A 286,459-nucleotide genomic window follows, 5' to 3' on the forward strand; every position below is an offset into this window, starting at 1 on the left:
CCATGGGTGAGAAACGGTTGAATCACAAAGATGGTGAGAGTAGATAAGGTGGCACATGGAAAAGCAGGAAGGGGCTGGGTTAGGATGGGCTTTAAATGCCAAAGAGAGGATTTTGTGTGTGATTGTGGAACTTGTGGAAGTGAGGTCAGACCTGTAGTTGAGGAAAATCGATTTGGTGGCTGAATGGAGGATGGACCTGAGTGGGCAGAGATTGGAGTCAGGGGACCAAGGTTGTAGATGGCATCAGTGTTTAAAAACAGCAACAACAATACACTTTTTTTTAAGAAAGGAAGAAACCTAAGTAACATGTGATAGATTTCACTCGTCCCTAGACAATCCTCTCCTCATGTTCCTTGTACAAAGAAAGGCTCATGTTTGTTGACATTTATCAAGTTCATAATAAAAATAAAATCGAGGAAGGGCGTGTGCACTCGCGGTAACAATGAGGATAGGCAGTTCCATTGTCCTGGCCGCTCCTGCTGCCTTCCCACATTGTCCTCTCCCCTGGTCGGGGGTGGCGGGGCATTGTCCTCCCCACACAGACTCATCACCCCAGCCCATCTGGCTTTCTGAATTCTTCACGTTGACCCTTCCCCATGGCCCTGTTCCACTTCAGGACAGCTCTGATTCCTAGGAAAGTATCCCCTACTTTGGACCAAAGTTCTCTGTGGCTTCCTTCTCTATCTCTGTCTCTGTGTCTGTCTATCTTTGCATGTCTCTGTCTGTATCTGGTTGTCTCTGTCTCTATGTCTGTCTCTATGTGTCTCTGTCTGTGTGTCTCTATCTCTGTCTCTCTCTTTGTGTGTCTCTGTCTCTTGTCTATCTGTGTCTGTCTGTCTCTGTGTGTCTCTGTCTCTGTCTCTGTGTCTGTCTGTCTCTCTGTCTCTAACTCTGTGTCTCTGTCTCTGTGGGGGAAGGGGTTGTGGGTGTCTGAACACTTTGTTTCTTCTGGTTCTGCCCTCCTGGGCAAGCAGCACCCAGCAAATTCCTCTTCCTTCAAGGAAAGCAGCCCCCACCCCCTTGTTTAAATGTTCTTTTCTCCAGACTAAACATTCCTGGTTCCCTCATCCTCATGTAATCTCTGGTTCAAGTGCTCCCAGGATAGGGATCTCACATCTTCAGAGCCAGCTGCCTTTGGGGCAGCTCTCATGGTTAGAATATTCTTCCTCATGGGAAACTTGGCCTGTCTTTGTGACCTCCTTTCCCCCATTGGATTCTGGGCAGGCCATTCCAGCACTATGAACCTCAGTTTTCTCATTTGTAAAATGGGAATAATAACAGCGTTTACCTCCCCAGACTGTTACAAGAATCAAATGCTGCACATGTGTGAAGGACTTGGCAAACTTGAAAGCCTCTCTGGATGACTACTAGTCCTGTTTTCCTGCTCCACCGTGGGCTTCGTTGGGCATGGGGTGGAGGTGGGAAAAGAGGTACAAGATTAGGACCAGGGCACCGAGGGGGATGGTGCTAGGTTGGGGATCGCTAAGTGCACAAAATCACAGACTTTCAGCATTGGGATGGCATTGGGACTGGGGTCTTCTCTCTGCCTGAAGACCTCCAAGGATGGGACATCCTGTTGCTCCCCTCCATCTCCCAACCCCAGCCAGAGCCACTGTTGGACAACTCTTGGGTCCGGAGCTGTCCCAGGAGCCCCACTGCAGGGCAGTGGTCCACTCTGATTGCCCTTCCCTCCCCTTCGTGGGAGAGGAGGAATGTTGCAAAGGAATTCAACCTTGAATCCAAGGGCCAGGTCATAGACAGAGGAAGGGGATGAGCAGGAGCTCCAGAGGGGCCAGAAAGGATGCACAGACTGAGCTGGGATTGGGGGGCCTGGGCTGCCTCGTTTCCTCTTGTTGGGGAGGTGCCTAGCTTGCATAGAGGACGCTTTGCCCCTCAGGGGCCGCATGCTGGGGATCAGCGGGGGTCCTGGCATTGACAAACCAGCTCCGTGAGCCTCACAAAATGCTCTCTCTCCCAATCTGGTCTTCTGCTCCTGGCCAAGCCAATGGTGCCCTCGTGTGCCCAGCATGGGCACTGCCTCCCTGGGCTCCCAAAGCCGGAGTAGAGCCTGGACTAGGGGCAGAGTATGTGCTCTCCTGAGGCAAGAAGGGGCTTCCGAGGCCAGCAACTCCAGGCCCCTCTTTTTACAGAAGACGACCCTGGGGCCCAGAGAGCCAAGTTCAAGGGACCCTGGGATCATCCATTTTCAGAAACCCATCCTGGGCTCTGAACAATATGCTTCTGTTAGGACTGTAGATTTAGCGCTGGAAGGGACTTCAGAGGCCTGCTAGCCCAACAATCTACTGTTACAAAGAAGGCAGTGAAGCTACAGAGGAAGAAAGGACTTGCCCAAGGTAGTGTGTGGGAGAGCCGGGATCTGAACCCAGATCCTCTGATTCCCAATTCAGTGTTAGCCTTCTGTGCCCTGTGTGTCTGGATTTCTTTCTTTCTTTTTTAAATACTTTATTTTTCCCAATTACATGAAAAACAATTTTAACATTTGTCTTTTTTAAGTTTTGAGTTCCAAATTCTGTATCTTCCTGCCTTTCCCCTCTCTGAGACAGTAAGCAGTCTAATATAGGTTATACATGTGCAGTCATGTAAAACATTCCCATCAGTCCTCTTGTGCAAGATAACTGAGAGAGCGAGAGCGAGAGCGAGAGCGAGAGCGAGAGAGAGAGAGAGAGAGAGAGAGAGAGAGAGAGAGAGAGAGAGAGAGAACAATGTGCTTCTGCATTCAGATGTCATCTGGAGGTGGACAACATATTTCATCCATTGGGATTGTCTGGAATCACATTACTGAAAATAGCTAAGTTATTCATAGTAGATCATCTTACAATGCTGTTGTTACTCTGTACTCTGTTTTCCTGGTTCTTTTCACTTCACTTTGTGGCAGTTCATGCTTTCCAGGTTTTTCTAAAATCATCCGGCTTGTCCTTTCTTATAGCACAATAATATTCCATTACAATCATATACCACAATTTGTTTAGCCATTTCCTAATAGATGGGCATCCTCTCAATTTCCAATTCTTTGCTGCCACAAAAATAGATGTTATAAATATTTTGTACACATAGGTCCTCCCCTTCCCCTTTCACAAAAATCTCTTTGGGGACCTAGTAGTGGTATGAATAGTTTGGTTGCCCTTTGGGCTTAGTTCCAAATTACTCTCCAGAATGGTTGGACCAGTCCACAACTCCACCAACATTGCATTAGTGTCCCTGCTTTTCCACATCCCCTCCAACCTTTATCATTTTCCGTTTTTGTCATATTAGTCAGTCTCATAGGTGTGAGGCAGTACCTCAGAGGTGTTTTAATTTGCATTTTTCTAATCAATAGTGATTTAGAGTCTTTTTATGACTATTGATAACTTTGATTTCTTTGTCTGAAAACTGCTTGTTCATATCCTTTGATCATTTTATCAGTTGGGGAATGGCTTGTATTCCTATAAATCTGACTCAGTTCTCTCTATATTTATAGATAGTATATATTATCTATATATAAATCAGGCCTTTAACTTGCTGTAAAAAAAAAAAATTCCCCAGTTTTGTTTTTCCTCTAATTTTGGTTGCATTGGTTTTGTTTGTGCAAAAATGTTAATTTTATGTAATCAAAATCATTCATTTTATATTTCATAACACTATCTCTTATTTGGTCCTAAATTCTTCCTTTCTCCATAGATCTGACAGGTAAACTCCTAATGTACTTGCTCTCCTAATGTACTTATGGCATCACCCATTATGTCTAAATCATGCATTTCTGCCATACTCGTTTTCTAGTTTCCCAGCAGATTTTTGTCAAATAATGAGTTTTTGTCCCAGAAGCTTGGGTTCTGGGTTGCAAACTGTCCCCAAGCCAAAGATTGGTGAAGGAAAGAAGAGAGAGAAGGGTCGGGGAGCAGAGAAGTCTCAGAACAAGACTTTGCGGGACCTTGAATGCCAAGATGAGGCATGTGGGTTTATTCTGTAGCTGAGAGTGAGTCATTCAGTGTCTAAACAAGGGAATGATCTGATCCCAGCCAGATTTTAGGCAGATGACTCAGACAGCAATGCCAGCATCAGAGTGACCAGTCAAGAAGCTGGTCAGAGAGGTGGCCAAAGTGGGCTCTGTGATCCACTGCCCAAAGGACATGGGATCAATCAAAGGGTAAGAAGATGAGTCAAGAAGTGCCAGATTATTGGCTAAGCGCTAGATTACAAAAAAGTCAAAAATGGCCCTCACCCCAAGGATCGAACACTAGTCAATCGTTGGACTCATCGCCGACTCCTGCCTCTTGTACCCCAACTTCCCTCCCTCTGCTCCAGGCAGTTGTGACCTGTTACTGAGAGCACTCCCACCCCCTGCTTTGCCCCATGGAGAGGGAGTGGGGGGACTTGGTACTCCAGGATAGGAACCAGTGAGTAAAGAACCTCCCACGCCCTTCTGACTTGGGTTGGACAAGTCTCACAATCACACATGTATATAAATTGATGACTAAATGAATATGCATATATTGGGATATCTACTCAAAAACTTTTGTTGACAGGACTCGAGGAAGTTTGGAGCCCTCTGGACCTGGTGACTCTTCCTCTCCCCAGTAGAACACTTTTCTTGAGAAGAGGGCCGGCTTTATTTCTGTCTGTAGCCTCAGTACTTAACACACTCCATGAATGCTTATTGGTTAATTAATTGATGAAAAAAAAAAAAGAATGAGGGACATGTTCTGACCAGGGTTTTTTTCTCTTTTTTCTTTTCCCAGTATTGGGGAGGAGAGGTAAGAGAGAGCTTGGGATGTAATACTTGTGAATTAAAACAACAAAGGCCTGAACAACTTTACTCAAATCAATGTGCATTTATTTAACACCTACTATTTTCAAGAACACAAAAATAGATGCTCTATAGACCCTGCTATTGAGAAATTTACAATCCAATCATTGCCCATCGAAGCCCATCTCAAGAGTAAAGAGTGAGACCCTGTCTGCACAAGACTTGGGCTGAGGAGAGGGCTTCTAGGTCAGAGCAGGGAAATCTGGAGGTGAGAGGAGGTCGAGAGGAAAGAGCAGGGATCAGACCAGAAGTTCCAAGGGGGTGGGCAGGGCTCCTGCAGAAGGTGGGAGCTGGGGAGGGGGAGGAAGAGGGAAGGGACAAGCATTGAGAGAGAGACAGGCTGAACTGAGTGACCCATGATTCTGGTTTTGTGACTTGCACGAGATCATTAGGCCTCTCCTCTGGCCAGTCTACCTAGGCCAGGAGCCACTTAAGAGGGTCAAGCATCCTCCCCAGAGGATCTAGCATCCCCAGGCCTTGAGGATCTCTCCCCACACCCACTGGGGTCTCCTTGCCTACTGACTCCTCCCCATCATACTCCCCAGGGATTTGGAGGTCAAAGTTCCACTGCTGCTCCACGGAAGCCCAGGGATTAGGCGCCCCTCTTTCCTGATGCAGCCGCACCTGACCTCTGTGCTCCGTGTGGCGCTAGCAGGCCTAGGGATCCCAACTACAGCTTTCACAAGCTGACCCAGGGTCAGGGGGAAGCTGGGGGCCTCTGGCTAGAATGAGATCCTGAGCCTTCCCCAATCCAACTCTGCTCAGCTAGGGTCTCCAGCCAGGGTCTGTCTGGGGATGGTCCAGGATCCTTCCCCCAGTGGATCCAAAGTCCTCTTCTTCCTCAGGTTCTTCCCCACTCCTGGCCCCTCAGCAGAAAGAGGCCTGAGATCTAGATGGCCAAGTTCCAGCTCTGCTGGGGCCTGGGTCTGCTGAGGCCCAGCTCTGAGCTGGGGCCATTACAGGACACAAGCCTTCCTTATGGTCCTTGTGAAATCACCAAGAGCACATAAAGCTGACTCGTGGCCTTCCAATGTGGAATGAAGTCAGCTCATAAAACAACCTCTCATTTAAGGCCAATTAAGCTGTTATTTTTACAGAAAAATTGAATCTCAGCATGGGATAGCCCCTCAGGGCCTCAGGTCCAAACCACATCAGACCTAGAATGCCCCTGTACTGCCACCCAAAAATGTGGCCATCTAGCCCTTGCCTGAAACCCCCCAGTGATGGGAAGCCCACAAACTTCAGACAGCCAGAGGCCTCTACTTTGGGGACTTGCTGTGAAGGTTTTCCTGGCACCCACACTGTCTTCCTCTCTGCAACTACCTCCCTTCCCCTTTGGCTCCTAGTTCAGGGCCCTGGGGCCAAGCAGAAAATCTGTCTAATTTCTGGTCCACGTGACTGCCCTTCAGACACTCGAACCCAGCTCGCATGCCTCATCTGAGTCTTCCCTTCTCCAAGCTAGGCATCCCCAGTTCATCCATCCACTCTTCATGGGCCATGGACTCCAGGATTTTCACCCCTGGCTGCTTCTCGGAGCTGGATGATTTCTAGTTTATCAACACCCCCACACAGGTCCACTGCTCCAGACTGGACTCCTCACAGCAAAGGGCAGGAGGCCCAGTACTGGGACAGCTATGGACACAATGACTCTTCTAAGAGAGAGAGAGAGAGAGAGAGAGAGAGAGAGAGAGAGAGAGAGAGAGAGAGAGAGAGAGAGAGAGACAGGGAAGGAGGAAGAAAGAGACAAGAGGGAGACTGACTGAGAGGGAGGAAGGAGAGAAGAGACAGATACAGAGAGAAAAACAAAGGGGGGTAGAGAGACAGACAGAAAACAAAGCGGGGAGAGAAAGAGAGAGGCAGAGACAGAGAAGGAGAAAGAGAGACAGAGAAAGAGGTGTGTGTTCCTCTTTCATTGCCGAAGAAGACCATGCCATCAGAGAAATAATGACATGATTTGCACTTGACTTTCTTTTGAGTGAGGGAGGGCTGTGCAAGTCACCAGCCTCACTTCTCCTCCAGAGCCATCTGAATCCAGTGACCAGATATTCATCAGAATGACTGGAGATGGCCCAGGATGAGGCAGTTGGGGTTAAGTGACTTGTTGAAGGTCACACAGCTAGTGAGTGTCAAGTGTCTGAGGTGAGATTTGAACTCAGGTCCTCCTGACTCCTGCTCTATCCATTACACCACCTAGCTGCCCTGACGGAGAAAGATAAACAAAGGGAGAAGACACACACACAGACAGAGAGAGAAGAGAGAGAGAGAGAGAGAGAGAGAGAGAGAGAGAGAGAGAGAGAGAGAGAGAGAGACTGAACATCCAATACTTAGCATAGCACCTAACAAATAGTAAGTACTTGATAGAGATTGTGTGTATGTGTGTGTTGGCTGCCACTCTGCACTACTGACCCTGCGCTGAGCCCGCAGGTCACTATGCTTCCTCATCTTATGCTCTGTTCAAATTCAATGTGCCCACGTTTCCCATCCTCAAAAACTCTTCTCTTGTGGCCCCTTCTTTGGATGGGTTGGCTTCTACTTGAACTTTCATTTTAAGGGGAATCCCCAGGTCACCTTTGTCAATGGCTGATTCCTCAACAGAAAACTGGTCAAAGGATCTGAACAGTTATCGAAACATGATTAACTATTCACAACTATATGAAAGAATGCTCCAAAGTCCTAATAAAAAGAGAAATACAAAACAAAACCACCCCAAATATTTACCGTACACCCTACGAACTAGCAAAAATGGCAAAAGATCAGAACAGCCAATGTTGGAGGAGTTGTGGGAAGATGGGCACACTGCACATTGTTGGTGGAGGAAAGTCATTTTGTGAAGTACTTTGGAATCATGTAAAGAAAGTGACTGGAAAGTCCACACCCTTTGACCCAGAGTCTGTTACTGGGTTTGTACCTTAAGGAAGCCTTCAATAAAAGTCCCTGTAAACACCAAAATATTTATAGTTGCACTTTTTGTCATATCAATGAATTGGAAACAAAAGATCCCCATTGATTGGGCAATCACTAAGTGATTATGATAAATACATGTAACGGAATATTTCTGTGCTGCAAGAAACGATGACTGTGAGGAGTAGAGAAGCCCAAGAGTTCTGTGAACTAAATCAAAAGGGATGGAATGAAATCATAGACCAAGAGAGATGAGAAGACGCCTCCAGCCCAGTACTTCAGGGCAGTGGAAGCTGCCCATACACTGAACAGGTTTCTAGGCTGTTTCGGTGATCGCTGATGCTGATTTTTCTTCTCTTTTTGTCTTTAAAAGGTATTATTTGTTATACAAATGCCTCTCTGGGAGGGAGAGAGGAAGAGATACTAGAGAAAATTATGATGCAATAAAAAAAAAAATCAATAAAAATTTATTTCAAAAAAAGTTACGGACTGGTATCTGTTTATAGTGAAGGACCTAAAAACCTACTGCTCTAACAGCCCATCAAAGACCCTAATGGCAAATCTGAAGGAAAAAATGTAAATTTACATCAAGAACCAAGTTATTTATTTATTCACGGGGGAGCAGGGGGTGGAGGGGCACCAAATCGCCCAATGAGGCACTCAGCATCATCGGCTCACCTTCTTCCCAAGAAGTCGACATTCCCATGGAAGAGAGGCCCAAAGTGAATTCCATATAGAGACCTTTCTTTAAAAAATCTGGAATTTGGGTTTGTGCTTGTTTGAGCTTTAATGAGTAAACACACTTAACCCTCTTCTCGTCCACCTTCCACAGTCAGTTTTATTACAAAGAATGGTATCAAAATATATGACAATATAGTTTCTTTATGAACAAGAGAGCTTTTGCAGAGGCCCATCGACGAGGAGTGGTCTCTCCCCAAGTTAGGCAGGTGGTTGTTCGGCACGTGGAGGCGGTCTGGACGCAGCTGGTTGTTAAGACTTCTGGGGGATTTCCATGAAGGGCAGAGTTTCGGTGTGAATAATTTAAGTGAACACTCAGATAGCGGGATAGTGGAGGAGGTAGATCACAGGTCTTCATGTGGTGAAGGTTTTGGAGTTTCCTTTGTCTCTTCATTTTCTGTCAAAAGCAAACACCCATCAGCTGTGAGCAGCTGACTTGTGAAAATGAGGACAGACCAGGGACGGGGTCAGGGAAATCTGAGCTGTCTGGGTCCTTGCCCCGACTGCCCACACAAGCAGTCACCTCACCACTGTGGCCTGCCAGGGGCTCTCCTTGTGTTCTTGTGTCAGAGCCAGAAGGAACCTGGGGAGTCAGTGGAGGGTCACAGGGCAAGTGACCATTCTGGAGCATGCCCCGAAGCTGCCATCTGAGGGTAGTGCCTGGCCTCTGGCTTCCAGACCTGGCTGCCTTTCTGTATTGCCACTCCACCTGCTCCTGCCACCAATGTGGCCTCTTCCGCTGTCCTCCCCCTGGGTCCCAGGACTGAGTTTATTTCCTGAACCTCTTTGGGGCAGGGCCCATCCTCTCTGGCCCCTCTGTAGCTGCTGCACCCCAGTCCTTCCTTAGGACCAGTTATTGTGCAGGTGACACAGAGAGGGTCAGGAGCCAAAGGCCACAGAGGGGGCACACATCCCAACCCCACTGCCCACAGTCTCCCTCCTGCCTCCTTGGTCCTGGCCTCAAAGACTCTCCCCACTTTTGAACAATGACCACACACATGCCCAAGGAAACAAAGTAGTCTCTCCCCAGAGTCTTCTGTGGGGAAGGGTGCTCCTCACCTTGGGCCTCCTCGGTGGGCACACAGGTGCCATCCCTCTCCTGGAAGCCTTCAGCACAGGCACAGACATAGCTGCCTGGGGTGTTGAAGCATTTCTGGTGCTCATGTAAACAAGCCTTCTCTGGGAGGGAACACTCGTCTAGATCTGTGGAAGGGATGGCCAAGCGCCCTCGTTAACAGTGAGTGTGCATCTGGGCCTTGTTGGGGCTCAGGGCCAGGGGCCCAGCCCTAGGATTCTCGCATACACGGCCCAGGCCAGTGGCACTTTGAGGATGGAAACCATTGGCCCCACTAGAGAAGGGGGCACAGGTAGGAGGCAAAGGCTTCTCTGCTCCTTCCTGTGAGCTTGGCATGGAGTGGGAGGGCAAGGGGGCCGGATGCAAAACAAGTAACTGCACAGCGGTGGGGAGTGGATGATAGGAAGGCCAACGTTGGATTCCGTGTTTAAAACAAAATGGGCTGAATCGAAGCTGGTGCAAGCACTGGGCTCTAGACAATTCTCGGGTCTAAGCTTCAGAGGAGGAACCTTCTGCATGGGTAGGAGGTGCTTGCTCACTGGGAGCCCCCAGTACTGACACGGCCCCAAGGCTCCCCTTGGTTTTATAGATGAAAGGCAGGGCCTTGCCCATTCTTGATTTCCAAAGAGCAGCTCATGGGGCAAGGCAGGTTGGCTTCATTAAGGAAGGTGGCACCCCTACAGCCCCAGGACCCCTCAGCAAACAGCACCAAGAGGACGTCATGATGAGTGACCACCTAGATGAGCAAAGCACTGAGGAAGCTGACCTCTGTGTCGTGGGAAAAGTCACCGAAGGTCCTGGCAAAGGGACTGAAACATGCGTCCCCCTTCAGACCAGAGGCGGGGAGGGGAGGCTGCCGGGACAGACTACTGTATACATCGCCAGACATGCTCTCGCCACTGTTTTTCTTTGTCATAAGAGGGGTTCAGTGGGGAGGGGGCAGGGCTATTTAAGGACCAAAGGCACCAATACTTTTTTTTTCTTTCAGAGTCACTCTGGGTGGGAGGTCCGCCCCACTCCAGAGGCTGCTGTGGGAGATGTCAGTGACTGTCACGGGGTGATCTTGAGGACAGAGGAGCACGCAGGGACAGGTCCCACTCACCTCGACATGCGCCGTCTTCCTGCGCGTAACCGGCTGTGCAGCTTATACAATGCGCTGGACCCTCTCCCACACACCCCAAACAGCTGGAATCACACTCTGGGAATAAAGCAAAAACCCGCATTTGGGGATGCTGGCACCCGGTCTCAGGGCCTGATAATCTCAGTTTCCACTTAAGCCAAGTGAGGAGCAAAGCAGGTCCATGCAGCGCCAATGATCAGTGTGAGGACCTGGCTTCAAGTCTCGGCTCTCTACCTAGGGAATCCTGGGTAAGTCCCAGTTTGGGGCTGAGGGCCCTCCCAGCCCTAGACCCACTCAACTAGAAAAGTCCAAAAAAGATCAGCCCCTCTCCTCACCGCATCTATGGAAGCCTGGGCAGCTGCTGGCTAATCATTTATGAAGACTCTTTTTCCCAGACTGTAACACTTATTTCCTGAATTTTAAACATTGTGCCCTTTTTTTTGGGGGGGGGGGGGGAGGCGTTGATTCATGTAAAACACTTGCGCATGCCAGGTGGCTTGCTGTCAAAGGGACTTTCTATAAAGATGCGTAAACTTCACTTCCTCCAGGGGAGCCGGGCCCTGGGTCCCTGCCTCCTGACTCTCCGCCACCTTTTGGATTCTGTCCTGTCATGTTTCCATCCTCGAAGTGCCGAAGGACAGGAACATGAGCCTAATGGAGGAGGGTTCTAGGCCCCAGAGGCCTCCTGTTTTTGCAAGAACCACCTGGACCCCGAAGGGAGGCAAACCTTTGCAGGAGAATGAGCCATTGTTGTTGAGACAATAGAAGCCCTCATCACAAGGTGGGGTCTCTGCTGCACACTCGTCCACATCTGAAATAAGACAGGGCATCTATGATTAGGGCTGGCCTCCCCAGCACTCCCCACAGGCTGCAGACAGGGTTCCTGTGGCCCGGGACCATCCCCTAGCCCTCTGTTCTCCCAAGATAACCCCCAGGGTGTCTGAAACATGGGGGCTGTGTTGCTGGAAGTCAACGGGGGAGCCCAGGGCTTCTGGGAGTCGGGGAGCAGGTGTGGGGTTCATCTTTAGTCCCCTGCCTGAGGGTGCCTGCTCTGTGGGTCCTGGTCAGGTCAAATGCCACACATTTTACATCCCAAGTCATCTCCAGTGACTTGGGGCTCCCAAAGAGGGAAGGAAGCAGCCTAGCAGAGGGGTCTGAGCCCTAAATGAAAGTGGGAAGCCTAGGTTCTCATGAGGCACCATGTCCTGTAGGCACAGACAGTTCTCACTGGGGTATCCTTGGACCAGACTCCAGACATAAAGTAAAAGCAATCCCCTGCTGGCACCATTGTCAGATTCAAAGGAGATAAGGTATAGAAAGTGCCCTGAAAACCTGAAAGGGCTGTGTTCATATCAGTTGTCCCTATTAGGGGAGTCACAGGAGCAACGGTTTCCTCCAATTGGCTTTGATGAGAAGAGTTTCCAGGTTTTTTTAGTACCAGCTGCCTCCCCCATCTCCCACTAGTCACACCCCAGAGTCATGACCCAAGCAGCAGCAAGGAGTGGCCCAGCCCCATGGAAATCCACTCTCAAAGCAAGTTAGGATTCTTAGATGTAACCTAGACCAACCCAGAACTGAGCAAGAACCCCTTCTCCATCATTCTCAGAAAATGCTGGTCTAGTCTGTGCTTGAAGACTTACAGTGACGGGGAACTCACTCCCTGAAACAGCAGCCCATTCCAGCTGTTGGCAAGTTTTCCCTTTGGTCAAGCTCAGATCTACCCACTGCTTGTCTTAGGGCCAAGAACAACAAAAGGAATCTACATTCTACGTATGAGCCAGCACCTAGCTGTCAGGTCACTTGGCCCAGGGGAGCTATGTCCTCGGGCACTGAGAGCCCCCATCAGTGACCTGAAAGAACACAGGACAGCTCTGAAAGTGACGCGCTGCACTATGTGCCTTTCCAAAAGGGAGCTGTGAATGAGACTACCCTTCACATATGGTCCTCCTCCTCTGCTGTTTGTATATGGACCATGCTTGTAAATGTATGATATCAAACATTTTAGACTTTAAAAAGTCCACAGAGAATAGGACAGGAGAAGGCAGAATACTGGCGAGAGTCTTGAAAGGCAAGGGACGGTGGCAAGTGAACACCTGGAAAATCCAGGAGGAAGCGCCCACCAAGCACAAGGCTGGCTGCACCAAGGACTCATCAGGCCAGACTAGCCTCATTTCCTTTTGTGACAGTGTGACCAAGCTGACCTCGATCGAAGGAAGGGAGGGGGCCGAAGGATTTACCTAGATTTGGGCAGAAGGCTGCAGAAAGTAGCCATGCTGTGCCATTTCCATGGGAAAGCTGGAGAGATGTGGGCCAAACTTTCGTGTAATAAGATGGATGAATTCATGACTGACTGAAGGACTAGACCCAAGAGGGAGTTCGTTAGAGGTCTGCAGGGATTGGAATCTTCTGTTACCACCAAAGTGATCTTGGGCAAGTCACATAAGGTCTCAGTGCCTCCCTCTGTGCCTTCACCTGTAAAGTGAAGGGTCCAGGGAGCTGTACCTGCCCCCCCACCTTTTCCAAGGCTGTCAGGGGCTTGGACAAAGCCATGGGGAGGGAGCAGAATCCCCATCAAACCTGGAGGTTTGCTTGCTCACATGACAGATCACACAGCAGAGAACTACAAAGGCCTTGACCAACCCCAAACTGGGCTGAATGTCCTGTGACACAATTCAGCAGGGAAAAATGGCTTCGGGCTTCCCCAGCCCAAAACAAAGGAGGGCATGGTGGGCAGCAGCCTGTCTGGAAATTTTGGGGGCTCATCTCCAGTGAGCTCAGCAGGTGCTAGCAGCCAAGAGCATCCAAGAGGAGGAGGGCAATGGTCCCTGGACTCTGGCCTGGTTGGCTGCAATTGGAGGGCGCCAGGATTCCAGAGGAGAGGCCTAGGGAAGATGGGGGGACGTGACGTGACAACTGTCCCCAGGGGCTAGCTGGGCTCTCCCGGCCCAAGAGCAGAAGTCTAGGCCTGATGTAAGGAAATGCTTCCTAAGGAGCAGAGTGTGCCAAGGGTGGCTGGGCTTTGTGGGTGGCTGGGCTTTTGTGGGCAGCAAGGGGTCCTGCTCACCGGGCATGGGGCAGAGGGGCCTGGACCCAATGACTGCCAACAATCCTAGTGTCCCCCTCTGAAATTCTGGGATTCCTTGAACACTCTGACTACAAACAACATGAAGGTGGCACAGGCAACTAGGACAGTCCCCAGGCTTTGCCTCTCATGCTCCAGACTCCACATGACACACCGGGCAGACTCCAGGTCAGTTCTCTGGGCGATTCCAAGATCTCCCCCTGGACTCCATTATCCCCTCCAGCCACTGGTCTGCTGCCCTCTGGAGCCCAGGGCCCTGGATTCAAGGCTTGTTTCTGCTCTTTACTCCGTGCATGACTTAGGCCAAGTCACTTATCTGGAAAGGAAGGGGGCTGGACGAGATGCCTTTAGAAGATCTCAGAGTCTTCATATGTGAAATGGGCCTCTCTGGCTGTCTGCTTTCCTGCCCTTCCCAGCAGAATGGAGGTAGAAGCTTCAATGGAGGCCTTGATGGCTCGATGGAAGGAGAACCCTCCAAACCAGAAGGACCCACAAGTTACAGAATAAGCATGTGAGTAGAAAGGAGCCTTTAGACACAGCTACTTAACCCAGAAATGTACTGCCATTTACTGGGAAAACCTGAAGGCTACAGCGTTTGCCAGTGAAGTGGTAGACAAAATGGATGGGGAGGGAAGGAAGGAGGCAGGAAGGGGGGGAGGGGGCCTCCAAGCCATGGCAGCCAGCACCCCCACTAACCCCTGCCTTTGCCCCTCAAACCTACAGCATTCCAAGAAGCCAGGCAGAGGAGACACCTCCCCTCCATCACTGTAGCTCCTCCCTGGCTGGGCCCTTCCTTGTCCATCTCCACCTGGGCAGTCCACAAATGCCCTCAAGGAACTAGGCCTCTCTCACCTCAAGCATCTGATCTTGACTAATAACATCCCTCATGCCAAAGCACCAACCTTATTTCATTTATTGAGCTCCTACTGTATGTGAGGGCTCACATGTAAGTAAGAAACCTCCCCCCAGGAGTCACTGAGTCCTCCTGGGATCATCTGCACATGGAACCCAGAGGGACTGGGTTCGAATCCTGGCTCCACTAGGCACTACCTCTGCATGACAAGAAATGCCACCTGGTCCTCCCCACTCGGGGCCTCCATTTCCTCCTCTGGATGAGGCAGCTCTAAAGCCCTGATTCCTGCACTCACATCTCTGTCTCTCTTGCCCCAGCTCCAGGCCTGCTGGAACCTCTGCTCAACACACCATCAACCAGCAAGCACTTATTAAGCACCTACTGTGTTCCAGGTGCTCTTCTCTATTTCTCCAAGACCTCCTCCTTCATTTCACTCACACACAACCAGGTGCCCAGGCCTTCACTTCCAGTCCCCTCCCTAGTCAGTCCCATTCATGTCCCCCCAGATGCTAGGGAGCCAACATGGCACATCAATGTTTGACCTTGGCATCCACAACTTTCACAACTAAGTCTCTTATTCGGCCATTTGGCATGCCAGTCAAAAATGTCAAACGACTTTCTGTGCTGGTCTATATTCCACCTTCTCCCTTCCCCACACTTTACTGACACCACCCTCCACATCTCCACCCATGGACACTGAAAGGACATCAGTCTCCTCTCCAGGTTCCTCCTTCCATCTGGCCCAGACCTCTGCCCAGCTCATGCCACAGTCCCCTGGAACTGCCCCTCCTCCCCCACCCAGGCCTGTGCCTCCAGGCTGTCCTGACCAGCCTGCTGGGTTCATTTTCCTGGGGCTCACACCTGGCACTCCCACCCTTCAGCCTGGCCCTTCAGTGCCCGAGCTCCTGGCAGGTAGGCCCGGCCCTTGGGCTGCTTTAGATTCAGGCTCCCCAGGACAGTCACCTGGGTGTGTGGCCAGCGCCCCTCCCTCAGAGCAGGGTATAACCCAGGGGCACTGGAATGCCTCACAACCCTGCAGGAACAGCAGGCAATCTCTGGAAGCAGCCCCTCCAGCCGGGCTGGCGGGGATCCTCTCCCCTCCCCCTGCCCGGCCAGAGGCAGTAAGATGTGCCTCATGACTCTGGGACCTGCCTACTCTGAATCTCCCAGAACACAGGCACAATGATGCCTGGATGTCCCCACGGCCCCAGGAGAGCTGGGCTCAGACCAAGGAAGACCCAAGTTCAAATGTGGATGACTCTCATCATTAGGATCGAGCGATAAAGGCAGAACAGCATTTTGCCATTTTGATCTCGTTTGATCCCTACAAGGATCCTGGGAAATAGGGGATGTTATTATTCTCATTCCACAGATGAAGAAACCGAGGCAGGCAAAGCTGAGTGACTTGCCCAGGATCACACAGATAGCACATGCCCAAAGCCAGATTGTAACTCATGTCTTCCTAACTTCAGGCCAAGAGCACAGTGTATTAGCAACATGACCCTGGGCAAGTCACTTCACTGTGGTTGGCCTCAGTTTCCTCGTCTGTAAAATGAGGGATGGGCATGACCCAAGCAAGGCAGCGCTCTCCTAACTCACCTATGCAGGCATCTTCCTCCTGGATCCACCCGACTTCACACTCGCCACAGTCTCTGTGGGATGGGCCAGAGCAGGTCTTACAGGCCTGGTTACACACTGGAAAAGACAGTTTCACAAAGCCCGGCCCCAGTGAGCATCTTATGGGGCATTCGGCTCTCCCGGGGGCAGCAGATGGCATCCTGTACTCTTGACACCTCTGAGTCCCTTCCCTGGAGCACCCAAGATGTCAAAGAACCAGAACCAAGAGATGAGGTCTTGGGAAAACTGTGGGGAGGACAAATATGGTCAGGGGCCAGGCTGGAGCCCAGGCTTGTCTTTATCCCTTGAGGTCTCAAAAAGAGCAAGGGCTTTCCCTTCCCTCCCCTAGTGGGGGCCTTTCTGGCCCCTCATCTTCCTGAAGGTTTGGGGACCCCAGAGAGACCCCATAGAACCCCAGAAGGCCAGTCAGGCCAGATGGACAAGCACCTGTGCAGACGGAGTGGGTGTCGTTCCTCCACGTGCTGAAGTAGCCCTCGACGCAATCCATGCAGAGAGGCCCCGTGTAGCCCAGGTGACACATGCACTTGCCATCCCCGCCACGACTCCCGTCACCGTTGCAATAACCATTTCCACGGCACGGCTGCTTGGACCCCCCGGGACACTCTGGAGTCAGAGGGGAAGCAGTAGGTACTCAGAGGCTGTCCCTGAAGTCCAGCCAGAGGCTGGAGCCCAGGGTGTCCTGGACAGGGTGTCCCTGTGCTTAGTGAGCAGACACATGGTCCCTCAGCCCTCTCTCCCTCCCTCCCTTCCCTACCCCACCCACCACCCTCATCCTCACCCTAAGGGCAGGGGCAGTTCCATTTTCTTCTGTATTCCCAGAACCTCCCTCAATGCTGGGCACACGGAAGGCACTTAGTGCTTCCCGCATGGCAGGCTAGCCAGTGGTCACCTCTACCCAAATCCACTCTGACTAAAGTGACCACTATGAGGCTCAACTTCCCTGTTTGGCATTGGTTAAAAAAAACCAAAGGCCAGAAAAGTCCAATTGACCTGACAAAGGTTAGAACCTTTGTAAAGAGGTGGTCGTAATTCACACATAGATGTGGATAAAGCAAAGGGGAAAAGGGGCCATTTCCCGGCTCATTCATTCATCTCTCACTGACTTATGGAGGGTCTGCAGCATGCCAGGCAAGGCTGTGTGTGTTTGCATGTGTCTGTGTGTGTGCGTGCACAGGCATGCACCTGCGCTCTGAGGCGGCCCACAGCTAACCCCCCAATCTGCCCACACTGAGGCCTCTTTCTACTCGGTCCAGACAAACACTGGTAGACACACCGAGGCAGTCTGGTCCATAGGTTCCGGAAAGGCAGCACACCTCCAGTGTTTCCACACAAAACCACCTAAATAAGTCAGGATGCTTCTTTTTCCTGAGCAACAAGAAACAGGTTTTTATCATTAAGCTGGGTTACATGCTAGGTTCCCTAAAAGAAACACTATTTAACAGTGCATGCTGTAATTCTAACGCACGTGTCAGGTGGGGTCAGCAATGAGGGAGGGCTTCACCACACTGGGGCAGGGAAAGTGGCTCTCAAAAGTGAGCCCAACATGCCAGGGCCAAGCTCTTCCTCATGGGAAACATGTCAGGAGGCCACTACTGCCATGGGCCCTGGCAGGGTCTCAACACCCAAGGCCCAGAGTCCTGGGGTGAAGCCTGGACCCTAGGCTCATCTTCCTCACTCCCTATCCCCTACACAGTCTGGACATGGCTGGTAGTGACAAGTGGTGGGGACAGAGGGATTCCAGGGACGAGGTGGGCAGAGCGATAGCACCCGTCCCTCCCCATTTCACAGATAAGAAAACTAAGGATCCCAGGTGTAAAGGACCCACAAACTCAGGGGTCTTTATGCTTGGCCATGGCCCCTAAAGTGATATTTCTTTCTGTGAAGCAGGTGGTTATCCACACTCCCTCCCTGGTTGAAGGTATCTCCTGGGAGAGAGCCACCAAGAAAGCCCGACCCCAGCAGCTTGTGTCCCATGCCCCCTCCCAGCCCGTCCAGCTGAAGGCTCCAAGAACCAACAAAGCTCAGACTTACTGTTGGAACCACCAGTTCTCAATATGTTCCTCATTATTTTCCACCATGTTGTTACAATCAAAGGCATCGCTCTCACAGAGGTTTTCAACGATTTCTAGAAGACGAATTTCACTGGAATATAAAAACCCCAAGTCAGCACTAGAGGAAATTACAGGCTCCCAGCATCCGCCTGAGAGTGGGGTGGACATGCAGGTAATGGTGATAATGGGGTGGGTGACAAACTCTGCCCCCTGAGGGGGCATCTCTTATCTATCTCCCTAAGGGAAAAAGGAGACAAGACCCAGAATCCTTCTCCTCCACCATCCAAATCATCATTTCTCCAGTCTCGACCTGCGGTGGGCACCATAAAGTGTTCCTCCTGGGCCCAGGGGCTCCCCTGTGAAAGTCTGCTCCCCATCTTTTCTTAAGTTCCATGCAGCAGCAGCCCCTCAAAATGTGACGGAGGCCTTGGGGAGGCCCCCTGGCCAGCCCCCAGTTTGCTCCTTCAGCTGTCTCACTGGCTCTTCCAATTCCAGGGGGAGGGAGGGCCGGGCAGGAGACACACCTAGACTCATATTTGGATAGCGTCTTCTCTTCCCAAGCTGTGTTTCCACCACCAAAATTTTTCTTTTCTGTATTTGCCAATCCCTGCCAAAAGGAAAACGCAAAATGTTCAGTTAATGACATTTTCCTGAGAAGCCAACTCAAGGATCAACTTTACCTAAAAAACTACACGGGGCTTGAAGGAGTCCCTTTGCCCTTCTGTGGCCAGCTGGGCAGTAGGAACCCAGGAAAACTCACTGCCCAGGGGTAGTCAGGGGCGTTTGGCTAATCGGGCCCTCACCCTTCACCCCCTCAGATCTCGAGCTGGCAGGGGCCTCAGAGGCTTCGGGTCCCACCCCACCCTGCGCAAGAGGCCCACGGACACCCTGGCCCCACTGACAACAGCACCTACTGAGCGCCTATCAGGGCCTGGGGGCGGAGGAAGCTCTGGGGTCACAAAGAAAGGGGGACCCCGAGGCTCCAGAGGGTGGCCCAGGAAAGCCGCCGGGGCTGGGGGGGGGGTCCGCCACGGCTTGTGAGTGCGCAGGGGGCGGCCCCCAGCCCTCCCGCTTCCAGGTTCTCCAGCCCCCCGCACAGGCACCAAGTGCTCACTCCCTCCGGCCCCTGACAGCTGGGGAAACAGGCTCGGAGTCCCCGGCGCCAGCCCCCAAAGGAGAGGCCCACCCCAGAAGGGGCCCAGGGCACCGGGCCTCCGCTCCCGCACCTTGTAGAACTGATCCACCAGGTTCCTGCAGACCGTGCACGGCTTGTGGCTGTGCGAGGGGGGCGAGGGGGAGGGGAAGGGGGAGGGGGAGGGGGAGGCTTCGGGCAGGGGCAGCAGGAGCAGGGGCAGCAGCAGGGGCCAGAGGCGCTGCCCCCGGGCACCCGCAGCGCGCATGGCCCGGACCCGGGGGGCAGGACGAGGTCCTGGGGGAGCGGAGGGAGGAGAGAGCGGGGCCGTGCGGGGGCAAGGCGTCCGGGATCAGCACGAGGGATCCCGTGGAAGCGGGGCTCGGGACGGCCGCGGGAGCCGGGGGGAGCCGCGACACGCGAGGCTCCGCCTCCACCCCTGGGCCGGTCCCAGAGCGGACCCGGCTCGGGACCGAGCCTCCGGAGCTCGAGCTCGCGCAGGCGCGGAAAGGGCCCCTAAGGCCCCTCCTTCTTCGCGCGGAAGCCGGGTGCCTTCCGAACCGGTCTCTTTTACGAGGTCCCGAGCCAAGCCCCGCCTCACTTGCCAGCCTTCGGATCGTCATTGGGCGAGAAGTCTCCGCGCTACGAGTACGTGAACGAATCAGACCTCGCCAACGAGTTTGAGCCAATGAGAGAGGCCCCTGTCAGCACAAAGCCAGCACTAGAGGCCGAGACCCGCCCCGCCCCTCTCCTGGAGTTGCGTCATAGTGGGTGGCCATCTTGACTAGGGGCAGAGGCTGCGGCTTCTCGCCCGTACGGCGGCCATGTTTGGTGCGAGCCCTCGGCCTTTAAAGGACCAGCTGACGCCGGCCTTCCTCCAGCCCTGACACCTCCACTCTCAGAGCGCCCCGCCCCTCGGGAGCAGCTGAGCGACCGTTAGCCCCTGGACGCGCGTGCGCCGCGCCACGCCACGCCACGCCACGCCAGAGGGACGCGACGAGCGCTAAAGAGCGCGACGGGGAGAGAGTGGTTCAGTCGGTGGAGGCAGGAGGAAGGAGTAGAACCCGGCCGTGGGTCGGAGCTGAGCCGGGTGAGCGCCGGAGCTTGGCCTGGCGGAGGCGGGTGAGGCCGGGGCGGAGCTTGCAGGCGGGGGGGGGGGGGGGGGGGGGTTCGAGAGGCCCGGGGCTGACACGTGGCGGGCGGGGAGGGTGGGGGGGGGGGGACGGCATCCGCGGCGGGAGCACGGCCTGGGCAAAGGCGCCGTTCCCGGGCTTCTACTCTCCGGTATAGGGGGGCTGCTGCCCGCCCCGGTCCCACCTATCCATTTGCTCCACGCCGTTATCGGCTCCGTGATACCGGGGCACGATCCACGTGTTAACTTTTCGGGGTCCGTTCGCGGCTCTGGTGACGCCTGTTTTACAGAGGGGGGATACTGAGGCAGACGGAGGTGATGGAACTCGATTCCGTGACCAGTTCTCTCCTGGTGATGGGGAGCTCCCTCCCTGGTCAGTGAGAGGTGGGGGAGCCAGTGATGAGGGGCCCATGGCGACGTCAGCCTAGGGAGTGGCCCCTACCCCGAGCCGGGCCGCGAGAGTTGACTGGGGTCTTTTACACCGTGGAAAGAATTCTTCCCATTTTACCGGTGAAGAAACAGATGGGGGTTGGAGGAGACCACTGGTAGTGCTGCCCAAACGTCTGCCAGTTCTTGGTCCTCTTTAGCGAAGGTTTTTAAAGGCTCCTGGTACGTGTTAATTTTTTGAAATAGCACTTCTTTGAAATCTTATTTTTTCCATTTTCGAAAATCCACTTGCCAAAGATGGGTGAACTTTTAAAGCTTTTGTAAAAGTGCACTGCAATCCCGTGGCTGTATCATAGTTTGCCATCCTTCAGATCACCAGCAAGTGGCTCAGGACAAAGCATTTGTTAAGTGCCTACTGTTTGCCAAACACCGGGCCTTCTAGTGATGGAGATGCAAAGAAAAGCTAAATAACAAAAAACAGCCCCTGCCCCTAGGGATAGAAGGTGGGGTTTTAGTTGGAACTTAAAGGAAGCCAGGGAGGTCAGTTAGTGGGAGCAGAGGAGGGAGAGCATTCCATGCATGGGCGATGGCCAGAGAAAGTGCCCAGAGCCTAAAGATGGACACAGCCAGGAGACCAGTGTCCTGGGATTGAAGAGTATGTGGTAGGGAGTGAGGTGTAAGAAGACTGGAAAGTTAGGAGGGGGCAATGAGGAACAGAAGATTTTGTATTTGATCCTGGAGGCCAAAGGGAACTACTGAGTTTAGGGGTGTGCTGTAGGAAAATCACTTTAGCATTTGATTGGATAATAGACTGGAGTAGGGAGAGACTGGAGCTAGGCAGACCTCCCAGCACCTATTGCAGTAATCCAGGAATGAGGTGATGAGGGCTCAGCACCAGGGTTGGGGGCAGGATCAGAGGAGAGAAGGGGGCTACACTGGGGAGATGTTGCAGAGGTGAAATTGAAGACAGATGCTGCAGAGAAGTTGCAGAGGCGAAATGGACAAGAGAGAAGTTGCAGAAGTGAAATGGGCGAGAGAAGTTGCAGAGGCGAAATGGACAAGAGAGAAGTTGCAGAGGCGAAATGGACAGGCCTTGACACCAGAGTTTTAAACTCTCAAAAAAAAAAAAAGAGAAAGAAAGAAAAGCAAGAATACCTTGGTATGACTTATGCTTAGGATAGCCATGCTTAGCTCTGAGGGCTCCCTCCTTAATTTTTTAAGCACTCAGTATTTAATAATTCACCCCAGACTTGTACCAAGGAACACCAATCTGTAGTAACCAGGACCTCCCTTTTTAAAGACTGGAGCTTCCTCGATGCCTCTCCCATCACCTGGTTCTCCTTTGTGCCATAATTTCCCAAAGATTGCTTCCACTTTTTGTCATCCCATTTCTCCATTGTTGGTCTCTAACCCAGCCATCTGGGAGGATTCTAATGGGTCTAGGGAAGACTTTAGCTATGTTTGTGACAAGCTGTGGAATGGCTTTCCTTCCCATTTCCTTGCAGCTTGGCAGAGTGAAAAGAATACACAGCTCAGAGTTGGAAGACTTGGTTTCAAGTCTTGGCTCTTTTTATTTACTAGCTCTTGACCAGGGGCAAGTTGCTTGACCTCTATGAGTTTCAGTTTCCCCATCTGTAAAATGGAGCTAATAGTGTTTACACTGTCCACCTCTTGGGGCAGTCAGAAAGGGAGTTATATCAATGTCAGTTTTGTTATTTTAACATTCTTAGTCACAAGGTGACCATGGCATATCCCATCACATTTCCCTGTGTTGCTAGCACTTTGCTTTTTGTTATCTCCCGTGTCACAGCCCCATCTCCAAGAAAAACCCTTCAAGACGGTGATGCTTACTGCCCTCTGGTATTTGAGTCTAATTGGCTTCAGATACTGAAGAATTTTTTTCCATTTAGTAGAAAATAATTGAACAGACTCTCAAGTCAGTCATTATTGCTCTGCTGTGTGATTCTTAAGATGGTGTTTGCCATTTAGAAATATGCCTTTGGTTTTTCTCCTCACCTCATACTGAAACAGTCCCCAAGGTTAGAAGCAGCTTATTATTCTGTGAATAAGGCAAAAGGGTGACACAATTCCTCTGATCTCCAGTCTTATTTCTCTAAAGTTATTTTCAGCTGTTTGTAATCACAGCAATGACAAGAATGTTCAAAGAGCCACCATCTGTCTACAAAGACCCTCTCTGTGGAGCCACATTAAAGTGCTCTCCCTAGTTAGAGCAGTGTGTGGCTATTGCTAGATGTGGGTCTTCTAGAATGGTTTTTAAGTCATTCTCTGTGGCCTGTGACCCCAATTCACAAATGAAAGGTTCCTCCATGAGCAGCAGGACTGGGAAAATTTTTATTTGGGGGTGAGAGGAAGCAGAAGGACAGTAGTGGTCAGTGTAGAACATCCCCTCAGACATTCCTAGAGAGAGGGAGCTTTTCACACCCTTTTGCCCAAGGCCACAAGCTCATGGAAGCCACTGGATGGGCAGGCTCTAGTCCCTAGGAGCCCTTTATCACTTATAGTCAGGGAGATGGAACTTTCTCTGGACTCCACTGGTTGTTTTTATTCTTGGAATGCCCTTGGGATGGGATACCAGGCCCCGTGTTCCCGGCAGGTGAGTAGAGCCGAACAGAAGAGGGGAAGAGTGCTCACAGGGCTTTCCTCCCAAAGAGCAGGATTCTGGAAGAGACCAAGGAGAGCCTTGGCTGTTCCTATTTCAGCTGATCTCCATCTGATGACAAGAGCAGAGGGGAAGGAGCTGGTCTTAATCACAGGCCACTGAGGGTGTCGGTGAGTCCTTGCCCTTTCCCCATCCTGTGCCTGCATCACTTCTGGGATCTAGATAGGTGTATGTAGACCTTGAGCCACACTGGCTGTTTGGGTCTGAGATCAAGAGCTGCAGCTGTTCTAGTGCTGTCACGTTAGGTGAGCTCTCTGGCTTATTGTGTAAAGTGTCCAAATTGGACTATATCCAGTGACAGCTGAGGAGTGAGCATCCTCTGAATGGTGTTCAAATCACGCTGGGCTTTTATTTATTAATTTTTGCATTCTGTTTACTCAGAAGTGTAAATCTCAGGTTTTGAGGTTGAAGTTTCTCTCCCTGGGATGACAGGTAGATCAAATGGAAGACAGTGCCTTAGGTCAGGAGCCAGGAAAAAGGAGTTCACACTGTAACCTGATTTTTAGCATTTTTCCTTTGGTGTTTTCCCAAAACAGGGCCTTTTTCTCTCCTCCTTCCCAAAACCTAGAAGGGCAGAGCTGGGATAGCACCACTAGCTGGCTCAGGCTCCCAGAGTGGGGCTTGCCAACATTAGTATGGCCACTAAGAGACAAGCCAAACAGCAGCCCCTCCTGCTCCTCCTGTTCATTGCTGTTGCCTTCATCCACCTCGCTGCCTGTCCCTATGCCAAGGTGGAAGAGAGCTTCAACCTGCAGGCCATCCATGACCTCCTCTATCACCGCTGGGACCTGGACAAGGCGAGTGGACCACTGGGGAAGAGGGAGCCCTCCAGACGCCTGGGGAGTCTCCCCCTGCAATGGCACCATTTGCAAATGCCCTGCTTGGTAACGGTGTCCCCTTTCTTTGTAGTATGATCATCACGAGTTTCCTGGCGTCGTCCCAAGGACGTTTCTTGGGCCAATCTTAATCGCAGCTTTTTCCAGCCCTGCGATCTATGTGCTGTCCATGTTGGAAATGTCCAAATTTTATTCTCAGCTGATAGGTAAGGAGCCTTGAAGGTGCAGGAGAAGCTGTCCTCCCACCACCAGAAACTCCCTTCTTTTGGAATCTGAGGCACAGGCGCTGACCCCTGCCCGTGTGCTCAAAGAACCTGCCACTCTGACAAATGGCCAGTCAGGAGGCAGTTCTGCTGCTTGTCCTCTCTGAATGTGGTGAATTGTAGGCTTCCAGGGCTCTTGACTGGCCAGCCAGGGAAGGGGCAGCCTTTTTTGGTGGAGCACTGACTTCTTTGTCTTCTGCTGAGCAGAAAGAGGACACTCAGGGCATTGCCCAACAGTGTTTTTATTCTAAAACGAGCACATGGCTTTATTACCCATCCTAGAATATCCTCCATGTTGGTGAATGGGCTGAAGATGGAGCTAGCCCTGGGCCTCCCTCCTTCCCTCCCTCTGGGTTGGCTGAAGCAAGTTATGTTTAGCTGGGACACCAGCCCTTGTAGCAGGTAGACCAGCAAGACCAACCAAGGAAACGCTTTTGGCCTGTTTGATTTCATGGTCTCTTTAATTACTGACTTAGCCTAAGGGTTTGGATACCTTGGTTCTCTGCCGCTGTTCACCTTTTGACAAGCGATTCCTCAGATGGGCTGCTAAAATAATTTCTACATAATAGATTTGAAGTGAGTGTACTGGAGAGATCTCTCAGACAGCCTCAACAAATGGCCAGAAAGTCCCTGCTTGATGGGCTACCTCCAGGGAAACATGGAAGGAAGCCCCCTGGGGCCTAGTGACCCCCAGAACCCTGGTGCCAGCTGCATACCCTGGCAAGCCTAGTGGTCTCAGGCAGTTTGGAATCCTTGTGTATACATTAAGGACCCTCCCCTATAAAGTAAGGGGCTTTTGTGAGTCATGTTTGAGGGCCTCCCTCCTCCCAATCAGCCATTGAGGTCGATCCTTGAGAGCTTTATTTCATTGGCTTCCAAAAAAAGATGAATTTTTTTCTAGGTGCGGTAAATCCCTGATATAAAGAGATCTTTGTAGATCAGGCTTGTCTGTACTGTGGGCTCTCCACAGCCCCACTTTGTCCCAGGTAGGCACCCCTGGGGCAGCCTTATGAGGGTATACGTAGCAGTATAGGACTGGGCATTCACAATTTGAGATCCCCAGCTTCTGCCTCTTAGCAGTGTTGCTGTATTCATGTGAGAACTATCTGCGTTTAATATGCCCTGGGTGGCACCTGTGGACTAGCATCTGACTTCCCAGAGACCCCCCCACAGGTGGAGTGGCCATGATGGCTATGCTGGGGTCAGCCCTGGACCACCTGCCCCTTTTCACCCTCCTGTTGCCTACAGGCTCTTTGCAATGCTCACCTACTTGTATTGCAGAAACAGTGTCAGGTCTTTGAAGATCCCCTGTTGTCCAACCCCTTCCTCCTACCTGTGAGGAAGCTGAGACGCAGCCAGCAGAAGGGATAGACCTGCATGTCAGAGCTAGAACTCTGAGCCTGGGCAGGACTGTAGCTTCAGAATTGGTGCAGACTTAACCTCTGATGCTGCTGGTGAGAAAAAACCAGAGGGATTGGGGTTTAAGGCATTTAAGGTCAGAGTTGGACTCTGGCTCTCAGCCCAGGCCTCACCTGATCATTGTTTGGACTCTCCTGGCTCCAAGTAAATGTGAATAATAATTGTTTCTGTTTTGACCAGAAACCCTGAGGGTCTTCCTCACCCAAATTTAATTTTTTTTTTTTGACTAGATAAAAGAGGCCATTCTTTGCCTCATTTCTTACCTAGCCTTACTCACTGAATGGGTGCTGCCTCAGACAAAATGAGACCTGGGAAAGACCTTAGTTTAAAAAGCCCAAGGTTCCCACACTGCATCTGGGCCATCTCCAGTCATTCTGCCCAGATGACTCCAGAGGAGAAAGTGAGGCTGATGACCACCTTCCCTCACTTAAATATAATTCACTTGCAAATCATGGCATCACTTCCCGGATGTCATAGTCCTCTTGGAGAAGGAAGGACAAGGTACCACCACCACCACCACAAAGCACTGAAGCATTTTTATCTCAAGAAAAGCAGCATGTGGCAGTGCTCTCCTCTGCCATGTCCGTTTTTTAAAACTGCATTTAGACTCAGTAAATGGGTGTTACAAGCCATTGTGTCCCCAGGTGACTAGTGGAGACAAGCCAGTGGGGGCTTGTCCAGCTTCTTCCACAAGGGCCATTCATGCTGATTCTGTTGTGGCCTTGGATGAGATTTAAAGAGCTAACAACCTGTTGTACCACAGATTTTCCGGTGTCCTGTGGGGCACTGGCCTAGCACCTACCTGCCTGGTGTTTGTGAAGATTTATTATAGGGTGCTCCATCAGTGGAGACCACCCATGTGCCCAGTGATGGGGGGCTTAGTTGAGTCAGCTTGGGGAGTGCGTGTCAGGCTCATGGCCACAGTGTCAGGCAGCCAGTGGAAAAGGTCTGATGGCTCTGAATCATGTGTTGCTAGAGATTCAGGAGAATGAGAAACCACCTGGAAGGAAGGTTTTCTGGAGGGGGTAGTGTTGGTTAGATTTTGGCAGGTGCAGATTAGGGTAAGCCTTGGATATGCCAGAGGTGTCACATAGTTCAGAGTCTGATCTCCTGAAAGGCAGCACAGACACCTGGCACCAGGTATATTCCTGAGTCACAGAAGACCATGTGGTATATTAGAATGAATTAGGTTGAAAATTATATAGATCAAAGGTTGAACCAAAAACCCTGAGAAAGTGCAGCTGCAGGCCCCTGGCCCCATTTATCACAGAGGTAGGGGGCTGCAGGTGTGAAATATTGCCTGTGTGGTGGCAGAACAGATGGACTTTTAGCTGTAGTTACAGAGGAGCAAATGAATCTGAATGCAAACCATAGTGGGTGCGCAGTGTGAGCCAGGAGAGACTTTCTCCCATGACAGCAGGAAGAGCTGGGGGGCTCTGAGCAGTGGCAAGACTGGGAGAAAATGTAGATGACAGAGAGATGGACAGGCTGGCAGGGGGGAAGTCTAAACAAAAGGCAGCAAGGGGATGTGTGCTAGAGATGTCCCCAGAGGTGATCGAGCAGCCTGATTTAGGGGAAAGGGAATACTGGGGACAGTGCCCAGCTGGTAACTTGCATGCACAGGGACTTGAGGCTTCCCCAGCCAGTGCAGATGGCCACATTGGCCACCTTTGGGGTCCTTACCCTGACACGCTCCCTGAGTTACGCGCCATCACAGCGTTCCAGTCCTGCCTTCAGCTGTGCTTCAAGAAGCCAGGTCTGGTCAACAGCTGGAGGATGAGCTGTCCTGCTGTCTGACCCCCCTCTCCTGGGCAAATGACTCCCCCTCCCAGACCTGGCTGGGAGCTGTCTGTATAGATGGGGGTTGAGGTGATTGGTTTCCCTGTGGACGGAGCACTGAGCAGGGAGCCTAAGAGAGGCCTGGCTTGGTGGCCAGCTTTGCCACTTTCCCTTGGTATGGCAGCCTTCCTTGGGTGCATCATCAGTGGCCTCCCTTCATAGGACCAAGCACTGTAGGTGGGTCACCCTCCTAGAGTTGCTCTGGCTGCGCAGAGGATGAGGTCAATTTGCTGCTTGGAAGCCTGCCCCTCTGGGTGTTGAGGCCTGGTCCTCAGCCTCTGGGAGTGTAGATGCCTTCCTGATGAGCTGCTGATTAGGGCGGTTTTCTTTTCTCTCCCCTTCCCCCCAGTCAGAGGTGTCCTGGGGCTTGGTGTCATCTACGGACTCTGGAAGCTGCAGAAGGAAGTGCGCCGGCAGCTGGGTGCCACTGTAGCTACCACTTTTTGCCTCATCACAGCCTCCCAGTTCCATTTGATGTTCTACTGCACAAGAACTCTGCCCAACGTGTTTGCACTGCCCATAGGTATGGGGGTGCAGGTGGGGCCTGGAGAAGGTAGACAGAAGTAGGAGGCTGTCAGGCCACTGAGTCAGACTCTGTCCAACCCAGGACCACCGGGAGGGCCCCAGCTCTGGCCCTGACTTGGGCTGGCCTGGGAGACACCACTGGGCATTGCTGCTTCCCGGGCTCTGCCCACTCTTAGGTCCTTCTGGGTTGTAACTCTCTGGGGCTTTCTGTGTCCTGGCCCCAGGACAGCGACCTTGAGTGTCCACCCACTGTCCTATCTCTGCAGTGCTGCTGGCCCTGACGGCCTGGATGCAGCAGAAGCGCACACGCTTCATCTGGCTCTCAGCGCTTGCCATCATCGTCTTCAGGTCCGAGTTGTGTATCTTCCTCGGCCTCATGCTGCTGTTGACCTTGTTAAGCAGAAAAGTCACGCTCCTGAAAGTCCTGTGTCATGCCATCCCTGCTGGCATTGTCTGCCTGGGTGAGTACGTGTGCCATGTCTGCCTTCACCCCATCACTCGGTGCATATGCCTGGGACTGACCCTCCTTTCCAGGCGTTGGATGAGGGTCGCCCATATAGAGGCCTGGCCTCTTGGTTGTCCTTTCTCTGTCTGAGCACCTGGGTCCCTTCTGGACACTGACCTCCAAGGCATCTAGTCAGGGGCCAGGTCTCATCAGGTCTGAGAATGGCTTCCTCAGAGGCATCACAGTCACCTTCTCGTTGATCCCCTCTGTAAACCCTCTTCCTGCACAGCCCTCAGAGGAATCTCGCCCAAGCCCTTGGGGGTTGCCCCTGCTCCCAAGTCTTTGGGGTTGCGAGCCTAGCCTCCACCTGCCCAGGTGTCCCTTGGTGGCATCCCCCCTTGCTCACTGTGTTCTAGGTCCCTTGGCTTAGAACCTTAGTGCCCATCTCAGGGCCCCTGGCCTTTCCCTAAGGGCTCCCACCTGCCTGGACGTCTCCTGGCCAGCTTTCTCTACACATGTGTGGCATCCCTGAGTAGAGCATCATCTTCTCATGGGCAGATGTTTTTCCATTGTCCTGGCACCCTTTAGTGCCTTTGTAGGTGACCTAGGAGTTTCCTGGAACCTGAAAGGATTGTATCTTTGTGGGTTCCCAGAGGCAGTGGCCTCTCAGGCCACAGGGCTGTGGCTGGTCACCTCACTGAAGACCTGTTCTTTCTCCTTTTCTAGGACTGACGGTTGCTGTGGATTCCATGTTCTGGCGCTGTGTTCTGTGGCCAGAGGGCCAGGTGCTTTGGTACAATACGATTCTGAATAAAAGTTCAGACTGGGGTGTATCCTTTAAGCCCGTGGGGTCTAGGCCTCTGTGCCACTGGAGAGTGGACATCACAGTCTGTGGCTCCCGTCATCAGGAACTTGTCCACAGGTGGAAAATCTCAGCCATTCCCCTGGGCTCCACCCAGGTGGTAACTAAGGGGCCTTGTCCACGAGCTCTGCTCTACCTGTCCCTCAGACTCCTGGGTTCACGGAGCCTGCTGGGCACCAGAGCTGCCCTACCCCAGGCCCAAAGAGTTTGGTCAGACTGGAGGAAGAAAAGGTCCTCCATTACCAGGCAGTGATGGCCAGGCTCCTGCTGCCGCGCAGATCAGAGCTGGCCTGAGCATGAATAGGGGCCCTTCCCCTTAGCCCCTCAGGGTGTCCTACTGCTGGGGCTTCTGACTGGCCCAGTGAGGCCTGGGGGTGGGGCTGGAGGCGCTCTGCACGCCTGCCTTGTGCCATCCGCCCTCTCTCCTTGACTGCTGATCCGCACAGACCTCACCCTTCCTCTGGTACTTCTACTCCGCCCTGCCCCGGGCTCTGGGCTGCAGCATCTTCTTCGTGCCCCTGGGCTTGTGGGATCGCAGGACCCGGCTGCTGCTCCTGCCCGCGCTGGGCTTCATCTTCCTCTATTCCTTCCTTCCCCACAAAGAGCTACGCTTCATCATGTATACCTTCCCAGTCCTCAACATTGTGGCCGCCAAAGGCTGTTCTCGCATGTGAGTGTGACATGACTGGCCATGCTCTTGGGGCTGGGCCAAGGGGCCGCATCTGTCTGTCCATGTCTGGGGGGGATTCTGGGAAATGTGGGGCCTTTCTAGAGATGCATCAAACAGTGACGTTTTTAAGAGAAACCATGGTGTGCAGCTGAATTGTTAACGGGGACTCAGTGGAGGTGATTTAGGTGCCTCTTTAGTTACCTAATCGGGTTCCGAATCTGCCTGATCTGCATCCACATGGAACCCTCTGGAAGGATTTTTATTTCTGGGACCCTTTTCTCCATGGGCAACCATTTCATGAGTTCACCTGCATGCCCGCCAACCAACATGTCTCCATTCTGGCCCCTCCCCCATCTCTCTAAGAAAGGTATCCAGGAGAAGATGGGAATTCTGGAGCAGCCTTGGGAGGGAGAGAGTCTCTCCAGAGCACCTGGGCCATGCCCTGCCCTGTGGTGCCCCAGCCACACCCCTGCTAGCGGGAGCCAATTCCTCCTGCTCTTTCAGGTTAAACAACTACAGGAAGTCTTGGCTGTATAAGCTGGGCTCCCTACTGGTGGCGGCTCATCTCCTGGTAAATGCCACATACTCAGCAACATCTCTTTATGTCTCCCACTTCAACTACCCTGGAGGAGTGGCCATCCAGAAGCTCCATGAGTTGGTGTCCCCCAAAACAGGTAGGTGAATTGTCAAATGGAGGAGAGCATGGCAAGAGGGAACAGGGCAGGGGCAGAAGAGTGGGGCCACATGCTCTCAGGGTGATCCTTACCCACCGCCTCTCCTGTTTCCTCCCAGATGTGGCACTTCATATTGATGTGGCTGCTGCGCAGACGGGCGTCTCTCGATTTTTAGAGGTCAACGATGACTGGAAGTATGTATGCCACCAGGGGTCATGGGGTCAGGTGTGGAGGCCACAGTCAAAGGCAGAGCTGGGATTTGAACCCAGGTTCCTGGCCCTGCTATGGAACGTGGTCTCTGTTCATCAGAGGGAGTTCTATTTTATGACTAATTCATGGCTGCTTAAATAGTGACTGCAGATGCAGTGGAAGGCTACCTAGTTGCCATCTCCCCTGCTCTGGCTGGTGGGTAAGCAGGCAGGTAGTGCTGTCCAGGGGTGTAGTGGGGGGTTGTCGTCCCAGGCTCTCCCCCTCTGCTCTCCCAGGTATGATAAGAGGGAAGGTCTGCAGCCTGGGGCGGGGCCCATGATGTCCTACACACACCTGCTCTTGGAGATGGACCCTGCACAGCTGTCCCACTACCAGAACACCCACCGCGTGCTGGCCAACATCGTAGGCACCACGGGCGTGAAGCTGAACCTCACCAAACTACCTCCCTTTGACCTGAACTTGAAAACCAAGCTGGTGCTTTTGGAGAGACTGCTCAGGCCTTCCTGAAGGGCAGCCGTGCCCAGAGTGCCAGCCCCTCCCCTGCTGACCACACCCTGGTGGCCATGGTGGATGGGAGGCTCGGGAACTGGCCTCCTTTGCTCTCTCCCTGGGCAGGGCCTGTCCACATATCTGCAATAAAACCTTTTCAGAATAATGCAGAGCCTCTGGTAGGGTCTTAGGGCCTATGGCTCCCTCCTAGGCAAGGGGGGCTTCCCTTTCTGTGAACCTCGGCTGAGCAGGCCTGCCAGCAATCCTGGAGGGCCTCTCCCTTCTCCCCTAACTCACACTCATGGGGAGCTAACCCCAGGGAGCCAGGGTCTGTCTTCGTGATGGTGACCTCGCTGAGTATGACTCAGGGGACGTCAGCATCTCGACTGAGCAGTGAAACTTGTACCATGCCAAAGTCCAAAGTAAAGGAATTTTCTTACCTGGTGTCTGCAGAGGGTTTTGTGGCTTCTGGTCTGTGTGTTGCAGTGGGGGGAAGGTAAGCCAGACCCAGGGGTCTGAGCCAGTGTCTGCAGGGCCCTCCTGACCTCCTGTTTGATGCCTTGGTGTAAGTAGCCCAAGAAAATAGAGGTGTGATAGAGAAGCTGGGGGCAAGTGGGGACCCTTGTGAGAAGGGCTGGGCAAGGGTCAGCCCTGTGGGAACAGAGGAGGAAGCCCCAGAAGACCCTGGGGGACATGGGCTCCCAGTTATCCCTGCTGCAGAAAAGCAAGATCTTTGATGACCCCTGTGCAGGAACTGGGGTGGTCATCCAGCCATCTGCAGGACTTAACTTGACTCTAGAGGTCAAAATAGAGCAGCCTACCCACATTGCAGGGGCAGGCTGTCTTCCTAGTGCTGACCCAGATCCAAGGATGTTTCTTGAAAGGGTCCTGATGAGAGGGGGTTGAAGGCCTGGGTAGTGAGGGGTACCACACTCCAGGGTGATACTGAGGGAACCTGCTCTGACCTGCCCTAGGGAAGTGGTCAGTGATGAGCTGTGGTCACTCTCTAGCCCTTCTGGGGCTTGTCTGCAGTGCCCTAGTGGGCTTTGATATCTTTCCTGGTCTATGGAGTGTGTGGACCAAAGAGTCGGAGGAGTGCAGGGTGAAGGGTCTACTCCACACCAAGCTAGCACTGGGGCCTGGGAGGAGACCCTAGAGCTCTGGAGAGGTCAGCCAGGTGAGTCTGGAAAGGAGCCAACGTGAGCAAAGGGGCAGTAGAGTGAATAGGACACGTGGCCTCACGTGGCTGTGGATGCACCTGTCTCTGCCATGGGAGACGGATGTTGGGGTTGGTCCTTCCCTGGGTACTTGGAGGCGATGCAGCTCCTCAAGGGCAGGTCTCCCCAGGTAGAATACCCTGTGGCTTTCTGAAGGTTTTTCTTACAAAGGCAAAGGGGGAGAATGAGCCCCCACTGGGTCTGAGGCCAGTGGAGAGAACAGGACTTGCATCCAGGCTATGCCATCAACAACAGGCTGATCAGGCAGCTGATCAGCCCCCTAGACCTCGGTTTGCTCATCTGTGATTCTGTGTGATATGCCAGGTCTCCAGCTCTGGACCCTGTAGAAGTGGAGCCTTGGCCTCTGAAGATCCCTGACCATCTCCTCAACGGGACCTGGGCCTGCTGGATCTAAGCTCGTGGGGCAGTGTGCATCAAGTGCTTACTGTGTGCCAGGCACTGTGCTAAGTGCCTGGAAACAAAAATAGGCCAAAGATAGGCCCTGCCCTTGAAGCATGTACAATCTAAGAGGGAGGTCTGTGAGGGGCCAGCACACATCCAGGGACAGCAGCCAGGACAAGAAGGCTTTGTGATGTGGAGGGCAGGGTTCTTGTTCTCATAAGGGGGCCTCTGTGACATGGGGGGAGGGGCAGGATACATGACCCAAAGAAATGGGAGGCATCATCACCAGCATTCATACGGTGCTCGGAGATTTACCAAACGCTTCACAAATACTATGTTACTGCATCCTCTTAACAGCTCTGGGAGCCAAGCACTTGTATGGGTCTGTTTCTGAAGCAGGCAGAAAAGAGGGGACTTTCCCAGGATAGTCACAGTCAATAAGGGTTGGGCTGGGTTTGAACTCAGTGCATCAACTTCTGGTCTAGTTTCCTGTCTGGTTCACTGCACAACCACCTGCCTCTGGGTGCTGGCATTGAATTACTAAGGGAGAAAGTGGAACCTTGCCCCTGGCCTGGAGGCACTCAAAGCCCAAGTGGGGATACCAACCTCTGACAAAAGGAAATCCAGAATGAAAATGTGCCTAATGCTGCACCTGTACCTATGAGCAAGGTGCTGTTTTGGGAGGCCATGGAGATCAAAGAATTCCCCACCAGACTTTTCGAGATTGCTAAGGGGAGGATGTGAGCTGAGCCTTCAACTGGCAGGCAAAGAGGGTGATGAGGGCGGGAGTTAACTTCAAACTGGGGAATTACCCCAGGGGGAAAGGATGAGATTGTTTGGGATAATAAGCAGGCAGGAGGGAGACTGATAATCGTTCCCCAATCATTACATACCCCTGTGCTGGGGAAAGGCTCACAAAAGCCTCTCCCAGTAAGAAAACCGTCTCTTTCTATTTCTCAGGAGTCAGATCCATGATTTTCCCACCAAGCCTTCCATAGTGTCCCCATTCCCTGAAAGCGGTGTCTCCTCCAGCACAGCCCTCCTCTGGGTCTCGGGTTATCATTGCTGTTAGCACTCTATGTCTTCACTTCTTTATGCCGTTATCCTGGACTGTGATGAGTCCTCGTGTGGTACCTCCACCATCCCTGGGAGAAAAGATGTTTTTGTGTTTCCCCTTTTCCATCCGTTGTGTTTTGGTTTATCCTTGATTGCCCTCAGAACGACTTGGCTTAGTGGACCTCTTGTCAAGCTTTTGCACCATGTCTTCTTCCTGTTATTCCCTCTTTAACGAGGTCATGCTAATCTGCGTCCATCATCCCCTTCTGGGAGGCCTGACAAGTTTATGCTTCAGGTAAGTGTGCCTCCTCGCTGCTGTGTCTCTGCTTGGCAATGAGATCATCAGATGTTTGCTGCTGGAAATGGGTTTCTAGACTCTAACCTCCTTGCTGTGATAGCTGATTGATGCCAATTAAACTCCTTAGGAAATGGCCAGAGACTGTGAATGTCCATTCTTGCCTCCATTTCTCCCTTTTCAACAAGAGCTTGTTTAAGGAGATCAGGGTGGACAGGTGTCCCGTAGGTTCTGACTTGATTCTGACTTTGATCTTTTCTCTAGCCAGGTGGCGTTCTGACTGTACATGCTGACAACGGATTCAGAAATGACTCCCACATTGGTTCCTTGTCTGTAGAAATAGGATCCATTTCATTTTCATGATGTCACTTGGTTATGTCCAGTAATTCTCAGCTCCCTTCTCGAGAACCCACAAGGGATCCTGTGGCTTCTGGAGAGTCTCTAGGCCTTGAACTTTTTGTCTCTTCCCCCAAGCAGTGTGTGGACCAAGACAGACAGGAAGCTGGCATAGGAGGCCAAGATGAACGACATCCTCAGGTACCAGCAGCAAATACCACTAACCACCTACTGTGAGCCAGACACTGTGCATGGCACTAAGTCTTGCCCTCAAGGACTTTGCACTCTATCAGGGGTACAGTACATGCACATGCGAGTATATACAAAACACATTCCCATATACGAGACAATCAGGGAAGGCGGGAAAGGCTGGAGGAATTAGAAAAAATTCTCCTGTAGAACATAATACTTGGGCTGAGCTTTGGGGGAAGTCACAGACTGTAAGAGGTAATGAGGAAAAAGGGATGCCTGGGGTTGGTCTGCACAAGGACAGAGAGTCATGGGGGAGGAACAGGAGGCCAGTGTGGCCACAGCATAGAGGATACAAAAGGGATAAAAGTATAACAAACCAAGGGAAGTAGGGTGGCAGCCAAGTTGTGGGAAGTCTTAAATTCCAAAGAGGAATGTCTGTTTGGCCACAGAGGTGATAATAATAGTGAATTTTACATAGCGCCTTCAAGTTGGCATGTACTTTACCAATTTTATCTTGCTGAATCTCTTACAACAATCCTAGGAGGTTGAATATTATGATTCCAATTCTACAGATGGAGAAACTGAGACAGATGGGTGCGGTGACTTGTCCAGGGTCACACAGCTAGTTTGAACTCCCATCTTTCTGATTCCAGGTCTAGTGCTATCCATTGTACCACCCAGCCACCTCCAATAGGCAATAGGGAGTCATTGGACTTGACTGAGTAGAGGAGAGAGGAGTCCAAACCCGTGCTTTTAAAAAATCACCTTGGCTTTAGGTTAGCTACTGCTGCCAATACCAATGACATAAGTCCAAATCTTCTGTCCTTTCACAGGTCACAAGGGAGAAGAGAGAAAGAAATCTTCCCCAACCCACAATTCATTCTTTGTCAAGGGTGTGGCTGAGACTGCCCCACTCCTAGGCTGGTCTGCTGCACCCAGAAAGCCAGGACCCACAGGGCATGGCTGATTATCTTTGACAAAGAACAGACCTTTCCAGGCCTGGCCTCTTCTGCATTCTTTCATTTGGTGAGCAAGTGCTGCCCCCCACCCAAACTCAACAAGGAAAGACTTGTTTTTTCCTAGTTTATATTGATTAATTCAAGGAAGGTCCCCAGAAACTGACCATGCTAAGTAAACATTGTAGATTGACTGATTCAGTGACTGATAGATGGCATTTTCTACATTCTCATCTGATACGTGACGGTCTATGAGCATCAATTACATACATTTGGGTCGAGGAGGGTGGAATGCTAGAGATTGTAGACCATCTGGACAAAGAGGAAATGAATGTGTTTAAGAACCATCAGGATGCTGGTATAGGATAGGATACAACAGTGACCCACAACGTCAGCTGCTCAGATGGAATGGGAGCTCTCCCAAAACAAGAGCCACTAGTTAACTGCCCAATTCACTGTAACCACAATTTCATTTTTTAAATGGTGTAGGAATCCAGAAAGGGGAAACTATTCCAGATTTGAGTCTCACATGAAAGACTTGGAGGAGAGGGACCACTCCCTTGTGATCGAGGGGAATTGTGATCAAGGGGAGGAAAAGTAGGCATGGTCTGATATATACCCAAGATCGAGGAGAAAACATCAAAGATTGAGAGGGAAAGAGGCATCAAAATTATACAGGGAAAGTCGGTCCAGACTCTCAAGATTCTAATTCTGAAAGGCCAAAGGAAACAATTCTGATGATGAGGAAAAAAGAGACCCAGTGTGGATACCATGGGGACATACCAACACATGATAGGCAAAAAAGATGGTAAAGAGGGACTTAATCCTATATAGTGCTGGGACAGAGAAGATGGGAAGGGTCAATGCTGGATAAATTATGGAGAGACAAGCACAAGAAATGCATTGCTGATGGAACTGTCAATGGGTACAACCATAAAGTGGCAAAATTGGCCCATAACCTTTAGCTCGGAGATTCCACTGCTAGGTACAAATCCCAAGTAGGTTGCTGATAAAAAAAAAAAAAGGCTCCAAATACACTGAAAATATTTTTTACGTTAGAACTGAAAACAAGGTAGATGGCCATAGATTGTAGAATAGCTAAACAGATTATAGTACATGAATGTGATGGAAAATTACTGTGCTGTAAGAAGTGACAAACACAGTAACAACAGAAGCCCAGAAAGACATTATGAACTGATAGAAAGTGAAGCAAGCACAGCCAAGGCTATATACAGGGGCCACAACCATCTCGACTACATGTCATGTCTCTAGAGGTGAGGGTCTGCACAAGTGGAACACTGTATACATGTCAGGATTTTGTTTGATTTTTTTGGCTTCATTGAATGATTTTACTGAAAGATTTTCTCTTCCTGCTTTTTTTTTTTTTTGCTATAAGGAATGATTTTATGGGGAAATCTAATCAATCTAAAAATTTAAAAATATTGATAAAGTCTATTTTAAAGATACCATCAGGAGTCCTAAAACTCAAAATGAGCTGAGGGAAAGTAGGGACAAGGGAAATTAGAACATCAACAAACAAGGGTGGTCTTATTTTTTGTTGTTTTTAAAGTTCTCCTGGAAAAAAGAGGAGCACCAAGAACGGCAGGGGTGGATGAGGTGGGAGCTCACAGCACAGAGTGGACAGAGCCGCTTTTTGCTTTGGTTTTTTTGTCACCAAGGAGATAAGAGATAGCAAATGTATGAGAGCCAGCTGATCCTGACCAGAACGTGTCCAGCTGCCCCAGATGAGGCCGAGTCACTGGGCCAGGATGAATGCCTTCTTCAGGACTGAACGACTTCAGCTGTGGCGGGATGACCTGGTGTCAGTAATAGCCAGAAGACTGCAGAGAATGAGCGTCACAAGGCCAAGAAAGGGCAAATATAAGGTGAGGAAGAAAATAAAGAGTCCAAATTATAGGTCAGTGAGTCAGACTTGTACTGACAGGTGGCTAAGGAACTTCTGAGAAAGAGCTGTTTACAGAGGCTAAACCTGGAGTCTGGAAGACCCGAGTTCAAATGTAACCTCAAACATTTAGTAGGTCTGTGACCTGGGCGAGTTACTTAAGCTCACTGTAAAATGCAGATAATCTCCCTCTCAGGATTGTTGTGAAGATTAAATATTTGTAAAGCACTTAACACAAGGAGAGCATGTAGTAGGTGCCATATAAATTCTTGCTTCTGTTTATGTGTTTTACAAAGAGCCACCATGGCTTTGCCAAGAACAGATCATACCAGAATATTCATTTTCTTTTCTGACAGGATAACTAAGCTGTCTCAGTCAAAGGAATATAGATACAGCTTACCTAGATCTTAGATAAATGCAGCATTGGGTAAAGTAGCTTACACTATGCCTCTGAGACAGACAGAGATGCAGATTAGGTGATAGGGTGGTTAAATCCATTCTGAACTGATTCAATGGCTGGACTCGATGAGTAGCTATTAATGTTGAAATGCCAACACGGCTCTGGTGAACTACCCCAGGGATGTATAATTACACATTACACTTCCAAGTCTCCAGGAAAAATGTTAAAGACAGAGATGGCATGCCTCCCATATTTACTCATGCTCACCCAGTGGTTGAGCGGGTCAGAATCCTAACAGACTTGACTAATTACCTCAGGAAAAAGAAATTCAGTTATGCCAACAAAGTGATTAAAATGAAAAGATGAAATTCAAAAGGAGTGAAGCATTAAGGGGTTCAAAAATTATCTCCCCAAGTATATGATAGGGGAGGCTCGGTTAGACATGTTTGTCTGAAAAAGCAGAGTTTTCATGGACTGCAAGTCCAGTGAGTCACAATGTGGTGAGACATCCCAAGGCACCACTGTGACGTCCATTAAGAAGCACTGCTTCCAGGCTCGTCCCTGGAAAGGCCTGTTCTAGTCAGACCCCATCGGGAAACTTGTGTCGGGCTGCCACAACTTAGGAGAGCCATCCATCAACTGGATGGTCTCTCCAGAGGGCAGTGACAGGAATTGGAAAACCATTAAGCCTGGAGGTGGGGGTGGGGACAGCAGGAGTCTTCTAGCAGAACCAGGAGGAAAACCTGGAATAATGGATGGTAGCCCTCAGATTGTAGTAGCTGGCTCCCTCGCTGGAGGTCTGGGAGCCGAAGCTGGATGACCACTTGGGTTTCCTCGAGGTATATACTGGAGTAGATGGCCACTAAGGTCCCTTCCACCTGGAGTTTTGTCTCTGAACTGAGTAGGGGGACCTTGGGAGGTCAGTAATAACTATGTAAAATAGTTATTATTATTATGTAAGTGTAAAATATTACATTTTTTTTTGGCAGAGGAAGGGGGGGTGTCTTAAAAAGTTTTTTAAATTTCTTATTCTATTGTTAAGTCTCTTCTTGGTGGGCTCAATTGACAGGAACCCACTAAGTGCCTCTGCCCTCAACACCAACCTAAGCTAGGGGACCACTGAGGTGGGCTGAGCCAGGCTAGCTGGCTCCGAGCGGCACAATCTTCTACTTCGGGGGTCTCCATTCCCTTTCTTGGACTGGCTTAGATTTCCCAGACATCTGCAGTTGTCCAGCTAATGGAGTCTAGGGTGCTTGGTAGCCAGCTGCTATCTGCAGGATTGTGACTTGGTCCATAGCCCATCCCAGTGTCTCTGTGACATGGAGGTTATGTGGTAAAATGGCAGATGCCAAACTACTGGACAGAATGGGTGAGGAAGGCTCCACCAGGAAGGCTCCCGTGAAGCCCCCAGGCCAAGTGTACACTTGTGAACTGCACCTTAACCTGGTCCTCATCCCCTGCCTGCCCAATCAGACTATATTTCCTTAGAGGGAGCCTCTGCCTGGGTGGAACCCTTCTGCACAATACCAATTCCAGATCATTTTTTAAACACAAATGTAAGTTTTAGGTCTTCTTGAAATTGGTTTGCTTTATGGAGGGGATGTTGGCTGCATACCCCAAGTTGTTTCCTCATGCTTGTATTTACTGAGGTAGGTAGTTCACTTTCCCTTCCTCTTCAGGAGAGAGAGAAGGGTCAGTTTTCTGACCCCACCCCCAGGAATGCCACAGTATGGAGGCAGACCATGACCCCTCACAGCCAAATCTCCCACTACAACTCCAGTCATCAGCTCCAACCTTGTCACAATGAATGAACAGGGGGAGAGAAGGGAAGAGGACACACAGAGACACTCCTTTCCATACTGTGTTGGAACTTTGTTGTTGCACCCTAAGAAACCATGACATGAGGAACTCGGAGAAACTTAGGAAAACCTGTATGCATCGATGCAGACTGCAGTAAGTAAAATCAGGAGAACAATTTACTCAGTGACCATAATAAAATGAACACATTAAAATGGTGCAAAATCCAGACTACTTGCAGTGATTAATCTTGGTCAAAGGAGAAAGCATCCCACTACGAGGGTGCAAGTTGCACACACTGTCAAGACACGCTCACTAAGTCTGCTGGGATTTGCTCAAATTTTTGTGTTACGAGAAAGGATTTCTCCAGGTAAGGATACAATTGGGAAGTGATTCAGGTGGTTTAAAAAGTTCCCTGTGCTGACTATACTTGTGCTAGAAGGGAAGATTGGTAAATAACATTTTTTTTAATGGTATTGGCGAAACAAACAAACAAAAAATACTGGGAAGGAAAAGGTTCCACATGTACAGAACTACAGCAGCTTTTTGCGGTGACAGAACTGGGAACAAAGGGGACCTGATCATATGGATGTGCTGTGAGAACTGAAGGATGGTTTCAGAGAAACCTGGGAAGATGCATGTGAATGAGCAGAAGTAGAAGAGCACCATCAAGACAGACAATGCTGAAAGATGGCCTCTCTGCAAGAGGCTAGAGCTGCAAACATCACCTCACCGTGTGGTCTGGGAGCTGCTGCCAAACCTGAGCCTTTCTGTAAGGAGGGCTTTGCGGGGGGAATCCTATTGTGGATTTCCCTCCTCCTATGCAGATGAGCTGCTTGCTGCCACCTGGGTCATGAAGGGGCAGGAATGACCAAGGTGGGTGCCAGAAGCAGACCTTAATCAGTCTTCTGATTTGGAAAGGAAAGGTCAGCTCCTGACCCATCACGCCACACTGCTTCTATGCTTCCAAAGTGAAACACTCTGGAATGCTCCCAGGACAGGGTGATGTGAGTGTTTGCCTAATCACAGCCCAGCTCATGCTGCTCTGGCCCCTTTTCTCACTACAGTCAGCCAACATTGTTCCCCCACCACAGGGCTCCTGACTTCTACCTTCCTGCATCATCTGCTCTGGTGGGTCAGGAAGGTGGATGAGGGAACTTATTACAAATGTGTAAATAGGAATCAACAGGGTCTGAGAGAAGGCTTGTGGATCTCCGAATGAAGTACACGTTTTGGTCCATGCTTTTTATACCATCCAATTTTAACTATTCAGAGACCTTTTTTACTTCCTTTTTGGTATTCAGTTCTGTTCCCCATTGGTGAAGTTAAATGGCTTTCTACCAAATGAGTGAGGTGTTACTTAATTTTTAAAAAATAAACAACACATCTGTAGAAACTTTAAAGGAACCAAAGAGTCACCGCCACAAAGCTGTGAATGCCATTTGATTCTATGTGATGCCAACGCAGGCTCCAGACCCCAGAAAGCCCTCCTTCTAAGTGAGGAGTTACCTGGTTCAGGATTTACAAAAGACCAAACACACCTGTCCCTGAGGAAGGGCATCCTTGCCCAGATCTCCCCAGCACTGGGCACAGCCAGCTAACAGCAATGGTAACTGACTGCGTGGCTTACTGAGTTTCAATCTGGAATCAAGTGAGACTTTGATAGGATATAATAATTAGGTTATACAAATTGTTTGTACTTAAAAATAAAAGTCAGGGTTCACCAGCACTAGAAAATTGCAAATAAAATGTTTAATTTCAGAAACTGAGTTCACCATTTATAAATACACTAAAACATAGTAAATGCAAAAATTAGATTAGGCAAAGGTACAGTATTTTAACAAAACTACAACTTTTCTAAAAGTTCATAGGCAAATGAGTGACTTATTACCCCCCAGATATTTCATCTAAAAACTGAAATGAGAAATTGACCCCTTTTCTAGATGTTAAAACAAAAATAATATTGAGAACATACTGTCCAAAGAAAACCTGACTACTTTTACTTTATTCTGATGTCTTAGGATTCTAAAATCTCCCACGTGCCTGCTGAATCATCCCTAGGTACATTTAAAAAGACTAAGCAGTGCTCCACGTCTATAAGGCTATTCTTGTGAAGGGAATACAGTAATCAGTTTTCTACAACAGATTCTTATGCGTTCAATCGACTTGGGAACCAATGTTTGATCTGACACCAGGAGCCTCGTAGCTTGGATACACAAAATGGATTTTAAAGGCTTCACAATCAATTAACTGAACTTCTGCTGCAGATTTCTTGCCATCTTATGCACTGTTAAATAACATAAGCATGAATTCACAAACCTTGGTGAAAATACCAAGCAGCTTATATAAATACTCAGAATATTTCTGAAGTTCGAGGACAATGTAAAACCTGAATAAGAAACAAACACAAAAAACAAACACAAAAACCAATGGGAAGTTTCTTTAGAGATCCCTGTATAACAGATATTCCATAATACCTCTAACTTTAGTTGCATGTCCGAATGCTAAAAATCTAGTACTAGTAAGCGGCTCTCCCCGTCTGGTTTGTTTGTGCCTTCTGAGCACCTGAGAGCAAGAGGTCAACAACTGCTCAGGAAAGAATGGCTTTGACCTCCACTTTTGAAAGCCAGCTTTCACTGGACAGCTCCCAAAACTGCTCTGCTGCCATAAAGAGCAAAACTGAACTAAAATACAGTACCTGGTTCATGGTTTTTACATAATTGAATAAAAAAAAACAAACTAGAGTCAAACTGTGTACATCTCTCTCTTTTTTGCCATTCTATTAAAACAAATGACTGACACCCCCTAAAAGTTTACAGTTATGGATTAAAACCTAATAATCATATTTTATAATCTGACAAGACAGACTCTACCTAGTGTGGACTTCTTAAAAAACATATATACACCATCTGGCCTGAAGAACTATGGATAAGGCACATGTAGACATTGGATTGAAAGCTGGAGAGTCGCGCTAACCTTGGAATCAGGGTCACTGATTGGATGTCGTACATGGCCCCTATGTGAAACGACTCAACCATCCCAGTCACAAAGACAGTGAATGTCCCATAGACGTCAATCGCTTGAACCTGGCAGCTTGTTCATTCATTTCAATACTGAAAGTATATTAAGGGAAGATTGACTTTCAAAAAGATCAGTTTTTCAAAGTGTTCCATCATCAGCCTGGACTGGCTAAAGCTGCTGTTTTCATTAGATGTGTTGTGGAACAGTCTTTCTGAAGGGACGGTGCTTGGGGGACAGCCCAAGAACCTGACGGCCAGCTTGGCCAGGGGTGGCCAGGACGACTTCTTTAAATTCCAGTAAGTTAGGGGGTCACAGTTGTGTTCGAGCACCTCTTCCTCCAAGTAGGCAAGCACCATTTCTTCTGGCAGCTTTGTCTTGTCTTTTAGATCTTTTTTTTTAAGCTTGGCCATAAGTGACCAGAGGCTGTCCTCTCCGACAGAGTTTGTAGATGGTGAACCTATATCACACCCATTGGAAACAGGTTGATCATCTGAGGTAGAACTCAATATTTCTAGTTCCCTGATTAAATCTTGCTTGTACTGTTCAGCCTCCTCTTCTGTAAATAAGGAAGCTTTATAACGAGGGTCCAAAAGTGTAGCAAAAATGTACCTTGGGTCATGAAGGGTAGAGGATAATCTACTTACCATTGCTTCTTTCAAAGACTTCAACATGGTGTCAATGCCCATTGTTTCCTCGAATAACATTTCTATTTTCCTATTGAGAATGTGGATCATTGGGATGACCTGGCTCAGCGTGGACATGTGTGTGCTCATCTCCCGACTTGCAGCCTCGAAGGGCTTCAGGGCGTGGCACACAGACTGCATGACTTCCCACTGGTCACAGCTAATCTGTTCCCGGAAGCTGCATTCAATGGACATCTCATCAATCGCCCTCTTCTGTTCAATGAGGCGCTCGAGCATGTGAAAGGACGTGCTCCATTTGGATGGGACATCTTGAATGAGATGGTGCGGAGGCAGCTCATATTCTTTCTGCAACTCGGCAAGTTTCTCTTTTGCCTTTGCTGACCGATGCACCCGCTCACAGATTTTCCTCGCAATGCTAAGTAAGTTCTGAACCATCCTCTGACTTTTAATAGCCTCATTGACAATCAGATTAATTGTGTGACCAAAACATGGCACGCTGGAGTGCTCCCCTTCATTTAATGTTTTCCCAATGCTCTGATTATCAGTTACGGTAATCCCAATCTGAAGGCCAACAGAAGTGACCCAGGCTTCCCACCAACATTCCAGCTGCTTCTGAACACTGACCCCACTGTAGTCACAATCCACCTGGGACACATTTAAAAGTGCGGAGCAGTGGTAGTCTTCACAATGGGGCCGGACTGACGACTCGAATGTGACCCAGTGTGCAGTGAGGGTGAGATACTCCCGAGTCTGGCTACTCATCCAGATCCCAGAGGTGAAATGGATCACGCCACTCTCGGCTTCTTTAAGATGGGAAACGATGATCTGCTTCACATTATCATACATATCTGGGATTGCAGTTCTAGAAAAGTAAGATGGCGCAGGTAAAGAATATTGAGGTTGCAAGTATTCAAGCAGCCTGTTAAAGCCAATATTGTCTACAAAAGAATATGGCTGAAGGTCAAGTGCAATCATTTCTGCTACAAGACTTGTGATTTTTTTGGCAACTGGGTGAGAGTCAGAAAACTTTTCATTGGTTTCATCCAAGGATGATGATCCTAGTAACTCTGTGCTCAGGGGCACACGTATCTCTGCAGCAGAGGGCAACACTGTCTCTGAGGCATCATTTTTCAGCACGTTGCTATGAAACCGTTGTAAATGTCTTAGAAGGCAACTGGTACCCAAATTGGTTGGCTTCTTCCCCCTGCTTATTGTACGTCCACAGTGCAAACATACTACTTTTGTTGAGTCTGCTGAACAAATTGAAAAATGATTCCACAGTTTTGAGGTCTTTTTGCTATTAACAGGAAAGATCACTTGATTATCATTCGTAACCATCGTTGGCAAGTCAGTCAATTTAGAAGAGGAACATTCTGCAGAAGCCAAAGTGGCATAAGGAGAATTTGCCAAACTAGCGTCAATAAAGCTCTTTTGGTTCCCAATCACTTCCGGGTGACGCCTATACAGATGCCTCATCAAACAACTTGTACCAACATCTCCCTTTTTCCCACGACTAATCATACAACTACAATATCTGCAGACTGCTTTCAAATTGTCTGTGGGAGACAGCGAAAAATGATGCCAAACTTCTGACTTCAGTCTTTTCATTATCTTTTTATTTTGTTGAAAAACAGTGCCTGGCTCAAATATTAAGGTACTCAATCCATCCCCCTGCTTCTCAGGAGAAGACACCAAGGATGCTTCCCCTACATCATCAGAAGATGATAGAACAGACACATCTTCCATTAAAGCATCTCCAGGATTGAGATGAGAATGGATTTCTTCCACTAGCCTATCAGGAGAAGAGGAAGCTGAAGGTGATTCTTTCACCAACTTCCCTGGAGAAGATGCCACGGAATTCAAATCTCCCTCTGAGGGCAGTAAAGAAGGCAACAGAGTTGGAGGAGCAGAATAAAGGGGTGGTATGCTTGTCCCACCTCCATTCTCTTGCAGAACAATGGAACGATGGGCTCTCCACATGTGCCTTATCAAACAGCTTGTTCCCAGGTCTTTGCCATTCTTTCCTCTACTAAATTCATTCATGCAGTGTATGCAGACAGCTTTCGAATTATCTAAAGGAGACAAATAAAAATGTTTCCAGACAGCAGACCTTCTCCTGGAACCTGAAGTGCTCTTTGGGACTGCAACAGTCTTTTCTGCTACGTTCTCCACAGCTTCATCATACTGGGCACCGGGCAGGTGTGGAGATGAGCCCACCAGTGCTTCTTCTTTGCTGCACTTCTCTGAGATGGACAAGTCGGATGACATTTCTTCAGAAGAAATGATTGAGCCGGATTCCTCCATCACGCGGTCTGGGGAGGGCATCTTGGCAGTGATCTTCTTGACCAGTTTTATAGGTGACAACACAGTGCTCAGGTCGCCGACGTCTGCAGGCTGTGGAGGGAGGAGTAAGGATGGAGATGGAAAGGAGGCGATACTGGGCATACTCCCATTTTCCTGAATGAGCACAGTAGGGTGCGCCCTTCGCACGTGTCTCATCAGGCAGCTTGTACTCAGGTCCTTCTCGTTTTTACCCCGACTGAATTCCTTCATACAGTACATACATATTGCTTTAGTGCTATCCCGAGGAGAAATAAAGAAATGATTCCAAGCTGGAGACTTTTTCCTGGAGCTTATGTTTCTGCTGGAAAGGAGACTCTGCGCCACGGCTTCCATTGCCACATCGTACAGTGTGCTGCTATACTGTGAAAATAAAGAGCCATAATCCTCCTCATTGTCAGGAGAAGAATATTTCCCAGGGTGACGACTGCTACAGTTTTTTCCTTTGAATTCTGCTTGTTCATCACTACTATCTGTTTGTCTCACATCCTCTTGCTCACTTTTAAAATTCATTCTTTCCGAACTATGGTTAGTTATGTTATCTTCAGGTTCTACTTTGAAATTGATTTTATCTAACACAAAACTGTTATCCACTTTTGGACATGTTTCTTGATTCTTATCCATGATTGATAGTGATTATTCTGGCTGTATCATTGCACGGTAATAACTTAGGAGTAAAACTGGATCCAAAGACCTGAGTTTGTGCAAAAGCACAAACATCCAATCTTCAGTCTTTTATAATGTGGCCATTTTTGCAAAAAGGATTCATTGTCAACTTTTACTAAAAACTTGCAGGCATAACTCATAAAACCCTCTAAGTCTCTTTAAGAGCCTAAGTCGCTGTTCTGAGCTTCTTGAATACTAAATGTTCCATGTTGTGAACATAAATGTGAGCAGTGATGGTTCAGCTTCTCTTCTCAAAGTCAGAATCCCATTCATCTTGAAAAATGTAAACATGATCCTTTTGTATCACCTGTAAATAACAGATGAAATCAAATTAAATACTAAATTGAGTCAAATATTAAAATCTCGATCCCACCACAAATGTACATATAATTCCCCCAAACTACCAAGAATTAAACCAGGAAAGATGTTCTTCCATTTTAACTTTTTGCATCCCATTAAATAAAGTCAATGAAAAAAGCATGAATCTGTCTAACAAAAGAGATTCTTTAAACTTTTAAAACTTCATGCTTGAAAGCTGGGAAGAGGTATATGAGCTAATGCACAGTGAAGAAAGCAGAACCAGAAGAATAATACACAAACATAATGACTACAATATCTATGGATACAACACTAAAAAACAGGTCTTCAAGTCAAAGACAACAGACAATGTGGGTTGCAAAGCAAAACACTACAGTCTTCCTTTTGGTAAACAAATAGTAAACTACAAAACTGGAAAGTGATGGGTACTGTCAGTCATAATCACACCATAAGGCAACTGGGTTTAACTCTCTCTTTATTGGGAGGTATTTTATGTGTGTGTGTGTGTGTGCGTGTGTGCATGTGCGTGTGTGTATGTGAGAGAGGGAGACAGAGACAGAGACAGACTAGATAGTGTTGTCACAAAACAAAAGGAACCAATAAAAAAAACAACAAAAGAAAAGGAACACACACTCAAAAATCCATTGCTAAAGGAGATGGAAAACAAGGGCAGCCATAACCCCAAAATGTACATTCTGACCAAGAGTTGATGCACCCCATGGTCTACAAAACTTTGACTAGAAATGTTGGCAAGAGGTGTCATAAAAGGAAGAATAACAATCTTAAATGTAACTTTCTTTTCCTTAATTTACTATAATTACTGGTAAAGACCGAAATGAGCCAAGACAGTAAAGTTAAAGGTCTAGGAAAAATATCAGCCTCTGAGCTGAGACTTAAGTGTAGCAAATCAAACCCTGTCCATTAGGGGTGCCATACCACTAAGGCAAACAAAATTAATTCCTCTTCCAATGTCCTGAAACCCTGAAAATATAGCTACAGTCTGCCTTAATTTACATTGAGAAAGTTTATTCCTATTACAACTTCACTCTATCTTTTAAAAAAAGTTTCCTCCAACTAGCTACCTCATAAAAATATTTTTATTTAACATGTTAAGATCCCCCAATCTCTCCTCTTCTGTAAAAAAGCAAAAAAAAAAAAATCTTTTTGATACTTAAAATTACAGCTAAAAAAAAAGGAACTAATACTAGTAGCAGCACCTGCACCAAATGAACATCATTGTGCCATATAGTGTTGAAGATCTGGGACTCAGGAGACACTTGGGCTCAAATCTTGGCTTTGTTGCTATATATGTGACTTTACCTTTCTGGGTCTGTTTCCTCATCTGTAAAATTGTGATAATACTTGCATTAACCTCTGAAGGTTTTTGTGAGAAAAGTACTTTGTAAGCCTCAGGGTGATAAATGTCAATTATTAAATGATTCATCAATGACTATCAATTTAATCAATTATTAAATGTCAGTAATTGATTAAATTTAAGTATAGAACACAAAGATTAATAAAATGTTGTTCCTGTCCTCAAGGAACTTCCAATCTAGTAATGGACACAGCATATGTGTATAAATAACCCTAGTTCAAAGTAGACATTTTAAATGAAGCACCATAAAAGGGACAGCCACCCTCCCCTTGCCAAAAAAAAGTGTAAAGGGAGAGATTCTTTATAGCTGGAGTCAGGGAAAAAATCAGGGAGAGCTTCCTGGATCAGCTTCCTGGCTGAGACAGAAGCATCACTGTGGAGGCTGAGCTGATGGGATGTGGTTTCTATCCCTGGATCATCAGGGAGAAGGAAGGAGTAAAGGAGAGGGAGGATGGGAAGATGCAGCCAATATCAAGGGGAAGTGCCAAGGATGCCATTGGAGAACCAGGGAAATCAGGAAGAAGAGAGGGAACAGTCTATCATCTCAGAGAAGGAAGGGATCCTTAAGCCTGTCCAGGCCAAGGCACCCAAGGCCCCTAGGTCCACACGGCCATCCCTGCTCACCAAGGACAGCCTTGTCATTTTCAAACATCTCCAACTTTCATCCAAGTTCTTCCTTCAATCAAATCAAACATCACTATGTAACTTTGCCCCACTGTTCCCAGTTCTATCACCTGAAGCCAGGCAAAATCTTCTTCTTCTACATAATAACAGGCCTTTAAATACTTGGCAATAGTGATTAAGACTTCACAGGCCTCAGTTTCCTCAGTAAATGATGATGTCCATGGTCTCTTTCTGCCTCTCAATGCTGTCATCCTATCTTCCCCTAAGTCTCTTTTTCTAGGCTAAACACACCCAGTTCTTTCAACTAATGTCCACCCAGCATGGGGAACTGGTCCCTTCACTATTCAGAAAGCCCTCATCTGGACATTTAGGGTTTCAATGATCAACTTAAAACCTGGTACTCCAAAATAACCAGAATACTCCAAACATGGTCTGACCAGAGAAGAGGACAATAGGGCCACCTACTGCCTCGCCCCTTAGATGATGTTTTGAGGGCATCTTAAGATTGAATTAAAGAAACAGAGTGGTTAAAAAGTAGTTCAACTAAATGGAACCAGAGAGATGTCTAGAATGGGACTGTTCTATCTATCCACACTACAGACTCTTGGAGGAAATCAAAATTACAAGAAAGTCAAAAGCCAGTGGAAAATATTACCAAAAAGAAGCCATGACTGTAAGAAGTTTTATAATTAGAGAATAGCTATTTTTAAAAAAATAATTTATTTATATTTAGTTTCCAAAAGTCATTCCATTAGATTTTGAGTTTTAAATTTTGAAACATTTTTAGAAAAGAAAACCAGAAATGAAGAGATTATTTGCCGTTGAAATGCAGGAAGAGTGAATATGTGGGAGGTAAGGAGGGTCAACAGAGAGACCAAAGAGACTTCTTTCTAAAATGTGTTGGGAGGGTAAGAAATCGAACAGAACCTGACAACATCCTGCCTACAGGTTCAGGCACCCATGAATACTGTAAAAACAAAGGAAAACAATCCCCAACACTTGATGAGAAAGGATCATGCTTCTTTTGTGGGATGACAGTACAACATGAGAGAGTACACAACGGGGAGAGGGGGAAAGAGAAGAGTGAGTGATGAAGGTCAAATCAAGGCTATTATTATTCCCATTTTGCAACTGAGGAAACTGAGGCAGGCAGAGCAGAGGTGACTTGCCCAGGGTCACACAGCTGTGAAGTATCTGAGGCCACATTTGAACTCTGGTCTTCCTGACTTCTAGACCAGCCCTCTAATTCACTGTACCATGTAGCTCCCTAAGAAGGAGACAGTTATAAGAGATGGTATGTAATCAAAAATGTCCAAATTTAGCAAAGGATGTGATGGAATGATAGCGTTTGCAAAAGATAACTCCAAGGTTGGGATCTGGGTAAGTACAAAAACAGTGAGGCCCTTGACAGAAATTGGGGAGTTCAGAACAGGGGTGGGCCTGGGGAGAGGGGGAGAGAAGAGAGTGAGTTGAGTTTGGGGCATGTGACATTTAAGATGTCTCTAGAACATGCATGACAAGAACACAGAAGAGAGACTAGGGAAAAACGTCAGTTGTATGTACATGTGAGTACTTGAGGCATACTCGCCTACACCTCTACCCCCACCCAATAAAGGCCTGCTGTCCAAAACCTATGGACAGTAACTGATTTTAGAGTAACTAAAGACACTACATGATATGCAATTCTTAAAGGACAAACATAACTTCTGAAAGAAATTAAACTTTTCAAGAACCACATAAAAAAATTCTCAAATTCTTTAATAATCAGAGATGATGAGAACAGGATAAAGAAATTTTAAAAAGATAAAATCTAATGTTGGCAGAGCATCAGAAAGTTCCTATAGTGAGATGGTACAAACATGTCAACAGCAATCACATGGGAGATAATAAGTCATAAAATAAATGAATCCTACCTTCCCGTGAGGTAAGAGCCCGCATTAGAGATGAGGAAACAGAATCAGAAAAGTGAAGCCATTTGTCCAGGGTCACCGAGCTAACAGAACTTTTCCTGACTCAAAGGTTCAGTACTCTGTATCCACTACATCAGGGAGGAAAGGAGAGAGGGAAGGCCAAGGGGGAAAGGCTGGAAGGAGAGACAAAACAAAGTCATTTTCTTTGTTAATTCATTTGCTTTTGCCTCCTTGGAGAGGATCTGCGGTCAGACGACATCTCTCATAGATTTTCTGATTATTTTTGTTGAGGCTTATTAAGTTTACAACAGAGAACGGTCAAACCCACAGCATTTATTCACATGCTGCCTTATGTTCTATCCTCCTGTCGCCAGCCAGCCCAAGGTAAGATCTGGGGGTTTCTGCCACCCTTCAAGCTGACATTGCCACGGACATGGTGAATGTCCCCCGAATCTGCAGAACTTGCTGCAAAGAGTGGGGTGAGGTCCAGTCTCACAAAGGGGTACAGTGCCAGAGTGGGGCGCAGCGATGACCTAAGGTCAAACTGCCACTTTCCTGGAAAAAGCCAAGTTCACAAACAACATACAGAGGCTCCATCCGTGCAGTCCAAATGTGGATCTGAGCCGATGTCAGCCATTAAGTGAGGGGAAACATTGTGAACTGGGAGGGGCCAAGGTGCAAAAGGGCCTAGAGCTCTAGTTTTAAGCTTCATCTTTGTTCTCGTAATAAATGTTAAAAAAAAAAACAACAAACCTTTAACATTCTGTTTTGCATGACTGAACATGTAAAATCTATATCAAACTGCTTAACTGTTGGGAGGTGGGGGCAGGAGGGCGAGAAAATCTGGAACTCAAAAATTTTTTTAAATGAAAAAAAGACAGTTAAAAACTGTCGTTACACGTAACTGGGAAAAATATTATTTAAAAAATAAACTTTAATATTTATGTTGCTTGATGACACACAGCTAGCTTTGATCAGACACTGAACCACATTTGAATGTGTGCTAATGAATATTGCTCAAAACCTCCAAAACCTCTAGCTGTTCAGAAATCCCAACTGGAGATTTCTGCAGGACCTAGACTGACTTACTATGTGCCAAGATGAATGGAGAGTATGAAGACAACCTAATAAAGATAGAGACAGTTTAAAATCTGGTCCTGACATCTAGGGCTTGTCATGTTTTCATTCCACAAATCTGCAGTGAATTCATTGCCTTTAGGAACCACCCCACGTCAAATGATTACCTTCATGAAGTAGCTACTTTGCACAGATGTTGGGTCCAGTAATCCTCTGTGGAAGACTCCTTAACAGGACTGAAACACCTGGGAGTGGGTCATTAATGGCATGTTCTATTAATTGAGAGAACTGTGGTGGTGTTAATTAGGTGAAAAGGTGTTCAAGCTGTTTAAAAAAAAAACAAAAAACAAAAGTGATTTGTAATAGAGAAGAGTGATATGGGGGTCATGGACCTTAAACAGCCCTGTATTTTATGTAGCAATTCTTGGTGTTGTCATGTCATATGTTTTAACCAGTCTGCAGGATTGTGTGATAGCTTGTGTTCTCTCCTCACCTAAACCTGGTTCTAAGGAATCAGGTCCTGAATAATGTTTCTGTTTGAAATCTGACCAACAGTCAGGGGAGGAGAGGGAGGGTCCCCCTTGCTCTGCCCAGGCCCCTGCTGACCCCTCCAAGCTCTGTGCTAAGAACTCCAATTCTTTTCTTATCCAACACTACCCCCTTTAGGACAACAGGCTCCCTGCAAGAGGCTCCCAGGTCACTCAAACTGTGGGATCCAAGGACTCTCTAGGGGATTTAAAAAAAATAAAAGTTGCAAAGAGCCTGGGAAGCAAAGGCTAACACCCAGTGGGGCCTGCAATGCTAACCGTCACTGACAGTCATGAAAAGACTGGCTGGGACAGTGAATTCTCACTTTCCACCAGCCTAGGCCAGCAGACCATGTACCTCTGGGCACAATGATCATCCATCTCATCAAGGAGAAGCATCTGGTGACTTGGGCATCAGCCAGGGAGAGCAGAAGAACCACTAGGGGACTGAAGCCAAGACCATCATGGCCCAATCCCCCTTCCCTCCCAGAGCCTGAAGGCCTCTTGCATACTGGTGGCCAGCCTTAGTGCAGGTACCCCATCATCTCAACCCAGGTGGCCAGCCTCAGTCTCTGGGGCAGCAGGGATCTCTAGCAATATTCTGAAGTTCTAGCAGGAATGGTAACTTAGGTGATGGAGCTTCCCCAGGGAGGAAGAGAAGCTGATGGAGGCCAGGGAAAGGAGACAAGAGATTCTCGGGCAGTCACAACCGAAATGAGAAAGATAAGGTCAAGGCTAGCCACAGAACAAGAAAGGCCAGAGTGGGAGAGCCAGACTGCAGCTAGATCAAAGGACCAACGACCAGATTTGGTGCAAGTGGGGGAGGCTGGGTGGTCTCATGGAGGGGTTGCTGTCCAGAGGGGGTACGTCCTCACTCTGAAGTCTGGGACACCACCTCAGGAGCAAGTCTACAATGGAGCTGACAGGATGCTTGGGTGACTCTCGCCCTCCCTCGTCCTGGACACCAGACTTCTGCTGGTGCTGCAGCCAAATATAGAACCAGGGCTCTTGGAAGCTTCAGAAAAGTACGACTCTTCCCATCTTGGACTGGCCAATCCATCAGAAAGAACCCAAGAGTCTTAAATCTCAGGCACTAGCTATTCAAAATATAGTTCCACAACCTTTCTGAAAACCATTAGGAATCATACAAAAAAAGGTGCTAAAATAGCCATACTCCTTGACTCCACGATCCCACAACTAGGCAAATGACCTAAGGAAGCCAATGACCAAAACAAAGGTCCCACCTACACTAACAAATGGAAACAAGAGATGCCAATGTGAACAAACTGTGCTATGTGAAAAATGTGACGTCAGAGTGCCATGAGAAATGTCAAGCTCGATGAGCTGCGAGAAGAGTGGAAAATGTACCAATGCAAAGGGAAGGAAGCAGAGTCAGAAAACAAAAGACACTCGGACTGGAATGATGCAAATGGAAAGAACCACCACAAAATAATAAAAATAACCACTGTTATAAAATGACAAAGAACAAGCTGGCCTCAGAAAACCAGAAGACACCTCTCTATCCCTGGCATTGCTTTACAGAGTTGGGAGCCCACAGGTGTGAGACACAGCTTACATGGGATTTTTATAGATGTACTGAACAGTTTAGTTATTTTTTTAATCTTATTAATTTTTTGTCATTGCTGTTATAATGGATGAAACGGGAAGGGTACAGTGATCTAAGTGATGTAAAAACAAAAGATATCACTAAAAACCTGTTTTTAAAAAGACTTAATTCTTGTATTTTCTATCTCCACAAAAGTCAGATTTTCTTTGAGAATTCCCTAAAAATCTCAAGAATATTTCTGAAAATGCTTCTAAAAGTGAGCTATTAAGACGATCTATTCGCTATGTCAACGTCTTGAGAAAAGATTATTCTATAAATCAAAACTATTATCGTGTCTTAAATTTGGCAAAGCACTGACTTTGTAACTTTGCTAGTTAAACAAAGATAAAATTATAAAAGTGTTTCTATAGAAGCTAAAACTGCAAAAAGTAAGAATAAATACATTTGCACTACATAATTTTTATATAACAAGTAATTTCTATATGGAAGTCACTTGTGGCAGTGACCACTGTCTATTCAGCAGACCGATCGACCAACTGATGGGAAAACAAAAAGGGCTCAAATAGGTCTGAAAAATCCCCGCAGTGAAGACACACTTTTCTGAATGAGTTTCACAGGCTGACTCTTATTTCAACATGGTCCCAACCAAGGTGGTTATCTGGCTTCTCTCTCCAGAACAGACCAGAAGTAAACACTAGAATGAGCAGAAGAACCTTCCTACCGGTCAGTGAACTGGCAGCACTGCCAAGGCGCCAATGTGGGGCAGCCTCAAGGCAGTAGCCCAGGATCCTTTGGAGTCACCAAGGGAATGACTACATGGGAGCAGGATTGACTAAGCTACATTCACAGGGATAGCAGGAATCAAGAAGAGCCTGTGTGGTGTTCAATAATCAGGGATTGAGCCTCTAGATTTCAGAAGACGCACAAGGGCATGGACTCTTTGCTACCTTCAGAAGGCATGGAGCAAGCTGCCAGCCTGCATACCTCTGTGCCCACCTCTTCAGGAAGTGTCTCTGGGGGGCCTTGCCACCCCCACTTCACCGGCCCCCCAGCAGGATCCTTTGAGCTGGCAGAGCTTGAAAGTGCCTTCAAGGACTTCTCCAACGAGGGGTCTCTGGGACAGATGACACAAGATCCCTTAATAGAGAGAAGCGCTAAACAAGTCCATAAAGGGACTTCTCACAGAACTCCAAGCCAGGGCAAATGTAAGGATTTCAGCAGAACAATATGGCTGCACAATGATTCTGTTCCTACATGTGAGCACAGCTGAATTCAGACAAAACGCAATCAGCTGTTCTAATGGGGGGCGGCAGGAGGAGGGGATGAGCATTTATTGGGCAACTCCATTTTATGGAACAGGGCCTCAGGAATAGAGTGGCCACCTGGCGAGGGGAAGGATCAACACTCAAAGCTCTTCAGCACTGCCATAAGGCACCTTCCACACAACAAGGAGCACCCCCCTCCAAGTCCACCCAGTGCCTAAGTATGAGACTGGACAGACAGTCCACTGACTTAGTCTGTTAGTACATCTATCATAGGCAGGAAAATAATGCTCCAATTTGCTAATTATTTGAGAAATGCAAATCAAAATTCCTCTGAGAGCTCACCTTAGACCCATTAGACTAATACAGATGACAAAAGAGGTAAATAACAAATACTAGTTTGTGTGAAAATGGGAATACTAGTGTATTGTTGGTGGAGCTGTGAATTGCCTAGCCACCCTGGAAAGCAAGTCAGAATTGTGCCCCAAAAGTAAGGTATGTAGAACCTTTGACTCAGAGATATCCCTACTAAGCTATACTCCTAAAGAGAGAAAAGAAAGAAGGGAAAAGACCCATAGGTACAGAAAAATATTTACAGCAACTCTTCATAGTAGCTCCAAATTGGAAACTTAAGGGGGTATCTTCCTAGTAAGGAATGCCTTAAAAACTGTGGTATAAAAAGGTAACGGAATATTATAGTGCCATAAGAAATGAAGAGACAGACAGTTTCAGAGGAAGCTGGGAGGAATTCTATGAACTGATGTAAAATGAACAGAAACAGAACAATTTATACAATGACAACAGGAGAGAGAAAAACAACTCTGAATGCCGTTAGAACTCTGGGCGGAACAATGCAAAGAGAAATATGAATTCAGAAGGCAGGAAATGAAACATTCCACTCTCCTCCTGCTGAGGAATCGAGGAACGTAAAACACAGAGTGACCAACGTAGGTTCAATATGGGAAGATGCTGTGCTGAACTCTCGAGTGTTTATACTGAGTTTTAATTTTAGGGTTTCTGTTATTCCTTTGGGGGAATAGGAAAGGGATTATAAACGCATGTAAAAATAAATCTATCATAGCATAGACAATGAAAAATGAATGTAAAGAAAAAATAATGCTCAGGAAGGTTGGGCTTGAAGGAGAGGGGGTGAAACCCAGCCAGCCTTTTTCGGGGGGGAGCCAAGGGTTGTAGTACTATATACTGAAGCTGGGGGGGTGCTGGTTGGCTTTGCTGGACTCCTTTTCTTTTCTTTCTTATTCTACAAAGGATGGCTTGCTAGGTGTGGAACAGGAAGAACAAATTTCGAAATGAAAATGATATGACTAATGTGAAAATCTGTTTAATAAGAATGTATGTGTAGAAACCATATAAAATTGTATGCTGTCGTGTAAAGGAACAGGGGAGGGAAGGGGAGGAAAATTTAAAACTTATGGAAGTGATTCCTGAAAACTGAAAACAAATAAATTAACAAAATTTTTTTTAAAAATGTAAAAAATGAAAATGATGAAAGAACAAAAACTATCCATACAAGATTTTTTTTTTTTAAAGAAATGGATCAGAGGCACATAAAATTGACTTCAAAGGACTTCTAATAAAAATTACGAGGCATATAGAGGGCTGTCGCTGGAAAGATGTTGAATAATGTGGAGGTAAGAAAAAGGTTTGTGGGGTCAGGCTCAATTACTTATTTAGAAAATTAAATAGATTATTTCCCAAGACCCAAGTATTTCTACCTTTTTCTTTGCTTCCATTTCTGCACTGCTTCCTGGAGAAATCTTTGTGGGAGATTTCAAACAAGAAGTCATGATATTTTAACAAAAATCTAGGTGTTGAGGAATGACGCTGAAGACAAAGACCTTTAGAGTCTCACGCTGGAGACACCATCAGATTGAGTACAAAAGTGGGACTAAAAAAATCAGTGGAGGCATAAGGCAAAATGCCAGGGGCAGAGAGTGGACATCTCAGGAGGAAAGACTGTGGCAGAGGTTCGCTCAAAAGTGCCTTGTGGAGCAGGGGGGACTCAGGTTAGACCTGGAGAACAGAGACAGGAAAAGGGCATTCCAAACCATGGAAAACCATCAGCAAAGACTCTTTCCCTGGTGCTCAAACTCGCAGGTGGGAAAAGTCTGTCCAGTGTTTATAGACATCTCTGTTAATACTGGAATGCGCCCCAACACAATGGGGAGAGAAGGATGGACTTGCCCAACAATTCTGGAAAAGAATTTAGAATCCCTTAGGAAGAGCCACAAAATATTCCTACTTTTTAACTGGAGAAAGTATGACTGGGCATCAGTCACAGAGATGGATCAGTCACAGTCCTGAGTGGGGATGGAATCGACATGCTCAGTCACTGGGGAAAGGTTCAGTGATCTGTAGTCTGTGAACGGAGAAGAACCACAAGAGTGCCGCTGACAAGCAGGGCGGGTGAAGGACCCGTGCACTGACTGCTGCACCAGACGCATCCTCCAACATCCTCCCAACACCCTCCAAGACATGGCTGTCCAGGTGAGAAGCATAAATAAATGCCTTCCAATACCAGACGAGAATTTTCGACTCAGGTCAAAGAACAAGTCAGAGAAACAATAAATAATTTTGTTAAAGAGAATGGCAATAATGAGACTACACACCAAAACTTATGGGATGTGGCAAAAGTGGTAATCAGAGGAAAATTTATATCTCTAAATGCTTATACCAACAAAACAGAGAAAGAACAGACCAATGAATCAGGGATGAGATTAAAAAAACTAGAAAAAGAACAAGTTAAAAATCCCCAATTAAACATCAAATTGGAAATCCTGAAAATTAAAGGTGAGATTAGTAAAACTGTGTGTAATAAAATTACTGAATAAATAAAGCTAGGAGTTGGTTTTATGAAAAAAATAATAAAATTGAAAAATCACTGATTAATATTTAGTATGGTTCAGAAAAGAGAGAAGAAAACTAGCATCAAAAATGTTAAGGGTCAATAGACCACTAATGAAGATGAAATCAGAAAAGTGATTATCATTATTAGGAGTGATTTTCCCCAATTATATATGCCAAGCATTATCTTTAATGGGGCTAAGTTAGAAGCCTTCCCAGTAAGATCAAAAGTGACACAAGGATGCCTATTATTACCAACATTATTCAATATTGCACTAGAAATGCTAGCAATAACAATATGAGAAGAAAAAGACACTATGATGGGATACTTGGAAAATCAAGTGATTCAACTAAAAAATTAGATAAAACAATGAACAATTTTAGCAAAGCAGCAAGATACAAAAAATCCCACATAAATCATCAGCATTTCTATTACCACCAATGAACCGTTGCAGATATTTAAGAGCTATTTCATTTAAAATAACTGTAGACAATATAAAATACCTGGGAATATACCTGCCAAGACATACCTAAGAACTATAAACTATATAAACATAATTTAAAAATACTTTTTATACAAATAAATTCAGATTTAAATACTCTGTTCATGGGTGGGCTGAATCAATATAATAAAAATGACAATTCTACCTAAATTAATCTACTTACTTATTCAGTGCCATCCCAAATAAACTAACAAAAATTTATTTTACTGAGCTAGAAAAAATAATTACACAATTCATCTGGAAGAACAAATGGTCAAGATGTATGCAATACACAGTAATAACTCATTACAGTAACCTTGTGTTTGATAAATGCAAAGGTCTAAGCTTTTGGGATAAGAACTCACTATCTGGTAAAAATTGTTGGGAAAAATGGAAAGCAGTCTGGCAGAAACAAGGTCAAGACCAACATCTTACACCATTTACCAAGATAAAGTCAAAATGGATACATGACCTAGACAGAAAGAAAGCTATCCTAAGTAAGTCAGAAGAGCGCGAAACACATTACACCTATCAGATTTATGGATAGGAGAACAGTTTATTAATAAACAAGAGATACAAAGCATTGTGGGATATAAAATGGCTGAATTTGATTATATTAAAGATTAAAATAAATTTTAAAATTTTATTTACAAATAAAACCAATGTAGCAGCCAAGATTAGAAGGAAAGCAGAAAACTGGAGGAAAAAAATATGCATGGATTCTAGGATAAAGGCCTCATATCTTAAATAAATGGAAAATGCAGTCAAATTTATAAGAATGAGTCATTCTCCAATTGACAGAGGGTCAAAGAATATGATATGAACAGGCAGCTTTTGGAATAAGAAATCAAAGCTATCTATGAAAAAATACTCTAAATTTTTGATCAGAGAAATGACAACTAACACAACTTGGAAGGACCATCTCACCCTGTCAGATCAGCTAACATGATGGAAGTGGGAAATGACAAATGTTGAGGTGGTGTGGAAAAATTGGGACACTAATATACTGCTGGTGGAAATGTGAACTGATCCAAGCACTTCAGAGAGCAATTTGGAATGATGTGCAAAGAGTTAGAAAGAAACTGTGTATATTGACAGTATCTCTCTTTGGGGTGGCAAAGAACTGGCAAGTGAGGGCACACCCGGAATTGTCAAATAAGTTGTGGTATATGATTGTGATGGAATACTGTTGTGCTGTAAGAAATGAGGAGGAGAACCAGATCATCATCGTATGCAGCAACAGCAACATTGTGCGATGACCAACTCTGATAGACCTAGCTCTTTTCAGTAATGCAATGATCTAAGACAATTCCAAGAGACTCAAGATAGAAAATACCCCTCCTCTCTTCACAGAGTTCTAATATGACCTCTTTGATCCCATGACCCTGGCCTCCCAACTGTTTCACCACCAAGACCCTGCATGCCTTGGCTCTGGGCATCCTCCCTGGCTGCCCCCAGGCCCAGAATGCTCTCCCTCCTCCACTCCCACTGCTGACCTTCCTGGTAGCCCCAACTCCCCTTCACAGGAAGCCTTCCCAATTCTCCTCCCCTTAATTCTAGTGTCTTCTCTCCACTGGTCATTTCCAATTTATTCTGTCCATTTGTGCCTGTTGTCTCCCCCATCAGACTGTGAGCCCCTCCAGGGCGGGGGCTGCCTTTTGTCTTTGTTTGTACACCTACAGCCTGGTGCACAGTAGGCTCTCAGTAAATCTTAACTGGCTACAAAGAATTCATATTCACATGAAGAATCCTGAGAGCAGAGGAGGGAAGCCCAATATGGGGCAGAAACAGAAATGACACACCTCCTGACTGACACCACAGGAAACAAAGAAGACGAGTATGGCAGGGTCCAAGGACAGCATGGGGAGACACCTGAGCAGCCCAGACTCTGTGAAGAGTTGGCTGGAAGGTCACCTTCTTGTCACAAGGTGGAAAAGCTGCAGCAGCACTTATGCTCTCACCCATGAGGGGGACACGCTCTGGAGAGGCCAGATCGAAGGGTCAGTCAGGAGACTCAGCCTCAAGGAGGAAACAGAAGAACTCGATCCGAATGCCAAGGTCAGAAGAAGTCGAGGGGGTGGACCTGGGGCGGGGGGGAGCCACAAGTATGTGAGGAGCCTGAGGATGGTCCTTGCACATCCCCTGGGAAATGGAAGTCAGGGCACCCACCGAAGGCTGGACAGGAAGCTGGGACAAGAAAAGGAGGTTTAAAAAAATCATACCAGAAAAAGGTTGCAGCAGGCCCCCACTATCAATGCCTCCAGAAGCTGCAGTGACATGCCTGCCGCATGCCAGGTCCTGGGCTCAGGGCTTTACAGACAGACCTTATTTGTTGCTCACAATAACCCTGGGAGGGAGATGTGGTTATTCTCCCATTTCGTGGGGAAACAGAGGCAGACAGTTTTCTCAGTTAGTGAGAGGCTCCAAGTGCCAAGAGCTGGATCCAAACTCAGTCCAAAATGGCTACTGGGGAAATAGTAGGAATCTGTGCTTCCTAAGCCACTCAGATTTCTGAGAGATCATGGAGATATGAAGGGCTGAGAAAAACGTGCCTTGCACGTGCAGCCCTCCTACAGAGGCAGGGGTCTATGAGTGTGAAATACCACACATACAGTCACTCAGCTGATGGGCAGGTTGCTCATCCTAGGAGCCCCTAAGGCCCAGCCCAGTCCTGCTGGGGGATGAAGTCTGTCTTCTTTTTCCTCTGGACATTCTCTAACAGGGCACCCACCCCCAGCTCCCCTGGGGAGAAATGTCTCTATGCACAAGACCGCCAGCCTTGGTCTCTCAAACACTTTTCCACTGGATGTCCTGTAAACCTCTTTGTCATTTCGAGGTGGGCCCCCCTCCTCTGAACTTCCTGTTCCCACCCAGGGTGCCACCATGCATTCCCCCAAGCAGCCTCAGTAACATACTCCTCCTTGTGCTCTCTCCATGCCCCAGCTGCTCCCTTGGCCTCCCTGTCCCTACAAACTGACTGTCCGTAGGCTGCAGCTCCAATCTGATCACTCAGTGGCCCCCTACTGCCTATATCGAGGATCAAATATGAAATCCTCGGCATGGCCTGCTCCCAACCTGCCTTTCCAAACTGGTCTCACTTTCCTTCTCCTTCCTCCTGCCCCAGATATGCACAGCCCCTCAGCTCTGGCTGGCCCCCTTCACTCCCTCCTCTTCCCTGGCATTCTTTGCCTTCCTCACCACCTACCCTCCAGGGCCTCAGGGACCCTCCCATCCAGAGTACTGGTATCCATCTTGGGTACATGTCATCTCTGCCTCCAGGAGAATGAAGGGAAGCTCCCCAGGGCATCAGGGATCTACTGCTTTTTATCTTGGTAGCTTCAGTGTCTGACACAGCAGCCCCTTAATGACTTACGCCTTAACTGACTCAATCTTTTTTCATTCTTTTAAAGTGTCTGCTAAAAGAGCTGCCTCTGGTAAGAAAGCAGGATGAAATATATTCAGAAATCAAGGTGATGGAAAAATTATAAAATAATTTTTTTAAAAAGATTCCTTAGAACAGGAAGAGATATTACAGAACTGAAGAAAGCCCTACATTCCAATGATTAAAGAAGGGAAGAGAAGAGTCTGCACCACGCAGGTCTTTCAGCGGGACTAATATTCTCAGATGCATCATTTAACGCTCATGTGAAGGGCTCTCCAAAAGCAGAAGTAGCAATCACAAAGACCAAGCCTACCTTGGTCCAGAACATGTCACACCAGAGGAATTTCATTTCCTTTCTCTCTGTTAAACCAGAGTGTCCAAAGAAGAAAACAGTATGAATGAAAGAAGCGTTCAGTAGGCTCTCACTCTGTGCCAAGGCCTGGAGATACAGCAGAACCATAGACTGTGCCAAGGCCTGGAGATACGGCAAAACCAGAGACTGTGCCAAGGCCTGGAGATACGGCAGAACCAGAGACTGCTCTCCAAGTGTTCCCAGGCTGCTCAGGACACACACAGCACAGGGAGAAGGTCTGAGTTACAAGTCCAGCAGATGCAAAGGCCCCTGGGCCTTCAGGGGCAGCAGCAAGGCGGATGGTCCGGCCTCATCTTTCCTGCCATTCCCACTGATGAAATCTAATCAGCTTCTGATGCTGAACCCCGCCCTCAAGGGCCAAGGACTCTGGCGGCAGCATGTCCTTGTCTGAGTCCTCACTCTCTGTGGCTGCAGCCTCTGAAGGAGCAGGCCCCAGACTGCATTTTCCTAGAATGGGGCAGAGGGCACAGGGCAGGCTCTTGGGTTCAGGCTCCTGGGCTGTCTCTATCAGAGACTGAGGGGAGATGGTGGTGAAAGTGTGGAGGTGGCTAGAGCTGCCCAGCACCTGCTGCCTCTTGTCTCTCTCCCTCAAGGCCCTGTTGCTTCAGCTCAGAGGGTGACTGTCCTGTGGGTGGCAGCAGGTAGTGATGGCTAGTCCCTTCTCCACAGGAGCTGCCTTCTCAGATGAGGGCTGTGAGGACGATGCTGGAAGCAGGACCAGTTTTGGGGTGAGGGCGGGCTACTGTGCCTGTTCACTTGCCCATTGGTGGTAGCTGGCCAGCAGTTGGCCCCATCTTCCCACTGACTTCTCCCCTCAGTGATGGTTGCGGTAACTGAGTTGGAAGCAGATCTGGTGACCTGGTGTTTATACGCTACATAGAGAAATGTTTACCCAGATTTTTACAAAACAAAGTCTCTAACAGAATATTCAGATGGAAGGGACCAAGAGAAGTGTGAGAGACAAGAGTGCAAATTAGCAAGGTATTTAAAGCAGGTGCCTCCAGGATCGGTGTTCCAGCTTGGGCTGCTTAGCATATTATGGACAAAAAGCCTGGCCACATGACTATTCAATGCACAGACGGTAAAGATGGGAGGGAAGTTACCACAGATAAGAGCTGGCTGATCCTAGCATGTGATCAAAGAAGATGAAATGTAAGCGGGACAAATGAAAGTCTTTCCTTCCAGCACAGCAACTCAAAAGTCAATAGGAGTCAAGGGTGTGACAGAAGGGAGATGGCCTGCCCACCCACATCAGGCGGGAACTCACACGCCAGGAAGGGGAAAGCACCCAGGAGATTGAGAAGGCCTCAGAGATCTGGGAAAACTCAGTGTAGATGGTGCAGGGTGGTTCTGGTCACTGTCTCAGGATCTGAAGAGCTGGCTGTGGGGCATGGAAAGGAAAGAGTAAACAGCCTCTGCCTGGCCTCAAAGGGCAGAATTAGAAACAAGGGGTATACGTGGCAGGCCGACACTCAGAAAAGTTTCTGTAAAGCTGTGGGAGCTGAGTGGAAGAGCAGAGGGGGTTGCCTGGGGCCATGAAGCCAGTCCAGGGGCTCTAGAGGCGGCCCAGTGTGACAGCTGGACCACCACCCACAGAGAGGACTAAAGACAAGAAACAGAAGGAAGAGACAAAGGGATTCAGAGATGAGAGGGAAGAGGAGAATACGAGAGCTGTGAACCAAGAAATCTGGAATGACGCAAAGAAAGTGGAAATAATGTCCACACCCCTCGGTCCCCAAATCCCACTGCCAGGCCCCAAGGAGGTCAAGGATAAACAGAGAGGCCCCCCACAAACTAAACTATGTGGAACAACACCTTTTGCCAGAGAAAAGAATTGGAAAGAAAATTCTATTTTCTATATTTTACGTACAGTAATTGGGGAACTGCCCCACAAGTTTGGGTACAGGAAATGCAGTACCAGAGGAAACGATGAATATGATGAGTAGAGAAGCCCAGAAAGAAGGGTGGCAACTCATCAGTGCCATGAGGGCCTGGCCTCAATGGCCCACATGAGAAGGGGTCCTGTGACCTGCAAAGAAAAGACAGACTCGAGAATGAAAGCAAGGGAACTGAAAAGACCACCCAAAAGAAGTCATTAGAGTGAGCAGGCTTGGCCATGAAGATCATGCCATGCCATCTGCCTCTCTTCCCTCTCTGCTCACTATGACATTCCCCGGGCACAGAGTGAGAGTCAGCAAGCACCTTCAGAGGCTAAACTGACCCATGATCACATGGAGAGCTTTGTCCCAGGTCTGATTCAAAAGCAGGATTCAAACCCAGGACCTCCTGAATTTTCCCAGGCAGGGCTGCCTTTCATGAAGAATTGGGGGTGGGGGACTCATTTCACTTCTGGAAAGTTGTAATCATTATGAATGAATTACACATCCCGGGGCCTTCTCAAGCACACTCTTGCATGTATGTTGCTTCCCCACTACACTGAAAGCTTTGGGAGGGCAGGATGGGTGGCATTTTGCAGTTTTTTGTATCTCCAGGGCCTGGCAATCACCAGCCATGGACACGATTACAATAGTGTGTGGTCAATGGAAAGAACACAATCATCCAAATTGAAAATGGTAAAATGATGACCCACGAAGAGCTAGGAGCAGGCCCCTCTCCTCTTCTCTGCATCGGAGGTGGAGGCCTATGGGTGGGAAACACTATGCCAGCCTCTCTGAAATAGTGGTCATGGGGGATGGCTAAAGAAGTGGTGAGACAGAAACAGAGATGTCTAACACAATACAACTCTGCTATAAGAAGTGACAAGGAGGATGGTTTCAGAGAAACTGGGGAAGACTTATATAACATGATACAAATGGAATGAGCAGAACCAGGAGAACACTGTGCAATGATCAGCTGTGAAAGGCTTAGCTATTCGATCAAGACAACAGCCCAACTCAAATCCCAGGAACTCCTGAAAAAAATGCCATCCACCTCCAGAGAGAGACCGGATGGGCCAAGGTGCAGACGGAAGCCAATTTCTTTCTTTTTCCTGCTTTTTTTTTAAGCCTTGGAACATGGCTAAATGTGGACATCTGTCGTATGTCTCTCTATAGTTGTAATGGGTTTTCTTTTCCTTGCCTTGTCAATAGGTGGGGAGAAGGTGGGAGGAGGGATTCTATTTGGTCCTGAAGATAAAATAAAATGGAATGTTTTTAAAAAGAAATGTCCATTTGCTTTGCTACACTGTTTTCTCTCTCTGTCCCTTTGTTATTAAGGATGGCTCTCTGGGAAAGAGAAAGCCACACCAGGAAATGAAGGTGACATCTAAACAAAAGAGTGCAATAAAACTTTTATTTAAAAAGTAAAAAGGAAATAAGCAGGTCAGTGTGGGGGGGCGGGGAACAGAAGAAAGGGCTGACATTTCTAACCTGGACGAGGAGATTCCACAAGAGACTCAGTGGCTCCTTGCTAATTTTGCTCCAGAAGGTCAGAATCGCTGGTTTTCTGTGAAGGACAAAACAAACATCATGCTGTCTATGGCAAGTCTGTAGCTACAAGGAACAGCACATCAGCAGTATCTGTCCTGTGGCACAGCAGACAAAAACAGACAGTGGGTGCTAGGAAGACTTGAATTTGAATCCTGTCAAGGATACTCCCTCGCTGTGTGAGCTAAGGCATACCACTTAACCTCTCTCCCCTTAGTTTTCTCAGATGTAAAATGGGAATAAGGTGGACAGAGATAACCTCATAAAACGTTTTGCAAACGTTAAAGTAAAAGAGGCTGTTATTATTCAGCTTTCACACACAGCAAAGGGTCACCAACTAACCAACACCTTACAGAAACAGAAACAGAAAGAAGTCATTGTGGTGCATCTGCCCTTGGTCTGCATTTTTAGGGCAGGATGACTCACTCCTGAGCTGCAGAAAACCAACAGTTATTTCTAAGAAAGTGTCAAAGGCCCTGGAAGCTCTTCAAGCAAGATCCTGGTTCTCAGCAGGCAGGTCAGCCCTGAGAAGCACCTGACAGGACTCCTCCAAAGTCTACAGGACTCCCATCACAGCTGAGAGAGCCCTGCTCAAGAGGCATCTAGGCAGGAGAAGGAACTGCCTCTTCCTCTCCCCATATGCCATATTACCAAGTCTGACAAGAGCCTGGCTCACCCTGGTTGCTGGGCCACCATGATCACCACTAGTGTCCCAGGTCAGACAGATAGCCCCTTGGAGGGAGACCTTCTCCACTCACCTCCAAGAGGTCTTTCCAAAGCACAGGTGTGGCCCTATCTCAGGCTGGGCCAGCTGGCTTCTTCCTCCCTAGTTCACAGGGGCACAGACTCCAATTGGTCTAGCTCAATATGCCACTGCATCTCCACCTCAGTTTCCTTGAACAGCCTGTTCCTCACTCCCCACATTGATGCTTGGAATCCCTCACTTCCTTCAACAGTCAGACCATGTACCAAACCTCCTCCAGTTATGGTGACCACACACATCTCTTTACATGGGGTCTGGAGGTCCATCTTTCTAACCTTAGCACCCAATCCAGAGCCTTGTAGACAGAAGACACTTAATGTCTGTCTGCAGACATACCACTTTTTCAACTTTCCTCCCCTTCTAGGCCATTACCCTCACAAAATACCTGCAGCTCCCCTTCAGGGCAGAGCTTCATTAAGAGAGGAGTCCTGGCTATCTTGAAGCCCATACCCCTCTCCCCCTGGCAGCAGGTCCTGTCACGTCCGGCCTTCAGTGTCACTGAGCAAATGGCCCAAGGCTCCTTCTATAAGGACATCAACCTCCTTCACAAAATCGTGCAGAGACCGTCCTAAGATGTGCCACCTCATTTGGAATCATTCCTCATCATTTCAACACAAATGTACAGCTTTTCCCAAGGCCAACTTTCCAGCTGAATTGTTTTGTGATGACTTCACTTGAAACTGAGGAATTCAAAGTTTTAAATATTCTAAATATTTGCCACTGCTAACCTACTAATATTTATCTTTGGGTAAAAGATACAATTACATATTTTGAATTAAAATGTTTCTTAAGTCATGTTACTTGTGACTCATCCAAATCCAACTGTGAAATTCCCAATGTTAAATACTCAGATCAGTGATTAAAGTGACAATAGAATGCTTGTCAAACCCTTGAGTGCCCTGGCCCAAACTCATCCTGACTTGGGCCCCTCACAACCCCTCCCTACCTTCCCATCCTGATCAGTTTAAGGCCCATATTATTAACGACTACAGCCTAGGGGCAGTTGGACCATAGGAAACCAAACATCTGAAGCCGGAGTGGCCCAGCAGGTCACCCAAAGTGATCACCCATCCTGCATCTCCCTCACTCTTTTACAGAAGAGAAACAGTCCCAGGTCAAGTGAACACATTTGTCTGAGCTCCCTACTCTGGCCAGACCCTCCCACTCAGCTGACCCATACATGGGCTATTGCAGCAAGCCGCCTTCAATCTACAAGAACTGATTAAGCACCTACTGTGTGCCAAAGCCTGGAGTATAAACACAAAGAATGACTTGATCCCTGCTCTCAAAGGGCTCACACTATAATGGGAGAACCAAGTAAAGGAAGTGATCAAATACAGACAGAGGATGCAGTTAAACGCAAGATGGTGGGAGGAAGAGAACTAGCAGCTGAGGGAATCGGGAGAGACTTTCAGTCACAAAAAGTGATATCTGAGCTGTCTCCAAGGAAGAGGGATTCTGTGAGGCAATAGTGGGGGTGGGGGGGATGCTCCAGGCATGGAGAGGGAAGGCACAGGCTATGTGTGAGAGCCAGATGGCAGAGTGTGGTAGGTGGAGCCTGTCCAACGAGAGCAACTACTCCTGCTCTTTGCCTTCTCATCACCACTTCTCCCACACCTCCCTCAAGCCCTCACTTCCACATCCACCCTATCTCTGCCCCCAAAATTCTCCTTCTCCAAAATTTTCTTTCCCTCTGCCTTTAAAATGGCATTTGGGCCATGATCCTCATCAAAGGCCTCCAAATGACCCTGCTGGACCTAGATCTGCTCCTCACCCTCCAAATGGCCTTTGGCCTCTGTCCTTGCAGCCTGCTGACCTCAGGAAGGTGCACACAAGGTCTGTCCTCCAGCTACTTCCTTTTTGACCTCTTAGCACCCTGGAGCGTCACCGTCCCCCTTCCTGGGCTCTCAGCTCAGACCCAGGCCAGGGACCCCGAGCTGCTGGCCTCTACACCTCCTCTCAGTGCTGTTTCCAACTACCTCCCACCCACACTCTGAGTACTCCTTCACAACACTGATGGCACCACTGTCCCCAGCCTTCAAGCTGTATTCTTACATCTGAATATCTGATCAGAAATCCTACTTATCTGCCCAACAAAATTTCTCTCAGACAGAAAAATTACAACGTGTCATACGCTGAAGCTAATTTAAACATAAATAAGCTAAGCAAGCTCAGTGGGTCTTTCACTGCTGTTCGGTGCTCATGTCAGTAAGGCATTTTTAAAGCATTACGATATCCCCCAGAAAAAGTAAAGCTTGTTGGCAAAATTGGAAAGCAGTATGGCAGAAATTGGGCATAGACCAATACCTTATGCCATTTACTAAGATGAGGTCAAAAATGGATACATGAACCAGAAATAAAGAGAGATATTACAAGAAAATTTCAACATCATGAAATATATTACTTATCAGACTTATGGGGAAGCAAATAATTTATGAATAAACAAGAGATAGGGAGCAAAGTTAGTTGTAAAATGGGTAATTTCAATTATATTAAATTAAAACAGTTTTGCATAAATAAAACAAATATAGCCAAGATCAGAAGGAAAGCAGAAAATTGGAAAATAAATTTTAGACAGTTTCTCAGGTAAAGATCTTATGCCTCAAATACAAAAAGAACTTTGTCAAATACTTTAAGACTATGAGTCATTTCCCAATTGATAAATGGTTAAAGGATATGAACAGGCAGTTTTCCAATGAAGAAATCAAAACAATTTATAGTTATATGAATAAATGCTCTAAACCATTACTGATTAAAGAAATGCAAATTAAAACAACCCTGTGATATCAATTTACACCTACCAGATTAGCTAAAATGTTTGAAGGGGAAAGTGACAAATATTGAAGGGGATGTGGAAGAACTGGGACACTAATTCATTGTTGGTGAAATTGAGAACTGATCCAACCATTTTGGGGAAAGATTTGGAATTATGTTCAAAGAGTTATGAAACTGCCTATACATTTTGATCCAGCAATTCCACAATTAAGTCTACTTCCAAAGATGATAAGGGAAAAAGGAAAATAACCTATAGATTCTAAAATGTTTACAGTACCTCTCTTGTTTGTAGCAAAGAACTGGAAATGGCAGATGCCTGTCCATTAGGGAACGGCTGAACAAGCTGTGGTATGATTGTGAAGGAATACTACCGTGCTGTAAGAAATGATGAGCCTGATGTCTTAGAACAACATGGAAAGAATTGCATGAAATAATGAAGAGGGAAATGAGCAAACCAAGAGAACACTGTATACAGTAACAGCAATATTGTTTTAAGGACAACTTTGAGCAAACAGGTCATTTTGACTATTATAAGTAACCAAATTTTAAAGAACAAATGAAGATGCTCTCTGCATCCAGAGAAAGAACTGATAAACAGAAGTACATACAGAATAATTTTACATATTGTCTAATAGTAGCCATCTCTAGGGTAGGGGAGGAAGAGGGAAGGAAAAAAGGAAACAAATTAAGATGACTTTATTATATATTTAAAAAGAATAGCCAGTTGTATATAACAGATTTGCAGTTTTATGTATGGTCATCTTTTTTCATACTGTGTTACAGAAGGACCTTCCCACTTAGTACCAGGATTGCTGCAATGGCCTGGGACCTCATCCTGCCAGGTTGTTTTACATAGCACTACTCTAGGACAAGAAGTTATATTAACAATAATAAAAATCCATTTGGGTAGATGAGTCACTCAAGTGTGCACCCCCTTCTGCTGAGGAATCTCACTACATGACACATGCCCCAGAGAGGTCGCAGTCAGAGGGAAAGGTCACACAGATACCCAAATATCAGGGTGGCAACGGTACAGCAGCAAAGGACTAATGGGTACAACTGACTAAGTCTTGGCAAATAAACAGAAGAAGCCAAATGGGTAGGAGCTGATACAGCACATGCTGGCCAATAACGCTAAGAAGGCACTGGGGGCCAGCCAGCCCAAAGCAATCATGGAAGCCTGCCTGGGTTTCTCAGGTCCATGGTATGGTCTCCTAGTGGTGGAATGGCGGCAATCTTGGAAAAGGCCACCAAATGGGACCATATGATATGAAAGGGTCAGATCTTCAATAAATTAGAGGCACAAGAAAAAAATCACCTTTCAGGACTATGAAGTGGGGGAGAGTTCATGACTGAACATGATCATGCAAGACAAAAGGGATAGTTTTGGTTATACAGAATTTAGCAGCTTATGTACTCAGCACAGCAGCAGCTCTTCTTTCTCCACAGTGGTCAGCTATGACCCCCCGATTCCCCAGCAACCATGTCGAAGGTGGCATTGATCTTGGCACCACTTACTCCTGTGTGGGAGTCTTCCAACATGGGAAAGTGGAGAGCATTGCTAATGACCAAGAAAACAGGACCACCCCCAGCTATGTCACCTTCACCGACACAGAACGTTTAATCGGTGATGCTGCAAAGAATCAAGTTGCAATGAACCCCACCAACACAGTTTTTGATGCCAAACATCTGATGGGTCACAGATTTGATGATGCAGTTGTACAGTCAGACATGAAGCACTGGCCTTTTACAGTGGTGAATGATGCAGGCAGGCCTAAGGTCCAAGTGGAGTACAAAGGGGAGACCAAAAGTTTCTATCCAGAGGAAGTGTCTTCTATGGTCTTGACCAAGATGAAAGAAATTGCTGAAGCTTACATTGGGAAGACTGTCACAAATGCCGTCGTCACAATACTAACCTATTTCAATGATTCCTAATGGCAGGCCGCTAAAGATGCTGGCACCATCGCTGGTCTCAACGTGCTCCGAATCATCAATGACCCAACTGCTGCTGCTATTGCTTATGGCTTGGACAAAAAGGTTGGTGCCGAGAGAAATGCGTTGATCTTTGACCTTGGAGGTGGTACTTTTGATGTCTCCATTCTTACCACTGAAGATGGCATCTTTGAGGTCAAGTCCACGACTGGGGACACCCACTTGAGTGGGGAGGACTTTGACAACAGAATGGTCAACCATTTCATTGCGGAGTTCAAGCAAAAGCACAAGAAGGGCATCAGTGAGAACAAGAGGGCTGTTCGCCGTCTTCGCACCGCTTGTGAATGTGCAAAACGCACCCTCTCTTCTAGTACCCAGGCCAGTATTGAGATTGACTCCCTCTATGAAGGTATCGACTTCTATACATCAGTCACTCGAGCCCGTTTCGAAGAGCTGAATGCTGATCTCTTCCGTGGCACACTGGACCCTGTGGAAAAGGCCTTAAGGATGCCAAGCTAGATAAATCACAGATTCATGACATCTTCCTGGTGGGTGGTTCCACTCAAATTCCTAAAATCCAGAAGCTTCTGCAAAACTTCTTCAGTGGCAAGGAGCTCAACAAGAGTATCAGTCCTAATGAGGCTGTTGCTTATCATGCAGCTGTCCAGGCTGCCATCTTGTCTGGAGATAAATCTGAGAATGTGCAGGACTTGTTGCTGTTGTTGCTGCTCTTTCCCTTGGAATTGAAACTGCTGGTGGAGTTATGACTGTTCTGACCAAACATAAAACCACCATCCCCACCAAGCAGACAGACATTTACCACCTATTCGGACAACCAGCCTGGTGTGCTTATTCAGGTTTATGAAGGTGAGAGGGCAATGACAAAGGATAACAACCTGCTTGGCAAATTTGAGCTCACAGGAATCCCCCCAGCACCCAGAGGTGTTCCTCAGATTGAAGTGACATTTGACACTGATGCAAATGGCATTCTCAGTGTTTCTGGATAACAGGAAGGAGAACAAGATCACCATCACCAATGATAAAGGACAAGGAAGACATTGAGCGTATGGTCCAGGAGGCTGAGAAATACAAGGCTGAGGATGAGAAGCAGAAAGACAAGGTGTCTTCCAAGAATTCTCTTGAATCTTATGCTTTCAACATGAAGGCTACAGTGGAGGATGAAAAACTGCAAGGCAAAATTGGTGGTGAAGACAAACAGAAGATCCTTGACAAATGTAATGAAATAATCAACTGGCTGGATAAGAACCAGACTGCTGAGAAGGAAGAATTCGAGCATCAGCAGAAAGAGTTGGAGAAGGTCTGCAACCCCATCATTACCAAGCTGTTCCAGAGTGCAGGGGGCATGCCAGGAGGCATGCCTGATGGATTCCCAGGGGGTGGAGCAGCCCCATCTGGAGGTGCTTCTTCTGGACCCACCATTGAAGAGGCGGACTAAACAACAAAGAAAGAGCATTCCACACAGCTTTTCCAAAAATTGAAGGACTCAAAATTTGTAGCCAAGGCAGTAAGCAGTTTAAAAGTAACATTTAAGCTACTGTATAAATCTGGGCATTCTGAATACTTGAATGTGTGCAGAGGGGAAAGAAGTCAACAACATTGCACTTTATCAGTACTGTAAACAAGTGGAAATGCAATTCTTGTCCTGGAGAATAAAAGTTATTTAAAATTGGCACCATAAAAAAAAAAAAGAATTTAGCAGCTTTTACACAAACAAACCTAAGATAGTTAAAACTAGAAGGGAAAAAAGTTAATGAGTGAAAAAACAGATGGTTTCTCTGATAAAGGTTTCATACATAAGTAACTGATTCAAATTTAGAAGACTAAGCACCTTTTCAATAGCACCAGTCAATATTCAAAGGATATAAAGGATATAAACAGGCAGTTTTCTAAGAAATTCAACCCATCAATGGTTAACAATATGGAAAAAATTCTCTAAATCACTGATAATTAAAGCAACTCCAAGGCACTACCTCAAACCCATCAGATTGGTAAAAATTACAAAAGAAGAAAATGACAAATATCCTAAGTTGGATCTGTGAGAATGCAGACACACAAGAGTATTGCTGTTAGAGTTGTGAATTGTCCAGTCATTCTAGAAAGCAATTTGGAACTGTGCCCCAAAGGTTACTAAGCTATACATAATCAGGCTTATACCCTAAAGAAGTCAAAGAAAGAAGAAAAGTACCTCTGTGTCCTAAAATGTTTACGGCAACCCCAAATCAGAGACTAAGGGAGTCTCTTACTATTGAGGAAGAGCTAAACATGATGTGGTATAAGAATGTAATGAACTATTACTGTGCTGAAAATGATGAAAAGGACAATTCCACAGGAAGTGAGGAAGGGGGTAAAGGGAGCAGAAATGAGGGAACAATTCACACGGTGAGAACAACGTGAAAGAGAAAAGAAACTCTGAAGGGTTATCAAGGCCATGATCAACCACGGATCCAGCGGAATGAAGATGGATTACTAGGAAGGCACTCAACATAAGATGCAGAGACAGACAGAGACTACACATACTTAAGGGGAGGGCACTATTTTTTAGGGGACTTTTTTGTTGTTGGACAGGAGGGGCAGTGGGAAGGACAAAAGGAAAGTAAAAATAAATAAACGTATTTTTAAAATAAAAAGATCACCATTTTAAGGGGGAGGAAATTTAGACTGAGGGAAGTTAACAAATCAGTTCTAATCATTCAATAAACATTTGTAAAGTGCCTACTATGTGTCAGAATACACAGAAGAACTATAAAAGAAAGACCCTGACATCACCAGGAACCAGGATGGTGTGGTTACTGATCAAGGCAGACATCCTGAAGATGATGGAATTGAAGCTGAGCTATTTAAATCCCTAAAAGATGATACTGTTAAAATGCTACACTGAATAGGCCAAGAAATTTGGAAAACTCAACAGTAGCCACTAGATTGGAAAAGACAAATTTTCATCTCAATCCTAAAGGGCGGTGATGCCAAAGAATGTTCAGATTACTGAGTATTTGTGCTCATTTCACAGCCCAGCAAAGTTAAGATTCTGCAAGCTAGGCTTCAGCAATATGTGAACTGAGAAGTACTAGAAGAACAAGTTGGTCTTTGAAGAGGCAGAGGAACTAGAGACCAAATTGCCAACATTCACTGGCTTATAGAGAAAGCAAGGAGTTCTAGGAAAACATCTACTTCTGATTCATTGACTACACTTAGGCCTTTGACTGTGTGGATCACAATAAACTATGGCAAGTCCTCAGAGAGAGGGAGGACCAGATCACCTTACTTGTCTCCTGAGGAACCTGTACTTGGGCCAAGAAACAACAGTTAGAACCAAATATGGAACAGCTGATTGGTTTAAGACTGGCAAAAGACCATGACAAGGCTGTATACTGCCATCTTATTCATTTAACTTCTATGCAGAGTATATGTGAAATGCCAGGCTGGATGAATCAAAAGCTGGAATTAAAGTGCCAAGAGAAGTATCAACAATGTCAGCTACATGGACAATACCACTCCGATGGCAGAAAGTGAAGAGGAATTAAGAAGCCTCTTGATGAGGGCGAACGACAAGTGAAAAAGCTGGTTTGAAGCTTAACATCCAAAAAAAACCTAAGATCTTGGCAACTGGGCCCATCAATTTCTGGCAAAAAGAGGGAGAAAAAAATGTAAGCAGGGTCAAATGTTTATACTGTTGGGCTCAAAGATCACTGTAGATGGTAACTATAGCCATGGAATCAAAAGATGCTCGCTCCTTGGAAGGAAAGCTCTGGCAAATGTAGATAACACACTAAAAAGCAGGCACACCACCGTGCCAACAAAGATCTGTATAGTCAAAGCTGTGGTTTTCCCAGTAACAATGCATGACTGTGAGAGGTGAACTATAAGGAAAGCTGAGTGATGCAGAATTTTCAAACTGTGGTGCTGGAGAAGACCTTTGAGAGTCCCTGTACTCAAATCAGTCAATACTTAATGAAATTAATTCAGATTATTCATTGGGCAGCTAGGTGGAACAGTGAATAGAAGACTGGACCTAGAATCAGAAAGACTCATCTTCATGAGTTCAAATCCAACCTCAGACATTTACTAGCCCTATGACCTGGGGTAAGTCACTTAACCCTGTTTGCCTCAGTTTCCTCATCTGTAAAATGAACTGGAGAAGGAAATGGCAAATCACTCCAGTATCTTTGCCAAAGACATCTCAAATGCGCTCACGAAGAGTCACACTCATGTAACTAAATGACTGAACAATGACAAATGCATTACAAAATACTGAAGCTGAAACTTAAATACATTGGTCACATAATGAGAAGACAGGACTCACTGGAAAACCTTTATGTTGGTAAAGATTGAAGGTAAAAAGAGACAAGGATGGCAGAGGAGAGGAGATTGTTAGATAGTGTCATGGAAGCAACAGACATGAGCTTAGACAGACTTGGGGAGACAGTCGAGGACAGAAGGGTCCATGGGATCATGAAGAGTCATGTCAGGCTGTCTTAAATGCTAGGGATACAAAAAGAGGCAAAACACAGGCCCTGACCCAAAAAGCTTACAATATGATGGAGGAAAAGACACAAATATGTAGAAAAGCAAGCTATATATAGGATAAATAGGACATAATTAATAGAGGGAAGGCCCTAGAATTAAAGGAGGCTGGGGAAGGTTTTCTGTAGAAGGGAGGATTTTAGTTGGGACTAAAAGGAAGCCCAGAGGGTCAGTAAGCAGAGATAAAGAAGGACAGCCTTCTAGGAATAGGGGACAGCCAAAGAGAATGCCTGGGGGCTGGGTCTTAGATGGTGGCTCTTGTTCCTGGAACAGTCAGGAGGCCAGTGTCCCTGCATCAAAAAGTATACATTGGGGAATAAGGTAGGTTATGTGGGGCTTTGAATACCAAACAGAATTTTGTATTGGCTCCTGGAAGCCATAGGGAGCCACAGGAGTTTACTGAGTAGGGGGTGACATGGTCAGACCTAACTTTAGGAAAATCACTTTAGGGGCTGAATGCAGGAGGGACTGGACTTGGGGGGAGATTTGAGGCAGGCACACACCCCCCGCAGCCACTGCAATGGTCCAAGCACGAGAAGATGGGGGGGGGTGTGTGTGTGTGTGTGCCAGAGGTGTCTGAAAGATGCTGCAGAGGTGAAAGCACAGGCCTTGGCCCCTGTATCAGCACGTGAAGGCAGTACTGTGACCATTCTACTCCTAAGGGAATCTAAGGGGCTCTGTGTCATTTTCAGAACCTCCCAAACAGCCTCAGATGTACTTTCCACCTTCTTCCCAAGGATTCCAGGAAGGCTGTCCCACTAATTGCTCATGCTTTTCCTCCCAAACCCCCAGCCCTTTTCTCTCTGGTCTTCCTACCCTCTTTTCAGGCCACACTATCTCTCCCGTCCCATGGAGCTTTAGCTAATCACCCCCCCCAACTCTTCTAGAATTAGCTATCTATGCCACACAATTCGTACATTATAATCCACAGTTCTAGTCTCCAATTGTACAGTGTACAATTCAGTAATTTATATTTGTATATAATGCCCAGAAATGACTGTTTCATGCCTAGAACATTAGTCCTTAAGGTAGAACCTCATTTTCACGAGGATAAAACCATTCTTAATCAGCTTATGAATTTACTTGGGCCAAACCAATTAGGCCAGAGAAGAATGAGGGCAAGGCCAAGCACCATTAAGACCTATAGCGGAGGATGGCAAGGTCAGCCCAGGGAGGGGCCAAGAGAGAACCGACTTTCTCAAGCAAGGTCCAAACACCCAAAGATCAGAGTGGTCAGAGCGCAAGTTCTAAAGGGGAACTAAGAACCCTAAGGAGCATTACCAATCCCAGTCCAACTGACCTGGACTCCCTGACCTTGATCAAGCTTCCAATCCAGACCAATAGGGAAGAGCTAACAAAGGCCTCAGACAGAGCTCTCTACACCTGCTGCCCCTGGGATCTGCTCCGGGGCATAATCCCCAGAGATGGAAGGAAGACAGAAAGATCCCATAATATACTAAAGATATTCTTATCGGTACTTTCTGTGGTGTCAAAAGCTGAAGCCTAAACTGGTGCCTATCAGTTAGGAAACAGCTGATCAAACTGCTTGGAAGGTCCTGGAGGCCAGGCTAGTGCTTGGCCACAGAATGAAGGAGATCTACTGTACACTAAGAAACAACACCCAGGAAAATTTAGAGAAATGTGGGGAGACAGCTAAACTGAAACCAATTCCAGACAGAATGAGTATCATGACAATGATGACAATAACGTAAACAATAACACCCCAAATGAGGAAACAGCCAAGTTCAAATTGCAATGGCCAATCCTGGGCTCAGCAATACTCCCAAACTCTCTGGCTGGGGAGGTGGGGAGCTCCTGGATCAGACTGCTGCATACACAGCTTCAAACACTTTCTCTTTGTTACAAAGGAGAGTTTGATTCCCCCACCCCACTAACACACAAACCCAGCAGCACGCTGGGAAATGATGGTGGTACAGAAACCAAAAAGCCCTAATTTATCATGCTTCTGAAAGGCAGGGAGCTCCCTCTAGAATCTCCCTTTTAACTGTGTGCCCACTCACATGGTCCAAGTAACAAGGGAAGGAATCTCAGAGACTGCAGAGAGACAGGAAAGTTGGACATGGACAGGGCACTGACCACTGGGTGGGGGAGGGGGGGCATGGAAGCCCCAAAGCTTATGAATTCCCAGAGCACTCGGAGTCTGTTTTCTGCAGGGCATCACCCTGCACCCTTCCTCTTTCTCTCTGTGTATAGTCTCTAGAGATCAGAATCTCCTTGGGACATGACAGCAGTTTAGGGCTGTGTCCCCACCACAGCCAGCATAGCTCCCTAGGTGGACATGTCCATGCTGGTGGATGCCACCTTCTCCCAATTTCAATTAGAACCTCTCTTGGAGGCTGGGGGAGGCAGGGAGCCCACCTTCTCCTCCCTCGGTTCGAGGCACAGAGAAAGGGCTCCACCAACCCTTGCAGATGAGCAGACCAAAAGATGAGACGTCTTCTAAGAAGCTGCCAAGGGCTGTGTGTCCATCATCCTCTTAATGGACCCCATGAAGCTCTCTCGTTTATTCACAATCATTCCTCACACCTGCACCACACAAACCTGGCCCTCCTCCACACATTTCAAAGTTTATTTTTTAAAATTAAGTTATTTTCCTTTCAAAAGCCCTATATACATGTGTAGGGGCAGTGACAGATTTACCTTGTGACCACCTGCCAACACTGGAGAATCCTTCTCAACTTCTTAAAAAAGACTGCCTTCTCATGCATTATTATGAGAATGTGCACCCTTTGAGGGCAGGGCCCAGAAGAAGCACCTGCTGATTGGTATAGTGAGGCCGGGCCCAGTGCATGCTGGGACTGGAATCACCAAGTTCAGAGTTCAAATACAGCCATAGATACTAAGTGCATGATTCTGGGCAAGCCACTTTGCCTCTCTTTGCCTCAGTTTCCTTAGCTGTAAAATGGGTCCTGTAACAGCACCCTTCTTGAAAAGTAACTGTAAGGCTCCAATGACAATGACTATGAAGCATTCAGCACAGTGTCACCAGCTGCCCAAAGCCTCCATTTTTCCATTTCCCAAAGTAGGCCGTGCCACTTGTATCCCTGAACTAATCAGGGGGGAACTGCTCCCTCATGGCTGTCCCGTGAATTCCAGCAGGGACTGGATGCCAGAGGCCTGTAAACTTGGGTGGGAAAAGATTTACATCTTTATTTTCACTAGATTTTCCTTCCTTTACAAGTTTTTCTTCAAAAACAAAACAAATCAAATAAACCTGAACTCTGAAAAGGGTTGGCCACCCTGCCAAAGGCGCCCAGTGGACACCACGGTTTAGGAAGTCCTGCTCTCCAGGGCCTGGAAGTCACACAGCTTTTGTTTGGTTTGAGCTGGGAGCTGCGAAAGCACTCTCCCTGAAATGGTTTGGAGCAGTAACCAAATGGAAAAACCCCTCCAACAAACATCAACCCTGTTTCTATGTCATCCACTGGTCATCATCACGCCTTTGGAGTCAGCATCGGGAACAGGAACTGTTGTTTTATCAAACTATCATGCTCTGGGAGAGAGGGAGGGGGGAGCTGAGCACACAAACCACTCTACACCCTGTCACCTGTCTGTTCTTCCATCATGGCCAGGAGGGAAAAAAGGAACAAACTTAAAAAAGAATCTCTGAAACCATGAAAAATGAGAAATAAGAGTTCATCCAACTAGATCCCAAGCATAAAAACAACAATAATTTTAAAAAATTCAAAACTGAAAAAGCCAACAAAATTCTCCCATACAGGGGAAAAGGTTTCCTGACACAAGTTATGGGACGTGTTCATTTCACCTGCTCGTTTTTATCGAGGCTTTCCTAGTCTAGCCCAACTGGACCTCGAACCATCCTCCAATCTCAACCCTCTGTCTTAGGGAAAGCTAGGCTTGAGTCAGAAACCTTGTCTTCCTCAATGACTCAACTCCAGATTCCCAAAGTGGTGAATGCCGCTACTGCCTGGGAACATACAGTGATGAACCAGGAGAATGTAACCTCTCTGCGAGTAGGGATCATGGCATCTTTGTCCAAGTAACCCCAGAACCAAGAGATCACCTTCATGTGTGCTTCTGGAGTTGAATTTATCTCTTTCATCCATCAGTTCAGAAGAAACATTCCAAATAATTATAATGCGCAAACCAGAGTGCCAATCTTCTCGTTAGCAAGGAGTACAGGTATGTTTTCTATTCAGGTAAGGTTTGCCCAGCCTCTGACCCTCTGGGGCAAGTTGCCCAAGCTCTCAGCACCCCCAGGGAACTCCCTCAAACTTCTGTTACAAGGGAGACCTGGACTCACTCCAGCAAAGGAAGCCTCTGCTCAGCAGTCTCTAGACTGGTGAAATCCTCTCTATGCCTTTAAGGCTTGTCCCTCTTTACTAATGCTTACAGAGAAAGTGGTTTTATTTCCACAGTTACGTTTTTTCACCCAAAATGCTTTATGAATGTTAAATCTCCCCAAACACACTTTCTGGACGTTTAACGGCTCGGCTCCTTCTTCTCCGACACGTTGAAACTGGTGCATCATGGCTCTGGCTGACTTGGTCCAAGGCCCCCAGTAAATCAGAGTCTTCTGACACAAACCCGGCAGAATTCGCCAGCCCCTGGTCGGCCTGGTTCAAACTGGTAGATCACATTCTTTCCTAGTGAGGTTAATGCAAACTAGGGCCTTGTTTATGGGCAGAGAAGCCAGCGACCGCTGCTGCACCTTCCTTCCTTGGTTGCTGAGTGCTGGGCACAGCACATGGCCACCACTCTGCCCTCAGTGTGGTGAGGACCACAGTAAACCCACAGCCTGAATGGGAGGGGTCAGGCAAGAAGCCGTTCACAAAGTCTGATAAGGCTACCTTAGTAACAAAGTGCATTCCAGAGCAAGCAAATAGTCCAAGGGAAGGTCATCTGGTCCCTGTTCTGCCCTGGGCACGTTCTGGGTCAAATACCAGGACTCTGACTTGTGCCTCCTGTTTTTTTCCTAGTTCCCCAAAATAAGGTGTGCCTCTACTCCCCTAGTAACTATGTTGAGCCTTAGGGCATTACATCCTAGTGACACGGACCAGAAGGGTCTTCTAGACCCCCATTGCCATGGGAACCTGGAAGCCAGGGGAACTCGGAAGCCAGGGCTCTGCCAGGTTTCTTCCATTTCAAGCACACAAATTGGCCAGCAGAGTAACTGAACCTGTATCAGACCACACCAGCTCCTAGTCCTAGCCAAATATGGATAGACTTAAATTATCTCTCATCTAGTCTGAAGTCTTCAAACTCAACTCTGTGGTTGTAGATGGAACAGCAGAGAAAAACCCATGGCCCACCTAAGAGATGGATGCAGGTGCCCATCCCTTGGGTAGCAATACCCTGTGAGGCCCCGGGTCCCACCAGGCACTCCCAGACCAGCAGTGAAGCAGTAGGGGACAAGTCATCATGAAGAGAAGTCATTATCCCAAGATGCAGGTAGCTTCCCCCCCCACCCAAGGAGAAAAGGCACTAGTAGCAGGGACCAGCAGTTCCTTGGCCCTGCCCAGAAGAGCTCCAGTGAGAGATGGGGGAGCCTCAACAGATGTGATGAGGAGAATTTTAGATCTTAGAGAATCCTCAAACAAAAAAAGGAGACCAGGGAAGCCAAGGGGGAAAAGGCAGGGTGCGGGGGGAGGGGAGAATGCTGCTGACAATACTAGGAGCTTAAAAAATCCACTGTAGCAATGAAGTCACAGATGTGAAGGCTTTGAGAGGAAGGGGAAATGCTGGTACATACACTCAAAAACACAAGAATATGTCTAAATGCAATCTCAACTGTTTCTATAGGTGACCACACCAACAGGTTTTTCCTGCCGTTTGGCAAGCATCACAATGAAACTTTGAAAGATTCTGCTCTTGGTTTAGTTGTGTTCACCAAGAAGAGCAAAATATGGAACAGCCGAGTCCCAGAGGGCATCTTCCTAAAACTCCTTTAACAATCTGATTATCCCATGTAAATGAAAAGATCATTAAAAGCATGACAAATGCCGTGAACAAGCCAGGAATGGCCCAGGGGGGAGAGAAAAACAGACATCATTCCTTTCTGCAGAGGAGGAGGCCTACCAGGGCAGAATACTGCAGACCGACCCTGGGTGCTTCTGACAGTCTTTCTTGATCACAAGGGGTGGGTTTGACTGTGGAGGAAGGATTACACCCAGAGATCGTGACAAACAAATGAAAAACAACAATCGTTTTCTTCCCGGGATGACATTCATCCATCGATTCATTCTGAAAGTGGGCCTGATAAAGCAGCCCACAGCACAACAGCTACAGAAGGAAACCAGGAAGCACGTGGGCCTGGCCAGCCTCGGGGTCAGAGTCTATGCCATTTCAAAAACTCCAGCAGCTTCCTGCCAGGGGCCCAGAGGTGGCCTCCACTGCAGCCCTTCCCACCTGGCGATGCCCAGGGCCCAGCTCCAAAAGCTTCCCCAGCACCAGCAGAGAAAAGCCGCCCAAAGGGGAGAGAAAGGAAGGGAAAGGACACTTACTGGTCATCTTCTCCCTGGCCCTCGACTTCATTTCCCACACTCTGCTTCACTCTGCCAACCATATGTCCAAACAGGGTCTGAAACACAGAAGGTGCTTTTCATTACTGGGGTTCAGTCAAGCCTTTGGAGACAACTGGGGGGAACCAGGAGTTCCCCACCCTAAAGAATCTCCTCTCCTTTGCCCATGGAGCTCAAGGCTGTTTGGCTCCCCGTTTCCTAGAAATTGTAAAAGTGTTTGTTTTTACAGGAATCCAGGATCCTCTGACTACCCGCAGCGAGGGAGTTCTCACACCCCCAAACACCAACCACTCCAGCACAAACTGGGGAGGCAGGCCGGCCCCCACCGCTCCTCTCCTCCCGGAACGCTGTCTGGACTCGGGCTTCGGCGCCCTCAAGGGCCCCGCGCCGGAGGGCCCCAAGCCCGGCTCTCCCCCACCCCAGTCCCCGCCCGCCCGAGGGCTCGGACGACGTGCGGAGCCACCCTGCGCTCCGTTTCTGTCCACCTGTCCCCGGAAACAGCGAGAGAGCCCACGAGAGTCCTCTTCGCGACTTCGCCGGGCGTAAGGGGGTGGCACTGCTACCCACGCGCGGGGGCGCCCGGAGCCCGGGGACCCCCTGGGGAGCTCCCGCAGGATCGGCGTCCCCTGACCCGCGGAGGTGGGAGCGGGCCGGCGCGGGGCCGGAGCTGGGGTGGTGGGGCAGGCTCGCCCAGGCGGGCACGGCGGCCCCTTGCACACTCAGGACACGCACTCACTTCCTTTCTGCCCAGCGCCCCGTCCCGGGGGATGTCCGCCCCTCGCCGCGTGAGAGCTGGGCCGAGCCCGGGTCCGAAGGCGCAGGCTGGGCCGGGCCGCGAGGTCAAGGCACCCCCCCAGGCCCGGGGCAGCTGTCAAGGCGCGGGGCCGCGTGGCGGCCGGGCCGGGCCGGGTCCGGGCCGCGGCCGCAGACAATGGGGACCCCGGGCCCCGGGGGGCGGGCGCTTCCGGGCCGCGAGCCCGGGGGGCCGCCCCCGCCCCCCGCCGGGCCGCCCCCCGCCCCCGCACTCACCTCCTCGGCTCTCCCTGCCCCGGCCTCGGCCCGGCGGCCCGGCTGCAGGAGGCGGAGGCGGAGGAGGAGCAGCCGGATCCGGATCCCGGTCCCCATTCATTAGCGGCCGCTTTGTCTCGGCCCCCTCCCTCCCTCCTTCTCCTCCTCCCCCGCCCCTCCCCTCCCCTCCCGCTCCGCTCCCACAGCGCGCGGGGCGCCCGCGGCTCCAGCTCCGGCGGCCAACCACGGTGGGGGAGGGCGGGGGAGGAGGGAGGCCGGGAGCGCGCACGCCCTAACGCGTCCTGCGGGGGAAAGGAGTCAGCCGGCGGCGAGAGCGCGCACGCTACAGCCGGGGCGGAAGAGACCGGGGCGAGAGCGCGCACGCCCCGGCGGCCGGGGGGAGGGGAGGCGGGGCCGAGGTGGGGGGCGGAACACGGGAGGGCGCGCGCACAGGGCCCCGGCCGCCTCAAGATGGCCGCCGCTCGCCTCCGCTGGAGCTCGCCTAGGGACTCCGCGCGGCCCGTGACGAAGGCAGCCCCTGCTCCGGGTCATGGAGGGCCAGGGTGGGAGACGGGGAAAACCCGAGGCCGGAGGGAGAAGAGGCGCTCGCTTAGTGCGGGATGCAGCTGCTTTGGGGATCGCCTAGAAACACTAACGCTAACGTGAATGACGTACTGTCGTCAGGCTGCCCCACGCATACTCCCCCCCTCCCTTTCTGTGGCAGAGAATGACGGGAAGAGGCGTCTGTAAAGGGTCGGTGTGACGCCATACGATGCCTACAACCCCCGCGACGCGCGCATGCGCCTACCTCGCCCTGGCTCGAGGGGGGTTAGAAACGGCTGCTGCGTGACGTCACGGGACGACTGCCCCGCCCACTGCCGAGGTCGGTTCTAAGGGCGGAGGCGGGGGGGGGGGGGGTTGGGTCGGCGGAACTGTACGCATGCGCGCGGGGCCCTACCCAACTCCCTCTGAGCCTTAGCTTCCACTTCGGGAGAATGGGCTTAGTGACAGACTTGACGGTCCAGCGCGCCTTCCGAGGAGGACCCGAGAGAGGAGCCCAGGCTCCCCCCTTCCCTGGCGGCGGGGCGGGAGGGGCCTGCTCCAGCGGGGGGTGTTCCTCCTCGTCCTTCTGCCGGAGGCTGGGGGGGTTAACCCGAGTCTTGGATATGAAGCGGTTCTACGAGGTAACAAAGCCCCGGCCGGGCCTCCGTGGGGCAGAGCAGCGGGCTCCTTCGCCCGGGTCACCAGACTCTCCCCGCACTATGCCGGGCACGGGGAACCGTCCTTGGAAACTAGAGATCCCGGGGGGACCGAATCCCAGGCTTTACCCCCCGGAGTCCGCACCTTGGGGTCCCTGCCCCCCGCAAAATGGAGACTGGGGGAGGAGTGATACAAAGTGGGCTGGACAGGGCCTCTAACTGCGATGTCCCCTCCAGGATCGAGGTCCGCATTCTCTGGGGCGAGCACCTGCAGCTAAGGGCCCCAGGTGCACAGGAGGAGGGAAGGAAGGAAGGAGGGAGCTGGGACTGGCGCTTTGGGGGCCCGTGCTGCTGTTGGTCTTTCCTTCTCAGAGCACCTTGACATCTTGGGGTTTACAGGCTAGATTTCTTTCTTAAGGACCATGCCTTCAACCCAGATCCCTCTGGCTGTCTTCTGTTGGCCAGCCTAGGTCCCAGCCCAAGCTCCTCCCGGTCATTGTTTGGGCTGCGATGACTCGGAGTGAATGTAAATAGCAATTGTTTCTGTTTTGGTCAGAAATCCTGGGGGTCTTCCCCTCCCAGATTGGTTTTTTCTAGCTAGCCTCCTTTCTTACTTAGCCTTAAACACTGAATGGGCGTTGCCTCAGTCCAACTGAGACCTGGAGAAGACCTTAGCTTAAAAGGCCAAGGTCCCCCATGCATCGGGGCCATCTCCAGTCCTCCTGACCTATATCTGGCCGCTGCACCCAGATGACTCCCAAAGTGAAAATGAGGCTGATGACTTTGTATGACCCTGCCTCACTCAAATCCAGTTCACTTACAGGTCACGGCATTATCAGCTTTTTGTCATGGTCCTCTCTGAGAATGAAGGACAACAACCACCCCTCCAGGACATGAGCCCAGAAGGGAGGCAGAAGCTCCCACCTCTGACAAAGGACCACCTCGGGAAATAGAAGCAACAAGAGACCCTGGGCCCCAGCTGCTTTTGGGCTGTGGGGAAAGCAAGGAGGCAGGCCTCCATGGAAGGGGGGTTGTGGTGGAAAAAGTCCCAGATCCCACCTACTTTCTGCCTGCTCCCTGCTCCAAAGGGCACTCAGTGCAGGCCATGTACCCCAGGTGATCATGCATGAGTATATCTGTTACTGCACAGACCAAATCCCTTCTCTATACAGCATACTTTGTACAGGGTGTGGGGGGATGAAAAGGGCCGTTCTCCCTCAAAGTCCTCTGACTCTAAACCTTCAACTCCAGTGCTAGGAAAGCAGCCTTGACATTTCCCAGGCCCAGTCATTTCAAATATCTTCCATAACACAAAGCTTCAAGACCCTATTATGTGCTAAGCCCTGTGCTCAACACTGGAGATGCAAAGAGGAAATCCACACAGCTTGTTGAGAGGGATAGGACCCATCTAGTTAGGATACTAGGCAGAGAGTGCTGGGGCACCAGGGTGGAGGAGGGAGGGGTGCCTGGTTGGCAGGTGGGGAGCAGGTTTCCTGGAGGAGGCATGCCTGACACCTGGCTTCCAAGGCAGAGAACTATATTGACAGCCTGTGATGCTGAGTCTCCAGCCTGCCAAGAACCTAGAAGAATGGAAGGAAGCAGGGGAGATTGAGGGGAGGTCACAACACAGCCCAAAGTCCTGTTTGGCTGGAATAGGAATTGTGCAAAGGGGAGTTCTGTCAAAGAAGGCTGGTTGGGGCCAGATTGCAGAGGACTGGATAGGCTAGTGGACAGGGTTCGTATTTTGTCCTGTAAACAACAGGAAGCAGTCAAAGGTTTGTGTCTGGATAGGGAAGGTCATGTTGGCTGGATGAATTGGAGGAGGGAGAAATTTAGGACAAGATGACAAGACATGGAGAGCAGACCTCACTGACCCCTCCTCCCTTTCGGGGCCAAACTCTGGGGGGTTTTTCTGTATTTTATTTCCTGCATTTTCTGAGCCCCCACTTGCCTCTCAGCCCCTTGCATTCTCACTTGCCTTTACCCCTGGACTGAAACTGTCCTCCTTCAGGTCTCATTGTCACTCAGCCCAGTCTCCTCCAGTCATGACTTCCTGGATGTCTCTGCACCATAGGATCCTGTGGCTCCCCTGCCTTGAGGATCCTCTTTTCTCCCTGGTTTTTCAAGACACCACTTTATTCTCCTCCTGCACGTCTGGTTGCCCCTTCCCTGGACCCTCTGCAAGAGCAAAGGTGAACACCACTGTTGTGTCCTAGGCCCTCTGCCACACCTCCCTTGGGTGACTCATCACCTCCACAGATGACCCTCACATTTCTCTCCTAAACTCCTATATCTCTACCTGACTTTCCCACAAGGGTCAGAATCACCACCTACTCAAAAGGAGAGCCCATTTCTCTTTCCTCTACTTCCTCGTTTCTGTCAAGAGTATCCCCCTTCTTTCAGACACCCAGGTTCATGACTCTGCTTTTCACTCACCTTTCCCTGCCCCCCATAGCTAATCAGTTACTGCTTCCCAGGAATGTCTCCCCTCCATCCCTGGTCTCTGTTCGCCTTAGTTCAGGTCTTTGAAATACCCTCCTCCCAATCTCCATCTAACTATGTCTGGCCTCTCCTCTCTACAGAACTGCATCCCAGGTCTGACCCTCTTCTGCTTCTCCCCTTTGCCTTTAGGACAGCACCTATTCTCTGAGGACATTTGAAGCTCTTCCCATTCTGGTCCAAGTCCATCTTTCTAGGCTTATCACACATTATCCCCACTCTCCTGCCCCTCCCTACATAGGATTCTTCCCTCCTTTCATTCCCCTCCATGTCAGTGGCCCTTTCCCATCAGTGTGTATTGATTTTCCATTTGTGCTACATTCACTTCCCTGTACAGTGCTAGAAGGCACTGAGGCCCAGGAGGGACCCATTTGTGTCTTCAGCTGGCTTGAATGACCCCTGGTTTGTATGTGGTCATTTAGTAAAGGCAAGGAGCCAGCAGGGGTGCTAACCTCGTTGAATGGAAGGGGATGGATGCATTTGATCGGCACAGTGTACCTGTGAGAATGTAAAAACAAATCGATAATGAACCTTTTTTAAACAAAAGAAAATAGTACAGTTTCAAGATCATGATGAGAAAAACTCAGGACTGGGGGGGGGGGGAGGAGCAGCATTTATTAAGAGCCAGGCACTATTAAGCACCTTACAGATACCTCACTGAGGAGGTGCTGTTACGACCCCCATTTTACAGCTGGGGAACATGAAGCAAAGAGTCATTAAGTCCAGAAGTCCAGGGTTACACAGGCAGGAAGTACATAAGGCCAGAGTGGAACTCAGATCTTGACCCATGGTAGAGCTTTATCCACTCCACCACCTGCCCTCCTGCTCCAAAGTGTATAAATACTCTGAGGTGGGGTTTTGTTTTGGGTCTTTGATTCTTGGAAGAAGGTTTGTGTGCCAGAGGAGACTCTGGGCAACCACTGAGGAGCCCCCCAGCTTTGAAAACCCAGATGTTGGCGCTTTTCTCTCTGGTAACTATGTATGTATGTAATGGTCAGACTGTTGGAAGCCCTGTCTGTTGATCTTTTTCAGATCTTATTTTCTCAGAAGTTCAGGGTGCCGACTTTTTCCCCTGAACTAAATGAATGCTATTATGTGCCTGATTAAAGTAGATTGTTTGCTTTTCTCTTGGAAAAGCAGGTCCTAGAACCTGTGCAGCAGGCCCTCCCACTTGTGCCAGGGTCTTTGCTATTGCAGACTTGTAGCTCAGGTCCTCAGAGGACAACCTGCTTTCTCATCGTCACAGGGTAACCCTGTGAGTAGCTGCTCAGGAGCCCCCATTAACAGTGTTTCCCGCTGACCATTGGTATACTTTATAGCTCTTGGCAAAGGTATTCACTAAGATGGTGCAGCAGGAACAGTTGGCACTAGACATTCCTTCCCCAAACCCACTCTCCCAGATACCCAGAGGGAGAACAGCCTCAAACTTAACGTACCATTTTCCCAGGAGAGAACACATGTTCACAAATCAGGGCATACGGCATCAATAAGCTGCCACAGGCCCCTCCTTCTGTCTTCTTCCTCTTTGTTCTTCCTCCCTCCCCATTCCACAAGCAGCTAGGTGGCTGGTGGAGCTAGTGCTTACTAGCCATGTGACTGCAGAAGTCATTTAACCTGTGTGTCTCAGTTTTCCCATCTGTAAAACAGGGATAGCAATAGCACCTACCCCAAGGGATCAAGTGAAATGTGTGAAGTGCTGTGCAGACTTTAAAACACTATAGAAATGTTAGCTGTTATTAAAAACACGAAGTTGTAGGTGCCGGGGAAGAAAGATAAAGGGGGGTGAAGCAGGCCAGTTCCCATTCTCCCCGCCCTTTATCAGACAAGTCCTATATGAGATCACACATCTTTCCATTGGGTTCCCCAGCCCGGGACCCTAATATTAATGAGCACTGTCTTTTCCCATGAAAGTTCTAGACTCACCCAAGCAACAGGATGGGTGGCCAAGGGAGAGCTGGCCTCAGAGTCAGGAAGACCTGAGTCCTGTGTCCTGGCTGGGGGACCCTAATCTCTCAGTCCCCCCCCACAACACTTCCCAAAGCGATCATGTGTAAAGCAGGTCCCCCCTGCATTTACATTGGGAAAACAAGCTCCTGGAGGGAGTTTCCTGCATGACTGAAAGCACAGGTCCGGTAAAAAAAAAAAAAATCATTGCAGGAATCAGAGCCTGGAGGCTGCTGCCCCTCTCTCCAAGCCTTTTCAACCTTTCACCCTGCATGTTCACACAATGGCACCCTGGGGCATCCCTAACACAGCTCAGTCATTAGCACTGAGATGGTTCATGTTAAAGCTGGCCAGGCAGAAGACCCAAGGGCTGCCAACAGTGTGCCCCATGTGATCCTCCGTGGATATAGCACCCCAGGCCAGTGAACAGCATCTTTTCCCTAGAGAGAAACACTGCCAGACCATCCTTATGTGGTCCCCCCTCCTCTCTGATACTGCAGACTCCTTCCTTCTCTTCCAGCCGGCTCTTGGCTTCTGTCCTGCACCAACAAGCCCCCCAACTCAATTCTCAAGCATCATTGGACTGGCCAGATGACTGGGATCTGCCTGGATGCTGGAGGCAGGTGTTTTCACCGGCTACCCAAATACTACTGAGTCCTGGCAACTCACATCACCTTCTTTCTTTCACACGGCTAGATGCTCCCATTCAGCCAGCAGGACTTGAAGTTCTGCATTTTCACACCAGAAGGAGAAGAGCACCACCTCTTTAAAGGCCCCGAGGTCAAATTCCATCTCTGACAATAGCTTCATGACCTTGGGCAAGTCATTCAGCCTCCCTCACTTTCTTCTCCTGTTAAAGGGTTGGACAGCTTGGGATCTATGAACTTGTCAAAAAATATTTTAGTGTTTGAATCTTTTGATAACCATATTTCAATATAGTTGGTTTGCTTTATAATCCTGTGTATTTTGTTTTATGTATTTAAAAACACCATTCTGAAAAGGAGCCCATAGGTCTCCTCGGACACAGTCAAAATTTGAGAACCTTTGGACCAGGTGGTCTTTGAGGTCCCTCCCTGCTCTATATTGAGTATCCCCAACCTACCATTTATAATTTTACGAAACCCCGTAAAATTTCTATTGCTGTTCTACACCAGGGCCACATTCTCTCATAATATGCTTGTATCCCTTCTCACCCTACAAAGAGTAAATCTTCCTGGTCACTATCCATTCTCTGTAGGGGCTGAATTTTCCTATCTCCTCATCAGATCTCAAAGTTCTTAATAAATGATAAATATTTCTGTCATTCTTTGAGTGGATGACTCACCATGGCATGGAGGTAACCCTAAGTCCTAGGAGTGCCCCCATGCCTCAGTTTACCAAGTCAAGTAATAGAACTTTGATGGTCCCAGTAGTAGATAGGGTCTCTACTCTCTGAGGACTGACTGGGCCAATTCTGGAGAGGCTGTGACCTAAGTTGGCCAGAGAGGTCACAACCACTGACAAAGTCTCTCTACAAAGGGCTGTATGTGCAGGAAGGGAAGGAGAAGATTCCCACCCAGAGAAAATCACAGATCATTTATGGGTCAGAGTGTTATTGTGTTTATTTTAACTCTCTCCTAACCCTCCATCAACTGATCAGCCAACATTCCCTAGAACCTCAGGAAACTCTAGCTCAAGGTCAGCAGAGAATGCCTTCATCATCCTGATCACTTTCCCTTCCCTATCAAGAGGTAATGCCTTTCTCTAGCCCCCTTATCCTTGGGCTAAGGGCTCTGAAGAGTCTGAGGGGCACAAAACATTTGACCTAAAATACTTGAGTTCTAGGGGCTTTCTTCTCCCCCAGAGTTCTCTTCCAAACTTCCTTACTTTTACAAAAGGCACCTTCTTTCTTCCAAGCTCATAGATTCCCAACCTGAGTCATCCTTGGCTTTTCCTCTTCCTGTCCCTTCATAGCCAATCAGTTGCCAAATTATGTTGATTGTACTTCCACACATCTCTTGAATCTATCTCCTTCTTTTAAAAAGTTTATTATGAGCTTAATAAACATCAACAGAATTGATCATTTCAATATACAGAGGACAGAAAAGAGGATTGCATGAATCTGCAGACTAATGTTACATATAATTTGTTTTTAATAGTATATTAAATTTAACATGGTAGTAACAAGACTGCTCTGTTTACTTGTATCCCCTTCTGAACCCTCTATTCTCTCTTCTATATTTTAAAAATGTTACATTGATGTACTTTTCTTTCATTTATTCATCTTTTTTATGAATCTCTTTCCCTATAAACAGAAACCTTTTCTTATAACAAATAAGGTGCCCCTTTTATATTGGAGCAGTTTTACTTGAGAAAAGGGCCAGAAATTTAGATAATTCTAAGAGAATCTCAAATAAGGTAGCCACTAAGGAAAAAAGTACTTGGGAAGAGACATAATTTTGAGAAGTGGTGAGAGAAATCAGGCCTCAGATAAAAAATATTTGTTGAAAGCAAAGATAAAATGTCTTTTTCATAAAACCAGCAACTAATATATATGGGATTACCAGGAAGACTTTGAAGTTGGTAGCTGAGAAGTCCTGATAACTAGGACTTGTTGATGACTATGGGACAATTGTATACTGCCAGTTTGTGGCGCGGTTGACAGAAACGTAAATTTGTGGTTTCCTCTTCTAAGAAAGAGGTAGGCTACTTCACACAGGAGATCCTGCTTTGAGGCAGGAATGAGATAGAAGCTGAAAAAGACCATAGAAGCCCAGTGAAGGAGAAAGAAGCAAAACTAATCTCCTGCATGTCAAATACTTATTATACATACAAAGGACCCTGAGACTGGAAAATTGCATGACTTGCCCAAGATCCCATTGCCAGTAATGGCAGATTTGTGAAGCTAGGGAAAAGGCTGATGGAGCCTGGGGATATCAACAGTTGAACAGGAGCCAGTGTTAGGTGGGCGTTCTCCCTTTGCAAAGTGAGGAAATTTACAGCTTGGCAAGTGTTGGGATATCAGTTTCAATGGACCAAAGTCCTCCTCTATTGTCTCCTCCTGATATGGATTCAATGCCAGTGAAGAACAAAGGCTGGTAGAGCCAACCCTATTGGGAAGGCTTGAAGATGGGCCCAATAACAGATAAAGTATCCATTGCCTGAAGATCAGCCTTGAGAAGCAGAGAAATACCCTTCAGCACAAAGCTGCCCAAGGAGGAAGGGATTTGGGAAAAGGGAGGAAGAGGCTGGGATAACAACAGCTCAAGAAATCTGTCTCCTAAGGGATGTATTTGTATATGTTGTAGCCTGACCAGAGAACTGTTAGCTTCTTGATGGCAAGGACCTTTTTTTTTTTTTAAAAGAAAAACTATTCTATCCTTCAAACCTAGCACATAATAGGTGCTTAATAAATGTTTGTTAAGTTGAAATGTTTAGTGCATACCTACTCACTAGTGGGAGGCATGTGCACTTACTGCTTATTATGTGCTTGGAATCCATCATGAATCAGTGCCTTGTCATGGTGAAGGGGCTTGTGTATGAATCTATGAGCTATGTCATACAGGATTACTCAAGGTGGACAGGTCATAGTGGAGAATTCTGACAAAAGGTAATTCACTGGAGAAGGAAATGGCAAACCACTCTTTGCAAGAAAAACCCCATGGAGAGTATGAAAAGGATAAAGGGGATGACATGAGAAGATGAACCCTCAGGTTGGAAGGTGTCTAACACTACTGGAGAAGAGTGAAGGACAACTACACGTGGCTCCAGTACTAATGAAGAGGCTGGACCAAAGCCGAGAGGAAGTTCAGTGGTGGATGTGTCTTGTGACCAAAGGAAAGTCTGATGCTGTAAATATTGCATAGGAACCCAGAATGTAAGATTTGTGAACCAAGGTAAGCTGGATATGGTCAAATAGGAGATATCAAGATTAAATGTTGACATCTAGAGTGTCAGTGAACTTAAATGGATGGGAATGGGTGAATTCAGGTGATCACTGCTGTGGGCACGAATCCCTTAGAAGAGAAGGCGTGGCTCTCACAGTTAATAAAGTGGGATTCTATCATCAAAAATGATAGAATGATATCTGTTCTAATACATTTCATGAAAAACTAGGGATGATAAAAGACAAAAATGGGAGGGACTCAACAGAAGCAGAAGAGATTAAAAAGAGTAGTAAGAATACATGAAAAACTATAACAAGAAAGATCTTAAAAGTGCAGATAACCAGGATGGTGTAGATACTGATCTAGACCCAGACATCCTGGAGAATGAAGTCACATGAGCCTTAGGAAGCCTTGTTAATAACAAGGCTAGTAGAGGTGATAGAATTCCAGCTGGGCTACTTAAAAGTGCTGCACTCAATAGGCCAATAATTTGGAAAACTCATCAGTGGCCACTGGATTGGAAAAGTTCAACCTACATCCCAATCCTAAAGCTGGGCAATGCCAAAGAATGCTCAAATTACCAAACAATTGCACTCATTTCACATGCCCGAAAGGTTAAGCTTAAGATTCTGCAAGCTAGATTTCAGAAATATGGGAAGTGAGAACTACCAGAAGAACAGGCTGGTGTTTTTTTTTTTATTTAACTTTTAACATTTATTTTCACACAATTTTGGGTTACAAATTTTCTCCCCTTTTATCCCCTCCCCCCCCCAAACCCAAGCTTTCTAATTGCCCCTGTGACCTATCTGCTCTCTCCTCTATCCTCCCTCCCTGCCCTTGTCTCCATCTTCTCTTTTGTCCTGTAGGGCCAGATAGCTTTCTTGACCCCTTAACCTGTATTTCTTGTTACCCAGTGGTAAGAACATTACATTTGGTCCTAACACTTTGAGTTCCAACTTCTTTAGCTCCCTCCCTCTCCACCCCTTCCCCTTGGAAGACAGGGAATTCAATATAGGCCATATCTGTTTAGTTTTGCAAATGATTTCCATACTAGTTGTGTTGTATAGGACTGACTATATTTCCCTCCACCCTATCCTGTCCCCCATTACTTCTATTTTCTTATGGTCCTTTCCCTCCCCATGAGTGTCGACCTCGTATTGCATTCTCCTCCCCATGCCCTCCCCTCCATCCTCCCCCCCACCCTGCTTGTGCCCCTGTCCCCCACTCTCCTGTATTATGAAATAGGTTTTCCTATCAAAATGAGTGTGCATTATATTCTTTCCTTTAGTGGAATGTGATGAGAGTAGACCTCATGTTTTTCTCTTGCCTCCCCTCTTTATCCCACCACTAATAAGTCTTTTGCTTGCCTCTTTTATGAGAGATAATTTGCCCCATATAACTTCTCCCTTTCTCCTCCCAATATTTCTCTCTCACTGCTTGGTTTCATTTTTTTTTTTTAAAGATATGATCCCATCCTCTTCAATTCACTCTGTGCACTCTGTCTCTATGTATGTGTGCGTGTGTGCATGTGTGTGTGTGTGTACTCCCACCCAGTACCCAGATACTGAAATGTTTCAAGAGTTACAAATATATTGTCTTTCCATGTAGGAATGTAAACAGTTCAACTTTAGTAAGTCCCTTATGACTTCTCTTTGCTGTTCACCTTTTCATGGTTCTCTTCATTCTTGTGTTAGAAAGTCAAATTTTCTTTCCAGCTCTGGTCTTTTCATCAGGAAAATTTGAAAGTCCTCTATTTCATTGAAAGACCATTTTTTCTCCTGAAGTATTATACTCAGTTTTGCTGGGTAGGTGATTCTTGGCTTCAGTCCTAGTTCCTTTGACTTCTGGAATATCCTATTCCATTCCCTCTATCCCTCAATGTAGAGGGTGCCAGATCTTGTGCTATCCTGATTGTATTTCCACAATACTTGAATTGTTTCTTTCTAGCTGCTTGCAATATTTTGTCTTTCACCTGGGAATTCTGGAGTTTGGCCACAATGCTCCTAGGAGTTTCTCTTTTTGGATCTCTTTCATGCGGTGTTCTGCGGATTTTTTGAATATTTATTTTGCCTTCTGGTTCTAGAATCTCAGGGCAGTTTTCCTTGATAATTTCATGGAAGATGATGTCTAGGCTCTTCTTTTGATCATGGTTTTCAGGTAGTCCCAGAATTTTTACATTGTCTCTCCTGATTCTATTTTCCAGGTCAGTTGTTTTTCCAATAAGATATTTCACATTATCTTCCATTTTTCGAATCTGTGCGGTATGTTCTGAGATATCTGTCTTTCTCATAAAGTCCTTAGCGTCCATCTGTACCATTCCAGTTTTGAAAGATCTATTTTTTTCAGTGAGCTTTTGAATCTCCTTTTCCATTTGGTTAATTCTGCTTTTGAAAGCATTCTTCTCCTCATTGGCCCCTTGCACCTCCCTTGCCAGCTGAGTTAGGCTAGTTCTCAAGGTGCCAATTTCTTCAAGATTTTTTTTGGTTCTCCTTTAGCAGGGAGCTGATCTGCTTTTCATGCTTCTCCCTCATCCCTCTCATTTCCCTTCCCAGTCTTTTCTCCACCTCTCTAACTTGATTTTCAAAATTCCTCTTGAGCTCTTCCATGGCCCGAGCCCATTGGGTGGGCTGGGACACAGAATCCTCGATTTCTGTGTCTTTGCCTGATGGCAAGCATTGTTCCTCCCCATCAGAAAGGAAGGGAGGAGGTGTCTTTTCTCCGATAAAGTACCCTTCAATAGTTTTATTTCTTTTCCCTTTTCTTGGCATTCTTCCCAACCAGTGACCTGACCTCTGAATGTTCTCCTCACACCCACCTCGCCTCCTGGTCCTCCCAGCCAGCGTTTGGGGACAGAACAGGCTGTTTTTAATTGTTATGGAAAAAGCAAGGAAGATCCAGGAAAACATCTACCTCTGTTTCATTGACTACACTAAAGTCTTTGACTTTGTGAATCACAACAAAATGTGGCAAGTCCTCAAAGAGATGGGAGGATCAGATCACCTTATTTGTTCCCTGAGGAACCTGTATAGAAGCCAAGAAGCAACAGACAGAACCAAACATGGAAGAGGTAATTGGTTTAAGACTGGGAGTATGACAACACTGTATATTGTTACCTTATTTAGAGTATATCATGTGAAATGTGGGAAGAAATATTGGAATCAACAATTTCATATATGCAGATGATACCACTCTGGTGGCAGAAAGTGAAGAATTAAGAAGCTTCTTGATGAGGGTGAAAAAGGAGTATGTAAAAGCTGGCTTGAAACTTAATGTCAAAAAATGAAGATCTTGGCAACTGACCCCATCATTTCTTGGCAAATAGAGGAAGAAGAAATAGAGGCAATATTAGATTTTATATTCTTGGGGTTCAAAGATCACTGCAGGTGGCAACAGCAACCATGGAATTGAAAGATGCTTGCTTTTTGAAAGGAAAGCTATGGTGAATGTGGACAGTATACTAAAAAGCAGAGACATCACCTTGCTGATTGGTAAAGGTTAGGATAGTCAAAGCTGCGGTTTTTCCAGTAGCAACATATGGCTATGAGAGTTGGACTATAAGGAAAACTAAAGGCTGCAGAATTTTCAAATTGTGGTGCTGGAGAAGCCTTTGGAGAGTCCCCTGGAAAGCAAGGAGATCAAATCAGTCAATACAAAAAGAAATTAATTCAGGCTATTCTTTGGAATGTCAAATACAGAAGCTGAAGCTTAAGTGGCACATAATAAGAAGACAGGAGTCATTGGAAAAGACCCTGATGTTGGAAAAGATTGAATGCAAGAGGAGAAGGGAATGTCAGAGGATGAAGTGGACAGATAGTGTCATGGAAACAATTGACATGAGCTTGGACAGACTTTGGGAGATAGTTGAGGATAGAAGGGACTGGCATGCTATCATCCATAGGGTCATGAAGACTTGGACACAAATGTATGACAATGTGATTGGAAAGAGTACTAGACTTGGAAGTCCTGACTCTGACTCTTGTTACTTTAGCTTCCTCGCAAGGCAGTTAGGTGGCACAGTGGACAGAGCTCTGGGCCTTGAGTCAGGAAGATTCATCTTCCTGCGTTCAAATCTGGCCTCAGACACTTCCTAGCTCTGTGACCCTGGGCAAGTCACTTAACACTCTTTGCCTCAGTTTCCTCATCTGTCAAAGGAGCTGGAGAATGAAATGGCCAACACTGCGGTATCTTTGCCAAGAAAACCCCAAATGGGGTCATGGAGAATGGGAAACAATTGAAAATGACTGAACAAGAACAAGTCATAATTCTTCTTAGTCGTAGTTCCTTCATCTCTTAATAGGGATAATTTGTACTCTCAGCCTTCCAGGGTGGATGTGAAGGAAGCATTTTGTAAATTCTAAAGTGGCCCATACATGTAAACTTCTGATTCTTTGATCCTTCTGTTCAGTAAATCCATGATTATGAGTCATCCTGAGTAATTTGAGTCTTGTGTCCTTCCTCAGAGGCTCCTTAGAGATACTTAGTCCCTCAGGGAAGATTTCTTGATATCTTCAGGGTATACACTTCAACTTTAACAAGATTCAGAGCACTGGTGGGCCACCTCTGCTGGCCCCCATCACAACCGACTTTGTATTGTTTTTGTATGGTATCTGTCTTATTCCCCTGGTAGAAGTAAGCTCCTTGGGGCACGTTGGTCTTTGCTTTTGGTATTGAGAAGCAGCACGGCCTTGACTCTAGTAAGCCCGTAACAAATGCCTGTTGGATTTGGGCAATTACAAGAGAATCCTTCTCTCCTCACCCCAATCCTCCCTCCCCAATGCTGTAAGTCTTCTTCTGGGTCAGGGTTTCTTCATTATTTTATGTGTTATGAAACCCTTGGGCAGATAGTCTGATCAAGAAAGGGTTCTTCTCAGAATCATGTTTATAAATGCATAAAATAAAATATATGGAATTACAAAGGAAGCCAATTATATTGAAATACAGTTATCAAAATATTTTTAAAAATAAAAACATGTCTAGGGAGAGCAAAAACAAAGAAAGAAAACTATAGACCAATTTCCCTAATGGATACTGATGCAAAAATTTTAAATAAAATACTAGCAAGGAGATTATAGAATATATCATTAAGATCATACACTATGACCAGGTGGGATTTATACCAGGGATGCAGGGCTGGTTCAGTACAAGGAAAACTGTCAGCAATAACAAAACCAATAGAAATCATATTTTTATCTCAATAGATATAGAAAAAACTTTTGACAAACTACAACACCCATTTGTACTAAAAACACTAGGAAGCATAAAAATAAATGGAACTTTTCTCAAAGTGATAAATAGTATCTATCTGAAACCATCAGCAAGCATTATCAGTAATGGAGATAAACTAGAAGGTTTCCCAATAAGATCAGGGATGAAGCATGGATGACCATTATCATTGTTATTATTTAATTAATTTAATTATTAAGACAAGAAAAAGAATTTGAAAGAATAAGACTAGTCAACAGGGAAACAAAATTATCACTCTACAGACAATATGATGGTATGCTTAGAGTATCCTAGAGAATCAACTAAAAAGCTAGGTGATACAATGAGCAGCTTTAGCAAAGTTGCAGTATATAAAATAAACCAACACAAATCATCAGCATTCTTATATATTACCAATAAAACCGAGCAGGAAAAGACAGAAAGAGAAATTCCATTTAAAATATCTGATGACAATAATAGTAGGCAAATACTTGGAAATCTACCTTCTAAGATACATCTAGGAACCATATAAACCCAGACATAAAACACATTTCACACAAATAAAGACAGACCTAAATGATTGCGGAAATATTAATAGCTCATGGGTAAACTGAGCCAATATAATAAAAATGACAATAGTACCTAAATTAATGTACTTATTCATTGCCTTAGCAATCAAACTGCCAAAAAATCATTTTATTGATCTGGAAAAAATAACAAAATTCATCCTGAAGAACAAAAAGTCAAGAATATCAAGGGAATCAATGAAAAAAATGTGAAGCAAGGCAGTCTGTCAGTGCCAGATCTCAAACTGTATTATAAAGTGGTAATCATCAAAACCATCTGGTACTGAATAGGAAAAGGAATGATTGCTCAGTGGAATAGATTAGTATTAGTACAGCAATAAATGACCACAGAAACCTAGTGTTTGATAAGATACTCACTATTTGATAAAAACTGCTGGGAAAACTGGAAAACTATTTCACACTGTATACCAATATAAGGTCAATATGGGTGTATGATTTAGACCTAGTGGTTAATTTCATAAGCAAATTAAGGGAACACTGACAATTTTACCTGTCAGATCTATGAATTAAACCCAAACAAGAGATAGAGAGGATCAGGGGAAATAAAATGGATAGTTTTCATTACATGAAGTTAAAAAGGTTTTATGCAAACAAAACCAGAATAGTCAAAATTAGAAGGAAAGGGGGAAACTGGGGGAAAGATTTATAGCAAATTTTTCTGATAAAGGTCTAATTTCTCAAATATATAGGAAACTGAGCCAAATTTATAAAAATAAGAGGCATTCACTAAGTGATAAATGGTCAAGGGATAAGAACAGGCAGTTTTCAAAAGAAGAAATGAAAGATATCAATAGTCATAGGGAAAAATGCTCTAAATCACTAAAAATTAGAGAAATGCAAATTAAGATAACCCTGAGGCACTATCTCACACCTATCAGATTTGCTAATGTGACAGAAAAAGAAAATGACAAATCCTGGAGGAGATGTGGAAAAAATAGGGACTTGTCCTGCATGGTTGGTGGAGTTGTGGACTGGTCTAACCATTCTGGCTAACAATTTGGAACTTAAGCGCAAAGGACTATAAAACTGTACATACCTTTTGACCCAGGAATACTGTTACTAGGTCCGTATCTGAAAGAGATCAAAGAAAAAGGAAAAGGACTGATGTATTAAAAAATTATAAGAGCTCCTTTTGTAGTGGCAGAAAATTAGAAATTGAGGGGATATCCATTAATTGGGGAATAGCTAAACAAGTTGGGATATATGATTGTGATGGAATACTATTAGGCTATCAGAAATGATGATGAAGGGGATGGTTTCAGAAAAACTTGGAAGACTTGTATGAAATGATGTAAAGTGAAGTGAGCAGAACCAGAACATTGTATGTGGTAACAAGAATGTTATAACAATGACTGACTGTGAAAAACTTAGCTTCTTTGATCAACACAGTGATCCATGACAAGTTCAAAAGACTCATGATGAAAAATACTATTCACCTCCAGAGAGAGAGAGAGAACTGAAGGCAGATGGAAGCCTGTTTTTTTTACTTGATTTTTCTTGATTTTATTTGTTTTTGGAACATGGAAAAAAATGTGGAAATATATTTTGTATGATTTCATATGTATAATGGCTATCATATTACTTCTCAATGGGTAGAGAGGGAGAGAATATGGTTTACTTCATAATTAGTTTTCTTAATTCTTTCTCAATATCTTTCCAATATAGTAGAAACTGTTAAATGCTCTAAACTTTCAGAAGTAAGTTACTGAAGATAAGATGTTCAGCTTTTCAATGTTAATGACTTCAATTCAATTAGTTCATCGAGTATTTATTAAGGGTTTTCTACCAGGCACTGTACTGGGGACTGAGAAATATAAAGAAAAGAGTCCCTGCCCTCAGAGAACTTCTATTTGGGGGGCAGAGGTGGGGGTGCGGACCTGCAGCTTTAAGGCCAAAGGTGGCCTTCTAAATCCTTAAGTGTGGCCTTTGGATTCGGTCAAAAGGATTTGGAAGGCCACTTGTGGCCTTAAGGCTGGAGGTTCCCCACCCCATTCTATTGGGAGGAAAAAAATATATATACCCAAATAAGTCAACAGAAAATATATACCAAATAAACACAAAGGAATTTTTAGGGACGTGGAGCATCAACAACTAGGGAAATCATGAAAGGCTGATTGTGGGTGGTAGTGCATGAGCTCAGCTCTGAAGGTCCCTGAGGTTCACCTAAGAGCTGCAGGTGAGAAGGGAGAGCATTCCAGGCAGGGGATAGCCTGTCCAAAGGGAAGAGGAAAGAGCCAGAGAAACATTTTGGTTGGAACCCTGAGGATAGAAAGCAAAGTGCCTCAGGGTCTTTTGTCTGTTTGGAGAAAGTAAAAATGACAATGGAATACTGGCAAACAGTCATAGGTTCACCTATTGAGACCTAGATGGGATCCAATGCAATTCCCTCATTTGAAAAATGAGGAAACTGTGTCCTAGAGAGGTGAAGATTTCCTTAAGAGTTATACACGTAGTCTACACCAAAGCTGAGCACAAGCCTTCTCAAGCACCTTGCTGATCTTGGAAGTAGCTTCATTTTCCTTTCCCTGTGGATGTAAAAACACCTAAGGAGGCTCAACTTTGTAGAGAGGCTGAGGAACTACTCACTCGGCAACTAACCAAGGGAAATGGGACTTTTTCTGAAATAACTCTCACATTTTCAGACACTTTAAGCAAATTATGTTGGGAGGGCAGGAAGTTTGGGGCAAGAGGTAAGGTAACACAAAAGTCAGGTCTAACATGCTCTGCTAGCCTTGAAGATACAGATGATGATTTGCAAGGTGTAGACAGAGCATGATGGGAAGCCAAATGGGTTCAAAGGTATCCTCTCATTCTCCTTTGGAATAACCAGAATTCTATGAGTGGCCACTGGAGCCAAAAAAAAAAGCAGCTGAAAACAAAGAGCTTTTCTGGCAGGAAAATGGAGAGTCAGTTACAAAAGGGATGAGATAGCCTTGGGGGTTATGAAGGAAAAGAAAGGGACAGACTCTGATAGTAACATCAATTTCACATTAAACTGGCAAGCTGCAGTAGCAGACCTACAGAAAGCGTGCACCTCAGCTCCAATGCCAGCAAATGGCAGCAGGGTGGAAAGAAGGGGCCAACAAAGGCCCCCAGCAGCGTGTAGCTGCAGAAAAGGCAACTGCTGTCACTCCACCTTGACCCTCACACTAACCCTAGGGCGTAAGTACTGTTATCTCCATTTTACAGTTGAGAAAAAACTGAAGCAGACAGAGGTTAAGTGACTCACCCAGGGTCACAAAGCTAGTAAGGATTTGAGGCTGGATTTGAACTCAGATGTTCCTATGCTCTATCCACTGTGGCACCTCCTAGCGGCCACACTAGCGGCCTTCTTTTTTCCAGGCTGTAATTCTTCATTCTTTTACTTGGTCCTCCAGTGTATGATACAATTTCTAATCCTTTCCTCATCCTGATTGATCTCCTATGAACACATTCCATTTTGTCAACTCCTTTAATCAATTGCTGTACCGTAATGAACCAAAGTTCTGCGATTTGACCAGGGTGGAGTTGTCTAATCCAATGTCATATGGGAATCATCCTCAGAGGAGGAGGAGATACCAGGCTAGATGTTAAGATATGATCAGAATCCACCTAACTTCTGATCAGTTTGTCATTCATTTGGGGGAATGGAGGACCCCAAAGTTCTACATCCAAGGCATGATCCCTTTACTACCCAACACCAGTCCCACAATGAACATACATAGAGAACAGCAAAAAACCTTTTATACAAATCATAACAAAACAGAAATCAGAGGAGGTATACATAGGAGGATCTATTCTAAACAATACAGAGTGAAGGAGCTCTCCCATTGGGAGAAAGACAACTTAGCTCAACCAAGAGAAAACGTTTTGGATCTGACACAAGGGGAAAACTCCCTGAAGTCTCTAGAGGAGCAAGCTGGGGATTAGGACATGATGGAGACTTCCAGCCCTACTTATGTTTTCCTAGAGTGTTTCCCTTCATCAAATTGAAATAGGGATGGCCTCTTCCAGCTTTCTTCTCAAAGACAGAAAGCAGAGTGACTCAATGCTTCAAGAGTCCTGATGGTGAACTAGCCTTGAGGAGTCCCCAAAGAGACTGGAGAAGCCTGGAGCTCTCTCATCTCTAGCCCAATCCCTTCTCCTTTGAAGGGCAGGGCATTCATCTCCACCAATAAGGAGAGAGTCCCATACCAATGGGCTTTGGGACAGGGGTTACACAAATATCATAAAAATGACAATGCTAGTGCCATGCCAATCAAACTACCAAAGAAAAGGCTATTTTATAGAGCTAGAAAAAGGAATAAAATTCATATAGAAAAATAAAAGGTATTGGCTCTAATTCTTCTTTACAACATGACTAATGTGAAAATGTGTTTAATTTGAATGTATATGTAGAGCCTATATCAGATTGCATGTTATCTTGGGGTAGGGGAGAGGAGAGTGAGGCAGAGAAAAATTAAAACTTATGGAAGTGGGGGGTGGAGCCAAGATGGTGGAGTAGAAAGACACACATACGGAGGCTGCCCCCACACAGCCCATAAAACACCTGTAGAGAGGGACTCTCAACAAATTTTGGAGCAGCAGAAGTGGAGAACAACAGAGTGGAGGAGATTTCCAGCCCAGGGTGACCTGAAAGACCCACAGGAAATATCAGTTGCACTGGACATGGAGTGGAGCTCAGAGCATGGAGCCCAGCCCAGCCTTGGCCGCATGTGCACAGCTCGTGAACAGCCCTCGGGGGTGGAATCTCCAGTCCTGGAATCCCCAGTCCCAGGAGCAAAGGGTCCGCAGATCCCTCAAGCCACAGGCACCAAAGATCAGTGACAGGGTATATTCAGCTGGCCAGGCAGGGAGAAGGGCCTTCACATCAGGCAGGCAGCAGGAGTTCTCAGGGCAGCCCCTACAGCAGGCTTAGACCATAGCTGGATCCTAAAAACCCCTGGGGGCACTGAAGAGCTGAGTCTTACCTCAGCCCTGTGTAGATGCCCTGAGGCAGCTGGTCTTTGTCTCGCACTGAATGGAGCTTGACTGAATCCCACCCCCCCCAGTGCTAGCTTGGTGGAACTGGAGGTCAGGTGCCTGTGGAGAGGAAACTCTGCTAAGATTCTGGGTACAAAAATCCTTCCCTGCACCCAGACCAGCACACACTTGATTGTGCCACCTTGGAGGAACTGATATCTTACAGGTCCCCAGAGTATACCCTACTCTTGACAAAGGACCCAAAAGTCAAGTAACTGGTTGGGAAAAATGCCCAAAAAAGGGAAAAAAAAATAAGACTATAGAAGGTTACTTTCTTGGTGAACAGATATCTCCTCCTATCCTTTCATATGAGGAAGAACAATGCTTACCATCAGGGAAAGACACAGAAGTCAAGGCTTCTGTATCCCAAACATCCAAAATAAATATTCTATGGGCTCAGGCCATGGAAGAGCTCAAAAAGGATTTTGAAAATCAAGTTAGAGAGGTGGAGGAAAAACTGGGAAGAGAAATGAGAGAGATGCAAGAAAAGCATGAAAAGCGGGTCAACACCTTGCTAGAGGAGACCCAAAAAAATGCTGAAGAAAATAACACCTTGAAAAATAGGCTAACTCAATTGGCAAAAGAGATTCAAAAAGCCAATGAGAAGAAGAATGCTTTAAAAAGCAGAATTAGCCAAATGGAAAAGGAGGTTCAAAAGCTCACTGAAGAAAATAGTTCTTTCAAAATTAGAATGGAACAGATGGAGGCTAATGACTTTATGAGAAACCAAGAAATCACAAAACAAAACCAAAAGAATGAAAAAATGGAAGATAATGTGAAATATCTCACTGGAAAAACAACTGACCTGGAAAATAGATCCAGGAGAGACAATTTAAAAATTATAGGATTACCTGAAAGCCATGATCAAAAAAAGAGCCTAGTAATCATCTTTCATGGAATTATCAAGGAAAACTGCCCTGATATTCTGGAACCAGAGGGCAAAATAAGTATTCAAGGAATCTACCAATCACCACCTGAAAGAGATCCAAAAAGAGAAACTCCTAGGAACATTGTGGCCAAATTCCAGAGTGCCCTGGTCAAGGAGAAAATATTGCAAGCAGCTAGAAAGAAACGATTCAAGTATTGTGGAAATACAATCAGGATAACACAAGATCTAGCAGCTTCTACATTAAGGGATCGAAGGGTGTGGAATAGGATATTCCAGAAGTCAAAGAAACTAGGACTAAAACCAAGAATCACCTACCCAGCAAAACTGAGTATAATACTTCAGGGGAAAAAATGGTCATTCAATGAAATAGAGGACTTTCAAGCATTCTTGATGAAAAGATCAGAGCTGAAAAGAAAATTTTGACCTTCAAACATAAGAATCAAGAGAAGCATGAAAGGGTAAACAGCAAAGAGAAATCATAAGGGACTTACTAAAGTTGAACCGTTTACATTCCTACATGGAAAGACAATATTTGTAACTCTTGAAACTTTTTTCAGTATCTGGGTAGTTGGTGGGATTACACACATACACACACACACACACAGACACAGAGAGAGAGAGAGAGACAGAGACAGAGACAGAGACAGAGAGACAGAGAGACAGAGAGCACAGGGTGAATTGAATAGGATGGGATCATATCTTAAAAAAAATGAAATTAAGTGGTGAGAGAGAAATATATTAGGAGGAGAAAGGGAGAAATGGAATGGGGCAGGTTACCTCTCATAAAAGAGGCAAATAAAAGACTTTTCAGAGGAGGGAAAAAGAGGGGAGGTGAGAGAAAAAACATGAAGCTCACTCTCATCACATTCGAGTAAAGGAAGGAATAAAATGCACACTCATTTTGGTATGAAAACCTATCTTACAATACAGGAAAGTGGGGGAGAAGGGGATCAGCAGGGTGGGGGGGATGAGATGATGGAAGGGAGGGCAGTGGGAGGAGGGAGCAATTAGAAGTCAACACTCTTGGGGAGGGACAGGATCGAAAAAGAGAATAGAAGCAATGGGGAGCAGGATAGGATGGAGGGAATTATTGTTAGTCATACACAACACGACTATTATGGAAGTCATTTGCAAAACTACACAGATATGGCCTATATTGAATTGCCTGCCTTCCCAAAGGGAATGGGTGGGGAGGGAGGGATGGGGAGAAGTTGGAACTCAAAGTTTTAGGAATAACTGTTGAGTATTGTTCTTGCAACTAGGAAACAGAAATACAGGTAATGGGGTATAGAAAGTTATCTTGCTCTACAGGACAAAAGAGAAGATGGGGATAAGGGAAGGGAGGGGTGTTAGAAGAGAGGGCAGATTGGTGATAGGGGCAATTAGAATGCTAGGTGTTTTGGGGTGGGGGGAGGGGAGAAATGGGGAGAAAATTTGGAACCCAAAATTTTGTGGAAATGAATGTTTTAAAGTTAAATAAATAAATTAATTAAAAAAAACTTATGGAAGTGAATATTAAAAACTAAAAATAAATAATTTAATAAAAATAGGTCAAGACTCTCAAGGGATATAATGGGGGAAAAGTGTCAGGGAAGGGAGACCAGAAGTACCAGTTCTCCAAGTATACTATACAGCCATAATTATGAAAACACCTTGGCACTGGTCAAGAACAGAAAAGTATTTAGTATATCAGTAGAGCAGATTAGGTACCATATTATATGGAAACAAATGAATATAGCAGCATAGTGTTTGATACATCCAAAGACCTCAGTTACTGGAATTAAGACTCCCTTTTTGATAAAAACTGCTAGGAAACTGGGAGTCTAGAAAAAAAACTATGTGTAGACCAATATCTTGCACAATAGACCACAATAACTTCCAAATGAAAACATGAATTGTATATAAAAAGTTACATCAAAAATAAATTTGAAGAATAGGAAAGGAGATACCTCTTATAGCTTTGGATAGGGGAAGAGTTCTTGTTGAAGCAAAGGGTAGAAAAGATCACAGGAGATAAAAATGATAATTCTGATGACATAAAATTGAAAGTCTTCTGCACAAACAAAATCAATGCAGTTAACATTAGAAAGGAAAGAGTTAACAGGAAAACAAAATGATGTCCTTTTCAGTTCTCAAATTCTGTGAGCCTGTGAACAATCTTTGCCCTGCGCCATCATGGAGGGGAGCAAACACTGTGGTAAGGAGCCCACCTTCCTCTCCACCACCACCAAAGGTTAACCAGCTGCAGTTGACTGTTGGACCCTTAAACAAACCTATTCAATGAATGGTCGTAACCTCGCCCTAAGTGAGTACCTACATAGATCTTAGCCTAAAGGGGACCAAGGTCTCCCAGTGCATCCTGGGTCATCTCCAGTCATCCTGATGAATATCTGGTCACTGGATTCAGACGGCTGTGGAGGAGAAGTGAGGCTGATGACCTTGCATAGTCCTCCCTCACTCAAAACAGTCAAATGCAAGTCATGTCATCATTTCTCTGATGGCATGGACTTCTTCAGCAACAAAGGATGAACACAATGACTGTTGAGCAAAGAAGGCCAAGAGCCCAGAAGTGGCAGCATACCTCAGATGACTGGTCCTGCTTCCATCTTAGTCTCTGAAGAAATCATCCCAGGAAGCAACTTCCTTGGAGATGCAGCCTGGCTACCATCTTTGTGAATCCTGCAGCCACTGAAGACCCAGAAGAAAAAAAAAAACAAAAGTTCTGGCCACCACAGTACTTGCCACAGTCAAATGGTACAATATCAGAAACTGATATAGTGGAAATGACATTGAAGACCAAGTATGGAGACTTTGCCCCTTTCCCCTCTTTTCTCACTGATGTATAAGGAAGGACTTATGCTGGCCAACCTCGTTCTCTGGACTTTAACACAAGGTCTTCTGCTCCTTGCTCTCTGCTTTTCAGAACCTTTGATATGCCTCCTCCTTCACATTCAGCACCTTCTCCCACAAGAATGGAAGTGCCTAGAGACCAGGGACTATCTTTTCTATCTATACCCACAGGGTTAGCCTTGCACATCCTAATTGTTTAATAAATGCTTTGTTGTTCTGTCTTTCCCACTGCCTTAGAATCCCTAACCCTGCCCTTCCTCAGTGTCACATTGTGCCCTCAGCTGTTTCCCAGTCCTTCACTCTGGCACTGTCTACACTCTACTCCCTCCCCTAGCACCACCCTAGCCTATCCTCACTTCTTGATTCCTTGGCACCCTGGTCCTATTGATGATCATGCCGTGCCAAACCCCAGCCTTGGAAAATTCCCACAATCTACCTTCTCTCCTAGTCACATGCTATAGAACAGCATGAGGGGAACCCCCACAAACCCCTGCTAATTGGGCCCATTACCAAGTTATGTTACATATCCTCAACTGGGCCCTCATTATAGCAAAACAATCCACTAACCTTCCCTGATGATATCTCCATCCTGCTCCCAACAGCAGCTATCACATTTTCACTCCTCCTCAAGTCTCCCACTACACCTTCTCTCTATACCTTCTCAGCTAAGAAGATATTCTTATTCTTCTCTGAAAATATTGAAGCCAGTGATGGAGTTCTTTTTTCTCCCCTTTTCCTCATCTCACATCACTCAGAGCAGAGGTCTTCTCTCCCTATCTCCTCTTTTACTCTATCTCTGAAGAGGTCCTTCTCCTTGCCAAGGCAAACTCCTTCACAATCACCCTCCATCCCATCCCCCTTTAATTTCTCCAGCTATTGCTATCATCTTCATGCTAACCTTCTATCTCTTCCCATCTATTGGCTTTTCCCTACTGCCCACAGACATGTCCATGCCTCTCCCACATTTATGTAGCACATCCAGGCTGTGGGCAGGTCCCATGAGCATGTTTACCTACTGCTCCTCTCAGAATTCTAAGGGTCAGTCCATTCCTCACTGAGGATTCTGCAAGCTGCAAGTTTCCTTCAAGTGTCTATTCACTTCCAGCTCCAAGAGAGATGGAAGAGGCTAACCACATTTTAGGTTGCTGAAGGGAGGAAAAGCCTCTGGGAACACATGAGAAGAGCAATGGGCATCATTGTCCCCATCATGTCCCCATCTCCAGTTTGCTACACTAGGAATTTGGGGGAGTTTCCCCTTAGGTGAGATCCAGGACTCTCTTGGTTGAGCTGTTATCTCACTCCCAATGAGAGAGTTCCTTCACTCTGTATTGTCTGGTATATATTCTTTTATGTAGAACTTCTATGATTTCTGTTTGTTATGATTTGAATAAATAAGTTTCTTTGCTATTCACTATCTGTGTTCATTGTGGAACTGGTATTAGGTAGGTATAGAGTCAAGCCTTGGATACAGAGCTTGGGATTCTCTTTCTCCCCAAATGTTAAACCAATCAGAAGTTAGCTCAAACCCAATTATATTCTCTAGAAAAACAATATTTAAAGTAGATAGATATACTTCTATTGGGTACTCCCTCTCTCTTTGAGGAGAGCAGAATGGTGGCCTCTAGCTCCAACCTTTTGCTTCTCTCTCCTTTCCTCTTCCTTGGACAAAGGTGGGAGGGGAGGAGGAGGATGTGGAGGGAGAAGCTGGAGGTCTCTTCTGTCTCCCTTCAAGTCCCATACAAGGATGTGTGCCTCACTGCACATTTGGGTCCCGTACTCTGTGAGGCTTGAAAGCCCCTCCCAAGCTGCCTCCTTACCTTACAGTCTTCTCACACTTTGCTCCCTTCTTTACCCTCTTCTATTCAGCCACATGGGCTCACCTGCTGCTGCTGAAACATGACACACCATCTCCTGTACCTGTCCCTTTGCAACTCCTGGCCTCAGCCTCTTTGTTCCCCAGTCTTGCCTTATGTCAGAAGCCTTTTTCCCATTGAGTCCTTTCTGCTCACCCCCCAGAATCTTCTTGAAATTATCTCCTATTTCCTCTCTTTGTCTCTTGTACAATCCAATCGCAATTATTTACAAGTGTTTCCTTTTTTCTGCGTAAACTCCTTGAGGTCCAGGTCAGTGTTTGGGCTTTTTTTTTTTTTTAAATTCTCAGTGCTAAGTAAAATGCCTAGCACAAGCGATTAGTAAATGGTCATTGACTGACTGACAATAACTTCTACACCGTAGAAACCAACAATTTTGAAAGACTTAAGAACTCTCATCAATGCCCTGACCAACCATAGGTTCAGAAGACAGATGCTGAAGCCCACTGCTCACCTTTGGGTGGACTCAGAGTATAGAAGGAGATATACATTTTTAGATGTGGCCAATGTGTGGATTTGTTTTGCTTGACTGGACTTATTTATGAGATCTATTATTTTTGCTAAATAAGGGTAGGTGGAAGATGATCAAAATAGTGCTGCCAGAGAAAAAGAGGAAAAGACAGAAAAGAGAAAGCATCAGTAATGGACAGATCATGGACCTGGAGTTAGAAGGTGTGAGTTCAAATTCTGACTTGGTTGCGTACTCACTGTGTGACCTTGGGCAAATTCCTTCCCCTCCCTAAGCCAGTTTTTTCCCCTTCTGTAAAATGAAGAGGTTGGACTAAATTGTTTCCAAGATCGATCCCAGCTGCAAATCTTGTGAATCTTAATAAGGTTGATCATGTGGCTGATAAATGTGGGGAGCTGCCATTGGAAAGAAGCTTTCATCTTCCTCACCTCACGGTTGGGCCCAGAGCTAGAAAGGGCCTTGGATGGAGCTTGCATCACTTTCTACTAAAGTGATGGCCTGGGGAGGTCTCAGGCCTCATCAGGATTCAGCTAATGTTTTTAAAAATCATGTTGTGCTTTTTTCCATTAATAAGCATTTATTTTCTCACCTTCCCCAATCCCCACACTACAGGGAGAGGAGGAAAGAAACCCAAAACTTAGCAAATCAAATGTCCACATAGGTCATGTCTGAAAATGAGGCTACACCACGCATGTGGCCCAGAAGGCTTCTGGTATCATTCCAAAGAGGACAAAGTGAATAAAAAACTGTCCTAGCATTTGATGAAGTAAATTTCATGTGCTTCCTTTGGGCATTTCCCTGTGAATTCTTCAGAATCAAATACAACCACAAACATTAAGTACGTACCATCTGTAAGGCTGTATGTTAGGAAATGGAGTTGGAGAGATGGATTATGGTATAGTCTCTGCCTTCAAGGAATTTATAATAAGGCAGGTATTACCTTCCAAAGGAAGGTAAACTTGAATGGCCAAAAGATGCCCAGTTGACTTGCATTTTACTGGCTCCTTTCCTGCATCCCCTCCCCTTCCCTCCCAAAACCTTAAATCTACTGCTCTGAAACTGGGACTTAGTAACTGTTGTTTCCCACCCAGCCTGATGTCTTTCTTTTTCTTGATCTCATTAGAGCGGCCATGCCCTCGAAACTTCTTAAACAGGCCTATTCAACGAATGGGCGTTGCCTCACCCCAAGTAAGTGCCTGCAAACACCTTGGCCTACAGGGGCCAAGGTCTCCCAGTACATCCTGGGTCATCTCCAGTCATCCTGAGGAATATCTGGTCACTGGATTCAGATGGCTCTGGAGGAGAAGTGAGGCTGGTGACCTGCACAGCCCTCCCTCACTCAAAACACAGTCAAGTGCAAGTCATATCATCATTTCTCTGATGGCATGGTCTTCTTCAGTAATGAAGGACGAACATAATAGGTAGATAGGTAGTGCAGTGGATAGAGCTCTGGGCCTGAAGTCAGGAAGACAGGAGTTCAAATTTGACTTTAAACACTGTGTAACCCTGGACAAATCACTTCACCTTGTTTGCCTCAGTTTCTTCATCTATAAAATGAGCTGGAGAAGGAAATGGCAAAGCACTCTAATATCTTTGCCAAGAAAACCCCAAATGGGGTCATAAAGTCAGAAACAACTGAACAACAATAACATGGACAAAACATATTAGAAGGTGCATTAGCAATGAAATCTAACCCTTTCATTTTACAGGCAAGGAAACTGCAACCCAGAAAGGGAAGGAGTTTTGCCCAACTACTAATTGTAAGCCAGTGGCAGATTTCAAGAGTAGAATGTGTCTTGTGGCTTCTGACACCCTATTTCAGGAGATTTATCACCATACCATTTCAAAGATTCACAGAGCTTCTGAGTTGGAAAGGACCTTGGCAGCCATCTAGACCAATTTGTACTTAAAAAACAATCTCCCTACAACACACTTGACATGTGGGTCTCTAGCCTTTGCTTGAAAACTTCAAATGAGAAAGTACAACACCTTCAGAGGCAATGGATTCCATTTTTTGATAATATTTGGCAAGTTGATCCTCATATCAAGTACTAAGTTTGATGATTTACAACTTTGCCCTGTTGTTCCCTGTTCTTCCCTCTGGGGCCAAGCATAACAAGTTAACTCCATTTTCCACCTGACAACCTGTCAAATACCTCTATTGTCCCCACTCAGGCTACTCTTCTACAGGCTCAATGGCTCCAGTTCCTTCTGTCAACTTGAGGCTCTTGGTCAGGTCATCATGGCTGTCCTTTGAACTCTGCTTATAAATGCCCCTGCATACATTATTTGATAAAATAACATTAAGTCAAGTGCTTTGCAAACCTTAACAACTATATAAATAAATGTGAACTTTTCATTGTTCACAAAATGTGGTATCAAGAACTGAGCATGATTCTCTAGGTTTGGTTAATGCCTTATTTACAGAGGCTGAACTTCTCTTGATCCAGTCACAGGGCAGTAGGTTTCTTGGCTGCCATCTTACATTGTTGGTTCATATTTAGTCCACAAAAAAAAAAAAGAAAAATTTTTTTTCTGAACTAGAATTTTTTTCTAGTTTTATCTCCATATCTTGTACCTCTAAAGTTGACTTTTTTCAACCCACTTTAGATTTACTCCTCTTGTGTTTCACCTTATTACACCTGGCCCATTGCTCTAGCCTGTTGAGGTCATTGTTGTCTCCTCTTCAACACGCAAAAAACCCCGAACCTATCTATCTCTTATACCAAAAGTAAAATTGAAGAAAATTTTTGCTGCCGTGGCCTCATCTGGAGACGTATGTCTCCTTCTATACCTGTAATCAGTCCATCACCTCTACCTAGCAGAGGGAGATATGCTTCGTATCCTCTGTCTTCTGGAATCATGGCTGGTCATTGCATTGATCCAAATTCTTCAGTCTTTCAATTTTCCTTTGTGATGTTGTGGTCACTACATAAAGTGGCTCTGGTCCTGCTCACATCAATCTGAATCAGTTTATTCAAGTCTTTCTTGGTTTCTTCATATCCTTCTTTTTTTAGCATTTCCTATAATATTCCAATACATTAAACATACTTAATTTTATTTAGCTATTTCTTAGCTGAATAAATAAATATCTGATTTGTTTTTGCCATTTCCAAATTTGGTAAGTGTGTTCCTGATGCTTTGGTTCAAGTCATTGATAGAAACAACACTAAACAGCATAAGGTTGAGCAAAGCTTGTTGGGACTCCCTAACTCCTTTCAAACTGACCAGCAGATATTAATGACACCTTTTTGCTCTTGCTATGCAACCAGTTAAAAAAAAAAAATCTAACTATGCTAATGGCAAACATATAGCTCACATTTCCTCATCTTTTCCACAAGAACATGACAGATTTTATCAAGTGTCTTACTAAATTCCAGATTAATTCTAGACAGTCACCCTCTTTAAAAAAAACCCAATGTATCTCACACACTGGCTTTTTGTGATCATCAATGTCTTTTCTAGTTCTCTAATAATGTTCTAGACTTTTGTGAAAAGTAGAAGTCAAGCTCACTAGTCTATAGTGCCTTGATGATCTCCAGTTTATCTTGTCTAAAGCTTGTTTGTATATTGTTAGCACAGTGTCTCCCCATCAGACTGTGAGCTCTTTGAGGGCAAGGACTGCCATTTTTCTGTTGCGTCCTTCCCCTTCCAGAGTCATCTCCTATAACTAATTCTTTTTTTTAAAGAGGAAGAGAAAAAATAATCAGGAAAATGGGTCTGTATATTAGAAAAAAAATCTGGCACTATATGCAGTTCTACACTCCTGCATCTTCTCCATGGCTATTTTGAAATAACTGAAGTCATTAACAAGTGGCTCAGCAAGCACCAGACTGAAAATTAAGCCTTGGGTGAAATGATGGGAATACACCTACAAAAATCAAGAGCCTCTGCCTCAAGAAGCTCATATTCTCCTAGACAGCACAGAGTTGAAGAGTGGTTTTCAGGTTTGTGGCATCTAATGTGGAATACAGTCAAGCAGCAATTGATTGGCTGGTCCTTCCTAGGAATGTGTTGACTGAATGCCAGAACTAGAGACACAAAGTGGACGGGAGACGGCTGGAGCCAGTGGTGGTTCTGGGTCTCGGTTCCATTGGGTAACCTCTCCTCAGGTTGTTCTTTCAGCATCACGTGCCCTCTGTAATTTGGGTCACACCACACTGTGACTCGGACTTGCAGGGCAGCGCCTTGCTTGCTCATAGTCTCCTTTTGCAGATTCATTCTCTCAAGCCTTTTTGTTCATTCCCAGGCCAAAAGTCATTCTCCTTGGCCATACAAAGAGAAGACAAAGGATTTCCTAGGCTTCATGCAATCTAATGCATTTGCCAACCAGAACTTTCCTTGGCCCTGGTCACGCTGGGTATGGAGTGACGTTTTATTTTTTGGGGGGTGGGAAGAGAAGCAGAAGGAATTGACAGTCGATATGTATGTTATGGTTCTAGTGCCGTTTCTTTGTCCTCTTTACCCCATTAGGCTGGGAGGCCCCCCGGGGCCTTTCCCATCTGCCCTGGAGGTACCCCCCCCCCCCAGGAGGAGCCCAGGTTTCCTCCCCGGATTATGCAGACTCTCAAGGGCAGGGGTGAGGTCTGCATCTCCCCAAGGGCAGTGCTATCATATTCCTCAATTTAGGCTCCCTAGGGGGTGGCGATGTCCTCCCTCTGGGAGGGCAGGAGACGGTCCCCACCATCAGAACACATGGGTCTCTCCTCTTAGGTGACGGCAATTTGAGCGCAGGGCTGTGCCCCCAATTAGGCCTGCACCCCAGGGCAGGTGCCGCCCCCCACATTTAGTCCCTCTGGCGAAGGGCTGGAGGGCACGATTCGATCATTCTTGAGGGCAGAGCCCTCCTCCACGGCCCCTGCTCTTCCTAATCCCCCGCGACCACACCTCCTCCGCAGTCCTCCTTCCACGAGGCTCCTGCTCGGGTGATGCTGCTCTGCTCAGTGGTCCCCTGTGACCGCCGCAGCGCCCTCTCCGCTCCCGGGGGCTCCTCTTCACTCTCCTCCTTTGACGCGCTCTCCTCCCCGGCTTCTCAGGCTTTTGGGTCTGCCACGTGCTCTTCGAGGCCTCCCTCCTTCCCCGGGTCAGGGAGCAGTGCCCAACCCCGCGTCCGGCGCAGGGGAGGGCGGACACGACCTCGGTCCCGGTGGGGCTGGCAGCGCCTCCGGGGGCGTCGAGTCTCCGAGCCTTGGTCATTGGCGACGCGGCCTCGGCCAGTGCTCTGCGCATGCGCGGACTGGGCGCGTGGGGTGGGGGAGGCGTGGATATTGTTTCAGGGGAGGGTTCGTCTGGACAGGGCGGCGGGGACGCGCGCGGGGCTGGGCGTGCACAAGCGGGACTTCTCGGAGGCATTCGGGCCACTTCCATTCGGCGGCTCCCGGCAGCCCCCGCGCGCGAGGGGAAAAGGGGGGCCACGGGGCGGGGGCGGAAGGGCGCCGGCGCAGTGCGAGAGGCGCGCGGGGGAGGAGTGACGGCGGGCGCGTCGGGGCGTGTCCGGGCGTGGCGGCGTCACGGAGCGCGGCCGGGCGGAGCGCCGCCGCATTGTTTGTTTCACGGGGGGAGCGAGCGAGGAGTGAGGGAGCTAGAGCGAGAGAGCGAGAGAGCGAGAGAGCGAGAGCGAAGGAGGAGGAGGCGTAGCCGAGGGTGCGAGCGAGCGGAGCGGAGCGAGCGCCCGAGCCGAGCCCGCCGCCGCCTGCCCCCGGCCCGCCGCCGCCGCCCCGGCCCCGACCCCAGCCCTGGAGAGCGGCTCCACGCAGCGCGGCCGGCCCGGCCCGGGCCCCCCCACGAGCCGGGGCCTCGCGTGACGAGCCGCCCCGCCGCCCTGCCGCCCTCGCCGGGCTAGGCCCGCCGCGCAGGCCCCGGCTCCGGCCCCGCCCGGGCCCCGCGCATCCCCGAGGCCTCCGCGGCCGTTGGCGCCTCCAGCGCCGCCCCCGGAGCCGTCCGAGCCCCGGAGCCAGGTGGGTGAGTCCCCGGGGGAGGCCCGGGAGGGACCGGCGGGCGGCGACGGCGCCATGTTTGCGGCCGCAGCTTTGTCCGGCCCGACTCGGGGCTGTCCGGCAGCCCGCGGGTCCGTGCGCGGAGGCGGCCCGGGAGGGGCCCGCCGGCCTCGGCCTCGGCCCGGGCGGGGGCGGCCCGAGCGCTTCCTCCTCGGCCCTCCGGCCTCCCCGCTCGGTTCCGGCCCCGGCGCTGGCCGCGGGCTGGGCTGGGGCGCGGTGGGGGGCCGCGGCGAGGAAGGGCCGGGGGCCGCCGGTTGTCATGACCTCCCTCGCCGCCACGGCTTCCTTAGGCGTCCGAACAAAAGCCAAGCGGAGTCAGTCGGACGACCCCCGGCATTCCTGGGGCCCTGGAGGGCGGGGGGAGGGCGGTCCGTCCAGGAAGGAGCCGCTTGCCCGGGGCCGGGCTGCCGGACGGCGCTCCGGGGGAGCTGGGTCAGCGCCGGGATCCGGCCAGCTGGGCCTTGGGGCTTGTCACTGGGGTCCGCCCGAGCGCTGCGGCTTCACTGATGGTCACTGTCAGTGACCCCGGGGCTGTCACTCGGCCAGCCGGGCTGGCCTGGCCTTAGGAAGCTAGTCCTGGGGTGCCGGCCACCTCTTCTCTCTCAGCCCCATCCGTCCCCTCTGACGGGGCTGTGGGGTGGAGGGTCAGTATGTGATGGGGTGCAGCGGGGTTCCCCACCGAGACCCCGAAGCCTGGCCCTTTGTGGGCTCCTATTCCCTTACTGCCGGGGGGCTGGGAGGAAGGGAGCTCCGGCCGGCGAGAGATTGTGTTTGCCCTGTACAAAAGCTTGTTATTTGTGACCAAACCCTGCCCTCATTCCAGAGCATGCTGCGATCTGCTTAGCAGTTCCCTGCTGTTTCTTTTAGAACTTTAAAAAATCATTCAACCCAAGGGATGCAGTCTGTACAGTAGGGAAGTTACATGCAGGTGTATGAGGCCTGGGGAGGGTCCTCGCTCTCACTAGCCCAACGAGACCTAGCAGACGATTGCATTTTCGGTGTCTGACTTCTGGGGAGGAAGACTGACAGCATAGCATGGCATGGCTGTTCCGAGTCTGCCTTGGAAAAGAGGGAGTCTGATTATTTCAGCCCTCTTCTCCTACATCTTTTCTGGGTTGACTTACCGTGATGCTCGCCCTTTTCTCCTCCAAGCACTTAGAAAACCCTCACACACAGTGGTTGTCAATGTGGCTCTCCTCCCACTGGGTTTCTGCTTGTAGACTCCCTTACTGTTTGGTCCCTTGGTTCACTTAACCACCAGCCACAGGAAAAGAAGAACTAGGGGAGGGAGGGGACTCTTGGTCAAGTTAATAAGTTAATTTGCCCTGGCCTCCAACAGAACTGAGCTGGGCTGTTCCTCGTTGTTGCTTCCTTGTTGGTACAACCGGAAAAGCACTTGCCCAAAGACAGTCATTAATTGTGATTGTAATGATAACATGGGCTGCAGGAACTAGATCCCCCTCCAAAGGTGTGTCTGGTCTCCCTCCTCTCTCCGTCTCTCTCTCCCTCTCTCTCTCCCTCTCTCTCTCCCTCTCTCTCTCCCTCTCTCTCTCCCTCTCTCTCTCCCTCTCTCTCTCCCTCCCTCTCTCCCTCCCTCCCTCTCTCCCTCCCTCTCTCCCTCCCTCCCTCCCTCCCTCTCTCCCTCCCTCCCTCCCTCCCTCTCTCCCTCCCTCTCTCCCTCCCTCTCTCCCTCCCTCTCTCCCTCCCTCTCTCCCTCCCTCCCTCTCTCTCCCTCTGTCCATCTCTCTCTCTCTCTCTCTGTCTCTCTCCCTTCCTCCCTCCCTCTCTCTCCCTCTGTCCATCTCTCTCTCTCTGTCTCTCTCTCCCTTCCTCCCTCCCTCTCTCTCCCTCTGTCCATCTCTCTCTCTCTGTCTCTCTCTCCCTTCCTCCCTCCCTCTCTCTCCCTCTCTCCCTCTCTCCCTCTCTCTCTCCCCCTTTCTCTCTCCCTCTCCCTCTCTCCCTTTCCCTCCTGCTCTCTCTCCCCCCCTCTCTCCCCCCCTCTTTCCCTCCCTCCCTCCATCTCTCTCTCTCTCTCTCTGTCTCTCTCTCTCTCCCTTCCTCCCTCCCTCTCTCTCCCTCTCTCTCTCCCTCTCTCTCCCTCTCTCCCCCTTTCTCTCTCCCTCTCTCTCTCCCTCTCTCTCCCTCTCTCTCCCTCTCTCCCCCTTTCTCCCCCTTTCTCTCTCCCTCTCCCTCTTTCTCTCTCCCTTTCCCTCCTGCTCTCTCTCTCTCCCCCCCTCTCCCTCCCTCCCTCTCTCTCCCTCCATCTCTCTCTCTCTGTGTCTCTCTCTCTCTCCCTTCCTCCCTCCCTCTCCCTCCCTCTCCCTCCCTCTCTCTCCCTCTCTCTCCCTTTCTCCCCCTTTCTCTTTCCCTCTCCCTCTTTCTCTCTCCCTTTCCCTCCTGCTCTCTCTCTTTCCCCCCCCCTCTCTCCCTCCCTCCCTCTCTCTCTCTCTCTCTCTGTCTCTCTCTCTCTCCCTTCCTCCCTCCCTCTCTCTCCCTCTCTCTACCTCTCTCTCCCTTTCCCCCAACCTCCCTCCTCCAGAATTTAATAACATTGGTCCCATGGAATCAGATTTTGAATTGGATAGGGCCCAGCCCCACTTTATCCCCCATAGGTTTGTCTGTTCTTAAAAATGAACTTTAATCACATCACATGTCCCTGCATATGAGGCATGAGTGATATGGACAAAGAATTTTGCACAATATTTTGAAAAGTGTGAAATACTTTTATTATGGTCTCAATAGTAAATAAACAAGGACATTCTACATGCAAAAGACAGACCATCTCACACCATGTATTGCTTTAAAAAACCCATTAGGTTTTTAACATGCAGGTCCATGGGCCCTTAGGAACTTCTTTCTTGAACTTTTTTCTTTTTTTTTTGATATTGTATGTCTAACATTCTCCTCCCTGCCATTGTTTACTAAAAGCCCTTTCTCTCCATTTGCTTATGTTTCTGTTTTAAATAAGGTTGTCTTTAAGTATTCTCTCTTCCCAGTGCCTCCTGCTCTTTGCTTCCTTGCTGGTTGCCCTCAGTAACACCAAAGTTCTGTATCTTGAGGAGAGGACACTGGGTTCTGTTGGTAATTTGACACTAGATTTTCTGAGATGAATGAATTTGCAAAACCTCTACTTTTGTGGCAGGGTCAGGACCTAGCATGTGGCCAGCACACAGCCAGGCAGTGCCACTGCTGCTGTTGTTATTCCCATTTTCCAGTTGAGGACGCTGAGGCAAGTCAGGTCTGTGATTTGTGTCTGAAGCAGCATTTGAGTTCATACAGTCCTGACTCAGTTGAGCCCTGAGCTAAGGACCCTCAGACCTGTTGAGTGGGTGTCTTGTTTGGGTTTACCTGGCTTACTTGGCTGATTATTTTTCAAACATTTTGTTGCATGAAAGCATTGACTTGAACTTTGCTTGTAATTCTAGGTAATCATTGCCAAATGAGGAGGAAAGGACGATGTCATCGAGTATCTGCAACCAGGACCTCTTCTTCCCCGTGCAGTATTAAGCACTCCCCTACTCGAGAGACCCTGACATATGCCCAAGCTCAGAGGATGGTGGAGATAGAGATTGAAGGTCGCCTGCATAGAATCAGTATTTTTGACCCCTTAGAGATCATTCTAGAAGATGACCTCACAGCTCAAGAGCTGAGCGAGTGTAACAGCAACAAAGAGAACAGTGAGAGACCCCCGGTCTGTCTGCGCACAAAGCGGCACAAGAACAGCAAGGTGAAGAAGAAGAATGACGCCCTCCCTGGTGCCCATGGCGCCCCTGCCGCTGCCAGCCCCCTCCCTGAGCCCCGTGTGCGCATCGTGGAGTACAGCCCGCCTTCGGCACCAAGGCGGCCTCCAGTCTACTACAAGTTCATCGAGAAGTCGGCTGAGGAGCTTGACCATGAGGTGGAGTATGACATGGACGAGGAAGATTATGCCTGGCTAGAAATCATGAATGAGAGGCGGAAAGCTGACGGCGTGTCCGTGGTGTCCCAGAACATGTTTGAGTTCCTGATGGACCGATTTGAGAAGGAGTCTTACTGTGAGAACCAGAAGCAGGGCGACCCTCAATCCCTGATCGACGAGGATGCCGTATGCTGCATCTGCATGGATGGGGAGTGCCAAAACAGCAATGTTATTTTGTTCTGCGACCTGTGCAATCTAGCTGTTCACCAGGAGTGTTACGGGGTGCCCTACATCCCTGAGGGCCAGTGGCTCTGCCGGCATTGCCTGCAGTCTCGCTCCAGGCCCGTCGACTGTGTGCTATGCCCCAACAAGGGAGGCGCCTTCAAGAAGACGGACGATGACCGCTGGGGCCATGTGGTCTGTGCCCTGTGGATCCCCGAGGTGGGATTCGCCAACACGGTTTTCATTGAGCCCATTGATGGGGTACGGAACATACCCCCGGCCCGGTGGAAGCTCACGTGCTACCTCTGCAAGCAGAAGGGAGTTGGTGCCTGCATCCAGTGCCACAAAGCCAATTGCTACACAGCGTTCCATGTGACGTGTGCCCAGAAGGCCGGCCTCTATATGAAAATGGAACCTGTGAAGGAGATGACGGGCAGCAGCACCACCTTCTCTGTCAAAAAGACTGCTTACTGTGATGTGCATACCCCGCCAGGCTGCATCCGCAGGCCTCTCAATATTTATGGGGACGTCGAGATGAAAAACGGGATTTGCCGGAAGGAGGGAGCCATCAAAACTGTCAGGTCGACGTCCAAAGTTAGGAAGAAAGCAAAAAAGGCCAAGAAAACTTTGGCTGAGCCCTGTACAGTTATGCCCACAGTGTCCGCTCCTTATATTCCCCCTCAGAGGTAAGCAGACCCAAGGGCTGGAACAGGAGCAGGTCTCTGCTCAGAACCATCCCAGAGGCAGAGAGGGCACCTTTTGTCCTCTACTTGGGCGGGTGTGTGGGGACACTTCTGGGCATCCTGTTTGGGGAGCGCTCTGAATGGAGTCCTTGGGGTGAAAATGAGCCGGCAGTTTTTGGGCTGATGGGTGGAGAACCCAGTAACCCAGTGAAGAAGGTTCCCCACGTTTATTCCAGTCTAAAGTAGATTTACAACCAATTATGGAAGAACCAAAGTCCTTGTGCTCAGCCAGGGTTCCCCCTTTTTTCTGGTAGTGTCTCATGCCACCAAGTTCTGTTAGTGTGAAGTCCTGTGTTTAGACTCCAGACTTAAACCTGGAAGGGAACTGGGAGGATTTAACCTTCAGCGGAGTAAACAGGGTCTCAAGAGAGGTTGAGTGACTGTTCCAAGGTGCACAGCTAGTTAGTGGTGGAGCCAGGATTCCTGTTCTTCATCAGAAGAATGAGTATCGTTGTCATCATAGGAGCTGCTGCAGGCAGACACACATGGGGTCTTTAGCCATTTTGCATTTGATTCAGAGAGTGTTTGCTGATTTTCATTATCTGGAGCCCTTTTTATGTACTAATGACATGTCCTGTGTGCCCACTTAATTAAGGTAACTGACATTAATTAGTGCCCTCCCAGTTGTTTTCCTGCAGGTCCTATAGGCTCCTTCCTACCTTGCCCTTTGTCTCCAGTTGTGCCCTTTCTCATAAGGTAAGTGGCAGGATACTAATAACCCCGCTAATGACATGTCATTGGGAAGAAGGGGCTTACCTAGCCCTGTGCTGACTTGAAATCAGCACCGTTCCCAGGACTTTGTAATAATTAAGCATTAGAATGCAGCAGGATGGGAGCCTCGATCACTTTGTGTTGCTGGCTTTTACTGTAAAAACTAATGGCTGATTAGAGAAGAACTTTGAGAATTCGTTAATTTTAAGAAATTGTCAAGGGTATTTGCAGATCACTTTGAGTACATTTGTATAATCAGATATACTGAAATACATTCAGAATTTACAAGTGATTGATGTCTTTTGGTCCCTTTCAGCTGAGTTGAGTTGAAGCTTGTAGGTGGCTGCCTGGCTGCAGTGGCGAAATATCCCTGGAGCTTTGGCAGGAAAGCTGGACTGCTCACTTTCCTATTAAGAATGAGGGGGTTGGGAAAATGACAGGGAAAGATCCCACAGGGGAATCAGGAAGGGCAGGTCGATTGGCGTCGTAAACAAACTGGAGGAGGCCACATGGAAACATCCAGGTATATACAAGAGAGACTCATACATGCAGAATGTGTAGGAAATAATCTGAATGAGTAAAGCATCAGCATCTATGGGACAGCTTTCTGCAGGAGAGGGAGTTGGTACTGAATCTTGAAGAGAGGCCGAGAGGAGGGGAAAGGGCATTTCAGGCCTGGGGGCATGGGAGCTGGAAGCACCCCTGGAATATAAGGCCGTGGAAAGCTGGAAGGGGGTGCAGAAGAGCTTTCTATTTGGTGTTGGAGGAGAGGGCAGATAGCAGGGCAGGCACACTATCAGAAATCACCGTGGCTGCTGAGTGGAAGATGGATTGGAGACTTGAGGCCGAGAAGCCTCTTAGAAACTTAGTGCAGTAGGAGGGCCTGAATGAGGAGGCTGACCCTAGGGGCCTGTGTGGGAGAGATGTTTGGAAGGTAAAAATGGGGTTGGCTATAGGGTTGAGTCATGATGAGGAGGTGAGATTCCATGGAGATTGTGGACTCGGAGGAAGATGGAAGTTAGGAAGAAAGGGGAGTTTTGGGGAAAGGTAATGTGTCCTGTTGTGGACTTGCTGACACAGGATATCCAGTGTGTGATTTCAGTTCAGGAGAGACCAGGACTAACTAGCTTCAACTGTTAAGAGATACTAATGAATCTGGTGGGAGCTGATGAGATCACCTTGCGGGGAGGAGGAGAGCTGGCATTGTCATGAAAATTTAGGGAGAAGAAAATAACCAGGAAAAGGACCTGGAGGGGAGGAGGAGAGCTGAAGGAGAGAACCATTTCATTTGAATGACTTGGAAAGCCTGCTGGCCAAAGAAATGGAAGTGCATGGGTGGGTGCTTATTGTGGACTGCTTTCTTCCTGAGTTTAGCTGAGAAGGAAGGTTAGGATCATAGCTGTTACTGAGCACCTTAGCTGTGGGTTACTTCTTATTTGAGCCTCCTGGCAACTCTTTCAGAGAGATGTGGTTATTATCTCCATTTAACAGATAGAGAAACTGAGGCAGACTGAGGGGAAGGGATGTGCCCAGATTTTTCTGGCTTTGAATCCAGGCCCAGCGCTTTGTTGTGTAGTAGTGCCCCTCAGCTGCCTAAAGCTTGAGCATAGTAGCTAGCAGTGGTGGTTGGATCAAGTGAAGGGTTTTTGAGGATGGGGAGAGGTCTGGATGTAGAGCCAGTCGATGGGAGTGATTGGAGATTTTATACGCTCACCTGATGGTGAGTGGTGGTGGTGGTGGGGAAATCTAGGCTGCTGGGGGAGGGGGAGAGGGGCCACATTTTCATCTGAGACTAGCGTGGAGGGGGAACCCTTGGAGAAGAGAGTGAGTTAGGGATTGTCGGTTTTGCTGCTGGGACACATCAGGTTGTGGCAGTCTTGCTGCTGGGACACATCAGGTTGTGGCAACCCAGTGGACTTAGCGTTGTTCTTTGCTCCATTTCTGCTAGGCACCATGGCAGTGGTGGGGGTGGGGAAGGACGCTCCTGGTGGGGATCATGAGCAGTCTGTGGCTGGCACCTCATCAGTACAGTGCTAGTCTGAGGGAGGGTCCAGAAGGGGACTTGGGGCTATAGGAGAGAGTGTACTTACTTTGTAATATCCAGAGCTAGGTCTCAGTGAGGGCCAGAAAATGGAAGGAAGGTCAAGACAAGAGGAGGTTTATTAATTATGGAGCAGGCATTCCAGAGAGCACAGAGAGTTCCCAGGCAGATTGGGAGCTGAACATGGAGGGAGAGGAGGACTGAGGGAAGACATAGTCCAGAACAGTGACTGGGATTTTTATGTCAGCTCCTGGAATGTAGTGAGTATTATAAGGAGATGATCTAGGTTGGGTCTTAATGGTCAGAGAGGAGGAAGGTGCTAAGGTACCTGCAGGCCAGAGGGACCTTGCTTGTTCTGGACAGGGCCCTGGGGCAGTGTGCCTGGTGACAGTGAGGATCTTGAGGCAGGACCCACTAGGGTAGGAGGAAAGGGAGGAAATAATTGGACTGTGTGTGCCAGGCTAAGTACTTTATAGGTATTTTCATTTGATCCCTGTGACAAGACTAGAGTTATGATCCTCATTTTACAGTCAAGAAAACTGAGGCCAGCCTGAGTCACAAAGCTAGGAAGTGTCAGAGGTTGACTTTGAACTCAGGTCTCTTGAGTCCTGACCCATTGTTTTGTGCATAGTGTTGCCCCTTTAGCCACTTTACTTGTGCAATAGGCAAAGTCTTGTCCCCCCATATGCATGTGGTCTTTGATTTGTAGAATGTGAATATTATTCACAAGGATACTGTTGGTTTGTGTTCTGACCCCGCTTCCTAAGGGGGTGGGAGGGAGGTTGCTGGCCTCATTCACATCCAAGTGTAGGGTGAGAACCTTTTCACTCTGAGAATAAATGGAATGACTTTACTGCTGAGCATAGAATATCATGGGCTTGGAGGGGTAGAAAAGATTGGAGAAGGAGAGTCTAACCCTCTGTCCTCCTCACCTTGTTTTGTAAGGGAAGAAACTGAGACCTGGAGCTGGGCAGTGACTTGCCCAGGGTCCTATTTAGCCAGAGAGGATCAGAGGCTTCGTTTGGTTCTTGAGGTCTCTGTCAGCCCTGAAGATGCCCGAGGTTTTCTGTCTAATCCTAGGATCCTTTCCGAAGAGGAGGGCATGAAGGAAATAGGAATATTTGGCCTGGGCTAAAAAAGGATACCTGAAGGGACTCGTAGGTGCAGGTGGGATTAGGTGGATTTTGTTAACTCTTGAAGGGCAGAGCTAGGATAAAGTAACAGAGAGGCCGATTTTCTGCTTTCCGTAAATGGACTGGGCCGATTTTGGAGGTGGTGAGCTTCCCCTTAGGAAGGCGTGCTTTCAGAAGAGGCAGTGTGACCTCTTGCCAGGATGTTGTAGACTGGGATTCCTGATTCAAAGATGCCTTCTAAGACTGGCGAGTTTTAATAAGTCAGTAGTCACTAAACCTTTGTCAAGCACCTACTGTGTGCACAGAATCATGTTAAGTACTTACCACGTGCATGGCAGTGAGCTAAATGAGCAAACAAAGAAAGACAAAGGATAATCCCTGCTCTTGAGGAGCTCATGATCATGGTGAAGACAGCAGGTCAAATAGGAAAGAATCAACTAGTGTTGGCATTAAGGAGAATCAGGGAAATGCTTCCTGCAGAAGCTAGCATCTTACCAGCCTGAGGCTGAATAAAGAGGGAGGGCATTCCAGGTTTGGAAGTGGGAGTGCTGGGAGGTGGAGAGTTTTGTGTGAGAAGCAGCAAGGAGAAGGCCTGATTGGATTTGGGGAGATCACATGGAGGCAGTAGGGAGGCATGGGAGTTTTTTGAGAGCAGACCTGTGCTTTGGGAAGATCACTGGTGATTGAGGGGAGGTTGGCCTGGAGGTGGGCAGCCCCACAGCTGTCCAGGCATGAGGGGATGGAGTGGTGGGAATGTAGTGCAGAGATGTTAGAGAGGAGAGCCTGGCATCTGCTTGGAGATGGGGCTGAGAGAGAGAGAGAGGAGGCTGTGAGTCTGAGGGCCAGATTGAGGAGGCAGGACGGGGAGAATCAGCAGCATTGAGGGGTAATTATGGGAGGCTTCTGTTTCACTTCTTGATGTGAACTTAGTACTTGCACATGCTCTCCAGTCTTGGAGGAGAAGAGAGCCAGCAGGATGTCACCAAAGGGCACTGGACCCGAGTGAGGCCTCTCCTGTACCAGTTGTTGGCCACTGAGCTGGTCACCTGAGCTCCCCATTGGGAAAGGTGGGGAAAGCACTTGCATGTCCTCTGCCAGTAGGACTGGCATGAGGGTCAGGAGCGAATGTTGGGGCTCTGCAGAAGTGTCCGTGCGTGATCCTGGGCCTACCCTGAGCAGAGCTCTTGGCTCCGGGTCATATGAGCCACCATTGTAAACATGGACTCACATGGAAAGTTCTCATCCATCAATCTGGATGGCCCATCCCATGGGGATGACCAACAACTTGGTTCTCCCCTCAGTGGTCTTGGTTCCCCACCCAAGCAATTTCTATTTTCTTATTAGGGACAGCAGCAGTCCTGTAGGACCTTGAAAGCAAATGTCTTAGTTTACTTGTCTCCATCCTGACTCTCCTGCAGACAAGTTAAGAGACAGAATCCTGTGTTGGAATGTGGAAGCCTGGGGTGAAGGTCTGAGGTTTTGTTGCTTCCTCTTAGGATTCAGTAACTTGTGGGTGAGTTCGTTGAGCACCCTTGGCAGAAATGAAGATCCCCATGAGTTTTATCTTTGGCTTTATTTAAGTAGGGAGGGACCCACATGGATTATCACCCCAAACTGAGGTTCCAGGTGTTGCCATATCTGGTTTTAGGCCTGGGTTCCAGGCCCCGACAGGACCTAGTGAGGTCCTCCTTGTTGGTGCTGAGGCTCAGGGGAGGCTGTGGGACTGGAGAAGGGGCTTGCATGTGACCAAGCTTCTGGTCCTTATTCTGGGGCTTTCACTTAGGAGTTGGTTGGGGAGGACTAGAATGTGGGATGGGCCCAGGGGGATGTGCTCAGGGCTGGGGCGGGGCACTCGCGCTCGCTCTCTCTCTCTCTCTCTCTCTCTCTCTCTCTCTCTCGACATGTGTGGTCATGAGACCCACTGCCAGTGGTGGTTGGGTGGCTGAGGCTTTTGTTCTTAGGAACAAAATGACCAGTCATTGGTCATCTGTTTTCTGACATTCTGTCAGTGGCAGTTGGTTTTCAGGGATTGGACAGGGATGAGCATCACCTGCTCTTTCACTTGGTAGCTACTTGTCAGGAGAGACAAGCCCTTCCTGAGCAATCCAGGGCTGCACAGGGCTGCCAGCTGTCCCTAAAACCCTAACCTTCGGCTGAGTATCTGGGAGGGTTTTTGAGGCTGGCATTGTTCTGGGTTAGAGTGGACAAGGAATGCCTCCATGGATGGGTACATTTGGCTTACATGCTGAAGGGCAGGGAAGTGAGGGGAGAAAAGGCAGAGAAGATCTGAGCCCAACCTGGCCTAGGTTGTTCCAGTGGAATGTACCTCGAGTTTGTCCCCCACCCCAGCTACTTCCTTTATTTGAAGATTCATCCTTTACCTGATTCTTCCCCTCTCCTTATCCCCGTGGGCCCCCTCATGTTCCTTTATGTGTCTACTTACAGACTTGAAGGGTGGGGATGCAGCAGGACCTATGGGATGGTGAGGAGAGGCCTTAGCCAGGTCCTCACCCCTTCCATAGGAGGAATGAGCTGTGAGGGTTTATCCTTGGAGTGGATGAAGATGAATGAATGTTAACTTTGAGAAATAGGGACCTTCCCATGGGAGATAAAGTTTCCTTTTCAGAATATTTCAGAATATTTGTTCAAGCCTTGACGTCATCCGCTCAGGGTACCAGGCACAGAAATCCTTTTTTCAAGCTTCCTGGAGCATCTGCCTTTTCATGTACCAGATGAGATGGAGAGCCAAGGCTTTCCAGTACTTTTTGGTGTCAGATGACAAACATCTGTAAAAAGGAAAGCATCCTTGTCCCTGTGGGAGGTGCTGCCAAGCAGGCCCATCATGGTTCACACTGTCAGAGCAGGGAACAGAAGCAGTGTGTAATTTTCTGAAATGATGACTGCCGACACAAAGGGCTATATCCTTTATCCTGTTGCTCATTCAGATAGGGCTTTAAAAGTCAAGACCTGTGTTAGCTTCATTAGGCCTGTCCATCAATGGAAAAAATTAGAATTTTTACTCAGAAACAAAAGATCCATCCTGTTCTTTCTTTGCTTTGCTTTTTGGATTTAGAAAAAAATGTGCTGTGTCAATTGATGCGATTTGATCCTCGGAGGTTTTGAATTCTGAGACATAGTATTGTATTAATATAACCACAGGTGAGACCTCGGCTTTTCAGACAGGCTGTGTTCCAAAAGTTCCCTTGCCATTCTCTTTGAAACTTAGAAACCCTTTCTTCCGTGGAAACAATGTTGTAAATGGTGGTTACATGTCTTTTATACATGTATCTTACATGTGCATATGGTGATTGAATTGTGGCTCTTTGAATTATCAGTGGTTGGCACGATGTCTGGCACATGGGAAATGCTTCAGAAATAGCTAGTGGTCTGGTTAGATTCCTGTGTCAGCCTATCAAAACCTCCCCATTGAATCTAAAATGTAGCCAAGAGCAGTGAATGGATGGTCCCAGAAAGGGGATAGGTAAGAGGAGGATGAAACTTATCTCCTTTCGGCACCAGGGCCAGCTCTTGTTCAAACTTGGAAACAGAGTCAGTTTGTCTTGGCCACTTTCTCATCTACCATTCCATATGCCTTTTTCACCAGGCCTCTACAGATGATGAGTGTCTTAGTGTTGACTGATTCTTCTACTCATTCCCTTCTTTAATCTCCAGAGTACTCCATGGGCCCAAATTCTTGCTCTCCTTTCCTTGCAAATCACAACTCTTGACTTGCTGATACAGCAGGTCATAGGTTGAATATTAGGTAAAAAGCAACCTGCCTGAATTGATGTCACACTGTGTTTGACCCACTGGTTTCTTTACTCCCAGAGAGGTATTTTGAAAAAGGAATGCTTGTTAACTCAAATGAATTTCTTGTTTCAGGCAGTGAAGTAGAAATTGAGGTACCCAGGGCTGTCTTCCTTTGGGCTTATTGGCTCTCCTTCCCAGCTTCTTTTCCACCTCTACTTAAGCCACAGATTTCTTTAAAAAAGGAAGACTTTTTCAGGACAGTAGCTTGGACAACTTGTGGGGAGAATTGTGTGTCATTTGTATGGATGGGTTGGCCCCTGTTAGGTGCTGGTAGACCTGGCTTTACCTGCCTGTGGTTGTCATAAATGCAAGTATTGAAGGTACCTGATATCTTCAGTAGGAAATAGAGGCCATTGCTTGCATCATTGCAGGGCCAGAAGTTCCACTTGGTGGCATCTTACCAGGCCAAAAAGGTCTTTAGACTTGAAGGTGATTGGAGTTCGAGAAAGCACCTGAATGTAGGCTGTGGCTGAGAAATGGCACCGGAAGGGGCTGGACTTCACATCCTGAAGAGTGCTTATCTTCATCCAGGAATTTTCTCCCATTGGGGTGGAATAAAGAAAATCTGGTGAGCAGATTTGTTTGGGTAGACAGAACGACAAGGAATAAAAATAGTGTTTGCTACCAGCTGGGAGGGGCCTCTTCTCTTTAGCCAGAGAGTTTTCTGTAGGTCGGGAGGGTTTTTCAGATTTCAATTTTAAAGTAGAATTATGTTCTTGAGATAGTTTAGGAAGCAGAAAAAGTCTTGGGAATTTTGTCATTTTTATTTACTAGTTGAGTAGTAGTATCTCCTTGCTTTTGCTCTGGTGTGTGTAACAGTCATTTCTTCAGGTGGCTCTAAGCCTTCTAGGACTGGGAGTTTGAGGCTCCAGGTTGAACTCTGGCAACTGAACTCAGTTCAGAGAGTTGCCTCAAGAGGCCTGGCTTCCAGGAGATGTTAGCAAGTTGGCTGTGATGACCAAAGATGACAGTTGGTAGCATCTCTTGATGGAGACTCAGGTGCTAAAAGTGGTGGAGGGTGGGATCCCCCTATGGAGACCTCCAGTCTTGGAAGTATTGATGAGTGAGATGTGTGATATACCTTCTGTGATGTCTGTTCCATGGGAGAAAGTATCCTAGAAGTTTGGGACTTTAATAGAGGGTTTGAATGACTATTATTAGTTGATCAGGTTACTTTGTTCAGAATGATTTGGTTACTATAAAAAATATACTGAAGACTTACTACAGGCATTTATGGTTCATAGAATGAATTTTAAAAATCACTTTCATTTTTTTGGTGTGTTTACATTAGTGATTTCTTGTGATCTATCTCTTGTTATAAAGAATTAAGCAAAGATGGTCAATACACCTGCAGTGACCAGGTCTGACAGTGCATCAACATTTCTTATTTGTAGTGATGACTTGTTTTCCTCCTTTAAGGAATTTTATTTCTCTATCTCTTTCCTGGGCCCGTGATTGGTGAGTACAGTGAATCGAAGTGAGCAGCATTTCAGTGTTGTTTGGTCTATGTGGTTTACTGGCTCTTTCACTTCCCTGTATTTATTCGTAGTGTCTTCCCAGGTACCTCTCAATGCTTCATAGCCATTGTTTCTTTGTGACTCAATTCTCTTCCATTACATGAATGGACCACCACTGACCCTCAGTTTCCTGGTTCATGGGCTGGAAGGCACCTTAGAGATGAGGAGAATTGGCCTTGTCCAGAGGTCACCCAGGCAGGACATGGGCTCCAGACATGTCATAGAGCCGACTTTCTGGCTTCATGAAGGTGTTGCTGTTGTACAAGAACAAAAGCAATTAGCACCTGTCTTACTGTAGTGTAAGCGGAATGATTCAAAAACGTGTAGCTGCACTAGTGAGCAAAAATGGTACATGGAACCCTTGCATTTTGTCTTCAGTTTGGAAAAAATGTATATGAATTTTAATAAGCTCATCACAGAATGTCCTGCTCTGAATCCTGAAGTGCTCTCATTATTGGAATTCAAACTATATTATTTCTTTTGGGCTGCAGCTAATCATTACCATGGCTTATGTAATTAGAACTGAATTCTAATTGGTAATTGGAATATGGATGACTACTTCAGGGGTGTCATCCATCCGCACTAATTGAGACTCAGCTGGATTTTCCTAGATTTTATTTCCATGGCTATTTATGTAATTGTGAGCGTGTATATCTTTGGTCTCTGAATCATTTCATATATGTAGCTCTCTCCATGGTTCTTCATGTTTGTCATTACTTTCAAGTTAAGTCAGCAAGCATTTGTGAAACACCTGCTGTGTGGTAGGCATTGTGTTAAAACAGATCCTACCCTGTAAAGGCTCCAAGTTTTATAGGGGAGACAATGGGGAGATACCTCTGCAGGTTACATTGGAGATGGTCCCCAGAGGGAAGGTGCATTGGGAAAGGCCACCTCTCGTAGAAAAGATGGGCTTGTCTTGGGACTGGAAGAAGGGGGAGGCAGAGGTGAGCAGAAAAGGGAGAGTGACCCAGGTAGACAGGATCGAGAGGGGATAGCCATTTCATGAAAAAGGAAGTTGTAGCCCTTCCTCAGTCTTGGGTTTTGGCAGTTTTTTGTTATTACAAATAATACTGCTGTGAATAATAGTGATGATAGTGAAATTTGTGTAGGTTTATAAACTAGTTTATATACAGCTACCTTCCACCTCTGAGGTAGGCAAGCTTTCCTGTTAGGCCCATTTTATAGAGGCTGTGAATATAACTTTAAGTGACTTGCCCAGGGTCAAATAACCAGGAGAAGATGAATTCCCCGCCCCCCCCCCCCCCCATTGGCACCACATGAAGTGGCTGATCAACAAGCGTTGATTTAGTGTGTGCCCAATGGGCTACTTTTAGTTCTCCTGTAGAGATGCAGACATGTTGACCGTTTCTTCAGTTTCCAAAGTGCTTGACTGGTTGGGGAGTTCATTCCTTCTGGGCTTCATATGCTGACCTTGATTCCTCCCCTTGGGTTGTCTTCTATTGGTTCTAGACAGGTGCTCCCAAGGGTGGGGAGTGGGGAGGGGATGGGTTACTGCTACTTGATCTGAATATTTCTGCCATCCTCATTTACAAATAGATTTAGCAGTTCACTTGGCTGACTTTACTGATCTCCCCCTCCTTTCCTGCCCCCTACCCCCCATCTTCCCAGCCCAGGGGATCTGGATAGAAACATGAAAACTGGTGGGTGGTCCCTTGTGGTCCACCCACCAGAATGTGAATTGGACAAAGAGCCATGTCCAAGCACTCTAGAGAAACAAGGTTCAAATACCTGAATTAGCCTTTTGAAGATCCAGGCTGACTTTGATATGTAGTATTTTGCAAACAAGATCTCACTTGAGCCTCCCAGTAGCCGTGGAGGAGAGAGGTAGGTAGTCTTTGCACCCGTGCTTTGCAAGTTAATTGTTGGAGATTTTGGAGGGATGTCTCCTCATTTTGAGGCCATGTGGTGCTCTGATTCTAAACCCTAACCCTAAATGCAGGTTGAGTGTTGGAGGTTCTGGAGAGATGTCTCCTTATTTCAAGGCCATCTGGTACATTTTTTTAAAAAAGTCTTTTTAAAAATGACCTTAAACATTAACAAATATGAACATTCCAATATACAAGAAGATACAAAAGAGGAGTGTATATGAAACTTGGATGTCTATATTAAATTAAATGTTAAATTTAGCATGGTAATAACAAAATTACCTTCTTGTTTGTATACTCTCAGAAAATAGGAGAGGCCACTTAGAGCTGAAGGGATCAGGGAGGACTCCAGGAGGAGATGACCCAGGAACTTGGCCTTGGAGGTGAAGACCAGTGTTTTCCCAGAGAGAGGTGTGGCAGGTATACCTTCTGAACGCCTGTCCATGCATGGAGGTGGACTGGCCTAGGAAGACCTAAGGAGTACCTGATAATAATCCTGCTTGTCTGGAAAGGTGATTGAGCTTGGCCAGATTGTGGTGGGCCTCAGAGACCACCTTGGAGGAAGGCTGCACAAAATCTAGGGGCTTGGCATATTATTTCATTGACAGTTGGGGAAATCACTGAATTTCTCGAATGAAGGGATGAGTGGGTAAGAGCTGTTTCTTTGGAAGATTGCTGTGGTGGCAAGGATTGGGTGCTAGTGATGTGGAGAGCTGTGAGGTCAGAGAGGATTATGAGAGTACAGGCTGAGGCTGGGTCAAAAGCTGGAGTGCAGAATCCAGGCATATCACAAAGCTTGGTGACTTTGGCTAAGGCACATGCAGATGCAGTCTGCATTAGCTAAAGATTCTGGCTAATGGCAGCAGCTCCCAGCTTGGGGCCTTATTTTTCATCTGTCTGCCTTAAGGGTTGTTTTGATAAATGCTTGTGGTAAAATCAGAAATCATAATTATGTAATAGACACGGAAGAAATTTAAACAGTGAATGTCCAGACAGCGAAATCCAGATAGTATAATTTGCTAAGTATGAGGGGTCACCATTCTCTGAATTTCTTAACTTATTAAATTGCTGATGCAGATGGCTTTCTGTGGAAGAGGTGAATGGCTTCTACTGAGTTGCTCTGGCCCTTTTTGCACTTGCTTTGGAAAGGGTGAACCAGCAGGTTGTCCTCGCAGGCTCACCTGAGAAGCCAGGGCTGTTTCTTGCAGAGACTTGTGTCTTAGCTTCTCCATCCCTGTGTTTATAGTGGGAGGGTCATTTGTGTTTGAGTAGAGAAGAGGGCAGTGTTGAATGTTCAGATTTCAAGAAAGATTTCTACAGTGGAACTGGGGCAGAAATCAACATTAAGCCCTTTCTGTGGGAGGAAAGGAGAACACTGTGTACATGAACGAATTTGGGCTTGTACTTAGGAAGGGCTTGATAAATAGTGGTGTAAAGAGTGTTTGTACTTGGGTTGGCAAAGTTCATCCTTAGAATTCTAGTTACTGAAGGGAGAATGTTTGAATTGCCACACATGTTTGCATTTCCCTGGCCTGCCATAGAGGAGGCCCAAGTCCATCTAATATTGTTGACTAGTGTATGAGATAACATATAATTAAAGCATAATAATTAACCCCATAACCACTTTTATAGAAGCCTTAAGGTTTATCGAGTGCTCTCCTTTTAGGAATCCTGTGCAAAACTTATCATCATTTTACAAATGAGGATACTGAGGCTCCAGAGTGAGGTGACTTGCCACCAATGTCAATTCACCAGGAAGCTATAGAACCAGCAGGGTTTTGGATTCTGAGCCAGGGCTTCTGTTACTCTGTAGTCCTGATCTGTGAGCGACCTGGGCCTGCGCCTTCTCTGAACATGGGTGAACTGTGTGTTTTCTAAAAGCTTCAGAGTGATGAATCAGTTTTGCTTGGTTTCTTTGTTCCAATTGCCTTTGGTTTCCCATGAATGATTTAGAAGTTGCTTGAAGTTTCTGAACTGAAAAATTTATAATTCTCACTTCTGCTTTTCTGTAGGTCTTCCCCCTCCCCTTTTGAAATAGGATATTTGAGTATTTAATCAGGAGTAGGGGGATATCTAGGAAAGTCTGGCTTTCATTAGGAAAAGCTTGTGGTCGCTGAGTTGTAAAAATACAACAAGGAAGTCAGCTACAGTCACACTGAAATATCTCCTGCCTTTGAGGAAATCACTGTTGACATTCTTGGCCCTTCCCTAAGAACAGGGGGATGGCAGGAAAGTACTGGGCACAGTGCCTCCCCCAGCAACCTCTGGGAGCAGTTTGAGCAGTCATTTTTTGGGGAATCTGACTTCCCCATGCTAGCTTCTTGAGGTATTTCTTTGGGGAAGAATTGCTGTATCATAGTAATTTTTCAGCTACCTATTTAAGGGTAGGGTCTAGACCTGTGTGATGTCAAGGGTATGGAGAGCTCCCAGCTAAGCCAACTCCCTTCTCTGCAACATGGCAAGTCCTAGGGAATGCTCAGAGAGTTAGATGTCTTGTTCAGGATCACACAGCCAGGATATGGAATTTGAACGTAGGTCTGTCTTGTGGCTTTAGACCCCCTCGACACTGCACTCCCTACCTAATGGGGGTTCTTCGATTTGGCAGTGATTTAGGGAAGGGAAGGGGTTGTCTTTGAAAACAGAAATAAGTTATGTGGAACAGCAGTGTGGTTACATACGCTACAGCATTCTATGGGGCAGATACAGGTAGACTCTTTCGGTTCCTTGCATGATTCTCCAGCTCATCTCAGAAGGGTTTCATTTTCTGTGGATAAGAAGGGAAGAATGAAAACTGTGCACAGTTTCTGCCTACTTTACAAAGTAGTTACTTAGTGCTCAGCTGAGCTCAGATGAGCCAAATCTGCACAATAAACTGTTGGCAGTTCAGCATCCAGGAGACCTATGAAGGGAGGACAAGTAGCACTTTTTGGGTCTTCAATTTCAGTGTTTGATTATAAGACTTACAGTTTTCCTGCAAATCAGTTTTTAGTTTTTTTTTTTTTAAAGAAACTTTCATGAGTTTTGGATGTATTTAACTATTTTATTGGATGGAGAAAAATCAGTTATTTCAGAATACTTGTCAGACTTAACAATACTTTTTAAAAGCTGCATTTTTTAGTGACTTAAATGACTTGGTTCTTTTATTAATGTGAGTGTACAGAATTTAAAAAAATTGTTTAGCACAAAAGGTGTTATTTTAGGTTAACTTGCTTAAAAAAGATAGTATAAAGGATGAAAAAAGATGTAGGGGGCTTGCTTAGGTTTTAACATTAGTTAAAATGATTTAAAAATTTCTGGGTGGTTCATTTGGGCAGATTTTTAGGTAAATGATCAGTTCATGATTTAAGCTCATGCGTTGCTCCAGCAGCCTATATAAATGTGGTAGGAATTCTGCTGGGGGGATTGTGTTATTACCTATTTGTTTTGAAGTAATTTTGAAATAAAGATGGAGGATTACTATGAAATGTTTCCTAATTTCCATAATCAAAAGCCTCTCTTTAATGTGTTGCTTCAAAAATTAAACTTTGAGTTTTTCCGTGTTTTAGATTAAATAAGATTCTGACTCAGGTGGCCGTTCAACGGAAGAAGCAGTTTGTTGAGAGAGCTCACAGTTACTGGTTACTAAAAAGACTGTCTAGAAATGGCGTGCCCCTGTTACGGAGGCTGCAGTCCAGCTCCCAGTCCCAAAGACACACCCAACAGGTAGGTGGCATTTCTTTCTTTAATCAAAAGAAAACGTTCAGTCCATCAATGTTTTTTCTGTCCTGTCCCCTCAACCTCAGGGATAACTGAGGATCCAAGTTAGGGGTGGCCTGGGGTTTGCCTCTTAAAATGTAGCCACTTGAGAGTCGGACTTCTCCCTCATGTCCTCATTTTGCTGAAATTTGGTTCCATTGGAGTCTTTTCGGGGGAGCCTTGAAGGCACCGATGTGTAAACTAGCATGGAGTAGGGAGTCAGAAGAGTTTCTCCACGCCGCTACCTTAGTTTGGTAAAAATCTGGAAACATATTGGTCAGTTCTTGCATCCTTCAAATATGGCCTGGGACCTGGCTTCCTCTTTCTCCCCATTTAGTGGATTTATAGATTGAATCCTGTTTGCGCTGCCTCTGCTTCTTCGTTAATGGAACATTTCCTGCCAGGAGGTCAGAGATGAGAGGGATGGAAGAAAAGGGGAATAATCTCTGCATTTGTGTATCCAGATACTCCCCAGCCTCCAAATAACCCCCATGCTTGTGTCCCTAAGGTGGCCAAGAAGACCCTAAGCCCTGGGGCCCCTCCTGTACCTGCTCAGAAAGTGTAGACAAGAAGGGCTTTGTCATCCTGCAGTCCTGAAGATAGGACTGAATTTTAGGTTAAGCTACATTAGTTGGGGCAGAGGCAGATCCTGTTGGTCAGAGATTTTGATTTGCTGTGTTTGGAGCTCTTCCCGGCTGAGCACAGTGACTTGGTTGGTGCTGCATTCTCTGATCTTACATGTATTCTCTGTGTACTGATGGGTGGATGCATCTGCTTGCATTGTGTGACCATTCCCCCAGGAAGTACCCTAGGATGCTGTCAGGCTTGATCCTGCTGTTGACATGCATCTTACTGGATAACCTGCAGCCTGCTTTTTACATGTGCATGTGGCTTTGTATGTGATTTCTAGTGTTGAGAGTTCAGAGAGGATTGCTTCTAAATGAACTGAAAGGTTGTGCTCTTCCTCAGGCAGGGCCACTCAATCTGTGTCCCTGTGATTTACAGCCCTCCTCTCTTAGCAGCATTCCTGGTGTATTTGAAGGCTTTGTTTGGATTTTCTTTCCAGCATCCTGGAAGCCTCTTGGGGCTGGGGGGGGGGTGACAGCGGCAACTAAAGCATGGTATTTATTGTTACCGTCTTCACTGGAATGTTATGCCCCGTGTACCCATCAGAGTGTAATGTTAATCAGACTAGAGATGTGTCAGCACACAGTAATCTTGAGGCTGGAGGAGGGGCTGCCCATCCAAGCCTTGGGGCTGGGAGCCACCCCCAGTCCTGCCTTCCCATTATCAAATCTGGACTATGATTCTTGTGCTGTCTCTGTCATGGGATTATTGTGAAGAATCAGGGGAGACTGTTGGTGGCCAAAGGATCCATGAGTTCATCAGTGGGTGGCAGTTCCCTAGGACATCCAGATGGCAGCCCTAAGAAGTGTCCAAGATGGGCCTGAGACAAAGCCTCGTCCTGTGTCTGCTACCTCTCAGGAGGCTTATACGCTGCCCTTTGTTACTGTTTGCAGACTGAGGGTGGAGACTTTGGGTTTCTTGATGCCAGTCAGATGAATTCTGATCAAATAGGACCTGTGAAAGTGCTGTATAAATGCTGCCTAATGTTGAAAATGGTGCAGTTTTTAATGTAAAAATTTCAAGTTCTTGGTTTGACTTAGTTTATTAAACTTGAAACAGCTTCTTGTTTGTTCCTTGTCAGTTTTCTCTACTTCTCAGTCCAGTTCTAGAAGATTGGAGATTGGTCATTAATGGCTCCTCTCATGGCGCTTTTCCTTGCTCTGACAACTTGGTCATTTCCATCTCTTACACGTTCCTCCCAGTGTGGCTGAAATCTTTTTTTTACTGTTGAAGAAATAATTATGAGTTAAGACTAGATTTTAAAAATTGTATGATAATTTTTAAAAGTTGTATGCCAGAATTAAGGCTTTGGCAGCAGGACGGATTGGTAATGATGATTGGTGTTTTCAGAGTGCTCAGAGGTTCACAAAGGGTTTTTGGCCTTTTGTCTCATTACCAGTTATCCTCAGCAACTTGACGAGGGCTTCAGTAAGACTTGGGTTTGAATCCTGACTGCCATCTCTCTGCCCAGGGCAGATGACAGACTTGGGCTGACCCTGAACCCTCTTCATCCTCCAAGGAAATAGGGGTGGTGGTGGGTTGGAGTGGGGCTGTGTAATGTAGACTCGTTCTGTCTCCCTCAGAAGACAGCATGTGGGAAACTTGAAAGGCCTTAGAAATGGAACTGATAATTATTATAATAATTCATTTTAAGATGTTTGAATTCAGTAGAGGTCCCCCAGGAACCAGAAATGTAACTGGATTGAAAAGCATTGGAAAACATTCTTGTCAGCTTGGGAATTTGTGAATAGCTGCTAGCAAATCATGACTTAATTGAGATGGTGTGTGGCTGGGCCAAAGGAGGAAGGGGGCTGGAAGTGGAAGAAGGAGCCGTGGAGAGGAGAAGCCAAGCCAGCTCTGACTTCATTGCCTGCTTTTTTGGTGGCTTTTCTTTGCTCAGTTTCCTCATTTGTGAAATAAGAGGCTTTGATGGTTTTTCTTTAAGGTTCTTCTGTGGTATTTTAAAAGATATTCTAGAGGGAAAAACAGTCAAAATATTTCCCCTTTGGAGGGAGGATTTTAATAGTTGGTGGTTCCATTGCCTTTGGATAATAAAGCAATATCAGAGGAACCCACCCAGAGGTTCTGTGAAGAGTGGAGACAAAGCTGACTGGTCACTTCAGGATTTGCTTTGTCTGCTTTTTAAGAATAAAATTGCAGACTTTCATTTTTTTTACTGTAGTTGGAAATAAACCATGAGAATAGAAAAATGCTGCCTTAAACTGTGTCACATCAAGTTGCTCATTGTGGAGACTGCAGTTTGTAACCACAGTTTGTGTACAGTGAGTGGTCACACTTGGGCTTGTTGTTAGGGTGACTCCTGTTTGCCAGGGAGCCCAGGAAATGAGTTGCTGAGTTGACAGGAGACTCAGCTCCTACCTTGACCACTGGGTCAGAGCCAGGACAGGATACCCAGCCTGTTGCTTCTCATGTGTGGGGTCAGAAAACTGGGCCCGTCCTGCATTTCCTACCTTGGTCATCCTGTAGGAGCTAGCCGAGGTTCCTGAATTTCAGGCAGCTAATTAAAGAATGAGTTAGGTATGTTGTGATGTGTGAGTGTGTAATCTGATCTGCATGTGGAATCTTCCCGACTTGGAATGGACTTCAGTAACAAAGGGGAGGTGATAGGGAGATGCATGGATTGGGGCCAGAGATTTAACAGACCCAGAAATCAATTATTCATCTCCTGACTGGTTTCATCATCCTCTGCTTGAACGTTGGCAGTGATGGTGCTACTTGACAATCAACATAGTTCATTTTTCGATAAGTCTGGTTTTTAGAAAGCTTTTCCTTATATCATTAGCAATTTGTACTGAAAAAGACACATATTTTAGCCCTAAAAAAGTTACAATTTGGTGGGATAGAAAACTGTGGATTTTGATGATAAGAGACATTGTTACTCAGTGAGTTGGCAAGGTACCAAAGTGCTCTGTAACGTCTTGGGGCCCTCTGGGGGCTATGTGCTGGCTTTCTAGGGAAGGTGGCAGTAGAGGTTGGTTTGAAAAGATAGTATTAATACTTTGAGGGAAGGGGGAGGTGGCAGTAGAAGGTGTGTTTGGGGAACTGAGATGATATTTGGAGTTCAGGCCAGAAAGAGTGGACGGGACCACACTTGGGAGGGCATTAAGGGCAAATGCATGTGGACTGTATACTGCTGAGTTAGAGCAATGGGGGATGGTGCTGACCAGGTAAGAGCCTTCTGTGAGAGGGATGAAGGATGAATGACTGACTTACTTGCATAGGCCAGGCAAAGAATTTGAACCCCAGCTCTGCTGCTGTAACCTAGGTCAAGCAGTTCATTCATTCAACAAGTATTTATTAAGTACTTGCTTTGTACTGTGGGACAGTGCTAAGTGCTGGTCATATAAAGGGCAAAACCCGCCCCTGTCCTCAGGGAGCTCCCATTCTGAGGGGGCAGATGCACACAGATGGTTCTGGATAGACCAGGGGGAAGGCACTAGCGGCCCTGGCCATAGGAATGGAAAAGACTTCCTGGAGAAGGTGGGATGGAAGCTGAGACTTGAAGTTGAGCTCGAGCACACCTCACTTTGGCCAGTAAAGATGGGGAGGTCGGGTTTTGTTTGAGCAATAGCGAGAATCTCGTGTCTCTGCATTGAGACTAGAAAGGTAGGAAAGGCCCAGGTTGGGGGAGGCTTTAAAAGCCAAACAAGAGATTTCATATTGAGTCCTGCAGGTAAGATAGGGGCTCTCTAGAGTTGTTTGAGTTAGTGTCTTCATCCGGGAAAAAACGAGAGGGTCCCACTACCTCAATCCCTCAGTCTTAGCTCTGTGACCCTTGACCTCAGCCTTGCCAGTTTGGCCCTTTGGTGATTGGCATGGAAGAAGGTGGGGGGGTTTGTTGTAGTTTGGTTCTGGTCTTTACACTCTTTGGAAGAAGAAATCCAATAAGGAGGAGGGTTAGGAATCAAGTAATTCTAGCCCTTGAATCATGTCTGGGTCTTTTTGGGGTGGAGGCTGTGACTTTCATCCCTCTTTGGAGGTGACAGGAGTGATTTCAAGTCTCCATGACAAAACCCTACTCCTTCATGAATAATAGTCCCTTGAATTCAGTTCGGCAAACCTTGCTGCTCATGAAGCATACAGTCCTACTGAGGCAGTAGTGTTAAGTTGGGTGAGAGAGGACAGACAGAGCAGATGCCTGGAAGGCTAATGTCAGGTATCTGATAAGCCTGGAAAGAAAGCAGTGATTCTGACATTGGGGAGGAGGGAGGAGGGGGGAAGGCGAAGAGAGAGGGGGGAGATGGTTTATGCCAATTCATGGAAGTGGGGAGGGATGTATGAGGTGCTGGCTCTGTGAATTTACATATGAACCAGAGAGCAGAGCCATGTGGGGAAGCAGCTGGGTAGACTACTTAGCTTGAGGTCACTCTGGTGGTGCTAGTGTTGTCACTGTCCTTGCTGATGACCAGATCTCTTATTGGTGAGGAGCCAAACAAAGTTTTCGAGCCATGAGAATGATGTGGTCAGATTTGTGCCTTAAAAGTAATTTGGCAGCCTGGAGGAAGGAGAAAGGGAAAGGGTGATCAGGCTTACTCATGTTAGGCCGGAAGGGACCTCACAGGCCATCCTTTCAGAGCTCAGGATTGTGGGGTTGAGCACAGGGACCTGATGTGCCCAGAAGCTATTCCATTGGTGAGAAGTGGAGTGGTGTCTCAAGGCAGTGTCAGGGTCCTCAGAGATTGTGAGAGCCTTCCTTACCTTGGGCACAGAGTTAGTGATGACTGACTGCTGCCTCATTGGAGGAGAAAAGAGCGAAGGGAGCATCTGAGACAGATTATTAGGGCTCCGTCCATTTGGAGATCTTGGAGTTATGGGCATAGAAATGATGACTTGAATGAGATCACCCAAGGCAAGAATGTAAGGACTGGAACTTGAGGGTTGATCAAGCAGGGACAACTGAGCACTATTGAGGGAGATCCTGACCTCCCCAGGGCAGTCCTCAGGCTTGACTCACTCCATCAGTCTACCTTTTGTATTTGCTGCCAGTCTGATGTCACCTCAGTATTGAGGACAGCCCTGAATCCATATGGCTAAGCTAGGACCTCTCTCCCCTGTTGTTCAGCAACTCATGCATTGTAGCAGTGACCTCTCTCCTGAAACCTTCTGTGCTTCCCATCGTCCCAGGCCCTAACCTCTGACCTATCCTTTACTACCATCTACAGTCAGCTGCCTCACCTTTTTCCACATCCATATTTCTCTTTCATTCTCTCTGGAAGGCATTGAACCAGAGGTGCTGCCTGAATTCCTAGCAGAAGCAGTGGACCTTTTTGGAGCCATCTATTGGACCTTGCCCAGGCTGTTGTCAGTCCTCATCCAGCCTCAGTTGCCCCATCTGCAAAAAAGTGAGGGATCCAGACTTGGCTCCATTGAGGCACCACTGCAGTTCTTTCTCTAAGAATGTTGAGCCTGTCCAGTGGTTTCCCATTGCTCACCAAACTAAGTCAGTGCTGAACTGCAGCCTTGCGCTGTGTTGCTGAAGCCTTTCCTAAGCAGCCCCTCCTTTGGGAGTCTTTTCATGTTACACCTCTTGTTGGCTTCCGTTCATGTTTGCTTTGTGTAGTTCTGCTGGATTGTATACTCTTCATGACTGGGGCAGGGCACCCTCTGACCTCATTTCTGTGGCCTCTGCCGTACTGGAACAGCACCTCCCATGTGGCCTAGGGCATGTTTGGAGGAGTGAAGGAAATAGATTATTAGTTTTTGACTAATGAATGAATTTGCTGTGAATTTGCTTTGTTAGTAACTGGCCCTTGGCCAGTTACATCCATCTCAATCCACATTCCTGCGTAGTGCATTTAGGAGTGCCCTGTGCAGTGTGAGTCTCTCCTCCCTCCACTCAGGACTCTTGGAGTGACCCAGGTGGAGGTTGAGGGATTTATGTGCTGCTGCCCTTTCTAGTTACTGTGCATGTTAACATCTGAGGAGAATGGGCTTAATTATGTGCTAACTTCATTCGTTGAGGTTATGGCAAGGCAGCATTCCCTCATCATGCAGCTCATCTTGTTGTTTTTGGCTTCTTAAGAAGCATCATGTGATCCAAATTCTTCCTAAGTTGTTTCTGATGGGCCAAGGTTGACATGTGTACATGTACACTGATGTAATTGGAGTTCTGCCCCTCCCCCCATTGGAAGCCATGTTTACAGGTCAGAACATGACCTGCCTCAGAAATCAGGGGCCCAGATTGGCCTCATCACTGCCTCTGTGACTTTGGACCAAGTTCCTAATATACTTGGATCTTATGTTTTTCCATTTGTGAAGATGGGGGTGGTTCATGCCTGCCTCCTCCTAACCTGGCAGATACCTAATATCAGAATTGTGACTTATTACATAAGCGTGCTGTCAGATGACTGCAGTTTGAAGGGATCCTTCCTCATGGGTCTGAGGCCTATCCTGAAGCCTGGGGATGCCTGAGGGTGGAGAGGAGAAGACTACAAGAAGACAGTGAAGCATCCCACGCTGCTTCTCTTGGTTCCATTTATGTTATTTATAGTTGACTTGGAAGACCTTTTCAACGTCGTCCTCTTTGCAATCATGGTATGGTCAGTTCTTTGGCCTGCCCCCCAGTAGTGACTTCATATTGGTTAGTTGGTCCTGCCCTGCCCTGGGCAATAACATCGTATGGTCACCTTTCTCTTGTATCAGTTGAACTTATGTGGTAGCAATGGTGGAGGAAGCTGCACCTGATGTTGGTTGTGGGCACCTAGTGCTCTTATTAAAGGACAGCATTAACTGGAGCCCAGGTGGTGCCCAACACAGCCAGTCTCACTCACCCTGGCTAATCTCTTGGACCTCCCAGGCCATCTCTAGCCTATAGATGTCCTTATGCCCACTTGGGGTTTTTGGTTCCTTTGGTTCCAGGTCTATGTTGTGCTTTCAGTGATTGCGTGGGAGGAAGGGAGCCCTGGGGATGCTGGGCTCCCTCCATAGTCACGGGAGTGACTTTGGGATCCTTGGTTCATGTGGAATCAGCCTGTCCTTGAGCCAGACTTCTTGGTTGGTCTCCTTTCCTGATTAAATCTCCCGATTCCTGTCCTTGAACTTGTGCTCACTTGCTAGTCCTGAGACTCAGACCCTAACCAGTGTGAGCACTTGGAGCTGGCTTCTATATTAGAACATCAGAAATTGATTGTGGCAGATGGCTTTGATTAGTTTGCTTCAGTAGGTAGAATATTGTGCCTCTTTATCTGGCGTTTTCTAGGGTCAGCCTTAAGAGGAGGATGGCTCTAACTCCCCTGAGCTGCACTTTCCAATGAACTGTGGGTGCTGTTGCTATTCTATGCCCTTTGAGCCTGCCTGAGCTGAGCACCTTCTTTGTTCTGGGTGCCCAGTGGGGCTGCTGCTCAGTCCACCCCATTCAGCATTGGGGGAGGGAGGACTCTCAGAGCCTGATAGGAGTCACTGAGGTAGTGTGCGCTGTTCCTCTGATGACCAAGTTTGACTTCCTCTTGGGGCCCATTTGGCTTCGTGGGCATCAGACATGCCTGTGGCTGCGCTTTGGCTCTTGGCGGTTTATTTGATCTGCTAAAGCTCTTCCTTAGAAACTCAACTGAGCCCCCTTACTGCTCTTCTCTGTGTGAAGGAGAAACCTTGCTTCTGGCTTCTACCCCGAGATCTGTTGAGCACCTTGAGGAAGGCCGTAAGTTGCTTATGGCCACACCCATTCTTGCTCCTCTTTGTAACTCTGTTCTTCAGTAGGCTGTATTCCCTACACAGAATGGAAAAAATTGAAAATAAATTTAAATTAGGTTTTGAAAAGTGGTTTAGATTGGCCTTAGCCCATGGTCAGAATTCCTTTCAGCGAAACTGAAATTCCTACACCCCAGGCAGACACTCCCTTATTTCAGGAGTGTCTGAGAGGATGAGAGAAAGACTGGAGGCTGGAGGCCTTATCAGTACTGGACAGCAGCCCCTGTGCAAGATGGTGGGTCCTGTAGGCCACTGACTCCCAACTGCCACCTCACTGACGTGCTCACACTTCAGAGTTAGGACTGGTTTTCTTTGTGTATAAATGCTATTAATTAAAAAAAAAGAAAACCAGACCAACATTTTAACAATGAGAAAAGCTAGGTGTATTTTGTGTCCTCTTCTGATGCTCTTATTCTTTGACTGATTTTCTTTCTTTCTCTTTTCTTATTTTTCTTTTTAAAAAATGTTTTTCTTTAATGTCTTCTACTTCTTACATTACCATAGTAGCCCATGTATCCTTCCCTCCTCCCCTTCCCAGAGAGCCAGTATATTTTGGAGAGGAAAAATAAGTCAGCACCAATGATGGATACATTGCAAAAGTCCAGATAACCCCTGTGGGCCCTCCCTCCCCCTCCCTAGGGCTGGATTGTGGATCTCTTCTCAGTCTTCTTCCTTCTGCTTGGCCTTGATACTTCTCTTACATTCACTTGGGAGCGTTTGGTGTTCTTGCTGTTGATATGGCTGTGGTCACTTGGCTTTGCTCATCTCCCTCTGCTTCAGTTCATGTAGCTCTGTCCAGGCTTCTCTGTCTCCATACTGCACATCATTTCTCATAGTGTAGTCATGTTCCATGAGAGTCATAGACTTTAATTTGTTTCACCATTTCCCAATTGGAGGCACTTACTTTGTTTGCAGTCCTTTGCTATCGCAAAAAAAATGCTACTATAAATATTTTGGAGTATGTGTCAACTTTTTTCCTTATTGATGGCTTCCTTGAAATATAAACCCAGTAATACACAGTCCAAGGGTATGGGCATTTTTAGTCATTTTATTTGCATAATTCCAAATTACTTTTCAAAATGGTTGTACCGTTCGACAGCTCCACCAATGATGCCTGTCCTTCCACAACTCTCCAACATTAATTGTTGCCATTTTGGGTCATTTTTGCTGTTTTACAGGGTATGAGGTGAAATTTCAGAATGTTTTTGATGTGCAGTTTCTTATTTTTAGGGATTTGGAGCATTTTTTCATGTGGTTATGAATTCTTTGCAGTTCGTTTGAGAGCTGTTTGTTCATATCCCAGAATGACTATTGGTCATGTACGTTTCCATATATATGTTAATTGATAATCTCTCTTGGATGCTAAGCATTTGTCAGAGACTTATGCTGTCCCTTCCCTTCTTAGCCAGGTGCATTCATGTCTGGGCAGAAGGTTTTTAGTTTCAAGCAATCAGAGTTGTCTATTTTCTCTTTCTTTTGTAATCACTTGAGTCTTGTGTTTGGTTAAGAATGTGTTTTCTCTGCTTCCACCTGCGTGGGACATGGCATATTACTTTCTCTTCCTGCCCATTTCCTTGTGTGTTTATACTTTCTTAGCATTTTTTAGAGTGAAGTCCCCGATAAACTTTCCTGTTCCTGCAGAAGCCTCTTTGTCTTTCCTCTATCTGTAACACTCAGGCGCACAGAACACTGTGCTCAGGACCTTGGGGAAGTGGGTGGTATGTGGGGCTCCGGAAGAGATTGACAATGCCTTCACAAGGATCATACAGCAAGTAAATGTCCATGCTGGCTTTTGGAGCTGGTGTGGTGCCCAAGCTTCCAGACCTGCAGCCAGGGACCACACCTACCCTTGGGGGGCCAGTTGAACTAGCCTCACTGGCTTTTTAGGGAACAGGTGTTAGGAGGTGGAGGTGGGGTGATGTTCAAGGTATTAACATTGACTTTGGCAAGAGAGGAGAGAGTATAAGAAATGGCCATCAGTGAGTATCAGGGAATTAAGTGAGCAACCAAGTTGGAATGTAAAATCCTTTGATGGGATGGATTTGGGAAGACCATGAAGCCTCCAACATAGATACTTCTATGTTCATCAATAGGAGAGGGGGGAGGAGGAAGAGAGGAACAAGGACAGAAACCACAGAAACCACATGGAAAAACCTTTCTGGGACACAGTAGTGCTGGCCTGCCCATCTCGCATGGATTGGCCCAGGCGGCCAGGACGCAGAGGAGCTGGGGCAGGAAGGACCTGGACCCCATGGGGTTTAGCCACAACAGCCTCGTCTTAGGCTTTTCTGAAGTTCCCAGATGGGAGCTGACCTCACGTATCTACTCACTGCCCTGGCTGGGGTTGGGGGTCTTGGCCTAGTCTTACTGGTTCACCAAAGGTGTGGTTGAAGAGTATACAAAACCTGGAAGGGTTCTTGTGAGAGAGGTTGAGCGGTGAAACAAGGTCACAAGATTCCATTGGGGCCATCTTGTCAGAGTGAGCCAAGGCAGTGGAGCAGAAGACTTCTTTAGCATTGTTTAGGGGTAGACTTCTTTATGTTTTATTGTTCATATACTTTACATTTTCTTCTCTAGAGAGAAGATGATGAAGAAATACAAGCTCTGAAAGAGAAGTTAAAATACTGGCAGAGGCTGCGGCATGACCTGGAGAGAGCGAGATTGCTGGTTGAGCTTATTCGGAAACGGGAAAAATTGAAGCGAGAACAGGTGAGGGAAGTTTTCCCGGAAACCCTGTAATCTGTAGTCAGAATGATGTTTCATGGGCTTTTCCTGCAGCGCCTTGTTGGACATCCTCCCTGACAGGTGACTTGGAGTGGGGGTGGGGAGGAGTTGTTCTCCCCTCTCCAGGCATGTATACAGACCTTCAGCCCAGCAGGTTCCTAGGCCATTGGCTACAGACCCACCAATCATGTGCTGGGTGTGTCTGTCTCCACTTTTGACCCTTCTCTGCTCTGTGTAGGTGAAGGTGGAGCAAGTTGCCTTGGAGTTACAGTTGACACCATTCACAGTTCTCCTACGGTCAGTCCTGGACCAGTTGCAAGAGAAAGATCCTGCACGCATCTTTGCCCAGCCAGTGAATCTGAAAGAGGTGTGTGTTTGACTGCCAGCCCCACCAGACCTGCCTGCTAGTGCTGCAGTCAATCCATATTTTGATGCAGAACTGTTTATGTAGTTTTAGTCTTAATTTCCAGTTTCATTTGAGTGTCCTTTCTGGTAGAATGTTCAGAAGCAGAAATTATTTCCCTGTTTGTTTCTGCTGGAGATGGAATGTTTGTATCTTTGTTCTGTTTGCAAGAGGTGTGCACCATTTGCTTCTCCAAGTGGCTTGTTTTGAAATCTGTAATATTTATTCAAGCTTTATTTGAGAGTAACTTGTTCCTTAAGTTAATGGATATCCAAAAAAAAAATCCTTGCTTTTTGATTTCTATCTCTCTTGGATATTATGCTTAGCTTTGCATTTTATTTTCTTACACTTGATTTCATGGCAAATTTGAGGTTTAAATGTGTATTCTTTGTTAAGTAGAAAACTGTACCTTGTTTTCTTGTTTTTTGTTTTAGATAATTTTCTTTGTTTTTTGTTTTTTGTTTTTTGTTTTTGTTTTTGTTTTTTTAATCTCAAATCTCAGGTTCCAGATTATTTGGATCACATTAAACATCCCATGGACTTTGCTACAATGAGGAAACGGTTAGATGCTCAAGGTTACAGAGACCTCAATGAGTTTGAAGAAGATTTTCATCTCATTATAGATAATTGTATGAAGTACAACGCCAAGGATACCATATTTTATAGAGCAGCCGTACGGCTGAGAGACCAGGGTGGGCTTGTCCTCAGGCAGACCCGGCGGGATGCTGAAGGGGTTGGTTTCGATCATGAAACTGGAATGCACTTACCTGAACGGCCACAGTTGGAGCCTCCTCGGCCCTTTTCTTGGGAAGATGGTAAGAAGTTGTGTCAGTGGTCAGTGCTTGTGGCCAGGACCTGGCACTTGAGTGGATGCAGCAGGTGCTGTGATCTACTCTTGAAAGCCTCATGAATAACCTGTGCCTTGGGTTCTGAATGATGGAGGGACAGCCCTGTTGTCTTCTGGATCGGGCCATCCCTGGGGTCTCGTGGGCAGTATCGGGTGCTCCACTTTAGAAAGGATTTTGACAAGTAGGTTCAGTAGAGGATGCTTTGAATGGTTGGGTGAGTAGAAACCATGCCATTTGAAGATTGGTGAAAAGAACAGGAGGGAATGAGCTAATGCTGAGAATGTGGGTAGGACTTGGTGGGCCCTGCCATAGAGGGCAACACAGTAGGCTGTGTGGGGGTTAAGTTCAGAATCCAGCAGACTGCCTTGGGAAACTGATTTTTGGTAGTTGAAGGCCTTGAAGCAAACTCAGCAATTCCCTGGGACTATTGAAATGAGTATTCCTAGTCAAATGTTGCTTGGGCTAAGAGACCGTAGGGGCCTAGAGGACTCTTGAGTTTTAGGATTCAAATCAATCTATTCTTTTTGGTCTATGAGGTTTTTCCCCCCTTAAATTTTTCAGCTACAGTTCATTTTAATTGACAGTTTCTTTTAGCCCCTGACATGTTCAGTTGTGCAGCTCTTGTGTCTAGGCTGTGGCTGACTTGGGGGTCTGTTACTTCAGTGTGCCTGAGGCTGATTTCTTCATGTCATTTGAGCAAACTCAAAACAGTTAAAAGTTTCTGAGGAGGAGTAGGGGCTTTGCCTTATCTGATGGAGGGGATCAGGCAGGGTCGTCTTAGTGTAAACCAGTCTTTGACATATGGTGCTGTCTACGTGGAGACATTTCAGTGAAAAGGAATGGATGGGAGAATATTCACTAAGCCAGAGAAGCTACATTGTAAGAACTGTAGAAAGCCCCCAAATGTACAGGCACAAAAAATCCAGGAAAAGAATCATCAAGAAAGCTCATGTCTTTGGATGTCCTGACTCAGGCTCTGAGCTGTCACTCAGTAGTGGGGGAGGGGGGTGCGTTGGCAATGGGGACTCAGGGCTGGAATTTGGCTCTTCCCAAAGAAAGATATATAATCCTGTGAGGAAATAGAAGATCGGGAGGTGGGAGGGGAAGCACCACTGTGGCTGTCAGTCTGTGCCACATGACACCTGGAGAAGAAGAACCAGTAAAGGGGGTAGGGGGCCCCTACCCGTACCTGTGGTGGGGTTTCTTCTTCAGCCTGACATCTGTCGCACCTCGCCAGCTAGCTGCCACACGTGAGCAAAAGAGTGACAGATTTCATAAGACCATCGATTTGTACCGCATCCCTCTTGTTTGACAGTTAAGGAAACTGAGTCCCATCAAGGTAAAATACCCTGTCCAAGGTCACACCAGTGACCAGTGGCAGAGGAAGATTTTGAATCCAGACCCTTCTGCCTCTGATTCTAACTCCCTGGGTGGAGTTGTGACCTGGTCTTCTTAGCCTTGGGCATAAAGGAGAGGACATCTGGGCAGACCCTGGCATGCTCCCTAGCTTTAGGGAGAACACATCTCCTATGGTGCAGAGGAAGAGGGGAGGTCAGAATCTGGACCTGGAACTTTGACAAGGGAAGTCAGTTCAGGAGGCAATGCTCTTTGAAGGCATTGTGGGGACACAGTTCTGACAGACCAGTGAGGGTATGTTTTAGAACCCAGTGAGGGTTCCTCAGGGGGGTGGGAGCAAGGGCACTGGCACATGCTCAGAGGGCTCAGAATGAGGCTTTGGCTGGACAGCAGTGAAGGACACACTGTTCCTTCATTGGCCTGCTCTTTTTTCTACCAAGGACAGCTCTGAAAAATGGGGTGATAATGCTGGCCATGACAGTGGCAGTTACCAGTTATTGAGCACTTTTCTGTGCTAAACACTTCACATTATTGTCTCATTGGATCCTTATAATAGCCCTGTAAGGGAGGGGCTGTACTTATTCCCATTTCACAGATGTAGAAACTGAGGCAAGCAGAGGCGAAATCACTCACCAAGGGTCATAGGCCAAATTGGTGCCCAAGTCTTCCTGACTCATAGCCTGGGACTATACACTGGATCACCAGCTGCCTTTGAGTCCAAGTCTGGGCCAGACCAGTCATATTCTAGGTTGCTGGTGGGTGCGGTTGATGAGTCATTGTCAGTGAACTTGAAAGACTGGAAAGTGGAGTGGTGCTAGCTTTATAAGATTGGAAGGAAACAAATTTCCTGATTTTCAGAAAGGGAAGAATCTGGGCTGGTAAACTCACTGGCTTCAGCTGCTGGGAGCAATTGAGGAAGTTTGATTATGAGGGGCTTTGGAAGGAACTAAAGAGTGGTCATAAAGCCAGCAGTGACAGTGGCTTCCTCCTTTGGCTTTTGGGCCTGGTTCCTGGCCTGGTTGGACTGTGGCACAATCTGTCATGTTGACTCGATAGAGGAGAGGCAAGGTGTAGGGTGGATGGGAGGAGAGGAACTAGTAGCTCCCACAGCGCAGTCCTGAAGGGGAAGGCCGATGTGGCCAGGCCCATGACACAGACTCCAGAACAATTTCGAGAGTATGGAATGTTGGACTCAATCGATCGGGAGGTGACTGAATAGCAGGGAAGTAATGTTTTACACTTGAATAGGTTGGGGACTGGCGGACTGTTTAGCTTGTTGTTACTCAGAAAGATCTGGAGATTTGGGGAGGATTATGGGGAGCCCCAAACAGTTGAGGCCATGTCAGGAATAAGGAGCTGCTGGTCCAGAGATGACACCTGCCCTGATCATGCCCTTGTGAGCATGACCTTTTGGAGAGGACATTGGTTAGGTGGGAAGCGTTATGCAGAGGAGAAGGTGGCAACTGATTGAAGACTGCAGTGGTGAGGTGTTGGGGGCTGTGCCAGCCACTCCCCATTGCTGGGAGAGCTGCACTGTGTGGAGGAGAATGTCACTTGTCTTTACCCTGGGAACAGGTGCTTTGAAAATGACCAAGTGGGCTGAGCTCCAGAGAAGCTTGTCCACCCACCTAGAGACACCACACTCCAGCCCTGGGAGGAAGAGCCTTGTTGGCTGAGGCCTCGAAGGGTGACGTGTCCTTTCCTGGTGCCAGGCCGGGCCGGCAGCTCTTTGTTGCCCAGGATTCCCACACAGAGATAGTGAGGTCAGGAGGCCTCTCGAGGCAGCCCATCCCTGTTAGATTGGGAGCGCTGTAAAAACTGAATCTGAAATTGAACTGTTGTGAGTGTTTGTTCTTTCCATAGGTCAGGGAGCTTGAGGCACCAGGGTCACCCCTGCCACCTTGCCGAGGCCCCCCACTACTTGGCCACTCAGGGCCGTGTTTCCAAGTTATTCAACATTCAGCCAGTCTACAGTTAGATTGTGGTTTCCTCAGTTTTTCAACAGCAAACTTTTTTTTTTAAAACAAATACAGAATATTGGAGGTGTCCAGGATACCAGCTGTGATTGATGGACCTGCAGGTCTGGAGGAACCTATTGCAGAAAGGCTTTTGACCTTACCTGGATTAGGTTTTAGTGAACAGCCAAGTCTAGGACTTTATTTGGGCCAAGGGAAAAGAGGTGTGGGACAGGGAAGGTCATTAAGTGCATTTTAGGTGATTTCTTCCCATGTCTCTCAGAAAACAGTGTGATAGATTTTTCATCAGCAAGGCCCAAGATGACTTTTTAGCCTCCAGAACAAATTTCCAAACACTCCATGTTTTGTGGGAGGATAGACGAGGCTGAAGAGAAAGAATTTTCGAAAATGGACTGTCAAATAGTCGAATTAATAGAATGCTGTGTTCCCTTTAAGTCAGAAAAGCTGTGTATGTGTGTGTGTGTGAGATTGAAGGCCCAGAGGCCAGCCTCACCGAGCTCTCTTGTTTGAATGCAGTTTCCTTGGGGGCACTTGTCATCGCTGGCAGAAGGTGTGTGTTTGTGGAGACACACCACACTGACAGTCTTGCAGGGGCTCCTCTTTGGAGCTCGAAATGACAAAAGTTTGGGCTGTCCCACTTGTTCTCTGTCTCTCTGGCTCCATGGCCTCGATCTGCAGGCCTTGGATTCGTTGGTCAGCGCTCACAGGGAGAGGGCTCACGGCCTTTGTCTTCTTGACTTGAGTATGGGGCTTGGGGTTTTCTTTTGTTTTTGTTCTGTGATGACAGAGCAACTTTTGCCCAATTTATTGATTTCATGTCATGATTGTTCTCTTCTTAGCAGTGAGTTTTTTTGTTGTTGTTTAGAAATGTGGTTTCCAAGTGTATGATGAAACTGTGTGCTTGGATTTTCTGTTAGTGCTCCTAGGGTCCGTGTGGGAGGCATTTGGCTGCCTTGGAGAGTCACATGTTTAGGCCTGGAATATTAATGAACAAATTGTGATTTATCACATTTGGTTTACAGATCAGGACCCTAATTAATCTCTTTTTTTATGTGTAGATGTCTCTGTGCTGGCAGCTCCACTTGGGGCTTTGCCATAGCCTGTAGTACATTCTAACTTTTTATCTGATGGTCTTCCCAAGTCAGGTGGAGCTGGGTTTTTTAATCGGTTGTATTTTATCTGTGTGGGCTTACGTATCAGACACGACAATATTGGACATCATGAGTACTGTTCTCTGAGGACAGAGCTTTGTCCCGCATGTGCGGGAGTGTGGAGACTCATGTATACACAATGTATCTTTATGTTATAATGCAGGTGTCTAGGTGCTTGATATATTTACATATATCAACTTTGGAAACATGGCTTCTCTCATCTTTAGAATATAACAAAAATTGCTCATCAAATGAGCAAGTAGGAGATTTGTTGACCATTTCTTCTTGAGTGTTGGAACTACTTTGGCGGGAAGGGTTTAGGAAAACATTAGGAAAGCTTGTGCTTATTTGCAACACTTTTGCAGACAGATTGTTAATAAAATACCTTCCCTTCTCTGTTTTTGACTTCAGTGGATCGGTTACTAAATCCAGCTAACCGAGTGCACATGTCCTTGGAAGAGCAGCTAAAAGAATTATTGGACAAACTGGATCTGACATGCTCAATGAAATCCAGTGGGTCAAGAAGTAAACGAGCAAAGTTATTAAAAAAAGAAATTGCTGTTGTTCGAAACAAGCTAAGTCAGCCAAGCAGCCAACCCCCTCCGCTGGAGTCAGGTATTGGGAGCTTGGAAGAGGAAGGGGCGCCATTAGAGCAGGAAGCAGATGAGGAAGGTAAGGACGCACCTCTTGCCTGGGTTTTCTGTTGGCTGGTGGGGGGATTTGTCCATTGGGTGTTTGGGACTAGAATGGGGACCCATAGCCAATGATTCATTCTTGAGACATTTTGTTAGAAATGTTCTCAGAGCTAGAATTCTAATCCAAGGGCTTCCTGTCAAGACATCTTTGCTTTTATAAATAAGTTTGGCATATGCTGTATTTGGTCTCTTAAAATTATTTGTTCACAAAATATGCATATAAACCACTAATTTAAAAAAACATTGGTTACAATCTCAACAGGTGAGCAAAAGAAACCTAAAAACCTGGGATAGAATGTTCTGTGATCATTTAATGAGGTAGAAGCAGAGGACTCTGGGAAGGTGCTGAGAAGATACTTTTCCTTCCTTGTCCCTGTTAGGACCTGGCTTCCTTAGATCTCCCTCTCTCTTTCCCTTCCTCCCTTTCCTTGTTTTTATGTTTATGTCGTGTGTATGTGGGAACTGCCAGTTTTTCAAAATTTCTTAGGCAAGAGACTTAGGCAAGAAAAATTTAAACAGAATTGAACAGCAAAGAAATACTGTGTAGGCCTGATGCTCTTGTGGCTTCATCTGGAACACTCTGGTCTAGTCACCACAGGGTCTGTGTTGAGCACAGAGTACTAGCTGGGGTCACTGTCCATGTAATATCATGAAACTGCTTCCATCTGAACCGCCAAAAGAGGAGCAGGTGAAACCTCATTTTCCCTGCAGCGGCTGATCTCACATGAATGTGGAGCCTGTGTGTAGTAAGTCATGAGGCTGAGGGCAGAGGCTGGACCACAGGTAGAAAGTGCTTGGCGGGAAGGAGAGCGGCCTCTCTCTTTTCCTCCTTGGAGGGGCTCTGTGTCCTTCAGGTTGTATATGTATGCACACACATGCACCTAGGCAGGTACACACCTGTGCACTGGAATGAGTATATACTCATAGCTACACAGCTGTAGTGTGAATATGTATGTGCACACACATCCATGCAGAAGCACACATGTGTCATACACGTACCAGGAATGAGTATGTGCATACATTCACCTCTGTAGAAACACAGTACCCTTCTGTGCACGCGCACACACACCTCTACAGGCCTACACTTGTATATAGGCAGACACATTCCTGTATACACTTTTATACATGTGTGAACATACATGTACATGTGCGCATGTACACACATATATACAGTATATGCCTGCATGTATGTGTGTGGAGGAAAAAAGTTATTTTTGGAAGAAAGTCAAAGAATTGTAAAATCCAGTGGAAAGGCCCCAAACCACCATTTGCCATTCTGTGCCTTTAGTCTCGCTTTCCTGTGGCTCTTCCCCAAAAGAGAAAGCATATGCCATATTGATTATACTCCTCCTCTGGCTCCTCAATTGCCCATTTTTGGAGTGGTCCAGCCATTAGCATTTCGAGGTGGGAGGCAGATTTATTCCCTGAAGACAAGCTTTGAGGAATGACAATGCTGTCAGTAGTTCCCAGAATGCCGAGCCTGCTTCTTATTTGACCCACTTCCAGGTCCCTCGGGGTGCTCTGTCTGGTGGTTCCTGCCCATAGGTCTGTGAGTGTGGCTTGGAGAGGCTAGGACTGGCCTTTCTCCTTCCTCTCTGTCTCCTGGATGGCCTTTCCTTCCTGAAAGTTGAGGCCGGGGCCCCTCGTCTCCATCTCCTTCTGCTTGGGTTTTCCTCCCACTGATCTTCTATTGGTTTCATCCTTTGCTGCCTTTGTTTTGCTGCTTGGAAAGTCAGCCCTTGACTAATGGTGTAAAACCCCTTGACAAGGGTGTAAAAGAGCATTTGGGGATGTGCTGGAAGCTGGTGTCAAAGATGGTATTTTTCAGCATATGAGCCCACATTCCTTTTGTTCCAGGGGCCCTTTTGTTAAGAACTCAGTTTTCACAGAGGTCCCTTGTGATGCTCTCATAGGCATCTCCTTCTCTTGGAGTTCCTGCCCTTACAACAAAGAGGTTTTAAACATTAATTTCTATATTTTTTCCCAGGCCCACACTCCCCCTCTTTCTCGCCCCCTTTCCTCATTCAGATAACCGGAAAACCCAGACCCTGAAAGAAAGGTTTTTTTAAATGAGCAAGAAGAGAAAAAGCTCAGCAGAACAAATTAGCACCCAGACAGTGTTGGCTGCTCCATGCAGGGCTTCCCCCCATGCTGCCCCCAGCTTCTGCAGCAAGGGGAGACTACTGGGGGGAGGCAAACTGGGTCATTAGAGCTCTCCTTCATTCAGCCTAGATGGCCATTGTCGTGTCTGCCACAACCTTAGAGTATGGAGTGTTAATGGGAGCCCTCAGTCAGACCTGGCCTTTCTGACTGCCTCAAACACCTCGAGTTGGGGGAGGGCCCTAGGGTGCTTAGTGGTGGTGCCCATCACATGTAGGTTCCTGCAGTGTTCCTGGGGAGGTGTTTGTCTGTGCGCTTCCTGAAGGAGCAGAGACTGAGCAGCTCCAGAAGAGCTACAGGCCCTAGCCTTTCTGGGGGCTTGCTTTGGGCTCCCTTGTTTACTTTGTCCCCGGCTCAGCCTAGTTTCTGACTCATTCATTGGGCTCTAGAAAAGTGGAGACTGAAAATTTCTTAATCATGTAAGTTAGTCATTGGCAGTCAGAAAAAACAGATTCTGCCTTTAGAACTTCTCTTCTCCAGCCTCCTTCCATCTCCATCTCCCTAATCAGTCAGTCAGCATTTGTTAAGCACCTACCAGTGGCAGGCCCTGAGTCAGTGTTAGTTCCTGTCTGATGCTGAGTATTCCTGACCTCCCATGCACCTCTCGGGCCTTAGAGACTGACTGCCATGCTGACAATTTTCTGCCGGACAGAGCTGTGGCATTAACCCTTTCTTCCTTGTCGTGACGACTCCTGGATCCATGTGGACAGCAGCTCCTCAGGGCTGGGTACAGCCCAGCCTTGGGTTTTATAATTAGGGTGGCCTCTGTGGGTCATACTGGGCTTTCTTGTCTCCCTTAACCCATTCAAGGATTTGACAGACACCTTGAACTTCCCATCCTATTGCCTAGGAAAGGAGAGAGGTTAATGACTTCATAGGATGATGAATGATCTTTTCTTGAAGAAAGCCTTGTCTGAATTTAGCGGAAGAGGTAGAAGGCCTTGTTGAAGCACTTGTCACTTCAGTGGAGCTTGCTCTTAAGGTTCTATAAAAGGAGTAGTTGATGGTGGAGGTTTAGAGAAAAGTCACTGTTTTGTTGGAGAGATTTTTTCAGGGCTAGGATCTGAGGGCACTTTATAAGCTTAATTACATAAATAAATGTGTACTGTAATTCACTTACAAGTTTGAAAACTTCATATAGATTCTTGACAACATTGTAATGGGAGTAAGAAAAGCTCCTCAGATTTTGGGAGAGTGTGGTCCCGTTGTGCTGATTATGCAGGCACATCTCCAAGTTCATTAGACAGAGTAGGGTGGCAGGCTAGAGAGATGGTGGGCAGCAATCTGTCACTGAAGGATGGGTCTTTTCCTTAGGCTTGCCCTCAGAGTCATGGAGAGCAGAGTGTGCAGCCCCAAGTGGCCTGTGGATTAGTGCCTCCCCTTGAGGCCATTGGGTGGCCTAAGCCCTGAGTTCAAATGGGACTTCAGAATCTTTCATTGTGGGACCCTGGGAAAGTTCTTTCACCTTTGTTTGCCTCAGTTTCCTCAAATGTAAAATGGGGATAATGATAGCACCTCCCTCCCAGGGTTGTTGAGAGAATCAGATGAGGTAATGATTGTAAAGCACCCAGTCCAATGCCTGGCACTTAGTAGGTGCTTAACGAAAGCTTGTTTCCTTCCCCCTCTCCTTTTGTGGACCTTCTCTGACACTGGTGCCATTAGCCTCACAGCAGGGGTTCTGAACCTTTGGGGTTTCCTGGGGCAGCCTGTGGTCCGTTCTTAGAATCTTATTTGTAAATACATATAGTCTGTAGAATGACAGCTCTCACAATACAGTAGCCAAATACACTGGAAACAAGTCAAAGTCATTGCCCCAGGCTCCCTGCTTCCTCCAGAGGCTTGGCTACACTTGTGTATTTGGTCTTTCTGGAACATGTAAAAACTCCAGTGTTGGTGTGATGTTCTTGGTATTCAAATGACTTTAGAATAGCCTAAAGAATGGGGTCTGTTTTCTGGAAGTCCTCCCCATTGAAGAACTTGTGCCTTAGGAACCATGGACAGGGCAGGGGAGAGAGGGCCTGGTGTGGGTCATGCTTCATTGACCTCAGCCTCATGCTCTGGTTGCCTGGCAATCATATCACTTTCAGATCCTGTGATGAGAAGATCCCAGGACAAGTTGGGGTGAGGGAATGGTTTTTTCTTGGTCTCTCGAGATAAATTTTTCTTCATATTAAAATTAGCAAGCTTTTAAATCTTGTTCCCTCAGTTTTGGGAAGCTGTTCTCTGGACTAATTTGTCATATCCCTTGGAACTTTTAAAAAATCATTGATTTTGATGATTCCCAGGATATGTGCACTAATATTTGGAAAGAATCCAATTTTAAGAGAAAGTTTTGTTTTTTTTCCCCCCACTTAATATTTGCAATATTAAGTCAGCCAAAAAGTCATTGCCCTTTTTTTCCTTAGAAGCTAGTATGTACTGTTAGAAGCACTCTTGACACTAAAAAGGTATCAAGGAAAATTTGTTACAGCAGAGTTCAGAGGAATTGAACCCCACTCTCTTTTCGGGAGGAGGTAGTACTGATTACAGAAGCGAGATGAGCTATGTGTACTGTTAGTTCAAGACAGATCCTCCCACCAGGAGATGGATTGGTCCATTCTCCATTAGGTCACCATCTTCTCTACGTGCCTGTTACATAACCCCTCCCTTAGTGCGATTCCCCCTCCCAAACATGCTTTAGCATAGGACCCATGATCAGACAATGAAGGAATAATTTTATGTGGGGTGTGTCTGCTTATATGCATGAGGGTTCATTAAGCAAGCACAGTGAAGAAAAGCCTTCTTCAGGTAGCTCTAGGGCATTTTTCTTGGCTAGTTCCAGCTAGTTGTAGATTTGGTTCTTTTATCATAATTATCATATTTTCTGAAGGCCATTGTGTGTCTTTTGGTTGGTTGAGTCCACCTGCAGTCTGCTGGCCATCTTATTATCTAACTTATTCTCAGTGACTTCATCAATTAACAATAACTTACTGTGGAAACTTAACTTTTGCTCATTCTCACAGTACTAATGGTCTTCACCTTCTGAGCATCGGTATCACCCTGTGGACATGAGTTTACAAGTTGCTGCTTTTGATTTGTCTACCTCCTAACCTGGCTAATGTGGGAAATGGCTTTGCATATCTACACGTGATCATAGCAGATTTTGTTTCTCTTGCCGTTGCAATAGGTGGGGGAAGGGGAAAATTAGAACCTGAAGATAAAATAAAATGGAATAATTAGTAGGTATTTATAAAGAAAGGCAGCTGATGCAGTTTGTAGCTGCCCTTGGCCAGAGGAAAGCCCTTCTTCAGGTACAGGAGGCCTGGTTAGTTTGGCCAGAGTGAGGGCCAAGAGGAGCTTGCTGGGCATCAGGCCCTTGTGGCCAGCTTGTTCTGCTGGGGACAGAAGGGAGCCTGATGGCTGAGCTCTCAGTGGAAGGCTGTGGGAAGGGCTCTTTTTTTCTCTTTAGTTAGTCCTAATTTATTTTAAGTGATTGAGGCAATGTTTACAAACTCTTCCATTACCTTTCTCCCCAGGGGCATTAGAACAATATAGAGAACCCTAATTTTTCATCACGATGGTAGGAAATATCTCTATTCTCTCAGAAGAGCCAGGAGCTCCATAAAGGATGTTTTGGAATATTGCCCCCTCTAACCAATTGCTTTGGCATCATCATCATTTTTTGGTGACTCAGAGGTACTTTTAGAGTATCTGCTCTGAAAAAACCTTTCTTTTTCAGGGTTAGCATTGGAAGTGAGTTGATTTTAACCAGTTTGGAAGAAACTTGGATAAATCTTTAATGTGTCGTAGTAGTATGAATGTCTTGAAAATGAATTTTTAAAATTCAGAGACAACCTCAGACAATCTCAGAGCCAGAGGCACTGAGATGGTACAGTGCAGAGAGGGCTTGACCAGGAGTCTGGAAGACTTGAGTTCAAATCTTGTTTCAGGCCTTAGTAGCTTGGTGATCCTGGGCAAGTCACTTAATGTCCACTTGTCTCAGTTTAGTGTTCTGTAAAATGGGGAGTGGTAATAGCGCCTCCCTCCCAGGGTTGTGAGATTCAAGTGAGATAATGTCTGTGTAAAAATGTTTTGTGCTGTGCTTGCATAGAAGAAGTGCTGTATAAAGGCCTTTTCCATAAATCCCGACAGAAATAGCAGCTTGACAGGGAGATAGGTGGGATTTTAGATTGTGAAAGCCCCACCAGTTTTATGAGAAATTTAGAAAAATTTAGGAGCTGGAGAAATTTCATCAGTTGTTTCCAAAATTAGAGGAGGAGAAGATGAGAAAGGCTTTACACAGTTACAACAGTGATTATAACTGTCCTGGCCACTGTTGCAGTGGGGGGTGACACTACTTTGTGTTTGCACCTCATCTCCGTAGGCCAGACTTCTCCTGCAGCCTCCACATTTGTACTTTTAATGCTCAGTAACAGCAGAATGACTTGATGGGATGACATATCCTCCTAGGATTAGCGATTAGAAAGTAACAGTCCACCTGGAGCCTTTTTTGTGATTGTAAGTGGACTTGAAAGATGAGTTTCTTTGTACACCAGTCTTTGATCTGTGACACTCCTTGTTTCCGTTCTATACACTTGGAAGGCCAGTCTTTCCCCTGTTTTGCACTGGGTCCCTTGATCTAATTCCTGCTTTGCCATCAAGACTCCTCCCTGGGGAAAAATCCCTAAGGGACCTCCTTCCATTACAGCAGCCTGCTATTACCCAAGAGGGGGCTAAGACTGAAAAAGGCCAACATTTTTGGTCCTTGAAAATATTCTAGGTTACCTTTTTTGGTTTGTGCTAAATGACAAAAATATTTTTGGGATGTTTTAAGTGACTAGGGGTTAGGGTTAGGGAGGCATGATGCTTTCTCAGACTAAACTTTTCTGAGGTCTTATGAGTAACCATTTTACACTCCTGGCCCTGGAAGTGTTCACTACCATAGTGCATGGGTGTTCTTCTGTTAGAGACCTCATAGAGGCTCTTTTTGGCTTGGGGAGGAGCTTGCTCTAAGTCAGGGGTAGAGAACCTGCAGCCTCGAGGCCACATGTGGTACCTCAGGTATGGCCCTTTGACTGAATCCAAACTTCACAGAAGAAATCCCTTTAATTACAGAATCTGTTCTGTAAAACTTGGACTCAGTCATAAGGCTGCATTCAAGGACCTAGAGGGCCACATGTGACCTTGAGGCTACAGGCTTCCCATTCGTGTGTAAGTGGTGACCAGGTTTTTCAGCTTTTCACTGTGTGAACCCTGGGGAAGCCCTCTGATCTCTGAGTTAGTTCTAGCGAGATTTGGCCTGTTTGTCTAGATCAAATGAAGTGAACTTTATCCCCTTTCTGTTTGTCACACTGGCTGTGTCATGGTGCAAGGAGGCTTGAAAAGGCAACTTCCATAAGCTGCCTTCAGTTTTGTGAAGGCTTCCCCTTCAGGTAAGATGAGTGATCAGACGAGCCTTGTTCATGAACCCAGAGAGCTGTGGGCAAAATAATCTTTCCTCACTTTTGAATCAACAGTAATTTTCCAAACCCAGAAGTCTGAACCTAGCAGCTTGAGTCCACTGAGGCCTCTGCTGCTAGATTAGCATGGCAGGTGGGCAGAATCTTTAGCCTTGACTTTCAGCTTTACTCTGCCATGCAGGCGCCAATCACAAGAGATTCTAACTTTACTAACTAGGAAAGCTTGTGGCTAGCAGACATTTATGTATATAAACTATTATGCGCTGTTTCCTTAACTGAACTTAGTATTTTGGTGGACGTCACATTTATAATAAGTTTTATAATACATTTTTTTAATGATCAGTTTTCAAAAATCACCCTTTATTTATAATTTTTTCAGGAGATAAATCTCCCCCTAAACTTGAACCATCAGATGCATTACCTCTTCCTTCAAACTCGGAGACTAATTCAGAACCACCAACCCTCAAACCAGTAGAACTCAATCCAGAGCAGAGTAAACTATTCAAAAGAGTAAAATTTGATAATGAATTATATAGCACGTCCATTCAGAAAGAAATGGTAAATGGACACACTCCAGAACATAGACCTGACAGTAATCTCAATGATTCGACAGTCTCTGCAGTAGCTGAGTCATCCACCGATGTAAACAGACGTACCTCTGTTCTCTTCTGCAAATCGAAAAGTGTAAGCCCCCCAAAGCCTGCCAAGACCACTGAGACCCAGCCAACTTCTCCACAGCTAGGGACCAAAACCTTTTTGTCTGTAGTCCTTCCAAGGTTGGAGACACTTCTGCAGCCAAGGAAAAGGTCCCGGAGCGCCTGCGGAGATTCCGAAGCAGATGAGGAGTCCCCGGGAAAGCGCCTGGACACAGGTAAATGGCATCAGCGGGGTGCTTCCATGGCATGGCACGTGTGAGTGCCTGTGTGTTCGTGTGTGTGCGAGCGCGTGTGCACGTATATATGTGTGTATGGGGATGACTATGTGGATGTGGGAGAGACAGGTTATAATTTTAGCAGCTACAACTTTGATTCTTTAAAAAAGTACACGTCAGCTAGTTTAGTTCTGGTGAATCTGTACTGTCCATGTGGTTGTGCTCTGTTCCCCCCAGCATGAGCTGATTTGGGCTCTGGTTCCCCCGCCCCTCTTATTCTCTCCCCCCCCCCCCCCCCCCCCCCCCCCCCATCCTTGCCCTGCTCTTTTCTGCCATCCAGTGCTCTTGGTTTCCAGGAGAGAAGAGTGTGGTTATGTTCCCCAGAAGTTATTAAGTCCAGTGGGTTCAAGGCTTGGGTTCGAGGTTGCACTCACTCCTGGACCCTGGCCCTTCATTTGCCATTGCATGTATCTTGGCATTTCCCGCTTTTCACTTTGCACACACAGAATTGGGGTGTCTGGGCTGTGTGTAAGGCATTGGGATGGCTGGAGCTTGTGGTGTGTAAAGAGAGAATTAAATGTGCATATCTGCTGCTTGTGACCTGCAGCCTCCAATGCTAAATGGATGTGGCTTTGTATGCCCCTTTCTGAGATCTCAGCTACCTCAGGGTAGCTGCCTTCCGAGACAGCTTGTTGGTGATTTCCCTGCATGGACTTGACCGTGCTTAAGAAGGAGGAAGTGGGGGCTGTTCCTTTGAGCTGCTGTCAAGGCTGAGGGAACGTCCCTCCTGCAGGGTGGGTGTCCACTATTGTCTGTGTAGAATGAGGGGAAGATAGTTATCATGAGAACCGGCCTCCAAGGGGTTTTCAGTGACCTTTGCTGAAGCCTGTTTTCCTCCATGGAACTTTACAGAAATGCCTTGTTCTGGCCCTGGGTCCTGCTCCTCCTTCAAAGCTTGTGTTTGGAGGTAATCCTTCATTGAAGGATTGTAGCAGGAAAAATGGAAAATCTCAGTTATGATTGTCATGGTGTTGCTCTTCATATTTTCCTGAAGTATTTGTTATATCCCTGTGCCTATCAGTCCTTGAGTGGGTGAGCACATCGATGGGGGCTCAAAGTCCTTCCAGCCACTGCCCTGCTATTTGGCAGAGGGGACAAGACCAATGACTTTTTAAGTTGTTCTTTGTCTCTTGAATTGTCTTGGCCAAACACTTGATTTCCTCCTGACCAGCTAGATGAATCCTGCCCCAGGTGGTCCGTGGAACATGCTCCATAGACAGCAGACCAAGTTTGTCACCAGAAATGGCCTTGAAATTTTTGTATTTGACAGGTAGGACCTGTCAGAGTTTATTCTTTGCTGACTTAGCCTCCAAGATCCTAGGATGTGATGGACTGATCATGGAAGACGGGGTAGGTGGGGAGGGCTCTCTGAATGTGTCTTAATTCTTCTCTGATGGGGTGTCACCAAGCCCTGCAGCCTAGGTTTCAGTTTTGCTTCTCCTTCTACAATCAAAACCTGGTGCCTGTTTGCCCTAGCTTTGGGTTGGTTGGTTAGTTTTAGCCAGTAAGAGTCCTGTGCCAAGGAAATCGATTCTTTTATTTGCTTTTCTTTGAGAAATAGAGGTTAGTTTCATCATGCCAGGTTCTTGTCATGCCTGCCTTCTACCTTATTGTGGAAGACTTTGTGATTCCTTCTTTATGTCACATAACCCCAGTTGCCTCGTCTTGGGTCATCTCCAGTCATCCTGATGAATATCTGGTCACTGGATTCAGATGGCTCTGGAGGAGAAGTGAGGCTGGTGACCTGCACAGCCCTCCCTCACTCAAAACAAAGTCAAGTGCAAGTCATGTCATCATTTCTCTGATGGCATGGTCTTCTTTGGAAACGAAGGACGAACACACACAAACACAATGGGATTAGTGTCCTGGAATGACTGGAAATAGGAAGATGACAGATTGATTAGGTTAGGCCAAACTCTTGGCCAATTGGCCTCATTTTTTACACCTTTAGACTTTGAATAGGGGCCAGTGTGGGAGCAATGGAAAGAGTCCCAGGTTTGCACCTGTACCTGTCGTGGACACCTTTGTATCTGTCAGCAAGGTGCAGGGCCTCCAAGGGACCCAATTTTCTTTGTAAAATGAAGGCAGCTGGATTTTGAGCATTCCTCTGCTCTCATTTTCTCATCATTTTTTTGTGTGTGTTTTCTTGAGAAAATCCCAAATCATTCTGCAAGGTTTTAAAACCTACTGTTGTCATGTAGCTTAATTTCATTAGTGCTTTTCTTTTAAATTTCTCATATAAGACAGGTAAAGTTATGTGATATATGCACTTTATGTAAATTAATTTTGAAAACTTTGGGGTTGAATGTACATGATTACAGGATGATTCGAGAAATTGTACATATCCTTAAGAAATTTTATATAATTTATATATTTTATATAATTAATGAACTATTCACAGGCCCTCTCTTTTTGAAGAGATAGTTTGCATTCTGATAGATTTATGTACTTTTAAAACATTTTGTGTCAACTAGAGGAATAAGGATTTAAAAGTCTATAGGCTTATTGTTTTCTAATACTTAATACTTAAGTTTGCTAAATGAGAAAAATGCTGTGTTTTAAGATAATTGTTTGCCATTTGCATCCAAGCATCTTCAGTATTTGTAGCTTATAACAAGCATCATTGTCACTGAAAAATTCATTCTGAAGTAGTGTGGCAATATTTTCCCCTATTTTGTTAAGCTCGAGATGGCGTGTCAGACTTCCAGAAAACAGTCATTAAGAGAAAGTCTTCAGTTGTGAAAATGATCCCATCTCCTTGGTGATCAGCAGAAAGGGAAAATGGGAGTGCTCGGGTCTTCTGATGCCCAAGATTGGCTTATTTTGTTAAAGGGAGGTAGGTGGGAATTTTGACATTATTTAACTTAGGAGTTTGGCCAAGTTGGTCACATTTCCTCCTTTGAAATCCTGTGCCTTAAGGTCTGTAGATGGTTTCAACATCTTTTTAGTGAAGAGAGAAGAAATGGCAGCGCATTTTAGGCATAAGCAACGTCAGTGGAAACTGTCATTTGAAACTGAGGATGTAGTTGAGCACTCAGCTTTTTACTGTGTACTGATGTCTCAGAAAAATGGTTTCGAGAAGGCTGAGATTCAGACTGTGCAGTCCATCCCCTGCTTTCCAAGCAGAAACTCCTACTTACTTGTAGACTCTTTGGAGCTTTTCTCATTATGTCATGATTGGCGTGAGTGTTCAGTACCTTTTGTCTCCAGTTGTACTTAGCCAATAATCACCTCTCTGAGAAAGAGTTATTAATACATGATCTTAAACTGACTAGAAATTTTTTTCCTTTGAAGCAGTTATCTGTCCATATCTCAAATGGGTCACACTCTGTTGTAATAACTTACTAATCATTTCTTTTACAATCGGAGTAGCTAATTGTTCTTGGGACTCCCTTGACATGCTCTTTTCAGAAAATAATCCTTAGTTGTCCTTTTTCTCCATTTTTCTTTTGATGCTTAATCCTCGACTGTTTTACAGCTTTCCAGTTGTGACTATGGTGTATTGTTTTAGGAGGAATTGGGCTTGGCTTTGATTAAGAGTAAACTTCTCATAGGACCAGCTCCAGAAGATATTTTTTGCACATTTGATCTTGACTGAAATGGAGATTTCTGCTTTCTTATTCCAGAATGCCAGTAGATTTCAGTGGATGCATGATGAATTCCTAAGCACTTCTGAAAAAGATGCTTAACACGAAGTTTTCGTGGCCCAACACTTTGCCAAGAGCCTTTAGTAACATTTCCACTAAATCCAAATTCCATCATTCAGGAACTCCAGGGAACCTGGCATTTGATGTTTCTGTCTGTTTAATGAACACTCTTACCACATCGGGCTCATCCCAAGTTTCTCTGCTTCTCTTGAGCTGTTGATCCAGACCCAAGTACCTGGGGGCAGAGTTTGAGAACTTTGCAATTCCTGTCAACCATTTGTCCTCATCTGCACCTTTCGTTACCTTCCACAAGCCCTGGAATTTCTTGCTCCAATTTGCCTTCTTTCTCTGAGGACATGGAAGTGTTCTGAGCCTTGGTGATCTTGTCAAAAGATTCATCAGGGCACCCTGAGCCATAGGGATGCTTTCCAGTGTTCGACAGTGCCCTTCAAGGTCATGGATTCAGATCCTGCTCAAGTTCACTCAGACTTTCAATCATGCAACTTTGTGGAGTGTTGTTTTCTTTCCTGTTGGGGTTTGGGGTATATTTGAAAAGTCGCCTCTTTGGAGAGCCATGTGCTTTTTTCTCTGGAAGAAAGGAGTGACCTACCTCCAGCTGGAGTGAGCACCCTTCTTTTATCCTTCATTGGAAGCAGTTTAGGAAAATCTGAATACCATAGTCTTGATGGATGGCACATTTGAAGAAGGTTGTATTGGTATCTCAATCACTTTTTCATTTTTTTTTCCTAAATAGTTATTTCTTTATCAAAAATGAACAACCAGGCCAGCAGCTAAGCTTCCATTTTGGTGCTTCCTCTTGTGAGACCCTTGTTAGCTGGTTCTAGCTGTGTGAAAGATTTATAGATGTGTTTCAGTGGCTTTGGACTGCAGTGGGAAGATGGCTGCTGTATTTGTTTCCTTTCAGTCAGACTAAATGGCTTTTTCACTGTTTTCCAGGTTCTCATATTTACTAATATGCCGGGGTATTTATCTCTTTGGATCCTAATTATTTTCTATTATCTTCAACTTGGATTGGAATTCTATTAACTGATCATTTTGGAACGCAGAAAGACCATTGCATTTCAAGTAATTATGCTGGATCACGTTGGAGACACCAGCCAACCTTAAAACAAATCAAAAACATGAACACTGTTGGAGGAAATCTTTGACATATATGAACCTAAGCTCTTCATTCAGTCCATTCCCCCATCTCTGTAAGTTAAAAGTCATACACGTTGCGGTTCTCTGTGACATTGGTCCGTTTTCTCCTCTTCCCATCTTCCAGTTCCCAGAGCTCTTAGCTTATTGTTTGTTTGTAAGGGCTGTTTGGGAAGGTTTTCAGAGACCTGTCAAAGTTTCCTTTCCATTGAAAATTCTAGATGTGTGTAGCAATGTTTATTTTCTTAATGGTCGACTTAACCTCCTCTATTTAAAAAGAATGTGATTGGCTGGCAGACTTTGTCACTGTGTATTCCAAGTTGCAAGAGCATTCTATAAGTAGTGCTTCAGGAGAGTATTGGACAAGTCCCCTTTCCTTCCACACCATCAATCTGATGCTGAGGTTGGCCACCACTAAAGGATATCTTCTCCATCAGGCCTTGTCCTCAGACCTTGGAGCCACTAGTTGCAAACTGCTATATTCCTTGTGGAACAGACTCACAATGAAAGGAGCAGATCTAGGGTGAACCATTTTCCTGGCTTTTTGGATTCTTCCCCCTATTTCTTTTCAGTATACTCTTTTAAAGAAAATTTAATTTGTAACGAATTTGTTCACAGCATTAAATTCTGTCTAGATTATCAGCAACAGTGAAACTTCCCGTTATAAATATTTTAAGAAATTATCTTAACTTGAAAAATTTTTCTCCAGGACCAGGGACTAACTTATTTCTTCACATAAGCTTTTTAGTTTCAGGATTCTTAGTATAATATTTCTCCGTCTTGAGTCTTTCAGCACTTTTCCTCTTGACAAAGATGACAGTGATTATGGGACATGGGCTGGTCTAACCTTTCATGAATTTTGTGCCTGGATGCTTGCTGTAGAAGGATTGAAATATCTATGTATAAGGTATAAAGTCCTTCATTCTAAGGTGCTATAAAATAGTGGGTCACAACCCATAGTTCAAGAAGCGCTGAAGGGGTCAGGAGTGAAAAAAATTGAACAAGTCCTGCTTTAAACACCTGCTACCTGCAATAAATAGCCACATCCACACCCACCCACCAGCCCATCGTTTGAGCCCACAAACAGCCTTTCACAGCCAAGCTCAGCAGACGCTGTGTGTGCCTGGCTGGCCGAGAGCCCCGTTAGTGCTGGGAACCGTCCTGTCATTCAGGGATGTGGAAGTGATGACATGGAGCCATGTGGCTAAGGAAGCCTTTACCTACTAGGGTGGAATTTGCTGCTGAGATTTGTTAAAAAACTTTTTTATTATACTTAAATGTTTTATTCCATTGGTTTTCATGTAAGTGATTTCTGGATATTTCTCCTCCCTGTTATAAAATGAACCATCAGTAAAAAAGGTCAGCTATAAAAGTTGGGTCTAGACCTCAAACCAAATCTTTATATTTCAACAAAGTAGAATCAAATGAGTGAAGAAATAAACAGGCAAATGAAGCGCTTTTGTTCAGCTCTCCCTTCCTGGCCGACCTTTTGGCCATGTTCGGTCTTTTTTTTTTTCCCTTTCCCTTTAAAAAAAAAGAACTTGTCATAAGTCTTTCTATCCTTTGGTTCTGCTCATCCCCAGGAGTGAGGGGCCTGGTAGATACAGGTAATTTCTGACTTTAGCTATGGAGGCCAGGGAGGAGAGAGGTGGCCACCGCGCCTAGAGCCCCAATCATCTGGTTAGAACAAACCCTTTCACAAACAGTGTTGGTAGCAGACACTGTTTCTGGACCGAGCTGCACGGCCCAAAGTGCCTGATGGCATTCTGTGGGCAGGCTCAGAGAGGAGCCCAGTTCTTCATGAACTCTTTAGTGTGACTGTGGTCATCAGCTTTGGCTTTTTGCTTGAGTCTCCTTGTGACACGGAAAGGGCCAGAAATTAGGCTTAGTCTAGTCAACTGACATATTGCTTAGTTTTGGGGATAGAAATACCAACTGCCCCCAAGGGCTCACTCTCAGATGGGGAAAGCCAGCACAGGTCTGGGAAGGTGTGGAGGGCTGTGGAGGTCCAAGTGGTGACAGGGAGGAGGGCAGAGCAGGAGGGGCAGGTCCTTTTGAGTTGGGTTGCTGAGGCTCAATTTGTGTTCTACAGCATTCAGAACAGTTCATTTTTTACTTATTCATTAGCTCTACAGAGATTGGACATGGGGTCTTTCTCTTAAGGCTGAAGTTTTACAATGTAGGAACAGGAAGTTTATTCTGCCCCAGAGGTGATCCGGGAGGATGTTGGTGTTTGTTGGGATTCCTTTTCTTCCTTGAATATTGTCCACAGCGCCAGGATAAGGATGCGGCTTGCTTGGTGCCCACGGCATAGGCAGCCATCCTCCTCCGAGCACAGGCTCATCCTGATGCCCAGATTTCCCTTTTGCAGTTACTGGCAGGGCTTGTGTTCAAATTGTGCCAAGTGAGTGGCCCCTATTTCTCCATGTTGCTGGCTCTGATGTCACCTTGGACCCTGTGCTTAGTGGCAGGCAGGTGAGCTTCATTTCTTTAGGGAAAGAAGATTGAAAAGTCCTACCCTGAAGGATGGCCTGCTTTGAGGGCAGTCACTGCTTAGGCACTGAAGCATGCTTGTTTTCTAGGGTAGCCAAATTGGGGAAGTGAGTACTCATAGAAGGCTTGGGTTTACAGATTGGAGCTCGCCAAGGACAAGTGTGCTGTCTTGCAATTGAATTCTTAAAAAGTAATCACAGAAGTTTAAGAGTTGAGAGTCAGGTGCTCCAAAGAGGCTGGAGAGGTCTGGGCTGCTCCCCAGAGCCAGGGGCCCTCCATTGCCTTTAGTTGCCTCCTCCATGCTTCAGAAACAAGGAGGACAAGTTGGGATGTGTGCAGAACCTAGGGATGGTTCTAGGAGCTGCTGGTAACTAGGTGTTTGTTTGTCTTAGAGATGAGAAATAGGATGGAGGCAGTAGTGGGGGTGGGGGTGGGGCTGACAGGACCTCTGTTGGTCAGGAGGAGTGGGACAGATAGGCCCAAGGCCAGGCTTCCTCCCAGAGTCCTCTCAGAAGGTTGTGTTTCCTTCAACATGGCACTTTCTTGGTGCCGGCAGCTGTTAGTGGTGTCTTGGTTTCTTGGTGCCTTGCTATCATGTTCATATTCGCTTCTCTGTCTCCATGCTACATCCTTGAATAGAATGGGAGATGCTGGAGGCCAGAGCTTGTCCTTTAGAGCCCAGAACACTTAACAATGAGTTCTTATACACGTTGGAGCTCATGTGAAATTAATTTAAACATCCCAGAAGTCGCTTGGGCTCTCTTGGGACCCTCTCCCTTGGAGGTTTCCACAGAACCCAGGCCATCATCAGCAGGGTTTGTGTTGTTTACCCTGAGCTGGACCAGATGCCCTCACAGGGCCTTACTTCTTTGTGTTAGGGCCATTCTTTGCTAACTGAGGGGTGGCTGTTCTCTGCATCCATGCAGACTGAGCATTGACTATTGTCTGCTGCTTCCTAAGCAACCATCAGACTGCTTTTGGGGAAGCTGCCTGTGGTAACTGGTGATAGCAGAAGGTAAAGGTGGAGGCAGCTGGCTGATGGAGGAGAGGGGAGCCCAGAAGGACAGTGAATCCTGAAATCTCTGTGGTCACCACTGAGGCCTGGACATGCTAATTGTATCCTGGGGGTGTGATGGGAGCCCACCAAGGGGAGGCCTGGGCCAAGAGCTGGGAGGCCAGGGAGGAGGTCTTAGGGGCTTGGGAAAGCTTTGTGGAGGATGTAACAACTTGGACAAATTCCTTGGGGTCTGGGCATGAGCTGGGAGAGGCTGGAGAACTTGTCTCAAGAAGGAGAGAAAAAGCAGGAGGCCTGAATGATAGAAAGCTGCTTGTCTCTGTCCGGGTCAGAGCCTTGTTTTCTTGGGGAGGTTGGGGGGGGTTGGAGGGACATCCCAGGGTCAGGCAGGCTATCCTGGGAGGGCTGGAGGCGAGTGAGCCCTTGCTTGGCTGCTGCTGGCTTGGAAGGGGCCTGATCTCCCTCAGGCCTACTGTGTAGGATGTCATCAGTAGTGGTAGCCCTTCTCTTTAGGGGCTCAGCTTGTGTGGATGTGTCTCTGTAACCGGGTCTGATTTGGAAGGAAGGGGGATGTCAGACTAGGAGGCCAGCCCTCCAGTCTTTGACATTCAAAGCTGGGCTTTGTCTCTTTCAATCACGATTCATACAGAGCAAGGGGGCCAAGGTCCTTAGCACTCTGTGGAGGTGAGAATGAGGAGGAAAGGGGCTGTGTTGTCTTGGTGGCATGGCATTTTCACGTCAGGTATGTTGGGGGAGCCAGAATATAGGAGAGACTGGGCAGCATGGGCCTTGTGGAGCATCCTGGGAGGGGTGCAGGGCTGCCTTGAGAAGATGGCTGGTTCTGTACCGTGTGACTTTTCTGTTTGGGGAGTAAAAGGCTTACTGTAACCTTTTGTCCTTTACGAAAAGGACAGGGTTATTTGTCAGAAAGTCCCTCTCCCCAGCTAAGAAGAGCAGTGAAGCAAGATTGATGCAGCGTCAGTGTTCACCACCTGTAGCTCCCCGCTGCTCTGCCAAGCAGGTGGGTAGTCTCTCTTCAGGCCTGTTCCCTCCGCCTGTGTGCTTTTTTGGCTTTGATGATAGCACGAACATGCTTAGTTGTACATTTGAGCATTAGAGCAGCCTCCTGTCTTTATTCTCTTTTGAATTCCTTTTATCCTTCTTTATTTAGAGCTGGGAAAAGTCTTCTTGAAGAGAAGGGTATAGTCCTGTTCTTGGGACACCATCCAGTAGGACTTTAAAGATAAATGCACACCTTTACCATGAGTCACAAAGTATGCGTGTAAAACAGGTCATGTGCTTCCAGGGTGGCGCTTTTTTTGAGGTAGAAAAGGCTCAGAGGCTTAGGGTTTTCACTGTAGCATTGGAAGTGGTGACCAAACCATTGGATGTTGGACCTCTGAAGGATGACCCTCACTGGGCCATCTACCGCTTGGGTGAGGTTTTGTTTATGGTGTGGGGAGTGACTCCAGACAGGACTCCTGATCTCTGCCCAAGCCTCTTTGTTTCAACAAAATTAGTAGAAGGAAGAAGGGAAGAAATTTTAGCTCTTACTTGACCTTGGAGTGGCCTTCTCTCTGGCCCTGCTGCTGTTGGCAAGGGTTTGGAGTGGGTAGCCCCCTTGGGCAGAGCCTGCAGAGGCATGATTGAATGCAGCCTGGCTATTAATTCAGCTCTTGATGATGGCAGGGAGTTCTGCTTTCTGTGGTCTGGGGGTTGGGGGGATTGTCGTGCCTTATATTGTGGGGGGGCAGCCTATGTTATTGGTGACAAAATTCTTACCTTAACTCTGAGCTGAGGGACTGGGCAGGTGGATGAACTGGACAGGGAAGCGTGAGGCCAGAATAATGGACTTGGTGTCAGGAAAACTTACTAGCTGGGTGACCCTCTGCAACTGGTTCCTAGCTCTCAGGAACTGGGACAAGAGTTCAGGCCATGCTCTGGGTGCTGCCTTGCCCCTCTATGGCCTCTGACTCGGTGCCAGCCAACTGAAGGGACAGGTGTAGGTGGAAGAGCTGGAGTCCAGGGGGAGAGGGCAGGAAGCGGGAGGAGGAGAAGATGGGAGCCCTGGAGAGCTAAGGGAAAGGATGCTTGGGCTTTAGAGGCCTCTCCGTAGTACTAGCTGCTGCTTTGCTTCTGGCTCTTAGGTTTCTGCCTTAGTGTTTTTTTTTTAAAAGTTTTGTTTACCTGTAGAACAGCAATGAAAATACATTTGCAAGTTTGAGATTAGTCGTAGATTTTTTTCTAGTTCTCTCTTGGATGAGTTAAGGTGCCATAGTGCATAGAGTATCAGGCCTGAAGTCAGGAAGACTGAGTTTCAAATCCAGCCTCAGGCACTTTCTAGCTGGGTGACCCAAGGCAAGTCACTTCACCTAGTTTCCTTCAATTTCCTCATCTGTAAAATGATCTGGAGAAGGAAACGGCAAACCAAAAGAAAACCCCAAATAAGGTCACAGAGAATCAGACACAACTGAAAAACAACTAACCAGTAAAAGGCAGCTTTTTGACATATGAATTTAAAAATGTGAATGTTTTGCTTTAAGGATGATGTTTGATGTTAAAGAAGTGTGAAACGTGACATATCCACATTTTTGTAGGCCCCGAGAGGCACCCAAACTGCAGGACCAGGAGTCACTGGGCTGCAGGACTATTCCTAAATCTGGGGGTTTGGGGAAGGGTTGGGTTGACCCTCATCCCACAGCCACTGCTGACCATAATCCAGATCTTTCCTGAACTGGAGCCAGTTGGCAGCAGGGTCTCTAGCTGTTGAGAGATAGAGGAGTGATTTCTGTTGTCACTAGAGATGAACTGTTTCTTTGTTTCTTTTTTTTATAAATTAATTTATTTGTTTTCAGCTTTCAAGAATCACTTCCATAAGTCTTAAATTTTTTCTCCCTCCCTCCCCAAGATGGCATGCAATCTCATGGGTTTTATACATACATTCTTATTCTTATTAACTGCATTTTCACATTAGTCATGTTGCATAGAAGAATTAAAATGAATGGGAGAAACCATGAGAGAAGTCAAAACTAAACAAAACATAACACAAGAGAAAATAGTCTTATTCTGCCTTCCGACTCCATAGTTCTTTCTCTGGATGTGGATGGCACTTTGCATCATGAGTCTTTGGTAATGTTTTAGGTCCTTGCATTGCTACGAAGGACTGAGTCTACCAGAAAAATTCCTCGCACACTATGGTTGGTTCTGTGTACAAAATTCTCCTGGTTCTGCTCCTTTCACTCAGCATCAGTTCACATAAGTCCTTCCAGGCCTCTCTGAAGTCTTCCTGTTCATCATTCTTATAGCACAATAGTATTACATTACATTAAAATACCACAACTTGTTCAGCCATTCCCCAGTGGATAGGCATCCCCTGGATTTCCAGTTCTTGGCCATCACAAAGAGAGCTGCTATACATATTTTTGTATATGTGGGACCTTTTCCCATTTTTATGATCTAGATGAACTATTTCTATGACCCCTGCAGAGAGTAGCAGGAAAATGAGGGCAAGGCCTGGCTGAAGAGCTGCAGAGCCAGAGAGAGGGGGAGAGGGAAAGGAGGAGGGGGACAGAGTGAGGAAGAGAGAGGGATGGGCAGAGGGAGGGAGGAGTGTGCCTGAGATGTGTGAGGAGGAGCTCTAGTCCTCACTCTGACTTTGCTTGCAGAACCTTGGAGCTCCCTCCTGTGCCCCAGGGTTGCTTTTAACTGTGAAGTCCCACATTCCAATCCACACTGGATACAAGAAAGATGAGAAAGGCAGATGTGGTGGAGATGGACTTAGCCAGTTTTTTCTTGTTAGGCAGTTATCCTTTCACTTGGGAATCCAGAGTGGATGCTGACCTTGCCAGCCCTCTGAACATTTAGGAGTACTGCTATTTTCTTCCCTGCCATTTGGGTCCTGTAAGTGGAACCCAGGTTGGCTTGTTCTGGGCTTGCTGTGGTTTTGCTGGGGGGGTCTCCCAGCTCTCAGCCCCCCACCTCCACCCATGCTCAGCTGTGCACGGTGCTCTCTGTGTTTGTCTTGTAGGTCTGTCCAATGGCTTTGGAGGTGAAGCCAAGGAGCCAGAGCCGGACGACGGCCCTGGACGGAGAGTGGAGCCTCGGCGCCGTTGCGCGTCAGAGTCTAGCATCTCCTCCAGTAATAGCCTGCTGTGTAACTCCAGGTGAGTGGGGATGGGCTTCCCAAGAGGAGGTGGGGCCCAGGTGTCCCCTAGGGGTATGAGTCAGGTCTGAGGAGCCACCCACTCCTGATCCTGCAGTGTAGACCAGTGTGGCTGGGCCCAAGATAGGAAAGACTGCCCAGAGACATTGTGAAGCCACCCTCTGACTTCATAGAGCTTGAGACTTTGTCCCATGGCCCTCTGTGCCTTGATTTCCACACCTTACATTCTGACATTGGGTGATAGAGCTTTGCCATGAGGCTGACCAGAAAGTCCAAACTTTTGGGGCCTCTTGTCATCCTTCTAGTGTGGTGGGTGCCCAAAGGAGCCAGTGGTTGGCCTTGAGCCCTTCCCTGTGCTCATGGCTCCTCTCTTAGGCCCAATGTGGATGCCCAGAATCCCACTGATTGTCCTGGCCACTTCCCAAGCACGGGGAGGAGCACAGGTGTCTGCTCTGCTCAGTGCTGCGCCAGCTCCTCTCACGCACTCCCTATGGGCTGATGTGTGTGTATCTATCGATGGCCTGTTTGTGCCGTTTCAGCCTACCAAAGTGTGGCAAGGGCAAGCCGGCTCTGATCCGAAGACACACGCTGGAAGATCGGAGTGAGCTCATCTCTTGCATTGAAAATGGGAACTATGCAAAAGCAGCGAGGATCGCAGCTGGTCAGTACAAGGAGGCTCCCTGACCCTGCCCTTCTCCCTCCTCTCCATTCCAAGGGATGCCTTTGCAGAGCTCTTCTCTGGGACTCAGCTTGGGCATTATTATCTGTAAATTTTAATTCAGATCTTTTTCAGACAAAATCCTTGCAGCAAATTAGAGCTGTTTGCATAGTCAAGCACAGCAAAGTATAGCAGTGCATTGGTTTTGGGTTGTTGGGTTAGTTTGTGCTTGCATTCTTAGAGTCCTTGGACAGATCCTTTTCCTTGGCATCCTCACGTCCCATGCTCCTCTGGGCCTGGCGTTCACGCTTGCTCACAGAGAACAGTCAAGTTCCATCACATTCACATTCCGGTTTCTTTGGCTATTCCCCCTTTGATGGGCACCATCTTTGTTTCCAATTCTTTGCTACTACAGAACCCATTGCTATAAATCTTTTGGTGTCTAGGGGCCTCTTTGGGTATGTCTAGGACAGAGGCACAGCCTGGGTTTCGAAGCTGAGAGATACCAATCTTTAAAAACAACTGGTTTATGGTGTACTTCTTTCTCTACCACCTTATCCAGCTGAATTTTGAATCACTCAGCCAACTCCTGGAGACTCAACTTCTGCCTCTGATGATTACCTCTTAAAACTATTGAGGCCATAAGAAATGGTGAAAGGAACAACTTCAGAGATACCTGGCAGGACTCAAACACGGAGGGTTGGGGAACTGGGAGCAGAACCAGAACAGTGGTTAGGAGAACTTGGTGGTAGCCTGAGAGGCTGGGAGTCTTAGGGAATCACGGAAGAACCAATGGACTTGGTTTTTTAAAACTAAATGCTGTTCTGTGCTCTGAGCCCTTCAAATTGGTGCTGGTTTGGGTCCATTCTGTTCACCTATTGAGCACTGTGTGCTTCCTTTTTCATTCGGGGGGTATTGTTGGCTTCCCCTTCCCCAGAGGTCTGCAACGAAAGCAAGGCTGCAGGATTCAGCTACTGGTTGGATGAGAGACCTGGGGCCAGCCTTGTCTGCCTCTGAGGTTCTGAGCCTGTTTTGGTCGGGCACGTGACTGGTAGTCCTTCTCTGTGTTTCTGAAAAACGTGGTGGAGCAGGGACCACTGTGAGCCACTGGTCATCGCTGCTGGCAGTGGGTTGCATAGCCAGCCCCCATTCCCATCATCCTGTCCACACTTCGTTCCTTGGTCCATTAGCATATTCTAGGAGACTTGAGCAAATGTTGAAATCAAGATGAGCATTCACCTGATCCATCACAGTAATAATCCTGGCAGAAGATCAATGGAAGATTGAAAATTTTGGTGAGGGGGGAGATATTCCCTTCTTAGCCTCTTCAAGGCTTTTTGTACATTTTAAAAACTTTTTATTGAGGCTTTTCTTTAAAGTTCTTGGCATCTGTCTTGCTATGTTAACTCAATCCTTGTCCCAGAGAAGCTTCCTTCCTTAAGAGGTATGTTATCTCCAGATGCAGAGGTAGGGTCAGGCCAAGTCGTCACTCTGTTTGCTCTTCCTTTTAGCTCTTTGCCTCACGGCTTGTAGGGGGAGGGCTGTTTAGCTTTTGGGCTGGTCACTGGCTTGCTCAGCCTTCCGAGAGCTTCACAGGGTTTGCATCAGGGCCTGCCAGCCTTTCCATTGTCTCTGAATCCAGCCACTTTGTACTTTTCTATGGCGTGGTTCATTTGTTTGTATGCCACTGAGCCGGTGGTGTCCATGCTCCACTTGAGGGCCCTTCTTTCTATCCCCATTTGAGGGCCAGGCCTTGGGGCAAACTCATACTTTTTGCACATTCTTGAGAATGACACCCTGGGCTGAGAAAACCCTACTCTGATAACCAACCCTCCAAGTCAAATCGCTCCTCTGGAGTTTTGTTCCATTTGTCTTTTTGGTCTGGCACCGTGTCTCTGCTGTCCTCTTTCTCACCCAAGCCCCCCTTTCTCTTGCATAGCTTCAGAAGCTCATCAGTAGCTCAGAGTTGCGTTTTCCTTGCAGTCTCTGACTCTTGTCCATTGGGTGAGGGCCAGTGTAGTCACTTGTATAGAGAGCATTCTGTGCCATACTCACCCCACACTTGTTAAACCAGGATCACGGAAGGAGAACTAATGTGGATGGGAGGAAATGGCTTTACTCCTGGCGTCTGGTGTGACGTGGGTGCCCAGTGTATCCATAACCATCTCTGAAAATAACATTTTTAAAATAACAGATATGTATTGTACCTGTGCTACGTCAAGCTGATGGTTTCCTTCTGTGTGTCTGCCTAGGCTAGCCCCCGGCCTCTCTGAGGGAGGGAGAGAGAAGGGATGCTCAATCTGAATGGCCACCTCCTTCCTTCTGAATCCTGGGCATGTGATCAGGGAATTGACATCTCTGTGATGCCAAGAAGCTTAGGTTTGGACATGTAAGATGAGGATTGTTTTAAAGTGTGGTGGCAAGGGGGATTTTTGAATGCCAGCCCTGCTCGTGTGTTCTTTACGGATCTGCTTGCTCAAGACTGGAGGGCTGTTGGCTCCTGCGTTCTTAGTACCTGTCTGGTGAGGAAGTCCTTGGGGAACAGCTGTGGGCTTGCCCAGGTTCTGAGGTGGCCCAGCAAGGGGGGAATGGTAAGACTGGGGCCACTGATGTTTTCTCTTCACCTGGAAACAAACATGCCTGGGATCTAGAGCAAAGAAAATGTTAGTGCTCCTTGCACACTACCTTCCTGATTTTGGGCTGCTCGTGAAAAATAAACACAAAGGGAAAATTATTTCTGACTTTGAAATGCCAGGTGATTTCCAGAGGACTCTGCATGTAGGTGCTGAGAGTACCCAGACTTTTCTCTTTCTTAATAATGAGAAATAGATGAGTGGCTCCCAAGAATGCCCTTCTTCTAGCAGCTTTGCTAGCTTAGCTTTATGAACTAGAGGTGACGCATCAAGCCTTTTTTAATTCTCATTTTGCTAATAAAAAAAGGATTTGAACATTTTCCACTTTGTATTAGTTTGTATGTTGGAAAATATCATCTGCTTTGTTGATTTATCTATTGGGGTATAGTTAGTGGGCCAAAATACATGTGTCAGTTCCCTATGGATTTTGATTATCAGAATTTTTCCACATTATTTAACATAACACCTCCTTCCCCCATCTCTTTTTTTTTTTTCTGTTGGCTGCATGGATTTTATTTGGCAATAGTTTTAAATTTTAAAATATTCGTCTTTTCATTATAAAGTAATTGCTTTCTACCAGACTTAGTCTTTGCATTGAGTATTTCCCTGTCACCAGAGTTGAGCTTCTGTGCCATCCTCTATTGTACTCCTTGGCTCCTTTCTCACTTGGGATCAGGTGCCAGGGATGTCCTGCTGGAGAGGAGTGAATGACAACCCACATGCCTGTGGCTCTCCTAGCACCTGCTAGTGAATGGCAGTGAATGGGGGAAATAGAAGAGGCCCTGGTACCCGCTTCATGACAAGGCAGCAAGGTCAGTTTTCAGAATAGTGAGATTGTGTCTGTCTCCGGGGCTGACAAAAGACATGAGCAACTTTGCCATCTTCCTTTCCTGGCTTCCTTCGCAGGGGCAATATTTCATGTGATGTCTCCCATCTAGATTGGAGCCTTTGTTCTTTGAGTAGCGACTGCTGAGTAAGGAGCTTGGGGCTAGACATCCCATCCCACATTGTTGGCCAAGATGGCAGAAAGGCTGCCCCTGGGGCAGAACTGTGAATCGGTCTATGCAAGGCAGGGAAAGCTTTGGGTCAACACCATGAGAGAGGCTCAGAGTGCCTCTTGCCAAGGCTGTACCCAGAAGTAGCTTGCAGCCCACTGCATTGAGAAATGGCCGATGTAGTGGCAATCCGCCTGGGATGTGCTATGCCCCTGTGTGGTACGAGATGGCTAAGTAGTGACAGTGACCCAGAAGCCTGAGGAGACAATAGATGGGCTGAGGAAGCAGGGACCCAGTGCCCCCAGTGAGCCCCGCCCTGGGGATGACAGGAACTGACTCCCTCCAGGGTTTGGGCTGATTCCCAGGGAAGAGCACAACATGCCTCCTGCTTGGCAGAGGTGGGCGCCTGGCTGTGTGAGACGGGTCCTGATCCCTGCTTCGCTTGGAGCTAGACAAAGCAGCAATGCTGTTTAAAGAGCCCCCCTCACTCGGCAGGGATGCTCCCTCTCCCCAGCATGACTGCTTTCAGCTTACCTTTGCTTACGCCTGCTGAGGGAGCTCCCTGACTTTCCTGGGCCCTCTTCTCTTCCTCTGGACCATTGTATTTGCTGGCCGTACCTGTCCATGAGGTTATCATTTCTCTGTGGATGGTTCTCGGGTCCCCTCATCTGGCCTGGTCTCTTTCTCGGCCTCCAGTCTCTCATCTCTGCAGCTCCCTGTGTGACATTGTAAGCTGGCTGTTCCATAGTCATTTCAAACTTGGTATGTCCAGAACTGAACTCTTTTCCCTGCAAACCCTCTTGTCTCATCCTCAAAGGCAGCACCATCCTCTGAGCCCCAGCCTCAGTTTCTGGGGATCCTTGGCTTCTCACTCTTCCTCACTCCACGTACCCATATAAGTCTTGTTTCCATCCCAGGACATCTCATGCCACCTTCATGTAGGCCCCTGTTGCCTCATGCCTGGACTCTTAGGGGAGCCTTCTGGTTTGTCTCTGCCTCAGTTTCTCCCCACTTCAGTCTGTCCTCAACTCACAGTTAACTTTCTAAAGTACAGTTCTGACCACATCACACCCCTACTTATTAATTCTAGAGACTCCCTTCTATCTCCAGGATCAAATAGAAAATGCTATTTGACTTTTAAAGGCTGTCTTAGGTTGGAGCCTCCTTCAAGTATTCTGCTGATGGGCTCTTCTTGCCCTTCTCAGACTGCCTTTTCTCTGTCCTTTTCCCGTGGTTGTCCCCCATTCAGTTCAGGTCCTACCTGGTCCCTCACTGCCAGTGCCTTTCTCCTGTTGGTATGTCATCTCCCTCATTAGAATGTTAGTTCCTTGAGGACAAGGGGTCATGTATTTTGCCTTTCTCTAGTGTTCAGCACAATGCCTGGCACGTAGTAGGTGCTCATTCAATGTCTGCTGCCGCTGGTACTGATGATAATTCTGGTTGTGGAGAAGGAACAGTCATGTTTCCTGGTGTCACATTAGTGGTAGATTATGCAGACTCTTGGAATTTAGGTAATTGAGATAACTTTAGGTTGGAGTAGTCAGGGGTTTGTGAATAAAGTGGGATTTGGGCTGGCCTCTGAAAGGTGCTGGTGGGGAAAGAGGAAGGGCAGGGAGGACAGAGGAGCTCATGGCAGATACATGGGTTGGCATTAGTGAAGGCCAGAGAGGAAGACAGCTGGAGCGCATCACCAGAAAGCTGCCTGTCTGGCCTCAGGGCCTGGATGGACCCTGGGTGGACCCTGGGCCCTTCTGCTTCTGGTTTTGTTGTTTGTCCTTCAGTTCTGAAGAAGACCAGTGACATCAGAGGGTGATGGTTTGGCTTGTGCCTGCATTAGATTTTAGTGAGGCATGCCTCACTTTCCCAGAACCATCAAAGTCCAGAGGGAAGACAGGAAGTCAGGAAGACTGTTAATGGCCTGGTTGCAGTGCCTTTCATGTCTGACCAAACTCTAAGCACCCCATAGCACTTGCTTCAGTCACCTTCATGGCCATTGGAACAAGCTGTTCTCATCCCCCCATCCTGCTGGGGGAAATCTTCACATGCTTGAGGTAGACACTCTCCTAACTCTCTGATGGGTCTAAGGCTTGTTGGTTACCTCCAGCCTGGTTTAGCCCATCTGCCAAGACGGTCTGCTGGGGTGTGGCTGTTGGTGCCCTAAGTGAGAGCTGGGTAAAGGTGGAAAAGGTTCCTGAGCAGTCCTGAGGAAGGCTTGGCAGCCCTTACACCGGAGGGGCTGGTTCTTGTGGAACACCCCGTGCACCCCAGCAGTGCAGGCTGAGGGGCTGCCGGTGCTCTCAGCAAGGAAGCAGCCATAGGCCCATCTCTTGACGTTTTTGCTCCGAGGGAGATCAGAAGTTAAAAGCAAGTTGCATAGAAGTGGAAGAGTGCTCCAGAGTTGTTCTTGGAAAGAGGAGCACAGTAGTCAGGCTAGCTGGTTTTGACCTTCCAAAGGGAGCAAGAAATATCATTTCATGGGTTATTTTGGTCATCTCCTGTTACATTGCTCCTGGTAATATGTGTTTGGGAGAAAAAAATCACGAAAACAAAGGCAGCTTCTCCATTAGCCAGTCCTGTAGTAGAGAAAGTCCATGAAGAAGTTAGTCCAAGAAGAAGCTCACAACTCATAAGCAGAAACTTTGATGCTCAGGGTCTTCAATAGGAAGGTGCAAATGGTGAGAAAGACATAGGAAAACATGGATCAAGAAGGAGAGAGCAGCCAAGGAAAACCTTGAAGCCTCTGCATCTTCATGAAGAGTTGATGGAGAGGTCTGGGACATTCTGAATGGGAACCCCTCAGTATCAGAAGGAGAGGGAGTATAACTTCCAACAAGTAGAAAACCTGTTGTTAGTTCTGTTGTCAGAATGCTGACTAATTAGAGCAGAGATTGAAATTAGTACAAAAGTAGAGTAGAAATAAAAAAAGAAAAGATGTGCAATTGAAGTAGTTCAATCCCGACCTATTGAACAAGTTGTTGAGAAAAGGACATAGACTCTGATGATAATTTCGTTCCAAAGTTTAACCAGTATACATCAGCTACTACCATCACCAAAAGATGAAAGCTTTTAACAGTGCCTTTGCCCGAGCACTGTGGGTTTAGTTGCCAGGCACAAAGAGATGGCAGACCAAGGTTTTGAGTGTAAACTTGTTTGGAGGCTTGCAGAGCAGGGATGGTCATGGGTAGCGTCTCCCCACAACACAGAGAGGCATTGGTTGTTGTTGAAAGAAAATGTGGTGAGAGAAACAGTGAAGCAGAATCCCCGGATGGCATTTGAGGACAAGAATAGAGAAGAAAATCAGAAGGAAAATTGAAAGGATGTGCAGGGATCTTTGTAACCAACAATTTTCACTATTGGTCAGCACAGTAGCCCCACCATCCTCTGGGTGCTGGGGGGGAACCCCTAGAAATGATGTGAAGGGAGACTGGAAGGGGAGTGGGACAGCTACCAGCCAGTTCCAGGCATTCATCCTGGGAAATCTATGCTAAAAATGGCACTAAGGGAGAAGGAAGAGGGGTTTTCCCTTTTGGAAGGATAGCTAGTGCACTAAAATGGCGAGTAGGCTGCTACTACTGGGACCACCACTGAAAGGGGTACTTGTGATAGCGATAGCAACCCTGCAGCCTCATGTGCCTTCTTTCCTATCTGGCTTGGTAAAACCATGTCCCACCATGTATTGGGCAAAGTATCTGAGAACAGGCTGGTTTTCCCAAGGAGATGGTACAGTGGACCATACCTTTACTGTCACATCCCAGTGTCCTCTGAAGTAGAGAGACTGCAAAGTGAGTGCCTTGGAGCAGATTTCTGGGTGTTCATTCTGTGGAGCAAAGCGCTGCCCATTTCTGCATCAGAATTAGTCAGGGTTTCCTTGAAAGATAAGAGCCACCAAAAGCCTTCAATAATGTTGAGGTGCCACACATCAGTCCGACCCCCAGCCCCTCAAGGTGTGGTATCCATCCCGGGGGCCTGATAGTGGCAGCCACCATGTTCCTGGGAGAGCCCTGGCAGCTTGTGGGACTTGGTCCCATTCTTTATGCAGGGAAAATGAACCAGGGAAAGTATACCCCTTGCCCAGAGTCTGAATGTATGCAGATTTGGAATTCTTCCCTCCTGTTGGTTTAGTCTTCATCCTCATTGCATCCTCCCATTCCTTTTATCTGTCTGAGATGGTCCCCAGTCTGTCCTATCTTGTGGCTTGTTTGTGCCCAGGTGTGGTCCTTTTGTCACACCCCTAATACCAGGAAGGCTGACTTTGTGTCCTCAGTGGCTCCCCGCTGGGCCTGGTTCATAGGCTGGCTGACTGCCTTGTGGAGCTGATCCCTTCATTTTGATGGCATCCCCTTTCACCTGGATGGCCAGAAGGCCTTTAGTCAAGCCTTCCCTCCCAGGTTGAGGTTGTACTGTCATGGTGCTTCTCCAGAAGTTAGGGGTAGATAGAGTTGAGACTCTTGATTTGGTACCTTTAGCTCTCTGCAGACTGGCCCTTGTTTCACGTGACTACCCTTGAGGCGTGTAGCCCTTCTCCAGCTGTCCTGGCAGAGGTGTGTGGGCTGCCCCTGCCCTGGAATGGACGCCTCCTTCTTTGGGGCCTGCGAAGGCCAGGAGGGGCTGTCTCTTGTCCTTTTCTCTTGTCCCTTTCTCATGGACCCTTCAGAAGTTTTATCATTGGAATAAAAGAATGAAAGGATCCACTTTCCCTCTGGGAGCCTTAGGTGGAGATAATGTGATGTGGAAAACATGCATGTGACCTGGGTTTCTGGGCCTTTGTGGATGTCCCTCGCTTGGGAGGTTGAGGCAGCGGCCATCACCTGGGGTGTGACCCCCGGAATAGAGCCAGTAGCAGTACAGGAGTACAGGGAGGTGCTCAGGCGATGTTGGGAGATGCCCGTGGGGGAGCTCCCGGAAGCCATCTGTGCAGGGGCTTTTGTCTCTTCTCACCGTCTGTCCCTGCTGCTGCTAAGTCAGCACTTGCTGGGGTCCGTCGGGGCGCAGAGGGCGCCAGCCTGTCTTACGTGCAGCTTCTGACCTGGGTTGTGATTTGAAGTCCGCCCTTGTGTTCCACATGAGGGGGTGGGGTGGGCTGGCGCTCCCTGGGTGTCTGTTTCTCACGGCGTTTTTGTTATTTTTCTTCTCCCCGCTTAGAAGTTGGCCAGAACAGCATGTGGATCTCAACTGACGCAGCGGCCTCTGTCCTGGAGCCTCTGAAAGTAGTGTGGGCCAAATGTAGTGGATACCCCTCCTACCCTGCTCTGGTAAACCTCAGCCTCCCGCCCTGTAGAATGGGTGTTGGACTGTGTTCTCCCAGGGGAATCTGCTCATGTCACAGGGGTGGCCATGGGATCTCACAGCCTGGTTGCTTTTGCACAGGTGGCCTGTGCTTTGGGTTATTTTAAAATTAGTAAAGGCTGGAAATGGTGTGACCCTTTCCATAATCTCACAAAAAGAAACAACTTGGTTGTGTCATGTTTAGAACACACGTTCATTTATCTACTGTACGTCATGCACTCTGCGCATAGGCATTGAGAAGGAGGAGACAATGTACAAATCAGGAGGAAGGTGTGGGGGGTCATTAGAAACCTGGGAGCTGGGAGGAGCATCCTGGAGAACATTGAGAGGGGGAGCATGCCGGGCAGGTGGAGGGCTCTATGTGAGGAGCAGCCAGTAGGCCAAGATGGGACAGCAGGGAGGGGCAGTCGTGGGTCTTGGGTCAGATGGAGCTGACTGAGCAGAAGGTGGCTGGCTCCGAGGCAGGCAGAGCCACTGTTGGTGCTGTTGGGAGTGCAGGCAGGAGGTGAGGAGGTTCTTGTGCAGAGGATTGGTTGTGATGGCACCTGCCCCAGGCACAGGGGATGTGCCCGAGGTGCCCAGCTCCCTGGTGGAGTTGTGGGCATGTCAGATCTCATTTCTTTCTCACTTTCTCTTTTTAGAAATCACTGGACATCTCTTGTTCTGTCCCCTTCCCTGCAGGCACCTTCCCCTCCCCAGTGTATCCCCAGAGTCAGCCCCCACCCCTACATATGCCAGGAGGAGGGCCCAGGGTGATGCTGAGCTGCATCTTCTCATCTCATTTCCCTGCTCTTCCTCTCTCCAGATCATTGACCCCCAGATGCCCCGTGTGGCTGGCCATCACAATGGCGTCACCATTCCAGCCCCTCCCCTGGATGTTCTCAAGGTTGGAGAGCAGATGCAGACCAAGGCCGACGAGAAGCTCTTCTTAGTGTTGTTTTTTGACAATAAGAGGAGTTGGTGAGTTTGCCCTTTGAAAGGCCATGTGGGTGTGTAGATACAAGGGCTGGCTCTACCTGGTGCCGGGACCTGCCGAAGGTAGCGACCTGGTGATGGGAAGCTAGCTCCCAGGCTGTGACTGTGAGTCTGTGTGGTAGGACACTCAGCCTTTCTTTCCAGACATTCCTTTCTAAATATTTCATTGGATGCAGGCCTGCAGAGAAGTGTTTTATTCCTCAGGGGAGGCATTAATGAAGCGCTCTGAGGTAGCATTGTGTTTGGGGGTGGGGTGGGGCATGGAATGACACGCCACACAAGAAACAAGGGTTCAATTCCTCAGTAAAGTACAATTTGAAAGAATTTTAAATTTTGTGAGTGATCTGAATGTGTTCATGCGAGGCCTTTGTGTGATTGGCTGAAACTTGCCCCGGAAACCCTTGCGCGCTTGTCACAGAATGGGCAGAAACTTGGAGGCAGGCTGGCAATGACCAGCCCTCAGTCAGGGGGAGCCTCTGCCCCCATTGAGTCTTGGGAGAACCCTTGTCCCCGACCCTGAGTCTGCCTTCTCTTTCCTTTCTAAAGGCAGTGGCTTCCCAAATCCAAAATGGTCCCCCTTGGAATTGATGAGACAATAGACAAGTTGAAAATGATGGAAGGCCGGAATTCCAGCATCCGCAAAGCTGTGAGGATTGCCTTCGATCGCGCCACCAACCACCTGAGCCGCGTCCACGGCGATCCAGTCAGTGACTTCAGCGACATCGACTAGACCCCGGCACAGCCGTGACCCCGAGCAGGCCTCAGGGGGCTTGGACTCTTCTTCCAAAGGAACGTCCTGAAGATCTAGCTCCGTAATCATTGATGGATGCCGTGGCTGAGCGCCGCTCTCCGCCGTGCGTGCTCTCCACTTGCCATTGCTCCATTGATTAATGATTGTATCATTGCGTTGCTGCCGGGAGGAGCTGTCACAACCCTGCTCCAAGTGTCTTTGTCCATAGTGTCCCTAAATCGCTGTACATAGGTGTATATTGTTCAGAACTTAACTTATTCTGGTTTTCAGTAGGAGTTCTTTCATTCTTTCTTTGTCCCCAGGGGGGGTGGGGGTGGTTTTACTTCCATGTTTTCTACCTGAAATTGGGTACCTAAGCACCACTTTGCGGCCCTGTCCACCCCGAGATCCCGGTGACATCCCAGGCGTCCGTCGGCTTCAGTCCTCGGGCCTACAGTACGGTGCTGCTTCTCTTACTTTCCTGGGTCTGTGGCTTTTTTTTTTAAAGACTTTTGAATGTTTTAATAATTTTTGTAAATCATCCTCTTTGCACAGAGTACCACTTATTTAATAAGACTGATGTAAATTTACAATGACAAAAAAGTGTATTTTAAGAAAATGACCTTATTTTGAAGGGTCCTCTGTGGAAAGAGGTGGAGAGTAAATTTATGCTATGTACATCACTTGCAGATCACCAAAAACACTCCATTGCTGCCCAGAAGGGCTCGGGGAGCTCCTTGGTCTCTGGTGTGCTTTGGGTCAGGGTGGCTCTGAGCCCGATAGTTTTCCCCCCCGATCTTTGTCTCATTCAGCTCCCTTCAGAATCTCCTCCCATCCATCTCCCAGTGACTTTTATTTTTTTCTAGGTGTGCCGCCCTGTGATTTATTTATTAAAAGTATTAATTTGCTTTATAATGAAAAATAAATTTGAAAAAGTCTGTTGATATGCATTTTTATACAGGCACATGAGCGTTCAACTTGCTGTGGGAGAAACTTGTATCACAATTGTTGTTGAAAAGGACCCGGTGGCTTGTGTGTAATTGGGTTTTGTACCTTGTAATCTTTTGTTTACAATGAGGGGATTTCTGTAACACGTTTTACTTTAGAACCCTTTGGTAGCAATAGAAACTTTGGATACCTTTTTGTATGGTACATGTGATGTATATAGAATTAGGACTTTATTTTTATTTTTAAGAGGTAAAGCATTATGTTAGGGCAAGAGGAGGGGGGGGTTTCCAGAACTGCATTTTTTATATTAAAAAATAAAGTCAGGATTTGGATTTTTGTCGCCACTTTATTCTTACGTTCACTGAAATGCTGAATCGGCAGCAGTGGGAAGGACAACGTCATTGTGTGTTGGCGGGAGGACGGCTCTGTTGTGGATCGCGTGTGGCGGTCACCGCTGAACTCTCCCGGTGCCACACATGGTCTGTCTGCCATCACGCTCCACCGACACCTCAAAGACCATTGGTGCCCTTCTGCCGATAGCGGGTTAGCAAATGAGGCAAAGCTCATATTTTTCATCTTCAAAAGATTTAATCGGTTAGCATTCACCATTGTTTAATCTCAGATTTTTATTTTAAAGGGTCATTCAGTTACTTTAAAAAAAATAGCTTTTGATGTTTCTTTTTTAAATTCTCCATTGTTTGTAATACCCCCTTAGAAGCTTTGAAAATAAAAAAAAAAACATTCTTTACTCCTCCTTGTCTTCCCTTTGGCAGATGTCTTGCCTCCCAAGCAGCTGCTGCGTGGGGTCAGTTCATGTTCCCCGACCTTCTCCTGCTGGGCCTGGGCCGTGGTGGAAAACTTGCTATGTGGGTGGGTTGTGCTGGCCATGACTCACCCGAATGCACTGCTCAACTCTTCAGAGCACCTTCTTTGTGCTGGGCACTGGGGGATGAGAAAGTGGTGAGCAGGGTACCCAAGGATGCCCTCCCAGAAGGAAACTAAGCCTTGGGGGAATGGGGGAGAGAGAGAGCATAACAGGCAGGCAGGTGATGAGATCGCCAGGAACCATGAATGGACCTGGAGAACATGAGGTGCCAGGTTGACCAGCTGGTATTGTTATCCTAGAGCACTGGGGAGCCACTCAAGTTGTATGAGCAGGAGAGTGACCGGGTATAATCTGCATTCTAGGAATATTTATTAGGTATCAGTGCCATGGGTGTATTATTGGAAAGTGGAGAGATTCAAAGCAGGGAGATCAATTAGGGAAGGGGGAAAGGAGTAATAATTTCTCAAGCACGACTTTGTGCAGGCACTGTGCTAAGCATTTCACAATGTTGGGGGATTGGTGCTGTTAGTCCTATTTTACAGCTGAGCAAAGAGAGGCAGCTGGGTTAAGTGTTTTCCCAGAAGGTCATGTTTGAAAGTGTTAAGGCCGGATTTGAAGTTGGGTCTTGGTGTTCCTTCTATCTGCTGCAACACTGAGGTTCCGTAGTCGCAGTCAGACTTGCTGTGGTCCTTGGACTTGCCAGCATAGTGACTTGCCCAGGGTCACACAGCTAAGTGTCTGAGGCTGGATTTGAACTCAGGTCCTGCTGACTTCAGGGCAGGTGCTCTATACACTGCACCACCCAGCTGCCTCCCTTTTTTTATTGCTGCTGATTTTTTCTTAAACGGTTAGTGTTGGAATCTTCCTGGATGCCCTCCTCCCAAAGGCACCTTGCCTCCCTGGGGGCTCCCCCTTCTAGTTTTACTTTTTTTGTGGTTCATGTACCCCCGGGGGGACTGTAAGATCCTGGAGGGCAAGTACCATCAATCATTTTTTCATGTTTGTATAGCATTACTAATAGGACGACTGGGTGGCACGATAGAGTGCTGGGCCTGGGGTCGGGAAGACTCATCCCTGCTTGCTGGAATGGGAGTTGACCAGTCTCTCTGCCAAGAAAACCCCAAGTGGAGTCACAGAGTTGGACGTGACTGAACAGTGATACTAAGCGCTAGCATTTGAATGGTACTTTACAGTTTGCAGCACTTTTCATATGTTTTCTTAGCCCCTCAACAACCCTGCAAGGTCAGTGCTGAGGCTCCAAGAGGGAGCCTATATGCCCAGGGTCATATAGGTAGGAAGCCCCCAAGACAGGATTTGAGCCCTGTGCTCGATGCTCAAGAGCACGAAGACACTCGAGGTATGTTGGTTTAAATCGCATTCCTTAAAAAGAGGGGGGGATTCTTTCCTTAGCCCAGATCTGTTGTTTGTGTCTTTAGGTCTGTTTTTCAGAATTGACAGATACTTGTATTTTCTTGGTTTGGACGCTAGAGGGAGTACTCAGCCAGGCAAGAAAGGCCAACATCTGACTTTTCTGTGTTTTGGGGGCCTGTGAAGGAACCTCATTCTCTTCTCTACCGCCAAGGTTTATGTTGGCCCTCAGACCTCTGATCATCCCAGGGACATTCCTCCCCCGACTCAGGCCCATCCACTGGAGGAAAGCAGACCCTTGGTGCCCTGGTCCCCCCTCGCTCCCTCTTCCTTGTTCCTAGGCAAATGTGGGAGAGTGCAGGGAGGAACAGAGCCTCTAGGGCTTTAGAGAGCATCCCTTGCAGCTGCTGGAGACACCAGGCCTGGCTCGCAGCCTGGAGCCTTCAGGTGCCTTCAGGTGCTAGTCCAGCGAACGACTCTAAAGCTGAGAGACCCTGCTGTCCCCTTCTCACCAGCTTATATTTTCCCATCAAGCACAGGCACTTACTAAGTGCCTACTGTGTGCTAGGCACCTGCTAAGGAGATGGAGGCAGTGGCTGACTCGGGCTGAGTGAGTGTCTGGGGAGAGAGGCAGCTTTGGGGGGCAGCAAATCACCCCTGGAGTCATGCCCAGACTTGGAGACTTGCCCAGATAAGATGGACACCTGCATGTGCACACACACACGTGCGCACACCCACACACTCGTGCCTTCAGTGACAGAACTCCCTGGCCACTGTTGAGCGACTCAAATTGACAAGGAGGCTTTCCTCCTGTTAGGTTAAAATTCATCTTTTTCTAACTTGGTCTGAGGCTCTTAGTTCTACCCCATGGGGCCAGCCCAGAGCCAGAGAGGAGATCAACTCTTTTTTTTTTTTGTGGGGTTGGTCTTCAGGTTTTAGCCTTGTCTGTTGCTGAGCAGGGCCTGAATGTGGAACCTCTCTGATGGGGCTGAAGTGGGCAAGGACCAACCAACTCAGGGACCCTCTTCTTGGCTTCTGTGTGGGATGGGATCCCCGGGGGCCAGCTGTTGACATATTAATGCCATGTTTTGCTGTATTTCCATTTATTTTGTTCAATATTTCCCAATGATGTCTTGGCCTGGTTCAAGTTGGAATGGTGGAAGCCACAATCCCAGCCACTTCTGGTACAGAGCACCGAGAGTGGTGATGACTAGGCCCCATTTCCAGAGTCAGGATCTTGAACTTGGATCTGGAAGACTTCAAGGTTGGTTCAACATGTGCTCTGCTGCACCATCTCTAGCAAAGTAATACAATCAGGGAAAACAAGGAACAGGATCCTTTTCTGATTCGTCATACACAACATGGTTTCCCACAGATTGCTGCAGATGTATAGTCCTGTACAGATTCACTGTCTGCAGGGAAGATGAGGCTGATATCCAGGGCCTTACAGTGCTGGGCCCAGAGTCATGAAGATCTGAATTCAAATCCAGCTGGGTCCCCCTGGGCAAGGCACTTAGCTCTGCCTCAGTTTCCTTAACTGTAAAATGGGGATAATAATACTATCTCTTAGGGTGGTTGCGAGGATAAAACGAGATATAATTGTAAGGCACTCAGCACTGTATCTGGCACACAGTTGGTACTTAGTAAATGCTGATTCCCTTCCCCTTGACCTACCTGTTGATTGATCAGTGGAAATGACATGAAGCAGATGAACCTTAAGGACAACAGGCGGGTCCCCCCTGTGACGCGACGTGCTGTCTTCCTTCCTAGGAGAATGGAAGCTTTCTGAGGGCAAGAACTGTCTCTGTTTTTATTTATGTCCCCAGTACTTAGCAGGGTGCTTTGCATATGGTATATACTGAATAATTATTCATTCATTTATTCATTCATTCAGGCTGGAGGAGTTAGAGGACAGTAGGCAGGTAGTGAGTTCTCCATCATTCAAGGTTATAGGCTAGAGAAGCGCCCCTGAGGAATCGTGTTAGGCATGGCTTAGATCAGATACCCTCTGAGGGCTGACCAAGAGCAGGCAAGGGAGTCCTGTCGATATCGGGAGACCGAGAGAATCACTTCTTTTTCTTCTCTTTTTTTAAAAATTTATTTATTTAACTTTTAACATTCATTTTCACAAAATTTTGGGTTCCAAATTTTCTCCCCATTTCTCCCCTCTCCCCACCCCAAAACACTGAGCATTCTGATTGCCCCTATCACCAATCTGCCCTCTCTTCTATCATCCCTCCGTTCCCTTATCCCCATCTTCTCTTTTGTCCTGTAGGGCCAGATAACTTTCTATACCCCATTACCCGTATTTCTTATTTCCTAGTAGCAAGAACAGAACTCGACAGTTGTTCCTAAAACTTTGAGTTCCAACTTCTCTTCATCCCTCCCTCCCCACCCATTCCCTTTGGGAAGCAAGCAATTCAATATAGGCCATATCTGTGTAGTTTGGCAAATGACTTCCATAATAGTCATGTAGTGTCAAGACTATATTTCCCTCCATCCTATCCTGCCCCCCATTGCTTCTATTCTCTCTTTTGATCCTGTTCCTCCCCAAGAGTGTTGACTTCTAATTGCTCCCTCCTCCCATTGCCCTCCCTTCCATCATCCCCCCACCCTGTTTATCCCCTTCTCCCCAACTTTCCTGTATTGTAAGATAGATTATCATACCAAAATGAGTGTGCATTTTATTCCTTCCTTTACTCGAATGTGATGAGAGTAAGCTTCATGTTTTTTCTCTCACCTCCCCTCTTTTTCCCTCCACTGAAAAGTCTTTTATTTGCCTCTTTTATGAGAGATAACCTGCCCCATTCCATTTCTCCCATTCTCCTCCTAATACATTTCTCTCTCACCACTTAATTTCATTTTTTTTACGATATGATCCCATCCTATTCAATTCACCCTGTGCTGTGTGTGTGTGTGTGTGTGTGTGTGTGTGTGTGTAATCCCACCAACTACTCAGATACTGAAAAGTTTCAAGAGTTACAAATATTATCTCTCCATGTAGGAATGTAAACAGTTCAACTTTAGTAAAGTCCCTTATGACTTCCCTTTGCTGTTTAGCTTTTCATGCTTCTCTTCATTCTTGTGTTTGAAAGTCAAATTTTCTTTTCAGCTCTGGTCTTTTCATCAAGAATGCTTGAAAGTCCTCTATTTCATTGAAAGAGCATTTTTTCCCCTAAGTATTATACTCAGTTTTGCTGGGTAGGTGATTCTTGGTTTTAGTCCTAGTTCCTTGGACTTCTGGAATATCCTATTCCATGCCCTTTGATCCCTTAATGTAGAAGCTGCTAGATCTTGTGTTATCCTGATTGTATTTCCACAATACTTGAATTGTTTCTTTCTAGCTGCTTGCAATATTTTCTCCTTGACCAGGGCACTCTGGAATTTGGCCACAATGTTCCTAGGAGTTTCTCTTTTTGGATCTCTTTCAGGTGGTGATTGGTGGATTCCTTGAATACTTATTTTGCCCTCTGGTTCTAGAATCTCAGGGCAGTTTTCCTTGATAATTTCATGAAAGATGATGTCTAGGCTCTTTTTTTGATCATGGCTTTCAGGTAGTCCCATAATTTTTAAATTGTCTTTCCTGGATCTATTTTCCAGATCAGTTGTTTTACCAATGAGATATTTCATATTATCTTCCATTTTTTCATTCCTTTGGTTTTGTTTTGTGATTTCTTGGTTTCTCATAAAGTCATTAGCTTCCATCTGCTCCATTCTAATTTTGAAAGAACCATTTTGTTCAGTGAGCTTTTGAACCTCCTTTTCCATTTGGCTAATTTTGCTTTTGAAAGCATTCTTCTCCTCATTGACTTTTTGAACCTCTTTTGCCAATTGAGTTAGCCTATTTTTCAAGGTGTTATTTTCTTCAGTATTTTTTTGGGTCTCCTCTAGCAAGGTGTTGACCTGCTTTTCATGCTTTTCTTGCATCTCTCTCATTTCTCTTCACAGTTTTTCCTCTACCTCTCTGACTTGATTTTCAAAATTCTTTTTGAGCTCTTCCATGGTCTGAGCCCATGGAATATTTATTCTGGATGTTTGGGATATAGAAGCCTTGACTTCTGTGTCTTTCCCTGATGGTAAGCGTTGTTCTTCCTCATCAGAAAGGATGGGAGGAGATATCTGTTCACCAAGAAAGTAACCTTCTGTGGTCTTATTTTTTTTCCCTTTTCTGGGCATTTTCTCAGCTAGTTACTTGACTTCTGAGTGTCCTCTCCACACCCACCACGCCTCCAAATCCACCCAGCCAATGCTTGGGGTCTGAGATTCAAATGCTGCTTCCCAGCCTCAGGGCTTTGGGTGGGGGTGGGGCTGCTATTCAGTGTGAGATTAAGTTCAGGTGCTCAGGTGGGGGCAGGGCCGCCACTCAGGGCTCAGTTCCCTCAGGGGGTTTATGTGGAGACCTTCAACAATGGATCCAGGCTCCTTCCTGCTTTGGGAGCCCTTGTCCGCTGCTGCCTCCTGAGGGGGCCTGAGTTATGGCTCCCCTCTCGGCGAGCCAAAAAGACTCTCTCACTGACCTGTGGGTGGAGGGACCTGTGCGGCTGCTGGAGATTCTCTCCCTGAAGCTTGCTTGGATCTGCTCCCCTCAGTGCTGTGCAGCCAAGGCAGGGCTGGGCTCTGCTCTGGGTCCCGGGCGCGACGGACCTTTCGCGTCAGTTTTTCAGGGCTGTCTGGAACAGAAATCTCCTCTGCTCCAATGTTCTGTGGCTTCTGCTGCTCCCGAATTTGTTGGGAGTTCTTTACAGATATTTTATGGGCTGTGGGTTTGGAGCTAGCATATGTGTATCTTTCCACTCCACCATCTTGGCTCCTCCCCTAATCACTTCTTTTTCTCCGGAGAGGGGTTGGGTGGGGAGAAGTCTGGCCACTGCATTGGACCAAGGCCAAGGAAAGCTGTTTCAGCCTGCCTTGTCACCGTCCTGTATTTGAAATGAATTTTATTGTAAACTCTGCCAGCAGATGACCCCAAGTCACCAAGTCTCAGCCTTAGGAGGGACATCTGAGGTCATCCGGTCTGATGGACGGATATCCGATGTGAGCATCACTAGTGACTGGAGGTCACTGCTTCCTAAGACCAAGGCTAGACTTGAATTCTCATGATCAGGAAGCCCTGAATTTCCTTCCTGAAAGTTCAAAGCCCTTCAGACATTTCTGCTTGGGGTGCCTGTCTTCATCCTTATCAGTTTATTTTTTAAAATCAAATCAAACTCATCCTATGGATAAACCTGTGACTAAATGATGAGGGAGACTGAGGAGGAGCTGCCCCAGACCGGACTGACTGTCTGAGGGTAGGATAAAGGAGAGAGAGCCTCAGAGAATTCTCTGGGATGGGGGTGGGGGCAGAGTAGGAGTCCCAGGCCCCACCCTCAGGGACTTCATAGCCTAAAGGAGATAATTTTTATGGAAAATTAAGCTAAAATGATGATAAGACAAGATAAGAAGAGGACCTCAAGGGCAGGTGTGATCAGGGCCAAACCAGGGGGGCACAGGTATTGAGTATTCGAGGAGTCAGAGAAGAGTGATGAGTATAGGCTAGACTAGTCATGAAAAGCTTCATGGAGGAAGTGAAATGAGCTGGGCCTCAGAGGACTGGAAGATCCAGGCCCAAGGCACAGTGGGAGGGTACATGGAGAGGTGGTGAATGGGGGCTGAGGAAGATAACAGAAACAAAGGTGGGCTGGGGCGCTGGGGAGAGCAAGGAAGATCTGAGTGCCCAGACATGCCTTAGGTTTGGGTCCTTGGGTGGTGGATTAGTCTTCAGCTCCTGGGGAGAGGTTCCAACCACCGGCCCTCACCCTCATCAAAGGGCTTGCCTGTTTCTTTTGTCCTTTGATGCTCATCTGTCAGGCCATCAATTCAGGCAGCAGGGAATGCAGTAATTTGGCTGGCATTGGATGCTCTGTCCGCTTGGCCCTGGCACTCGATGCTTTAGGATGGCATGGCTTTTGATAACTGTCAGCTAATGGTTCCAACCCTCCAAAGTCCATGATTAGTGCTTCCTTTGAGGAAAGGATGTCAGCTAATCTGTGGGTGGGATGCTTCTTCCTCAGCAGCCTAATTTCAGTCTTGTGTGGACACTTGTCTTAACAATAGAAAAGTCCCTTTCCCATTGGTTTAATTTCCCATTTCCCCCCTTCCACCTCCCAGGGGAAATATCTGCCAATATTTGCAAGTGACTTGGGCTTTCCTGACTCCTGCTTGGGGCCATCTGAATTTAAATGTTTTCAAAAGGCACAACAGCCTTCAAGAGTTGAGGGGGAAGAGTAAGCATTTGCTTCGCCTGTGTGGGCAGAACGAGCTGCCAAGGTTATGCTGCAGAAAGAAGGGTTTGGGACTTCTGAATAAGCAGGCCTATCCAGTGGATTGGGCTGCCTCAATGAGGAGTGGGCTCGCCATCACCAAAGAGGCTCAGGTAGGTGTTGAAGGTTCCTTCCAATTCAGAGGTTCTAGGGTTGATTGTGGTCAACAGTCTCTCAACAAATATGGTGTATGCAAGAACAGACGCTGCTCACTGTCTCCTCCCTGTCTTTCCTGGATAATTTCCACATGTTCCCTCCTGGTTTCTCATGCACATCATGCAGAGACACACCCCAGAAATTAATGAAGGGCTGGCCTCTCTGACCCCGTTGGCCTCAGTCCATCTGATCTTCACATTGAGACACATTTTAAAAGCACTCCTGAGGACCAAGAAAACCTGGTTTCCCCTCCAACAGGAGGTGAACTGTTTCCCAAGCATCATCTCTGTCCATGATACTAATAGAAGTCAGGTAAGAGAGGCTGTGTGGTGCTGAGGGCAGGGCCCTGAATGGCAATCCAGAGTTGTGGGGGCTAGTGTTCTCTCTGTCTTCAGTCAGGACTCCGTTTAAGAAGAGAGCACGGGCCAGCCATCTGTTCATTTTCCACCTGGCCCTTCTCACTTTGTTCTTCTCCACATGCCTCCTCCCCCTTCTCGACTTCCCCCATTTGACTGGAAGCTCTCTGAGGGCAGGGGCTGTCTTTTTGCGTTTTTGTATTTGTATCTCCAGAGCTTAAGATGGTTCCTGGCACACAGTAGGCGCTTAGTAAATGTTTAATGACTTGACTTTGGAGCTGGAAGGAACCATTTTTTACAAGTGACTGGTGACAAAGACCCAGAGAGGAGTGATCTTAGTTTCTTTACTTTTCCCTCCAAGGGATTTTTTCCTGGGCTGTACCAGATCACAAGCCATTTTCTGTATCAGGATTGGGAGCTGGAAGAGGCTTGAGAGACCAGTCCTCCTTAGATGAGATAAAACTCAATGTGGATAAATGGTTTGCCCAGGTTGGGGCTGGAATTCATACTGGTTCTCTGTCTCCAGAACCAGGGTCCTCTGCTCTTTACTCCTGCAATCAGACCCTACTCTGTCTTGAACAGGTTTGAGTGAACATGCCCACTAGAGTAGAGGAAACCTCTGACCTTGACCAACTCTTCTGGGACTTCCTGTGATCTAAATCTGTTGGGGGTGATACTTGGGACCTTCTAGGCATTGGAAACCAACACCCAGCAAATGCTGAAGTCTAGAGCCAAGACATAATTTTACCCAAGGATGGGAGGGATTTAAGGGGAACCATAGACAATGGGGGAAGTCATCAAGTCCCTAGGAAAGATGCCAGGTCAGGAAAGGTTGAGCGTATGGACCACTGGGGAGATGCAACTCTTTGGTGAAGACCAAGAATAGGTATCATGAGATGAAAATAACATTCTTGAGTCTCCCTAATGGAAGATGTTTAAGTAGTGAATGCCTGTCCAAGGTTCAGTGGGACTATTGGGACTTACCCACTTCCAGGGGAGGGAGCACATTTAGACCCTGAGGTCAATGGCAGGCTAGCAGATTAGGAAGTTTCTGTCTTTCCCCCAAATGCAAGAGATTGGCCAGTGGCTGACCATTTGTCATCTTCCATGACTATGGGAATTTTTTTATGAGCCCTCTTTGGGCCAGCCAATGCTTCTCCATGCCCTGGCCTGTAACTATAGGCAGAATAAGGCTTTTTATTGACTTTTTTCCCTAAATTGTAAATGGCTGGTTTTCTTTCCAGAGAAGGTTGGGGGTGGGTGGGGCTCCTGGACTGCTCTGTCCTCAGGCAGAAAGCCGGTTTAGGCTGCCTCATGGCCCATTAGAAAGGAAAAGAGCCCAAGGTCCAGAAGAGAGGGATGAAGCTCAGTCACCACTTCTTGTCCAATCTAGTTAGATTGCATGCCCTCAGGAGTCACACCCTGAGTCCAACACCCTTCTATCCAGCTGTTTTTCAGTTAGTTCCAAGGGTGACACAATTTCCCATCGCCAGCATTTCCAGAAATTTAGGATAAGAGGGGATCCAACCACTTTCATGGACAAAAATTGCCTCCCTTACTCTGGTCCTCATGACTCATTGGAGAATCCTGACCTGTTCAGGAGAGGGAGCTGCCCCATTATTCCCATTACCCTGGGGGACGGGTAAGATGGGCCAAGGATCACCAGTCTTTTCATTCAAACAGCAGTATTACAAAAAGAGTTGCTATCAATATTTTTATATGTGAGTCCTTTTCCCTTTTCTCATTTCTTTGGGATAATAGGCTTCACAGTAGTAGCCCTGGGATAGAGAGCAGAGAGTTTAGTAACTTTTCGGTCATAGTTCCAAATTGTTCTCAAGAATGGTTGGACCAGTTCACGGCTCTACCAACATTAATGTACCTATTTTCCCATAGCTTCTCTACCATTTGTCATTTTCCCTTTTTGTCAACCTTGGTAATAGAATGGAAATGAAGTGGAACCTCAGATCAGCCCTGAAATTGTTAGGGAACTGAGGAGAACTTGATACTGAATGCTTTGTGGGTGGGGTAAGTATTTAATGAGAGTTATGAAAAATTAAATACTATAGGTGCAGACTTTTCCAATGCACTTCCACTTAATTCTAGCCTGTGTGCAAAGTCCAGGCTCAGTCTGTTCTTGGCACTGGAGTCAGTTGGAGCTTCTCTTTATAAAAAAATGAAAATCCTGACTCTTTCTCCTTTCCATTCCCCAGCTATCCTAATCTATTGTCCTTGAAAGGATCCATAGATTCTCATTATTTCTGAATTTGGACTCCCAAGTGGGGCCCTTTTAGAGCAGGAATATAAATATTCAGAGAGAAGGTTTTTCCAAAGTAAATTTTGTCTGTTTCCACAGACTGTTCATCTTCATTTAAAAATTTCCCTTTAAAAGCATGCTTACTCCATTTGTGAGAATTTCTATTTATCTCTCCTCGGTCTCCTAAATAGCCAGAAAAATCATTCCTGCTGACATAAAAACTGTCAGGATTCACTGATAGGAACTGTTGCCAATCATACTTATTAACACCAGGGACGGTTTAGTTATTGGCTTATTATATTCTTGAAGCACAGTCCCCCGGGATACAAAAACTAATAGGTCCTGACTTCCATTTTTAGCAATTTTGATTAGTCTTTAGCTACATCAGCTGGATGGATACTGTTGGAATTTTCCGTAGGACAAAGGAGAAGGGAAAGATGGACACATCGAAGAACCAACAGCAAAAGAGGAGGGGAAAGTAAAATAACAAACTAATCAGCAAACAGTGGAGCTAAAGCCGCTGTCTCAAGCTGTAATTTTACAGAGCAGGAACTAACCAGATAGCATTAGCCCTGAAGTGCTCATGGCTCAGCTTAAGTACATAGGGGCAAAGAAAGTCAAGCCAGAAATTCTTCTTTCACTAACCCGTTAATTACCTGAACTGCAAGCTCTCCCCAGGGAGGTGACTTGTTTCAAGAAAATGGGGGCAACATGAAAATTCTCTTATCACACCGCTTGCCATGCCACCCCTCCCCCCAACTTTACTGCTTATCATAATACTTGTTTAAGCCCAGACTGTGTAGACAATGGTGAGAACAACCTTTGGACAGTGATCACTTCTCCAGAATAGGAAAAGGGAAAACTAGGTCAAAACATGAATAGAGAAAACCAAGTGGGTTATTCACATACATAAGGATAGGCCCCTCACTCACATTTCTAGGTGAGACAGACAGCAGGCCTACCCTAGATGGCCCTTTTTCCAGGACACCTTCTCTGATTTTCCTGGTTAGAAATGAGCTTTTTTCTCAATATAAGCCCTGGAGTGCTAAGAAAAATCTTTATGTTATTAATACCTTTTGTTTTTATAGTACATTAATTAAATATATACTATATATTCCTATTTTAATATATTCCCATTCCTTTCCCCTGTAAGTCACCTTTTATAATCCATATTTAAATAGAAAGAAAAAATGTCAATAAGCCTAAGCAATACTTAGATTCTGACTGTCACTGTATATAGCATTCCAAATCCATAGCCCCCCTTCCTACTTTTGCAAAGAAGGATGGGCAGTTAGTGTGATTGTTAAAATTACGTGATGTCCAGTTTTTGTTTCTCTTGACATTATTGTGGTAATTCTGTGGTTTTCCTTGTTCTATTTACTTCCCTCTCCATCAGTTTATATGAGTCGTCCTGTGTTTCTCTGTACTCTTCACATTCACCATTTTTTTTACAGCACAAGGATACTCCAGTATATCTGAGGTGTGGGACTAGGACGGAGGATTACTGGTCCTCATAGCACTTTAGAGTAGAAATGAGAATATGAAATGTGTTTGAAGAGGACACTTGTGTGTTCTGGTCTTTTCCTCGCACGAGGTTGTGAGCTCTTTGAAGCTGACTGAGTACTGTATCAAGTCAAATGTGCCACACTTACCATGTGCCAGACACTGTGCTAAGTGCTGAAACAGAAATGCAAATGGAAAGAAAGACAGTCCTTGTCCACAAGGAGCTTTTATTCTAATTGGGGAAGATAGATAAAAGGAAGCTGAAGAGAAGTGGGGGGGAGGAGAGGGTAACCATACAAGGTCATGGCAGAGAAAGTCCAGAGATTCAGGAGTGGATCCCAGAGTGGAATGAAGATACAGCTGAGCTGGGCACTTTCCTTAAGATGAAAATCCTGGGGGGAACCAGTCAAGCAGGGGAAGGAACCATAGAGGTAGAGGAGTGAAGTGAACTTGCAGGGTGAGGAGCCTTTGGTGGCATGGCAGAGAAAGTATGAGGAGTCAAGAAGGAAGCCTGGAGTGAAATGAAGTCTTTGCCTGCCTTATCCTTTATCTCCCACAGTCCTGGTTGCTACATATGAAAAAGGGGGAAAGCCTTAGGGGATGATCTACAGAGCATGGGCTGTTCACACATGGTCCTCTAGGGGCTCCTCCTACTCTTTCCCACCCTTAGTTGAACATAAGCTCCTTGAGGGCAGGGACTTATTCATTTTTGGTTTCATATGTGAAAGTACAGGGCTTTGTATCCAGTAGGCACTTATTAAACATTTGTAGAATTGAATGGATTTTACATGCACATGAACCACACAAGATGAGAATCGTCTTTGGCCTCATTAAAGGGAACAGACACAATGGCATGCCTTAGCTTCCAGTGAACCCACTGAGGCATTAAGTATTGATAAGTCTAGAGGATGATGAAGGAATTGGAGACCAGACCACATTGGGATCAGTGTTTAGCTTAGAGGAGAGAAGGTTAGGGACTAGGAGTGGAAGATATGACATTTGTCTCATGTATCTGACAGGCTGTCAGGGAGATGAAGGTCAAGTCCTTCTTGGTCCTGGGGTCAAAACTGGGAACAACTTGGGAAGGAGGAGAAGGGGGAAGGAGTTACAGAGCTGACAATTTCCATTCAAAGGAACAATTACAGCCCCCTGACAGTGGAATGGGTGTTCTCAGGATGAAGTAGTGTCCCCCTTCCAGAGGTCTGTGAGTGGAGGAGAGAGGGTCATTTTGGGGGTTCAAGTACAGGCTGTAGTGGCTAAGCCCTGAGGTCTCTCCAGCTCCAACAGCCTGTGATTCTCAGAGTACCTGACGGTGTTTCTGTGCCCTCTGAACTCTGTGATAAGTCAATCTTATACGGATTTTTTGTATCTATTATCTTGCAGGAAGGTAGATTGAGTGTCTATACAGTGCAGTGGGGGCCTGGATTCAGGAAGACCTGAGTTCATATACGGTCTCAGATACTTCCTAGATCTGTTTTTTAAAATTTATTTATTTATTTTTTATTTTTAATTAATTTATTTAACTTTCAACATTCATTTTCACAAAATTTTGGGTTCCAAATTTTCTCCCCATTTCTCCCCTCCCCCCACCCCAAAACACTGAGCATTCTAATTGTCCCTATCACCAATCTGCCCTCTCTTCTATCATCCCTCCGTTCCCTTGTCCCCATCTTCTCTTTTGTCCTGTAGGGCCAGATAACTTTCTATACCCCATTACCTCTATTTCTTATTTCCTAGTAGTAAGAACAGAACTCGACAGTTGTTCCTAAAACTTTGAGTTCCAACTTCTCTTTATCCCTCCCTCCCCACCTATTCCCTTTGGGAAGCAAGCAATTCAATATAGGCCATATCTGTGTAGTTTGGCAAATGACTTCCATAATAGTCATGCTCTGTAAGACTAACTATATTTCCCTCCATCCTATCCTGCCCCCCATTGCTTCTATTCTCTCTTTTGATCCTGTCCCTCCCCAAGAGTGTTGACTTCTAATTGCTCCCTCCTCCCATTGCCCTCCCTTCCATCATCCCCCCCACCCTGTTTATCCCCTTCTCCCCCACTTTCCTGTATTGTAAGATAGGTTTTCATACCAAAATGAGTGTGCATTTTATTCCTTCCTTTACTCGAATGTGATGAGAGTAAGCTTCATGTTTTTTCTCTCACCTCCCCTCTTTTTCCCTCCACTGAAAAGTCTTTTATTTGCCTCTTTTATGAGAGATAACCTGCCCCATTCCATTTCTCCCTTTCTCCTCCTAATATATTTCTCTCTCACCACTTAATTTCATTTTTTTTACGATATGATCCCATCCTATTCAATTCACCCTGTGCTCTGTGTGTGTGTGTGTGTGTGTGTGTGTGTGTGTGTGTGTGTGTGTGTAATCCCACCAACTACTCAGATACTGAAAAGTTTCAAGAGTTACAAATATTGTCTCTCCATGTAGGAATGTAAACAGTTCAACTTTAGTAAAGTCCCTTATGACTTCCCTTTGCTGTTTAGCTTTTCATGCTTCTCTTCATTCTTGTGTTTGAAAGTCAAATTTTCTTTTCAGCTCTGGTCTTTTCATCAAGAATGCTTGAAAGTCCTCTATTTCATTGAAAGAGCATTTTTTCCCCTAAGTATTATACTCAGTTTTGCTGGGTAGGTGATTCTTGGTTTTAGTCCTAGTTCCTTGGACTTCTGGAATATCCTATTCCATGCCCTTTGATCCCTTAATGTAGAAGCTGCTAGATCTTGTGTTATCCTGATTGTATTTCCACAATACTTGAATTGTTTCTTTCTAGCTGCTTGCAATATTTTCTCCTTGACCAGGGCACTCTGGAATTTGGCCACAATGTTCCTAGGAGTTTCTCTTTTTGGATCTCTTTCAGGTGGTGATTGGTGGATTCCTTGAATACTTATTTTGCCCTCTGGTTCTAGAATCTCAGGGCAGTTTTCCTTGATAATTTCATGAAAGATGATGTCTAGGCTCGTTTTTTTGATCATGGCTTTCAGGTAGTCCCATAATTTTTAAATTGTCTCTCCTGGATCTATTTTCCAGATCAGTTGTTTTACCAATGAGATATTTCACATTATCTTCCATTTTTTCATTCCTTTGGTTTTGTTTTGTGATTTCTTGGTTTCTCATAAAGTCATTAACTTCCATCTGCTCCATTCTAATTTTGAAAGAACTATTTTGTTCAGTGAGCTTTTGAATCTCCTTTTCCATTTGGCTAATTCTGCTTTTGAAAGCATTCTTCTCCTCATTGACTTTTTGAACCTCTTTTGCCAATTACGTTAGCCTGTTTTTAAAGGTTCTTCAGCATTTTTTTGGGTCTCCTCTAGCAAGGTGTTGACCTGCTTTTCATGCTTTTCTTGCATCTCTCTCATTTCTCTTCCCAGTTTTTTCTCCACCTCTCTAACTTGATTTTCAAAATTCTTTTTGAGCTCTTCCATGGCCTGAGCCCAGGGCTTTGGGCGGGGCTGGGCTGCTATTCAGTGTGAGATTAAGTTCAGGTGCGGAGACCTTCAACAATGGATCTGAGCTCCTTCCTGCTTTGAGAGCCCTTGTCAGCTGCTGCCTCCGCTGCTGCCTCCCGAGGGGGCCTGAGTTATGGAGACACCCCGCTCCCCTCTTGGCAAGCTGAAAAGACCCTCTCACTGACCTTTGGCGCCTGTGGGTAGAGGGACCTGTGCTGCTGCTGGAGTTACTGTCACTGCTCAGATCTGCTCCTCTTGGTGCCCTGCGGCCAAGGCAGGGTTGGGCTCTGCTCCAGGTCGGTGTGCAACGGACCTTTCGTGTCGGTTTTTCAGGTCTCTCTGGAACAGAAATCTCCTCCACTCCATTGTTCTGTGGCTTCCGTTGGTCCAGAATTTGTTGGGAGTTCTTCTTTACAGGTATTTTATGGGCTGTGGGTTAGGAGCTAGCATATGTGTATCTTTCTACTCCACCATCTTGACTCCTCCCTACTTCCTAGATCTGTGACCCTGGGTGAGTCACTGATCCTTTGTCTGCCTCAGTTTCCTCAACTCTAAAGTGAGGATAATAATAGCACTTCCCTCCCAGTGTTATGGTGAGGATTAAATGAGATTTTAAAGGGTCTGGCATACAGTAGGCACTTAATAAGTGCTTATTCCCTTCCCTGTGGAGTGCCATGCTGGGTATACAACCACAAGCAAACCAGACTGTCCCTTTCCTCAAGGGGCTTCCATCCTAACAGGGAGAGACAACACACAATGATTTTTTTTCTATTTCCCAGATGAGGAAGTGGAGGTTTCAGAGGCTGAGTGATTGGCCCAAGGTTGCACAGTGAATGAGTGTGGGGAGTAGAATTCCTCCCCCACTGCCGCCAGACAAGAGAATCTCCACAGTTCCATATGGTTCCAGGAGTCAGTGGTTGTATTAATGCTTTACTCGGTGGGTGTGGATGGAGGGGCTGGGAAGGAGGGTCCAAAGGTGCATCCTGAGCCAGTCCAGTTCTGCTATTGCTGAGGCAGACAAACACAAAGATGGCACGTGGAGGGTGTGACCTGAAATCTGAGCCTGGCACTGGGAGAGGAGATCAGTGCTAAGGGGAGGCTTGACTGGAATATAGATGGGGAATGTGGCAGGGGTCTGGTTGGCAGGAGTAGACACTAATGCTTTAACTCAAGAGCTGATTTAGGAAGTATTAGTGGGCCAGTGCCAGCCATTATTCATAGCTTTGTTTTTATTTTACATCACATTCGGGTGTGACCACACATTTTAGCGGAAAATAAATTTTATTTAAATGGGAAAGTCTAACCTTGAGGAGCATTTGATCACTGTGTTAGCTTGGTTTTATAAAACAGAATCAGCTCACTCACAGGGGAGGGGTGTGGTGGGGGTGGAGTATTCAGGAGATAAGAGAGAAGGAGACTCTGCAGAGGCCTGTCCTTGAACTTGGCCCTAGTGAATAGACATACTTACAGTCCCAGCCCTGCCTCTAATTTTAACCAGACTTGGAGCTGTTGAACCTGCTCCTAACTGTGACAGGCTATACCTGAGGTATCAGACTTGTAGCTGTAGCCCACAGCAGCCCTAACTAGATTCAGATGTTGTTGGGAAATGCTTATCAAAATAAATAAGAATACATTAAATGATAGAGACAGTGACAAGCTAGAGGGTATCTAAGGGAGGGTGACTTGGACAGTGGGAGGACTGAACATTATGTCCTATGGGGATTGGTTGAAAGAAATGGAGAAGAGAAGGCTTGAGGGGACGTGATGATGATTTTCAAGTTTCCAAAGGGCAGCCTTATGGAACCGGATCTACATTTACCTTGCTTAGCCCAAGAAGAAAGAGCTGGGAGCACTGTAGGAGATGGAGCAGAGAGGCAGATTGAGGTTCATAGATTGTAGAGAAAAACTTGCCCACAATGGGAGCTGTCCAGCAGTGGAACAGGTTGCCTCAAGGGCTGTGGATTCTCCTCCATCACATGGAGGATCAGTGACTGTGCAAAGTGCATTCTACATCTCTGCCCAGGTATGACTCATACAGATTCTTTTCTGTAGTCCCTTCCAGGTCTCAAATTTTGTGGTTGTAATGAAGTCCTCATTAATCTGGAGTCAAATGTTAGGGACATATTACTCAAATAAATACAACATCTTGTGATTTGGTCAGTCAATCAGACAACAAACATTTATTAAACACCTACTGTATGCCAGACATTGTGCTAAGCACTGGAGATACAAAGAATGGCTCCCAAGGAGCTCACAGTACAGTGGGAGAGATAACATGCAAACAGTTATGTTCAGACAAGATGGAGACAGGATAAAAATGGGAGTTAATCAATAAAAGGAAGGCACTAGAACTGGAGGTGGGGGAAGGAAAGGCTTCCTGCAGAAGGTGGATCTGAGCTGGAATTTGAAGGAAGCCAATACAGGGGCAGATGAGAAGGGGGAGCATTCCAGGCATGGTGGGGGGCAGCCCAAGAGGATGCCTAGAGTTTGAAGATGTTTCTTTAACAAAGAGATACTTGGCAGGAGGAGAACCTGACCCTTCAGCAGTATAGGGACTCCTTCATTCTTTGTATATCTATCCTCCATACCAGCTCAGTGCCTGACGCAGTAATTAGTGTTTGATGATTGATTAATACCTCAGATTTCTGAAGCAATTTAAAATTTACAGAATTCTATCCTCACTATAGTCCAGATGGTTACTGTTGCTATTTTTCAGACTAAAAAAGTGAGGCTCCCAAAGTGGGAATGACTTTTGCCCAAAGCTAGCAGTTAGAGAGCATCCCTCCCAGGGCTCAGACCCTACAGCAGTCCCAATCCCTCTCTGGCTTTGCTCTATTACACTCTAGCCTTGCTGGACGGTGCCTGACCTGAGTTATTATTACCTGTATGTCTTGGCATGTGAGCTCTGTCTTGCTCTTTATGGTGTGTGACCAATAGATGCACAGGCACGGCTCTTGACTGAGCCTTAGTAAAGTTTGAGCCCTTTGGGATGGCTCAGGAGCCACTCTTTGGAAAGTCCTATAATTAGACTTGTTCTGAGATTCAGCAGAGAATGTGCTAAGCAAACTGAACGTCAAAGGGCAGGGCCTGGGGGAGCTGGGTAATTGAGTTTGGGCTGACCGAGACACCAAGGAAGGTCTAGGGACTCACAATCATGGGGATAGTCATTGGAAGAGGAATAGTTCCCAGAAGGAGAAACACCCTGATTTACATCTTGACACATCACTAAATGGAAAACTTGGGGTCCCTAAGAAGACACAACGTTCTTCCTATTAAACAAACCTCTTTACCTAACCAGGTTTGTGAATATTCCTTGGAGCAGCACCAATTGTGATGACTGAGATTCCCAAACATTGTGCCCCCTCTCCTCTGGAAACACTTTACTGCTGTCTTTTCTTCTTCCTCTTCCCTTTCCTCTTGTCTTCTCTTCCCTTCTTTTCCCTCTCCTCTCTCCCTCTTCCTTTGTGAATTTTCTATCTATCCGTCTATTTTTCTGTTTACTTTGTGTTCATCCTTCATTGCTGAAGAAGACCATGCCATCAGAAAAATAATGACATGACTTGCACTTGACTTTGTTTTGAGTCAGGGCTGTCTGTGCAGGTCACCAGCCTCACTTCTCCTCCAGAGCCATCCGAATCCAGTGACCAGATATTCATTAGGATGACTGGAGATGACCCAGGATGCACTGGGAGACCATGGGCCCTTTAGACCAAGGTTTTTGCAGGTACTCATTTAGAGTGAGGCAACACCCATTCATTGAATAGGCCTGTTTAAGAAGTAACCAGGGCATGACCCCTTTAAAGAGGCCAAGAAAAAGGAAGACATCAGGCTGGAAGCGAAACAGCAAGAGTTAATACTGATAATCACTCTAAAGTTAGGGGGGTCCAGAGGAGTTCTTAGGCAGGGGTCCATTGGCATCCCAGTTTCTGAATGCAGTAGGTTTAAGGTTTTTGGAGAGGACAGGACAGTACAAGACAGGAGAAAGGACAGGAAAGGAAAGGAAAAGAAAGAAAAGGAGCCAGTAAAACCCAAGTCAACTGGGCACATTTTGGCCATCCAAATTTACCTTCCTTTGGAGAGGAGAAGGAAGGGGAGGGGGAGGCAGAGAGGAGAGGAGCAGTTGAGTTACCCAGCCAGCTAGGTCCCCATTCAGCCAGCTGCATCTATTCACAGGATTATGTTCATCCTTCGTTGCCGAAGAAGACCATGCCATCAGAGAAGTGATGACATGACCTGAGCTTGACTTCGTTTTGTTTTGACTCTGATAGCAGGGTCTTTGCTTACTTATTCATTTGCTAATTAGTTCATTGCCTTTCATTAGTTCACTCAACCATTCACTTATCCACCCACTCACCCACCCACCCATCTATTCTATTTATTTATTGGCTCCCATTCATTTATTTATCTGATCTCTGGTTCATTTATTGACTTACACTCTCTCAGTCACACATTGGTGCATCTATCCAATCATCTTCTCATTTATTCAGTAATCACTTGTCTCGCCATCCATCCATCCATCCATCCATCCATCCATCCATCCATCCATTCATCCATTCATCTTTCATTAACATACCCAGCAGACATTTACTAAATGCCTAGCTCCCCTCAACTTAGGTACCAGAGGATGTATGATGGGTGTGGGGAATAGATTTTGCCTGCTGTAAATTTAGGAGCATTTCATTGGTTGTCTATTTTTCTTCCGTGACATCGTGGGCTTCTTCCTGATTGTGTCTCGACCAAATCTATCCCTCACTCATTTCTTCCTTCTCTCCTCTTTCGACTCTGACAAACTATTTTTGAGAATAATGAAATCTTATGTCTCTTTTAATAGAACCTAATTATTTTTTCTTTACTTGAAAACAACATAATTTATTGGTAGAATGGCTTAAAGTCAATTTCTTCATTCATTGCTTTCGGCATTAATAGTTCTGAGGTTGAATAATCAATGCATTCCTTTCCTTTCTGGAGGCCTTCTACTGTTCTGCCTTGTTAATGGGAATGACTGGGAGCTGATGGATTATGCCTTTATAATTCCAAGTTTTCAATCAGTTCTAACTTTTATGAATTTTTTTGGGGAGTGAAGGGGTTGGGAAAGGGGAGTAAAACTTGTTAAAACTAAGATCAGTATGACTCTCCTGAAGACTTGTCCCTTAAGGGAATGACAGCCTGGTGATGTGATGTTGGCCATTCCCAGTGTTAGTGCATCTATGGAAGGTGGACTTTGCTAAGATTTGTTAAGATTCAGGGGAATCTTAATTTCATGCATGCAATTTTCTCATGAAGCCCATCTTGAGACTCAGTAGGATTTCACAGACAAAGTACTGAATGAGGAATCCAGAATCATGTACTTGCAGAATCTCCAAGCTGTAAGGGGTTTCAGAAACTACCTGGTCCAACCCACCCACCTGAATGAGAAGCCCCTCTTATGTCAGTACATAACTATTCACTCTGATGATCTCTGGTGAGGGAAAACCCAGTGGTTCCTTAGGAAATCTGGCACTAAAACACTTGGGATTTAATCTGGGCTCTGCCATTGATTTATTATGTGAACGTGGTCTAGTCCTTTCCTTTCCTTTTCCAAACCCTTTGTTTATTCCTCTTACATGGTGCGAGTTGGACTGTATGATCTCTAAGGTCCTTCCAGCTCTGAGATTCTAGAATTTGATCTGTATGCCAGAATCCATAAACATTTATTAAACACCTACTGTCTTCCAGACATTGTGTCCTAGTACTGAGAATATAAAGTTAGGCAAAATATAGCCCCTGCCCTCAAGGAGCTCACAGTCTGGTGAGAGAGACCAGATGCAAACAGCTCCATACAAATCAACTATAGACAGAATAAATTGGAAATCATCCACAGAGGGAAGGCACCAGGATTAAGGGGGGGCCAAGAAAGGTTTTTTGTACAAGGTAAGATTTTTAACTTGGACTTGAAGGAAACCAGGGGATGGAGATGAAGAGGGAGAGAATCCCAGCCATGCAGGACAACTAGTGGAAATGCGCAGGGTTGGAAAATGGAGTGTCATGTGAGAGGGTCAGCAAGGAGGCATGTGACCCTGGATCACAGAGTTATCTGGAGGATGGGGAGGGAAGAATGAGAAAGACGAGAGAAGAAAGGAAAGGTAGGAGGGGGCCAGGTGGGTGCCTGAGGGGATACTGGTATCCTTGACAGTAATAGGGGAATTCAGAAGAGAAGAAAATTTTTGGGGAAAGAGAATGAGATTAGTTTTGGACAAGTTGAGTTTAAAATGCTTTCTGGATGCGTGGTCCAAGAGGTCTAAAAGGCAATTGGAGATGTGAAACTGGAGATCAGCAGAAAGGTGAGAGATAGATAAGTAGATCTGAGAATGAACAGCATGGAAATGATAACTTACTCCATGGGAACTGATAGGATCAGCAAGTGAAGTAGTATAAAGGGAGAAGAGAGGAGGGCCCTGGAAATCCCCACAGTTAGTGGGCATGACCTGGGAGAAGCTCTACCAAAGGAGACAGAGAAAGAACAGTCAGAGAGGTAGGAGGAGAACTAGGAGAGAACTTAGAGCTCACCAGTGTTTAAGGCTACAGAGACGGCAAGAAGAATGAGGACTGAGGAAAGGCCATTAGGTTTGGCAATTAAGAGATAATAGGTCACTTTGCAGAAAACCGATAAATTGAAAGATAAGAACAGAAATCAAACTATGAAGGATTAAGTAGAGAGTGAAAAGAAAATAAATGGAGAACCCCATGTAGATGGCCTTCTCAAGGACTCTGGATACAAAAGGGATGGGCAATACGGAGTGATGGCCAACGGGAATGGATGGATCCAGTGAAGATAAGGGGAGACATCAACAGGTTTGTGAACTGTACACAGGGAGAGACTGCAGAAAAATGATTCACTGGGGCTGACCAGTGGGTTGATCTGCTGGAGGAGAAGGATGGAATGGGATCACTTGGACAAGTAGAAGGGCTGACCTTTGCAAGAGGAAGGGCCACTTCTTTGTGTGAGACATGGGTGTGGTGGTAGATGAGGAGGAGGGAGAAAGGGGACTCACAGGGATTGACTTTGGTTATTTCTAGTAAAAGATGAGGCAAAGTTCTCTGCTCTGAGGGTGGGAGAAGGGGAGCCATGAAAAGGTTTGGAGGAGTCGCTGTGAAGAGGATAATGGGGAGTTAATTAGAGGAGTGTAAAATAATTGTCTTGACGCAGTGAAGGCCCAGCTGAGATTACATAACACAAATTTGTAGTGGGTCCAGTCAGCCCAGATTCAAGACTTCCTCTTGCTTTTTTTTTTTCAGAAACACATGGTTAGGAGAAAACGCTACAGACCTTGGAGATTTTCCAGGGTGGAAGCTTGACTGGTCAAGATCAGTGCTAGGAAAAGGGGTCAAGAGACCTCAGAGGAGAGACCCATGTGGAGCTGGACCAGTTCACCAAGGAGTCAAGGTAGGGGAGAGAGGAGGGTGTAGCTGAGTGTTGGCCAGGAGAGAGCTGAAGGGTGGAGGGATTGGAGGTCACAGTGAGGACATGTGGTCGGTTTGGGGTGGTGGTGCTGAGAAAGAGGTACAAGGACACCAGGTTGTGATCAGATAAAAGGGCATTTCAGAGTTCATAAACATGGAAGTGGGTGACGGCAAGACCAAGAAGGAAAAAGGATTTATTAAGGGCCTATTATGTGCCAGACCATGTGTTAAGTACTTTGCAGAAATTCTCTCATTTTATCCTTACAACAACCCTGAAAGGCTGTTGTTGAGTTACATCTGTCTATCTGTGGCCCCATTGGGGGTTTACCTGGCAAAGATACTGGAGTGTTTTTGCCATTTCCTTCTCCGGCTCATTTTACAGATGAGGAAACTGAGGCAAACAGGGTGAAGTGACTTGCCCCGGGGTCACACAGCTAGGAAGTGTCCAAGGCTAGATTTGAATTCAGGTCTTCCTGACTCTAGAACTAGAGTTTTATACACTGCCAGGCACTTAACCTATGTTATCTCATTTGATCCTCACAACAACAACTTTGTGAGGAAGGTAATGTTATTATCCTTATTTTGCAGATGAGAAAATTGAGGCAAAAAGAGGTAAAGTGTCTTCTCAAAGTTACATAGTCACTAACTCCCTGAGTCTGGATTTGAAGTCAGGTCTTCTTGACTCCAGGCCCAGTGTACCACCCTCTGCACCACTATGGGCCTTTAGACTCTCCACTCATTCCCCACCTACCAACGGCTTCCTTGTTGCCTACAAACATGCCTATCATTTAAAAAAAACAACAAAGACCTCACTTGATATGACCATGCCCTCCAGTTATCACGGTACATTTTAATAACAGGCTATGTCTAGGAAATGAGGTTAATTAGATCATGTTCTCATTATATGTACTTTGCAGGAAGATGGGACCTAGGCTGAAGGTGGCAGTGGGGAAGGTGGGCTGGCCACATTATGGATGAAGATTTAGCTTGGACATGTTTGACCTCATTAAAGTCTTGACAATCCATCTATAAATGAAGAAGAGCTCAAATACATGCAAATATTTTTGAATTGCACACAACAGGGACACAGGCTCAGCAGTAATCTGAGGGGCACACATTCATTGGCCTGTTGAGGTGGAGCGACCCCAGTCACCCTCAGTTCATATTATGCCTGCTGTTTTCCCAAGTCTTCTAGGGCCATGATCCTGGGATTCTTGGGCCTTGGCCATAGTACACCTGCCAAGCTAGATCCCACAACATAATGAGCTGGCTTTAATGTCACTTGTTGATTCTGTCATGAAGAGACAATATTAAGTGTTCCTGTTGGAGAGAGGGTGTCTTAGGGACCTCTTATGTAGATGTGGGGGAAATCACCCCAACATATGTGCAAACTTTATCAGCTGAAATACCAAAATTGGATCACATGGCTTCCTAACACCAAGCCCAATGTCTTTGCTATTGACCTGGCTCTTATTACATCCGTGTCTCTGTCCCTATCTGAGGGTTATCTGTTGTCCATCTGGTCTCAGAGCTGGGAGAGGTCATTGTGAGCTGGACTAGTCAGGGAAGGCTTCATGGAAGACAGGAGACTGGAGTGAGACCTTGAAGGATGGAAAAGACTCAAATAGGCCCAGGAAGTGGGAGGGAGAATGTGAGGGGAAGGGATAGTATGCTTGAAAAGCCAGACTAAATCATGAGTGTGTCGAAGCCTGGCTGGTGTTGCTGTCAAAGGACCTGATCATGAGGTTCTTGAATGCCAGTCTAGGAGGCCCACTCTAATTATGAAGGAGGAGCAGCGCAAAAATGTCACCTGAAAAGTTTCTGAGCAACTTGACTCTGAATTTAATTCTAATGTGCAGTTCATTGATCACATTTAATCTTCTCCATTCCTGGCTATTGATCGTCAGGAGAGGGGCTTAACGTGGCTGATGGGTTCTCATTAGTGATTAGTGGCGGCTCAGGACTCCTTCTGCTCCCTGGCATGGGAGGATCCGGAGAGGGGGAGGGGAGACATTCAGAACTGGCTTCACTTAGAGCTCTAACTCCAGGACCTGCCCTGGGAGGTAAGCTCAGCTTCCTCTCTGCTTGGCCCTTGGTAAAACAGTCCGCTAGCATTGGTACTGGGCCTTTTCTGTCTGCATCCAGTACCTCAGATCACCATGAGGACTCTCTTCTGCTGCTTACTGCCTGCCCCTTTCAGAAAAGGTGCTGAGGCTTCTCATTTACATCTGGGGGTGGGGAGAAGGAACATGCCAAAAGTGTTCTCCCATCCAAATGGAGGTTCTGGAAGGTCCTACCAAGGAATGAAGACTTTAGAAACCCAAAGATACAGAGATGGAAGTGTACAAGCTATTCTAAGGCTAATGAGGCCCCTTACCTCATTTTACAAATGGGGAAACTATGGCTCAGAGAGGGTGATGAGGTTGCACAGGCAGCAATTGACAGAGCCTGGATTTTTGATTTTTGGCCACAAAAGCTCATGAAGATTGTTTATTAAAGTGTGGAGGCTAAGAAATATTGATTCTAACACCCTGAAGTAGCAATCCGCTCTATAAGCATCCTTGAAAAATGGTCCATTCCCAGGGTTGGGGACTCATGTTTCCACTTTGGATTTGCATTGATGGAGAGGGTTCTCACATTTATGAAACTGTATATCCTGGAAATGTTGAAATATAGGTTACCTCTATGGAAAGTCTTCCCTAACTCCTTTTACTTCCAGTGCTTTCCCTCTTTTTTATTTATCCTACATATAAGCTTGTTTGTACATAATTTGTTTACTTGGTCTCTCCCCCATTAGACAGTGAGCTCCTTGAGGTCAGGGACTGTCCTTTGCCTCTTCTTTTATCCCCAAAACTTTGCACTGTGTCTAGCATTGTTTATTGAATTGGATTTTCTGCAACATCTTATTTATGTGGAACTTAGCCACTTGGTAGCTTCATCAATTTAGAATGTGGTTGAGTGGGAATGTGTGGGGAAAGAGCTTGGAGATAAGGGATCATTTAGAATCTCAGCTCTGACACTTATGTGACTATGAATAAGCTATTTCCCTTCTCTGAGTCTCAATTTCCCTTTCTGTAAAAATGGGGATTATATATCCTGAACTACCAAAGCTATAAAAAGGAAAATGATTTGGGAATCCTATACTATTAGAGCAAGGGAGTTATTAATTTTACTTATTCTATTAATTTATGATGTGACTTTTTAGATTTAAGTCATATACCCATTTGAATAAACAATAAGAAGATGGGACACATTGGAAAAGACTCTGATGTTGGGAAAGATTGAAGATAAAAGGAGAAGGGGATGGCAGAGGATGATATGGATGGATGGTGTCATGGAGGAGCTTGAGCAGACTTTGAGATATAGTAGAGCACAGAAGAGCCTGGTGTCTGTGGGGTCATGAAGAGATAGATATGACTAAGCAAGAAAGCAATCCATTTGTAGTTTATCTTGGCATATGGTGTGAGGTGCTTGTCTAAGCTCAGTTTCTGCCACACCACTGTCCAGTTTCTCCAGTAGTTTTTGTCAAATAGTGGATCCTTATCTCGATCTCTAGGGTCTTTGGCTTCATCAAATACGAGGCTACTAAGTTAATTTGCTTTTGTATGTTGTGTACCTAATTTGTACCACTGATGAACCTCTTGATTTTCAATTGGTGTCAAATCATTTTGATGATTATAGCTTTGTAGTGGAGTTTGAGATCGGATACCATGTGGCACAGTAAAAGAAGGCACCTCCCTCCTCCCTACCTTGCCCCCACCCATGCCCCCTACCTTATTTCCCAAGAACAGAAGGTTCTTGACCTTTTGTTTTCTAGGTGAGTTCATAAAGCCTTGGTTCACTGGTCACTGCAATCACAGCAGAAAAGTAGCGAATCAGGAAGGGGAGAGTAGTCCTGCTGGAGGCAGAGACAGTGGCTTCATCTAGGAGTGACAACTGGCAGTCTGAAGTGGGTGAGGAGACAGAGAAAGCACAAAAAGCAGACAGAAGGACTGAGAAGCACTGGCACCCACTCCACAAGCCCCATGGCCCCTGAGGGCACCATATGATCACAGCCTAGTAGAGTATCAGTCCTGGGGGGCGGAGCCAAGATGGCAGACTAGAAAGACACACATACGCAGGGTCTCCCCACACAACCCATAAAATACCTGTAAAGAGGGACTCTCAACAAATTGTGGAGCAGCAGAAGTGGAGAACAACAGAGTGGAGGAGATTTCCAGCCCACGGTGACCTGAAAGGCCCATGGGAAACGTCAGTTGCACTGGACAGGGAGCAGAGCGTGGAGCCCAGCCCAGCCTTGGCCAGGCTGCATGGCTCGTGAATAGCCCTCGGGGGTGGAATCTCCAGTCTCGGAATCCCCAGTTCCAGCAGCAGGTCCGTAGATCCCTCAACTCACAGGCATCAAAGGTCAGTGATGGGGGTTTTTTCAGCTGGCCAAGAAGGGAGAAGGGCCTTCCATAGCTCCAGCTTCAGGCAGTGGCCCGAAGAGGCCACATCAGGCAGGTGGCAGGAGTTCTACTGCCCCTACAACAGTCGGAGACAATTACTGGATCGTAAAAACCCTTCGGGGCACTGAGGGAGCTGGTCTTTGTCTCACACTGAATGGTGGCCCTGCCCCCACAGCTTGACTGAATACCCCCCACCCCACCCCCAGTGCTAACTTGGCAGAACTGGAGGTCAGGTGCCTGTGGAGAGGAAACTCTGTTAAGATTCTGGGTACAAAAATCCTTCCCTGCACCCAGACCAGTACATGCTTGATTGTGCCACCTTGGAGGAACTGATATCTTACAGGTCCCCAGAGTATACCCCACTCTTGACAAAGGACCCAAAAGTCAAGTAACTGGTAGGGAAAATGCCCAAAAAAGGGGAAAAAAATAAGACCATAGAAGGTTACTTTCTTGGTGAACAGATATCTCCTCCCATCCTTTCAGAAGAGGAAGAACAATGCTTACCATCAGCGAAAGACATAAAAGTGAAGGCTTTGGGGCTCAGGCCATGGAAGAGCTCAAAAAGGATTTTGAAAATCAAGTTAGAGAAGTGGAGAAAAAACTGGGAAGAGAAATGAGAGAGATGTAAGAAAAGCATGAAAAGCGGGTCAATACCTTGCTAAAGGAGACCCAAAAAATTGCTGAAGAAAATAACATCTTGAAAAATAGGCTAACTCAATTGGCAAAAGAGGTTCAAAAAGTCAATGAGGAGAAGAATGCTTTCAAAAGCAGAATTAGCCAAATGGAAAAGGAGGTTCAAAAGCTCACTGAACAAAATGGTTCTTTCAAAATTAGAATGGAGCAGATGGAAGCTAATGACTTTATGAGAAACCAAGAAATCACAAAACAAAACCAAAAGAATGAAAAAATGGAAGATAATGTGAAATATCTCATTGGAAAAACAACTGACCTGGAAAATAGATCCAGGAGAGACAATTTAAAAATTATGGGACTACCTGAAAGCCACGATCAAAAAAAGAGCCTAGACATCATCTTTAATAAAATTATCAAGGAAAACTGCCCTGATATTCTGGAACCAGAGGGCAAAATAAGTATTCAAGGAATCTACCAATCACCTCCTGAAAGAGATCCAAAAAGAGAAACTCCTAGGAACATTGTGGCCAAATTCCAGAGTGCCCTGGTCAAGGAGAAAATATTGCAAGCAGCTAGAAAGAAAGAATTCAAGTATTGTGGAAATACAATCAGGATAACACAAGATCTAGCAGCTTCTACATTAAGGGATCGAAGGGTGTGGAATATGATATTCCAGAAGTCAAAAGAACTAGGACTAAAACCAAGAATCACCTACCCAGCAAAACAGTATAATACTTCAGGGGAAAAATTGGTCTTTCAATGAAACAGAGGACTTTCAAGCATTCTTGGTAAAAAGACCAGAGCTGAAAAGAAAATTTGACCTTCAAACACATGAATCAAGAGAAGCATGAAAGGATAAATAGCAAGGAGAAATCATAACGGACTTACTAAAGTTGAACTGTTTACATTCCTACATGGAAAGATAATATTTGTAACTCTTGAAACTTTTTTCAGTATCTGGGTAGTTGGTGGGATTACACACACACACACACACACACACACACACACACACACACACAGAGAGAGAGAGAGAGAGAGAGAGAGAGAGAGAGACACACACACACACACATACAGACAGATAGAGAGCACAGGGTGAATTGAATAGGTTGGGATCATATCTTAAAAAAATGTTATTAAGGAGTGAGAAAGAAATGTATTGGGAGGAGAAAGGAGAAACGGAATGGGGCAGGTTATCTCTCATAAAAGAGGCAAATAAAAGACTTTTCAGTGGAGGGAAAAAGAGGGGAGGTGAGAGAAAAAACATGAAGCTTACTCTCATCACATTGAAGTAAAGGAAGGAATAAAATGCACACTCATTTTGGTATGAAAACCTATCTTTTTTTTTCCTTTCCAATTTATTTATTTATTTAACTTTTTAAACATTCATTTTCACAGAATTTTGGGTTCCAAATTTTCTCCCCCCTTATTCCCTCCCCTCACCCCAAAACACAGGGCATTCCAATTGCCCCCATCACCAATCTGCTCTCTCCTCTATCATTCCTGTCTGCCCTTGTAAATCATATCTTACAATACAGGAAAGTGGGGGAGAAGGGGATCAGCAGGGTGGGGGGATGAGGTGATGGAAGGGAGGGCAGTGGGAGGAGGGAGCAATTAGAAGTCAATACTCTTGGGGAGGGACAGGATCCAATGAGAGAATAGAAGCAATGGGGGGCAGGATAGGATGGAGGGAATTATACTTAGTCTTACACAACACGACTATTATGGAAGTCATTTGCCAAACTACACAGATATGGCCTACATTGAATTGCCTGCCTTCCCAAAGGAAATGGGTGGGGAGGGAGGGATGAAGAGAAGTTGGAACTCAAAGTTTTAGGAACAACTGTTGAGTATTGTTCTTGCAACTAGGAAATAGAAATACAGGTAATGGGGTATAGAAATTTATCTTGCCCTCCAGGACAAAAGAGAAGATGGGGATAAGGGAACGGAGGGATGTGACAAGAGAGGGCAGATTGGTGATAGGGGCAATTAGAATGCTAGGCGTTTTGGGGTGGGGGGAGGGGAGAAATGGTGAGAAAATTTGGAACCCAAAATTTTGTGAAAATGAATGTTAAAAGTTAAATAAATAAATTAAAAAAAAAAAGAATATGAGTCCTGGAATATTAGATTTAGAAGCACCTTGAAGACCATTCTATCTAGTGTTCCCTAACCATTCCAAGTTGGAGGACTCCTTTTAAGCATATACAAATTTCACAGATCTCAGAAAAAAGCAGTTGCTCTATTAGCATCCTTTGATTAAAGAAATCCATGATAGCACAAATTCAACATTGCATCTCAAGGAATTGGTTTGATTTCTAATACCCGCAGTTTCATAAATGTGAAAAATAGAAATCTGGCGATGTGTGAGGCATTGTATTTATTCAGCCTATAGAAGGTGTGCTCCCTTGCTGATGAATTTGCTTGCAGTAACTCCAAAGCCTACTAGTGTCCCCATACTGCAGTGATCACTGAGGTCACCCAATTCCCTTGATTTGTTTACAGATGGGAAACAGAAGCCCCAAGAAGGGAAGGGCTTTTCTTCTAGTCAAACAGGTGATAAACAGGAGAGCTAGGATCTGAACTCAGGCCTTTTGACTCCAAATCCAGGGCTCTATCTATTTCATGACAGGTCAGACAGTCAGTAGCCCAACTGACCCCTACAATAAGGACCCTGAGTCAGGAAGGAACAACTAAGAATCATCATGTACCCTGTTTGAGCAAGGAGAGAGGGTAGTTGAGACACACTCAAGGAGAGTCCCACTTGAGTGGGTCATTGTAAAAAGCTCATGGTGCTTAAAGTTACAAACTCTTATTTCTTTGGAAAACAGAACTTAATTCAATTCAATCCAACAAATACTTACTAAGCTTTGAATTTGTGACCAAGGTCCACATATAGACAATGAGACATAGCTTATTTTCCTGGGGAGATGCAACATGTACCCAAGGAAGCAATGAAATACAAAGTAATTTCAGGAGGGAAAGAGTGTTAACCTCTTGGGGAAGGGAGGTCAGGAAAGGCTTCCTGGAGGAGGTGGCTCCTGATCTGATGCTTGAAGGAAGTGAAGGATCCTGAGAGATGGAGGTGGGAGACAACATTCCTGGCATGGGAGCCAGTCCTTGCAAAGGTGTGGAGGCAGTAGATAAAGATGGGATGGGATGTTCAGGTCTCAGTAAGAAGCCCAGTTTGGCTGTAGCAGAGAGTGCTAGGGGAGTATGTGTCACATGTTTGGAAAGGGGAAGGGGCCATCCGTAGTGACTCCTTTCATTTCAGGTCTAGTTCTGGGGTGGGAAAACTGAATCCAGCACCAGTGGCAATCTTTGTTACTGCAGAGGGTTTGCTGGCTAAGAAAAGTCTCTGCCCAGAGCAATTTCAAATGGGGGGGGGGGGGGGGGCTGGGAGAAGAAATAGGAGGGAGAATTCAGGGATCCAAAAAGGATTTAAAATTTCATTGAAAAAGGGTCATATTTCAGACCCAGTCTTCTTTTGGGGGTGCGGTTTGTGCATGAGCCCTGATATAAGGTCACCTGTCCCTTTTTTCTTTTCACCATCACCCTGGGCTGGACCCTCATTAGCACTAACTCGGATGATTGCCTCCAGTCTGTCTCATCCTCTACAACCCGCTGCCCAGAATGACAGACTGATCTTTCTGGCTTTGTTGCTTCCTTCTCCTCGGTCTTCGGGGGCTCTCTGTTGACTTCGCAATGTTTCTAATGTCTCTGCCCGTCCATGCCTTTGCTCGCTGGCGCCCTTGTCTGCAATGTGCCCTCTCACCTTATTCAGCTGGTGGAAGCCTCCTCCTTCGGAATCCAGCTTCCTCACCACCTCTTCCAGGCAGCCTTCCTAAATTCTCCCAGGGCATTCGAGAGCTCTCTGTGCCTTTCAGCTTTAATGGAATGAGAGCTTCCACAGAGCAGGGACCCTAAGCTCTGCACACAGTAGGCATTTAAGACATGTTTATGGAATGAAGGAATGAGTGAAAGGTGATGGAGGCCCCGCTGCCAGTCCAAAGCCCACTCGGGCTCCTTCCAGTCCGGTCGCCCTCAGGGACGTTGCCCTGCCCGGTCCCTGGCATCCACGGACCTACTAATGCCTCTCCTGGGGGGATTGGGAGAGTCGGGCTCGGTAACAGGACAGGTGGTGCTTCCCTCCTTGGCCACACGAGGGCAAGATAGGACCAGGCACAGCCCCAGTTCGTTCGCTTACCTGGAGAGCTGAGATTCAGGTTTCCATGGCTAGGGATGCGGCCCAGAATGCAGTCTTGTTCTTAGGGAGAGGGACCCTGGGGACCAGGGGAGCACTACCTGAGAGAGCTGCCATCCCCTCCCCCCATGCCTTTCTTTTTTGAGGCCAGGCTGCTTCTCATCTTCCCTGGATATGAGGGCATGGGGAGGTGGTGTGTGTGTGTGTGTGTGTGTGTGTGTGTGTGTGTGTGTGTGTGTGTGTGTGTGTGTGTGTGTGTGTGTGTGAGAGAGAGAGAGAGAGAGAGAGAGAGAGAGAGAGAGAGAGAGAGAGAGAGAGACCTACGCTTTGGGGGCCTCCTCAGAGACCCTCAGCCCGACCATCTGAAGGGGGAGGAGCTACAGGGTAGGAGGGTGAGGCTGGGATCCTGGAGGGCAGGGAGAACACTGACCCAAGACTTGAAGACACCCGCACGAGGCCCCCAGAGCAGCCCCGTGATGCCCTTGACTTGCCTGGAGCCCTCACAGATGTGTGATCTTGGGCAAGTCCTGCCCTCACAGCCTTGATTTCCAAGTCTACGAGTAAGGGGTTGAACTATAAAGCAAAGGTTCTTACCCTGGGGTCGCGAATAGATTTAGGGTGTTTGTGAACTTGGGGAGGAAAAAATGCTGTTTATTTTCACTAACTTTTGGTTTCCTTTGCAATCCCCTCTGATTTTAGGCAATGCAAAATGTGATTCTGAGAAGGGGTCCATAGATTTCACCAGACTGACTGCCAGAGGGTGCAGGAGGCAATCAGGTTAAGGAACCCAGAGGTTCAGAGATCTCCCCAAGGGGTCTGTGTATGAATCTCAGCTGGTTCCTGAACTTGAATGAGAAAAAAATGACAACTGTGTTTCAATATACCTGTTTTTTTCAGTGTTCCCTTGTATTTCATTTTATCCCCCTAAAAGCATGATTCTGAAAAGGGGTCCAGAGACTGCACTGGGCTGTCAGAGGAGGCTATGGCACAAAAAAGGTGAAGGGCCTCTGACCTAGAGAATCTCTCAAGTCCCTTCTCGCTATGAATTAAATGACTTCATGATCCCAGGAGGCAGGATTCACATACATAAAAGCAGGGGAGGTAGTTTATGAACCACGACTAAAGCGCAGGTTTAGGGAGTAAGGTTCTCAGGTTTGAGGGGTTCCTGTGGGCTGGAAAGATCAGGGAAGGTTTCTTGGAGGAGGTGATAGGTGACTGAAGGATGGGGATAATTCCTCCCTTGTTCTGGGCCCATTTGTACCTAGAAGTGGATCTATTACTATGTTTGTACCTTATTTCTTTTCCCCATCCCTGGTCTTAACCCCAAATCTTGTCTTCTGCCTGTGAGGGTTCCATCTCAAGGTTTGGTTCCTGGTCTTTGACAGACTCACCATGTCCTCTACACTGGTAGTAAAGACAAACTGGGGAAAAGGTAAAATGTGCCCTTCAGACACCTCTGCCCCTGCTTCCCAGGGCTCCTAAAGTGGCAAATGTTTATGGGGTTGCAAAGAGACAGCAGACACGGACTCCTGCTAGTGAGACTGGAAGAGAGAGAGGGCTAGCCCTGAAGAATCCCTTTAGAGACCCCATTTCTCCCTCTGGGAATTTGGGCTCTCCTTTCTAATGCAGCATAAAGAACATTTTGCTTTTCTCACATGTTCTGTCCTTGGCTGGATTTAAGGGATTGTCTTGTGAGGGAGGAAGGGACTTTGTAGAGAGGTAAAAACATTTTCCTTGTGTTTAGTCAATGTCTGCCTCAATGAAATTTTGCTGCAATTCTCCTGATTCTGCCCTCTGGGGCCACGAAGAACAAACTCAATCTATATTCCCCACCATACCCTTCAAGTACCTGAACACAGCTATCACGACCCTCATGGGTTCCCCCCACAGCCTGCTCTTCTCCAAGCTAAACATCTCTGGTTCCTTTGTGGTTTTGATATGACATGGGGTCCAGATCCTTCACTCTCTGGCCTGCCCTCCTCTGGGCACTCTCCAATGTACCAGTGTCCTTAAATCATGGTGCTCAGACCTGATCAAGACATGTGGTCCAGCCAGGATACTGCCCTGGTTTGGTAAGCTCAGCATCAACTCAGCCTTGCTGTGGTTGCTGTCACGGCCTCTGGTCCTCATTCCAGGAGCTGGGGACCCTATTCTGTCCCCTCTGTGTTTGGGTGGCCTTTGTGGTTTCCTGCCTGGAGACCTTGTTCCTCTAGATTGGGTTCCTGTTTTTTGTGTTTGCTGACCTGTTGGGGGTGTAAGCTCAGTTTCACTTGGACAGTCTTGGGCAGGTAAAGGTGAGGACTTCTAAACCTTAGAGTTCTCATGAGGCCCCCCAGGGAATAGCTGGGAATTGAGGCGTGAGACACGGGCTATCTTGTGCATCTCCGCCTCTTCTCCGTGGGATACGTGCTGAGGAGAGCATCCCACCCTTGAGATTGGCCCGGGATCTGAGCACACCTGTTGTTGACTAGCTAAAGGCTGAGAGCACACCCAGTATTCACGTGCAAACTATGTGGCGGGAGAGCTTAAGTAGGTTCAGGAATGCCTGAAGGCGCTCTTTGTGCTGAAGGGCCTTTAGAGGGCAGAGGGTCCCTCCCCTCTCCCACTCCCATTCTCTTGCTGTACGATCTTTGCCTCCTTGGGAGGAGGAGGATTCCTCTCTCCTGAGGAAGAATTTACCCTGCACATGTAACCAAGACCCTGAATAAAGCCTAACCCTTGTTCGACTTTGGAAAGTCTCTTCTCTCAATACGTTTATCCGGTTGGCCACCGAAGACCTGTGAAGGTGAAAGGTAAGACTCGGGTAGCCCATCGGCCTCTAGGCCGAACACTGACCAAAGCTCTTGAGGATTGGGCACCTGTTCCTGTGACTGATATTCCAATGTCTGCAGCCAGGACTCTGATGGGGATGGTCAACTGATTGTCTCCCTCTCCCCCCTTCCTCTTCCGCCTGGGGCTGAGATCTGCTCTCTCTTATGTCCTGACCAGGGCCATCTGCCTGGCCTTTGGGTTCTATTGTGGAGGGACTCCTGGACTGAGGATCAAAACATGTGACATTTTAGGAAGCATCCTGAGCCACTGGAGAGGGACCAGGAGGACAAGAGGACCAGAGGCAAACCCACAGGAGCATCAGTGGAAGGAAGTGGGAAGGCTTAGCCTGGAGAAGAAAGGAGAGGCTGCTTTCTATAAATGTTGGAAAGGACTCTTATCTAGAAGCGGGGTTCAGGCTTGTTCTCCTTGACCCCAAAGGGCAAAAGTAGGAGAGGGAGGGAAGCAGCAAAGTCTGATTTTAGCTCAAAGTAAGAAAAAAATCTTAAGTTGGAGTTTCCAAAAGTGGGAAGGGCACAAGACATTGTGAGGTGGGGAATTATTCATCAGTGGAGGTCTTCAAGGAAAGGTTGATGATTACTTTGTCAAGGATTCTTAGGGGGGATTTCTACTCAAGTATATGCTGGAGTAGATTTCCTCCCTCCCTCCCTATCTCCTTCTCTCCCTTCCTTCCCTTTCCCTTTTCCCTTTTCTCTTTTTCTTTTTCCTTATTCCCTATTCCTTTCCCTTCCCTTCCCTTTCCTTCCCTTCCCTACTCTTCCCTTCCCTTCCTTATTCATTAAACCATTACTACATTCACACTGGGGGTTCAGGTGGATAGAGCACCAGTACAGGAGTCAGGAGGACCTGAGTTCAAATCTCACCTCAGACACTTGACACTCACTAGCTGTGTGACCTTGGGCAAGTCACTTAACCCCAATTGCTTCATTCTGGGTCATCTCCAGTCATCCTGATGAATATCTAGTCACTGGATTCAGATGGCTCTGGAGGAGAAGTGAGGCTGGTGACCTGCACAGCCCTCCCTCCCTCAAAACAAAGTCAAGTCCAAGTCATGTCATCATTTCTCTGATGGCATGGAATTCTTTGGCAATGAAGGACGAACACACCACATTCACAGAACTATGCTAACAGAGCCAATCAATCAGTTAACCAAGGAACATTTATTAATTCCCCATGGTGTGTCAGGCACTGTTCTACTGGGGCTAAAAGACAGAAGTGAAGTAGTCTCTGCCCACAAAGAGCTTACATTTGATAGCGCTGCACTCTGTGATCTGCTGTGATCCTTCACTGATCCATCTTCAGTCATGAAGCACACGGCATCCCCAGGAGGTGAAGGCTCTGCAGACAAGCCTTCAGCACTTTGCTGGGGGCCTGACCCGTCCATTTGGGTAAAAGAAGGCACGGCTACAAGCTGCTGCCCATTCTGACTGCTGTCCAGTCAGTGCAGCAGGGTGATTGCACAGGTCCAATTTAGGAGTTCTGAGTGGGTACAAAAGTGTCAGTGCCTCTGAGGGGATTTCCTCCCTCTGGTTGAGTTTTCCTTCTGTTCCCTCTTCTTTGCTCCTGGGCCTCACAAGTAGCCTCCTCCCAGCTCTTCCTGCCTCCAGTCTCTCCCTTCTTGACAAATCTCCCAGACTACCACTAAAACTTTCTTCTGCAAAGATCTGGTCATGTCCCTCCTCTGCTCGAAACTCCAGGGAGTCCTTATTGCTTGCCCATTGCTTCTTCTTGGTTCTTTTGCTGGTCCTTGGAGGACAAGTTCAAACTCTTTAACTTGGCATTCAAGGCTCTTTACAATCCGATGACACTTTCTAGAGTCATTTCTTAAAATTTTTATTTGATCAATATCTTTTGTTTTCATATGTATTCATTTCCCAATGCATTTCCCTTCCCTCTCCCTCTCTAAGAGAGTCAATCCTTATAATAAAGAACAAAAAAGAGGGGAAAAAAATTCAGCAAGAAACAGACTTGAGAAGTCTGATGTTCCATTCTCTGCAGAGGGAGGCATCTCTTTACTTCTCTCTTTGGGGCCATTATAGTTTTATAAGATTTTATAAGATGATTGTCTTTCCCCCCTGGTCTCACGTTGTTGATATTGTTTTCCTGGGTCTGGGTACTTCACTTTGCATCAGTTCATATATATATATATATATATTCCCTTATCTCCCCGACTGCTTTCTATTAGCTGTTTCTTACAGAACAATCACTGTTCCTTCCATGTGACAGGGGCTGGTGAGCATGCACAGTGTACTCTATGGAAGAGCCTGCAGACTTCTTGTGCTTCTAGAAAGGTGAAATGGTAGGTACTGGAAGGGCCCTGTTCATTTACGTTGACATTTACGCAGAGCCTGGCAGGCTTTCTGTAGCTGGTTTGGGTCTGCTGATTAGCTGCTGAGCTCCTCAGAACTGGGGCACATTCCAAAGACACCCCACTCATCATCCAGTAAGGCTTTTATCTCTTTTCTGCCTGGCTGGGTTAGATCATGCAGGTAAAGGCTGACAGCCTCTTGGTGGGGAGCAAGGACTTAGTCCTTTATTTCCCCACCTAAGCTGGCTGAGCCTGGCCTCTTCCTTGGGGACTCTGTTGTATCCATCCTTTTGTGAAGATGGCTGTGATGTAGGCAGTGTTGATAGTTCCAGAGACTGACACTGGAAGATCCACCTCTGGAAACTGTGTGGGAGTTTTCCTGGAGACCAGGAGACTAGGACCACCCTCAAGTGATCTGTTGTACCCAACCTAGATCAGAGGCAGCCAAGACTCAGGTACATCTAGCCCTCAGCTTTGCCACATTCAGATGTGAGCTTGGTGAGATGGATGCTCTGCAGAAACTGCTTTCAGTTTGAGTCCACACTCCCTAGGGATGAAGATGGTCTGGGGGGGCATGTAGCCCCAGGCATCAGTGAATGGGGAATGACTTCTTGGAGACATAGCTGAAGAAATTTCTGCTCAGACGTGAGTTGGACTGGGTGTCCTCTGACGTCTTAAGTCTGAGAATCTGTGATTCTGATTTTTTGTGATGGAGGATTACACTTGAATGCAAAGCATAATAGGATCCATGAAATAAGAAAGGCACAAGGTGCTGTGGGAAATAGGAGGAGGACAGCATAATTTCTGGCTGGAGGAAGCTAGGAAGGCTTCTTGGAAGAGATGGCATTGGAGCTGGTCTTTAAGAGATGGATGGGAATTCAGTAGACACGAATGGGAGGAGGGGAGGAAAGGGTGATGTTCTTGGCACAGGGTGAGTGCTCATGGGAGGCTTTTTATTGGGGCACAGGTCCTTTACAAGCTCTCACACTGGCCAGGGGAAAGCTGGCTTCTGGCGAGATGGACAAGTGGAGGACGGACACCTTTGACTCGAGTCATGACCTTGCCTTGCACAAATATGATGCGAGGGGATGGTGCCCAGTTGACATTGATAGTTGAGTTCAACAATAGGAGAACTGAATAAAAGCCTTGTAATTACCCGGCAATTAGGAGATCGAAGTGCACATCCAATAATGGCTAAGATGAGTATAAACAGCTCAATTACGGCAATTATCACTGATCCGAGTATCATTATTGCAAAAATGGCATATTTGAAGATTCTCTTTTAATAAAGAATAAATTAGAGGGTGGAGATAATTATGACTTTGAAACTGGAACCGAACTGAGCACCCAACAGTTTTTTTCCAGTATGATTTGTCTAAAGAACAAGGGCAGAAAACTTCCATGTTCAGTCGTCTGAATTGGAGAGTCCAGGATTCACAGACACTCAGAGGCAGGTAAGCCCTAAAAGGTATTCTATCCAGGGCAGATCCCCTCTCCTTTCTGAGCCTCAGTTTTCTCACCTGTCACATGGGAATAAGAGAAGACCTACATCATTTAGAGATCTGTTTTGGGGAAAGCATTTTGTAAATGTTTAGAAAGTGCCCAAGGAATGGGAGATATTTTTATGGCCAGTCCTTGAGTAAGAATCCCCTCACAGTGTCCTTAATTTGTGATTATGCAGCCTATGCTTGAGGTCTTCCAGGGACGGGGAGCTCACTGCCTTTCAAGGCAGCTCATTGTATTTTGAGGCTGTTCTCATAGTTAGAGCATTTCTTCTGTTGTCAAGCCTAAATTCTCCCTTCTGTGGCTTTTCCCCAACTTCTCCCGGTGCTGCCATTTGGGGCTAAGCAGAGCAAGGCTAATTCCTGCTTTATTGGATAGCTCTTCCAATCCATTGGAACCAGGACCAGAGTCTCGAATGGCAACTTGGTACCAGGAAAGGGATCTTGGCCTTAGAAGAAGGGGCTCTGGGAGTGGATCCTGGCTCCAGCAGGTATCAGCTGTGTAAACCTTGCACAGATCACTTTCTCTCTCTGAGAAAGATTCCTTGCCTGTAAAATAGGGACAGTATGATCCTTGCAACACTTCACTCAAAAGGTTGGGAGGGTTCTTTTTAAAGATCTGAACCATCTCCTCCAGGTTTAGGAAGAATCATCAAGAAGTTCTGGGTGATGAGCTGAGAGCAAGGACTGGACTCCTTGTTGGGGCTGAACAAAGGCAGAGGAGGGCTCTGATGTTTTCCTCTTGGTGTGGTGGGGCTTCCATCAACTGGAAACCCAGCCTGAAGTCCCCAGAGCTTTGGATGGGAGTCTGCCAACAGCTGGGCTGAACTCTCTCCAACATATGGCTTAATTCTTTCCTAAATGCACTCCCTTTCCCCAAAGCACCCACATATATACAGTATTTAACTGGGGCATACAAATTTCCTTCTATGCAGACTGGCCAAGGAAGCTGGTGAAGCAGCCACTTAATCTCATCATAAAGAAACCACTCTGCCATCTGCCTGCCTTAGGTAAGTCTTAATTTGCTCAGAGCAGGTTGGAGGCTGCTAGAAATTCTGGAGGATTTTAGTTGACTTTGTGGAAGGAATGATTCCTGGAGCCAAGATCTCTTTTCCATGGACCGTGGAAGGCTCAAAGACTTTCTACACTAGGAATACACTGTATGGCCTCCCAATGAATGGTCTTCCAGTCTCTGCCTCCAAGAAGGGGGAGTCTACCACCCTCTACCAGTGCAGCCCACTCTGGCACAGTGCTCCTTGCTGGGAAGGTTTTCCTGACTTGGTGTCTAAATCTCCATCACTCCTGGTTCTTGCCTCTGGGGCCAAGTAGAGCAGGCTCTGCCCCACAGCAATCTTCTCCCCCAGGCATTGTATATATTGACTTGCAGCTGGCGGGACAAGACTCCTTCTCTTGAGGCCATGAAAGGGAGTGAAAGTCTTGGGACTGAAGGATGAGGTCCAGTCTCTCAGGCCAGTAGGCACTGGTACTCAGGATATTTCTCCTTTCTGGGCTCTCCTGGTTTTAGAATCATAAATTCAAAACTGAGTTGGATGTGCAGGACTTCTGGGTTTGCTGGAGTCAGATAACTTGTGTTTAAATCCCATCTGTGTGATATTGGGCAAGCCACTGGAACTCTTGGAACCTCAGGTTCTTCCTCTGTAAAATAAGGAGTTGGATTAGAGACCCCCGAAGTGCCTTTTCGCTCAATCCTTAAGTCCTTGGCTCCCTAACCACAAAGCCCGCAGGTGGGACCAGGAATAATAATCACAGAATTTCATAATACCCCTGGAAACTCTGTTTCAGATATATAATTTTACAGATGGGGAGACTGAGACCCAGGGAGAAGAAAGGACTTTCATGCAACTTGGAGCCAGTGTTGAGATATGGCTCTAAGGGTATGTACTGCTGGATTGCTGGCGCTAAGCCTCTCTGCAGGGAGGAGATGGCCTTTTGGGGAGAACTGACTTTTTATTTGTTTCCCTAAGTCCCTTGGTTAAAAACCATTTAGTCTGCCTTAGGAGGCTCTAGTCTATTTATGAGCATTGATTAAGTGATACAGAAACGTATCGAAATTCTAGGAGTCAGGCCAAGACTTACCATCCTAATTGTACAGCCATGGAGCCTTCCACAACTTCTTAGGGAGACTCAGCATAAGCTCAGTTTCCCTAGCGAGCTGCATGGAGGAAGGTCAATCATCCCTGAGGGTTTCCTGACTCCGAGCATCCTCAACCAGCCCCATGCAGAATGCCTGCTATCTCCTCCCCTTCAATGGCTGACATGAAATATTCTCAACACTATTCTGAGTCCGAGACTCACTTTCCTCCTCACACCTGCTCCTCCACTTATCAGCATTTGGAGACAGTCCTGACTGTTCTTTTGCAACTTGAGGGAATAATTAATAACCATCCAACCTTCGGTGGTAGAGCCAATGGCTAGTCTGGGTCCATCAATTAATGATTATGTAAGATTCCTCCCTCATCAAGTTAGCTTTATTAAATACTGCACACCATGCCTTATTGCAGTCCCTTATGCTCTTTTCAGAATGAATGACCCCAAAAGGGGACCCTGTTTCCCTGTGCCAAGATAGATCAGATGAGAAGGCAAAGCACACAAGGAAAAGGGAACTGGGGAGAAAAAGGATGGAAAATAGATAAGTTTTTCATTTGCCATGTTTCTTATTCCTAATGAAGGAACATCTGGAAACTCCTGAAGAGGAGGAAGAAATGCTGACCCTGAGTGTTTTGTTCATTCTCATTCCAGAGGTCCATGATGCTCTCTGTCCATCTAACCTCAGGAGCCGTTGGAGGCAGATATCACGGCCCCGCCTTCCTGTCTGTTTGTCTGTAGTGCAGGCCACACACATTATAGTGGAAATAAAGTTTCAGTAGGTTAGATTAGGGAGTAACTATTTTGGGAAGGACAGGCAATAGGTCCAATGTGCTTTGCTGTGTTGTTTGACCTGAATAAATGATCAGTTTTGATAAAGAAGAAATGGAGTAGTCTAATATTTTGGTGAATTATGTGGGATTAATGATTTCTTGGCAGAAATTATAAATTTTAAAAAAGTAAATTTATGAATAATACTCTGTTATTCATTCACAACTCTTGTGGTTTTGGGGAAAAACCAACAACTATGTTTTTGCTTACTTTTTGCTCCTTTGTTCAACAAGCTCTCCCCACGTCGTCTCCTCCTGCCTCAGTACCCTCTTCCCTTGTGTCCTGCCCCTACCCTACTCCTATCTAGAATCTTCTATGCCTGAAAATTCCAGCAAGTAGTAACTCATAGGAGCAGATAAGATCACCAGAGGATATAGTAAAGAGAGAAAAGAGAGGAGGACTCAAGGCAGGGCTCTCTGCAACACCACAGTGGGGGCTTGCGGCAATGATAAAGATCTCACAAAGGAGACTGAGAAAGAGTATTTGGATAGGAAGGAAGGAACCAGGAGAAAGAAGTGTCACAGAAGTCCTGAAACCATTCAGATAGAGAGTTGTATCATAAGCACCCCAACATATACAGCAGGGGCCTGCTATCACAGGTTCTTAGATGTGCATTCATAAAAGGAAAGGTAACTTTTGAGGGGTTAACAATCACTTTAATCAAGCACATGTATTATTCCTTTAACCTTTAACCTTTAAGCACATGTATCATTCACCTAATTCAGGGGAGTCAGTACCCTGAACTTCAAAGAAAATACAGAGAAATCAAAAGATCAACAGACACGGCTTTCTCTGCCTGAATTCAGCAGATAGTTGGACCCCAACTGTCTGACCATAGTTACCAGAGAGAGAAGCACTGATATCTGGGTTTTCAAAGCTGGGAGGCTCCTTAAAGCAGCTTCCCAGAGTCCTCATCTGGCACTCAAACCTTCTTACAAAAACTAATCCCCAAAGTAAAACCTCACCCTCAGAATATTTATACACTTTTTAGAGCCAAAGGGCATAACCCTCTGACTCAGTGCTTCAAATAGAAAAAAACAAAAGATACTTGGGACCATCCTACAAAACAACTCCCCTAATCAAGCTTCCCACAATGGGCAGGCCCATCAATGGGTGGGAAAGATCTTCTTTAATAACATTATTCAATCAGAAGCACTTTTAGTAAAACAAAAACAGCAAAAGATTCTAATTTGATTGCCATCACAAGAGTCAGCAGTGTTAGATACTTCAGAGAGGTCAGAGAAGGATGAGGATTGAGAAAAGGTTTCATATTCATTAATTGAGAGAGCATTGATAACTTTGGAGTAGGTCGTTTCAGTTGAATGGTGAGGTCAGAAGCTGGACTGCAGAGGATTTAGAAGACAGTGAGAAGTGGTGGCACTGAGTGTAGATGGCTTTCTCAAAGAGTTCAACTATGAAAGGGAAGAGGGATATAAAATGATATTCATGATTATGGTTGGATCAAGTAAAAACTTTTGGAGGGTAAGACAGACATGGATAGCATGAACAATGTGTAGGCAGCTTGGAAAGATCCAGTAGATAGGAAGAGTTCAAGATTAGAGAGAGTGGGGATGATGGAGAAGGCAATCTGATGAAAAAGATGGGAGGGAATACTATACAGGGTGTGTTTAGAGGGGATGACCTTGTCAAGGAGAAGGGCCACCTCTTTATCAGAGCCTTCTGATTTTGTGCATCATTGTACAGTATTACACATTATGGTTATTTCTTTTCTGTCTTATCTTCCTATAAGATTGTAAGGTCCTGAGATCAATGACCATGTCTTTTCTAGACTATATACCTTGCTTAATGACCACGAGAGCGCTTGTACATAGTATACACTTCGAAATGTGTTTGTTCAATGAATGAATATACTGTGTCTAGTATGAGTTTACCAACATTGGAATTCCAAGAAATGGATTTGGTCTGTCATCGAAAGCTCTTGGTGAACCTATTTTGATTCAAAGTAATCACCTCTTTCTCTTCTAAAGGCTCAAAAACCATCTATTTACTAATCCATTTGGGATTATTACCAGGGATTAATACCGGATTTGCTGGTATACAGATTCTAGAATTTGACTTCTTCCATGTTTTAAAAGTTAGGAGGAAATACTCTTGCCTCTGGCTTTTTTTCCTCATTATTCCTCAAAGATTATCTACTGTGGTTCTCTACCCACACCTGCAAGTTTTTTTTTTTTACCATCCTAAAAGTCTAGGATGCTGTGTCCCTCCCTGCTCTGATCTTCTCTAAACAAAACTTCTCAATTCTCTCAGCTCTTCCTCGGAAGACTTAATTTCCATGTATCGATCTCACCATCTACCCCAGGATTTATTTGCATAGGGAGTCTGAGGCTGCTGATGAAGGTGAACGTGACTCATTTAATAAGCAAACAGAGGAAATAAGCAGTCTTGGAATTCCTGTTTTCTTGGTGTGGGAGATGCTTCATCAAGTCACAGGGTCTAATTTTTTTGTTTTTAATTTTCTCATATTACTTTAATATAGCCATATTACTTTACTTCATTATAGTCTTCTTACTCATGCTAATGAAGTACATATTTCATTTGCCTTTGGGCCCCAGGGAGAGCCCCTCCCTCTGTGGGGAAGAACTCAGAATCTCAAGTTCCAAGCTAGAATCACACCCTTCTCCAGGTTATTGATGTCTTAGTCAAGCTCCAGACCCATGAGGAGTTCAGTTTAGTTCACTTCAATTTCTCATATCCTGGAGCTGGGAGGGACCTTGAAAATCACTTAGTTCAACTCCCTCAAGACCACAGAGGTTAGGAGGAGAGAACAAGTCCTAAGTCACCTAGATAGTAAGCAGGAAAATCAGGATTTGAACCCAGGTCCACTGACTCTAATGCAATATTCTTTCCACTGCATCATGACGTTATATGGACATTCAGTTCCACCCATCTTGGAACAACAAAACTCTCCACACCCTTCTCCCACAGTGGTTATACAGCCTTCCCTTGGACACAGCTATTTAATTCAGCAAACAATTATTATGTGTTTACTATGTGTATGCTTACTGTGTGGTTGGTAGATACAAAGAAGAGAAATGAGACAGACTCCTTCCTCCAGTCTATCCCATTCATGGTGGTGACTTTCCTCAAGCTCAGACCTGACCATGCCACTGGTCACCTCTAAGATCAAATACAAACTCCTCTGTCCAGCTTTTAAAGACTTCATGCTCTGGCTCCCACCCACATTTCCAGCCTAAATATATGATTCCCTTTATGCAAACTGGAATTCTTGCTGTGCCTCTCACATGGTTCTCCCTCTCCCCTCTCTGTGTCTTTGTGTCAGCTGTCTGTACTTGGAATGCTCTCCTACCTTGTAGACTCTCTGCTTTTCTTCAAGACTCAGCTCAAGCACCAGCCTCTTTTGAAACTTTTCCTATTCCCCCTCATCTGCTCATGCCCTTCTTTCCTAAACTATGATTTGCTCTGTATTTACTTGTACGTGTTCATGTTGTCTTTCCTGATAGAATGCCAGCTCTTCAGGGATGGAACTATTTCTTTTTTGTCTTTGAATCCCCTGAACGTTGCACAGTGCTTGACACACAGTACGTACTTAATAAATGACTAATTGAAAAAGTTGTTCAATGGATAGGAATCCAGCATAGACTACACGAAGGGAGAAGGTCATCTCATTCTACAGATGGGGATAACAGTTCTTGGGGCATCTGTGAGAGACAGAATAAAGAGGACAAGGTGGGCAGAGTAGATAATACCCCAACCTTGGGCTCTAGTCTCTACTGGGTCACTGTGAATATACTAGTGACTGAGGAAAGTCCCTTTCAATCTCAGTTCCTCAGTTTCCTTCTCTGTCAAACAAAGGGGTTGGAGTCTATGCTCTTCCCCCTTCAATCCTCCCATCCCCTGAGAGCCAGGGCCAACCCTGGGAGCCTGGATCACCCATCTCTGGCTCCAGTGCCATTCTCATGGTGAGGAGGTAGTAGGCTTGGCTGTGGAGGGGTGCTGACAGCTGAAGGACAGTTGGCCCTGGAGCTGACTCTGAAATCATTTCAACTTCTTAAGGGTTGTGGGATGTGTTTAAAATTCCAATCTCCTCTGAATCCCGGGTGGTTGTGTGCCGTGTGGAGAAAACACTTCTTAGAGAAGTCATTTTGTCTTCATTGGGATGGTTTTGCACAGAGGAAAAAGATACTGAATTTGCATTCAGATGGAGAATAAGGATAGGAACAGCAAATTAAGGAGGCCTCGGAGAAGGCCTCCCCCTGTCCCCCGCCCTGGCCTTGGCAGCTGTTACCTTCATGTACCTGAGTTGTCCTTTCTTGGTCCCTGTGTGACAGGAGAGTGGACCCAGGAGGAGGCTGGGAGGAGGGCAAATTCAATTCACACATTAATATTGCATTATTATAATATAACATAAGTAATACTGTTTATAATAATGAATCACATTCTTGGGGTCACTTAAGGATTACATAGAGCATCTTCCCCAACAATCCTGGCAAAGACTGTCCTTAATTGTCAAAGATAAAGAAGCAGAGAATCATAAAGGTTAGTGACTTGCCCACTTGTCACAGGTCTAGGAAGCAACAGAAAAGAAGAAGAGGTCTTCAGAATTAAAGGGGGGGTGCTTTCCCCATGGAGTTGTGCTTAGCTACTTAATACCATCTGGGGAGGTGGCTACAATTTAGCAGAAATCAGCAATTAGGGGTTTGAAGCCTGACTAATCATGGACAAGCTCCTCTGGGTATCTGGAATTGGAGAAGGTCACTCTTCTTTCTTTGAATCAGGGACCCTCTTGCGTCATCTGTTTGGTGAAGCCTACCGACCCCTTTTTACAATTCCATTTTTAAATGCACAAAATAAGATATACAAGGCTACAAGGGAAGTCAATTATATCAAAATATAAAAAATATCGTAAAATACTACAAAATAGTTTATGGACTTCATATTAAGATCTCTAGCTAGATGCCTCCTGGGGAGCTCAGCAGAATCAGGAAGCAATCTGCTTGTTCCTTTTTCCTCACGATGGGCCTTCAAATATTCAGAGTAAGTTATCATAGGAAAGAAATTGGACTGGCTTGAAAAGAAGCCAGACCTGCTTTCGCTTTTTCATTTTATTTTCAGAGAAGAAATGGGCTATTGATGAATCACCACTCCTTCCCTTCCCCATTGGTTGCTTCTTCCTGAGGGGACCCTAGAGGTATCTCTGAGTATGTTTGTCCAGAAGAGAAAGGATGACATGCCATCAGTTATGAAAATGTCATTACCTTATGGCCTGGATGGGGGAGGGGATGAGCTGTTGTCCTTTGGGTAAATGTATTTGTCTTAATAAAGCACTGAGATGGGGGCACCTTAACCAGTTGAATATGAGATAAAGAGCCCTCTGCTCCAACCAGCAGCTGAACAACGATTCCCTCTGAAATATTCTTAACAAGTGGACCCTCAGTCTGTTCATGGAGACACCTCCTGAAGAGGAAAGGAGGGCAAGATGTGGCCCCCTTCAAAGTGGGAACTGTTTTGTTTGTGGAAAGGGGCAGAAACACAGACATTTTTGAGGACCAGAGGAAAAATGCCATTTGCTGAAGGCAAAGATGTTGCTGAGGCTTGTTTCTTTCTTTCTTTTTTCATAAAACAATCATTTTTACATACAACGAAGAATAAAAAGACTGAATGTATGAAACTGTAAACTTATGTGCAATTTGTTTTTTGGGGAAAAGTATATTAATTGAACAAATCAGTAACAAAGATGCCCTTTCTGTGTCCCCTTCTCAACTTTTTTCTTCTGTTTATTTTCAAAATATTTTGTTGATTCTCTTTTTTTAATTAACTAATTTTATTTTCAGTGTTCCCCAATCACCATCATACAACCCAGATTATTATTTTTCCTTCCCTCCCCCCTCTCTACCCCCTCTCTCCCTAATACAGCATACACTCCATACATTCCTACCAAATACATTTTCACTATAGTCATGCTACATAGAAGAACTAAACTAAATAGGAGAAATCATACAACAAACCAAAACATAATACGTACACAAAAAATGATCTGCTACATTCTGCGATTGAATGCCATAGTTCTTATTTTGAATGTGGAAGGCATTCTGCCTTAGAAGACCATTGGGAATTTTTTTTTAAGCCCTTGCATTGCTACGAAGTTCCAAGTCTACCAGAAAAAAGTCTGGCACACTGTGGTCATTGCTGTGCACAAAGTTCTCCTGGTTCTGCACCTTTTGCCCAGCATCAGATCATACAAGTCTTTCCAGGCCTCTCTGAAGTTTTCCTGTTCATCATCTCTTATAGTACAATAGTATTCCATTACATTTATATACCATAATTTATTCAGCCATTCCCCAATTGATGAGCATCCCCTTATTTCCAGTTTTTGGCCACCACAAAGAGTGCTGAGGCTTGTTTCTTAACAGTTAATTTCCAGATGACTTTGCTGAGCACAGTGAAGCTGAAAACTGAGAGACCCTCATGAGAACTTCCAGGACACCAGGTAATAACTATATATGGATGAGTTTGTGTTATGTCCTATGGTACTATCAACAAGCATCTGCTAAGTGTTTTACTATGTGCCAGATACTGGGTTGTGTTCTGGGGATACAAGAGAAAAACAAATCAGACTTTTCCATCAAGGAATTTACATTCTGGAGGGAGAATCAGGGACCCTCATAAGGATATACACAGTCAGTGGAAGGGTTGGAAGGTTGTCAGAACAGAGAGGAAGGGATGTATGGGATGGTCCTACCTAGCATTAGGCATCAGCATTAGGCTAGGAGCTGTGAGGGATACAGGAGAAGAATCCTTCCAGGCAGAGGTGGAAACAAGTGCGCCACTTCCACTCTGAAGTTCTGGGTGTATATTTTTTCCTTCCCTTTTAGAACTGAACTCCATGAAGGTAGAAACTGAATTTTGACTTTTCCCCTGCATCTAGGACAGAGACTGATAAATGCTAAAGAAAACAGCATTGAACTGAACAGAAGGGTTAATAAGTGCTTGTTGGATGACCCATTGCCTGTTGAATGACCCATTGTCTGTTGAATGAGTGAATTGTCCTTTCCCATAATTCTCTAGTTCTGCATCATTCTTGCCATTAGCCTGTTATGGAGTTCATAGCCCAGGGCAGTGGCACTCTTGTCTTCCTCCCCTTATTTAATAGGTATTTCAGATTAAACCAGGACTTAGACCTGAGTGATGGACAAGTGTTCCTTTTCTGGTCAATGCAGGTCATTGACTGACTGGTAGGCAAAGCTTTTTGAATTCAGGGAATGATTTGGGCTCTATTATCACTAGATAATTGAAGTTGGTGCTAGTTAAATGAGCTGCTTGAGAGTCCCCACATCTCAGGTCCTTAAATTGGGTTCATTAGTCCTGAGGTTGCCTTGGGTCTAGAGCATGGAGCCAAGTGCTCCCCCTTTTACAGGAGGCAGGGTGTGGAGCCAATTCTCTATTAGGCTAATGATAGCTCTTCATTACAAAACTGTACAACCAGCAAGGGAGAAGGAAGTCCAAGCATAACGGAAGTCTAATACCATTAAGACTTTCGGACCAAGCCATTACATGTCACCTTTGGCAAGGAGCAAGCAGCCATCATTCAACCCCAGTGGCCCATTACCCATATAATTCTCTGCCTGCCATGAGGTCTGGAACAACTGTCCCCACCCACCCAGACCTCCGTTCCTCTAATGGTTCCAACTCAGCCATTAGGTGAGTGACGGACTCAGGAATCATGTCCTGAGGGAGGGGAAGCTTGTGTATCTTATGCCAGCAGGGCAGCAGAGTCAGCCCAAGTTGACTCTCCATCCTTCAGTCTGGCCTTTCCCCAGCATCCCCCTCCACTGCTCTGGGCTCCTTTCAAGGAGAGATTGTAATGACTGGGTGTCACCTAGGGCTTGGTAAATATTCTAATGGATTGGTCTAATGTTTAAATTACTGTTCTATTTGACAAGATGTGGGTTTATGGGTATTTAAATTTCAAAAGGAATCAGATTAACATATTCATGTCTTGTTTTAAACTAATTACTGGGATTGTCAGCACATTTGCATGCTCCATTATGGCATCTCCTCCTGGCTTTCTCTGGGGCTACTCAAATTTATCTGACCATAAGTCCAGTTGTGGAATAATCAAACTGCACATTTGGGAACTGCTTCAGAGGGCTCTTTGTGTAAAACCTATTCAAAATACTGATCCTGTCTCCACCAATAAATTATCATCTGGTCTACACTTGAAGACCATCTGTGATGGAGAGCTCACTACCTCTCCAGGCAGCCCCTTTTATTTTTTAATTCAATTAATTAATAATTCTAGTATTAAGAAGTCTTTCCTTCCTAGAAGATTCCTGGAACAACAGCATGCTTGAATACAAGAGACTTCAGAGAACAGTTGGTCTGATTTGTATCAGAGTAGGACAGACTCCCCTCTACACCACTGGTCACCGAGCCTCTGCTCAAAGAGTTCTGGTAATGGGAACCCCCCATCTCCAGAGGCAGCCCATTCCACTTGGGGACAGTTAGCATTATCAAGAAGTTTTTCCTTCTACTGAGACAAAATCTTCCTTTTTTAAAAACTTATCCCATTGTTCCTAATTCTGCCTGCTTGGGCTAAGCTGACCAAGGCTAATTGTTCTTCCAGCCTCCAGTCTTTTTCCTTCAAGCTACCCTCCAAACGGCTAACAAAAAGATTTTCCTAATTTGTTGTTGTTCACTCTGACTCTTTGTGATCTCATTTGGGTTTTCTTGGCAGAGATACTGAAGTGGTTGGCCATTTCCTTCTCCAGCTTATTTTACAGGTGAGGAAATTGAGGCAGAGTGAAAGTGACTTGCTCAGGGTCACACAGATTTGAACTCAGGAAGACTCATCTTCCTGACTTCAGGCTCAGCCTGCTATTCACTGTGGCTTCCCCAACTGCCCTTTCTCAAGTGTAGATCTGACCAAATCACTCCTTTCCCTCTCTTAAGAAGGTTTAATGTCTCTCTATCAACCTCTCAAATAAACCTGCCCACTTTTTCCAGGCTTATCTCAAAATCCCAGTATCAGGGTTAGAGGGACCTCAGAAGGACTCAGCATCAGTCACACCTGAGCTGCTGCCCTTCTTACCCTCTACTCCCACCTCCCCTCCTTTGCTGCCTGGAATGTGCTCCCTTACTAGTTCCACCTCTTAGACTTCCAGCCTTCTTTACATTTTGGCTAGCGCACTCCGTACTGAAGAGGTCTTTCCTGATGCCTCCCTCCCCCAAACCTGCCTTATATGGGTTTGGTACATATTTTGTATTGACTTGGAAGTGGACCTGTTGTTTCCCCCGTGATGTAGGAGCTTTTGGAGGCAGGGGTTGTTTCATTTTCCCCTTGCAATCTTCAGCAGCTGGCATGTTCCCTGACATGCAGTAGGTTTCTGATAACTCCTTTGTAACAGATTAATTTCTGTGACAGGGCTGCAGATGTATGGGGGCAGCTGTCATGTGCTGGCCAAGGTGACAGTCCTCATTTCTGCAAGAAAGCCTCATCTGCCATGACCTCTTCATTCCCTCTGCTTTCCTGATCAACCTCTCTAGACAGCCTCCAGGCTTCCATTGTCCTTCCTGAAATATGGCCTCTGGAATAGAGCCCCAAATGACGTTGGGTCTGACTGAGGCAGAGTGCATTGAATCAGTCACAGAACTCATGCTTCGATTTGAAGGCTTCTGGGTAACCTACTTACCCTGCTGACTCCCACTGGATTTGCAGTTGACAGCATTTGATGATCCTCCCCTGGGAAAAGCATCTTTTCCTGTCCCAGAGTTGGGGTTAGGAAGAGGGAAACTGAGGTCTTTAGAGTCTGTGTGCCTTGTCTTCAGGTTCATCTGCTCTTTCCCTTTTCTCTGCTTCTCCCTGGATTTAACTACTGCAGTTAGGGCTGAAATCTCCTGGGACCTGCATTCCCAAGTCTTTTGATCTTGGTGGCCTGTTTAGGGTGTGTCCCTGGACTCTGGAGACCCACTCTTAACTCTGATCCTTACTGGCATCTGCCCAGTAAGTTCCTCATGTAATAACAATCACACCAACCTCACGGGGTTGTTGGGAGGATCAATTTAGATGCAGAACCAAAGGATTTCAGGGTCAGAATGAACCCTAGGGGCCAGTCTGGTCCATCTGTTTCTGACCAAGAATCCAGACCTTATATGGTGTTTTTCAAGCCCTGGAGAGCCCAAGGTCCACAGAGAAGCACCAGGAAGCACCTGGAAAACTTCCTAGAGAGTGAGAGTCCTTCTGAGGTCTGGTGACCATTTTTGCAATGGGCTTATGGATCCTTTGCAGAGGTGGGGAGGAGGGGAGAATTCAGTGCTAGAATCCATGGGATACAGTTCTTTCTTTGGAGAGAAAGAACAATTTAAATTTGGACCTTGGAGAAGCCTCTCTGTACCAGGGCTTTGAAGAGTGGTACAAGTGATGAATGGGGCAGCTGAGGCCACCACAGTGCAGAGGTCACCAGGCCCAGAGTCAGGAAGACTCATCTTCTTGAGTTCAAATCCAGCCTCAGACACTTTCTAGCTCTATGGCCCTGGGCCAGTCACTTAACCCTGTTTGCCTCAATTTCCTCATCTGCAAAATTAACTAGAGAAAGAAATGACAAACCTCTCCAAAATCTTTGTTAAGAAAACCCAAATGGAGTCATAAAGAAATGGACATGACCAAATATCAACAACAACTTTTACATAGCAACATAAACTTTGCAATCTACTTTATGCATGTTATCTATATGCGGCTACTAGGTGGCACAGTGGAAAGAGTGTTGGATGTGTTGGATCTGAAGATCCAACTTCAGACCCTTCTTTATTTGTGTGATCCTGGGCAAGTCATTCAACCTCTATGGGCCTCCATTTGTAAAGTGGGGTAATAATAAAGCAGACCTCATAAGGTTGTTGTAAATATCAAATGAGAAATGTAAAGTGCTTTGTGAATCTCATCAAATGCTGGGAGATGGGTGCTATGTATTATCATGTTATTCATAATTGAATCCCACTGTTGTAAAAGATGCTTCGAGAGGTCTTGTTCCCAGATGCATCAGATAGCATGAGTTACTGGAGCCTCAGCAGCCTATAAACTTGCCAAGGGTCCTGAAATGGAGCCAGGAGATCTGAGTTCCAATCCTGTCTCTGATCTCTACTAGGTGTGTGAGCTGAGCTGGCCTCTCTTGCCCCCTTCTTATTCTCCACTGTTGCTGCCCTTGGGAGATACAAAGCCTCTTTCTTTGAGAAGGGAAGGAGCAATAACTAGCCAAGGCAGTTCTGGGTTCATTCAGCATCTATGAGATGGTGATAAGGCTCTTCCTATCTCTCATATAGGCTGGTTGTCAAGAGAGTACTTTGGGATGATAATAGCTCATCATTACATGAGATTTTAATATTTTGAAGGGGTTTGATCAGAGTTTCTCATTTGATCCTCTCAATAACTGGGTAAAGCAGGAGTACAAGATGATTATTCTCCTTGTATAAGTAGGAAATCTGAGGATCAGAGAGATGGGGCTCCACAGAGTGCCCTAGAGGCAGCAGAGGGCATCGAGTCCAGCCCTCATCCAAACAGAAATTCTTGCTACAAAATATCTGACAAGTCTCTAGTTGAAGAGCTCCAGGAAAGGGAAAAGATTGGTAGGTGCTATTTTTGTCCCCATTTTACAGATGAGGAAATGGAGGCAGATAGAGGCTAAGTGACTGACCCAGCTATTAAGAGTCTGAGACTTAAATTGAACTCAGGACTTCTTGACTCCAAGTCTAGACTATGATCCAAGTAACTGATAAAAATGCTAATGGCACAGAATCAAGGGCAGATTGTCTCTGAATTGCATTCTGTACTTCTTCTACTATGCCCCAGAAAATTCTTTATCCTGAAGCCTGTGGCCTCTCCCTCTGATTGGATAATTCCTCACAGACCCTTTATCTAAATGTTATGGGCTAGGGGTACTGTGAACCATGAGATACAAGGGCAAAGGGCACAGGTCTGCCTCAAAAGAATTCAACCACTCAAACCTTCTTTCAGTCAGTGACAAACCAGTATAAATGGGAGGGATTTTAAGTATCTGTGCATTTGGTAGGGACTGACTTTTTTTTAATAGGGAAAAAGATTGTGGGAAGATTTGGATGGGATCAAGGAGTAGCCTGGGGTGACTGGGAGATAACTGAGAAGGATTGTAGATGGAATTAAGGTTGGGAAATAGCCTGGGTCATCTGGAGGTAAATAAAGGGACTGGGTCAGTAGTAACAGAGAATTGAAGGTTGGTCTGGGTCAGAGCCACAGTGAAAGGACAGTTAATAGGATTATTGAGTTTCTAGATGGGCATAGGTGGAAAGGCTCAGGAGCTGGGCTGCACTTTTTTGGGGTCCAGGTCCCATACCCCATCATAAGGAGGGTACCCAGGCCAGCCATGTCTCCTTTCTCTCCAGATTCTGCCCCATTTCCACTACCATGTCTCAGCAAACAGCACCTTTGTTTCTCTAGTCTCCTTTCAGCTCCTTTTCATGTTCGCCTTCCTCCATTAGAAGGGGACTGCCTTGAAGGCAGGAACAGGGTCTGGTACACTGGTGTTGGTTAGTCATTTTTCAGTCATGTTCAAGCTTTGTGATCCCATCAGGGATTTTCTTGGCAAAGATACTGGAGTGGTTTGCCAGCAAATGCTTATTGATTGGCTGATGAAATCTTTTCTTCTCATTTCTTTCCTCCAGGCTCTCTTGCTCAAAGTTCTCCGGGGGACATGCTGGCAGAGTTCCAGCCAAACAAGCATACATATGGTTTAGCACTCCTCAAAGCTTTGGGTCAGTGACACCGAAATGTTGGGTTGAAAACAGGATCTCCTAACTGGATTCTTGGAGATTGCTGATATGAGAACCACAGCCTGGAGGAGCGCAGAGTCCAAGGGACACATGAACAACAGATACATATAATTCAAGGTAGAATATGAACACCATGATGGGAATCCTGAAAGGCTGACATGATGTGATCTAAGTGGCAATACAGAGACATATACTAGATGGAAGCAAGTTGGATCCAATTAGTAATGGTGATGTGACCATAAAACAGTCAGGAAGAGTATGATCAGAAAAGAGTTCAGACTAGATTTTCAAAGTGCAGAGGTCAAGAGAGAGCCCTGGTGCACAGGAAATGTCAAAAGGCTGGAGAACATCTCAGGGAGATCCTCTGTGAAAGATTGGTGGGAGGGCATAGAGGAGAATCCTCGAAGATGAACAGGTCAGTCCTGGTGGAAGGAATTCTCATATGTTGAGATCACTCATGTGCAGACTCATCAAAGTAGTGCTATGACATCAGAGAAGTGAGCAGCTGGGGAGATCAAGAGAGGCTTTAGGGAGAAAGTGATATCTGAGCTCCGAGTTATTGTCTTCTTTCTTCTCTAGGTGCTCACCGACCTTGACCTTTGTCCACTTTCCCCCAGTATTTTATTGCGAATGCTCAGAACCAGCAAAATTCAACGGTGATCTGCCATTTTCATTTTGCTGGCTCAATGTTCTGCAAAGCACTACGCTAGGCTGACTTTCCTCAGGGAGTGCTCAGCTGAAAACATTACATATTTTCTCTGCCATTATTTATGCAGAGAAAAGAGAAAGCATCGGTGTGAGTTGAAATGACTGGGTGGAGGTAATAACTGTGTTTTGAACTTGTTACTTAGCCATGATAAATATTTTCCATTAATTCCAACCTCTACTTATGGTAAACAGAGAAAATAAATGGAGAAGAGCTCTCCTCAATCCCATTGGAATGAGGCCCAAGGCTCCGTTTTCCAGTTTATTATGAACAAAACTACAGGAGTGCTAAGTGGCAAAACCAGTGATGATTTGGAGCAGGGGGATGGAGGGGCTAGCCATTGTGGTGGCAATGTTAATATGTGCTCCAGCTGATCACTCCTTCTGGAGATGGAACTAGCAAGGAAAGGCACCTACATTGTGCAAGTTAATTAGTTCACCAATTATTTTAATGAAACTAGCAATAGCTATGCAGGGTACAGGGAGGAGGAGAAGTAGATTGCAAGAAGGCTAAGGTAATTCAGCCCAGAATCTCAGAGGCCTGGACTTGAGGAACAGTGAAGGTGGTTATTGTCTTTGGGGATCGGTGTTTGTGATTGGTTCCATTTCCTGCAAAGAATTAATTCTGTGCAATTGATTGAAGGCAAATGATCCACCACAGTCTAGTGTTTGCTGGAATCCATAGGTCTGGAGCCAGGATTTAAAGCTCAGAATGCCTCCTCTCATACATATATACACACACAAATATGTATATGGACATATACAAAGGAGGGCAATAGGAAGAACTCAAGAGTCAGGCTAAGTCAAGTCTTATCAAGAATCGTCTCTGAAACCTATCTGAGAATTGGATATCCCCCTTGTTGAGGAACTCAGTACCTTCTGAGTAGCCCATTCCATTTCAAGATGGCTCTAATAGTTAGAAAGTTTTTTCTTATATGGAATAAGAGTTAGTTGATTTTTACATCTTAATCCTACTGTTCCCAGATCTGCCCTTTGGGGACAACCAGAGCAAGTGGGATCTCTTGTCCAGTCATGTAATCAGCAGAGTTTAGAGCTGGGAGGAACTTGGAAAATCAGAGCTTTAAGAAAATCTGTCTCTGGGAGTGGGGTGAGGTCAGGAGGGGGCAAGGAATGGGTAAAAGTGGTCATAGGTGTTTTGTAGATGGAAGGATGCTTAACTAAGTAAGGCTTTCTTGTCTTTCTAATCATTAAGTAATGATTAGAGCAAATTAGAATAAGATATCATTCTAGAATCATGACAGAGTTGTAAGGGACCTGAGACGTTACCTTGTACAACCTGAGAGCTGGCATTTCTCCAGCGCACTTTACATATGTTAGCTTATTTGAGTCTCACAACAGCCCTGTGAGGTAGGTGCTATTATTATCATCATTTTACAGATAAGGAAACTGAGAAGTTAATTGACTTGCTCACCAGCGCATGGTTAGTAATTGTCTGAGGTGGAATCCAAGCTTACTCATGTCTTCCTAACCCCAAGTCCTGGACTGTATCCACCTGGCCACCTGAGTGCCCACCCCAAATACGAATCTTGTCTATGAAATCTTCAAGAAATGGCATTCCTTCCTTTGCTAGACCTCTACTTGGGATGACAGTACTGTCTCTAGGCAGTCACTTTGGACCAGAGCTATGAAGCAGAAAAGGTTTTTTACCTAGGGAGCAGAATTTTGCCTCCCTATAATCTGTTCTCCCCCCCCCCCCCACATTACTTTGAGTTATGGCCTCTGGGGCCAAGCAGAGCAGGGCTAATCTTTCCTCCAAATGACAGTCCTTCAAATAATTAAACACAGAGATCATCCCCCTACCCTGCACCCTGTCTGGAGTCTTCTCCCAGCCTAAACAGTCTTAGTTCTTGTAAGTGATCTTCACAGGGTACATTCCCTTGTCCATCTCTGGATGCGATCCAGCTTGTTAGAGAGGAAGTCCCATGTCCTGGAAGTACTGAAATATAGAAGGATGAGCTAGACTTCTGAGTGATGCCAATCTTGTTCAGTATTTTCCTCCTGTCCATGACTGCTTTCATCCAAGTGCTATTATCACCCACTGGATTCTATTGGCATTTATGGGGAAGGCACCATTAGCATTCTGGTCAGCCAATCACAGGTTCTTTAAATATAGCAGTTTTTGTAAAGTTATTTGAATATGAGGGAAAAATTAACATTTTCCATGCATAATTTATAATTTTCCATTGAAGGGAAAATTTGACAGGTTGTTGAAATATTCCCAACCAGCCTTTAAAAATGAGTTAGGATCTTTGAGCTCTGGGAATGGGGAGAAGGAGACTTGGAGAGTTGAGGGAATTGAGTTGAGAGAGCAGCATGGGAATTTTGTCTTAAATATGCAAGCCCAGGTGAGAATATGGACTGAGTGTATGTCTATGTACATATGGTATGTCCATATACATATGTATGTGTGTATACATGTATGAGAGATGGAGATATAGAGATAGAGAGATATAGAGAAACACAGAGAGAATACAGACAGAGCTAGGATTTTGTTGTTGTGCTTGATTCTTCATGACCCAAATTTGGGAGTTTTCTTGACAAAGATACTGGAGTGGTTTGCTATTTCTCTCTCCAACTCCTTTTATAGATGAGGAAACTGAGGTAAATGGGGTTAAGTGACTTGTGCAGGTCATACAGCTAATAAGTGTCAAAGATTGGATTCGAACTCATGAAGATGAGTCTAGGGGAGGGGTATTTGCTGGTTTAAATCCAATGGGATGATTAAAGACTGTGTAGAGTGAGATCTCTGATAATTAACTCTGATGAAGTTGCCCTAATCCTCCTGACACCCAGTTTCATCATTACTTCTTTAGATTTAACTACGAGCTTTCTCAGGGCAGGGTTCATGTTTTGTGCATTTCTGTAACCCCTCAGTTCTTGGGACATAACACTTAGAATACAGTAAGCCTTCAGTAAGTATTGGTCTGATGGAATTGGACTGTGTTCTCCATGACTTGGTTCGTTGGTTGAAGGAATAGCTAACAGACAATTCCTCATTTAGCCCTGGTTGGGCAGCCCACAGTTGCAATGTTCTGGACTGGGATGACTGTCCAAGGGCCAGGTGCAAGTTATTGGAATAATTGAAGACTGAACTAACTGCTGAGATTACTTAACTGTGTGGATGCTGAGAGAGTGATGATTATTTTAAATTGTATGTGTGTGTGTGGGGGCAGGGATTCTTTAGCCTTTGGGTGTAAATCTGTGAGGCGCTTAAGAACATGACTCCTTTTGCTCAAGAGAGATGACTATTGGAAAGGAGGAGGGCTCATAGATCAGCAGTTCCTGAATGTGATGGACTGGAAGTTGGAGAGACTGTCTAGACCAGTAGGTGAGGAAACAGGACTAGAAGGGTGAGGTCTACCTTCACACCTTTAGTACAGACTGCATCTATCATCAGTGGCTTTGAGTTCCTGGAATCTGAATGGGACCTTCTCATCTTTTATGCCAGAAGCCACTGTCCAAGGCCATAAATGGTAGTGGCTATCAATGGTGTGTGGAAGGGGGGAAGGAAAGAAGAAAGAATGAAAAAGAAAGGAAGAAGGAAGGAAGGAAGACAGGAAGAGAGTTGGTCCCTATGGAAGACTGATTTTGTATAGTCAGTTCTACTGAAGACTTGCCTACTGATCTATTGTTTTCCAGAACTTCATATGCCTCTGGGAGCTTTCTGTTCTCAAGAAATGTAGGAGACTTTAGGCTCTAATGCTCAAGCCATTAGTGATACGTTATAGTCAGTCAATTCCTTAGATCATTCCTAGGCCAGGGTAAGGAGGTTCTTCCAATGAGTCCATTCCCCGACTCAGTCATCAATTATCTTTGAGGGAGTGTCAATCACATGGGACCAGTCCAAGGGGTACCCTGTGTCCTCCCACCAAAGCACATGTTCCTTGGCAAAGGGCCATAGTTCATATCCAGTTTCGTGGGAAGTGCTCCACTCCATCAAATCAGTCAGAGGTTCTGATTACTCATCCTACATCTCCCCCAGGAAAATATTTACTGTCCTGGTAAATCAAACTGGATTAGTTTTGGCACATCACTTATATCTCTGAATTCTGTATAGTTCCCTGGGGACCTAGGCATTCTCAAACCTTGTCCTTTCTTGATGATCTCACCCAGTTCCTTGTATTCAAGAGTCTCAAAAGTCCACATGGCATAGTTCTTATTGGCGTCTTAAGTTCCTGCATGGCACTGAGTTTCAGTTCATGAAATCCAGTTCTTAGGCACTCTAAATTAACTGTCTTTTGGGAGAGCTCAGACCTACCAAAGTTGGTGAGATTAGAGATTACTCTAACCCCTAAATATGTAGTTGGATAAGGAAAGATGCTCCCCTTGCTCCCCCTGCTCCCATCTGCTGGGTAACACTCAATAATCATACCTAGAAAGTTTCAAGAAGTTTTAGCATTCTCCACCTCTCTCTCTCACCTTCTCTCCCTCTCTCATTCTCTCTCTCTCATTCCCTCTCACTTTCTCTCTCATTCTCTCTTTCTCTCACTCTCATTCCCTCTCACATTCTCTCTCATTCTCTCTCACAATCTCTCTCTCTCATTCTCTCTCTCTCCCTCTCTCTTTTTCTCTCTTGCATCTGGTACAGCCTGGCTGTTTGTATGGTCCATATGGTTGCCTCTCTTTTCCCACAGTTTAAATGTGCATTTTTAGAAAAGAAACAAACACATCTCCTTTCCTAGCCCCTCCTCATTTCTCAGCTTGGGGTGGGAGTGATACAGCGATAATGGGCTGTCAATCACACCATTAGCTGCTCCAGAGACTGCCAGGGTTGGCAGAGCACAAGAATCATTTATAGAGATGAGGATGGGCAGGCACATGGGAACACACATGGAAAGCAAGTTTATTGAAATGGAGACAAGACCCAGTTAGGAACCCAAATTGCTGAGGAACACAGAACTAGACCTGGAGAGACTGGAGACTATTCTATCCAATATACTCCTTATGCAGATGAGGAAACCAAGAGACAAAAAAAGAGAAGGAACTTACCCAGGATCTCTTCCATTATTTGCTCTGTGATCTCAATGTAAATATTCTAGCCAATGGTCCATGTCACAACTCACCCACATGTTCTCATCTCTTGTTCATCTTCTCTCATAAATCCTTCACAAGGAGCCCACCCAATGTTCTGAAGACCTTCCTCTGCAGCTCTTGACATTCCCTGGGTACTATTGAGCCAGATAAGCCATCCACTGGTTAAACCTCCCTCTTATTACATGACAGCATGTCGCTTGTTTGGTTATGAATTTCTCAAAGACTATCTTTTACAATGATCAATTCTCCTATGTGCTTTACTCCTGGTCAACTCCAACATACTCCCACCCTCCACACATCTTTCAGTTGTCTTTTGTACAAATTGCTACTTTGATATTCTGGATATTATGATGAACCATGTTTTAGGAGCATAGCATCTTTGGAAAGATGGATCTAAAAGGATGGGTCTTTGTTTGAGGGAGGAGATAGAGGTCACGTCCCAATGACCATCCAGCCAACTCTCTTCTTCTTACTCACTTCTAGGCCTAGTAAACTGTCCATTGCAGCATTTACTTAAGACATATGTCTTGCTGGATCAGCTGTATTGGCTGCTTATCTAAGGGAATATCATAGTCTGCACAGTGGGAACTCTTAGACTCAGAACTGGAAACAGCCTTAGAGGAAAATATAAATTATGCAAAAGGAATAATTTAGACAAATAGAGGAGTGGAACAACATGTCCAATAATAGATATTCATGGGATTTAGAGGCCTTTGTATCAAATTCCCTCAGTTTTTCACATGGGAAAATTGAGACTTTGATATCAAAAGTGATTGCTCAAGGTCATTTAGTAACATTTCCACTCTAGCATATTGTTTCATGTAAGGAAAGCCAGGCACTTGGGGTAGAAAATAAAGTGGTGAGCATCTGGGTAAGATAGTATGAAATAGAAAGCATATCACAGTGGGAGTTTATTATAAACCATCAGGATACAAGGAAGCTGATGAGTTTGGAAAAGAGATCGCAAACTTGGCATTTAATAATGATGTAGTAGTGATAGGGGAATTCAATGATGCAGATATTAGTGGAAACTTTCTGTCAAAAGAGAAAAGGGATACATCTCAGAGTCTTCTGACAATTGCCCATGATCCTTAAAAATCATGGAGAGCAGAAGAAGTCCTAAACCATTGGAGATAGGCAAATATTTACTATTTTATTTTATTTTTTTACTAAATGGAGACAAAGATAGATTATTCAGGATCCATAATCATGATTCAATTACTAGTAATATTCTAGACCACATTGTGAAAAGGCTTGTGCTAAGGCCTTCTGCTGCTGCCTAACTGTGTCATGAAACTGTGTTCTAGAGGACCATACCAAGCTGAAAAGCCTTCTAGTATGGCTTCGGTGATGCTCTGACTACATGTCATCTGAGGATTGCCTAGTTAGGTTCTCAGAGGCTTATCACCAGATTGGCTTCAGGGTCATGACTTTTTGGGTCACAACAGCTCACAAAGACCATCTAGTAAGGCCAGGAGTCATAGTAGCAGGTACTTGAAGTAGTAGCAGCTGAGTGCTCATCTAAAGGGGGCTCAGAGCCACTTGGAATAGCAAATTTCCAATCTCTCAGTCTTCTCCATATTCACTCATGTTGCCATTAGAAGACAGTATTAAGATAATATTGGGATAAATTAGAAAAGTAGGTATGTAGGCTGGCCTTTATGCTTTTGAAAGAGTGTGAATGTGAAAGAATTGAGAGAGGAGTTTGAATGTGTGGGTGGCAGAGAGATTCCTGGACCTCAGCAATCATCTGTACAGAAGCTCTGGAAGTATTAGTTTAATTAAATTTTTTTCTCAGTGTTCTGTACTTGACAAGAATGATTAAGAGTAAGCATTTCCATATAAACAAACAGAAAAAGAAATACATGAAGCCACAGATCTCTATTGTTTTAAACAACGTAATAAATTCAACATAAGAGTTTCAAAGACCTCCTGCTTGTCTATATGGGAGTGTTAGCTGGAGTCTTTGAATGTGTATCTCTGCAACATCTGGGGACATGGACAAGTGTATTCTGGGACTAGTGGAGGCTGGCTTGCTCTGTTGGTGTTTTAGACCCTGGTACTGAATGCACACTAGATGTTAATCCTACTCCTGACAGTGATCTCAGCATTTTACAAACTGTGATGACAAAGCCCTGGCTGAGGTAGAGATATGATTAGGAAATATTTGAGTTCTTGCATAAGAACAGAAAGCCTCTTGGTTTGGGAGCACCAATGGACCCCGAGAATTATGAGTGATTGAACTTTAGGACATTTTCAATCTTGGAGTGAATCCATGTTAGGGCCTTAAAATTTGCATCAGTGAAGGGGGTATCATCATCAAGGAAACAGATTCTGAAAGAGCTGAAATAGTAAGAGGATGGAATGTGATCATCATGAACCAAGAAGCAGCAATGTCAAAGATAAACATTTTTATTTTTCCTTTGGGAAGACTAATAAGTTGGTAAACCAGAGCACTGTTACAGATAAAATGTACCTTGGCTTTAGTAAAACACTGGGCAAAGTTCTTTCCTGATACCTTCATAGAAAAGAGAGCATTATGTTTTTGGAATCAGCTCAATGACTAGGTCCAAAGAATAGTCATTAATGGGTTTACTCAAATTCAGAAGGAAGAAAATAATTATTTTTAAGGCAAGTCAGGCATTTATCAGCGCCTCTGCTTTGGCAGAGAGTAAAAACTCCAACAAGTATCATTGTTTTGGGTGGGGGTTGGAGTGGACCACATATGAAGTTCTTTCCAGTTGTGGATTGGAAGCTTGGTTGACCATTTGTTTTCAGTACATGAGTGTCTCATCTCAAAGACTGAAGAATTTCTTGAAGAATGAGATAAAGACGTCATCAGGTCTGGGTCCTTTGAAGTTTTATGGAATCATCATCCTTTTGAATTAAAATCAATTGAACTGACTTGGCACATGCTTGTGGATGTATTTCTACCCTCAAACAACTAAGTACAATCCCTGAAGTTGGTCTGTGCTCTGAACAATTGGAGAATTTTAGAAGGGATCTTATGGTGATCATCTGGATCAACCCCCTCATTTGACATATGAAAAAAATGAAGCTCAAAGAGAGGAAATGATGAACCTAGTGCTCACTGATGGTGAGAGGAACATATAGGAATATCAAAAAACTGATTCCCTAATATGTATGTAGCCTCACTTCTAAGATCCCTTTTTTAGACTCCTTTCCTTTTAGACTCTTTTCCTGGGGCTATAGAGAAGGAGCTATTGAGCAGTGTAGGGATAGTTGGCCCTGAAGTACCACTTCTGATGCATACTGGCTTCGTGACCCTGAGTAAGTCAAATAACTTCTCTGCACCAGAGAATTTTCTCAATGAATTCAGAGGTTTGGTTTCTCTGTTCCACCCCAATGGATACAATATGAAAGGTTTATGTGCTGAAAAATCAAGGAACCTCATTTCCACTACATTCCTTACTGGAATGGGTGGAGGAAGGGAGAAAAAAACACAAATGAATGAGCTCAAAATAAGTCAAATGTATTATGGTGGCTAAAACTCTAACACGCTCTTTTTTTTTGTATTTAAATTTATTTATTTAAGTTTTCAACATTAATTTCCACAAAATTTGGAGTTCCAGATTTTCTCCCCATTTCTCCCCTCCTCCCACCCCAAAACGCCAAGCATTCTAATTACCCCATCACCAATCTGCCCTCCCTTCTAACATCCCTTCCTTCCCTTATCCCTATCTTCTTTTTTTGTCTTGTAGGGCAAGATAACTTTCTTTACCCCATTACCTGTATTTCTTATTTCCTAGTTGTATGCAAGAACAATACTCAACAGTTGTTCCTAAAACTTTGAGTTCCAGCTTCTCTTCCTCTCTCCCTCCCCACCCATCCCCATTGTGAAGGCAAGCAATTCAATATAGGTCATATCTGTGTAGTTTTGCAAATGACTTCTATAATAGTCGTGTTGTGTAAGACTAACTATATTTCTCTCCATCCTATCCTGCCCCCTATTTCATTTATTCTCTCTTTAGATCCTGTTCTTTCCCAACAGTGTTGGCTTCTAATTTTTCCCTCCTCCCACTGCCCTCCCTTCCAACATCCCCCCCACCCTGCTTATCCCCTTCTCTCCCACTTTCCTGTATTGTGATAGGTTTTCATATCAAAATAAGTGTGCATTTTATTCCTTCCTTTAGTTGAATGTGATGAGAGTAAGCTTCATGTTTTTTCTCTCACCTCCCCCCTTTTCCCCTCCACTGAAAAGTCTTTTATTTGCCTCTTTTATGAGAGATAATTTGCCCCATTCCATTTCTCCCTTTCTCCTCCCAATATATTTCTCTCACCCCTTAATTTCATTTTTTTAAGATACGATCCCATCCTATTCAATTCACCCTGTGCTGAGTGTGTGTGTGTGTGTGTGTGTGTGTGTGTGTGTAATCCCACCAACTACCCAGATATTGAAAAAAGTTTCAAGAGTTACAAATACTGTCTTTCCATGTAGGAATGTAAACAGTTCAACTTTAGTAAGTCCCTTATGATTTCCCTTTGCTGTTTAGCTTTTCATGCTTCTCTTCATTCTTGTGTTTGAAGGTCAATTTTCTTTTCAGCTCTGGTCTTTTCATCAAGAATGCTTGAAAGCCCTCTATTTCATTGAAAGACCAGTTTTTCCCCTGAAGTATTATACTCAGTTTTGCCGGGTAGGTGATTCTTGGTTTTAATCCTAGTTCCTTTGACTTCTGGAATATCATATTTCACACCCTTCGATCCCTTAATGTAGAAGCTGCTAGATACTGTGTTATCCTGATTGTATTCCACAATACTTGAATTGTTTCTTTCTAGCTGCTTGCAATATTTTCTCCTTGACCAGGGCACTCTGGAATTTGGCCACAATGTTCCTAGGAGTTTCTCTTTTTGGATCTCTTTCAGGAGGTGATTGGTGGATTCTTTTAATATTTATTTTACCCTCTGGTTCTAGAATCTCAGGGCAGTTTTCCTTGATAATTTTATTAAAGATGATGTCTAGGCTCTTTTTTTGATCATGACTTTCAGGTAGTGCCATAATTTTTAAGTTGTCTCTCCTGGATCTCTTTTCCAGGTCAGTTGTTTTTCCAATGAGATATTTCACATTATCTTCCATTTTTTCATTCTTTTGGTTTTGTTTTGTGATTTCTTGGTTTCTCATAAAGTCATTGGCCTCCATCTGTTCCATTCTAATTTTGAAAGAACTATTTTCTTCAGTGAGCTTTTGAACCTCCTTTTCCATTTGGCTAATTCTGCTCTTGAAAGCATTCTTCTCCTCATTGGCTTTTTGAATCTCTTTTGCCAGTTGAGTTAGCCTATTTTTCAGTGTGTTATTTTCTTCAGCATTTTTTTGGGTCTCCTTTAGCAAGGTGTTGACCTGCTTTTCATGCTTTTCCTGCATCTCTCTCATTTTTCTTCCCAATTTTTCCTCCACCTCGCTTACTTGATTTTCAAAATCCTTTTTGAGCTCTTCCATTGCCGGAGACCATTGAATATTTATTTTGGATGTTTGGGATACAGAAACCTTGACTTTTATGTCTTTCCCTGATGGTAAGCATTGTTCTTCCTCATCTGAAAAGATGGGAGAAGGTATCTGTTCACCAAGAAAGTAACCTTCCATGGTCTTATTTTTTCCCTTTTTTGGGCATTTTTCCCAACCAGTTACTTGACTTTTGGGTTCTCTGTCAAGAGTGGGGTATACTCTGGGGATCTGTAAGATCTCAGTTCCTCCAAAGTGGCACAATCAAGCATGTCTGGGAGCAGGGAGAGATTTTTGTGCCCAGAATCTTAGCAGAGTTTCCTCTCCACTGCCACCTGACCTCCAGTTCCACCAAGCCAGCACTGGGGGCTGAGATTCAGATAAGCTGCATGGGCAGGGCTGCCATTCAGTGTGAGATAAAGATAAGCTCTCTTAGGGCCTTTACACAGGGCTGAGTTGAGATTTGGCTGCTCAGTGCCCCCAGGGGTTTTACGATCCAACAATGGATTCGGGCTGCTGTAGGGGCTGCTGTGGGAACTGCTGCCACCTGCCTGATGTGGCCTCTGCAGGCCACTGCTTAAGGCCGGAGTTATGGGAAGGCCCTTCTCCTTTCTTGGCCAGCTGAAAAAAAACCTGTCACTGACCTTTGGTGCCTGTCGGTTGAGGGATCTTCCAACGGCTGCTACTGTGATTGAAGAGTCCACCCCTGAGGGCTGTTTGCGAGCTGAGTGCTGTGGCCAAGGCTGGGCTGGGCTCTGCTCTGCATCTGGTGCAACCGACCTTTCCTGTGGGCCTTTCAGGTTACACTGGGCTGGAAATCTCCTCCACTCTGTTGTTCTCCACTTCTACTGCTCCAGAATTTGTTGAGAGTCCCTCTCTACAGGTATTTTATGGGCTGTGTTGGGAGACCCTGCGTATGTATGTCTTTCTACTCCACCATCTTAGCTCCGCCCCTAACACACTCTTAAATTGCACTGCAAGAGGAAAGTCCACCAGGGTTAAGGAGGGCCCATAGTACCTTCTTGGTCATACAAAATCTGGAGAATTGTTTTCAATTTTGGGGTACCACATTTTAATAAAGAGATTCCAAAAATGAAACGTGATGATGATGATTATATGTTTGTTCATTTGTTTGCAGTAGTATCAGATTCTTCATAGCCCCATTGAGGGGCTTCCTTCTCCAGCTCATTTTACAGATGATGAAACAGAGGCGAAAAGGATTCAGTGACTTGCCCGGGGTCGCAGATAGTGTGAGGCCAGATTTGAAGTCAGGAGAAGGAGTCTTTTTGATCCCAGTCCCAGCACTTTATCCACTGGAACAATAGTAACTAGCACTTGTGTAATGTTTGCTAAGTACTTTAAATATGAAATAATAGTAACAACCAAGTTATGTGAAGATTATTTGAGGGATGGTTAGCTGGAAGAAGAGAAAATTTCCCCAGGGAACATAAGGCAACAGTTGCATGTAAGAGTTCTTCATGGGACTGATCAAAATATCATGAGGTGAGCTTCTTGGAAGCACGATAAGATCACTGACTAATCCCTAGGCCCTGACTTAAAATTTAGTGATCGGCTTGTTCTTCCAGATGCTACTTACTACCTTTGTGACTTTTCTGGATCCCAAGTTTCTCATATGTAAAATGTGAAGTTTGCCTTCTGAAGGTGATAGAAGACTCACAACAGTGGCAACTTCCTACCTCCTTTTTTTTTAAAAATTAATTAATTTATTTAACTTTTAACATTCATTTTAGCAAAATTTTGCGTTCCAAATTTTCTCCCCTTTTGTCCCCTCCCCCCCCAAATACCAAGCATTCTAATTGCCCCTATGACCAATCTGCTTTCTCTTCTATCATCCCTCTCTGCCCTTGTCTCCAACTTCTCTTTTGTACTATAGGGCCAGATAACTTTCTATACCCCATTACCTGTATTTCTTATTTCCTAGTGGCAAGAACATTACTTGACAGTTGTTCCTAAGACTTTGAGTTCCAACTTCTTTATCTCCCTCCCTCCCCACCCCTTCCCTTTGCCAGCAATTCAATATAGGCCAAATCTGTGTAGTTTTGCAAATGACTTCCATAATAGTTGTGTTGTATAAGACTAACTATATTTCCCTCCATCCTATCCTGTCCCCCATTACTTCTATTCTCTTTTGATCCTGTCCCTCCCCATGAGTGTCGGCCTCATATTGCTCCCTCCTCCCCATGCCCTCCCTTCCATCATCCCCCCCACCCTGCTTATTCCCTTATCCCCCACTTTCCTGTATTGTAAGATAGGTTTTCATACCAAAATGAGTATGCATTTTATTCCTTCCTTTAGTGGAATGTGATGAGAGTAAACTTCATGTTTTTCTCTCACCTCCCCTCTTTATCCCTCCACTAAAAAGTCTTTTGCTTGCCTCTTTTATGAGAGATAATTTGCCCCATTCCATTTTTCCCTTTCTCCTCCCAATATATTTCTCTCTCACTGCTTGATTTCATTTTTTTAAGATATGATCCCACCCTCTTCAATTCACTCTGTGCATTCTGTCTCTATGTGCGTGTGCGTGTGCGTGTGCGTGTGCATGTGTGTGTGTGTAATCCTACCCAGTACCCAGATACTGAAAAGTTTCAAGAGTTACAAATATTTTCTTTCCATGTAGGAATGTAAACAGTTCAACTTTAGTAAGTCCCTTATGACCTCTTTGCTGTTCACCTTTTCATGCTTCTCTTCATTCTTGTGTTTGAAAGTCAAATTTTCTTTTCAGCTCTGGTCTTTTCGTCAAGAATGCTTGAAAGTCCTCTATTTCATTGAAAAAGCATTTTTTTCCCCTGAATTATTATACTCAGTTTTGCTGGGTAAGTGATTCTTGGTTTTAGTCCTAGTTCCTTTGACTTCTGGAATATCCTATTCCATGCCCTTTGATCCCTTAATGTAGAAGCTGCTAGATCTTATGTTATCCTACTGTATTTCCGCAATACTTGAATTGTTTCTTTCTAGCTGCTTGGAATGTTTTCTCCTTGACCTGGGAATTCTGGAATTTGGCCACAATGTTCCTACAAGTTTCTCTTTTTGGATCTCTTTCAGGCGGTGTTCTGTAGATTCCTTGAATATTTGTTTTGCCCTCTGGTTCTAGAATCTCAGGGCAGTTTTCCTTGATAATTTCATGAAAGATGATGTCTAGGCTCTTTTTTTGATCATGGCTTTCAGGCAGTCCCATAATTTTTAAATTGTCTCTCCTGGATCTATTTTCCAGGTCAGTTGTTTTTCCAATGAGATATTTCACATTATCTTCCATTTTTTCATTCTTTTGGTTTTGTTTTGTGATTTCTTGGTTTCTCATAAAGTCATTAGCCTCCATCTGTTCCATTCTAATTTTGAAAGAACTATTTTCTTCAGTGAGCTTTTGAATCTCCTTTTCCATTTGGCTAATTCTGCTTTTGAAAGCATTCTTCTCCTCATTGGGTTCTTGAACCTCCTTTGCCAATTGAGTTAGCCTATTTTTCAGTGTGTTATTTTCTTCAGCATTTTTTTGGGTCTCCTTTAGCAGGGTGCTGATCTGCTGTTCATACTTTGCTTGCATGTCTTTGTTTAATCACTCCAGTTTTTCCTCCAGTCCTCTAACATAATTTTCAAAATTTTCTGAGCTCTTTTTGAGCTTTTCCATGGTCTGATCCCATTGTGTGGGCTGGGATACGGAAGCACTGACTTCTGTGTTTTTCCCTGATGGTGAGCACCGCTCTTCCTCATCAGAAGGGAGGGGAGGAGAAATCTGTTCACCAAGAAAGTAACCCTCTATAGTCTTGGTTTTTTTCCCTTTTCTGGGCATTTTCCCAGCCAGTGACTTGACCTCTGAATATTCTCCTCACCCCCACCTCGCCTCCAGATCCTCCCAGCCAGTCCTTGGGGTCTGAGACTCAAATGCTGCTTCCCAGCCTCAGGGCTTTGGGCGGGGGGAGGGCTGCTATTCAGTGTGATATCAAGTTCAGCTGCCTGGGTGGGGGCAGAGCCGCCTCATGAGCTCAGTTCCCTCAGGGGGTTTGTGCAGAGACCTTCAACAATGGATCCCGGCTCCTGCCTGCTTGGGGAGCCCTGGTCTGCTCCCACCTCTGCTGTTGCCTCCCGAGGGGGCCTGAGTTATGGGGGTACTCCACTCCCCTCTTGACCCACCAAAGAGACCTTCTCACTGACCCCCATCACCTGTGGGTGGAGGGACCCACGCGGCTGCTGAAGATTCCGTCCCTGAAGCCAGCTGGGATCTGCTCCTCTTGGTGCAGGCCGCGGCAGGGCTGGGCTGGGCTGGGCTCTGCATCCGCAGCACGACGGACCTTTTGCGAGAGGTTTGCAGATCCCTCTGGAACAGAAATCTCCTTCGCTCCACTGTTCTGTGGCCTCTGCTGCTCCAGAATTCGCTGTGAGTTACTTTATACAGATGTTCTATGGGTTGTGGGTTCGGAGCTATGTGTATGTGCATCTTTCTACTCCACCATCTTGGCCTTCCTACCTCCTTCTACCTCACTGAATGGTGCCTCGCTATGGCTTCCTTCAGCTTTCTGTAGCCTGGTGCTGTCCATTGCTTTAGTGCTGATTCATCTTATGACCCTAAGCTTAACTGATGTCTCTGGTCAGGATGTTGACAGAATAAAGAATAACTGGACCCTCAAAGAAGAAGCATGTCTGGAGAATAAAAGGATAAGTTGTCAAAGAACTGTCAAGGGCATTCAGAGGTCAGGAAAGAAAAGGTCTAAAATCAGAGTTCAGTCTCCTTGTTTCTTCCAGCTAGTTTTAGCCATGTACAGCTTCTATTCTTTGTGGATATTTCTCACCTAGGAAATAGCGGTGTCCAATTAATGCCAGACAGCACTCTAACTATATTTTCTTTCTTTCCTATTTCCAGTTGTTAAACCAAACTGTCCACTGTTTTTAGTTGAGAGTATCTGTTCCCATTCCTTGAAATTATGTGATGTAAGAGTCCCAGCTCTATTCTTAGTTTCTCATGGCCTTGGGCAGGTTACAGATTTTCTGGGTCTTAGTTTCCTTCTCCGTAAACTGTGGATAGGGATTGGACTAGCTACTGGCTAAGGTCCCTTCCAGTTCTTAATCTGTGATACTATGGTCTTTTGTCACAGAGGAAGGATAACATGCCTCTTTGATCATAGATCAATGACTTGATGAACCAGGGATCTAAACAACATCAAAAAGAAATGATTAAAAGTGGGTGTGATAGACTGATAGGGATAGATAATTATGATGATAATGATAAGATGATGATGGTGATGATGGGGACAAGTGCCAAACATCTAAACATTGCTATCACAAGCTACTTGGTCTTGTTGAAACTAAGAGTTGAAGGGACCATTAATCTCTCCTAGAGCAGAGTATTGTCTTGGGAGGATCAAATGTCAATCCTATGTTCTCCCAAATCTGTCTGTATTTTTTATAAAGAAGGAAGTGAAACACTTGACATTTTGAAAGGTTTTCTTTTGGTGGGAGGGGGAAGGGAACTCTTCAAGAGATGGTTATTAATGATTCTGCATTAACAATGAGGAATGGCTTCTTACACATAAATTTCAATATATTATCTATTTACTGCCAGTTATCATAATTGTGTGTGCTTTAGAGGAACCAAAAATTTGTTTTAATTTATACGTAACAGATGCTTCATTTTTCTTGATGTTGGGAGTAAATCACTGCCCTGCAGTGAGAAGGTATGGCACATTCCCCCTTTGTGTTGAATAAATGCAAATTACAGGATCTTTGAGATGGAGGGAATATTAGTGGCCATCAAGCCAACTAATACCTGAACAAGAACCCCCTCTACACTGTACCCTCAAACTGGTAATATACTCACCCTTCATTGGAAGGGCTCTAATGATGAGAAACTCCATTCCAGGCTATACTATTTCACTTTTGGAAGGCTTGCATTGCTAGAATTTTTCTTTGTACATAAAGTCTAAATCTCCTGGGCAGCTTACACCCATGCTTCTAGTACTGTCTTTTGAAGTCAAGTAGAATAAGTCCAATCCCCTTTCCATGTGACAGTCTTTCAAACACTTGAAGAGTGGTCATAACTTTTTCAAATCTTCTCTTCTTCAGGGTCAATATCCTCAATCTCTTCAACTAATATTCAGGTTACAAGAACTAGAAATTCTTAAATATTTTGGTTGCCCTTCTCCAAATGGTCTCCAGGACATCCATATCCTTCTCAAAATGTGGTTGTTGTTCAATTGTTTCAGTCATGTCTGAATCTTCTTGAACATATTTGGAATTTTCTTGGCAGAGATACTGGAGTGGTTTGCCATTTTCTTTTCCAGTTCATTTTACAGATGAGGAAACCTAGGCAAACAAGGTTAAGTGATTTGCCCACAGTCACACAGCTGTTCAGTGTCTGAGGCTGGATGAGTCTTCCTGACTCCAGGCTAAGCACTCTGTCTATTGTAGTGCCACCTAGTTGCCCCCTTTTAAAAAAATTAATTTATTTATTTTTAGTTTTCAACAATCACTTCCCTAAGTTTCAAAGTTTCTCCCCCTCTCTCTCCCCTCCTTCCCTGAGATGGCATGTGATCTTACATGGGTTCTACACATATATTGTCATTAAACACATTTTCACATTAGTCATGTTGTATAGAAGAATTAAAATGAATGAGAGAAACCATGAAACAAACCAAACCAAACCAAAACATAACAAAAGAGAAAATAGTCTGCTTTATTCTGCATTCCAATCCCATAGTTCTTTCTCTGGATGTGGATGGCATTTTGGATCAAGAATCCTTTGGGAATGTTTTAGGTCCTTGCATTGTTATGAAGGGCTCAGTCTATCAGAAACAATCCTTGCTCACTGTAGCTGTTACTGTGTATAATGTTCTGGTTCTCTAGCTGCCCTTTCTTAAAATGCAGTGTACTCAATCGTACTCAATATACCAGATGTGGTCTTATCCGGAGACTGAGAGGGAGCTGTCAGACAGGTAGGAGGAGAACCAGGAGAAGGCAACATCACAAAAAAAACTAACAAATAAAAATCCCCAAAAACTAAAAGGAAAAGAGTATCCCAGAGAAGAAGGTGATTGACAGTGTTGGAGGCTATAGAAAGACCAAGAAGAATGAGGACTGAGAAAAGGCCATTGGAGCTGGCAATTAAGAGAGTAACTGTAATTTTAGAGAGAGCATTTGGAGTTGAATGATGTGGTTAGAGGTCAGACTGTAGAGAGGTCAGTCGGTTTGGTGTGAATTGTTCTTGGTCAAGTTATGTTGGCTCTTTGTGATTTATACTTTTTTCTAGATATTTGTGAGTGCTTCCTTCAATAATTAATCAATAAACATTTATCAAGCACCTACTATATGCCAGACCCTATACTAACTGATGGGTATACAAGAGAAGCAAAAGACAATCCCTCCCCTCAGGGAGCTTACAATATAATAACAGATTGTAGAGTTTCCCCCCAAAATAAAAGTTCAGATCATTGGCCTAGAATTGTCAGACTCCATTCTTATCCCCTTTTTGAAAGACAGGGCATCTTTTCACTTTTTCCATTCTCTCAATCTTCATAGTCTGGCTCAGAAATCAAGTCTATTCAGGTCCTTGGGACATAGTTAATCTGGTACTTGATCTCCTTAGAGGCAGTTATGTGCTCTCTTGTTCTCTCCTTATATATTTTGGGTATTGACTCATAACTAACCATATTTGATTTGTCCTTTACAATCCCAGGATCATTCTCCTTCACAGAGAAAACATAAGGGGAGTTGATATGCTCTGCCTTTTGTTAATCATCAGTTTTCATTATGTCATCCACCAGAGCAGTGTCCCTCCTCTCCCTCTCATAAGATTCAGATTCTCTCCAGTACAATCGCCCCCTCCCCTTCTATTTTCCTTAACTTTTTGGGGGGACAGATTTAGGTTGTTATGAGTTTTAGAACACCTGAACCCTTCTCAGAGGACTCTACCATGTTTTTGATTCATCTTCCATTAGTGATCCTTCATTTCATCTTTTTTACACAGATTAAAAAACCCTAAATTCACCAAGGACTTCCCTGTGCATTTGCATTGACCTCTTTAGACACCCTCCTTTTCCTTCCTTATCAGAATTTTTTTGTTATGATTTTAGAATTTTATTTTTGAGAGCTACCTCTTTTGCCTAGATCAAATTTCTTTGAGAATTTTAGTCCTGGGATCCTATTTATCCCTTCTTTGAATGCTATGAAATCTGCTGCTTCAGAATCTAGAATGCACATCGGTCTATTCTTAACTTTCTTCTCCAATATTGGGAACTCTAGGAAGCAATGGTTGTTTTCCTCTAAGGGTCCTGTAATTTTCCCTCTAGAAACCATATACTTTTGTGTGTGTGTAAGAGCATGAGATACATAATAGTTTTTGTTTTGAATAAATGAAAGATGACATTATCATTAGGGCAAGTTAAGTAACTATTAACTGGGAGGGGTGAATGTATATATGTATATATGTGTGTGTGCGTGTGTGCGTGTGTGTGTGTGTGTGTGAGAGAGAGAGAGAGAGAGAGAGAGAGAGAGAGAGAGAGAGAGAGAGGAGAGTCATCAGCTTCTTGTATAATTTAAGCTGCCCATCAATACCTTATCCTTCCTCTCTGCTAGGCTTGTGATCTCTTTACTGAACTTATCTATTACTTATTTCTTTCCATATATCTGTAGTATACGTCAATGTCAGTATCACTTTTCCTTCTGTTTGTGTTAATTCTTCCCCTCCTCTTCCCCCCCACACCCATGCTCTTCAGCACACGTCCCTACTCTAGTTCTTGTATTTCCTCAAATGAACATATATTTTAACTATACAATGGTACCCTACTTCTATTTTTACCTATTTGTCTGCCTTTGGAAAAAGGCAACAACGATGGCGACAACAATGATGATGATGATGATGACTGCTAGCATTTATTTTAAGGTTTGTAAAGTGCTTTACAGGAGAAGACTCTGGGATGGCAGAGTTGATTAGAAAACTTTATGTTTTCCAAATTTCCTTGAAAAAAAAAAGATAGAACATTGCCTCCAAAGGAATGTAGGTATAGCAGTGGAAATAAACAAAAGTTAGGGGTAAGCAATTCTAAAATAACTTGAGAAGATCTCAGGAAAGACCCCCCCAGGGGCAGAGGTTCAGCTTGAGTGAAGTGCAAACACCTCCAGGCCTGCTCTGCAGAATCACCAAACAACAAGTCCTTGGGGCATCTGGGTTGGGAGGCAGCCTCAGCCTTAGAAACTGTCATTTCATGGACAATGTAGGGATCTGATGGCTGAGTAGTTAGTCCCTTCACTCTGGAAAAAGACCATGACATCAGGGAGGTGATGTCAAGACTTGCAAGTGAATTGGATTTAAGTGAGGGAGGGCTGTGCAAAGTCACCAATCTCACTCTCTCAATTGAACAATTCCATTGTTGAGGGATGCCAAGCACAACTGTACTGGGATGTAGACACATCCCAGACTTCGAGTGTGGAGAAGGAGCTAGCATACACATGGTGATTGCAGCAGCAGTAGTTTCTGACTGTAGGCACTTGCAGGAGAGCAGAGTGTCTCGCTTTAGCTCCAGGGCATAGAGAACGGCTGGAGTTTGCAGCCTCCCAAGGGACAGAAGGGAGCAAGATCCTTTGTGGTACAGAGTGGTTGGGGGCCCTAGCTGTGGCTTAGGAGTAGAAGGGAGAACCCAAGGTTGGACCCTGACACAGACCTCAGAAAATGACAGGAAGAAAGATCTGAGACTTGGGGCATTATTTCCCATACTTCGGGATTCTACCTTGATTACAGTAATAGCTGCTAAAAAGAAAATAAAGCAAAAAAATAAAAAATAAAAATGAGTCTCCAAAGAAGAAAGAACTAACCATACATAGATGGCTACTATGGGGCTAGAGAAGATCTGGGTTCATATTCAGAGGAAGATAACAGAGCAAAAAAAAGCTATTCCTTTTTAATTGAGAAATGTCAAATGCTCTCAAGCACAAAAAGAGTTCTTGGAGGAACTCAAGAGGGACTTTAAAAATCAAATAAGAGAGACTGAGGAAAAATTAGGGGGAAAAATAAGCACAATCCAAGAAAATCAGGGAAGTTATGAAGAGAAAGTCAACCAATTTGAAATAGAGAATAAAAACCTTGAGGAAGAAAATAATTCCTTGAAAACTAGAATTGGACAAAAAGGAAGCTAATGACCTTCTAACACTTCAAGAAATAATAAAACAAAATCAAAAGGATGAAAAATTAGAAGAGAATGTGAAATATCTCAGAAAAAAAAACAGATCTGGAGAATAGATTGAGGAGAAATAATATAAGACTAGTTGGACTATTTGAAAATTGTGATAAAAAGTGAATCGATAAAATATTACAAGAAATTATCAAGAAATACTAGAACAAGAAGGCAAGGCAGAAATAGAAAAAAAAATCCACCAATCATCAACTGAAAGAGATGCCAGGAGGGAAATGTACAGTAATATCACAGTCAAGTTTCAAAGCTCCCAGGTTAAGGAGAGAATATTGGAAGTAACAAGAAGAAATAATTTAATTGTCATGGACCTACAATAAAGATGACATGATACCTAGCAGCTACTATGTTGAAGGACTGTAGGTCTTCGAATACTGTATTTTGTAGAGCAAAAGAACAGGAGTTACAGCCAAGGGTAACTTACTAGCAAAATTAACTATAATGTTGAATGAAAAAAAGATGGGCATTTAATGAACTGAAAGACTTTCAAGTATTTGGGACAAAAATAGCAAAATTTAAGGGAAAATTCAGCAGGCAACATACAGGAGAAAAAAAGGTAAACATTAAAGGCCAATTATGAGGGACTCTATGAGGTCAAATTGTTTACTTGTTTATTCTTATATGTGGAAATATTGTCAGAACTCTTATGACTGTCATCATCATTTGGGTAGTTTGAAAAAAAGGCTTGGACTGAGCTGTGTATCGTGGGGTGATTCTAAAAAAAAATCCCAAAACTTTAGGGAGAATTAAAAAGGAGCAATTATTTCATACAAATGAAGAATAAAAGGAAAAATTGATACAGAAGTTGTATACCTAGAAAAGTATAAAAGTCTTCTAAATACAGAAAGAAATGAAAGGGCAAGGGGAGAGGGCAGGGGAAGAGGATAAGGGAGGGACCCTTGGAGGGTGGGTAGGGTAAGGAATAGGAGGGGATGGTAACCAGAAGAAGTAAAGCAGAACAGTGAGGTAGTATAGGCATAGGGTGAGAAGGGTAGTGAGGAAAAATAGTAAGGCAGAAAATGCACAAGTAATTACAGCTTAGAATGTGAAGGGGATGAATTTACCCATAAAATTGAAACTGATATTAGATTAAAAAATTGAATTCAACAGTGTATTGTTTTCAGGAAGTGCTATAAAAATGAGAGATACACACAAAGATAAAATAAAAGTCAGGGTAGGGGTAGGTGGTGGGATGAGGGAGGGGAAAGTTAAAGCCTTTCCTAACCCCTCTCAATTTGAATACCTTCCTTCTCTTCATTATTTCCAATTTATCCTGCATATAGTTTGTGAATATTTGTTTGCTTATTGTTTTCCCCATTAGATTGGGAACTCCTTGAGGACAGGGACTATCTGTTTGTATTCCCAGGGCTTGGCCTAGTGCCTGGCACAGAACAAATGTTTTTTGACTCATTGATAAGTCAAATACAGGTCTGAAAGAATATTATTCATCTATAAAATGGGAATAATGATAGCATCTATCTCTAAGTGTTGTTGTGAGTTTCAAAGGAAATAATATTTGTAAAACTTTTTTTGGTAAAATTTATTATTTATTTTAAACTTAAATGTAAAACAAGAAAAAAATTGCCATTGTACACAACAGACCATAAGAGAGTATATCAATATAAAACAACAAATTCCCATTTCAAGAAAACCTATATAATTAATATTACACTTTGTTTTCAAACTTGCCTTTCAAACTTTCAAACTTTTCTTTGGTTCCTTGTAGGTTTTCTTTTGTTCTATGCTGTGTACTTTTTCCTTCATTTTTCTCCTCCCTGCCCTCCCCCACCCTAAAGAAGGCTACTACATGCGGGAAACCTGCCACGAGAAAGTGTCAAAAGATGTTATGTCTTGTTCATGGAGTGGTGGGGAGCCAGTGTCATGAGAACAAAGCAGACATAAGAGCTGGGAAGGTGTAAGTGGGTCTCATGCCACCAAGTGTCAGTGTCTCTCACCTGTGAAGTCAGACTGGTTTCCTTGTGTTATTCTCATCTGGACTTTTTGTTTGTGACCTAGATTTTGTGCATTTGAGAGACCTTGGCAGTTTTCTCCCATTCTTCTAGGTGACCCTAGAGTTGGATTTCTGGGTAGAATTTCTATAGCTGGGGATTGGTTGGGGGAAGCAGCTGGTGCTGGTGGTGTGTGTGTGGGTCATTGCAGGCTTAGGAAATCGAGCCAGCAAAGACTTGGAAGAAGGAGAAATGTGTTGGTAGAATGGTGAGTGGTGTTACCTCTTTGGAGTGTGATGTCTGATCCCACTGTACCCTTGAGCTCATCTCTCATTGCTTCTTTTCAAGCATTCAGTGCTCCCGAGAGGCTTCTCCCTCAGCTTCATGAACTCCTCCTGGAGCTTTGAATACCCTCTCCTCTCCCCTCCTTTCCTCCAAATACACTGTTCTTTGCTGAGGCTAAGGGGTGCCATAGTACACAGAGCGCTGGAGCTGGAGTCAGGGAGACTGTGGTTCATAGTCAATGGCAGACTCATAGCTAACTGTGTGTCCCTGGGCAAGTCACTTAACTTTTGTATCCTCATCTGTAAAATGGAATGATAATACTGCCCACCTCCCAGGGTTGTTGTGATGATCAAGAGATATTTGTAAAGTGCTTTGTAAACCTTGAAGTGCCATAAAATTTTGGCTCCTCCTCCCCCTCCCCAGCTCAGGCTCTCCTTCAGGAATTCTTCCACAATTAAAAGCAGCAACAGCAGCAACTCGAACAGTACTGACATTGACTAACTTGAGGTAGTGGACTGGGAACCAGAAAGCTGAGCTACTTAATGAATTTGTTGTGTGTGACCTTGGGTAAGTCTCTACATTCCTTTGTGTTAAATCCCCAAAACAGTAGGATAAGAGGCTTGGACTGGATGGTCTCTAAAGTCCTTGCTTTAAATATAAATGAACTAGCTATGGCACTTGTATTGAGTGTTTTAATATCCCTCCCAGATCTGACATTCATATCACATCTACTCTACCACTCCCCCTCCTCCCAATAACCTTTAATGGCTCCCTATTGTTTCCAAGATCAGTTATAAAATCCTCCGTGGCATTTAAAGTCCTTTACAATCTGGCCTTTTCCTACTTTTCTTCTTATACTTTACTTCTATAGGGAACAGTAGGTGGTGCTGTGGATAGAGGTCTGGGCTTGAAGTTAGGAAGACCTAAGTTTAAATCTTCCTTCAGACTTACTAGCTGTGTGACTCTGGGCAAGTCACTTAACCTCTGCCTACCTCACTTTCCTTAATTGCAAAATAGGGATAATGACAGCACTTCCCTCCAAGGGTTGTTGTGAGGATCAAATGAGATATTTGTAAAGCACTTAGTAGATGCTTAGTAAATGCTTGTCTATGTTCTAATGTTTCTTCTAGCTCTGATATTTTACAGTTCTCTAAATGCTCAAAGCTTGTTGGTTCATTCCTTTAAAACAAAGTCCAACAGACTGCTTCTCCAGCTTATGTTTTCAAGTTGACTAAGTCTTTGTCTAGTCACCAACCTAACTCTATTACCCAGACCTTTGCCTTCTCTGTCTGAGGGCTTTGGGGGTATCCGAAGCCATGTGCTGTACAGTCACATTTCTCAGGGAGGTGGAAGTGTTTGAGAGACAACCACTTCCTCAGTAGAGTTTCTGTGACCCACTTTCCCCTGCTTTGAGAAATTACTTTATTTGTTTTTCTCAGAAAAATATATTTGTTTCCTCCCCAGGAGGCATATAATTGCCAAAAGACATTGGTCCCTCCTGCAGGGCTGATGGCTCTGGCTGGAAGAGGCAGCAGCAATGAAAGGGCAAACCAATCCGGGTTCTCTGGGATCTTGAGACACAGATTGGATGAATTTTATTTTAACTTGTCTGAATCGTTTAGGGGAGTCTCTTTTGTATTTATATTTGCCCTTCCCAACATATCCCTCCCCTTCTCCTCCCAGAGAGCCACGCTTTTTGAAATGCCTGTTTTGTTCTAAGCACTGGGCTAAGCACTGAAGACATATGAAAAGCAAAGGATAGTCCCTGCTGTCAAGGAGCTCACAGTCTGCTGGAGGAGGCAATACACAAGCAACTGTGTACAATTAAGATATAGATAGAAGAAACTGGAGGCAATCTCAGAGGAAGGCACCAGCCATGGGAAGTATGGTGGAGGCAGGAAAGGCTTCTTGTAGAAGGTGAGATTTGAACTGTCTTGAAGGAAGCCAAGGAAGTCAAGAGATGCAGAGGAGGAGGGAGAACATTCTGGGAATGGAGGACAGATAAGTGGGCCAGTGTCACTGGATTGTGTTGGGGGAGTAACACACAGGGTTATGAAAGTATAGGAGAAGCCTGGTCATAAAGGGCTTTAAAACAAAACAAAGGATTTTAAATTTGGTTCTAGAGGTCATAGGGAGCCACTGGAGTTTATTGAGTTAGGAGAGGTGTTGGGGTTATGTGAGAAACTTGGCTGTGGGGATCACAGGTAGAATCTTAGGAAGATACAAGTGATATACCCCTTAGTACATTAAACACCTTCTCACTGATAGAACTCAGACAGAGTGAGCAGAGGAAGGTATTTATTACACTTCTCATGAGCAAGAGGGTAAGGTGCTCACTGGGAACACTCACACTGACACAGAGGCAGGAGTGAGGTTACTCAGTTCTGTCCCTCCTACTAGAGTTAGGGTGAGTCAAATTCCTCAACTTCTTCACATTCTTTTCCCTACATCCTCTCTATATGTAGATTATGTAGGTGTGGTACTTGGGAATAGGATATGACCCCTCAGGTTTAACCTTTCTAGTCCCCCTGACCCTTAATGGTCATTGTCTTGGTAAAATAAAATAAACAAACTTCCCCATGAATCCTGATTATTTCCTAATAAATTTTGTGGAAGCAAAACATGACACCATAATATCTCTTCTTAAAGTTATATCTTCACTCTAGGAAAATCAATTAAGCAGCTGAGAGGAGAATGGATAAGGATGGGAGCAACTTGGGGCATGGAGACCCACCAACAGCTGTTGCAGTAGACCAAGCACGAGGTGATAAGGACTTGAACCAGGGGGTTTCTGTGGTGTGGAGAGAGGGAGACATACCCAAGAGAAGATGTGAAGGGAGAAATACTACAATTGGCACCACATTGGCTATTTGGAGTTAGTGCAAGAGAGGAGTAGAGAACGATCCTGAGATTCCAAGTCTGGGGAGCCTTCAGCAGTAATAGGGAGATTTGGAAGAGGAGAGTGTTCATGAGGGAGAAAAAAAGTGACTTCTGTGTTAGACCTGGCAAGTTTGAAATATCTACTGGAATACAGTTAAAATAAAAAGAGAAAAAGCCTCCCCCAAGACTAACCAGTGCATCAGCTAAGTATGGCATATGTGGTGTTCCACACACATCTCTTTTCTCTGGGACCAAACCTGGCTATTATCATTTCACAGTACTGAGTTTTGTTTTATTACAGTGGTCTTTTCCCATTTCTATTGTAGTCGGTGTGTATATTTTTTCCTGGTTTTGCTTATTTCACTCTGAATCAGTTCATATAAGTCTTCTGATGATTCTTTGTATTTATATCCATCATTTCTTGTTATTCTGTAACGTTCCATTACACTCAGGTATCACAAAGGGGAACATGATCCTCTTATAGACGAGCATCCTCTTTCTTTCTAGTTCTTTACTATTACAAAAGGCACTTTTATGAATATTTTGGTGCACATGAGACCTTTCTTTGGATCACTGTCCTCCTTGGGGTATATAACTGGCAGTAGTATCTCTGGGTCAAAGGGTGTGGGCATTTTTGTTACTTTCTTGAGAATAATTCCAGATATCATGCCCAAATAGTTATACAACTGTGTATTAACTTGGACTCAGCAACACTATTAGGTCTATTAGGTCTGTTTCCCAAGATGACTGGGGAAAAAGGAAAAGAACTTATATACTCTAAAATATTTATAGCAGCTCTCTTTGTAGTGGCAAAGAGCTGGAAATTGAGGGAATGCTCAGCCACTGGGGAATGGCTGAACAAGTTGTATATGATTGTGATAGAATAGTACTGCACTGTAAAAAAATGACAAGCTGGTTGATTTTAGAAAAACATGGAAAGACTTGCATGATATAATGAAAAGTGAAGTGAGTGGAACCAAGACAATGTTACATACAACCACAACAACATTGTTCATAGAATAAATGTAAACAACCAAGTTGTTCTCAGTCGAGTCAGCTATAAAGAGAGATGCTATCTACGTCCAGAAAAACAACTGACAAATAGAAGTCGGCATAGTTTGGTATTACACAAATTTTTAACTTTGCGTCAGATGGTGGTCTTCTTTAGTGCAGAGTGGGAGGGGAAGAAAGAGTAGCAAAAATAAATTAAATTAAATTGAAAAAGAATAATTCCAGATTACCTTCCAGAATAATTGGACCAATTAAGCGTTTGGCCAAGAGTCCTCCACCTTGGACTATTCTCATATCTTGTCATCTTTGCCCTCTTTGTTGAGTATGGGGAGAACCTTCAGGGTTATTTGGATTTGCCCTCCTAGTTTTCATTTTCTTTTTCATTGTGCATTCACCTGTCATCAACAAACATAAACATTTCAACAGACAAAGAAGAACAAGAAAGGATTGAATAAGAAAAAAACCATGAACTTTTATGTACAATTTGGTTTTTTAAAATAGACTGATATGTGTTAGACTTAACAAGGCAATAGAAAAATTGCTCTTTTTATCCTCTACCCTCAGCATGTATCTTTTGTTTTCTTCTGTGAATTTGGAAATATTTTATTGATGTTCTTTTGGGGCATATCTATTACTCCCCTTGCCCCCCATAGAAGCTTCCCCTTGTGAGAAATATATCAATAGTCAGAGAAGACATATTAATGCATGGTTTTGTGGGCAGTGTATTGACTGGCAAGCCTTGAGTTCAAATCCAGCCTTGATACTTGCTAGCTCTGTGACTGTGGGCAAGTCGCTGAGCTTCTGTCTCGGAAGTCACTTCATCTATAAAATGGGGCAGTAACAGCACCTCCCTCCCAGGGTGGTTGTGAATATTTAATTAGATAATATGGGCAAAGTGCTTCACAAACCTCAAAATGACCTATAAATTTCAGCTTTCCCTACAACAACGATAGTTGTTATTAACAATGTGTTAGCCATGTCTGAGAATTCAGGTAGGTCTCATTTTGCACCTCGTGGAACTTTTGAAGTCACAGCAGCCACTGCTTTGATCAGAAATGTTTTTTTTCCACATTTTTGTTATGACCATCGTGCCACTGTTCTCCTGATTCTTCTCTTTTCACTCTGCCTCAGTTCAACCAAATCTGCAGCTACTTCTTTAAATCTGGCATGCCTCTGAGATCATCATAAAGAGGCTGGATGGTTGCATGCCTGGGACCCTGCATTAGACACCCTCTGAGGTCTGAAATTCTGTGACCCTGGCTATGATGACTGGAAACATCTGGTCCTCCTGATGTTATGGGGGAGTAACCGGGAGATGGGAAGAGCAACATGACACAGTGGGAGAAACACCACATTTAGAGGCAGGAGTTAGGTTCAATTGATGACCCTGCCATTACTGCCAACAGGATCTCAGTCCTTTGTCTGTAAAATGGAGAGAGTGGACCCAGTGGCCTCCAGGGTTTCTATCAGCTATAGATCTATGATCTCTGGGAGGTCCCTGAGAAGGGTGACAGAAAATTCCTCTTTTGTCCCTCCACCCTCAGAGTTGGCAGGGACTCAGAGACCATCCACATTAACTTGGAATTGGTCAAGAATTCAACTCCCAAGAAATGCCCATTCTGTTCTTGGTGATCTCCAGGCCTGGGGAACTCGCCCCCTTCCAAGTCATCCTTTTCCACTGGGGACAGTGCTGTAGAGAACCACAGAACCTCAGAATTAGAAAGGATCTTAGTGAATATCACATCTGAGAAAAAAATCCCCTTTACAAGCTTCCTGCAGCAGAGGCAGTTGCCCTGGGCTGGATAACTCATTATTGTGGTCTTTGGTACCTGGATCTGGCTGGCCTGACTTCATGGAGCAATCCGTGTTTTGGGAGGACAGGGGACGTTACTTGTGTTATGACCACTGCCTGTGGCCATCAGGGTTGATCATAGGAAGACACTTGAAGGGACTTGGGAGAACAGGGTGAGTTCCTTTAAGCTACCTCTGGCCCTGTCTCTGAGTCTTTCTGATCTCATCTCTCTAAGGCCCCTCCCAGCTCTAACATTCCCTGTTCTGTGTATAGATGTCAGCTAGCTGACTAGCTGAAGAGGGCAGAGCTGTCTCTTAGCCAGATGAGATTTTTTAAGGTGGAGGAAAGATGCATTTACCAGGGTAAGGACACCACTAGACCTTTAGGAGGGCATTTTCTGTATTGCCCCTCTAACACCCCTCTAGCACTCTGAGGCCATCTATTCCTGTCTTCAGAATGTCTTCAGTGGTTGGTAAGAATTCTTTCCTCCCAGTGATGTGCCCCCACTTTCCCCATTCTACCCACGCCATCAGCCCTCAGCAGCACTGGCAGGAGCAGGGTTGCTGTTCTCTCACTCAAGTTTTGAGGCTATTTCCAGAGAGCAGGGACATCCCTGCAAGTATTGATTCATCTCTTTTCCCTTTCCTCCCACCTCGTGAGCAGCAGACAGATGCCAATATCCCAATCTTGTACCGCGGGGCTGGCAACAAGCTGACAGGGAACGTTGCTCGGGCAATGGGAGGGTGGCCATATACTCCCTGCTGCAGGAGGTGTGAAGCAAGAGACAGCAGCTGTATTCAACAAGCCTTTATGAAGAACCTACTGTGTGCAGGGTCTTGTGTATTTTTCTCTCTCCTCCTCTTGGGTTTTGTGAAGGCCCGAATTAAATGAAAACTGAAATCTTAGGAGGGGCAAAGTATTTATAGGTTCATAGAGATGGAAGGGATGCCTAAAAATCTTCTTTCTAGACCCTTTCATTGAATAGGTGGGGAAACTGAGGCTCAGAAGGGGAAGGGACTCACTTAACATTTTACAGTGAATTAGGTGCAGATCTGGAACAGCTATGTTTTTCTTTTATTACTCAATCAATCAATTTTTTTTTTAACATTTCTTAAAATTTTTTTTGAGTTCCAAATTCTTTTTTCTCCCTTTCTCCTTCACCATCCATTGAGAAGGCAAGCAACATAATATCAATTTTACATGTGAAATCATGCAAAACTTATTTCTATATTTGCTCTGTTGCAAACCGCTCCCCCCCCAACAAAAAGCAAGAAACATAAAGAAAGTAAAAAAAGGTCAGCTTTAGTCTGCACTCAGAGTTCATTAGTTCTTTCTCTAGAGATGAAGAACACCTTTCATCATGCAGATGGGCAGGAAGACCAATTAGGGGCTGATTGCAGCAGCCCATAGAGCAGGTGATGAGGACCTGAACTGTAGACAGAAGTGAGACAGATATTGTGGAAGTAAAATCAACACAACTTAGCAGTTGACTGTGTGTTACAGATGAAGCGGAAGTGTTTTGTTATTATTGTTCAGCCATGTCTGACTCTTTGTGACCCCTTTGGGGTTTTATTGGCAAAGCTACTAGAGTGCTTGTAGTTGTTTCCTTCACCAGCTCATTTTACAGATGAGGAAACCAAGGCAAACAGGGTTAAGTGACTTGCCCAGGGTCACACAGTTACTAAATGTCTGAGAGCAGACTTGAACTCAGGTCTTCCTCACTCTTGGCCAGGTACTCTATCCACTACGCCACCCAGCTGCCCAAAACAATGTGTCCAAAGAGGGATTTGAACCCCACATGTAGAGCAGAAGGGGTGGGGATAGTCCTTGCCAAGTAAATGAAAGAAGGAAGGAGAGCAAAAAGTCAAAGATGACTTGAAAGTTGATCGCTCAAAAGATAGCGGTCCCCTCATCAGAAACAAGGGGCTTGGAGGAAGGATAGGTTTGGGGGCAGGGGAGTAATGAATCCTTTGTTTAACAGGTGGGAACACCAAGGTCCAGAGGTGCAAGGGATTTTCTCAGGCTGGACAGGCAGGAAGGAATAGAAACCAGCTTTCTGACTCCTCAGCTTACATTCTTTTCACTACCATGTGTCACCAGGAGATTAAACAACGCTGACCCATACATCCAATTCTTTCCTCCCCATCAACGCCCAAATAATAAACCATGGGTCATTCAGCAGTCTCTCCATTTCTCAATACCAACCTTGAAAACTGTATTTAGACGTGTTAGCGGGAAGGTCTCAGCTGGATGTGTCCACACTTACCACGATTATTCTTACACAAACTTGTTATTTGTAAAGATTTCATGAGCCATTTGATTTCCTTCAAAAGCAGACAAAGGACAGCCCCTACCCAACAGAGTGTTGATGACATGGCAGCTGAAAACTCACTCTTTCAGTGGGAAACCAGGCACCCAACAATCTGCTGGAGGAGCTTTAGCCTAACAATTTTAGGCTTTCTGGTGCCAGGACAGGCTGGCCTTGTTCAACAGGGTCTTCTGTGCTGGCCACACACTCTGCCCAGGGAGCCATGACTGGGATGCTCTCCTAGAGATGGGACCCATTTTTTCAGAAATATTCCCAGCTCCCTTGATTGGAATAGAGGAAAAGCAGAAATGGAGACTGAACTTTCATGGAACAGATTATGGTCCAATGGGCCATTAGAGTAAATACGGTGCTGACATTGCCTTTGTAGTCTCCCAGGGCTGTGACTTTAGGGTCATCTCAGAATCCTCTCTTTTCCTCACCTGCTGTACTCAGTAGTCCCCCATCTATATAATGGGGGGCGGTTTACTCTAATACAACAAACATTTATTCAGTGTCTATTGTGTACATGGCCGTGAGTCACCATCCTGTCTAACTCTTTCATATGATTGATTGGAAAACTGGCCCCTGGGAAGGAAGAAAGACCTAAGATCTCACAGTTAGGAAAGTAGCTAGAGGTAGGATTTGACTGCAAATCCAGAGCTCTTTCCATGACTTCACACTGTTTGTATGAAATGACAAAGACAAAAATGATTAAGGGAGATGGAAATATTTGTAGGAAGTGATACAGAGCCAGGCCAGCAGCCGAGAATGGATAATGGATCAGAAGCTCCCCAAAGGCTTTCTGGTTAGGGCAGGCCTGAATTCAGACTCAGAACTGGAGCAAAGTGAGATTTTTGTGGACCATCTCCAATTAGCAAAGAAAGGTTCACCAGCAAGGACACAGAACTGAATCAACAGTGGCGACAGCTCTCTGATTTCTGCCTTTGCCAATGGTCCATATTCTCAGAAGCATGCCTTAAACTTAGGGAACTCCTGATTCCTTTTTCTACCTTTGGTGACTGGGTACCTACAATAACATTTCAAACCTTGGTCTCCTTGGCCCATTCAGTCTGGTGGATGTTTACCTCTCTTCTAAAGGAAAAAGTAGCTTAACCCAAACAGCAGGGATGCTGTGCTGGCCACAGATGTACTGGATTGGATGGAGACACCAACAAATACCTTGCTGTCATTTGATGGACACGGTGCAGGATGAGATATTTTTTTGAAACATGATCAATGAAGATTGTTTCGTTTGACTATGTATATTTGTTACTAAGATTTTTCTTGTTTCTCATTCTCTCTCCAGTGAGGTGAGAGGTACAAGGGAGAGAAAATAGATTTCTACTAATGAAAAAAGGCTATCAAATTAGAATCATCTAGTTCTACCTCCTTATTTTATGGTTAGTGAAACCAAGGCCCAAAGACAGGAAGTTACTCAAGGCCAGTAAGAACCAGGATTCAAACAGAAGTATTCAACTCCAAATCTAAGACATGTTCCCTTCATGCATTGATTAGTGGAATTCTGGTCATAGACAAGGAAAATTTGTCAACAATCAGAGATATCTCAAAGTAGATAGGTATAGAGCTGGGTGATAAAAAGCTAGTTGTATATGTATGTCTGTATTATAGATGGAGACATAAGTAAATGGATGGATGGATAGAGATGGATATATATATATATATATGCATATGTAAATGGATAGATGGATGGAAAATGGATGGATAGATATAGATGGATCAATATATGTATATATGCAAGTAAATGGATGGATGATTATATAGACTTAGATGGATAGATTATATATATGTATATATACATGTCAATAGATGGATAAATGGATGGATAGATGTAGATAGATGGGAGACTAGATAGAGAGTTAATTTATTATGAGCGCCCTAAGTGCCAGACACTGGGCTCTGCGTGTGGATATACAAGAAAGAAGCTGCCCAGCTCCCATCTGCTTGTCTATCTCACTCTGCCCAGACCATGTGTCAGTTTATTTTTCCAGGCACATCACCTCCCCCCGCTTCCTCCCCTTCCCCCCACCTTGGCCCTCTTTCTTATCAGGAGATTACCTACAGACAGAGAAGCTGGATGGGATAGTGAGTGGCTGATCAGAAAGGCCACATCTCTGCCTTTGGGGGCTGAGGAGACCATCAATAAAGGCTTGCTCCTGTGAAGTTTTTATTGGAGCTAGAAAGTGTCAGGGTGATGAGTAGATTGGGAATTCAGGCCAGAGTGGAGCTCCTTTGTGTCTGGGTTCCTCCCCAGCATGGGCAAGCCCAGGCCCTCCACTGATGCTGGTTTGCTCTGGGTAGGAGGCAGAGGGGCAGCAGGGCTGAGGGACAAAGAACTCTGGCCCGTAATCCCAGAACTCCTTCTTCTCCTGCATCTGGCATCTGCAGTCTCGGCTAAGCCCTTTCCTTCCTCTGGGTCTCACTTTCCACATTTGTAAAATGATTCTGTTGAACACATTGATAATAACAGCAATGATAACAGCTGGCATTTAAGGTTTGTAAAATGATTTCCATATTATCCCCATTTTACAGAAGAGAGAACTGAGGCAGACAGCTAAGTGGAATCTCTTTGCCTATGACTTCAGCGTAGGAAATTCATCAGCCCTGTCTGAGATGGACTCGGCCCTTCCCTATTCAAGCCCCTAGCTCTGCCCCTCCTCTGCCCTCCTGTACTGGGGGAGTTCATGGACCCCTGGCATTCAAACTGGTTTCCAGGATGGTTTTTTTTTTCTCCTCTGGCCTGTCATTCAAGGGCAGTGTCTGAGACCTTTTGTTTAGCTTGAAAAGACAAAGAGCTAACGATCGATGGGCTCTGATTGATGGGCGGCACAGCTGCCTGGGCAGACTAATCCCCCAATCCTCTCAGTCTCCGCAAGTCTATAAACCCTCTTCCCGCTCCGCTCCTGAGGGGCCGTATAGGGCTGGGGGCAGCTTTCTAAGATGACTCTGTCCTCTCCTCCCTTGAGGGACTCAGATGGCATTCAGGGGCTGCAAGGGGCACGTTTTCTCCCTTCTTTCTCCCCTATGGGATGGGCTGGGGATGTTCCCATAGTTAGGCAGGCCTCCTCCTCCCTCTCTCCCTCCTTCTCCCACCTCCCCAGTCTCTGACTGCTCACCATGGGGTTAGGGACGGTTCATTGAACTGCAGACATGGAGGGATTCTGATTTGAATTCTCACCAGACTTTGTTCTTGCCTTAGGGAAGTTAAAAACACAGCCCTCCCTTTGGAAAGAGAGAACAGAAGCTACCTTCTCTGGTATGTGGTTCTAAAGCCTAGGTACCTGATACATATTGGGGGAGGGAGGCTGTCTGGGGCATAGAGGTAGTTAGCCAAGTGCCCTAGGTTCATTCATTCATTTTTTCAAGCATTCATTCATTCATTCTTTCAAGCATTCATTCATTCATTGGTCATGGCCTTGGACTATCTGAATCTGCATCTGAAAAGCCATGAATGTGGCTAAACTTGACCTGAGTTGGTCTAATGGCCTCAAGAGTGGAGAGGGTTGATGGCGGCCAATGCCATGGAAGAAAATAGATGGGATTTGACAATGACCTCGACAATGACAGATAGAGAGATCTGAGGGACTAGCAGGATAGTGAGGACACGGACAGAAGGAATGAAGTCAGAAGGGTTGGGGGGACTGGACAAAGCGAGCTCACCTTGCTGCCTGTTGAGTCTGAGTGGAAAATGGGATGTCTGGATGGAGTTATCCCAGAGGCAACTGGAGGGCTGGAATTGGAGCTCAGCAGAGAAGCCAGGGCTGAAGCTGTGAGAAATGGACTAAGGGGAGAAAAGAGAGGAGAGAAGGAGCTGAGGACAGAGCCTGGGTGGAGTCAGTCACATTCAGAGAGGAAGAGAGCAGATATTAGAGACTGGGACGTATTAGAAATAGAAGCTGAAGATTGTGCTTGAGTGAGGAGTGAGACTCCAGAAAGAGTTGGTCAACAACTGTAGACATCACAGGGCATACGACAACACAGGGCTTTGTGTTTGCATCATTGGCTAGAGAGAGTCATAGAATGGAGCCTGAGAGCCAGGAGAGGTTTCCTAGGCATTTAGTCTGACCCAGCCTAGTTCAGGTATCCCCTCAGGTACCTCCCCCCTGTATCTAGTTTCTGGTTGAATATCTCTAGGGATGGGAGACTCTATTTACTATTCCACTTTGGGGATAGATGTGAGTGTTAGAAAGTTTTCCCCAATTTTGAGCTGGAGTCTGAGTCCCTGTCACTCCCACCCACTGCTCTTGGTTTTCATCCAGTATTGGGGATGAAAGCCAGACTAGAAATGGTTTCAGGTTAAGTGAGTGGTGTGGCAGTCAGGGAGCAGAGAGTGTAGATGACTCTTTGGAGAAACTGAGTAAGGAAAGGAGATCAGGGTAAAAAGTAAGCCTGAGCTGCCTCAGTGTTGATTTCTAGGTGGGCTAAGCACTTGACCTTGGGGTCCTCAGAGCCACACCCCATCCCAATCCCAGCTTCCTATCAGGCAGCCACAGCTGGTAACTCTAAAGATACATTCTGCTTTTAAAAGGCCGCCTTGGCATGGCAGGTGTAGGAGCCTGCATTAGGCCGACTAAGTGGTTTAATCTTAAGAAACAACAACAAAACTCTGCCTCTTCAGAGCAGGAGTACACGGCCCAGAAACTTCTGCTGAGGAGGGGAATGTGATTCCCTGGTCCCCCCACTACCACAGAAGCAAACAGAACTCTTCATGAGGATGTGGGGTTTGGAAAACTACCTACTCACCCCTGTTTGTGACTGGCCTGAGCCTCCACAAGACTCCTCGGTCCTGGACCAACACCCACTGTGGCCATCCTGGATCTGAGGGAGCTGGCTCTCAGCTGCCACATTTGTTTCTGCAAATGATAGAACACTAGCAGACTCCCCCTCACTGGGTCCTTAATCTTGTGGAGATAGCTTTATTTATAGAAAATATTTATTTATAGAATTTTTTTTTTAGATTCAGATGAAGTATAATCATTTTTATTCTAGCCTCTCATTTTTTTTATTATTTTTTAATGTTTAACAATCACTGCCATACAATTGAGATTTTATCCCCCCCACACCTACCCCCCACTACCCCCCTCCCTTCCCACGACTGCATACAATTCTGTATAGGTTCTACATATACTTTCCTATTGAGTATATTTTCACTATAGACATGCTATGTAGTCAGACTAAAATAAATGAAAGAAATCATATAACAAATCAAAACATGATACACAAAAACATACACATACACAAACATGATTGCTACATTTTGCGAATGACTTCCATATTTCTTTCTCTGAGTGTGGAAGGCATTTTGTCTTGAGAACCGCCATTGGGATTTTTTTTTATTTAAGAAGTTCTTGCGTTATTACGAAATTCCAAGTCTACCAGAAAAAACTCTCGCACACTGTGGTCGTTGCTGTGCACAAAGTTCTCCTGGTTCTGCTCCTTTCACTCAGCATCAGGTCATATAAGTCCTTCCAGGCCTCTCTGAAATCTTCTTGTTCATCATTTCTTATGGCACAATAGTACTCCATTACATTCATACACCATAATTTATTCAGTCATTCCCCAATAGATGGACATCCCCTTGACTTCCAGTTTTTGGCAACTACAAAAAGTGCTGCTATAAATATTTTTGTACATGTGGGACCCTTTCCCATTTTTATGATCTCTTGGGGATACAGTCCTAGTAGCGATATTGCTGGGTCAAAGGGTATGCACATTTTTGTAGCCCTTTGGTCATAGTTCCAAATTGCTCTCCAGAATGGTTGGATGCGCTCGCAGCTCCACCAACAATGAATTAGTGTTCCAACTCTCCCACATCCTCTCCAGCATTTATCATTTTCTTGTTCTGTCACGTTTGCCAATCTTATAGGTGTGATGTGGTACCTCAGAGTTGTTTTGATTTGCATCTGTCTAATCAATAGTGATTTAGAGCATTTTTTCATATGATTATAGATAGCTTTAATTTCTTCCTCTGAAAATTGCCTGTTCATATCCTTTGACCATTTATCAATTGGGGAATGACTTGTATGATTATACATTTGAGTCAGTTCTCTATATATTCTAGAAATGAGGCCTTTATCCCCGAGCTTAGCTGTAAAAATTCTTTCCCAATTTACTACATCCCTCCGGATTTTGGTTGCATTGGATTTGGTTGTGCAAAAACTTCTCAGTTTAATGTAATCAAAGTTATCCATTTTGCATTTCATAATGCTTTCTATCTCTCCTTTAGTAAAAAATTCTTCCCTTCTCCATAGATCTGATAAATACACTATTCCTTGCTTCTCCAGTTTATTCATGGTATCAATCTTTATACCTAAATCATGTACCCATTTGGACTTTATTCTTGTGTACAGTGTCAGGTATGGGTCTATGCCTAATTTCCGCCACACTGTTATCCAGTTTTCCCAGCAATTTTTGTCAAACAGTGAGTTCTTATCCTAGAAGTTGGGGTCCTTGGGTTTATCAAACAGAAGGTTGCTATATTCCTTGCCTACTGCGTCTTGAGTGCCAAGTCTATTCCACTTGCCTACCTCTCTGTTTCTTAGCCAATACCAAGTGGTTTTGATAATTGCTGCTTTATAGTACAGTTTGAGGTCTGGTAGTGCTAGGCCACCTTCCCAAGCATTTCTTTTCATTAGTCCCTTTGATATTCTAGACCTTTTGTTTTTCCAAATGAATTTTGATATTATTTTATCCAGCTCTAGAAAATAATTGTCTGATAGTTTAATTGGTATTGCACTAAATAAGTATATTAATTTAGGTAGAATTGTCATTTTTATTATATTAGCATGGCCTACCCATGAGCAACTAATGTTTTTCCACTTACTTAAATCTGACTTCATTTGTGCAAAAAGTGTCTTGTAATTGTGTTCTTATAATGCCTGGGTTTGTTTTGGCAGGTAAACTCCTAAGTATTTTATACTGTCTACCCTAGCTTTAAATGGGATTTCTCTTTCTATCTCTTGCTGTTGGACTTTGTTGCTAATATATAGGAATGCAGAAGATTTGTGTGGGTTTATTTTGTAACCTGCAACTTTGCCAAAGTTGTTTATTATTTCAAGTAATTTTTTACTTGAATCTCTGGGATTCTCTAAGTAGATCATCATATCATCTGCAAAGAGTGATAACTTAGTTTCTTCTTTGGCTATTCTTATTCCTTCAATATCTTTATCTTGTCTAATTGCTACAGCTAACATTTCTAGTGCCATATTGAATAATAGTGGTGATAATGGACATCCTTGTTTCACCCCTGATCTTATTGGGAATGCATCTAGCTTATCCCCTTTGCATATAATGCTTGCTAAAGGTTTTAGATAGATACTGCTTATTATTTTATGGAAAGTTCCTTTTATTCCTATGTTCTCCAGTGTTTTTAGTAGGAATGGGTGTTGTATTTTGTCAAAAGCTTTTTCTGCATCTATTGAGATAATCATGTGGTTTTTGTTAGCTTTGTTGTTGATGTGATCGATAATGCTAATAGTTTTCCTAATATTGAACCAGCCCTGTAATCCTGGTATGAATCCTACCTGATCATAATGTATTAATCTCGTGATAAGATGCTGTATTCGTTTTGCTAAAATCTTATTTAAAATTTTTGCATCTATATTCATTAGGGAAATTGGTCTATAATTTTCTATCTCTGTTTTGTCTCTTCCTGGTTTGGGTATCAAAACCATATTTGTATCATAGAAAGAATTTGGGAGGACTCCTTCTTCCCCAATTTTCAAAAATAGTCTATATAGTATTGGAATTAACTGTTCTTTAAATGTTTGATAGAATTCACTTGTGAATCCATCTGGCCCTGGAGATTTTTTCCTAGGGAGTTCATTGATGGCTTGTTCAATTTCTTTTTCTGAGATGGGGTTGTTTAAGTATTCAACTTCCTCTTCTGTTAATCTGGGCAATTTGTATTTTTTAAAATATTCATCCATCTCGTTTAGATTATCGAATTTGTGGGCATAAAGTTGGGCCAAGTAGTTTCTAATTATTGTTTTAATTTCCTCCTCATTGGAGGTGAGTTCACCCCTTTCATTTTTAATATTAGTAATTTGATTTTCTTCTTTCTTTTTTTTAATCAGATTGACCAAAGGTTTATCAATTTTATTAGTTTTTTCATAAAACCAACTATTGGTTTTATTTATTAATTCAATAGTTTTCTTAATTTCAATTTTATTAATCTCTCCTTTGGTTTTCAGTATTTCTAATTTGGTATTTACTTGGGGATTTTCAATTTGTTCTTTTTCTAGCTTTTTCAACTGCAAGCCCAAGTCATTGATCTCCTCTCTCTCTATTTTATTTATGTAAGCATTCAAAGATATAAAACTTCCCCTAATAACTGCTTTTGCAGTATCCCATAAGATTTGGTATGTTGTCTCACTATTGTCATTCTCTTGAATGAAATTGTTGATTGTTTCTATGATTTCTTCTTTAACCCAACCCTTCTTTAGAATTAGATTATTTAGTTTCCAATTGATTTTTGGTTTATCTTTCCATGGCCTCTTATTACATGTAATTTTTAATGCACTATGATCTGAGAAGGATGCATTGATTATCTCTACATTTCTGCACTGGATTGTGAGATTTTTATGTCCTAGTACATGGTCAATTTTTGTAAATGTTCCATGCACCGCTGAGAAAAAGGTATATTCCTTTCTATTCCCATTTAATTTTCTCCAAAGATCTATCATATCTACCTTATACAGAGTTTTATTTACCTCCTTAACCTCTTTCTTGTTTATTTTGAGGTTAGATTTATCGAGTTCAGAGAGGGGGAGGTTGAGGTCCCCCACTAGTTTAGTTTTGCTGTCAATTTCTTCCTTCAACTCCCCCAACCTCTCCTCTAAGAATTTGGATGCTATACCACTTGGAGCATACATGTTTAGTAATGATATTGCTTCATTGTCTATGGTACCTTTTAGCAGGATATAGTTTCCATCCTTATCCCTTTTGATTAGATCTATTTCTGCTTTTGCTTTGTCTGAGATTAGGATTGCTACTCCTGCCTTTCTTACATGAGCTGAAGCACAATATATTCTGCTCCATCCTTTGACCTTTATCCTATGTGTATCCCCCCGTTTCAAATGTGTTTCTTGTAAGCAGCATATTGTTGGATTATGGCTTTTAATCCATTCTGCTATCTGTCTCCATTTTATGGGAGAGTTCATTCCATTCACATTCACAGTTATGATTACAATCTGTGTATTTCCCTCCATCCTCTTTCCCACCATTTGTGATTTTAGCTCTCCTGTCTCCCTTCCCCTCCTCAATAGTATTCACTTTTCTCCCCCTTCTCCTGCAGCCTTCCCCTCCTTCTTTTAGCCCCCCACCCTCCCTTTTACTCCCCTTTACTCTTATTGCTTCTTCCCTCCTTTTCAGAGTCTCGTTCCCCTTTCTTCCCCCTTCCCCTCCTACTACCTTATAGAGCTAGTTAGGATTATCTACTTAAGATTATTGTTCCCTCCTTTAAACAAATCAGATGAGAGTACCTCTCAAACAATGCTCATCTCCCTCCCCTCCTTCCCTCTACTATAGTTTTGTACTTCTTCCTGTGATGTAATTTGCCATTTTCTGCTTCCTCCTTTTCATACCTCCTATTACAATCCCTTCTCATACTTAAATCATATTTTTGACATGACATCATTTACTTTATACCCGTTCCCTTTACGTATATCCCTTTTATCATAATAGCTGCACAGTTCTCAAGATTAACAGGTATCATCTTCCTTTATAGGGAGGTAAACAGTTTGCCCTAATTGAGTAGCAAGTTTTTGTTTTTGTTTTTTCCCCCCTGTTTACCTTTTTATGATTCTCTTGAGACCTGCATTTGAAGATCAAATTGTCTATTGAGTTCTGGTGTTTTGGTCAGGAAGCTCTGGAAATCCCTTATTTCGTTGAATGACTTTCTCCTTGCCTGAAATGTTATGCTGAACTTTGCTGGGTAGTTGATTCTTGGTTGAAGTCCCAACTCCTTTGCCTTACGGAATATTGGGTTCCAATTCTTTCGATCTTTTAATGTAGAAGCTGCAAGGTCCTGTGTGATCCTGACTGTATGTCCTTGATATTTGAATTGTTTCTTTCTGGCTGCTTGTAGTATTTTCTCCTTCACTTGATAGCTCTGGAATTTGGCAACGATATTTCTTGGGGTTTTGAGTTTGGGATCCCTTTTGGGAGGGGAACGGTGGATTCTTTCGATGACTATTTTGCCCTCTGAGTCTAGTACATCTGGGCAGTTTTCCTTGATGATTTCCTGGAAGATATTGTCCAGACTCTTTTCTTCATCATGGGTTTCTGGCAGGCCAATAATTCTTAAATTTTCTCTCCTGGATCTATTTTCCGGGTCAGTTGTTTTTCCAATTAAATATTTTACATTTTCTTCTATCTTTTCATTCTTTAGATTTTGTTTGACTGATTCTTATTTATAGAATTTTAAAAAATTTGTATTTTATTTATAGAATCTTGCTGAGATGGCTTTACTTATAGAGAATGTAAGACTTAAGGGTGAGAAATCCATTATGGCCGATTCATGTTTTCTCATCATCTGCAGCTTGGAGAAATGGCTGTGCTGCAATAGAGAGAACATTGGTCCTCAGGCTTGGGTTCAAATCCTGGCTTTGCCCTGACTCACCATGTAGTTTTGGACAAGTCTCTTTCCTTTTCTGGGCCTCAGTTTCCTGCTGTAGAAGATGGGGGAGCTCTTGGTTCCTTACAGTGCTCAGGTCCCTTAGTCCTTTAGAATTCCCATCATTACTTTATGACTTCCCTTCATGAGCCTCAAAGCTGGAGTTTTCACTAAACCTTCTTCTCTCCAAGTACAGTCAAATCAGTAAGCATTTATTAAACACCTACTGTGTGCTCAGTCCTGGGGATCCCCAAAGTGGTAAAAAGCCACATCTTTTAGCATTTTCACACCCATTTCAGGTCCTTGTATAAGCTGGAAATGGCTTCAATCCTCTTCAGGGTGGTCTAGTTGCCTTCCAGTAGAGAACGGCCTCCCCTCCCCAAGCTTCCCTGGGGGTCTGCCTTGATGTCCCCCCAGCCCTCTTCTCCCTTCTTTACTCTCTTTACTCTCCCTGGTTCTGATTCCCTCAGATGCTCTCTGTCCTTACAGCATGGTTACCTGTCCTGTGTCAGCATGTGGAATCTGGAATAGGGCCCCTGGAGGAGGAGAACAGGCCTGTATGTCTGCCATCAGGAAACTCTCTGCTTTACCTAAATATTCTGGTTAATTAGGCTCTAGTCTCAGGAGTTCACTCTCCATCAGTGCCTTCAGCTGAGATTCCAACTCAGGTTTTGGGGTGTGAGGTTAAGACAAAGCCCTGCTCATCCTACCCTAGATACAGCTCTGACAATGGTGGGCCAGAAACACTTCTCCGGGATTTGGTTTCTGGAATTGTTTTCCTTTTTTTCCAGAGGCTTTATATGGAATTCATTCTTTGTGGATTTTTGTTCTGTGAAAAATGAGAGGGAAGGAGAGTGCCCTTCTGCTAAATAGCTGGTTACGCCTGTAGCTCTACATGGTAGCTCATGATAAGAACATGATAAGGTGACGAACCAAGGGCCATGTGAGGTCTGAGGCGGAGGTTGTTACTGACTAGCGATAATACACCTTGCACAAAACACTTACTTGAAAAATAAAAATCATAAACTGTTTAAAAAGGAAGAAGGTCATGTTTGTATAATAAAGTCTTCATGAGTGCATCTGGGCTGAAAAATAAGGCCAGTATTCTGAGGTTCTTTGCCAGATATCAGAAATATAAGCTAGCTATTAAGGAGAAGTATTAATGAATTCTGCTCTATGCAATGGTATGAAAAATGATGAGATTTGTCAACAGATTTTGCGTGTGAGCAAGGAGGGGAGGGAGGGAGATGGAGAGGAAGAGGCAGAAGGGAGAGAGGAAGAGAGAGAGAGAGAGAAAGGGAGAGAAAGGGAGAGAGGTTGTAAATCTGGGTGATTCTCTTCACAGAAATAAGTAAGTTTAGGGTGGGGGATTTGAGGGTAAAGGAGGTGAACTGCGTATTGGCCATGATGAGATGCCTTCAGGATCTAGTTAGAAATGTCCACTAGGCACTTAGTAATGAGGTACTGGCATTCAGGACAGAGACTAGGACTGGATAAATAGAATCAGCTGCACAGAGATGAGATGACCTCCAGGGAGCTGATGAGATCATCAGGTGAATGAGTGTATAGGGAGAAAAGGGAATAGGGTCCAGGACAGGTTCTTGGGGGATACCCAGTTAGGGGGTATTTCATGAATGAAGGTCTGGCAGAAGATGAGGAGGAAGATGGAGTGTTTGCTAGCTGAGATGGAAAGACTAAGGGAAGCATTTTTTTTCTTTTTCTTTTCTTTTTTTAATTTTAAAGGGCTGGGTGGACCTGGAGTGCTTATTATCAGCCAGGAAGGAACTGCAGGTTGGAGCTACATGAGACCCAGGGGATGAATACTGAAGCCACATAAAGGGAAGGGTGGGAGGGAACAGGATTAAAGATCAGGATGGAGGAGTTATTGGGGAAGTAATAGATGTGCCTCTGCTTCCGAAGGAACAGGGAAGGAGGGGAGAATTGGTGAGACCTGAGCTGAGGGAGTCAGGAAAATGCCTGGGTCATATTGTAAGTGTTGAGGTGAATTAGAGGTGAGAGGTTTGAGGAGGGAGGAGGTTTGTAGATGTCATTGTGGGAAATGGGACAGGAACCAATGAGTATAGGATAAAAAGATTGTAAGTAGCAATGAGATCATGTGTCATAAGATCAACTCTGTATGACGGATGAAATTAGCTTGATTTAGAAAGTTTCATCTGTTAGCACTCATAATCTGGGGAACAACGGTAGAAGAAATGGATGGTGACGATTTCCATTGGAGCAGTGGGTAGTCAGGGGGGTCAAGGGATTCTGGGGTAGTGGTCACAGAAATGCTGAATGGGAAATCCCATGGGTCAAGATTGCCTCAGGATGTAAGTGACATCAGAGTAAAGAAAAGAGA

At 45.7% G+C, this 286,459-nt stretch overlaps 4 protein-coding genes and 1 long non-coding RNA gene across 30 annotated transcripts; 3 read left to right on the forward strand and 2 right to left on the reverse strand.

Moving 5' to 3' along the window:
* Positions 1-8,517: 8,517 nt before the first annotated feature.
* Positions 8,518-19,935, reverse strand: CRELD2 (cysteine rich with EGF like domains 2). The gene is made up of 10 exons (XM_072596548.1): positions 19,489-19,935; positions 18,787-18,869; positions 18,243-18,353; positions 17,485-17,576; positions 16,638-16,814; positions 16,173-16,268; positions 11,366-11,449; positions 10,621-10,716; positions 9,503-9,646; positions 8,518-8,840 (listed from the first exon to the last, which is right to left on the reverse strand). Exons 1-10 carry the CDS (start codon positions 19,660-19,662, stop codon positions 8,788-8,790), a joined length of 1,110 nt encoding a protein of 369 aa, XP_072452649.1. The 5' UTR covers positions 19,663-19,935; the 3' UTR covers positions 8,518-8,787.
* A 225-nt stretch (positions 19,936-20,160) lies between these two features.
* Positions 20,161-32,264, forward strand: ALG12 (ALG12 alpha-1,6-mannosyltransferase). 9 transcript variants are annotated; one of them, XM_072596539.1, is made up of 11 exons: positions 20,161-20,516; positions 23,584-23,703; positions 24,130-24,390; positions 24,503-24,635; positions 28,300-28,473; positions 28,742-28,936; positions 29,647-29,750; positions 30,229-30,452; positions 30,957-31,126; positions 31,245-31,320; positions 31,612-32,264. In XM_072596539.1, the coding sequence occupies exons 3-11, from the start codon at positions 24,229-24,231 to the stop codon at positions 31,841-31,843; spliced, it is 1,470 nt and encodes a 489-aa protein (XP_072452640.1). In that variant the 5' UTR covers positions 20,161-20,516; positions 23,584-23,703; positions 24,130-24,228; the 3' UTR covers positions 31,844-32,264. The 9 variants fall into 9 exon arrangements, with proteins under 9 accessions (XP_072452640.1, XP_072452639.1, XP_072452644.1 ...); XM_072596538.1 differs by having other exon boundaries at positions 20,266-20,516; positions 23,589-23,703; XM_072596543.1 differs by having other exon boundaries at positions 20,266-20,516; positions 23,634-23,703.
* A 9,848-nt stretch (positions 32,265-42,112) lies between these two features.
* On the reverse strand, positions 42,113-84,048 carry ZBED4 (zinc finger BED-type containing 4). Of its 9 annotated transcripts, none has more exons than XM_072596528.1 (6): positions 83,782-84,048; positions 82,735-82,811; positions 66,181-66,256; positions 52,522-52,678; positions 51,281-51,450; positions 42,113-47,357 (listed from the first exon to the last, which is right to left on the reverse strand). In XM_072596528.1, exon 6 carries the CDS (start codon positions 47,006-47,008, stop codon positions 43,487-43,489), a length of 3,522 nt encoding a protein of 1,173 aa, XP_072452629.1. In that variant the 5' UTR covers positions 47,009-47,357; positions 51,281-51,450; positions 52,522-52,678; positions 66,181-66,256; positions 82,735-82,811; positions 83,782-84,048; the 3' UTR covers positions 42,113-43,486. The 9 variants fall into 9 exon arrangements, with proteins under 9 accessions (XP_072452629.1, XP_072452632.1, XP_072452630.1 ...); XM_072596531.1 differs by lacking the exon at positions 83,782-84,048 and adding an exon at positions 83,489-83,649; XM_072596529.1 differs by lacking the exon at positions 66,181-66,256.
* Positions 84,049-84,239: 191 nt separating this feature from the next.
* BRD1 (bromodomain containing 1) lies at positions 84,240-187,293 on the forward strand. Of its 10 annotated transcripts, none has more exons than XM_072596520.1 (13): positions 84,249-84,643; positions 119,559-120,939; positions 135,640-135,796; positions 146,741-146,872; positions 147,126-147,254; positions 147,793-148,105; positions 153,033-153,293; positions 161,294-161,785; positions 174,186-174,321; positions 174,860-174,981; positions 183,749-183,858; positions 184,698-184,852; positions 185,414-187,293. In XM_072596520.1, exons 1-13 carry the CDS (start codon positions 84,559-84,561, stop codon positions 185,595-185,597), a joined length of 3,657 nt encoding a protein of 1,218 aa, XP_072452621.1. In that variant the 5' UTR covers positions 84,249-84,558; the 3' UTR covers positions 185,598-187,293. The 10 variants fall into 10 exon arrangements, 6 of the variants coding, with proteins under 6 accessions (XP_072452628.1, XP_072452627.1, XP_072452621.1 ...); XM_072596522.1 differs by having other exon boundaries at positions 161,528-161,785; XM_072596523.1 differs by having other exon boundaries at positions 161,681-161,785.
* LOC140496581 (uncharacterized) lies at positions 84,661-103,364 on the forward strand. Its single transcript, XR_011964315.1, has 2 exons — positions 84,661-84,944; positions 85,783-103,364. It is a non-coding gene; the product is annotated as an uncharacterized lncRNA (long non-coding RNA).
* Positions 187,294-286,459: the final 99,166 nt, after the last annotated feature.

The sequence above is a fragment of the Notamacropus eugenii genome, chromosome 3 (genome assembly GCF_028372415.1).
Source record: "Notamacropus eugenii isolate mMacEug1 chromosome 3, mMacEug1.pri_v2, whole genome shotgun sequence".
NCBI lineage: Eukaryota > Metazoa > Chordata > Mammalia > Diprotodontia > Macropodidae > Notamacropus > Notamacropus eugenii.

Excerpts from the sequence above, each read along its gene's own strand:
- CRELD2 (XM_072596548.1), bottom strand. The coding sequence starts at position 19,662 with ATGCGCGCTGCGGGTGCCCGGGGGCAGCGCCTCTGGCCCCTGCTGCTG. Across the intron at positions 18,354-18,786 it reads CTATCCAAATATGAGTCTAG|TGAAATTCGTCTTCTAGAAA; the intron begins GTGTGTCTCCTG and ends TTTATATTCCAG. Across the intron at positions 17,577-18,242 it reads GAGAACTGGTGGTTCCAACA|GAAAAAGAAGCATCCTGACT; the intron begins GTAAGTCTGAGC and ends CTTGTTGCTCAG.
- BRD1 (XM_072596520.1), top strand. The coding sequence starts at position 84,559 with ATGCGCCTACCTCGCCCTGGCTCGAGGGGGGTTAGAAACGGCTGCTGC. Across the intron at positions 120,940-135,639 it reads CCTTATATTCCCCCTCAGAG|ATTAAATAAGATTCTGACTC; the intron begins GTAAGCAGACCC and ends TCCGTGTTTTAG. Across the intron at positions 161,786-174,185 it reads GGGAAAGCGCCTGGACACAG|GTCTGTCCAATGGCTTTGGA; the intron begins GTAAATGGCATC and ends TTTGTCTTGTAG.
- ZBED4 (XM_072596534.1), bottom strand. The coding sequence starts at position 47,008 with ATGGATAAGAATCAAGAAACATGTCCAAAAGTGGATAACAGTTTTGTG.
- ALG12 (XM_072596539.1), top strand. The coding sequence starts at position 24,229 with ATGGCCACTAAGAGACAAGCCAAACAGCAGCCCCTCCTGCTCCTCCTG. Across the intron at positions 24,636-28,299 it reads ATTTTATTCTCAGCTGATAG|TCAGAGGTGTCCTGGGGCTT; the intron begins GTAAGGAGCCTT and ends CCTTCCCCCCAG. Across the intron at positions 31,127-31,244 it reads GTTGGTGTCCCCCAAAACAG|ATGTGGCACTTCATATTGAT; the intron begins GTAGGTGAATTG and ends GTTTCCTCCCAG.